Genomic DNA, 288,358 nt, shown 5'->3' with positions numbered 1-288,358 from the left:
CACCTTAACTAGGGCCCTATGAAATCCGTTTTTATCTTTTCCTGTTTTCGGATATGAATTTTCCTGTTTTCGGATTTCTGGGTTTTTAATTTTCCTGTTTTCGGATTTGCAGTAGGCTACATCTGCAAACAGTGCCAGTGCAGTTCAATGTTCAGTGCCAGTTCAGTTATGAGGTTTCTTTTTTTCAATTCAGTTCAGTTCAATGCAGTTCAACTGCCAGTGCAGTGCAATAACTAAATAATAATTAAATAGTTAAATAATACAAAATAATAATTTGTTTAAAAGAAATCAGAAAAAAAAACTGTAAAATGTAATTTCAATCAAAGAGTAAAGGTTCATGCTTCTCCCCATCTGTGGCTGACATCACCATTGTGATACATGGTTAAGCCTTTGTGTTTTCCTCAGTGAGGGATTCTCTTTTGTCGGTCAGCAGCGTTTTGTACTTGCTGAAGCTTCTCTCTGTATACTGTAATTATTTTTTAAGTTTAAATATCAACATTATCTGGCCATCCTCAGTAAATACTATCAAACTCCTCTGACCTCATCTGGTCTTTCCAAAAAGTAAACAAGTAAAGAGTAAACAAAGGGGCAAAAAGTGGGCCTCTTCATCTTTTTCCTAGCGCTAACGTTACAACAACGTTACTGTTACACTCAGGTTATAATATCTCCTGCGCTGCACATGCTCTAGCGTTAACGTTACAACAATGTTAATGATACACTCAAGGTTATAATATCTCCTGTGCTGCACAAGCACTCCCTAGCGCTAACGTTTGTTAGGGTGGCGTCTAGTTTTGAACCCAAGAGCAGAACACAAGGTAGAGGAGAAGGATGCGGTTTAGGATGTTTAGGTACCATGCGTGACAGGGTTAGAATTCACTGAATGTACAACAGGGGAAGAGGAAGGTCTCTCCATGAGATTCCCAGGGAGCGTCTAGGCTGTGATGTCCCGGGTGAGGCGTAGATCGGGGTGTGCAATCCTGCACACAGAAACACAAGGTTAGAGCTAGGCAGACACAGAGGCAGAGTAAGCAAAAGGTTAGAGTCCTAGTACCAGAGTTGATTTTGCAAAAAATAAATATATATATATATATATATATATATATATATATATATATATTCAAATTTTATTTTCATATTCGAATCCCATGCCCATCAAACGAAGCTTCGAAGCTTCGAAGTATTTAAGACAGCCCTACTGAGCAGTGATTGAAGGTGAACATTCCTTGGCAACAGCTTGCTCCTTCCTTAGGAAATAGATAAGAACAATGCATTATCATCCACAGCAATAATAATTAATTTTATTATGTCTCCTTTGATATATTCCTGTCATAGAAGTGCATCAGAAATGGATGGTAAAAACTAGGCCAAAATTACAGCAGGTTAAGAGAAAAAGATACCTTCATGTCATGGTTCACAATGGACTCACTATAGCCTGAATCTGCCAAGAATCAAAAATAGAAGTTGACGTTTTGGTTCTTGATATTTCATTTTTACCACAAATATTAGAATTGGAACAGAGATTTGATAAGAACCCAGATTCGATAAGCAGAACCAGAACCAACATTTTACAAATCCAAAGGATACCACTGAGAAAGGTAAGCGTCAAGCCCTGTGATGTTCTTAAAATCTTAAATCAATGAGTAACTGTGTTTAATAATCGTGATTTCAATGAAAATAATCATGATTATTATTTGTATCATAATCGAGCAGCCCTAGCTCATAGTAGCCATAGGCTTTACATTTCTTGCCAGTTTGTAGAAACGTTTACAATCTCATACTCACTAATACGCTCTGTTCAGAGGGGAGGCAGGGTGTGTGTCTCTAGCTGGGCTCCTGGGCTCACTGTGATGAGCAGATTGGAACAGGCTGGCAGACATGTCTCTCCAGGTCTCTAGCACAGTCAGTCTGCGGAGACCCGCCAGGCCACAGGACCTCCCTGGGGATATGATTGTGGCGTTCGCTACAAACACCAAGCTGGAGCCAAAAGGCCCTTGGGTCAGCGCTTTCTAATTCTTGAATCTTTTCCTGGTGTAATCTCCAGTGACAGCGGCAAACGAGAGCCACTCTCCCATTCCTCCGGTTGGTGGGCTGGGAGGGGGGGGTGAGATGTTGGGGGTGCTGGAGGGGGAGGGGGACTTATGGGCCACTCTTATAAAAGGTACTATATTACTTTATTTTATAGTTTTTATACGTATGTATCTTGGATATACATTTCTACTATTTTACTTTCCTTACCTTTCCTCCCTATAGCCTAAAACCTGCATTAAGCAGATCATTTGATTATACAAATATTTTAAATACTTGTATCATTGTGATGTAACTGCCGAATAATCACTCACAGTGTTGGGCTCTATCCCCCTATCTGGGATTACTCAGGAGGTGTCGATACTAGCCTGTGTGGTACCTACATTTCTACAAACTGCTAAGAAATGTAAAGCTTATTGTCCCTGCTCCTAGGGACTAAACCAGTGCAGATTTTTAACAAGGAATTAATATATAAATTACATTTAATCATTTAGCTGACGCTTTTATCCAAAGCGACTTACAAGTTCTGTACGACAAGTCAGCAGGAAGGGTACAACTCTTACAGCTGAGTCACAATGTTCAACAGTGCTGACACGTGGGCTGTCAACAACTGACAGCCCCTTTGGTTGGCACACATGTAAAGTCAGTATTGCTGTTCTCTGTAGATTTAGTTCCCTCATTTAGAATACAGAAATGTGGCCTGATAACCAAGCAACAGAATAAGCAGTTCACCATAGGAGCTTAATGAGCTTCTCCAATGGCTTCCACCCCCTCAATGTAATCTGCGTTTGCACAACGGCTGTTGAAATCTCTCATTATGGAAAAAAGGGTAGTTTCTGAAATCTGTATACATTTTGTCAGAAGGCTCTCATAGAAGTCTGCTGCATCCACCTGCCTGGGGGAGTTGGCTGGGGATAAATAACAGTACAGCCTCAGAGAGAACCTGGCTTATACTGAGTTGAGGTTTAGCTGTCAGTTTAACCCACAGGATACTTTCCGTAGAGTCATCAAGGGGTTCACAACGGTAATCCATACACATTCGGTCACTAATAAATATGCATTTACATTTTACATTTAGTTGACGCTTTTATCCAAAGCGACTTACAAGTTTTGTACAACAGTTCAGATAGATAGATCAGTATTGATATAGATCGGTATAGATCAGTTTCAGTTTAGATAGAAATGAATACTCAACCAGACACGCTATAATGTATTTAAGGCTATGGTGAAGCCTATTGTAAGCACGTTTTCTGTGTGCAAATGTTTTATCTGACCATTTTGTAACGTTACTTTTATCTGTAATGTCTATGTGTGTATTTTGAAACTTTGTGTTGCTGCTATTCTTGGCCAGGTCTCCCTTGTAAAAGAGATCCTGGATCTCAATTGATACAAACCTAATAAAAAATTGCATGTGTCCGGATGGCAGAATTCAGTACTGTATCTACAAAACCTTGTTTTAATCATCTGATGTTTTGTATGCGTTTGTTTGCTTTTGATTGTAAAGGTGAGTTTCAATTATGAGGTAAAATACTCTGTATTGGGTCCAGTGATGGGAATAACGGCGCTATAAGTAACTTCGTTACTAACGGCGTTAGTTTTTTCAGTAACGAGTAATCTAACGGATTACTCTTCCAATCTTAATAACGCCGTTACCGTTACTGCAAAAAAATGCGGCGCGTTACTATGAATGAACCTGTTTCTTTCATCAGACAGATCTCTGCGCCGAGAGGCAATAATATGTTCTTCCTTGTTTAGTGGGCAGTGCGCGAGCCAAGCATACATGCTGACGATTGGCTGAGGTTGAATAAAATGTCATGGTAAGCCAATCAGAGGTGGAGGTGGGCGGGTGTCTAAAGCATCCAGAGTCTGACACACAGCGCGACAAGACAAGCGATCACTGATCAGTCAGCATGAGACCGCGGTCCGTGTAGTGTACGTTTTGAGCCCAAAAACGAATCCAACGAACAACACAAGCGACTCAGTCAACATGAGACCGCGGGTCCATGAGCGTTTTGTGTTCACTCTTTGCAGCGCAGGGCACTGAGTGGCTCTACTGCAGTGCTGACAGCCTTATCAACAGTGCTGCACTTCCTGGTTTAATAGCAGGCTTCAGGTGCTCAGAGATATATATATCTCTGTATGTCATGCATGTCTTAAATGTCATGATTAGATTAGTTTAGATGATTCGATTAGATTCTTATATCTGTATGTTGTGTATGTCATTGATTGATTGATTGAACAGTTTATTAACAGATTGCAGAATGGGTACAGTACAGTACAGCTCAATACATACAATTGTTAAGGGGATGCAGACCAGAGAAAGACTTTCGTCATAAATGTCATGAATTGAAAATGGGGGACCCTGATGTAAACAAGACGAAACTCTTTCTCTGGTCTGCATCCCCTTAACAATTGTGTGTATTGAGCCGTACTGTATTGTACCCATTCTGCAATCTGTTAATTAAAATGTTCAATCAATCAGTATATATTTGTTATTTATTTTTGGTATAGTGCTTAACAAGCATAATTTAATGTTGCCCAGTTGTGGCCTGTTGAGGGGCAATACATATCAAAAGTTCCAAAACATCTATTCTGTTTGTATTTGTATGATCCACTATATAAACATAGTAATTATAATATCTACATACATGGCATTTGATTGGAGGCTAGTCTCACTTTGTCCCACAGCAACATTAAAATAGTTTAGATTTGTGTATGTTGTTTATGTAAAAAAAAATCTTGAAAGTAACGCAATAGTTACTTTCTGAAGTAACTAGTTACTTTTATAATTTGTAACTGAGTAAGTAATTTAGTTACTTTTTGGAAGAAGTATCTAGTAACTGTAACTAGTTACTTTTTTAAAGTAACTTGCCCAACACTGATTGGGTCTATGCATTGCAACAACCTCATTATTGTATATTGCATATTGGAGCTTGTCTTGTGTGTGTGTGTGTGTGTGTGTGTGTATACTAGTCCAAGGGGCCCTCATTTATCAACAGTTCTTAGAAAGTGTTCTACTTTCGTTCGTAAGCACAGAATTTAGAATGTGTGTACACACAGAAAAATCGGGATTTATCACACGTGCCTAGACGTGTCCCACGCACACCGGCAAGTACTCCATGTTGATAAATGCCACTTGTTCTACTCTCCGCGCTCGTGCACGATTTTAAGTATTTGCATATAGAACCGCCCATAATTAACCATATACGGTAATGAACACCCCATGAAATGTGGAAAAATGGACTAAACTGAGTGAAAGCGTGTTATGGGAGAAATACACGACAGGCTGACAGACATGTACACGGTGATGTCGGATATTATATCTATTAACTTCCTAAAAGACCATTGCTGCCTGGACACCGCAAACACCAATAAAGACCATTAACCACTGTTTGCTGTTGCCCGTTGGTGTCATTAATGCATGCTGGAATATGAATGCCTTTCTTCATTTCGTTCTTTTAACGTTCGATTAATACCCAGGGATTAAAGTTATCCGTACATTTTCTACCTGCATGGTTTAATATGATTCGTAGAGGCATACAATCTATTTTGATGTCGGTATTAGGTAGCCTATAAATTATTATTATAATTTTTAATATTAATAATTATTATATTACAATAAAAGACAGCTCCGTCTTTTAATACACACATATATTGTACAGTAACGTCAAATAAACACGTACAGTCCCCGCTGAAATAAAGGTTCTGCACGCAGGTACCAGCAGTGATCTACAGCATAAAAGATAGCCACTTTATACTATTCTGAGTAGATCATTCATCTGTATCGCAACAGAGTCACGGATCTGGTCGGGGCAGGTAGCATTATGTCGGGAAAATCTTTATGAAATAAACAAATGTGAATTAAATAATTTAAAACGAAGTTTAGCATATTAAATCGTTTTATAAGCTTATAGCTTTTTTCCTGCTGATTTGAGAAGGGTCCAGCTGCAGAGCCGGAGAGCAACGCTCTCAGGGCCAAGATAGCACACTATTTTGAGAGAGACAGCAGAGAGACAGACAGCAGAGAGACAGACAGACAGACAGACACTGTTCCACTGTGTGTGTGTGTGTGTGTGTGTGTGTGTGTGTGTGTGTGTGTGTGTGTGTGTGTGTGTGTGTGTGTGTGTGTGTGTGTGTGTGTGTGTGTGTGTGTGTGTGTGTGTGTGTGTGTGTGTGTGTGTGTGTGTGTGTGTGTGTGTGTGTGTGTGTGTGTGTGTGTGTGTGTGTGTGTGTGTGTGTGTGTGTGTGTGCGTGCGTGCATGCGTGTGTGTGACTACTAGTCTCCTAGTAGAGACTCCCCCCCCCTCTGGACCACCTCCTAGTAGAGACTTCTCTAGGAAGAAGACGAAAATGAGGATTAGTGACTTGACTTTTCTGGTTACAGCCGTGTACTGCAGTGAAAGGGTTAACGTGTGCCTTTTCTGGTTACAGCCGTGTACTGCAGTGAAAGGGTTAACGTGTGCCTTTTCTGGTTACAGCCGTGTACTGCAGTGAAAGGGTTACGTTTTGCTTGTGGTGGTTGCAATTCCCCCTCCTCCTCGCAGCCGGTCGTACAGTCTCTACTAGGAGGTGGTCCAGGGGGGGGGGGGGGGGGGTGAGTCTCTACTAGGAGGTGGGGGGGGACTCTCTACTAGGAGGTGGTCCAGAGGGGGGGGGGGTCTCTACTAGGAGGTGGTCCAGAGGGGGGGGGGGGGGGGGGGGGGGGTGAGTCTCTACTAGGAGGTGGTCCAGAGGGGGGGTGGGGGGGAGTCTCTACTAGGAGGTGGTCCAGAGGGGGGGAGGGGGGTCTCTACTAGGAGGTGGTCCATAGGGGGGGAGGAGTCTCTACTAGGAGACTAGTAGTCACACACACACACACACACACACGAATACATACACACACACACACACACACACACACACACACACACACACACACACACACACACACACACACACACACTGTCTGTCTGTCTGTCTGTCTGTCTGTCTGTCTGTCTGTCTGTCTGTCTGTCTGTCTGTCTGTCTGTCTGTCTGTCTGTCTGTCTCTCTGCTGTCTGTCTCTCTGCTGTCTCTCTCAAAATAGTATAAGTGCTATCGTGGCCCTGAGAGCGTTGCTCTCCGGCTCTGCAGCGGGACCCTTCTCAAATAAGCACGGAAAAGCTTTTAAGCTTATAGCTCCAATTTGGGTCCCAAATTTCGGTACAAATGAAGGAGGTGTCTCGGGTAGTGGACTCTAGTTAATATTATGTTCTCTCTGCAATTAGACTGCCCCTCATTTATTCATTCATCCCTATCTGCTATCTCTGAAAACAGTTCCCGCGAGCGCAGTCAGTGCACCCGATAACGCTATATATAAACCATGCTGCATTCATTCGGAGAGAAAGACCTATTCCAAATGCTATATTTATAGGGTTTGACAATAATTACACTACTGTTGCTATTTTACAATGAACTATAATGAATTACAGGCCATACAGAACATGCAAGTGTTGAAACTAATGCACAGAAGCTTATTTCCGCGTTGCAATATTCATATTCTACCACCGGGCGCCAGGTACGCACGGTCAGAGCTGTGCGTAAATATAGGCACAAAGTCAAGCACAAGTTCAAATTGATAAGTCCCACACTTTGCTTAGAAATGATCGTACGCACGGGTTACGCACATATCTGTGCGTACGCAACGTTGATAAATGAGGGCCAGTCCAAGTCTCTAGTCCTTGTCCGGATTACTTGTATACATTTTATATATACATGTTATATATTATGATGTAAGTATTATGTCTGTCAGTGTGTATACTAGTCCTTTGTCCTATTTACTTGTAATGTCATGTTATGATGTAAGTATTATGTTGCACAGTCACACATTTTTAGAATAGCTACTGCAATGCTATAGCTAATTGGGGGTCCTAATAAACTAAACACAACTAAACAACAAGTCAGCAGGAAGGGTACAACTCTGGCAGCTAAGGGTAAGTAACATTGTTTGTCAAACGGTGTCAAACTTGAGTGCTAACAGTCTTGAGTGCATAAGAGTAAAAAGAAGGTCGTTCGTTTTCTTTTGGGGGGGGGGGTAGCAGGTTACAGCAGTTAGGGGTTAAGTGGCTCGTTCAACGACACGTCGACACACTGCCGGGAGGAGTGGGAATTTAACTGGGAACGTTCCGATTACCAGATGACCACTCTACCTCCTGAGCCACTGTCGCCCTTGATTTCTTGATTTTGAGTTTAGTGTGACTTCATTCTCTTCATGTGGGAGATTTCTAATGCCCACATTAACCCTTTCACTGCCACACAACAGCCGGTTAACCCTTTCACTGCCACACTACAGAAGGTTAACCCTTTACTATCACACTACCGATGGTAGTGATATTAAAGGGTTAACCTTCTGTAGTGTGGCAGTGAAAGGGTTAAGAGCTATGTCACTCATGCCACCAGATTCACCCAGCACACCAGAATCACCCAGCACAGTTCCTCCCACCTCTCGCAGAGACAAGTCGCATTTCTTTCCCTCTCCCGAGGTCTCAAGGCCATTCCTACCGCTGCCTCAAACTGCCTCCCTGAAGCCTGTCTTGACGTGTCGACTCTACTTTTTTCAAAGGAATCAACTCCCTACTCAAACTAGAGATGTTCCGATACCATTTTTCCCTTTCCGATCCGATTCCGATACCTAAGCTTTGGGTATCGGCCGATACCGATATTTATCCGATACCAGTGCATAAAAAAAAAATTTAAAAAAAAATTATATAAATTATACTTTTTTTTTTTTCAGATACTGTTATACTGTTTTTTAGTAATAACTAGAACGTATGGTATTTATTCAACAACAGGTGATTGTATAGATTTGTATTAGTATCATTAATCAATGAGTATGGGCTGCAGCACTGCAGATATACCCTACTCCAATGATCCACACGGACATTAAACGGTGTTGCACTCGCTACTCAGTGGCTCTGCAGATATACCCTATTCAGTCTTCAGTGGCAGATGGACCGTTCATGTTGTGATTTTTGATGCAAAATAAATATTCAACATTCTCTTTTGAAACTCCGCCTCAGACTCTTATCCTTTGGCACTTGCTGTACTTTGCTTGCAGGTCTGCAGCCATTATTGCTGGATTATGTGAATAGCACCAACTTTAGACACGGTAACGTTATCAAGCTAAGCTAACTGACCTAGCTCGCCTTCCCGCATCGACATTAAGATAACGTTAGTAATAGTCAGCTAACGCTAGTCCGTAGCTACTTAACTTAAATACAATTCACTGTGGGTGCATTATTGTTGATAGACGGTCACGGACAGTGTTAGGTCCTGGAGAAAGGACAGGCGATCATCTGATTTGATGTAACGTTAAAAGCGGATGTTGTTCCAACTAGCTATCTTTCCAGCTAATGCTATCATAACACCAGCCAAACACATCCCGATTCCCGTCCGAGCTCCCCGTCACACCGCACTGTCGAGGACAATGGAATTTAAGAAAGTGTATCTGCTGTTAAAATGACACAGCATCACACTTTAAAACATGTTCATTTTATAATCCTCACTCTCCGCAGGACTCGGCAGGAGATAAATTACATCATGGGATCGGAGGCTAGAATTTACGTGTACTCGCCGATACCGATACTAGCATTTTAGGCAGTATCGGCGGCATTTCCGATACTAGTATCGGTATCGGAACAACTCTAACTCAAACCTACTCAATATGGATCTAATAAGCTGGTCATTTTCAGCGATTGATCGCATATTTTCTTCAAGGATGCACGATACGGTTGATCCGATCTGCCAGCTTCGAACATTTCAATCTGGATTTTCTATTGACAGTTGGGGAAAATGGAATGCCATATGCCTTTTTCCTCTCGAGATTGAGGATGTGGAGGACATCTATCTCCTCGCATTCATGCTGATTGGTTTGGGAGCGATCATCATCTGGGACTGGTTTTGTTTAAAAATTATTCGGAAGGACGTAAATCCTTTGGCGATGGCATTAGCCAGGATTGTAGTCTCCCACATTGAACTGCTTAAGAAACGCGCGCAGGAGATTCAGACCGTGATAAAACGTGTTTAAAGTCTAATCGGGGCATCTTGGAAGCATTTCATACTGCTGCCTGCTGCCCCCCCGCCCTCATCTCAGACAAAACAACTCCGCTGAGGAGGGTAGAACCCAAGGTCAAGTCTGGAGCTGAATGGAAATAGGACTGGAATGCGCCGTCCCATCCCCCAGCCCCCCCACCCTCCGCATTATGGCGCTGCATTGTCGGCTGCCTTGTGTGCGGGGGAGATCCCTACCAACCCCCCCCCCTCCAACAGCCCTTGCAACACCCCCCCCCCCCCCCCCCCCTCCCTCTGCATAATAGCGCCGATGTCATGATCCCAGACAGGGTGCTGTCTGGGACAGTTGGAACAATGTGAACAGTGGACTTCTGCTGCCCTCTGGCGGGCACCTTCAGATTGTGCACACTATTATATATTTATGGCTAAATATGATTAATGTTATGTCCTTGTGCATGTTGTCTTTGGCTCTCCCTTCCTTTGTTTGATATCGTCCTCCTGTCTGGTTGTTGTATTATGATTATGCCTTTTGTGTCTAGGTTGGTGTATTCCTAGTGTGTTTCAGAATTTTACCTTTTTTGTATTATTGCCTGGGCTCGCCAGCTGTTAGTCATTTCAATCAAGGGTAGTATTTATACCTGCTTGTTTCTGAGTTCCTTGTGGCGTCATTGTCTCCGTTCTACCCCGGTATCCTGTTGTGTCTCTGTTTATCCATTGTGAAGCTCCCTGTCTGCCGTTTACCCTGTATTTCCCAGTGAGTTCGTTCCTGTCTATTCTAGTCCTGTTTTCCAGCTCTGCTGAGGTTTGTTTTTCCGTGTTTTACAGTTTGCTTTTGTTTGTCCTTGTAACATGCTTTTGTGTACCGGCTTGCTCAGTAAATACCCTTCATTATATACTACTCCTTCGTCTCTGCCTCCTCTCTCTCGTTATCATTGTTCCGCATATTGGGTTCTCCTCACCTTCCCTCGCCACCCATCGTAACACGCCGCGCTGTCGGCTGCCACTCTGTTTGCGGCAGTGAATACGCATATGTTTGTCTGAAGGCTAGTCCTGCATGCATCAACAAAGCGCATGTCTGTGATTTTATGTTCTGCGCCATTATTACTATCTAAAATGTAATAATTGTGGAAAATTACTATAATGAGCTGTATGTGTATGAACCAAGCGTCCTATGATCTCACACTCTTAGGAGCAAAACAGAAAAAAGCATTTCATGTAAAAGTATTCTGTATTTTTATATGACAACTAATAAAGAAACTTGAACTTGAAACACACCAGATTCACCCAGCAGCACACCAGATTCACCCAGCACACCAGATTCACCCAGCACACCAGATTCACCCAGCACACCATCTTCCAAAACCTTCAGCTTCGCATCAAGTTCCTTAACCCCCAAAGCTCAATTGTGGTTCTGCGGGGGAAGCTTCATCTATGACTGCCTCCAGCTTAGAGAGGCGGGTGTATAGTTTCACAATGTCTTCCTTGAAGTCTTCTCTCTGAAGACAACGGCCACTTTGTCAGCAACAGTGTCCTCTCTGAACCTCTTAATGTTACTGGGGATTCTGCTTCCCATGCTCTCGATTGCTTGAAGATGTCATCATGTTGGTTTGATTCATCCTCCGGTTTGTTTGCATTCGAGCGCAGGGACTTAAGATTGTTTGTTCTCAGCGGGCATCATAACTGATTACTGGTTTCAAAACAATAAAACCCAGCTTGAAGTGAAAGTGAATATGAATTCATTTAGATCCACACTGCACTGTTAAAATGATAAAAGGGGTTAAGGAAGTACTGCATAAATAGCAAATGTAATGAGAGCAAGACACAGAGCGGAGGGTCGTCAAAGCACAATGCATCATCAGAAAGTAAATAAGGTACTAATCTATCGACCACAGGAACATTTTCCTATCAACCACAGGATAAAAGGTACACAATGAATTAGGGCTGACCCCTATTAATCGATTAGTCGACTAATCGGTCGAAAGGAGCCGTAGTCGACTGGCCAACCTCTTAGTCGAATATAATAATAATAAAAAAAATATATATATATATATATTTATTTGTTCTCATTCTTTCCAAAAGAAAAGAGGCCTAGAAGCGTGGCTAACGCTAATGGCACGCATACCAGAGGCTAACTGCCTAAGAAAACATGCACAGAGGCACTGAAAGAGGATTTCACCCATCTAATGAACACATTAGACTAGACAAATATCAAGATGTATCCATCAGTGGACCAATTGCATGCTTTTGCAGAGGACAAGAAGCCTTCAGTCGACTCCTTCAGACATTAAGCACCCCCACAGCCCAAATGGAATGATACAAAATAAATATATAAAAAATATAAATTTTTTATTTATTAATTTTTTGTCGACCAATAGTTGACTAACGGCAAATTTTGGCCAATCCTAGTCGACCATCCAAATCCTTAGTCGGGGACAGCCCTACAATGAATGTATGTTATGTTGGAGCCATAAGTAATATATTTACGTATTGTATCAGAAAAAGTCCAGGCGTTGAACCACGCAAACAGACTACTGAAGGACAGACTCTAGATTATCACATGAGCATACTGTACACACACAAAAGCACCTTAGTGACTTACACACCACACAAGCACACTTATTACACGCACACACCACTGCTAACATATACCTTGTAGCTAGGGATGTCCGATATTATCGGCCGACCGATATTATCGGCCGATATCGGCAGTAAAATGTGATATCGGAAAAGATCGGTATCGGTAAAAATAAAATAAAAACAATAACAATATATATATATATATATATATATATATATATATATATATATATATATATATATATATATATATATATATATATATATATATATTTTTTTTACATTTATTTAACCTTTATTTACCCAGGCAAGCAAGTAAGAACCAATTCTTAATTTATTTATTGTCAAAAGTATGCATGTTGGTTTAATTCAACAACAAGAGATATGTAATGTTAATTTTTACTTTTTTAATGATCATATTTTGCACAGATAATGCTTACATTTAGAAAGCCTTTTGAATGCATCCAGTGAAATTATTAGTTACCTGAAATTATTCAGTTTTTTTGGGGGGAAACCCTGCATATATCGGTATCGGTTGATATCGGTATCGGTATCGGAAATTAAGAGTTGGACAATATCGGAATATCGGTATTGGTAAAAAAGCCAATATCGAGCATCCCTACTTGTAGCCTATTGTATAGTTTGTATAGATAGAATATATGTTGTGAATTATGTTTAGTCTGTAATTTAGTTTATAGTTTTAGTTTATAGTTATAGTTTATTTATACAGATAGTATAGTTTGTATAGATAGAATATACATTGTGTATTATGTATAGTTTATAATTTAGTTTATAGTCTATAGTTTTAGTCTATAGTTTATTTATAGCTATTTAGTTTATAGTTATAGCTTATAGATATAGTTTGTATAGATAGAATATATGTTGTGTACTATGTTTACAAATTAAACTACTATGGCTGAGGAGCTGGGAAAAATAAGCATCTCACGTTTTTCTGAACGTGTGTAGGCCTACATACATTTAAAAAAGCTGTGACAATAAAATAATCTGAATCTGAACTAACAATCATTGCAGTCACGGGCGAGTGCTCTCACCACTATCTAACTATGATTATAGTTAGAGTTAAGGTTCGTTTTAACATTCGCTTAATGGTTATGGTTAAGGTTAGGGCTCGATCCACAGCAGGGGAATTGGCGCCCCTGATCACACGTGGCATTCTACGGGGCTCTCTGACACAGGCATAGATGGTACAAGCCAGAGCAGATGGGACATTGTCACGACGGGCGAGCTCTCCCCAGTGTGTGCGAGGATGGTCGATTTAACCTGTATACACTGATTACCTCAATGTGCAACAGGTGCGCAGCCACACCTGCTCCCAGGTCTGATCAGCTTGACCCAGAGCAAGTGTGGCTTCTTAAAACCAGCCATCCACACGCCACAGTAATATTATGTATTTATTTGTAATACGTACACATGTTTGAATTTTGATACAATACATACATGATATATTACTTATGGCTATAACATACAACCTACATTATGTACCCTTTTCCCCTGTGGTCGAGTACTTTATTTACATATTTTAAGCAAAGCGAGGGAGGCCAGCATGCTCAACAACCTGACGGAGAAGACACAGATGCTCTGGAGGCTGTGGTGGAAGATAGGATGAGGTCCAAACTAATCTGCATCATGAACAATGCCTCCCACCCATCGTAAAAAATATGCCGGTACAGCAAAGGATCACATTCGGCTGTATACTTACAGTATCCCCCGACGTGTACCAAGGAATGTGCCCAGGTGCTCCTTTGTACCAACTGCCATATGTCTCCACAATAACAAATGTAGCAGCGGACCTGACCTTAGCCAGCTGGGGTGTGTGTCTGTGGATTACACACACGCACGCACACACGCGCTAGGGTTGCCGCGGTGATGTGAAATTTCCCATGACTAATAAACTCATGAGAACCGGTATTACCGGTGACGCCGGACATTCATTTTACAAAATGACACTCGATATCTGTAGAAAGCTTACTTTGATCTTAGCGTTATGCGGCTACATTGATCTGCTGTGTCTGTCTGTCTTAAGTCTAATATCCATTTGCTGGACAGACAGAGTTGACATTCAAATAAAAAAAATAAAACAACAGACAGCAATACCTTCCATCAATTTCCTATCCATTCATTGGCGGATCAATGTAGCTGCAGCATTGCATCACGCAAATATACTGTTGCTGGACTGAACTGGTCGTCTGAGCTCCTCTCCAGTCAAACATACTGTTGCTGGTCTGGACTGGTCCTCTGAGCTCCTCTCCAGTCAAACATACTGTTGCTGGACTGAACTGGTCCTCTGAGCTCCTCTCCAGTCAAACATACTGTTGCTTGACTGAACTGGTCCTCTGAGCTCCTCTGCAGTCAAACATACTGTTGCTGGACTGAACTGGTCCTCTGAGCTCCTCTCCAGTCAAACATACTGTTGCTGGTCTGGACTGGTCCTCTGAGCTCCTTTCCAGTCAAACATACTGTTGCTGGTCTGGACTGGTCCTCTGAGCTCCTCTCCAGTCAAACATACTGTTGCTGGTCTGGACTGGTCCTCTGAGCTCCTCTCCAGTCAAACATACTGTTGCTGGTCTGGACTGGTCCTCTGAGCTCCTCTCCAGTCGAGCTGCTGTGGGGTTTAAATCCAAAATGTTGCCAAATCCTCCGCTATCGTTGTGTAAACTGTTGTGTCATCTCTAGAGCCATCTTTCTCTCCTTCACGCAAAGTTAAATCTACTCTCCAAGTGAAAGTGAAAGCTACTCTGTATAGCGACTGCTGCACAGATTTATAGATAGATAATAGATATGCTGTCTGCACAGACACTTTCAGTTTATAATGTTATCTGACTAAGTCCAAAGTATAACACGCTTAGTATTTTACAAATTCAAGTTTTATATTTGATGTGGGCACTGATGCAAAAAAATAACAAAATGGGTTGTATTTATATATACATATATATAGCATACACCGGTGGGCAAGTAATGTACTCGTGGATGCTTGAACATCGAATAACACTGGTAACACCAACTACCACGGCAAGCGCACACACACACGCACGCACGCACGCACGCACGCACGCACGCACGCACGCACGCACGCACGCACGCACACACACACACACACACACACACACACACACACACACACACACACACACACACAGCATCACCTCTGGTAACTTCTGCACTGCTCAGTTGGAACTGCTACTCTTGCACACAACTATAACTCAGTATTGTAGTTTGCATATGAAAAAAATGCCATCTGTAGTTTTCCACATCTATTATACTATGCCTTAAATTCTTTGCACCCAACTGACTATAAGTCTTTGCACACAATGTGTATATAATTCTGGTACATAACTGTTAGTGTAACCATGTACGCATACTGTTACCTTTACCATTATTACCAATTATTTAATAATAATATATTTATTATTTATTTATTCAATGTTACACAAGTTGCTGATGAAGTGGTTGCATTGCTGACCCTAGGGATTCCAATTGAGTATATTCCAGTTGCAGTACTGTATATTATATTTATTGATTATACAGACTTTTTTACTGCAAATCTGATACAATTCGACTGGGTCTTTGAGAAAGTTACATAAAGTATCCAATTAAACATAAATACTGGCTGTCATTTACTCTGTAATGCATAAAGAAAACATTTTGTACTGGTAATCTCAGGTGCATACCAGAACCCAGCCTATACAAATTCATTACTTCCTCAACATATACTTAAACCTGGCAGCGCACTAAATGTCTACTGATCCCCAGCATTGGCCTCTATCTATCAGTATTGTTGACAAGTATGCAAGAGCTTTCCCTGCTAATGCCTACTATATATGCGAGTCAATGGGAAATCTAATTATAATAAGTTGCCTTGCTGAACTTAATGGTAGAAGCAGGTAAATAATTGCTCCAGCTGTCACTTCTTGACATCACACCTCTACCCCCTAACCCCTAACTAGCGTGGGTGTAATGGATGGGGACTCTGAGTCAAGTGAAGTCAAGAGTTTTATTTGTCACGGCATACAAGCATACAGTGAAATGCGGGGGGTCTTGTCCGCAACGATTGTGCAATAATACAATAATAAGAATAGGATGAGAATAAGACATTTGTGCAATATACAAGTAATACGAATAAGACATAACAGGTATATGTACATAAAGTTTACAAGAAGCATGGTAAGAAATGCTAAGGTCCTGCGATAGTGCAATACACTGTTAGCTACGGATGAGGCACTGGGTCTTATGTACACTACTATACAATGCTATACTATACAATCTACAGTTATACTATGTGTCCTTATGCTAGCTTGCGTCGTGTTGTTCACAGAAAGACAGTCCATAACACTGATGCAAGAGCAAAGTTGAGGCTTTCATTCTACCTTAGTTCTGCCAGTAGCATCTGAACCCTTAACATTTACATTTTGTCATTTAGCTGACGCTTTTATCCAAAGCGACTTACACGTTTTGTACAACAAGACAGCAGGAAGGGTACAACTCTATCAGCTGAGTAACAATGTTCATCAAAGTGTTGAGTGCTATAGTGTTGGTTAGTATATTAGGACAAGTGCATGACAGTAAGGTTAGTTAGGGTTAGATATATTTAATTTTTTAATTTTAAATTTTTTTCATTTCAGATAATGATTGAAGAAGTGTGTCTTTAGTCGACGGCGAAAGATTGGAGAGGTTTCGGCTGTCCTAACTGTGGTGGGAAGTTCGTTCCACCATTGTGGGGCAAGGACCGAGAATAGGCGACTTCTCTTTGATGACCCTCCCGGAGCTCAGATAGGAGTAGGTCTGAGGCGGCCAGAGGATGCAGAGCGTAGGGGTCTTGAGGGTGTGTAGTTAGAGACCATTGACCGGAGGTAGGCGGGAGCCGTTCCCTTCGCCGCACGATATGCCAGGTCGAGGGCCTTGAAGTGGATTCGAGCGGCCATGTGGAGTCAGTGCAGGTCCCGGAGAAGTGGGGTGACATGGGCTGACTTTGGTAGGTTTGAGATCAGGCGGGCCGCTGCGTTCTGAATGAGTTGAAGGGGCTTGGTGGCAGTGGTCGGAAGGCAAGCAAGCAGTGCAGTAGTTGAGGCGGGAGATGACTGTTGATTGGACGATGAGTTGGGTGGCTTCTTTTGTCAGGAAAGGGCGGATCCTTCTGACGTTGCTCAGGAGGAATCTGCAAGTTCTGGTTTTCGCTGCGATGTGAGCGGAGAAAGTTCAACTGGTCGTCAAGGACAACACCAAGGTTCTTGGCGGTCGGGGACGCAGCCACAGTTGAATTCTCGACTGTGATGGAAAGGTCGGTCAGGGGGAAGGATTCGGCCGGCAGGTGAAGTAATTCTGTTTTGCTTAGGTTCAGTTTGAGGTGGTTGGACGTCATCCAGGCGGAGATGTCGGACAGACAGGCCGAGATCCGCTCAGAGATGTGGATATCTGAGGGAGGGAAGGAGAGGAAGAGTTGAGTATCATCGGCATTGCAATGATACGAGAAGGCATGCGATGTGATAATGTTACCCAGAGATTTAGTGTAGAGGGAGAAGAGAAGGGGTGTAAGGACCGAGCCCTGGGGGACACCCGTCCGCAGGGGGCGGGTGGCAGACAGGGTCCCTCTCCATGACACTTGGTAGGAGCGGTCATTGAGGTATGATGTCAGCCATGTCAGCGCAGAGCCAGCCACTTCCATTCCTGCGAGGAACGCGAGGAGGATCTGATGGTTGACTGTGTCGAAGGCTGCAGATAGGTCTAGGTAGGAGAATCAGGACAGAGGAGAGGCCTTTAGCTTTTGCCAAGTGAAGTGCCTCTGTGACCCCAACGAGGGCTGTTTCTGTGGAGTGACCAGTCCTGAATCCTGACTGGTTAGGGTCTAGGACAGGGGTAGGCAACCCTAGGCACGCATGCATTTTCATAGGCACAGGGGGCAGCATTAAAAGAAATAATAATAATAAAAAAAATTATATATATATATATATATATATATATATATATATATATATATATATATATATATATATATATATATATTTTTTTTTTTTGAAATATTATAGTGAAATATTTTGCACTGTTGTCGCATAATTATCTTGTTGAAATCCTCCCACAGGTTCTTTTTACTACCACATATTTAATTGAGACCCTTTATTTGTTTATTATTTCAATTTAGCTGGAAATACATTGCTACATCATTCAGTAACATTTGCAGAGCCTTATAACAAAAACATTATTACGGTCACCATTGTGACCAGTGGGATTAATCAACACATTTTATTATTTATTTTTCTATTTCATTGAACATTGCACATGTTAAAAGCCATTTTCTTTACTCAAAATGTGAGTATTACCAAGTCAACTTGTGTTCTTAAAACAATGACAATAAACATAGTTTTATTAGGTTGAAATAATGTGGTTGTGTACTTATTTTTCTGTTAACTTATTATGGATTGAAAACTGAAAACCTTAATGCACAGTAACTGAACTCAATATTTTTAAGTTTGGTAACTTATTATTATTATTTTTTTTACAGTGTAGTCTTGCGATCAATCAAAACTTATTTACACAATATACCTCACATTCACCCTCCATTCACATCCTGGTGTTGTCCTGGTGTTCTCCATTAGCCCTGTAGGTGGAGCTATGACAGCACACATACAGTACACACACCGATGGTGTGTGATGTGTCCAAAAATGTATGGGCAAATGTGAGTGAAATGGTCGCACTGTATGCAGCTGTTTGTCTGCATTGCATTCCCCCCCCCAACTCAGATTTAGGGTTGATACAACCATCATAATAATAGTTAATAATAACAATAACAATAATGATGTAATAATGTAAAAATTATCATTAAAAATACCAGATTATGAGAAAAAAAAATTACGATGCATGGAATATTGTTGAGGCACACTAGTTACAACTATATTTCAAACAGGCACTCCATGTCAAAAAGGTTGCTGACCCCTGGTCTAGGAGGTCATTCTGTAAGAGATAATCAGTGAGTTGGTTGGATACAGCACGTTCAAGTGTTTTACTGTAGAAAGGAAGGAGAGAAGAGAGACAGGACGATAGTTGCCTATGACGGTGGGGTTCAAGGTTGGTTTTTTTATGAGCGGTGTGACTATGTGGCTTGTTTTAGGGAGGTGGGGACCACCCCCGAGGTGAGGGAGGAGTTGATGGTTGCAGTTAGGAATGGGAGGATGTCTGGTGCTATGGTCTGGAGGAGTGGGGAGGGTAACTGATCCAGCTGGCATGTAGTGGGACGGTTCAACGTTACCAGTTGCAGGGTCTCTGCGTCTGTAATGGGAGAGAAAGATGACATAGTGAAGGATGAGGTTCTCGATTCAGTATTTGGAATGGGTGGGGGTTGGGAGAATGAGTTGCGGATGTTCTCCACTTTTTCCTCAAAGAAGATTGCAAAGTCTTTGGCAGAGAGAGATGAGGGGGGAGGGGGTGGGGGGGAGTGAGGAGGGAGGACATGGTAGCATGCAGTTTGCGAAGGTTCTTGGCAGAGGCCTCGATCCTATGGTGAGAGAAAGAAGCTTTGGTAGTAGTAATGGCCTTAAGGCGTACTGTGAGCGGACCGGACTCCGCGCGGCATGTCCGCAGTCGTTTGAGGTTTCATAGTCGTGCGTACCACCGTGTACCATTTCCTCCATTTCTCGTGCCAGTTTACTACATTTCCCACAATCCTTGCGCGCTATTTACACGTTCTGTCATGGCGTCGTCCAACAATGTCAAAATAAAGAGTCTAGGTTATCTCGGTTCCGAAGATTTCTAAATAAAACTGGCAGTTTTACACACTTAATTTAGAAAAGCCATTCAAACTTCTGAAGTTCTTCAGATGATGAAAAAAAGATTTGAGCTTTGAGTCCGCTTTGAGTAAATAGAGAGATTGAGGGGGATACTAATTAATTTCGCCGCAGGGGGGCATAATCCCACAGGACAATGCATTGGTAACTTGTTTCAAATGACAATATATACCCCTGTGAATATTATTGCACGGATTGGATTACGGGCGAGCGCGTGGGAGCGTGCTATGCGAGTGGAGACAGTAATATGCGAGTGGAGAAGCTCCTGCCCCGCGCTCGCGGTCGGGAGGTAGTGTGTAGATGCGTGTGTGTTTCCCCGAGAGAGAGAAGCTCCTGCCCCGCGCACGGTCGGGAGGTAGTGTGTAAATGCATGTGGGTTTCCCCGAGAGAGAGAAGCTCCTGCCCCGCACGCGGTCGGGAGGTTGTGTGTAAATGCGTGTGTGTTTCCCCGAGAGAGAGATGCTCTCGCACGTCAACCCGTTTGAGGAAGTGTCGGTATTTCCACTCGCTCTGTTGTTGAACGAATGGTTGCGCTACAACCATAGAGGGGACGTTATTATGCAGATGAGAATCGTTGGACGTCCAAGATACGCTAAGTAGAGGCGTTGCCGTGCCTTCTTCACTACACTGTCAATGTGTGTGGTCCATGTCAAGTCCTCGAATATGTGGACTCCGAGGTACTTAAAACTGTTCACTCTCTCGACTGGTGCCCCGTCGAGGCTGAGGGGGCTGTAGTCCCTGACCCCGACCTCCTAAAGTCCACAATCATCTCCTTCGTTTTGCTGACGTTCAGGAAAAGGCTGTTCTCCCGGCACCACAGCGCCAGGTCCTCTACCTCTTCCAGGTAGGCCCTGTCGTCGTTTTCAGACTGTATCGTCAGCAAACTTGATAATTGTGTTGTTGTTCCGCTGTGCCACACAGTCATGTGTGTACAGCGAGTAGAGTATGGGGCTCAGAACACAGCCCTGTGGGGCCCCTATGTTGAGAGTGATGGATGAGGAGGTGCAGTTGCCTGCTCTCACCACCTGGGGTCTTCCTGTCAGGAAGTCCAAGACCCACTGGCATTGATTGATTGATTGAAAACTTTATTAACAGATTGCAGAATGGGTACAATACAGTACAGCTCAATACACACAATTGTTAAGGGGATGCAGACCAGAGAAAGACTTTCGTCTTGTTTCCACCAGGGTCCCCCATTTTCAATTCATCAGGACATATATGACATACATGACATACAGATAGTCAGTACTGCTACATCTATACATTTATGACATACCAGATTTGCAAATACAGTACTGTTTGTGATACAGAAGGAGTCAAGAAAAGGGAGTATATACATTTGATGTAGAAACTGTACATTGGAGGAGGTTGGGTGGGGGGGGTTGGGTACACTGGGATATTGACAACCATACTGGGTAATTTACATTGGAGGTGGTTGGGGGGGGGGGGGGGGGGGGGGCACACTGTATAAGCAAGCAAAACTGTACATTGAGGGGGGGGAGACTCTGTACAAACAAACAAAATTGTACATTGGACTATTGACAAAACCATACTAGGTAAATGACTGTACATTGGAGGGGGTTGGGTTAGGATATTTACAGGGGCCAGTGTTGAATTGCAGTCTCCCGTAGGTGTCTCTTGAGAGAGGTTTTGAAAGTGGGTAGTGATCCACATTCCTTTACAGCTTTGGGTAGGGCATTCCACATTGATGTGGCATAATTGCGAAACGTGTTTAGTCCCTTATTTGAGCCGAATCTGGGTTTAACATGATTTGTGGAGCTCCCTCTGGTGTTGTGATCGTGGTATTCACTGACCTTTGGGAAGTATTTTGCCATGTACATGGGTACCTTGGTCGTGTAGTGTATCTTGTAGACCAGGCCCATTGCAAGTTGCTGTACTCTGTCATCTACTCTAAGCCATCCTAGGTTGTCAAAGTGGGCAGGGGTGAGGTGGGTTCTAGGAGTAAGGTCAAGCAGTAGTCTGACCAGTTTGTTTTGAGATGTTTGTAATTTTGTTTTTAGCGCCTTTGAGGTGCTTTGGTACCATGAGGTGCAAGCATAGTCGTAGTACCCCTGAATGAGTGCTCCTGCCAGAGTCTTCAGGGTATTCTTGTTTACCAGAGAGGAGATCCGGTACAAGAATCGAGTTCGTTGGTTGACTTTTTTTATTACATTGGATGCCATTTTGTCACAGGAGAGATTAGCCTCTAGGATGGAACCCAGGTAGGTAATTTCATCTTTCCTTGTGACAATATTGTCACCCACTGTAACTGAGAAGCCGTCGGTCTTGCTGAGTTTGTTATTTGAACCGAAGAGAATGGACTCTGTTTTGCCCATGTGTAATGATAGTTTGTTATCAGCGAGCCATATGCAGATTCTGCCTAGTTCCGAGGCAGAGGTCATAGGTCATAGTTCAAGTCCAGGTCCCTGAGCTTGGCTACGAGTTTGGAGGGGACTATGGTATTGAATGCTGAGCTGTAGTTGATGAATAGCATGTTATACTAACTTTAATAAGCTCCATCCAATCAGGATCCACAGCAGCTTTGGTAACAATCGTAACCAAGATGGCGGAAAATCCAATATGGCGGACTATATGGGTCCTTGGAGCAAATTTGTAGAGGGCATAGAGATGGATGGCTGTATCAAGTTTAGTGTAAATCGGACTCATAGTGTAGGAGTTCTGACCTTTTAAAGTTACCTTTAATTATAGCGCCCCCTTTTGACCAATTGGGGTCATATTTGTTGGAGACCATTTGCACACAACTTACAACCAATGGGTTTGCAAAACCAATGCTGAAGGAGAAACTATTTAAATTCACAAAAACAATAGAGTTTCTGCACTTCGTGCTTGAAACCCTAATAATGACATGGAATATAATAAATCAAAAACATGCTGTATAATACACATGCTGCCAATACACTACCGCATAAACAAGCGTATCTGTTATTGTACGATAACTTGTTTTATAAGCATATTATGTGCAAGACAATTCTTGACAATGATACGACAATACTACTACTACCGGCGACAATTAGCCTCCTACTATCATACTACTACTACTAATAATATTACTAATACTACTAGTAATAATTAACTATGTTCAGATCTACAGATGTACGAGTCTGATGGCTGACAGGGTTTCCCACAGCGCTTTACAGTTGCGGTGCTGTGTCTTGGCAAAGGAACACCATTATTTGTTATTTCTATTAGAGAGAGCAGTGTGGAAATGATTTTTTTTTACTAAGCTAAAATAAAAAGACAAATGTGGTGAAAACCAATCAAAGACAGAAAGCTTTTGCATTAGCCTCGGACATCATGTTCAAGGTTTGCTCAAACATTTATTAATTAACTTATTTTGTGCTGGAACCTTGTGCTACACAAAGCGATGTGGCGATGTTGCATTACTTTGCCATCAACTAAAAACACACTTCTTCAATCAATCTGAAATGAAGAAGGAATAACAAAAATAAAAGATAATAATAAATACTAACCTTCATACTGTCTTTTACTATTATGCACTCTGCTACTAAGGAATCTACATTGCCTATACTGCTACCTTCTATGCTAGTATGTCTATACTACTATGAACTCAAGACTGTAGCACTCAAGTTTGACACTGTTTGATGAACAATGTTACTTACCCTTAGCTGCCAGAGTTGTGAACCCAAAGCATCAGCTAAATACTAAATGTAAATGACTTCAGACATAGGAGCACCCTCTGCTCACCCTTGGCTAGTCCCGTGCAACCAGGAAGGCTACCCTTGTAACCCACGGTTCTATAAGGACAGGACTATGCTATAGTCACACAGGATGAGTCAGTGTATGAATTTCAGAGTAATCCCATGCTGTCGGTGTGGTGCGGCCCACAACACCCCCTTTGAATACCTGGGCGCATCTATAGGACTCTGCCAAATAAAGTGAAGCCTTCTCTATTAGAGCCCAACCGATACGGAATTTTTGGGGTCTGGGGTCAAGAAATATCATAAAATACCATAAAATATTCGGATATATCGATCGATATTCTTCATATTTGATGTATAAATATATATATTTATGTAGTCCCTCACTTTACTTTACTTCCTCCACCCTCAGACACCTGAAAAAAAAAAAAAAGTATGAGACACGTGTTAAATAAGTGTTAAATAGCTCTACATTCCACCAGCCATCACTGATATAGAGTGTTTGGTCAGTAGCATGGGTATCCTAGAGCCATATGGAATCCGCAATCAAGGAATCGCGGACGGAATCGCGGAATTGAGCAATAAAAATGGAATCATCTATAAAAAAATTAAAAATTTGTTGTGGGACTTGTACAGCACTTTGTTCAACTTTGTCAGTGCTGTAAAGTTTAAACCTTTTAAAATCTTAGACAAACAAAACACTTTGCTTTCATGAAATATTGTAAGCCGTCATTTGAGGCTTTATAAAAGCAGCACAATGAACACAAATCTGTCAGTGCCGAGTCCGACCTCATCTTAAATAACAAACAGCATTGCTTGTTGTAGTTAACAAAGAGAGGCAGAGTTGATTTAGCAAAAATATATATAATTTTTTTTCTTTTTTATATATAAATAATTGAATTTTATTTTCATATTCGAATCCCATGCCCATCGAACGAAGCTTCGAAGTATTTAAGACAGCCCTATTAAATGGACTGTTATATCTTATTAAATTGTGAGCATTTATTCATTCCCACTTATTAGACACTATTTCTGATGGTAAAATGAGCGTACAAAGCAAAATACAGAATTCTGAAATATTAAAACGGAAAAAACGGAATTTGGAAAAAAATAAAATGGAATTTGGAAAAAAATTAAACGGATTTCATATGGCTCTAGGGTCTCCCAGTCTCTCCACTCTGCAGTAAACAGAAAATACATACTCGACTGCCAACCTCTTAGTCAAATGCAAAAAAATATATATATATTATTATAATTTCTTTCTATTTTATTTAAAAAAATAAATTGTATCATTCTTTCCAAAAGAAAAGAGGCCTAGAAGCGTGGCTAACTCTAATGGCACGCATACCAGAGGCTAACTGCCTAAGAAAACAGGCACAGAGGCACTGAAAGAGGATTTCACCCATCTGATGAACACACTAGACTAGACAAATATCAAGATGTATCCATCAGTGGACCAATTGCATGCTTTTGCAGAGGACAAGAAGCCTTCAGTCGACTCCTTCAGACATTAAGCACCCCCACAGCCCAAATGGAATGATAAAAAAAAATCACCAATAGTCGACTATCGGCTAATTTCGGCCAATCAAAGTCGACTATCCAAATCCTTAGTCGGGGACAGCCCATAGACACATTTCTTATTTTTGTCAGACCATTGTGCAGTGTGGAGTTATCGCTCCTGATTGGATAAAGTGGGAAGGGGATACCAGAAAATGTATTTTGTATTTACTGCAGAGCGGAGACCCATGTCCATGGGACCCCTGTTATGTGTTATGGTTTATACAATGGCATGCAAATTTCTTGATTCTAATTGGCTCAAACACTTGTTTCAGACGCTGTTATTTCTCATAACACACTCCACGTGATCCCAGAACCCGCCCACAACTGAATTACTTTGTTTCCGAATCACTCCGCCGTTAATTCTTTTACCGAATGAAACCAAGATGGCGGACAATAATCTTTATGAATGGATGTATTGATTCAGTCATAACGACTCATTCAAAATAGATAAATGTACCTGGAATATGTTAGTTGTTTACACAATGTTGGATTATGTAATTGGTTTGTCATGACTCATTGTAAAACAAAATATAAATCGCGGGAGGGGAGTGGCCACTGGCAGTTGCAGACCCCAGAACCTCAATGTAAATAAACCATAATCACCCTACAAAAACAGTACTGTATTTGTAAATCTGGTATGTAATAAATGTATAGATGTAGCAGTACTGTCTATCTGTATGTCATGTATGTCATATATGTGATGATGCATTGAAAATGGGGGACCCTGAGCCTGATGTAAACAAGACGAAAGTCTTTCTTCTGGTCTGCATCCCCTTAACAATTGTGTGTATTGAACTGTACTGTATTGTACCCATTCTGCAATCTGGTAATAACATTTTAAATCAATCAATCAATCATTCCAATAACAACCGCTAACTTCACTGTTAGATGGCATGCTTTGAAGCAACCTATGTATAGATGTAGCACTGTCTATCTGTAATAAAATGTTCAATCAATAAATCAATCATTCCAATAGCAACCGCTAACTTCACTGTTAGATGGCATGCTTTGAAGCAACCTATGTATAGATGTAGCACTGTCTATCTGTAATAAAATGTTCAATCAATCAATCAATCAATCAATCCAATAACAACGCTAACTTCACTGTTAGATGGCATGCTTTGAAACACTGCCCCTCCCAGCTGCTTCTAGACACAGAGGCAATTATTTTTACCAAATTTTTCTGCGGATGGTTTTGTGAATACATTTCCATTATGCTTCAATTAATGTGTGTTTATTGTATAGCAATAAGGTTGGATGAATTCGGCAATTGTATAAAAGACATTACACCACTTGTTGTCGTGTGTTATAATAATTCTTATAACACACTCCTGCGTGTGATGTAATGCTTAAGTAGAGCTATTATTTTAACATGTAGATCACTTATTTCAACAAACAGAGAAATACCACTTACAGCACCTTTAACTGAATTACATTTACAATAGCTTATTCTTCACTAATTATGGATTTATGTTTATATTTAGATAATAGGTAGGTATATTAAAAAGCAATGTAATGAGTGAGGTCACTGGCAAAACATTTCCTCTCTACTAACTTTAAACCACATATTCTCTACTCTATCAAGCTAGCAATGAGATGATTCATGCAGATTGCATGAGTTTGCTAAGAGCCTGTTTATTGACAGTAATATCAAACTACAACCATTTCAGAAAGCAGTGTAGATCTGCAAAACAGCGTGTTCTACAAGCATGTGAATCTATTGTGTTCTCTATTGATGGCTCTGCACTTAAACATGACAGGGACACATCAGGAAAGGAAAGTGCATTAGACAACAATGCGAAAGATGTCCACAGCACAGTAATGCTGAGCGCTGAAGTAAACTCTCGGCTAAATGCAATGCTGAGTCCATGGACACATACCGTACAATGTTATAATAATAATAATAATACATTTCATTCGTAACACACCATACATTCCTGAGAATCTCAGAGTGCTACAGAGTTAAAAAGAATAAAATAAAAATTGATATATAAAAAAATAAAAGAACAATTCAGACAGTTTCTTAGCCTCATATGGTATGAGGAGGAATCTGGTCCCTTTCAGTGAAGATGTACACCAGGAGCACATAAGCAAGGACTACAGCCTGACACAAATGGGTGTGCTAAGAAAAGATAACCACGTAAAAAAAAAAAAGCCAGTGAAGTTACTCACCTTTTGTAGGAGTAGTGATATAATTGATATATAAATACACAATATCAAACCCTTACAGAGTTATAAATACACAATATCAAACCCTTACAGAATTATAAATACACAATATCAAACCCTTACAGAATTATAAATACACAATATCAAACCCTTACAGAGTTATAAATACACAATATCAAACCCATACAGAATTATAAATACACAATATCAAACCCTTACAGAATTATAAATACACAATATCAAACCCATACATAATTATAAATACACAATATCAAACCCTTACAGAGTTATAAATACACAATATCAAACCCATACAGAATTATAAATACACAATATCAAACCCTTACAGAATTATAAATACACAATATCAAACCCATACATAATTATAAATACACAATATCAAACCCATACTGAATTATAAATGCGCAATATCAAACCCATACATAATTATAAATACACAATATCAAACCCATACAGAATTATAAATACCACAATATACAATATCAATAGCCAACCCTTATGACTCCCTTTAAGGCCTCTGTTTACCCCTGCCCCCAGCATCTATCTCTTCTCTTGTATTGAAGGCTCCTTCAGGATGACAGCTTTAGATTTACATTTAGTCATTTAGCTGACACTTTTATCCAAAAATGAAATACTAAGACAGTATGTTTGTTTTTAGTCGACGGTGGAACATTGGCTGGGTTTCAGCTGTCGTGACTGTGGTGGGTAGTTAGTTCCACCATTGTGGAGCGAGGACCAAGAATAGCTTGCTCGGAGTGGGCCTGAGGCGGCCAGAAGATGCACAGAGCGTAGGGGTCTCGAGGGTGTGTAGTTAGAGACCATTGACCGGAGGTAGGAGGGAGCCGTTCCCCTCGCTGCGCGTTATGCCAGGTCAAGTACCTTGAAGTGGATTTGTGCGGCAATGCCAGTGCAGCTCTCTTAAGAAGTGGGGTAACGTCGGCTGACTTTGGTAGATTGGAGACCAGGCAGGCCGCTGCGTTCTGTATGAGTTGAATTGGCTTGGTGGCACAACTATTCATTAAAGTATCTTGTATCTTGTCTTGTATGACAGATTATCTACACCAGGGGCGCTTCTAGGAAGGCCTCAGACTCCCAAACAGATAGACAGATACTTTATTCATCTCCTTGGGGACATTCAAGTATCCAGTAGCTCTCATAGTACAGTTGACAAACATTAAAATAGACCTGAGGTGTTAAACAGTCTGATGGCTGAGGGGACAAAATATCCCCTGTACCGCTCAGTCTGCGAGCACAGTGAGAGGGTGGCTGTCATTTTACATGATTGCCTGCATCATACCCCTTTTGTGTCTCTCCACCACAACCCCCAGTGAGTCCAAGCTCCTACCAGCCTTTTTGACCCGCTTGTCCAGTCGCCTAGTGTTCTAGGGCCGAAGGATGAGCGGTATAGATGCTTGGGGGGCCAGGGGCCACGCCACCACATGAAGAATTAATTTTCAAAAGCTGCCTCCATTGCTTGCTTGCATTGAGATTTGAGAGGAGAATAATACGAGCTTGCAGGGGGACATTACATATTGGTATGGTACAGCTCGATCTGACTCCGAGCCATTTTGTGCTTTGAATACCCGAGTGACATATTCAATAGAATAGATTCTGGGTACACATCCTATAGAATCAAGACGTCATGACATCATAACATCGGTTCACATGAAACCGCATAATGGCGTCCACACTGGATGTATGGTGTGTGATTAAGAAGAACTATGAGACCCTGGATATTGCTACCTACCTACCTAAACATCTGTTGCACTTGTTTGTTAATGCAATAACTGACAGGAAATACACATGGGTCCAAACTGTTCCCTAGCAACAGAATTCCAGTGAGACCATCTGTAGGCTAAGTTATTTTATGCAAGTTGCAGGACAAAATGGTTTGTTTCATCATTTAAGTACAGACCCTTTGTATACTTTGATGTATTATGTAGGCTACATCAAAGTGCAAACGTGTAATGACAAACCAATATGATGAGTTAGAACTGATGCAATTGACTCCTATTTGAATTTGACACTGTTATTTTGACTACTACCTTTTGTTGACAATTAATTCTCGACTTTATAATGTCTTAATAATATAAGGGTTTTGACTAGTTTTGACACCTTAATGTCCTTAAATAAGCAAATTAAACAAGGAACCGACTATACAATGGGGTGTAGGTAGGACCCAAAAGCAAGACGGTCAAGGCAGTGGGCGTTCCCAAGAGTGTTTATTGAAGGTCGGCAGGGGAATGCAGACAGGGAAAAAAACAAATGTGACAGCTTAGTTGTCAAAAACAGGGGTGAATAGAAGATGCACTTACAATTAAGTAGAATACAGAACAAATTACAAAAATGAGACACACCTGGGACGCTTACAACAAAGACACAGCTGGGGAAGATTCAGACTAACATAGAACTGGAGAAACTAGATGGGGAAGATACAGAACATAGAACTTAGGCTTCTGTGTAAGTAGGCTAATTGACCGTATGGTTTTATTTTAATATGTTATTTTATTGTATGTTTTTATTGTATTGTTTTATATTGTATGTACAAGGGACTGGAGATGTAAAATAGCAAAAGCTATAATCTAGTGCAATGCATCTTTTCTCTTCGGAGACTAATGTTTTTTTGTACATTGTCCCTGAAATAAATGAGGAAAAACCAGGATTCATACAAAGACTGAAGCTAAAACAGGGGAACAGAGAGAGAGAGAGCAGGGGAATGGATGTATGCCAAAACGGGGGCATTAAGTGGCCTGGCAGGAGAGGAGCCAAGGTGTGTGTGTGAAAGGGGCAGTCCTTGGCCCGGCAGGAGAGGGCAAGAGAGAGGCAGAGCACACACACCTCCCCCCCACCTCTCCAACCACTAATGCATGGAGGAATGCTATTTCAACTTTATCCTCTACCTCAACTATGTGATACGGTTAAGTCCATGATGTGCTTGAGGTGTAGCAGTATGCTGTCGCCGCATGGCGCGCGGACACGTCACCGTGTGAGGTGTAGCAGTATGCTGTTGCCGCATGGCGCGCGGACACGTCGCCGTGTGAGGTGTAGCAGTATGCTGTTGCCGCATGGCGTGCGGACACGTCACCATGTGAGGTGTAGCAGTATGCCGTTGCCGCATGGCGCGCGGACACGTCGACGTGTGAGGTGTAGCAGTATGCTGTTGCCGCATGGCACGCAGACACGTCGCCATGTGAGGTGTAGCAGTATGCTGTTGCCGCATGGCCCGCGCACACGTCGCCATGTGAGGTGTAGCAGTTGGCTGTTGCCGCATGGCGCGCGGACACGTCGCCGTGTGAGGTGTAGCAGTATGCTGTTGCCGCATGGCACGCGGACACGTCGCCGTGTGAGGTGTAGCAGTATGCTGTTGCCGCATGGCGCGCGGACACGTCGCCATGTGAGGTGTAGCAGTATGCTGTTGCCGCATGGCACGCGGACACGTCGCCATGTGAGGTGTAGCAGTATGCTGTTGCCGCATGGCGCGCGGACACGTCGCCGTGTGAGGTGTAGCAGTATGTTGTTGGACACATCGCCGTGTGAGGTGTAGCAGTATGCTGTTGCCGCATGGCACGCGGACACGTCGCCGTGTGAGGTGTAGCAGTATGTTGTAGCCGCATGGCGCGCGGACACGTCGCCGTGTGAGGTGTAGCAGTATGCTGTTGCCGCATGGCACGCGGACACGTCGCCGTGTGAGGTGTAGCAGTATGTTGTTGCCGCATGGCACGCGGACACGTCGCTGTGTGAGGTGTAGCAGTATGCTGTTGGACACGTCGCCGTGTGAGGTGTAGCAGGATGCTGTTGCCGCATGGCGCGCGGACACATCATCATGTGAGGTGTAGCAGTATGTTGTTGCCGCATGGCACACGGACACGTCGCTGTGTGAGGTGTAGCAGGATGCTGTTGCCGCATGGCGCGCGGACACGTCATCATGTGAGGTGTAGCAGTATGCTGTTGGACACGTCATCATGTGAGGTGTAGCAGTATGTTGTTGCCGCATGGCACGCGGACACGTTGCCGTGTGAGGTGTAGCAGGATGCTGTTGCCATGGCGTGCAGACATTGTGTGAGCTCAGTGTCTTTGCATGATCTCCCTTCTATCTTCCATCTTGACTTGAATTACATTCTGGATGGGGAGCAGATCCATTTTCTGATATACGGATACAGTCCACAGCCACATGCGTGCAGTCGGTGTCATGATACAGTAGGCTACCTACTCCTGTTTGGGTTACGTTCCAGTGTGTGAAGAGATTTTACAGAAACTAAATAATTACGATTGATGGATAAACTTTAGAATGCTACTCAGAATCAGAATCAGAAAGGTCTTTATTGCCTAGTATACTTTTCACATACAAGGAATTTGCTTTGGACGTTACTGGTGCACCATTAGCGGACAGATAATGCAATAAAGTGGTTGAGTAAAATAAAATGAAATATGAGCTGGTTCACTATTAGTAGTCAGTGCCCAGCCCCAGCTCTCCTATCCTGGATCCTCTTGTGCCCACAGTTGCCCCGATGGATCTGAGGGAGTTGAGACATTTTACGTGCACCTTGGCACATTGTTTACCCAGTGTAGTGCAGGCGCACTGGGACTCGCATTCCTGTCTGTCGAACTGGTAGCCAGCTATACTGCAAATCAAATGTCCAAATATGACAAAAATAACAACAACGCTGTGATTCGGGGCTAATATCAATCTTAACTCTTTAATTGCCAACGACGAGTATACTCGTTATAGCCCACCAATCGTTGGACGCCAACAACGAGTATACTCGTTATTATGATAGTTATTTTTTTTACTCGATATTTCCATTCATAAACTGGGTATGGGTCTGAGGTCGCAAAAGTCCAATACTGCCGCCTCGCTTTTGCACTCCATTTGAAACGATGTGGCTTGGTGTCTGGGCCGATCTGCAGCCAGCGGTCGGGGTCTAATTACTCGGGCAGGGCAAGCGCTTATAACGGATGCATCGATGAGAGTCCGGCCCCCCGGGTTCATGTTCATTGCTGGATTACGTTGGAAACACGATCGCGATCAGTACTTGGAATGGCGATCAGATAATTGGAATATTGTTTTTCGGGACAGATCCTGGTCAAGGTACGGGCTAAATGGTATCAATATTGCGTTGATCCAAAAATTCCTTCATGCGATTGGGAGCGTGTGTGTGTGGCGTGTTCCGTTGGTAGCGATCAAAGCACGGAGGGGCGCCCCCCCTGTTGTTTCCAGTATTGGTGTCGATCGGGTCCCTGACATGAAGTGGCACAAGATATGCCTCAAGTGTGCTGAACGCGTTTCGAAGTGGTCGGATGAAGCGATTTACTTGGCTTGGTCTAAATTCTCCGCCCGGACGAAATTAGATGTGACACACAGTGTGAAATAAGGTTTCAAAGAGTGGGCGATACTGCCACCTAGCAGGATGCGGCTGGTATTGCACTCTAGGGATCTCAGAATGATTTCCTATGGTAACACCGAGGTCCGTGACATTGCATAGAATAAAAAAATCGAATAAAAGAAAAAAACTATGAAAACGCGAGAAATCTCGGGTTTTGGCGCCCAATGTGTTAATGCACATCACATTCAATTATTTTATCTGAATAATTTGTTTTGTAGTTTCATTGTTGCCATCTTTAGTGCTCCGTCTCCTCGCTATACAGACTGTATCGGCCTAAACTCAAGTATTTTCAATGGTCCGAATTGAAACTCTGATAAAAATCCACCAATAAATATGAAATTGATTTGGAGCGCGCCAAGTTATGTATTCTGACATTATTGCGCTCTTAGTAGTCCCTCAGAGCTGGTGCCAAATCCTGAAATGACTTTCTGCTGCTGTGTGGTGAACTGAGAAATTAGGTAAGCCTTTTCCCCCTCTCCTTCCATAATTAATTCAATAATTGAATCATAACATTCAAGTACCTGGCGAGGTGTGTACAGATTTATTGCCCATCAATACCTGATACAAACCGCATGAGTACTGAATAATGTTTTTATAATTACTTGTACATTGCTCCCCCCCCACTATCTCCCTGTCTGTCGAAGAGAAGCTGAGAAAAGCTATTCCGTACAGAGGCTGCAAGCGTTTACTGATCTGTCCAAATTGGATTTCTGTGTACTGCCGTCATGAGCTGTCATGAGCTGTTTGTTTTAATTAATAAAAGTAATCTCCACTTCCTTTTCTCTTGTTCATTTAATGTCATTGTGGGATTTGAATGTCCCTTTTTGAATGTTTCAAACACTTAATACAAACAATTTCACGGCACAGGCACGTCATTTAGCGGTTGCGTGCACGGTCCTCATTTGACATGGTCTGGTGGCGACGCAGACCTTGTAGAATCAACCCACTACATTACAAGCTTATTATACAGAATGCGTGTGTGTGGTTGACTCTACGTGGTCCTCATTTAAAATAATCTAAATCTGGCATCTTTAACCTTTGCCAAATGTAAACCCTCTGATGTAGACTGTCAACTCATAAAATTATGAGCTGAACCCATGCGACGAATAGCCATATAAGTCTGTTTCAAAACAGCCAAAGTATTTGGATTTGTAACGTTATTCCTAATCACTTAACCCATTCAGTGCCAACCATAATTAAAATGTCCCCGACCTCCCATTGACTTCCTTACTAGCACACATGGCGCATCAGAAAATCGATAAATAAGCACATTGGGGATCATACCTCATAGAAGATACACACCGGCTCTCAGTTAATCTTTTCCCCATCAAAGCAACAGTTGAACTGAGGATGATAACATAGATAATTGACAACACTCCTTCTTTGGAGTGTTGTTAATAGAGCTTTGTTCCAAATCATAATAATGATCATCTCAGAAGATCTCAATATTTCAAAAGGAATTTCATTATCAAAAGGTAGCCTACTATGTAATAAAGTACTCTGGACTAAAAAGGAAAGAGCTCCATTCCACAAACACATAACGTACATAACTTGAAAAGTGTGCTCTGTTGAGTGCAAATCTCCTCCGGCAACATATCTTTGTAATATCTATGATGAATATCTGTTCGATTATGACTGTATTCTCAAGGTGTTTCTCCGCTTTCATAGGTTATGCTACTGTCCTACTTTGGTTTGCATTGTAAATTAATTGGCAAATGCCTTCCGTTAGAAATGCCTGCTATCTGAAATGCAAGGCCACAATGAGACATACAGTAACAAGGTCTAAATCAGGCATTCCCGTGAGTTAACTATCTAACTAAACCAGAACACAAAAGACAACTTTCTCTGATCAGATATTTGTGATCACGGTTAAATGAGCAGATCAATGTTCCCTGCAGACTATTTTTCCATATGTTGGTCCTTGCATTAAACAGGAACACGCAACAGACCGCTCCATGCAATGGCAACTCACAAGTCCAGATGACTGGTGTAGACAATACCAATGTTTCAAGTTTCTTTAATAGTTGTCATACAGAAGTACAGAATACTTTTATACAAAATGCTTCTTACTGTTACGCTCCAGAGACTGTGCTAGACCAGATAAGTATCAAATAACATAGTATAGCATGTACATTAGAAGTAGAAAATGAGGTCACAGTGTTCAGTATAGACATATGTACAATGTTCGATGCAGAATAGACGTAACTGAGTTACCATATAATATACAATACTATGCAGTGTACTAATATACAATACTATATAGTGCAAAGCAGAAATGGGATGAGGTACAATTTAGGTACAATTTACAGTAAGGTGTACGAGTTGTAGTGCAATCCTTTATCAATAAATATAAAGTGTGGGGAGTGGGTGCTACAGTGTGTTTGTTTAAAGTGAGTGTGTGCTATAAAGTGTGGGGAGTGGGTGCTACAGTGTGTTTGTTTAAAGTGAGTGTGTGCGTGTGGATGTGTGTGCTATGTGCGTTTGATGGTTGTTGTGTAGTGTTCATTGTTCGTTGAGCAGCCTGATGGCCTGGGGATAGAATCTTCTTCTGAGTCTTTCTGTGCTCGCCTTGAGACTCCGGTATCGCTTGCCTGACCGCAGCAGTTCAAAGAGGCAGTTGTTCGGGTGACTGCAAATGATTCTCTTAGCCTTGCCCCTGCACCGCTTGTTGTAAATGTTCTGGAGGGTGGGGAGCCCCCCTCCAATTGTGCGTTCGGCTGAACGTGTCACTCTTTGTAGTCTGCTTCGGTCTTGTGCAGTGCTATTCCCAAACCAGGAGGTGATGTTGCCAGTCAGGATGCTCTCTATTGTACATGAGTAGAAGTTCTTAAGGATCTTCTGACTGACTTGGAACTTCCTTAGGCGCCTGAGGAAGTAGAGGCGTTGTCGTGCCTTCTTCACAACACTGTCAATGTGTGTGGTCCATGTCAAGTCCTCGGATATGTAGGCTCCGAGGTACTTAAAGCTGTTCACTCTCTCAACCGGTGCCCCGTCGATGCTGAGGGGGCTGTAGTCCTTGACCCCCGACCTCCTGAAGTCCACAATCATCTCCTTTGTTTTGCTGACGTTCAGGGAGAGGCTGTTTTCCTGGCACCATCCCGCCAGGACCTTGACCTCTTCCAGGTAGGCCCTCTCGTCGTTTGCAGAGATCAGTCCCACCACCACTGTGTCGTCAGCAAATTTGATGATTGTGTTGCTACTATGCTGAGCCACACAGTCGTGTGTGTACAGGGAGTAGAGGAGGGGACTCAGAACACAGCCCTGGGGGGCCCCTATGTTGAGGGTGATGGATGAGGAGGTGCAGTTGCCTGCTCTCACCACCTGGGGTCTGCCCGTCAGGAAGTCCAAGACCCACTGGCAGAGGTCATAGTTCAAGCCCAGGTCCCTGAGCTTGTCTATGAGTTTGGAGGGGACTATGGTATTGAATGCCGAGCTGTAGTCGATGAATAGCATTCTCACATAGTTCCCCTTCCTCTTGTCCAGGTGTGATGCTGCTGTGTGCAGCACATGGGCTATGGCGTCCTCCGTGGACCTGTTGGGGCGGTATGCAAATTGCAGGGGGTCCATGTTGATGGGGAGGGAGGAGCAGATGTAGCCCTTTACTAGCTTCTCAAAGCACTTCATGGCTATGGAGGTGAGAGCTACAGGGCGGTAGTCGTTGAGGCAAGCAGGCTTGGATTTTTTGGATCTGTAATGTGTTATGGAACATTAGCACGAGACATGACAACAGACCACAGCAGGAGAGAGGACTAAAAGAGGGGCGAAAGTTAACACTGAAATCAGGGAAAACACATTCTGAAAGCCATCACATCAGTGGAAATCATGTTCTCTGTTTGAATTGACGACCTGTTGAGATCAACATAGTTTAGTGGGCTGCTAACGTTAAGTCGTTAGTCGTATCGTAGAGCCATTTTTTAAATTTTTTACACAATGGAAATTCATTCAAATAAAAGACTTGCCCAGTTTGCGAGATTAGTTGCAGATACAAAGACAGACAGACACGACCAAACACATAAGATATACTCTCTCTCCCATGCACACTCTCTCTCCATACTGTATAAACTCCATACGTATCTACTGCCTCCATTGCCTACAACTGTCTTACACTGTATTCATAACTACATTATACCACTGTCTCCAACCTATAGCCTATCCATATAACACTGTATGATAGCAATGCATAATAACACTGTATATATATTTATCTATACTGTATATCCATACCTACTCGTATTAGTTAAAGCACTGGCTAATATGGTTTATTACCATAGTGTGTTCATACTTGTACCACTGTATATTAATAATAATAATAATAATAATAATAATAATAATAATAATAATAATAATAATAATAATAATAATAATAATAATAATAATAATAATAATAATAATAATAATACTGTACATACATTAGCTTAGCATATTTACTGTGTAGCTTCATCATATATACTCCACATATCCACATGTTATACTATACTGCAATGCACTTTACTGCTACTTTGCGCTCTGGTTAGAGGCCCACTTCATTCCGTTGTACTTGTGCAATGACAATCAATTGTATCTAATCTAATTTGATGCAACTAGCTCCATACTAAGAAATAAGCCTGCAGGGCCCCATGAAAGATGGCTATTCAGCCGGTTCATCTGGCTGATTACAATTTCAGCCGAGGATGCTCTTATATTAGTTTGAGGGTGCTGCACCCTTCTGGAATCGGGCCTTGGTGTGGGAAACATCTACTGGTCAGCCAATGGAGAATCTCCCCATGTCAAGGGAGATATTAGGCTTACTAGGCTTCAGGTCAAGGGAGATATTAGGCTTACTAGGCTTCAGGTCAAGGGAGATATTAGGCGTACTAGGCTTCAGGTCAAGGGAGATATTAGGCTTACTAGGCTTTAGATCAAGGGAGATATTATGCCTACTAGGCTTCAGGCCAATGGAGATATTATGCTTAATATAGGCTTCAGGCCAATGGAGATATTAGGCTTACTAGGCTTCAGGCCAAGGGAGATATTATGCTTAATATAGGCTTCAGGCCAAGGGAGATATTAGGCTTACTAGGCTTCAGGCCAAGGGAGATATTAGGCTTACTAGGCTTCAGGCCAAGGGAGATATTAAGCTTATAGATTTGTCTGTTCTATGTTTCAAGTTCAAGTTTCAAGTTTCTTTAATAGTTGTCATACAGAAGTACAGAATACTTTTATACAAAATGCTTCTTTCTGTTACGCTCCAGAGACTGTGCTAGACAAAAAGATACGTATGAAATAAAATAAGTATAGCATGTAAAAAATAGAAGTCACGTACGTAGACACAAGTGTTCAGTATGTACATATGTACAATGTTCAATGCAGAATAGAAGTAACTGAGTTACCATACAATATACTATGCAATATACTAATATACAATATACTATATAGTGCAAAGCAGAAATGGGATGAGGTACAATTTAGGTACAATTTACAGTAAGGTGTAATGAGGTATGGGTTGTAGTGCAAATTTGCCAATAAATATAAAGTGTGTCTAGGTGTTCTAAAGTGTGGAGAGTGGGTGCTGCAGTGTGTTGTTTGTTTAAAGTGAGTGTGTGCGTGTGGATGTGTGTGCTGTGAGTGCATTTGATGGTTGTTGCATAGTGTTATTGTTCGTTGAGCGACCTGATGGCCTGGGGATAGAAGCTTCTTCTATCCCCAGGGAGATATTAGGCTTATAGGCTTTAGGCCAAGGGAGATATTAGGCTTATAGGCTTTAGGCCAAGGGAGATATTATTATTACTAGGCTTCAGGTCAAGGGAGATATTATTATTACTAGGCTTCAGGTATACGGCTACTCTGCTACGGTACACTCACACTCACCCCCCTTGACCTCCCCCTGTGGAGAAACCCGTCCGGGACACGGAACCACTGTAACCCACCTAGATATGGGTCACCCACATGGGAAACCAAACATCCACTGCTCAGCTAAAGTGGAATAGCTCTTGGCCAAACAAGAAGATACTATATGCTTAAAAAAAAGATGGGATCCCAGCCACTGAAAGGGTATATCAGGAAGGAAAATATCTTAAAAAGTATTTATTGTGTCACGGTTGCATAGTTAAAAAACACCTTTTTTTTTCTTCTTTTTTTTTCAAAGACCCAAATACCTGGTCCCAGGTCCAGGCTGAAAACAAGGGGTGATCGAGCCTTCGAGGTGACAGCACCAAGGCTCTGGAACGCTCTCCCCCTGGACCTGCGAACTGCCCCATCTGAAAACTCTTTTAAAAAACAACTAAAAACACATTTGTTCAGACAGGCCTTTGGTCATACATAGGCACTTTTTCTTGTCCTCACTGTTCCTATAGTTCTGTTTTTTAATTAGTGACTCATGATTTTATCCAAATTCTTTTATTCTACTTTTTTATCTGGTTTCACTGTTTTTTAACTGCTGTCTGTTGTTGTTGTCATTTATTTCTGATTTTGTTTTGTTTTGATTTTGTACATTGGAGGTGGGGGGGGGGGGTAGAGACGACGACGACGACACTGTACACTGTACATTGAAATACTGACAAAGCCATACTTGGTCTTTACTGTACAACTGGGTTAGGACATTTGTAGGGGCCAGTTTCGAATTGCAGTCTCCCGTAGGTGTTTTTTGAGAGTGTTTTTGAAAGTGGGTAGTGATTCACATTCCTTTACAGCTTTGGGTAGGGCGTTCCACATTGATGTGGCATAATTGCGAAACGCGTTTAGTCCCTTGTTTGAGCCGAATCTGGGTTTAACATGATTTGTGGAGCTCCCTCTGGTGTTGTGATCGTGGTATTCACTGACCTTTGGGAAGTATTTTGACATGTACATGGGTACCTTGGTCGTGTAGTGTATCTTGTAGACCAGGCCCATTGCAAGTTGCTGTACTCTGTCGTCTACTCTAAGCCATCCTAGGTTAGCAAAGTGGGCAGGGGTGAGGTGGGTTCTAGGAGTCAGGTCAAGCAGTAGTCTGACTAGTTAGTTTTGAGATGTTTGTAATTTGGTTTTTAGTGCCTTTGAGGTGCTTTGGTACCATGAGGTGCAAGCATAGTCGTAGTACCCTTGAATGAGTGCTCCTGCCAGAGTCTTCAGGGTATTCTTTAATAGGAGAGGGGAGCATTGTCTCAGGTACACCAGACATGCCCTGGAAATGTCATCACAAATGAACAAGCTGCTATCCCCCACAAACTGTCTGACACCCCCTATTTAACCAGGTTATTAAATGAGCACAAATTGATACTGTTTAGCTGTACGCAGGTGCAGCTATTGCAGATTTATGTATTTGTGACTGCGACCAGCGATTGATGCCACATGTCTCCATTTTCATTTTCCAGATTGTGAAAGTACAGAATGTAAGCTTTCAAATGATGTGTCAAACGTTGAAATCTGAGAATGGTTGAAGAAGATGTGCTCATTTGAATCTTGTAAAACAGTTCTAGATGATTAAGGCTGAGAAAACGGCTCTCAAAGGCAGGCCCGATTTGAACACTTCTGCCGGTTTGGGCTGGGCGTGAGCAAAACTCCCAGCCACTCCCCTTACATGAATAGCATTAACATAAGTATGTCAGTAAGTGTCAGTAAATGCTGTCATGACTGTGCAAATTGCTGTTATACAAGCTTAAAATAGAGTCTTTATTGTCATTATACAGACGTTACATTATACAGAGATGTGCATCTTAAGGGGGCAGTGCAGGGTCCATGTGTCTTGTGTTTGTGTGTGTGTGTTCAAGACTGTGGTCTCTGAAAATGTTAAAACTTGCAGTCAGTATATCCATAGGATATTTGTGGATTTTTTATTCATGTATATCGTATTTTATATGTACAGTAGTCCAGTGGTTCTCAACCTTTTTCATGTCAAGGACCCCCACATTTATATACATTAGGCTGCGGACCCCCATCTGATCAACCACTGGGAGCTCCATGTCAAAAGATCTTCAGTCCAGAATTCCATACAGTAACATACTGTATGTAGGTGGGGAGATGACAGTGGAGAGAGTTGAAGCCTATGATGAGAATAGTAATTTCTTATACTCTCTCATTGGGCCGACTTCAAGTCGATGACATAATAGTGACATTAAACAGTTCTAAATGTTTCTGGGGATCCACTGGAACCCTCTCAAGGACCCCTGGGGATGTAGTCTAATACCCCTTGCACTGAAGAACCTTTGTCAAGTTCCTTGGACAGCCCATGATGATGGTAGTGTCATGTAGTGTTGGATGGTAGTGTTATGTTTAAAGACAAGGTTGTTGTCCTAATGTGGTTGTCATAGAATCTCTAAAAAGTTGTCTAGTGTATGTGTGCTTTGTGTGGCCTTCAGTGGCGTTGAGCTCTATAATAGCAGTTAATTTAATCCATCACGAAGTGCAAAAGAAATCATCAGAATGCAATAAATAACGTGTTTTTTTTACACTAAAAACGTCTGCCAACCCCCCCCCCCCCCCCCCCCCCCCCACACACACACGCCTACCGCCAGGCCAGAAAAAAATCATTGCCCCACCAACATTTTACATATAAAAACGCCACTGTACACATATCTAAGCTAATGTAATGTATGTATTTGCAGTTTTAAAATCAAACCAAATCACTTGGAGTGTGACTGTCACCGGAAAGTACTCAGCCTCTACCGTCTTTAACTATGCATGAACACAATACAATCTTTAGATAATGAAGTTTGAAAACATTCTGCCTCTGAAAATGTCAAACAGGCTTATATGATTCTTCATCTGAGGTACTCAATTATTGCTGTCGGTACAAAATGTTTTATTAGTCATATAATGCCAGATCTGCATTCATTGGATTGGATTGGATTAAATTTATTGTCATTATAAAGTACAAGTACAACAAAATGCAGTTGGCATCCAACCAGAGTGCAAGTAGCAGTAAAGTGCACAGACAGATACATAAATATATATAGTGTACAGTGTGTGCACAAATAAATGTATGTACATTGTGCACAGTGCACAGCATGAATATATATATATATATATATATATATATATATATATATATATATATATACATACATACACAGGCATATATACATATATATATATATATATATATATATATATATATATATAATATATATATATATATATATACATACATACACAGGCATATATACATATATATATATATATATATATATATATATATATATATATATACATACATACACAGGCATATATACATATATAAATTGATGAATATGCAATGTGTACAGTGTCATTGAATAATGGCATTACACAATGTAATCATATTGTACATTGTTTTGACTCGGTGGTACAACAAAGTGCAGTGCAAGACAGTTGTAGGATGTGTAGGCAGCAGATAAGCATGGATTGAGTAAAGGTACTGTAACAGAGGTCAGAGTCTATGCTGTGTAGAGAGAGTGCGTACGTGAGAGAGAGGGAGAGAGAGAGAGAGAGAGAGAGAGAGAGAGAGAGAGAGAGAGAGAGAGAGAGAGAGAGAGAGAGAGAGAGAGAGAGAGAGAGAGAGAGAGAGAGAGAGAGAGAGAGAGAGAGAGAGAGAGAGACTCAAATAAACTATGCAAGGTGAAAGTATATTAGGTGTACTGTATATACAGTAGATCAAACACAGAAAAAGCTATATATTCATGTGATTGTAATGGGTACTGATTATACAGTATGTATGCATCAGAATAACATAAATCACCACCCTCCCTCTCCTATACTGTCTGTGAAAATAAACTGACATTTATGTTTACGATTTTCTGTCTCAAATGCTCCATTGACAGGAAAAAAATCACTGAAAGTTCATCTCTCTGTACTTCCACTCACTGTATAGTGACAGGAGGGTGATGATGTATTTTCCCGGAAAAATTATATTTATATTTATATAAACCCCAGAGACTCGGCTTGAATGCCATCCATAAATCAACCACATGCCCCATGTTGTGTTTGAGTATTCTGATGGATTGTCCACTGCACACCATAAATCATATTAAGTCCCATTAAGATGTATTGAGGGGACTTGGCCCCGGCTTTGGTAGCAAAACAGACATAATTAAAACAAACTTGAATTTCAGAGAGAGTGATTGTTCAAAACACCTACTGTAAATACAATGTAGAACGCCTGGGCCAGTTGAAGCAGCTGATACGTCATTTGTCCAAATACCTGAGCCGACATTTGGAGACACATTGAAAGGCACCGTTCTCATATAATTCAACATGTTCACAAAAAAGATAAATCCATATGAAATAAAAGCAGACGTTATGAATGTCTACCTAGTCAGTAACTATATGCACGCGGCTGGAGGCTGTTTCACTTTTCCAAAATGCAAGACTACTTCGTTTAAACGTACGGTGATATACAGAGCAATGGTAAAATGGAATTGACTTCCTAATCATATTACGCAATGTAAAAAAAAAAATACTAAAGATTTTAAAATTAATTTTGGTAAGTAATAGAGCCTGTACCGAATATAATTATTTTGGTTTCTCGCATTTGAATGTTCTGTTGAGGTTTTCTAAATGTGGGTGTTCAAGTGTTTGCTGTGACGTCATCATTGGGGAGTGAGGTTACGTGGGCTATCTACAGTATGTTAAATGATGTTATCTAGCATAATTATCTGTTAATTAGTATTGATTCAGTCGTAGCCTGTCTATTTGCTTTGTCTAATTGCAGTGTGTTTGTTTTGTTTGAGTGTGTTATTTATTGTGTTTTAATGCGTTTTGTCAATGTATTGTGATGGGTGTGAATGTGCTAATGGTGATCTTAATAAAACAAACAAACAAACAAACAAACACACTGTATATTGGATGGTAGTTGTTTCTATAGCGTTAGGCTAAATTCTGTCACATCTAATAGTGTTCCTAAAAACCTTCAAAGTAGGCTGGCTACCTATAGGACATATTTCTGACACAAGCTTATATGGTCGAGTTATACAGCTATATTGTCATCATGATGTGTATTGTTAACCTGACCCGGCAGATGGTGTGTTTACACAGGACCATCTGGGAGGTTGTCCCTTTGAAACTGTTTGGAATAGGGCTTTAGAAACTAAATCTGACTTGCCATATTACATAGTTGCAGAGCCATGCAATTTCTCCCCCACTCGCACTAGTGTCACCAAGAGAGCAAGTCTAGCCAATACAATGCTGGATTAATGTGTCACCGCCGTTAACAGCACAGGCTGTGGGGAACATAAGCCGTTTAAATTATGCTCTCGTTTCTGTATTCTCTATATATCATTTACGGACGTGTGACACCATCTAATATCCTTCATACATGTTTATGTATGAATACGTTTTGTGAGACCATGGCAACCCAGAGAGAAAGAAAGAACCTCACGCTGGGCTAGGCAAGGAACAGCTGACTTTGTATTTATCCAGCTAATTGATTTTGTTCTCATGTTTGATTAGGTCTTGAAAAGAACTCAATGAAATAGTCAATCTTGGAAATTAAATAAAAATGAATATGGACCACGTCCTATGCTTTATTATAGAGGTTCTGTGTGTTCTCAAGAGCCACGTCATAAATGTGAGTCAGGAGAGTGCTGTGTTGACTAATGGTGAACCAGTAGCATCTCTAAAGGCTATCTAACTCGTGTAATTATTTCGTTTTTTTCATCTTTTGGAGTGGAGAGGCCCCTATTTCACCTCAGGAGAGAGTGCATATTCATTATATCTGCTGCTCAAACCACTTGAGGCTGCTCCATTCCACTCATTATGCTGCATTGCCAAAGGCCATTTATATTAGGCTATTATGGATAAACATTTATTGAAAAGTTACTGGCATGTTACTTGTAATTTAGAAGTTCTAATCACCACTTTGCCGAGCCAGACAAAGACTGGGCTTCACTCACTGCTTTTTACTCACCCCCTCAGGGCTTCACTCACTGCTTTTTACTCACCCCCGCAGGGCTTCACTCACTGCTTTTTACTCACCCCCTCAGGGCTTCACTCACTGCTTTTTACTCACCCCCTCAGGGCTTCACTCACTGCTTTTTACTCACCCACTCAGGGCTTCACTCACTGCTTTTTACTCACCCCCGCAGGGCTTCACTCACTGCTTTTTACTCACCCCCGCAGGGCTTCACTCACTGCTTTTTACTCACCCCCGCAGGGCTTCACTCAGTGCTTTTTACTCACCCCGCAGGGCTTCACTCACTGCTTTTTACTCACCCCCGCAGGGCTTCACTCACTGCTTTTTACTCACCCCCGCAGGGCTTCACTCACTGCTTTTTACTCACCCCCGCAGGGCTTCACTCACTGCTTTTTACTCACCCCCGCAGGGCTTCACTCACTGCTTTTTACTCACCCCCGCAGGGCTTCACTCACTGCTTTTTACTCACCCCCTGCAGGGCTTCACTCACTGCTTTTTACTCACCCCCGCAGGGCTTCACTCACTGCTGCTGCTGTGTTGGAGCTCTGCAGCTTTTCAGATGGCAGTGGCTCAGGAGGTAGAGAAGTCTCCTTGAGCAAGACACTTAACCCCTAACTGCTCCTGATGTGCAGGTTGGCACCTTGCATGGTCGCCTCTGCCATCGGTGTGTGAATGTGTGAGTGAATGGGTAAAATGTGAGGAACAAATTGTAAAGCGCTTTGGATAAAAAGTGCTATATAAATGCAGCCATTTACCATTTACCCTTTACCATTATCATTCGCATATTAAAGGAACACTTCACCAAAATGCTGATTTATTTGGCATATGATCACACACACACACCCAAAAACTCTGAACAGTTTTGCACACATAGAGTATGGACACCAGTGATGTCATCGGGGACACTGAATCCTTGTGTTGTGTTAATTACAGCTCCATGAAATTATGTAGATGAAAGAAAAATTATATTTGCTGCTCCTAGCAGTTGGAATGAGATGCAAAATACTTTGAAAATGGATAAATGAATCCCCCTCACTGGACTCTTATCGCAGAGTTGGCGATATTGGCATAAAAATGTAATATCGAAAATTATTGGTATCGGTTTAAAAATATATATATATTTAACCTTTATTTACCCAGGCAAGCAATATATTAGTATACAAATTCTTATTTTATTTATTGTCAAAAGTATGCATAATGTTGTGTTAATTCCACAACAAGATATATGTAATGTGTGTATATATATATATATATATATATATGTAACATCCAAACTCTGGTTAGATGGTGTGTATGTATATGTATGTATTGTGCTGTATAGTGACAATACATTTGAATTAGGGATGCCCCGATCGATCGGCCACCGATCGTTATCGGCCGATACTCAGTATAAATATGCAATCTGTGAATTCCGATAATGAGTCATATTCGCCGATCGCGGAAACCGATCAAGCGAAGCTCTCACTCGCTGTCTGTCTCAGACACACACGACCTGCAAACTGCCGCTGCTCCTCCTCCCTAGCCCCGCCCGCCCCCGTGTAGAGTTTGTAAACAAAGAGGACTGAGAGGCGGCTCCTCTGCTCGAGTCTGTAGTGCATTCGACCTGCGCTAACGTTAGCTACCTAGCTATCGTTACTGTTTAAACAAAATTACCCAGTCAACTATTCACGTTTAGTAGGCATTGTCTAACGGTATTTAGCCGACTAGCTACCGATAGCTCCTGATATCAACAAATGATCCAGAAAGTCTAGTAGTCCATGTTCATACCTCCGTTAGCTTGCGTTAGCTGACGTTAGTTTACTGTTCAAAACGAAATGTCCCATTGAACTAAAGTTCTGTCTTAACGTCATCTAGCCGGCTAGCAGTAGCTACAGATAGCTCTTGATATCAATGTCTTATAACATTGATTTAATGCGTATTCGAGCTGAGGGCTTGCTGAATGTGAAATGACCAAAGCACAATAACGTTACCAATAGGGTCCCGCTGCAGCGCCGGAGAATCCTTTTTTGAGCTGGAGGCTACTAGAGTACACACAGACAGTGGAGCTGTTTGCAGATAGCGAGCATTTTGACTTGTTGCGTGGTGGCGATGTCTCGCAGATAATACAAGTACAAGTCTAATTATATAATATATATATTTTATAAAAAAAAAATAAAAAAAAATTATATAAAATAATTTTTAATTTCTTTTTAATCAAAAACAATCGGTATCGGATCGGTATCGGCCGATATGGCTCACGACGATCGGTGATCGGTATCGGTGGCAAAAAACTTGATCGGGGCATCCCTAATTTGAATCGAATCTCATTTTGAAATCGCTACCTGTTGAGTGGATCACCATGGTGCAATGCAATCACCTCCGAAGCTGTCTGCCACTGTGGTGTCCATAGGCAACGTAGCGATTTCAAAATGAGATTTGATTAAAATGGATTGTCATTATACAGCACAATACATACATATACATACACACCATCCAACCAGAGTGGATAAATTAATTAAACGTAAAAAAAAAAAAAAAACTTGAACCAAGAGTGATTTGAACTTGTGACCATAGGATCCACAGCCAACAGACTAACAAGGTGAGCTAAGTCAGATGTTAAAACTGAGTGACTAATCCATGATTTACACTTGTGCCAATTGCGTTTGTCCCTAAACTTTAGTATTGGCATTAATAAATCAGATGTCATGCTAATATGTCATGTTCTACAGTAGGACTTACTACTGTGATACCCATTAAAACTCGAATTCGAATAATATAAGCCTACTTTGCTGGAATGATTCATTTCAAAGATGAATTGGATAATGCAGGCGCGAGCTGGGCGTAACTGGCGTAGATAACCTACCGGGGGCAAAACTAGTGTACGTCAGTGGCCAATCAGATCGCAGAACGCGAACGCGAAAGTGGAAATCCGTTAGGATAAGAATAGACGCAAGGCACTTCCGCATCCATTTCCACACAGCTGCGTCATTACTTTGCCTTATAAGGAGCTCTGGAGGCGTTGTTTTGTATGCAAATTACCTGAACGGGAACGAGCTTTCGAGTTTAAGACATAATGCCATTCTCCAAGCAGATATCACAGGTGCAACCGTTTGAGCCACTTAAGACATATTACCAGCACGTTCGGGACTCAGAGTGAACTTGTCATTGATTCTGTCTCCCAATAGATAAGTCTTCCAAGAGAACTCTTTGAAACATTTTGGAGAATGAGACCCAATGTGTGTGGTCCATGTCAAGTCCTCGGATATGTGGACTCCGAGGTACTTAAAACTGTTCACTCTCTCGACCGGTGGCCCGTCGATGCTGAGGGGGCTGTAGTCCCTGGCCCCCAACCTCCTAAAGTCCACAATAATTTATTTTATTTTGCTGACGTTCAGGGAGAGGCAGTTCCCCTGACACCACCACACCAGATCCTCTACCTCTTCCAGGTAGGCCCTCTCGTCGTTTGCAGAGATCAGGCCCACCACTACTGTGTCGTCAGCAAACTTGATGATTGTGTTGTTGTTCCGCTGTGCCACACAGTCATGTGTGCACAGCGAGTAGAGGAGGGGACTCAGAACACAGCCCTGGGGAGCCCCTGTGTTGAGGGTGATGGATGAGGAGGTGCAGTTGCCTGCTCTCTTCCCGTCAGGAAGTCCAAGACCCACTGGCAGATGTCCTAGTTCAAGCCCAGGTCTCTGAGCTTGACTACGAGCTTGGAGGGGACTATGGTATTGAATAGCTGTAGTCAATAAATAGCATTCTCACATAGTTCCCCTGCCTCTTGTCCAGGTGTGATGCTGCTGTGTGCAGCACATGGGCTATGGCGTCCTCCGTGGACCTGTTGGGGCGGTATGCAAATTGCAGGGGGTCCAGGTTGATGGGGAGGGAGGAACAGTAGCCCTTCACAAGCTTCTCAAAGCACTTCATGGCTATGGAGGTGAGAGCTACAGGGCGATAGTCGTTGAGGCAAGCGGGCGTGGATTCTTTGGGTACAGGGATAATAGTGGACTTTTCAGACAGACATTATGTGTGAGATTATGTGCAAAAGAAATCAGCATAATTTCTTGGTGAAGTGTCCCCATAGCATGGATTTTGCTGTGAAAGGAGGGCGACAGTGGCTCAGGATCTAGAGCTGTCGTCTGGTAATCAGAAGGTTCCCGTTTTGATTCCAGCCCCTCCCGGGCAGTGTCTAGAAATTTCCTTGAGCAAGGCACTTAACCCGATGAGCAGGTTGACACCTTGCATGGTCGCCTCTGCCGTCGGTGTGTGAATGGGTGAGTGAATGGTTGAATGTAGGGCACAAGTTGCTAAAGGAAAACTCCAACATTTTGGGAAATTTGCTTACCGTCTTCTCCAGAGAGAGAGACAAGAAGATGGATACCAGTTTCCTCTCTGTGCGTTCAGTAGAAAGCTATCTAACTTCTTGTCTCTCTCTGGAGAAGATGGTAAGCTAATCTCTGCTCTCTAGCACCAGCTTTCCATTGCCTATTTTCACGGCATTTCATGAGATCTAGATCTTTGCAGATCTATTGTATATTCTATATTATATATTATAGCTCTGGAGAAAATAGTCTGGCTCATTTGACAGACACTATTTGTAGTCCAATATGTAAAAAAGAGTTCATCGTGAAGGCATCAAAGGGAGGGGGGGGGGGGGTCGTTTTGTGATGCTCTGATCGTCAGCAACGGCATACGTTTTGAATACTACATGCGTTGATCGTTGCGATCGATGTGAAATCATTGTAGGATCAAAGTAGGATTGATGTCATATAGAATAGAATAGAATAGATCTTTATTTGTCATTGTTGGTACAACGAAATTTGTTAGGAACATCACCACTGGCATACAACATAAGATATAACATGTGCAAAATAATAATGTCAATAATAATAGTAATATAGTAATAAAGTAATAGAGTATCAATGTCCCAATGTCCCAATACATTGGGGGGGGGGGGGGCGTTGACTTGCAAAGGATGAAGTATTGTATAGTGCAGCAATGCAAGTCCGGTTCACAGTTATTGTTGTAATGTGGGAGTGGGAGTTATGTCACCGGGGGTGGGATGCGGGGGGGGGCAAGTTGATGTTCGTCGTTGAGCAGCCTGACAGCCCGTGGGTAGAGGCTGTTGGTCAGTCTGCTGGTTCCGGACTGGATGGATCTGTACCTTCGACCAGAGGGCAGCAGTTGAAAGAGATGGTTTGCTGGGTGGTACTGGTCTAGTAAGATGTTATTTATACGCCGTAGGCAGCGGGAGGTAAAGACTGTCTGATCGCAATTTCCAGTATTGATGTCCATTGTGTCCCTCAGAATGAGTTCCAATGATAACACCGTGGTCCATGAGAGTGTATAGAATATTAAAAAAAGAAAAAACTATCTAAAAACATAATATTACGTGATTGCCGCTCAACCACTGGCGAGCAAACACGTATTATTACGTGGTTGGCGCAGAATGAGTTAAGCACTTTGGATAAAAGCGATATATAAAAAATGCAATCCAAATGCAGTCCCTACCTGGCCTACATTTGTGAGGCTAGCCTTTGTTGATACGTTTCGGGATAAATCATCCATGGCTTCACACAACGGTGCTAATGAAGCTTAATTTGGATGCTATCCACTCATTCTCCTCCCACATTACCAAAGTGGGAAATAACATTACCTCCTCTGTATTCTGCTTGAAGGAAACCCAATGTTGTTTGTGCATCACTACGAGTGGGATGCTCTACAACAGGGCTATTCAACTAAATTGTTCAGGGGGCCACATTGTCAGAAACCCAAGGGGCCAGGGGCCGGACTGCCACGGCGCTTCCCCGTGCTATGAATATATGGACACTTGACACAACACGCAACCACATTTTCACAACTTTTATTTAACTACATTGCAAAAGTAGTATACTTTTCAAAAAAAGTGCTTCATTTATGTGCCACATCTGCAACATCTCCTGCAAAAAGTGCTTCATTTATGACTGTGCAACAACTGCAACATCTCCTCTTCAACATTTCAATATAAAAATAAAATAAAAAACAAACAAGTGCATGATGTGCATCTGAACATTCTAACATCAACACTTGAACAAAAAAACACATTTATAGTGCAGCTGAGCTTATGAAAAAGTGCTTCATGTCTGTGCAACAACAGCAAATCACAGCATCTTATTAGCACTTATTGTCCACTCTTAACTCTCAAACATCAGGGGGGGGTGGGGGGCAGACAGGCCTAGCCTACATAGTACATACACACATCTAATGAGAGAGATTGCACTTCTTTGACTGGGCAATGGCAGAGAAAGAGGGTTCATAGGAAGTGAGGGCTACCCGCAAACAGTGATGCAAATGCTCATTTGTCAAGGAGGCACGGTTGCTTGTTTTAATGGCATTCATGTGAGAGAAACTGGATTCACAGGTGTATGTTGAGCCAAACATTGTTAGCACAGATATTGCCAGCGTTTTTTATTTTGGGGAATGTGTTGACATGAATACACTTTATCCAAAATGTTGTGGTGGATTCATTCTCAAGTGCCTGCTTCAGAGCAGATGATGCTTGCATGTCAATTATTTCAAGTTGCAGGAGACCTTCATCAATGTGAAGTGATGCAAGGAACTCTTGTCCTTTTGTGGAAATAGCAGCTACATTGGTAAATGGGTTGCTCACAAAATGCATCAATTCTCTGGACATGTCAAATTCATCAAATCGACTTGCAAAGTTTTCCCTCAATTTATCAATGAAATCTGTCATTAATTGAGTGACTTTTGGCTCAATTGTGCGTGTGAACGTTGACATGAAAAAAAAGAAAATATATAATTTTGTTTTTTTTTATTTATTTTTTTATTATCATGGCGGGCCGGTCAGAATCATCCGGCCCGCGGGCCGCCAGTTGAATAGCCCTGCTCTACAACATGCATTCCTCACAATACAATTGTAACTCTGGTTGTCGACACACACTTATTTAGCTATAAACAGCTAAATAAATGAATAGCGAGGCATTTGACTTTGATGTCAAAGGGAAACGATGAGAACATTACTGATGGTAAGAAGACTATATCATGGATCATTTGTGATTGAAATACAAAATATATTCACAACTATTCTACTGTTGTTCTCACACTTTGATGTCGTCTGTGTGCAGTCTGCTGTGAGCCCCGCTGTGAGCCCCCTCTTTTAAAGTCTTTGCAGTGGGCCACGTTACACAGAACATGTACACCTCATAGCAACATGCAGTCCTTAATAGGGATGCACCGATCCGACTTTTTCAGTCCCGATACCTGGGCTTTGGGTATCGGCCGATACAGAGTACCGATCCGATACCCATTGTTCAATTAATAAACTGTATGCCTCACTGTGTGGAAGAGACTGGGATCATTCTTTTGTGCAAGGCAACATCAGGCTTGACTTAAAACATTACTTTCCTAACTTAGTGAAACAAAATGTAACAAATGAACACATAGATATACATTTACTGAATTGTTATTTCTTATTGTATTCATTGTTATATTATATTAAAAAATAAATAAAAAAATACGATTACATCTTTTTTAACGATACCCGATCCAGCTATTTTAGTCATATCAGGGCCGATATCCGATATCAATATAGGATTGGTGCATCCCTAGTCCTTAACCTGTTAAGCTGTAGCCCTATTTTCAGAAATACTTCTATTATATTCTAAAATAGGGGTAATGGAGGAGAGCTCAAATAAAGAGGAAAGAGAGCATCATGTAAAAGGTTTATATTCTCCACCAGTTTATTTTTTACTGAAAGAGGCGGGGCTGTTGGGCAGTGGTGTGTGTGTGTGTCTGTGTGTGTGTCACTGTCGGAGGCCAAAACAAACCAGTTGGCTGTGAACACAGAGTGGCAGGTAAATGGCACCAATGGTCTTTGCATCTGACCTCTTGCCACAAATGCCGTATCTACTGTCCCCCAGTGTGTCTGTACCAGGGGTCCGGAACCTATGGCTCGCGATGACAGCATATGGCTCCCAGAAATTTATATAAAATTACATTCTGAGGTCAGTGTTAAAGTGCCACATGGAAGAGGTCTGGTTAGTGGTTAGAGTTAGAGGTGGTCTAGGTCTGGTTAAAATTATAAAACTATTTTTTTTCTTTTCTTTTTTACAGCTACTGTTTTATATATACTGTTTTTTAGTAATAACTAGAAAGTAATGGTATTTATTAAACAACAGGTGATTGTATAGATTAGTATTAGTATCATTAATTGACAACTATGCTCAATGAGTTCACCCACAGAAAGGTTGTTGGCACATTGGTTCCACACGGACGTTATACATTGTTGCACTTGCTACCAGAAGGCTGTTTAGGTTAGCTACTGTAGTAGCAGAGGCTCTGTTTTGTGATTTTTAATGCAAAATAAATATTCAACATTCTCTTTTGAGACTCCGCCTCAGACTCTTATCATTTGGCACTAAAAGCTAAACATTGTCACCGGTATGGCTGTCCGCATTATGTCATTAATGTGTGGGAGAGGTCGATCAGTTAGCCACGTTAGCGTGAGCTAGCAGTTAACGCAAGCTAGATGGAAAGACAAACAATGTAACGTTACTGGTGAAAAAGTGATTTACCTTGGAATACTCCTTTGCCAACTTGCTATAATTTGCTTGCAGGTCTGCAGCTGGATTATGAATAGTCCCAACTTTAGCCAAGGTAACATTAAGCTAAAACTAGCTTTTCAGATGGTTCTTCAGCTAATGCTAATAACAGAGCTCCCCGTCACACTGCTCTGTCGGGACGATGGCATAATAATAATGTGAATTATTCGAAAAGTTATAATTATTTTGTCTCATCTTGTTTTAGTCAACAATAATATCAACATACATCAAGAGAAATTTCGTCCTGGTTTTTGTAAATTACATTTTTGTGTCCTCAGTTGTGGTCAATGATATTTAATTAACTATTTAGTCACGTTAGCGTCACATGGTCTTCAATAATGTGACGTCACGTCTCATTGTCGTCATGAAAAAAACCTTCGTTGACGAACATCTTTCGTCATAATTTTCGTTGACAAAACACTGCTGCCACCTAAACCTCCGTGTCTGCTGGTAGTTCCTCAAAGGACGTTGATTGTCCCGAAGACTCGGCATCACTGTGGTTCGTGCACAAGCACATTAGCTTGAAGCCTGATAGATTCTCGCTTGATCTTGTGATCTCGCGAAGCCAGCTGCCATGCGAGATTCGTTTAATGTGTATCATAGAGAAATGGCGCGGCTGTGACGGTCCTCGAGCTCAGGGGGGGAAGCCCTGAGTGCCAAGGCACCGTCAAATGAAAAATAGAAGAGAGAAGGGGAAAGTGGAATCGATTTGAGATTGAGGTTTCACCCCCCATAGTCCCCATTTCAGCTCAGTTCAGTTCAAGTTCAACGTTTTATTTGTCAAGTACAGCTACAATGCAGTGAAATGCCTCCCCCGTGTAGCTCACTCCTGCATCAAGAAACAAAATAACATTTTCATTTCGCTGACGCTTTTATCCAAAGTGACTTACAAGTTCTGTACAACAAGTCAGCAGGAAGGGTACAACTCTGGCAGTTAAGGGTAAGTGATATTGTTTGTCAAACAGTGTCGAACTTGAGTGTTACACTCTTGAGTGCATAGGACTCAATTAGCATAGTAATATAGGCACAGTAGAAGACAGTATTGCTTAGTTTTACTCACTCCTTCATCAGCCAGTAGGGTGTTCACTCTAGCTGCTTGTTACAGAATGGACAGTAAACTGTTCCTTAATAATACAAATAAAATGTAAAACTTAATGAGACTTTGCAGTCTAAGAGCAGTTGACTGCAGCCGAGAGAAGAGACAGGGGGCTAATTCTCTTGGCCTTGGTGTTGTCCTGCAGGACAGTTCAATTATATTCTTTTCAGTGGCTGCTTTGAGCGAAAATATTTACTCAACAACCAAGACCTGTTGCCTGGACCGTCATTTCACTGCTTATGTGGTTACATGAGCACAGCATGTGAGCACAGGCTCTTGTTTACTTTTGCTGGACCGTGGCTAACAGCGGTCGGTGGCTAACAGCAGCAAACGCTTGAGCATTTTACTCAGCTTCACAAAAAATATGTAATACCTGCAGCAAGAGTATTTTGTGCAGCAGGGAAGCACCTCCAAACAAAAGCATTTGTTTCAAGCCTCTGTGCACCGTTGCGGTGTCCTGCTAGCAACATTAGTGCTTTATCCGGGAGCATGTCTATGTTCCCCGGGTCGTATGTTCCCCGATTGATTGATTGATTGATTGATTGACAATTTTAGACCACCAGCCCTGATTCCAAACTCTAACCTTAACCAACTTCGAAAGAGGGCCTAAGCTTAACCAGTTCGAAACAAGGCGGACATTAATAATGAATAAAATAATAAAAATGTATAACATTTTCAATCAATCAATCAATCAATCAATCAATCAATCAATCAATCAATCAATCAATCAATCAATCGGGGAACATAGGACCCGGGGAACATAGGGATGATCCCCTTTATCCTGTCCTGACTGATGTAGCGCTAATGTAGCATGGATGTGGAGAGAGGTCTAGCTATGTGAGCCACTCAAATGTAACAATATAATGACAGCTGACATTCGTCTTTTATATTAGAGGTACCCAAACGAATAATAATCCTAGATGCAGGTTCACAGAGCATCCTACCACCTCCAGTTCATCCCCAGACACCCCCTATTAGAGAAAACACCTTTCACTTTAGCTATGAAGGGGAGGTTGAGCACAGAAAGAGTGGATGAAATGTCACTGAGCAGTAATTGAAGATGAATGGCTTGCTCCTTCCTTAGGTAATAGCTAAGCAAAATGCGTTATCATCCACAGCAATATTAATTAATTGAATAAGCCTCCTTTGATACATTCCTGCCATAATGCATCAGAAACGAATGCCAAAAACTCAAGGCTAACAGCAGGTTAAGAGAAAAAGATTGTTGGTTCATGGTTCACAATTGACTGACTATAGCCTAAATCTGCCAAGAATGAATATGAATATGACTTGATACTCTCCCCGAGTACAGCAAATCAACTCCTTTCCTGCTTGTTACATTGTATCATTCCATCTGTAATTGGCACCTACAGTAGTAGGCTTTCACGTTCCTGCCCCCTACTTCTCCTGCCTTCCTTTACGTGAGCCCTCTGTAATATCATGGTATGGCCTTCTGTGCCTCTAAGCAAGGGCGAGTGGTCGAGGGAAGGGAATGGGAATTCAAAAGTGGACACATCGCTGACACCGCAATCTGTCAGTGCTAGAACGGAGGCCATTACAGCAGGTAGAGATCCACCCATGTTTGCTGGCCAGAATAGGCTATAAAATGTTTTAGTGAAGGGTTTCTTTTGTAACACAAAATACTTGGGTGTTTGGCTTGACTCTGAATTATCATTTAAGTGTCACATTGATCATATTGTAAGAAATTAATCTTAGTGTGGGTATTCTCTACCGCTCCAGAAACTGTTTAACTCTTTCTGTTAGAAAAAAGCTTGTAATTCAACTTATTTAGCCATTTATGGATTATGCAGATATTGTCTACCAGGTTGCATCCAAAACAAATCTCATTCCTCTCAATACATCTTACAATAAATTATGCAGATTTGCTCTTGGATGCCCTTTTTTTTTTTTTACAACTCATCACTGTCTAATGTATGAAACACTGAATTTGCCCTCTCCCACTGTAAGAAGACAGCGCCACTGGTTACAATTTATTTTCAAATGTATTCATCTTAATTATCCACAATATCTAAAACAATACTTGATTCCATATTATTCCAATTATTATTTAAGGCATTCTAACCAACTCTATTTTTGCATACCTACACTTTCAACACTCTCAAAAGCAACAGCCAAGAAAGCCTTTTTGTTCAAAGCCCCTTCTGATTGGAATAACTTACCTGCAAATACTCGTTCCATCTCATCTTTTTATTTATTTAAAAATGCGCTGTCTTCTTACTTTCATAGGACATGTACATGTTTTTAGTTTATCATTTTTAGTTTATCATTTTTAGTTTTATCATTTATATATTGCATACCATCATGACTTTCATTACTTATCTCGTACGAAGTAAAGATCCATTCCTATCCTTGCTGGATTTGTGTTTTGTTTTGTTTGTCCTGTTTATTTTGTGATCTTGTATGTTGGTTTACTTATTTTGTAATTTCATTTCTCAGTTGATTTTGTTGTTGTAGACTGTTTCGATGTCCAATGTTTTTTTTGTGTGTTTGTTTCTTTTTCTGAAAATGTACATACGCTGTATTGTGTTAGGATCCCCTCGAAAACGAGATGCTACATCTCAAGGGGTTATTCCGAATAAAGAATTTCAATATATATAATTCAATTTTTTTTGTTAGTTTTTTTCAAACATGCACTACGACAGCATTCTAGACACAAAAACCAAACAGCCAGAATTCAGCGCAAATGCACATAACCAACACAAAAAGCAGTAGACTAGACAAAGAGGCATTACAGTACATCACAGTGTCCCAGCAATGCTACATGCAAAGAAACTGTCCTATGCCCTCTTAAATGGACCCCCTTCATCATTTACTCTAGCCAACATTTGTTCATAATGACACTATCTCGAACATAGCTTCTATCCACTTTCTAAGATCTGGAGAACATGTACTTTCCCAGAATCTGAGGATCATTCGTGACAACCGCTACTTTTATTAGTGCAAAAGTTATATTTACATATACTGGGCTTCTTCCATCTGGTCCCCCAATAAACACAGTCTTGGTGACACAGGTATCTTTGAGCCCGACCACTTTCCTAGATACATTTTGGGGATATTTAATTTAATACAGTTTACACCTACTGTATATGACCTATATGTTAGAATGCTGTTGCAGACCTGGTATAGAATCCATTGATGAAAAAACTTTGCTATGCAGAGGGAATCAATGGATTAGTCCTTTTGTTAAGAACAAAATGATTCCCCCGAAGCCTATTGATGTTTCCTTTATCTTGGGCTGTCTAGAATTCCCAGACTATAGCCTATGGCTTCCCAAATGATTGATTCTTGATTCATCTTTTCATGATATTTATTTATTCTAAAGAGAATACACTACAACTATTCACTTACATTAAACTTTATTATTAAATACTACGTTTCGGTCATCCAATGTTCATCAGGAATCGAAGTGAAGACACTGTGCGGGACGATTAACCTCATTTCTGCCCGTCTCTTAGCAATAAACAAATGGATGACAAACAACTTCCTAAAATTAAATGAGGACAAAACTGAAATCCTTGTCGTATCACAGTTGAGTTTTGGAACCCAATATGCAGACAAAGAGAAATCGCAGACAGGTCTGGATAAAACCCAATGTGGGTATATTTAATAGAAAGGTCAGTGTCCAGGCAGGGGACGGTACACAAGGGTAATACTCATAATGTCCAGGGTGTGCATGGGGGCACAAGAGAGTCAGACAGACGGGGTTAGAGCAGGGGCAGGGATCGTCAGCTGGGCAACTGTCAGACCAGTTCCTTGTGAGCCAGGCGAGTGTCTCCAGGTCTTCGCCGAGCAGGCTGAGGAGAGAGGACGAGAGAACAAGTTAGACAGTCAAAGAACAGGAGATCCAGGCAAACATAGAAGTATCAGAATAGTGAATATGAGCAAAGTAACACGACTGACTGGTAATGAGAGTTTACAATCCGACAGCTTCTCCACGTCTGGGGCGGGGCTATATACCATGATGTACTACACGGTCCACAGACCTCAGATCAGCTGCCTCGTTGACACCACACCTGCACCTACTTGACCATAATGAGAGCGGGAGTGTTAGGGATTGTAATGCGACCCCAATTACACGACACAGACAGGTAATCAGAGTTAGCCAAAACAAGGGCATAATTTATTCACAACAAAAAAGCGACACCATCCCTTTAAGGGAGAACTCAAAATACACAGGTGAATCTTCTAGAGTCCATGAATGAAATGAAAGTTCTGAGTCTGGTCCTGTTCAGACTCACCAGAACACTTGCCGACGGGCAACACAGCAAACAGGGGTCCATGAAAAAGGAGTGAGAACATAGGCATCCTCCCGTGGAAGCATAGAGAGCGATGACGACGCCTCTCACCACAGAACACTGCCGACGGACAACTCAGCAAACAGGACCCACGAAAAAGGAGTGAGAACATAGGAATCCTCCCGTGGAAGCATAGAGAGCGATGACGATGTCTCACACCAGGCATGAGGCCCACGGAGAGAGAGTAGGGCAGTAGATGGCAAACGTCTCACCCCAGAGACACGGCGGTAGATGGTAGCAACGGTGAATGGCACGACATCCGAAGTGGGAACATAGGGATCCTCCCGTGGAAGTCTAGAGAGCGAAGACGATGATGAACGGCGATAGGTGGTAGTGTACAGAGACGACCTGGCAAGGAGTGGAAGGTAACCAGCTCTATTAATAGTCTCCCGAGGAGCTAATTACCAACCACTCACAGGTGCGTGAAGTAGAAAAGCGACACACCCCCTCGTTGGGCAGCATGCAGTCCTTTCCAGCCCTCACAGGGAGAAGGGGGAAGAGAGACAGAGAGAGGAAGAATCACTTACAGGCAGGAACCATGACACATCCACCTTAGAAACATAGCTAAAGTATGACCATTTATGATTTTCAATCAAGAGGACGCTGGGAAAAAGGTTCCACGCTTTTATCTCAAAGCAAATTGACTACTCTAATGCACTCTTTACTCCTGGAAAAAAAACACAGACAGACTCTGCAGCTAGGCTATTAACAAGAACTAAGAGGAGAGAGACCACATTAGTCCAGTGTTAGCTACTCTGCATTGGCTTCCGGCAACATTTAGAATTGATTTTAAGGTCCTCCTCCTTATATACAAAGCACTAAATGGAACAGGACCAAGCTACATTGGCAATTCTCTTGTCAACTACGTGCCCCCAAGAACATTACGATCATCTACTACTGGTTTATTGAAGCTTCCCAACACCAGCCAAAAGAAAATCGAGGATGCAGCCTTTGCTAATTACGAACCAAAGCTATGGAACACCCTGCCTATGGACATTAGGGGGGCTAGCTCATTAAATATTTTCAAAAGTAAGCTAAAAATGTACCTCTCCATCTTAGCCTTTTAATGCACTCTGCCACTTCGATTATTTACTGTCTTTATTCACTCTATTTTATGCTCACTTTATGTCTATCTTTATGGATTATTTTTATGGATTACGTGATCCGAGCATACAGCCAAACATACAGCCAAGGGATACAGTATTTTTATTCATAGCACATTATCTATCAATTGAGGCGCCTCTTATTTGTGACTGGAGTCCAAGCATATGTGGTGTTGAAGCGACATAGAGCATACAGCTAATGGATAAAGTATCTGTGTTGTTAATTCATAGCATATTATTGGTTGATAGGACACGTAGCACATTGTGATAAAGTATCAATGCATGTTGTCTCTTTTATGATTATTGTCTTTATGTCTGCACTTCATGCATTGCTTTTGTAACGGAGGTCCGTGAGTATATCCACAGTCACGATGGACTTTATGTGTTGTGAAGTGACTGTGGCACGTAGCGGTACTGCAAGTAAACTCACTCCCCTTAACACAAAGTACATCGGTTTGTTGACAAAGCTCGGTCCTCTGGACTATAAATCGCCGCGGGACTTTGGTCGCCAAAGTGTTAACACTTTGATTGCCACACAGTATGCCCATCCTTATGCCCAGTCTGTCAGCGCTGTAACCCTATGGAGATGTTTACCATCTTTGCAGGGCTATAACTTTTTAAATATTATAGCTATATCGACATTACTATGGCCCATTCAACATCGGGTATCTATCGTTCCGGATGTGGGAACGTTATATTTTTTCATTCATACATTGTTGTGTTAATACCGTCGAGAATATAAGTATGTTTTTAAGGTTTTCTGCTGTAATTCCAAAAAGGCGAGTTATAGGCCCTGAAGCATATGATAGATTATCGATTGGCGTTTCTTTCCTATACACGCTATATATTAAAAAATTCAAATGTATATGATCGGTATACATTATGCTTCATCATGCGTGAAGGAAAGGGGGGTGGGGGGTCGTTTATAATTCCTTGATCATCAGTAACGGCTTTATTTAGTATGGGTTGATATGTTGAGCAGATGGATTGCCGTGAAATGAATAAACAATCGGGCTGAAAATAACATTATATTCCTCTTACCGTTCGCCGATGAGACTGGAGGAAAAATATTCCAATTATTTGACGTCGATCTGCTAGATCCATTTCCCGTTTGTATGACGCAATAAACGCCGAAATCATATTGATTATTGCGTTTTGAAAGCGATCCGATGCACTCAAGTGTTTGTCTGGATCCACGTAACAAGATATTACTGCCGGAGGGATTTCCTCGATGCACCAGCGCCACTTCCGGTTTGGCGTGGAGTGTAACTCGCCCGATCATCCACCAGGCGGCGGTATTGAGGCGTTGCAATATCAGACAGGGTGCAGCTGCAGTCCCGGAGGGAGGCTGGATGAATTATTTGATTAAAAAAAATTAAATATTGATCCCAACAACGTGTTTATTCGTTGTTGGTGTTCAACACATGGCGGGCAATAACGAATTATCACGTTGTTGGCGTCCAATGTGTTAAAAGGCATCCAGACCCATTACTTAGAAGTGAATTCACCTCTTGGTATAGTGGTCTGCGATGTCGCCCGCGGTGCGGGAGACCGGGGTTCGACTCCCACTCAGGGCATGTCAAATGAGACCAGTTTCAGTGGTGCCGTGATTCCCGGATGCCTTGAGTGGTGTGAGTTTAGGGGGGTGAGTGTAACGGAGGTCTGTGAGCTTATCCACAGTCACGATGGACTTCATGTGTTGTGAAGTGACTGTGGCATGTAGCGGTACTGCAAGTAAACTCACTCCCCTTAAAAGGCATCCAGACCCATTTCTTAGAAGTGAATTCACCTCTTGGTATAGTGGTCTGCGATGTCGCCCGCTGTGCGGGAGACCGGGGTTCGACTCCCACTCAGGGCATGTTAAATAAGACAGGTTTCACTTTCATTTAGTCAAGTCCATGCTCATTTCATGTCCATTTATGTCTACATTACTGCTGTGAAGCACTTTGGGCTGCAATTCTTGTATGAAAGGTGCTATACAAATAAAGTTTATTATTAGTATTATTTTGATGTGATGCACAAGTCACAACTTTGTATTGATTGAAACTATCACAAGGCTTATATTCCTCTTCTGCAACGTTAGATTAATGTTTGGCCTTTACAAGATTTTCATAGCCTCACTATTAGAGGCTGTGTCAATTTTACTACCAATTGTTTTCATCGTTTTATTTGGAGTAGATGGAGAATATTTATTTTCAGTGCCTTTTTAAAAATACGGTCTAATTGAGCCACTCTTCCAAACACGTCCGACACCTCTATTAAGGCAGCCTCTCACCTCTCTCCACACTTAAGTGCTTGTGTAAGTAGTTGACATTAAGACATAATTCACTTTTCCTAGGTCCCCCACTACAGAAATACATTTTGACGGCAAGGTTGGTATGATTAGTAGTTTTCATACGTGGGCTTTAGAAAACCATGATCTCTAAAATGCCAGTTATGTGTCTTTAATACACCATGTTTGTTAGTTTGTGCATCATGTTTGTCAAATTCAAAGGCTCGTGAGACGGCGATGGAAGCAGAGAAGGCCATTGAACCATGCATGTTTATCTCGTGTTGTAATGCAACGCAATAGGTCGGGATAACTCAGATCTGGTGGCTTCACAGCTGAGACACTGTATTTAATAGATAATAACGTGGGAATAGAACAAATAAAACTTTGTATCTCGATCGTTCCTAAAGGCTACGGCTACTTTTGTACCATCTGCTCTCAGACTGTTGTCATGATATCTGTGTCGATCTGTTTTGATGTGTTGCTAATTGAAAGAAAGGAAAACCATACGAATCATTTTAAACCCTTTGATCTGGAATGTTAACACTTAGATTAGCAAATCAGTCCACATAATCATGGTATTAAGACTTAATTGAACTCTTAATTAATATCTTAAGGATCACATTATTTTCTAAAAGAACAAAGATCTAGCTCTCTCTCTCTCTCTCTCATGGGAAATGAACACAAGCCACCAGGAACTGACTGCACTAGACTTTTTGACCCAGACTAGCCCACAGCAAGAGACGGAGGCTGTTTCCCCTATCCTACTTTACACACATACGTACATTACAAAGAATTAGGCTCAGGAGGTAGAGCGGTCGTCTGGTAATCAGAAGGTTCCAGGTTCAATTCCGGCTCCTCCCGGCAGTGTGTCGAAGTGTCCTTGAGCGAGACACCTGACCCCTAACTTGACCTGGACCCCTAACTGCTCCGGATGAGCAGGTTGGCACCTTGCATGGTCGCCTCTGCTGTCGGTGTGTGAATGTGTGAGTGAAAGTGAGGCATAAGTTGGAAAGCGATTTGGATAAAAGCGCTATATAAATTTTTTATAGGTTTTGAATATACAAGAACATATTTATTGTAACATTAAATATTTAGATAAATTACTCTGTACAACCAAGTTCAAGTTGCAAGTTTCTTTATTTGTCATATGTATGTTAACACATGGTCGGTACAGTACAATGAAAATGTGCTGGACGAGAGAACAGGTCAGCTCAGCAGTAATGGCACTATAGAGCACTAGTCATATGAAGGTAAGATAAAGTAAGATTAAAAGAATGGAATAACCTAAGTAACATATCTATTTAACATAAGTAAAATATTTACCATATATATGAAAATTAGGATTTGTGTGTAAAAGTAGAAATGATGAGTGTATACAACAGTATTGCACACATTGAATGAGATATGAGAGAGTGGAATGAGAACAAAAATATAACACTATACAGGTGCATGCAGTAGCCTATGTGAGAATAAGGATCTGTGTGTAAAAGTGACAAGCGTATACAGCGTAACAGCATTGCAGTATTGGTTATGTTGCAGTGCAGCTTTAATAGCAGCAGTTTGCAATCGCTGCATGTTCATGTAAACAGTGCAGGTAAAAATATATGCAAAGTGATTGAGAAGTGGAGAAGCCCGATGGGGGTAAAAACTGTCCTCGAGTCTGCTGGTACGTGCAGCCCTGCTCCTGTATCATCTGCCAGACGGCAACAGGGGGAACAGTCTGCGTGCTGAGTGGCTGTGGTCCTTGATGATGCCGTGTGCCTTCCGCAGGCACCGCTGATGAAAGACATCCTGGGTGGCTGGGAGTTGCCAGTGATGTGTTGTTTTCCGCCTCCGCTGCTCTCTGTAGTGATATCTGTGGGCAGAACAGTTCCCGTACCGGTGATCCAGCCCGTCAGCAAGTGAGCTCTCCACGGTGCATGGAAGCTTGTGAGGATGCTGATCTATATAAAGCTAAATATAGGCCTGTATTCTGAGTAAGGCTGCATTGACAATGCTATGAAAAGTGTTTTCCATACACACGTCAGTTTACCCAAGGAGCTATGCGAGTGAACCCAAAATTGATGCTGTGTATAGACCTAAAATGAGATATTTCACATTGAATGTTTACTGCAGAACAGCTATCTGGTTTGCCAGTGAGGCCATCGGAATCACCATAGAATTATAGAATCTTTATCCATATTTCATTAGTAATGTAGCCTGATCCTTTCATCCCTGTAGAGACAACTTGAGTCATTTGTCTCTCTTGCACTAGTGTCAGGTTGAAACGTTCCTAAGAACATAGTTAATTTTAGGTGACGTCTAACCTCGCCTGGGCCTGGGGTGTTCAATAGATCTTCATGTTCCAGCTACACAGCAGATGAGTCAAATAATTAACTTGTATGTTACCCTCGTCTCAGCACTAAGATCTAAAGGTTCGACTTCTAAAATCGTCAAATAATAGCCGTTTACTTTTATATTAAGATCAGCACTGTAGAAGATTAAGACCATATGCCTTTTAGGGGAGTCATCGACAGGTGTGGCTAAAATGGTCAAAGGACACTTTGGCCAATGGAGACCACCTTATGTTAAAAAAAATAAAAAATAAAGACCCTAAAGTTTGTGCCTGGTCACATATGGTGTTGAATTAAATAGAGGAAAAACAGGATACTTTTAGAGAACTCATTCGATATAAAACTCGGACAAACCAGAGAATGTTCAGATTTTTCATTGGGGATTGACAGAGATATTTTTGGTCAGGACCAAGCAACGGGGGGCTACGGAGTCAGGACGCATTGGGTGAAACGAGCCTCTTTCAATGACTTGTTCCGTGTTTGTCAAGTAGCCTAGGCCGCATAATGGTGGAGTTGGGTATCAATTAATTCAGTTTCTCCAATACAATATTTAGCACTGCTTGTTAATTATCATTGATTTGTTGGCGTTATATGATAAAGTCATAGTATTATTATTGTAAAATTGTCATAAAATGTGAAATTATTCAAATGAAATATGATCATTGAAAGAAGTAGTTTGTGCAACCTATTTTATACACAAAACACTCAGGAAGGGCATGATTGACCTTGGAGGGGAAACAGACTGACAAAGAACTAGAAACAACACAACTATGGGGACAAAATTGTAAAGTGCTATATAAAATACACCATTTACCAAATTGACTGTGTTTTAGCCCACTCAGCTGCCTTGACTAACATTGGCCCTCAGACTGCAGTCTCTCACTCATGGATATATCATTTTAAGAAACAACCAGGTTAAAGTAATTTGTGGCTGGCAGAAAACAAGTTTGTTGATAGTAGTATAGTCTAATTGGTACAGCTATGCAGCAGGATAGGCTTGCTTGGTTATGCTCAAACTGCTCGGAATCAACATAACAATGACAAAAATGCTGACTGGCACCTAGCTATGGGAAAAATACATTAACAACATAATCAAAACTAGCCCTCCACAGACCCACAGTTACATGAACTCTAGTTGGAATGTATACCAATGTTTTTTTAACAAATAATTTACTCACTATCATCTGCTATGATCACACCATTAACTGTTGCAGCTGACAGTTCCTTTGAAAGGCAGATGGCTGAACTGCTGCTGAATGTTGCTGTACACAACAGAATTATCCCCCAGTGTGATTTCTGGAGGTGCAGGGTGCATCTGCTTGATTGGTAGTGGGAGAGCAGCTTTGGGTGTGACAGAAAACAATGAAGGGGCAGAATGAACCAAAATTAAGGCAAGGGGGTAGACCTGTAACTGGGGAGGAGACATGTTATGGATTTATGTGGATCCCAAGGCGAGGATGGTTGACAATACACACTCCTGAAGCACCCCTGATTATAATGTTCCAAGCTCTTGTTACCTTGTGTAATGCCTGAACACCATTCTACCTACCAGCCGGTCAATCATATAGAATCATATATAATGAGCACAGCCACTTTTACACAATTCCATGCCATTATGTATATAATAATAACATATATTTCCCACCTGCTGTAGTTCATTTTTGTGTTGAGCAGATGAGCGCCACCCACTTTAGCATCCTGTGGTGCTACACTTGTAATGTCAAGGAGTGATATGAAGGTCATTCGTTCTCGCCCCCTCTCTCTCTCTCTCTCGCTCTGATTGATTGAAAACTTTATTAACAGATTGCAGAATGGGTACAATACAGTACAGCTCTCTCTACATTCAATGATTTAAAGTAGCCAAACGTTACAGATAGTATAAATACTAACTGGATAGTTGATGATATAAACATTTAATTTCATTATCTGAAATATTCTAAAATCAATACAATATTTAGCACCGCTTGTTAATGATCATTGATTTGTTGGCGTTATATGATAACGTCATAGTATTATTATTGTAAAATTGTCATAAAATGTGAAATTATTTAAATGAAATATGATCATTGAAAGAAGTAGTTTGTGCAACCTATTTTATACACAAAACACTCAGGAAGGGCATGATTGATCTTGGAGGGGAAACAGACTGACAAAGTGTCGTATATTATCAATATCTAAAGTTATTTACAGTACAATGAGGTTTGCTATCTGGAAAGGAAGAAGGTCATAATTGATAGAATGGTCTTTCTCTACTGAGTGGAGAAATAAACTGTGCAGGCCAGACAAAAGGAACTATAGTTCAACTCCAAGCGTTTATTTTGCCAAAGGGCTCAGAGTGAATTCAGAAGGTTGTTGTTTACATACAAGGATTATTTCATAGTACATCAAACATGTTTGTACATAGGCTTAATAAGGTTTGCACATCAAACCTAGTATGCACATAAACAGTAGTCATGGTTATCAAATGAAATAGAGAATCTTACTGAGCATTACACATGAGTAAACCTGGTTTCAGATGGATATCTGTATACATGTTACTCTACCTAAACATTAATGGTGTTTCCCATGATTTACTCACATGCAATCAGCAGTCTGTGGGTGGGCGGTCGTGAGAGACACAGACCCTAGGGGGTCTGGCCTGTCTCTCTAACACTGCGTTTTCTGTTATATACTCAAAAATGATGTCACAAGTTGACCTGACTGATAGCCAATCAGTTATTCTAAAAACAGGCGTTCTGTTCTTGGGTCCAATCAGGTGATCTTCTGTGGGGGGCTGTCTGCCCCCCGCTGTCTTCTTCTTGTCGTGTGTTCTTCCAGTATCAACAGAGGGGGGTTCTTCATGTGGCCCCCCTCCTTTGGGCTGTAGCATTCTTCCACAGAGGCATCTCCTATTTAAACATTTTACCAAGTATCTCTAGTGTATTATGAATTACACTCTTCCAGTATTATCACAGTTTTACTCTTTTGCTTACATTTTGATACTAAACAGTTGATTAATAGATAACTTGATACGTATTTTACCAGACTAAGCTTTGGTAATTAAGCCTTATTTTCTATGAATATGGTTTACACCAGGAGTGAAATGACACTATTATCTTCATAATTAGTTTGACATTTCTAAATGGCATTCAAATACCTTTTATCGAATATGGTTTAATTAATATGATCTTGTGTATGACCATTTTCATGAAGCTTAAGTTATTCTCAGAAACAGTTTAGGTCTGTAATCAGACCTCTGTTTCTCTGCTTGTAATCTGTTAGGTGTGGCTACATTTACATACAGTCCTCAGTCACGAGTGGGGGTTGAGTGGCTGTTTCCTTCTGTTCCAAACAGTTGAGTACATTTGTTTAGAGTGGGGGTTGTCTGAAACCTCTCCCAGACTCCCAGCATGTCACACTCCGCTTCAGCAACACCAGGCTTCTTGCATTTTGGTTTTCTAATTTATACACACATATTAGTTATGAAATACACAGTCAATGTTACCACAAAATAACTACAAGAAACAACACAACTATGGGGACAAGATTGTAAAGTGCTATATAAAATGCACCATTTACCAAATTGACTGTTTTAGCCCACTCAGCTGCCTTGACTAACATTGGCCCTCAGACTGCAGTCTCTCACTCATTTAATGTTCTCTTTCCTACAGTATGAAGGCATTTTGCAGTAGCCTACTGTATGTTCAATACATACAATAAAGATAGCTGATTAGCTTTTGGCCAGGATATATCATTTTAAGAAACAACCAGGTTAAATTAATTTGTGGCTGGCAGAAAATAAGTTTGTTGATAGTAGTATAGTCTAATTGGTACAGCTATGCAGCAGAATAGGCTTGCTTGGTTATGCCCACAGTTACATGAACTCTAGTTGGAATGTATACCAATGTTTTTTTTAACAAATAATTTACTCACTATCATCTGCTATGATCACACCATTAACTGTTGCAGCTGACAGTTCCTTTGAAAGGCAGATGGCTGAACTGCTGCTGAATGTTGCTGTACACAACAGAATTATCCCCCAGTGTGATTTCTGGAGGTGCAGGGTGCATCTGCTTGATTGGTAGTGGGAGAGCAGCTTTGGGTGTGACAGAAAACAATGAAGGGGCAGAATGAACCAAAATGAAGGCAAGGGGGTAGACCTGTAACTGGGGAGGAGACATGTTATGGATTTATGTGGATCCCAAGGCGAGGATGGTTGAAAATACACACTCCTGAAGCACCCCTGATTATAATGTTCCAAGCTCTTGTTACCTTGTGTAATGCCTGAACACCATTCTACCTACCAGCCGGTCAATCATATAGAATCATATATAATGAGCACAGCCACTTTTACACAATTCCATGCCATTATGTATATAATAATAACATATATTTCCCACCTGCTGTAGTTCATTTTTGTGTTGAGCAGATGAGTGCCACCCACTTTAGCATCCTGTGGTGCTACACTTGTAATGTCAAGGAGTCCTGCGAAGGTCAAGCTTCCTCAGTCGACTTCCTATCACTGCGTCTGACTAAGAGAGCAGCGGCAATGGGAGCTCTGACAAAAGAGCAGCAGAGAGCTGCCACTCACCCAGCCTGTGCTGAGTGGGGTGAGCTTGTCAAGGCTGAGCTCAGCGAACCTCCCGCACTCAGGTGGCCACTAGGTTCGGACCTGGATGACTCATTAGACTTTGATAACATCGTCAGGCTTGTGACAGCAGCACTCAGAATCCAAATTCCTCCCCTCATGCAGAATCATCAACCCATATCCCACATGAATGACCCTCAAGTTTAAAGCTTTATGGACCGTATACGCCAAGGTCTTCCTCGTCTGGAAGAGGAGCTAGTGTTGGCCCCAAACTCCCTCAGGTGACGGTGAAACCTTTTCCCATAAATCTGGCTGACAAGGTGTCAGCAGAGTTTAACAACCAGATGCCCCGTGGTGATGCGATCCTCTCTACGCCGCCCCCATACCTCAAATGGATCCGTCATCAGCTCTATTCTATTTTTAATCTTTCAAAATGTTCTTATGTACCCCAGTTGCTATTGCATGTACATATTTGTGTTTCATTACACGTATATGTACATACTTACCAACTGTTTCACCTGTTTTATAGCAAACACTACTATCACCGACATCTAAGAAGGGAGATCCCCCATTGAATGGCCCTTCTAACATTGCCTGTGGTGCTTTTTTCCTATTGCTAGGTTTTTAGTGAGTCCTTACTTTTTTTCCCCCTTACCTACACGTGGGGTATGTCTGGGAGTGTTGCATTTATTTATTTTACATTTTATTTTGGATTTCATGGTGTTTTTTGTTTTGTTCTTGATTTATTGTGATGTTTCTTCTTGACTTGTTTAACACATTCCCTGCCACGCAATTTGAGCATCTTATACCACTCTCTGCCAGCACTGTAAGCTTATGGAGATGTTCACCTTCTTTGCAGGGCTATAACTTTTTAAATTGTATTGCTAAATTGACATTACTATGGCCCATTCAACATCGATTATCTATCGTTCAGGATGTAGGAACGTTTTACTTTTTCATTCATATATTCATACGAAAATACCGTCTAGAATATAAATATGTTTTTATCGTTTTCTGCAGTAATTCTTAGAAGGTGAGATATAGGCATAAACGCATATATAGATTATCAAATGCCGTTTGTTGGCGATACACGCTATATTAAAAATGTCAACTGTACATGATCCTAAACGTTATGACTGATCATGCGCGGGTGAACGGGGGGGGGGGGGTCGTTTATAATTCCGTGATCGTCGGTAAATGCTTTATGTAGTATGGGTGATATATTGATCAGAGCGGTTTGCATGGATAATAATAAACAAACAGGCTGAAAGTAACTCGTCCTCTTACCGTTCGACGATGAGACTGGAGGAAAAAGATCCCACTTATTTGACGGCGATCCCCTAAATCCATTTCCGGTTTGTGTAATCATAATAAACGGCCAAATCGTATCGATTATTGTGTTATGGCAGCGATCGCTACACACGGACGTGTGTATACAGTCCCGGACACATTTGTCAGATGCACCGGGATCACACGAGATCCACTTCCGGTTTGGCAACTCGCCGATCATCCACCAGGTGGCAGTATTGAAGCGTTGCAGAGTTGTGCATGCTCCCACTGCATCATACCAGGCTCCGTGAGGGAATTATGAATAACATGGCGAAAAAATTAAATATGATCTCAATAACGTCGTATGCCGTGGATTGGCAGAATTCGCATTAACTTGAAACACGTCGTAAGCCGTTTCCGGCGTGGGATGTGTTAAAGAAGACGTGTCCGGCCCATGGGGACATTAACATTTGTTGTTGCGCCTTACAAATACATTTGATTTGATTTAGATGCTTCACCTTATAACACAGGAGTGGGGTGGCAACAAGCACTGTAAAGCTTTCTATCTGTTTACATGTGCAATCTGCCAAAGGACGAGAAAGACAGCGATGCACAGGAAATTAAGCTGGTGGCACGCGCACTTCTCTCCCTCACCAAGACACAGACCATCACTCTGGCATGGTAAGGCAGAGCAAACGCTGTCTCACTGCAATGCCACCTCTTTCTAACAGCTCAAAAGCTAAGACTGAGTGTGACCCGGGGTGACCGCATATCCTCCAGTTTAAAGAGCCCATATTATGACTATTTAGTTTAATATCTTCATTTACAAACATTTGCATGTTTTTATGGTAAAAAAGCACCTAGTTACAGATGTACAGGCTATGTCACTCAGCCTCAAACAAGCCGTTCTTAGCTCCCGTCTCTTTAGGTGAAAATGAGTTGCTTCTCCCCTGTGCAGCTGCATTTCCTGGTCAAACTGTAAAACTAGGCGTGGCAGATCAGTATCCAACACTTCTTGGAGCGCTGTGTGCATTTTGCGAAAGTCATTCATGTTGCTCGCCTGGACACGATATTATTTCCAAATAAAAGGTATATAATAGGTATTATGTTTCATCATGAACGCATCAAAGGGGGGGCGGGTCGTTTTGTGATGCTCTGATCGTCAGCAACAGCATACGTTTTGAATACTACATACGTTGATCGTTTTAGCTTTCCAACAATGTGTTGGTATATCTGAAAAAATACAACCCGAAGCCGACAGACGAGGGCAAAGTGCCGTGACCTGCACAGTGTTTTCTTTTTGTGGTGTCGGTGTAGAGCTGCTTTGTGGGGTCATGCTTGTTGAACCAAAGCCCTCAAGGTTTATGGTCGACCCACAGCCGACTGACGCTGGAGAAGAGCACTCCCGGCCTCCATTATCTTCTTGCAATGACGTTGAAGAACAATCCTGGCCTCCGTTGTCTTCTTGTAATGGCGCTGGTGTAGATCCAAATTGCTCCTCTTATAAATATACAATGTGACCCAGTTACGAACGTGATGTGAGAAAGCAGCTACAGTATGCTCGCTTGGGTATCTTGCTATCTAGCTACCGACAGCTATGTAGCTAGCCAGCTACAGTAGCATAACAACAAGATAGTTGCATGCTAACGTTGGCTATTGTTACCAGGGTTCTGCTAACGTTAGCTAGCTAGCTGTTGGTCAGCTAACATTATCCAAAGCAAGCCAAATTTAGGATATAGATGTTGAGACTGAAATTACAAAAGCTACTAAATCTTACAACAATGCAACCATCCCTGACGGTGTTAAGCATACGCCCACAGAACGCTGTACTGTCCTGCAGCTGGCCAGAAATGGTTGTGCCGAGAGGGTCCTCTTCTGAGGAAGCCTAAATATAACTTAACATTTAGCTAGCATGTCCATATCAATGAAAGCTACGTAAAGTGGGCGACATGTTGTTGGCACAATTTGGAAATGCACAAACACATACCGCTGTTTTTATCTTTTAGATAATGCTAATCTAGCTGTATTCCAAGATTTCCAACGCATAGTCCTGTTCAACTCTCTCTCAGCTTCCACTGTTGTCTTCCTCCAACCAGCCATTTATTACCCAAGTTTGTCCAGGTTGGATGCCATGTCGTGGCCAACTTTTTTTGAAACCTTGCTGTCCAAACTCTGGTAATAAATGGCTCTGCCTGCAATAACTCACGCCTCAAAGGATTTCAGTCAGACTTTAGTTTGAGCAAGATTTCTGCTTTCAGTGGAAAAAACTGTTTTAGTAGATAAATAATAATAATAATAATAATAATAATAATAATAATAATAATAATAATAATAATAATAATAATAATAATAATAATAATAATAATAATAATAATAATAATAATAATAATAATAATAATAATAATAATAATAATAATAATAATAATAATAATAATAATAATAATAATAATAATAATAATGATAATGATAATAATAATAATAATAATAATAATAATAATAATAATAATAATAATAATAATAATAATAATAATAATAATAATAATAATAATAATAATAATAATAATAATGATGATGATGATGAAGATGATGATGATGATGATGATGATGATGATGATGATGATAATAATATTTTCACTGGACACCAGAGATGTATGTATGTTGGACTTCAACAGTAACATAGTTACATTACTAGTTACGTTACTCGTTACTTTAGATTACCCCCCCCCTCTCCAAAATGTACAACCTGTTTAGCTTCTGTTGTCAGCTGTCCAGAGGTCAGCTGTGGCCTTCGAATTTAGCTTCCATCACTGCATATCTCTACTGTAATACAATTACAGTAGCCTACAGCCCAACCCTGTTGACAAATATTTTTCTTCAGTTCACAAAATTAACACTGGTCCTAACTATGTCTTCCCCTGCCAGCCAGCCCCCCCCCCCCCGGGCCCCCCCCCTCCCACACTCTGCGTAATCCCATGGTTGCTAGCCCCACTTCTACCCCTCCCTCTGCAGCGTCTTCCTTGCCAAAGGAGCGGCCAGGCATATCTGGCCCTGGGCCAGCTCCGGGTGAGGTGAAGCACCATCTCCACCCTCGCCATCAACCTCACAGTGCAAGCGTGTTTCGGGGACTGCTGAGCCTACAGCACCTATGAGCCTAAGCGGCATTGCTCTGTCCCCAGCAGTGGTCAACCGATTAATTGGTGATGATATTTGACATTCTGAGATCATCGGCATCAGACGAGTGTGTGTCTGAGTGGTGTCAACAACCATGTCCCTTACAGTCAAGCATCTACAGTGTCTAGTGAACAGAAGGCCACGCCCCCTCAGCATACTGAGAGTTATAGTCCTATCAAGCATCTACAGTGTCTAGTGAACAGAAGGCCACGCCCCCTCAGCATACTGAGTTATAGTCCTATCAAGCGTCTCTACAGTGTCTAGTGAACAGAAGGCCACTTGAGAGCATACAGTGTTGGCTATGCTCAGAGATACATCTGATGCTGAAGAAAAGGTACTCATGACATTAACATTCCACAATAACCAATTTATGATCCATTGTACTGGATCTTTAATAATAAAAAGAAATTGCGTCTCATTTGTTATTATTAAATTGCTGTATTCTATCAGATTAAAAAAACTAAACATATTTGGCAATATGTATCAGCCATTGGCCGCCCTCCTCTCTGAATACTGGCATCTGAGGAAGGCGGGACAGGCAGGACCAGTGCCCCCCCCCCCCCCCTACACAAGCACGCACTTTCTTGATGCCGCCTTGGTTTTTCCACCAGGCACATCTGAGCAGGAAGTGCTTCCCACTAGAGCAGGGGTGTCAAACTCATTTTCACAGAGGGTCACATCAGCATTATGGTTGCCCTCAAAGGGCCAAAGACCGTATAAATGTAATGTAAAATAAATGTAGCTACTCATTTACATATTGTTAAACATGTTGTTTCTGTATTTATTACTTATTCAAGTTATACATATTGCATATGCATTTGCATAAATGTAAAAATATATGTTAGCTTATGTTATTTTAACAAATAATTTTAGTTTATCAGAACCCCATATTACTCCATCAATCAATGATCAAACCATTCAAGTAAATAACAAAGAAGAATATCATCAAATACAAGCTATGACATTAAGTTTGTTCAAAACCTTTTTGTCACAGTCAAGAGGGGCAGAACTAACAACTGTGAGCTGCAAAGAACACGTGGGACAGATGTAGCAGATGTTACAAAAACAAATGGCTGCACACAACCTTGCAGAGGCCATACATCCAACTAATAGAAGATTAATTATTAACTTTAATGAACAGATTGCAGAATGGGTACAGTACAGTACAGCTCAATACACACAATTAATAATAATAATGGATTGGATTTATATAGCGCTCTTCTCTGACTGACTGTTGCTCTGACTCAGAGCGCTTCACAGAGTCATTGTTAAGGGAATGCAGACCAGAGAAAGACTTTCGACTTGTTTACATCAGGGTCCCCCATTTTCAATTCGTAATGAAATTGCTATTATGTGTCTGCATGAACACACAACTGTAACTGTACTCAAAAATAACAAAATAAGGGTTGTCTCAGTTCACAACTATATTGGTAAAGTTTTGGGTGGGACTTGTTTGCGTCCCTACAGCTTCTTATTCAATTGAGCGAGATGCTCGGTTATGTCACACAGCCAGTTTGCATCTGACAGTTCAGACAATATTTCTTCAACCCTTTGTTACCTATTCCGCCTGGATCTTTTTTGTATTTTGGGCTGTAAAATTGTCAAAGAATGTCTGAGGAGTAAGTGCTTTTGGCTTTTTTCCTTTGTTACTTCATCAATACCTCAGATGTTCAACATACATGTATATGTGTAAGAATGTGTAATAACTAAGGCTGTCAAAGTCAAAGCTTTATTAACGCATTAACCCACAATTATTTTAACACTGCTATTTTTTAACCCAATATTAATGTAAAAAAAAAAACACATTTTTTTTTACCTGAGCTCTTGGGGGGCCACATCAAATGACGTGGTGGGCCACATTTGGCCCGCGGGCCGTGAGTTTGACACCAATGCACTAGACTCTAGAGGTACTATGCAGAGACGTTATCTGTATCTGTTCAACCAACAAAAGTATCTGTGTCTGTATTTTGTATTCTGATAAAAATGTCCGGAAGTGGTCATGGTTTATACTGGAAGTCACGTTAAATGTTGTATTTTCTAACCTAATATGCATTGGCAATGCAATTGTTGTGCCTTCAAAGCATCACGTTGATTTAATAGTGTCATATACCATATTGGTCTGAATATTTTAACTATATTTGCCTGAATGCACCACAATTTAATCCTTATACATCATCAGGGGTAACATTAACTTCATTGGCTTCCAGTATGCTACAGGATAGATTCTAAGGTTCTCCTATTTGTTTTTAAAGCCCTTAATGGTCACCCCCCCTCCTACATCTCAGACCTCCTATCCCCCTATTCCAACACCAGGTCCCTCAGGTCAGCCGATCAGAGGCTCCTGACAGTCCGGAGGTCTAACCTCAAGCTCAGGGGGCTTTGCTATCGCAGCCCCTGAACTGTGGAACAGCATCCCCACCTCCATTAGGCTCGCCCCCTCGATAGATGCCTTCAAATCGAGGCTCAAAACCCACTTCTACCTACTAGCCTTTCCCGTTCACTGACTCATGCCCTGTTTTCCTATGTGTTTGCCTGTGTCCCCTCCCATAAAACGGAGTGTGATTGTTGTCAATATGTATCTATGTGTATGTACCCTCTATTTGGTTGACACGTGTCATGTTAAATGTGCTATATAAATAAATCTGATTGATTGATTGATTGATTAACTCAATAAGTGCCAGCTATTAGACTGGCCCACGCTGTAGTGAGGCCAGCTCTCCATTACAACGTTTCACTGTGTGTCACGTTGGTCGTAGAGCTAAATCTATATTTTATATTAATATAGTTAGTATAGTTCAATATGCCATAAAGAAATATTTTTTTCATCAATACGTTCCTGTTTTATACCGTGGTGAATATGAGTGTTATATCGGAATGATCTGGGATAATTCCTGCAAGGCTATTTATAAGGCGCTAAGCTAATAACGTTAAATCCATTGGCGTTTCGTCCCTACACACGCTAGAGTTAAAAATCCAAATGCATATGATCGGTATTATGTTCCATCATGAATGCCAATAACGGCATTCGTTATTACCACAACATGGGCTGATCTGGGGGCTGGCTATTAAATCCTTGCACGATCAAGCCGAAATTGACGTCAAATTGCTCTTACCTTTGGCCGGTTGGATTCCAAAAATAATTTTCCAATTATTTGATTGCTATCTGGTAGATCATATGTCCATTGGCCCATGCCATAAATCCTTTACTGCATAATTAATTCGGCATCTCAAAGAGTATTCCATGTGATCGAGTGAAGTCCTCACATCAATACACATTTATTAGTAAAGCACATAGATCAAAATACAAGTAAGAGAGGTCAATGAGCTTGGCTTGAGTCTGGCCACCATGACCACACTGAGGGAGAGATGGTCGCCTGGCCACCATGACCACGCTGAGGGAGAGATGGTCGCCTGGCCACCATGACCACGCTGAGGGAGAGATGGTCGCCTGGCCACCATGACCACACTGAGGGAGAGATGGTCGCCTGGCCACCATGACCACGCTGAGGGAGAGATGGTCGCCTGGCCACCATGACCACGCTGAGGGAGAGATGGTCGCCTGGCCACCATGACCACACTGAGGGAGAGATGGTCGCCTGGCCACCATGACCACGCTGAGGGAGAGATGGTCGCCTGGCCACCATGACCACGCTGAGGGAGAGATGGTCGCCTGGCCACCATGACCACGCTGAGGGAGAGCTGGTCGCCTGGCCACCATGACCACACTGAGGGAGAGATGGTCGCCTGGCCACCATGACCACGCTGAGGGAGAGATGGTCGCCTGGCCACCATGACCACGCTGAGGGAGAGATGGTCGCCTGGCCACCATGACCACACTGAGGGAGAGATGGTCGCCTGGCCACCATGACCACGCTGAGGGAGAGATGGTCGCCTGGCTCTTGTGTGGCTCTTGAGGAGGGGTGGGGGTTGCCCCTCCCAAAGGTGTGAGATTTAGGCTACACACACACACACACACACACACACACACACACACACACACACACACACACACACACACACACACACACACACACACACACACACACACACACACACACACACACACACACACACACACACACACACACACACACACACACACACACACACACACACACACACTCCTCTTAGCTCATTGACCTCTCTATTTGTAATTGATCCATGTGTTTTACGAATACATTGATATCGTTCTGTCCACGTGCATAATTGATTGATCCGGTTCTACCAGTCAGCAATTGAGGGGCCTTTCTCACTCACCAATCGGGGTCGAATCAGCGCCCCCGGGGACGGGGGGGAGTGTTCTCACTCAGACGGACACACCCCTTTTGGGATCGAAGCGGCGCTGATTCGTACTACCCCCCGCTGAACCTGGGACGATTGAAATAGGTGGTCTCGGGTGCGGGCCAGTGGGAGCGGGGTGGAGCAGCTGTGGCCTTCGAATTTAGCTTCTATCACTGCATATGCTTGCTTGAATTTTGGGCAGATAAAACCACACAGCAACAACTGGACAATACCCACAAAAGCGATATTTATGGGCAATTTGCGAGTTCAGACCTCAACCAAGAACAAGCATGTGGAGCCTCACAGCTCAGTGGATGAAAACATGAAGCCACGTTACACAAAGCACACTTCCCTGGCTCGCATTAGGCCTGGCAATTTTGTTTGCCATTGCTATGTCTATACATTGGTTTCTTGTTCCAATGCATTTATTTCTATTAGACCAGTGGTGCCCAACCAGTCGGCCGTGGTCGACCAGTAGATCAATGACATGTAATATAATTGTCACGAGCGATGGGATGTTAGATGCTGAACAGGCTAAGCTAACTAGCATTAGCCGTTAGCGTTAGCCATTGCTGTCTACTCAACTTTCTTGTTCGACTGCATTTATTTCAATAGACCAGTGGTGCCCAACCAGTCGGCCGTGATCGACCGGTAGATCAATGACATTCAATATAATTGCCACGAGCGATGGGATAATGTTAGCCGCTGAACAGGCTAAGCTAACTAGCGTTAGCCGTTAGCTTAGCGTTAGCCCTGCAAAACGCTCAAAAGCGGACTCAACAACACCAGTTCCATTCGTGAGAAAAGGGGGTGGGTTATATTGACAAGGCTTGACTTTCATATTTATTGGTTATTTGTTTATTTTATATCCGCATTCCAGTCTCCACCACCATGTTAATACTCTTCTTCCTGTTTACATTTCCGAGCGTGACATCATCGCCTACGGCAAGCTACACGCTCAAAACGCAAACCGTAAACAGAACCCGGAGCGAACCAAGACTGCAGTGTGTACACAAACTAGAGGGGGGAGAGTTCGCACTCTGACCCGGAATGAGGACGGTACGGACCGGAACGGACAGAATGAGTGAGTGAGAAAGGCCCCTGAAAGAGAGCTTACTTTTGATCACAGCAGAAGATGACAGGGCATGGCCTTCAACACATAGAAAGGTCTTTAGATTCAAATTTTATGTCATTATACAGCACACGTACTGTACAGCGAAAAGAAGTTTGGCATCCAACCAGAGTGCAAATGTAGCAGTAAAGTGCAATAGTAATATATAATGTACAGGTGATTACACTGGGTATAAAATATATAAATTAGTACTACTGGGTGAAGTGCTAATCAGATGTTTGTACAGAGTTGTAATATGAATGTATAGTGATACAATTATAAAGACAGTATGGTAGTAGTCATATTGGCCAGCAGCGTAAGAGTAGGGATATGTACAGATATAGATATTGTATCTACAGATATGCAAAAGGATTATGTGCAGGTATGTACAGACAGATATGGATAGATATATATACTGTAAGAATAAACATATATATATATATATATATATATATACGGTATATACAACATTATTGTACATGTTATCATACAGAGTTATATGGGTTATATGCAGGTGTATAAGTAGGTATATAGTCTCTTAAGCCCTAGCCATATTTTCTGAAGATTTGCCTAAAAGTACATACCCAAGTAAATGGAAGATTGCTGCACTACAAGGTCTCCTGCAAGTGTCTGTTACTATGCTTGAGTAAATTGTAATGAACCAAAGGAGAATAGATCATTTACATCTTTGACCAACACCATGCATGCATTGAGCAGACGTGAAAAATTGCCACTGAGCTCATTCAGCACCTTCTTGAGATCAAGTGTACTAAAAATCTTTTTGCCATTTGCAATTTTGCCATCCGGACACATGCAATTTTAAATATGAATATAGAATATATTCCTATAAATTACCTTATTATGGCCAAGTCATACATCTATGGATCGGGCAAAATCTCCTCTTTCCAATGGCAGAGTTAAATATGGATTTAGTACCACCAGGCGCCCGTTACAGGGCAGCAAAGACCGTGAATTAAATCTACTGTAAGTACAGTTACTTTTGTATAATGTCCAGCTCCGCCATTTTTCACCAGATTGAGACGCATATTTTTTTTAGACGTTCACAGAAAGGTAAAGGAACAATATACGTTGTATTTTATGGCAATAACGTTCAGGTTTGTTCGACCCGTGAGATATAATCTTGTATTCTCGTATAAAATAACGTTCAAAAATTATTTTCAGCCGGCTCCAGCTTTGACAGTGGCTGGTGTGAGCTGGTACGTGTAGTTTTATGGGATTTCGATGTCCATCGAAAGCCCTGGGTCTCCTCTTTCTTAGGACTACAACAATTTCATGAGGGCGTCATTTCCTCACGTCTATATCATCCGGTTTCGATTGCAATGCACAGAGAATTATATAAACTGATATTTCACTAAATAACACTTAAAATCATTGATAGGGTTAGGGTCTTTACTCAAGTTCAAGTTTCTTTATTAGTTGTCATACAAAAATACAGAATACTTTTATATGAAATGCTTTTTTCTGTTTTGCTCTTGGCTACATTTGAAAAAGAAACGCAACATTAATTAATACAGACTGTATTCATCTATTTATGACGTAAAATAAATCTTGGCCCGATACCGGGCCAGTCGGAAGGATTATATGCAGGTATGTGTGAACACTTCAATTATTTCATTATGGTGCTCGAGACGGGAGCAGATAGTTCAGTCTGCAGTTTTCAGTCCTTGAGTATTTATTTTTTGCTAGCTTCACAAAACACATGTTGCTGTCACTTGAATTTGAACCTGATGGCATGAACTGGAAATAATTATGATTGACTGAAATAAAAGGTAAACCATTGTTTTTTTCCCTTCAATATGAGGTCATTAACACATAAAGCTCAAATTAAGCTTCATTGTCACACAAGGCTTTTGTCTCACTAGCTCCTAACGCCTCCTCCTCCTCGATGTGAGTTTCCTTGAGTGATAGCCGGGAGCTGACTGCTTTTATCATGCTGCCTGCTGCGCAAAGTCTCGCCTGTTTGGTTTGCAGGAACACATACAGCTAAAAACTACAGGTTCTCTATGTGTCACTTTTGATAATACATTACAGGGGTTTGAAAGAAATGTATGTGATAATTCACTGCTAGCTGGTTTACCGGGTACCGCCACCAAGCCACTTCACGCAGCGGCCCACCTGATCTCCAGCCTACCAAAGTCAGCCCATGTTACCCCACTTCATAAGAGAGCTACACTGGCTTCCTAGTCAAAATCCTTGACCTGGCATACAGTACAGCGAGAGGAACGGCTCCCTCCTACCTCCGGTCAATGGGCTCTAACTACATACCCTCAAGACCCCTATGCTCTGCATCTTCTGGCCGCCTCAGACCCACTCCTATCCATCAAAGTAAAGCAGGCTATTCTCTGTCCTCGCTCCACAATGGTGGAACGAACTCCCCACCACAGTCAGGACAACTGAAACATGCCACATTTTCCGCCGACACACCTCTTCAAACAATTATCTGAAATACAAAAAAATAAAAGAAAACTAACCTTCTTACTGTCTGTACTAGTGGCTCGGGCAACAGTGGCTCGGGAGAAGTCGTCTGGTAATCCGGAGGTAATCCTGCTGACTTGTTCACAATTTGTAAGTCGCTTTGGATAAAAGCATCCGCTAAATAACTAAATGTAAATGTAAAATGTAATTCATAGATGACAGGGAGTGGTACTGTATAGTAGCTGCATACAGTAGGTGGAGCGCATTGCTGTAATCTCCAGATAATAACGAGCATATCGGAGTATAAAACATATCTGTGTCCATCGCGTTATCCACGCTTTCCCGGATCATCCCTACTTCCCACAATAATAGAAATCATCAGGAGACCAATCTCGACCCTCTGTGTCTCAAGCACGGTGCCGGTCCCTTTCCACTCTTGGGCCCCCATTGGGCTGTGAAGCAGCTTCCAAAAACGATGCTCATGTTGGCGCCAATAGGCTGACAGCACGGACTTATTTTGAGATATGGGAACGAGAATGCAATCTGCCCACCGAGGTGAAGACAGGGTTACAGACTCCAGTTTGCAGCTTCTCCTCCCTCCTGGTCTCAGGGACGTTGGAGACACAGCCGTCATCCCTGCAGCAGCACTCTGGGAGGAGATCAACGAACTGCTCACAAAAGGAGGTCATTTCTCCAGTTCCTCCTGAACAAGGAAACAATGGAGTTTACTCCCATCTCTTCCTGGTTCCAAAGAAGGCCAGACTGACACGAGACAGATTATGGATTTGCATGTCCTCAACTGTTTCATCCGGAAGCGACCGTTCAGGGTGCTGTCCATTCCCCAGATGTACATCGACTCACAGCCACAGACCTTTTCTGCCTTCATTTTCATTCCAGAGCCGCGCGTACGATTCCAACAGGATTCCGTTCGGTTACTCCCTGGCCCCCAGAACCTTCTCCAAGCTGGTGAAGGCCCCTTCAGAGCCTCTTCATCTTCTGGGTATCAGAATCGAACCTGGATGACTGGAGAGGAAGAGTAATTTGTACTATTCAATGTACCAAAGCTAAGTCAAAAGCCTATATTCAAAGCCTATCCATACTGGGCTTTGTATGAGATGTGGTGCGAGAGGAGAGATGTAGTCACATCAGGTGAACCATATTCATGCTTTTCTTTTTTATAGGAATTATTGGGAAAAGACCATTCGCACTAAACCATTAAAACGACAATTTCTGCCACCCGCTGGACACTCAAGCATTACTGTCACGGCGTTGCATCTGTGCTTCTTTTCCGTAGCTTGATTTATTGGTGGTCCAGGTGGCTGCATATTTTTTTTTTTAATTGTTGCAAAAAAATACCCCACATTCTGTGCACAAATAAACATCTTGTTCATTCTAGCCATACTTCTGGTATCGCAAGAAGGCTGACCACGAAGGCTGACCAACCGTTTTCAAGTATTAACATCACCACTATGTCACAAATGCATGTAGAATGTAAAACATTAGGTTGGCAATAGTTTAGCAATAGGTTAAAAGTGTACTTATATCGTTTTAAGTTTTTGATATGCAATCGCCTATCTGACCCGGAACCGGAAATGGAAATGTTGAACCATGGGAATTGTAGTTTTTTTGTGGCCATTTTGTAGAGGATATTCATAGCTATCGGCCAGTGTTTAAATTTCTCCGATCTACACTTCCTGTCACATACTATGGTGGTTCAAAGTTCAGCGTTCTGAATGAATCATATCAATAATTGTTATGATTCGCGATAATAAGCTACAAAAGGTAACGTTTTTGACAAATATTGAAACGCAGTCAGTTTCTCCTCACTATTGTTACCATGTAGGAACAGTTAGATCTGAAATTAGTTTCAAAATGGTTACACTGTGGGGGAAATAAAAAAGTACAGTCGATTACAGTAAATATCAGTATCTGTTATTATGCACGCCTGGTGATACTATATCCAAATTGAACTCGGCCATTTGAAAGATACTATATATATATATAAATGTGCGAATTGGCTATAATAAGGTAATGTATAAGCATATATTCTATATTCTATAATAATATTTCAAATTGCATTGGTCCGGATGGGAGAATTCAGTACTGTATATACAGAACCTTCAGTTTTATCATCTTCCCTTTATTAATTTCCTTAGATCTTTTGTACACATGATCTCAAGAGGGTACTGAATGAGTTCAGTGGTAGTTTTTTAAGTTTGGTCATTATTATCATGGTGTTATTCACTGTCAAAGATGAAAAGAAAAATCATAATTCATATTTTCCTTTGTTTCATCACAATTTAAGCAAGCCTAGTAATAGACACAATATTTCTGACACTGAGAATACATTCACTGAGGTCCATAGATATACCTAGATACCAAGAATATGCAAATAGCCCTTGTAGAAGTGGAGCAATATTCCATTTACCTATGTATACATTTTATGCAGATTTTCACCTGGGGTGGAACAGGTTAAGACACCAATACCTTAAATAACTCTTTAGAAAAGTTCATACTGTGATATATGGTATCAATTACCTTTGACATCTAGAGACCTCTGCAAGAATTGTTATTTTTTCCTCCGGTAACTGGATGGTGAACACTTTCTTTTCTGAGAACGGCTCAGAAAACTCAACTTACCTATGTATGCCATCCATCATCTGAATGGCCTCGGTTTTTCGTTTGTGGTTGTAAAGTTTCAGGAGGCTGTGGTTATCACAATAGGGCATTCTATACAGTGAAGTATGTGAAGAAAATGGTGTGCCTACATTGAGATGGTCACTGCTGTATGGAGACTAATATCATCACACATGAATAGAGTTGGACTCAATGGATCCATACGAGTCTCAGCTTTACAGTCACACACAATGTGGGAGAGGATAGAAGCACACACCCAGAATGCCTTGCGGTCCCAGTGTGGGTGCTCATTCGACCGCAAGACATTCTGGGTATGTGTTACGTATTACTTTCACATGGTGGAGGGATACTTACTGTCTGTGGTGCATATTCACATTGTGGTTGTAGTGTGCTGTCACTAATTGGTGGTTTAATTGACACACTCTTCTGTTTTCTTTCTGTTGGCATTTTTTGCTTGTGTCTAAGGCCATGTCCCCACGTATCTGGATCTTTTGCCAAACGGATATTCTCAGGCTCAGTTTAAAATAAAATCCTTGTCCACACGACAGTGTTAAAAAATAAAACTCTATCCAGACACAAACACATAAACGCATATAAATTGCTCCAACAAGCATGCAGGCCAGTAGGTGGCGATAAGCGATATCCCAAATACCATAGTGGTACGAGCGGTCAGGGCGACTGAGAAACGATGGGAATTGTCCATTGGTTCACCCAGCCCACTTTACCATTCCTAGCATTTCCATTGGCTATATTGACATACATAGATGATAAATAGATAGATATAGCGGAGGATTATGCAGTCCAGAGGAAACAATCTAGATATGTCACGATTCAATGCTTTACTCCTGCGCACTGGGCGACGGAGAGATACAATGTCAATGTTGAGATCACAATCTCCGGATTCTGAAACTAAATACGGCGAGTCCTTATCACAAACTATATATATATACTAATTACAACAAGACATTCATTAATTGCATTGTACTGTTCACCGTGATGCCAACATCCTCAACTATCCGCAACATCAGAGAGCATCAGGTGCAGACGCTCTTCTGTCGCGAGTCTATTAACTACATTGCAATTTGGCTTTTAAATAAATAAAAAGCGTGTGTTTAGCAACCTCAAAAACGTTCGAGACACGGTTTATATTAACTTAATAAATAAACAAAAACGAAAAATCTACTTATGTAAATGAAAATGTCCAGTATAACTAAATAACAGATACATCCCTATTACACGCAAGCAGCGTCTGGTGGCCGGATCTGTCGGCACTGGAGTATACAGTAGCTGTTACATCTAGACATTTATAATAATAATAACAATAATAATAACTTTTTTTATATAGCGCCTTTCATAAGACCCAAGGTCGCTTTACATAGGGGGGGGGGGGGGAGATGACAAATTAACAAACATAGTGGACAGACACAACATATACATATACATATAGAGTGAGAAATTAGGGGTTAAAGGCCAAGTTGAAAAGGTGGGTTTTGAGCAGTTTTTTAAATGAGTCCAGAGTTGGGGCGGTGCAGAGTTCTGCGGGGAGGGAGTTCCGTAGGGTGGGAGCTGCCACACTGAAAGCTCTGTCCCCGAACGTCCGCAATCTGGTTCGGGGGATGGAGAGCTGACCAGTGTCCGTGGATCGCAGGGACCGTGACTGAGTGTAGGGGTGGAGGAGGTCAGTGAGGTACTGAGGTGCCAGAGCGTGAAGGGATTTGTAGGTGAGCAGGAGGGTTTTGTAGGTGATGCAGGATTTGATGGGGAGCCAGTGGAGGTGGATGAGGGTGGGGGTGATGTGCTGCCAGGGTATACATATACATATATACAGTACTGCTTAAGAGGCAGAGATCAATAAGAGAAAATATATACATTCGAGGGGGAAGAAACGACATGCTATTTCTGTCTGTCATTTCAGCACCGCAGGCGCTGTCCATCTTATTACATCCATGCGCTTCAAGGCTACGGGTGCCTATTGTATTGCCATAGATAGAACAACAGTCTGAGCATGCATAGTGAGCTGTGGCGTCATCGTTTATCTAGACTATGCGTTTACAGTGGCTACACAGATCCACTGAACGGATATTTTGGAAAATCTTCACTTTAAAATGCGTTTAAGAAAATCTCTGTTTATGTTCCTGAAAACACCCTTTACGTGTGGATGAAAGGCTCAATCGTGGAATAAAATGTGCGTTTGGCAAAATATCGAGATACGTGGGGATAAAACATAAAATGGCCGCTGTTCTAATTATCACAGGTGTGGTGATGAGGCACCACGCCCTACAAAAGTGGAGGCTGCAGCAGTTCTAACTCGTTCTCTCTCGCAGCTGATGCTCGTCACTGGTTCTCCAGAGGCCTAACCTGAAGACCTCATTTTGCTCACTGCTTCACTTGTACTGTTGGCTTGTTCTCTTTTGCCTATGTGCATTCGTTTTGTTATTGAACTTTGGAGTCTGGAACACCCAGCTCCCACTCTTTTTGTCCATTTAGATAGCTGTTCAAATAAATATTGTTATTTTTGATAAACTCCTGTCTTGTCCTGTGTCCACCACTTTACATTCAAGGCCTACACGAGCCATATTTTTGGCTTGAATGTAACAGTATGTTCCTCACAGTAGGGCATCTATCCTCTCAATCCAATGTATCCAAGATAGTGTTAGATTTCGTTGACTTTTAATTCATGTTACTTATCCTGTCTTCCTTCAGGATAGACTCTGCGTTGGATGTTGAAGTAAAGTCACTCGAATTAAATCTCCCCTTGAGTTAATATATGACACAGGCTCATGGTATTCTCTGGTATTTTTAGGTTCAATGGCATAAACAGCTAAATAGTTACAATTAGGTTGCTCTCAGGTTCTCTCTGTGTGAGCTGAATACCGAAGAGACACCAAGATTATCTCTCTCCCTAGCATAATATTCCCATTTGTTACCATCCTCTTCTTTGGTTATCTCCCTTTCTGGTGCCAAAAGTTCAACTCCACCTCGGTTCTCCTAGATTCTTTCCCCCGTGCGAGAGACGTCATCTTGATACCTACAGTATCTAGTCTAGCTAAGTTAAATGTTGACACTTGACGTAATATCAGGTCAGAAATAAGAATAGACTGTTCTTTTCATATCAACACTTTCTCAGCTTAACTCATTCATCGCCATACGCTTTCCATATCTCTGCCGCTCCAGGCCAGATTAAAATGGTCACTTTCGCGGTGTTTCACAATGTTTGCAGAGCTGTGTGTGTGCTCTGTATTATAGCTGTGGAGACAATGGTGTGGCTCATTTGGCAGACACTACTTGTAGTCCAACATGGAAAAAATAGTTTGTTTCTACACACTGTAGTTTGTAGTTTATTACACGCTAAACATCGCCCATTTCCTAGATAATCCATTATTTTCCCATAGATTGCGAGATAAAACATGTTATATGCAATAAGCCCAAACCGTTCTGGTTGATCCCATGAAACCCCAAATACTCCCAAATCAAAGGTATATACTATACACATGTGCCTTCACAAAATTATCAATTCTAGTCTTACCCCGAAAATGCGATAGTTACAAAACGCTTGGTTTATGTCCAGCAAAGTAAGAAACTGTGATCATTACAGAAACATGTTTCAGGTTCGGTAAAATAGACATATGGGGTCCTTACCTTAGCCAGAAGGTAATCCAAAAAGAATAATTTGAAAATGGCTGTGCCTAGTTCCCCCTGTCAAAATGCAGCTCAACTTTGGAGAAATATCAATATCTATGTGAAATAAAGCCAAACTTCCCCTCTCAACATGTCATGGCCTACTCGTCCAACATTTACACCTTTACCATTATCCATCAACCACCATCTTCCCCTCTGATGGCATTTGATAAAAGGTGATATTTGGCTGAAGCTTTTGGGGGTATTAGCACAACCTCTGGGCGACTGTGGCTCGGTTCGATTCCCGTTCCTCTCAGGCAGCGTGTCGAAGTGTCCTTGAGCAAGACACTTAACCCCTAATTGCTCCCGATTAACAGGTTGGCACCTTGCATGGTTGCCACCGCCATCATTGTGTGAATGTGTGAGTGAATGGGTCAAATGTGAGGAACAAATTGTAAAGCGCTTTGGATAAAAGCACTATATAAATGCAGTCCATTTACCTATAGACCTCTATGGCCTAGGGCTGATACCACCCCCTGGGTGTGTCACAGTTGTCACACACACAACCTTGATCTCTACGACCTTGACCATGCTATCAACAACCTTGGGATGATATCTCTCCACTACATACAGTAGCCTACAAGCCAAAGCAGCCTTTACTTTATCCTACCTCAATCATCGCCATCCATCATCCCTCCGTCATCCGTCATCATCCATTCGTTGTCAGTTGATAAGAAGAAACTCAAACTCGCGAAATACCCTTGGGGGTGTGGAATTGTGCAAAAACGTATGTGCATCTCTCATTGTATATTATTGGCTGTTATGTGTTTGTTCCCAGACTGGTGTTCAGGAGGAGCCACTCATCTTGGGGATTACCCATGCTGTAGGGCTAGCTTTAAAGCTCCGCACTTACTCATATAACCAGGTTCATTTGTATCTATTATCTTCTTTACACTATGTAAATCGTATGTATGTACCTATGGCTGCTCGGGGTATTATTGCTCTGAGCAGTAGGCTGCAGTTATTCCACCACACTGTACCTATAAAAGAAGCTTTTATCATAAATCAGTGCTTTTATACAGTTTCATGCTTCCGCTGTGACTTGGAATTACAGCTCTCTTCAATTTTCTAATTAATGGGCATAAAATAATGGGGTTTAAGTGTGTAAAATTTACTTCATTTCAATATTGAAATGCCAGTCTGCCCAATGAATCACTGTTGCATGATGGGGCCTAGCATTGGTAATATGTCACTTACTTCTATGCCCTGAGAGTATTTTTAATTTTATGTGTCTTAAATACGAGTGAACACACTCCATAATGTAATATATCATACTAGTAGCCTAGAATTCCGCTTGCCTAAGCTCTATCAGACATCACGCACTCTAAAACCATTGGCTCCGGTGGCAGACGTGTGGATGAATTTGTGCGGTGGGTGTCCGTGTGTACTCATAATTTGAAGCTCTCTAAGCTGCCAGGTAGCTCTCGGTGTAGAATATGATTAAAGCGCCTTAGACGTTCTCATCACCACCGACAACTGCTTTCTATATCAATCATTGTTATCCTTGAGGATTATACACCCAAGTAGCCCATTATTTCAACCCGGTATTGCTTTCAATCACCTTTCATGAACAGATGCTGTTTGCCTTTGCAACGGAACATGATTTGTACGAGTGCGCAGTGTGTTTGTCTTTGTCTGAATTCTTGCCTGATAAAGGGGAACTACACCCATTTTCTAAATTCATACATGTTATTCCTATGGTCTTAAGACGGTTCAACAATATATCAAGTATAAAGTCTGGAACTGCTCCATAGATATGGAGATATGGAAATATGTTATAGGTGACACTGAGAGCACCCAGGGGAATTGATAGGTACATGTTCTGTTTCAGGCTGAGAACACCACAGCAGAATAAAGCTGATTTGGATAAAGACAAACATTCTGTGGGTCAACAAAATCAGTCTCCATTGTCTACGGAGCAGCTCCAGACTGTGTATGTGATGACATCACGTGTTTGAGACTCACTTCTCTGATTTCTGGCTTTGAGAGAGAGAGAGTAGCTCATGTTCATATATATTGCCGGAACTTTCATAGGCCATGGAAATAACATTATTGGAATTCTTAATTTAGGTGCTGTTCCTCTTTAAGATATCTAAAAGTCACATAATACTTTGTTTTACCATAGATCACCATATATCTCCCATAGATCACCATTGGTATGTGTAAGTATAGATTTTGGTTTTGTACACACGTTCATTTCTATGAAATGCCTCACCACTCAGCCTAAGCACTGTTTGCCACCCCACCCGGGCACTCTGGGTAATAGCCTTCGCGTCGGTGCAGCAGAGCGGCATGCATTCAAATGAAATATCAACTTGTCGCGTCGCCAAGGAAGACGACAGCTGAGTCCGCCGTGCCTGCCAGAATCCACTCAGTCTCTGAAAAAACACACAAACCTCGGTCTTAGATGATTTCAGATGGCGTTGGCTCCCAAATGAACTCACCTTAGCTAAATGGTGCCGTCGTATCGGATCAGCACCGCTGCGTGTGTTGGAAAAGCCAGAGTGCTCAAAGTGGAAAACGAAAATGAAGGAAAAATCGAAAGACTTTAGTCTTTAGTCTTTGGTTCTTTCTTTTTTCCGTCAATAAAGAGACATGGAGTACTAGCATTTCACAGTCCTTTCCTTCCATCTTGGCTATTTCCAAGGCATACTTTTTCATCTGCCTTAGTTATATTATATTAGATTAGATTAGATTAGATTAGATTAGATTAGATTCGATTAGATTAGATTAGATTAGATTAGATTAGATTAGATTAGATTAGATTAGATTAGATTCAAATGTATTGTCATTATACAGCAGAAGTTTGGCATCCAACCAGAGTGCAAAGGTAACAGTAAAAAGTGCAATAACAATATACAATGTACCAGTGATTAAACTTGAGTATATATATATATATTAAGGCTGTCAAAGTTAATGCGGTATTAACACATTAACGCATGATTCTATTAACGCCACTATTTTTTTGAACTCACGATTAATTTTTTTTTTTAACTAGACTTCACTCAGGTTTATTATTGATACTCTCATTGATACTATGTTTGTTTCTGACTCAAACTGTGTGTGTGTGTGTGTGTGTGTGTGTGTGTGTGTGTGTGTGTGTGTGTGTGTGTGCGTGTGTGTGTGTGTGTGTGTGTGTGTGTGTGTGTGTGTGTGTGTGTGTGTGTGTGTGTGTGTGTGTGTGTGTGTGTGTGTGTGTGTGTGTGTGTGTGTGTGTGTGTGTGTGTGTGTGTGTGTGAGAGAGATAGAGAGATAGAGAGGGGGGTGAGAGAGATGAGGAAGGGGCAAGAGAGATAGAGAGCTGGGAGAGTGTGTGTTTGAGAAAGAGATTGGGGCGGGGTGTGAGTCCTCAGCCCTTGTGTGGGTGAATGTAACAAGTTCCTAACGTTTTCTTTCCCCTAGTATTTCATGCACACTTTATTCATTGTTTTAAATTATTATTTTCTTTTACTGTAAGTTATTTTGTGCATCACTCTGTTTTGAATTTGATGCAAATTTGCAATGCATGAGGGTCATCCTTTCATGTTAAATGGCTGCATAAAGCAAGCATTTGTTGACTCTCATGTTGATAGGAGTATTAAAACTTGGAACTTGAAAAATATCTGTTTAAGGTAGATACAAAATTTAAAATGTTTTATTTAAAATGTGATTAATCGCGAGTTAACTATGGACAATCATTAGGGATGGGTACCGAATTCGGTTCTTTTGAGGTACCGAACCGAAACACGTCGGTACTACCGAGTATCGATTCAAGTGAGATACCAAAAAAAATCAAAAAAATTTACTTTTTTCTTTTCATGTCAACGTTCACACGCACAATATATGCTTACCTAGGATTTGACTTGATTCAACAACAAAGCAGTTGGAGCAATGGCAAGCCGAAAACGGTCGAAATTGTAGTTATTTGAAGTTAGGATTTTTTTTTCACAACTGAGGTAGGTAAATAATTTTCTTTTAGACTAAAGTACCGAAAAAAGGTACCGTTGGGTACCGGTATCGATTCACAGGTACCGGTACCGTATCGGTTCAAATGTGAAAGGTACCCATCCCTAACAATCATGCGATTAATCAGATTAAATATTTTAATCGATTGACAGCACTAATATACAGTATGTATATATACTAGAGCTGGGCCGTTAACGGCGTTAACGTGCTGCGTTAACGCTATACTAGTATCGCGCGATAATATAATTAACGCATTAATCTAAAAAAAAGACAAATGTTTTTTATTTAAAAAAAAAAAATGTTTACCTTTATTTACCCAGGGTAGGTTCGCTGAGCACAGATGCTCTTTTTCAGGAACGCCCTGCTTCACATTCACACAGTTCCATTCACACCTGGGAGCTGCCCAGTACAACCACAGTTGACACCATTGGCCACTGAGCAACTCCACTGGAGCAGTTGATTCAAGCCATGTCACATAGTTCAAGTTTGAAATGATTCTTTCTGTTTTGCTCCTGAGAGTGTGCTAGATACTGTACTGTACTGGTAATATTATTTATTTGTGTTAACTTCTGAATAAAACAACTTATTAAACACAAGTACATCTTATTGAACATTATTTTGATATTTCATTACCAATTATCATAGCAAAACAGCTTTTTCAAACAGTCGGTAATGCATTTTGGAAACGGGAGATGGGCTCATGGTGTAATGGGCCACCTGGCCTGAGAAACATAAGGAGGAAAGAAAAAGTAAGGACTTACTTCTGGTCATTATTTGGGTAGAACACACATATTTTGAATGCCTTCGGCAGGTTTTTCTTTTTTTTTTTGAGCCATTTTAATCTAGATTAGTATAACGTTTTATATATCCCCAAGCATACCCCACATTTAGCATAAAACGCCTGACAATTGCATACCCAAAGTAATTTGCGATTTATTATACTTTATACTTATAGCACACAGTTTGTTGCATTAATGGGATTATAAAGCAACAAAAAGAAAAATATTGCTGTTATAACAAAGGAAAACCTCAAACTCTTATGAAGAGGAGAAAAAATACTGGCTGTGTAGACCTATTTTTAAATAAAACACAGAAGAGGAGACAAAACACTGGTGTCTGTAGACCGACTTTGAAATAAAACCCTGAACTATTCAGATATATTTGAGTCCTTCCCTTATTTGTGGAACATTTATAAAATAAAAAGTAGTCCACTTTGAAAAAAGACTACCATGTGTAGACCTACTTTGAAATAAAACACAGAAAAGGAGAAAAAACACTGGCACCTGTAGACCTACTTTGAAATAAAACCCTGAACTATGCAGCTCTCTTAGAGTCCTTCCCTTATTTGTGGAAAATCTATAAAATAAAAAGAAAATTTTTCGTTGTTCGCAAATTTTGCACCACATATCAGGCATACAGGTAAGCCTTTTGTTGACTAAATATCTTAGTTGATGAAATATTTTTTCATTTCAGTGTCACAGTATGACATCGATCTAAAAAAGAAAAAGAAAAAAGTAAGTAAAAAATAAATATATATATATATTTTTATAAATGTTTTTATTCTCAATTTTCCAACATAGAACAAGACATCACAATACAATACCATTAATAATAATAATAATAATAATAATAATAATAATAATAATAATAATAATAATAATAATAATAATAATAATAATAATAATAATAATAAATAATAATAATTAATAATAATAATAATAATAATAATAATAATAATAATAATAATAATAATAATAATAATAATAATAATAATAATAATAATAATAATAATAATAATAATAATAATAATAGTAACACTAACAACAATAATAACAGCACTAAACAGGCAGACAAGAAAGTAAAACAATAAAAATTAAATAAAAAATAAAAAATAAAAAAATAAGTGTGGCTCTTATGTGTGTGCATTATCTATGTGTGCTATATATATATGTGTGTTCTACCTACCCATGTGTGCGTGTGCCTTACCTATGTACGTGTTTTATGTGTGAATGTTTGATATGCCTATGTAATTTGCGCTTGCATGTTGCATGTGTGTGAGTGACGTGTGTTCTATGTGTGTGCATGCGTATATGTGTGGTGTGAGCGTGTGCATGTGTCCGTGTATATGTAAGCACCTTCGCATCAGTTACGGTTCCCTCTGCAACAATGCCAGTACAATCAGACAAAACAAGGCAGCATTGGTCCATTGGGAGGTTACTGGTAATGGGGAAATCCGGCGAGTACAGTGGTGGATAGCGCAGGTCCAATATGTGACAGATAAGGGTCCCAGATTTCATAAAAAGTGTCCAACTTGGAATGCAGCATGCATGTGATATACTCACAGGGAATGCATTCCATTATGATATTGTGCCATGACCTCTTTGATGGGACCTCATCCTTGATCCAAAACAAAAGGATGTTCTTCCTAGCAGCAAATGTCAACAAATTGTCTCTTATGTTTGAAATTGGCAATATGAATATCTGGGAGGCCCAGTAAAAGGCAGAGGGGATCCAGCTTGATGGGGGGGTGAAATATGTCGGATAGTTCCTCTACGATGTCGAACCAATAGCTCTGAAGCTTTACACAGGTCCAAAAGCAGTGGACGTGGTTACCAGTCTCTATCTTACATTTAAAGCAAAGTGGGGACGTATTGGGACCGTTTTTTCTCTTAAGGCCTGGGGTAATATGAATGCGGTGCAAGATTCTGACTAGAATAGCCTTGGTGCGGTTGCAAACAGAGATTTTTTTTGCGTAGGTCCATGCATCCTGCCAGTCTGCATCTGTGATCTCTATGTCCAGGTCTTTTTCCCAGGACTGTTTAGTAACAAAGGAAGATAAAGATGAATTAAGGTTCAGAGTACTATAGAAGATAGATATTTGTTTTTTGGGGATCTGCAAGGAGAGGGCTTTCTCCACCTGCGAGTGAGGTGTCCTTGGTGATAAACTGCCTAATTTGTAGGTATCAAAAAAAAATCCGCTTTCAATAGGCCATACCGCTGCTGCAGCTGTGTAAAGGACATTAGGGTCTGGCCATCAAACAGGTGGCCAAGATCAGTTATGCCCTGCTTATGCCAGGTCTTGAAGCCGCCGCCAATTTGGTCTGGCTTAAAGTCAGGATTGCCTACGATCGGGGTAAGAGGAGAGGTCAGCTTGGCTCAGCCCTCCACCTTACGGACAGTCTTCCAGGCCTTGACGGAACATAGTGTGATGGGTTTGGAGCATACTTTCCTAACAGTCTTTGATAAATGGTAGGTTCCATAGTACTACACGCCAGGCCCTGACTTGGAATCCCCAAGGGAAGCGGAAGAGAGGGCGGCCTAAGAACACCTGGAGGCGGGACACTGAGGCGGAGCTCAAGAGACAAGGAACTACCTGGGGGGAGGCAGAAAGGACAGCCCAAAGCCGTGTTGGATGGAGAAAAGTCGTAGATGGCCTATGCTCCATTGGGAGCGATGGGCCTAAGTAAGTAAGTAAGTAAGGTTCCATAGGGGGGACTTAGATTGCGAGGATTCAATGTCCAGCCAGATTGACAGTGGGTCTGATCTGAACCAGCCGACCAGTACCCTAAGTTGTGCTGCTAGTTGGTAATGTCTAATATTAGGTAGGTCTAGACCCCCATCTTCACTATCCATCTGTAATTTGGCCATTTTCAGACGCGGTTTCTTCCCATTCCAAATGAATGAGCTTAGACAGCCTTCTAGCACCTTGATAACCTTGTTTGTCAGCAGCACTGGGATCATTTGGAGAGGGTATAATAGTCTGGGGAGTACGTTCATTTTGACGAGGGCTATTCTACCCAGCCAGGAGATCGGTAAAGGGGCCCATCTAACTAAGTCTGCCCTTATGGTGTCTAAAAGGGAGGGGAAGTTGGCCTTAAACAATGTATCATAGGTGGGTGTCACAAATACTCCTAGGTAAACAAAGCCGGAGGGCGACCAGCGAAATGGGAAGGGCTCGGGCAGGATCGGAATGGATGTGTCCCAAGTTGTTATGGTTTGTAACCGACCCCAATCGCACAACACAAGACAGGTATGATGGTTTGCCAAGAAACAGATATTTATTGAGAGACAGGGAAAAAGGGCACTGTCCCTTTAAGGGAGAACACAAATACAGGAATATAACAAGAGGGGAAAAACTAGGTGCCTTTAAGAGGCGGGCAGGAAAAGGGAACACTAAGGGAAGGTTAATGAACGCTAGGGGAAAGTTAAAGGAACACTAGGGGAAGGTTAAAGGAACAGAGGAACTAGAGACTAGGAGAAGTCGGGACAAGGAGAGCTAGGGAACAGGAGAACTGGGGACTAGGAGAACTAGGGACAAGGAACTAGGTGGAACTAGAAGGGGAGAACTTGGGACCAGGAACTAGGTGGAACTAGAAAGGGGAGAACTAGGGAACAGAGGGGACTGAGGCCCGCGGAGGCGGGCTGGGGAACAGGGAGGAACTGGGGACTGGTGGGAAAACATCTGGGCCGCTCTGCAGAACAGAGGAGAGGGTTAATATTCAAAAGGGAACAAACAGAGCAGATGCAGAACAGTCCAAATAAACAAGGTAACAAAGTAATAATATCTTCGTGTGACAAACACACAGGGGGAGATGTAATGTCCAAAAATACTATCTAAGTGAGAACAAAAACAGAGTGGGAGATGAAATGTCCAAACTACTAACTAAGTGAGAACTAAAGGAGGCAATACGCTGGGTGAGTGACATCACAATCAAAACTCACCCAGGCGTATGCGTAATGGTACAGGAACAGCAGCGAGACGGGGGCAAGAGGCATTACGCTGGGAGAGTGACATCACAATCAAAACTCACCCAGGCGTATGCGTAATGGTACAGGAAACGCAGCGGGAAGGGGGCAAGGGGCATTACGCTGGGAGAGTGACATCACAATCAAAACTCACCCAGGCGTATGCGTAATGGTACAGGAAACGCAGCGGGAAGGGGGCAAGGGGCATTACGCTGGGAGAGTGACATCACAATCAAAACTCACCCAGGCGTATGCGTAATGGTACAGGAAACGCAGCGGGAAGGGGGCAAGGGGCATTACGCTGGGTGAGTGACATCACAATCAAAACTCACCCAGGCGTATGCGTAATGGTACAGGGACAGCAGCGGGGCGAGGGCATCGCCACCGGGTGGCTGGCTGTCCGAGCCGAGGAACAGAGTGCTGGAACAGCGGCGGTGGCGAGGGTGTCGTCCACCGGGTAGCCGACTGTCGGAGCCGAGGAACAGAGTGCTGGAACAGCGGCGGTGGCGAGGGTGTCGTCCACCGGGTAGCCGCTGTCGGAGCCGAGGAACAGAGTGCTGGAACAGCGGCGGTGGCGAGGGTGTCGTCCACCGGGTAGCCGCTGTCGGAGCCGAGGAACAGGGTGCTGGAACAGCGGCGGTGGCGAGGGTGTCGTCCACCAGGTAGCCGCTGTCGGAGCCGAGGAACAGGGTGCTGGAACAGCGGCGGTGGCGAGGGTGTCGTCCACCGGGTAGCCGCTGTCGGAGCCGAGGAACAGAGTGGCGCGCCACACCTTGGTGTGCACGTCGGAACCGAGAGACGCATCGGGGTGCGTCTGCGAGGAGGAGTGTGCCAAGCACAAGGATCTTTGGAAGATGCGCGCTGGAGACTGGAGAGCGTGCCAAGCCCTTGAAGATGCGCGTTGCGCGCTGGAGACTGGAGAGCGTGCCAAGCCCTTGAAGATGCGCGTTGCGCGCTGGAGACTGGAGAGCGTGCCAAGCCCTTGAAGATGCGCGTTGCGCGCTGGTGACTGGAGAGCGTGCCAAGCCCTTGCAGATGCGCGTTGCGCGCTGGTGACTGGAGAGCGTGCCAAGCCCGAGGGTCCGGAAGATGCGCGTTGGTCTAGATGTGCGTCAGGACGAACAGCTGCGCTGGGGTCTGCAGTGGAACGCTGGGGTGCCTCCCGTGGAAGTTACAGGGAGCGCAGAACAGTCTCCTCCACAGGCTACGGCGACAGCAGACGAAGGCTGGAGCAAAACATCTCAAGGCTGGAGAAATCCATATACAGCATTGGTAGACCAGAGGATCTCCCGAAAGAGTCTAGATGTTAGAGAATATGACTCAGCATGAATACAACACGACCCCACGCCGAAACGAGGGGAAGAGCCCTGGTATTTAAAGCCCACAGGGGAACTAATTAGCCTGCCACCACAGGTGCGAGAGGTAATTGATAATAGTCCAGGTGTGGCCACTGAGAGTAAACGAGAGTAAAGAACGAGAGGGTGGGGGCTAGAGAGAGTGAGTAGGGAATTCCTAACAGTAGGCTTAAAGAAGACAGAGAAAGTTGGTGAGCAGCGGACAAAACCTCACAGTACCCCCCCCTCAACGGGAGCCACCTGGCGACCCAAAACAAATACAGACAGAGTGGCAGGGGGCAAAACAAGACAAAAACAAAAGGTACTGGCCAAGCCAGCAGGGGAAGCCACCACAAGAGTGGGGCTAGCAAAAGAAACAGGGTCGCCGAGGGGTAACTAGGGTAGCAGAGGGGCAACAGGAGGAACTGGCCTAGAGGAAACCGGGCCTAGAGGAACCGGGTCAGGAGAACTGGTTTAGAGAACTGGCCTAGAGAACTGGTCTAGAGAACTGGTCTAGAGAAACTGAGGGGCAAGCAGGGTAGCTAAGGGGTAACCATGGTAGCACCGGGAAAGGGCTAGCAGAGGGAAAGTTAGCTGCCAGGGCACTGATAGCTACAGGGCCTATGCTAGCTGTACTGCTACATCAACATAGAGGCTGCGCAAGCTGCCGGAGCTAGGCTAGCAGAGGGAAAGGGTAGCTGCCAGGGCACTGATAGCTACAGGGCCTATGCCAGCTGTACTGCTACATTAACATAGAGGCTGCGCTAGCTGCCGGAGCTAGGCTGGCAGACAGGGCTGGACCAGCATGAGAGAACAAGCTAGCTGGAAGGACAGTCCTAGCTGTGTGAGATAAACTGACCTTGCTAGCTGAAAGGGCAGTCCTAGCAGTGGGAATACTGACCTTGCTAGCTGAAAGGGCAGTCCTAGCAGTGGGGAAACTGACCTTGCTAGCTGAAAGGGCAGTCCTAGCAGTGGGAATACTGACCTTGCTAGCTGAAAGGGCAGTCCTAGCAGTGGGAATACTGACCTTGCTAGCTGAAAGGGCAGTCCTAGCAGTGGGAGATAAACTGACCTTGCTAGCTGAAAGGGCAGTCCTAGCAGTGGGGAAACTACACAAAAAAGTGGAGGCCATGCAGAGGGACCGGGTTAGCTGCTTGGGCCTGGCTAGCTACAGGGCCTATGCCAGCTGCAAGGCTGCAATAACATAGAGGCTGTGCTAACAGCCGGGGCCAAGCTAGCAGACCGGGGCCATGCAGAGGGAATTGGGTTAGCTGCCTGGCATGGCTAGCTACAGGGCCCATGCCAGCAGCAAGGGCTGCATAAAACATAGAGGCTGTGCTAGCAGCCGGGGCTAAGCTAGCAGACTGGGGCTCTGCTGAGGGACTGGGTTAGCTGCCAGGGCAAGGCTAGCTACAGGGGCCATGCTGGTAGTAGAGGCCTAACAAGCTGCAGGGGGGTCAAACAGTGCTAACAGGGAAGCCAACAGGGCTAACAGGGGAGCTAACAGGCTAACAGGGGAGCTAAACTGGGCTAACAGGGAAGCCAACAGGGCTAACAGGGGAGCTAACAGGGGAGCTAGAGGGGAACTAGAGGGAACAAGAGAAAAAAAAAGGCAAACTCAACATACACCGTCTGTGCTGGCTGGGGTCGTCGATTTGGTGGGGTCGTACTGTTGTGGTTTGTAACCGACCCCAATCGCAAAACACAAGACAGGTATGATGGTTTGCCAAGAAACAGATATTTATTGAGAGACAGGGAAAAAGGGCACTGTCCCTTTAAGGGAGAACACAAATACAGGAATATAACAAGAGGGGAAAAACTAGGTGCCTTTAAGAGGCGGGCAGGAAAAGGGAACACTAAGGGAAGGTTAATGAACGCTAGGGGAAAGTTAAAGGAACACTAGGGGAAGGTTAAAGGAACAGAGGAACTAGAGACTAGGAGAAGTCGGGACAAGGAGAGCTAGGGAACAGGAGAACTGGGGACTAGGAGAACTAGGGACAAGGAACTAGGTGGAACTAGAAGGGGAGAACTTGGGACCAGGAACTAGGTGGAACTAGAAAGGGGAGAACTAGGGAACAGAGGGGACTGAGGCCCGCGGAGGCGGGCTGGGGAACAGGGAGGAACTGGGGACTGGTGGGAAAACATCTGGGCCGCTCTGCAGAACAGAGGAGAGGGTTAATATTCAAAAGGGAACAAACAGAGCAGATGCAGAACAGTCCAAATAAACAAGGTAACAAAGTAATAATATCTTCGTGTGACAAACACACAGGGGGAGATGTAATGTCCAAAAATACTATCTAAGTGAGAACAAAAACAGAGTGGGAGATGAAATGTCCAAACTACTAACTAAGTGAGAACTAAAGGAGGCAATACGCTGGGTGAGTGACATCACAATCAAAACTCACCCAGGCGTATGCGTAATGGTACAGGAACAGCAGCGAGACGGGGGCAAGAGGCATTACGCTGGGAGAGTGACATCACAATCAAAACTCACCCAGGCGTATGCGTAATGGTACAGGAAACGCAGCGGGAAGGGGGCAAGGGGCATTACGCTGGGAGAGTGACATCACAATCAAAACTCACCCAGGCGTATGCGTAATGGTACAGGAAACGCAGCGGGAAGGGGGCAAGGGGCATTACGCTGGGAGAGTGACATCACAATCAAAACTCACCCAGGCGTATGCGTAATGGTACAGGAAACGCAGCGGGAAGGGGGCAAGGGGCATTACGCTGGGTGAGTGACATCACAATCAAAACTCACCCAGGCGTATGCGTAATGGTACAGGGACAGCAGCGGGGCGAGGGCATCGCCACCGGGTGGCTGGCTGTCCGAGCCGAGGAACAGAGTGCTGGAACAGCGGCGGTGGCGAGGGTGTCGTCCACCGGGTAGCCGACTGTCGGAGCCGAGGAACAGAGTGCTGGAACAGCGGCGGTGGCGAGGGTGTCGTCCACCGGGTAGCCGCTGTCGGAGCCGAGGAACAGAGTGCTGGAACAGCGGCGGTGGCGAGGGTGTCGTCCACCGGGTAGCCGCTGTCGGAGCCGAGGAACAGGGTGCTGGAACAGCGGCGGTGGCGAGGGTGTCGTCCACCGGGTAGCCGCTGTCGGAGCCGAGGAACAGGGTGCTGGAACAGCGGCGGTGGCGAGGGTGTCGTCCACCGGGTAGCCGCTGTCGGAGCCGAGGAACAGAGTGGCGCGCCACACCTTGGTGTGCACGTCGGAACCGAGAGACGCATCGGGGTGCGTCTGCGAGGAGGAGTGTGCCAAGCACAAGGATCTTTGGAAGATGCGCGCTGGAGACTGGAGAGCGTGCCAAGCCCTTGAAGATGCGCGTTGCGCGCTGGAGACTGGAGAGCGTGCCAAGCCCTTGAAGATGCGCGTTGCGCGCTGGAGACTGGAGAGCGTGCCAAGCCCTTGAAGATGCGCGTTGCGCGCTGGTGACTGGAGAGCGTGCCAAGCCCTTGCAGATGCGCGTTGCGCGCTGGTGACTGGAGAGCGTGCCAAGCCCGAGGGTCCGGAAGATGCGCGTTGGTCTAGATGTGCGTCAGGACGAACAGCTGCGCTGGGGTCTGCAGTGGAACGCTGGGGTGCCTCCCGTGGAAGTTACAGGGAGCGCAGAACAGTCTCCTCCACAGGCTACGGCGACAGCAGACGAAGGCTGGAGCAAAACATCTCAAGGCTGGAGAAATCCATATACAGCATTGGTAGACCAGAGGATCTCCCGAAAGAGTCTAGATGTTAGAGAATATGACTCAGCATGAATACAACACGACCCCACGCCGAAACGAGGGGAAGAGCCCTGGTATTTAAAGCCCACAGGGGAACTAATTAGCCTGCCACCACAGGTGCGAGAGGTAATTGATAATAGTCCAGGTGTGGCCACTGAGAGTAAACGAGAGTAAAGAACGAGAGGGTGGGGGCTAGAGAGAGTGAGTAGGGAATTCCTAACAGTAGGCTTAAAGAAGACAGAGAAAGTTGGTGAGCAGCGGACAAAACCTCACACAAGTGGCATTGCTTCGAATTTGGAAAAGTTAATTTTGTACCCCGAGAAGGTTCCAAATGTGTAAATCATGCGGGTTAGACATGGAATTGAAGAGTCAGGTTTAGATATAAAGACCAGTAAGTCGTCCGCGTAAAGAGTGTTTTTGTGTTCCCTCTCGCCCACTCTAATACCTGAGATCTCGGCTGACTGCCTTACGGCCTGCGCGAGTGGTTCTATGGCCATGTCAAATAGTAAAGGGCTAAGAGGATCCCCCTGGGGGTTCCCCCGTTGTAGAGGAAAGTTGTTAGACCTAAGTCCGTTAGTCAGGACCGCCGACATCCGCGAGTTGTAAAGAACCTTGACCCAGTCAATAAAAGTGTCTCCTAAGGCAAATTCAGCGAGGGTTAGAAACAAATACGGCCATTCTACATGGTCGAATGCTTTCTCCGCGTCGAGAGACAGAACCACCGCAGGGTGGTCTGTCTCACAAGTCATTTGGATGATATTAAGGAGCCGTCTCATGTTGTCGGTAGAGTTCCTACCCTTAATAAAACCAGTCTGATCTTTGTTAATAATAAAAGGGAGTACTTTTTCCAGGCGCATGGACAGGATCTTGGAGAGCAACTTTTGGTCCGAATTAAGTAGGGCTATAGGCCTATAGGAGGCGCACTTTTCAGGGCATTTACCCTTCTTAAGAAGAAGGCAAATATTAGCCTCCCGTAGGGACTGGGGTAATATCCCCACCTCAGGGGAGTGATTAAGCATTGCCAGCAGGGGATCCAAAAGAATATGACAGAATTCCTCGCATCCGAGACCGTCCGGGCCCGGAGACTTACCAGATGGCATAGCCTTAAGCGCGCCCAGAGCTTCTTCCTTCGTAATTGGGGCATTAAGGAGCAAGTTCTGATCTTTCGATACCTTAGGGAGGTGCAAGTCAGCGAAAAAAGCGTGCATGTCAGAGAGAGCACCGTCGGGTCGTTCGGTCCTATAGAGTTGGGCATAGAAAGAGGCAAACTCTTTATTAATAGTTTTGGTGTCAAAGGACCTGACGCTGTTGGAGTCCGAATTTGAGGCTATTACTTGGGTGTCAGCCCTTTTTTTTGCCAAGTTAGCCAGGCACCTACCAGGCTTGTCACCGTGTTCGTACATTCTCTGTCTGGCAAATTTAAGAGAGTATTCGGCGTCCTGGATCAGAAGAGTGTTTAACGCAGTTCTGGTGGCCGTAAGCTCTATAAGCACAGCCGGGGCTGGGTTTGAAACATGTTGATTTTCAAGGTCGGCTAGTTTGGATTCAAGAAGTTTGCATTGTTCATTCTTCTTGCATTTATAGGATGATACGTAAGACATAATCAGTTCGCGAGAAAATACCTTGGATGTTTCCCAGAGCAGAGACGGGTTATCCGTAGAATGCGAGTTAATTGAGTAGAACATTTTAAATTCCGATTCGAAATAGGAGACATATCATCTTTGAGGAGGTATGGGTTGAGGCGCCAACGCCTCGACAGCGCCCTCTCTTCTGACAGGGAATAGACCAGATATATAGGGGTGTGATCCGATAAAACGATACTTCCGATTGTGCAGGACGATACTAGAAAGAGCTTAGAGGAAGGGATGAAGAAATAGTCTATTCTACTGTTGCTCTTGTGTGGGCCGCTAAAAAAGGTGAACTTCAGTTCGGATGGGCAAAGGGTTCTCCAGACATCTGAGAATCCAGTGTCTTTGCATAGGGAGGTGAGCATCTTTGCTTGCCAGTGCCAGTCAGAGAGCGTCTCTGAGAGATGCGGCTTGGTTTCGTAAGCACGCCACTCTGACGTCACGAGACCGCCGCCATCTTGGTATTGGGGAAACAATAATTCTACGATCAAATGTATGTGTTGAGCTCCGTTTTTATTACATATTTTATCACATTCTTGTTCATTTCATAACATTTTCATATAATTTGTTTTGAAAATATTGAGGCCAACATGGCATTTCACTATTTCGAAAGCCTTTCTGGTGATGTATTTTCAAAACAAATGATATGGAAACTGATAAAGCCAAGTTAATGAACTTTCTCGAGGGATCAGTAAATCCACCCGCCACAGTTGAACTCCCTGATGGCTCAACCTGGGTGTCTGATGTAATGGCTCTGATGCAATGAAACCTCAAGATACATTTGGAGGATTAGCAAATAGCGGATTCGGGACATCGCTTTGATAGTTGGACATGGGTCTGAGTGCCATGTCATCGGAGTCGGCAGCAGTAGCACAGGGGTGGAGGTTTTGCCACTGTTCTCAATGCGGGAGGAAGCAGACACCCGACTGTTGCTTCATGCCTCTCTGTGCAGTTCCCATGTGATCAGCGGTCCGGACACGGATGAGCCGTGGATGGAGGATGGAGCGAGACTTCTTTGAGATTGACTGGATGTCACTTCCAGAACGTGTGTACTGCTCCTGCAAAAAAAATACAATGTACTGTATGAAGGGGAGATGCATGTGCAAATCAAACAATTCAAACAACCTACCATGTACAGATGTGTCTGTGTCTTGACTGTCAGAATACTGTAGCCTAAGTTTTCACTTGAGTTATTTTTTTTTACTGTTCAAATAAATAACATGTTATTTTCACACTTGTTATTGTGTTATAAATGTTCTCTACCCACCCACCTCCTCCTAATGTACAGTTTCCTCCCCCTCGTATGTATATATTTAATGTTAGGATCTGTTTAACAGTACTGTATATTTGCATATCTTGTATGTCACAAATGTAACAGTAATGTATATCTGTATGTCATGATTAGTTTAGATTAGATTTTTATATCTGTTTATCTGTATGTCGTGTATGTCATAAATGTCATTATGAATTGAAAATGGGGGACCCTGATGTAAACAAGATGAAAGTCTTTCTCTGGTCTGCATCCCCTTAACAATTGTGTGTATTGAGTACTCCTGAGCCGTACTGTATTGTACCCATTCTGCAATCTGTTAATTAAAGTTTTCAATCAATCAATCAATAGAGGGGGGAGCCAGACTGGGTGGGAGTTTGTCAAGAGACGGTATAAGGTGACAGTTAAAGTATCTGCCCACAAAAGCATTCTCAGAGGCCAGGCCATTAAATTCAGTAAATATTTTGGATAGAAAGTCAGGGGAGTAGCCTGGGGGACAGTATACATTCATAAATGTCATTTCTTTATACTTATCACATAGCGACCTTGGCTATCCAAACAGGAAGTTATAAAGGGGAGATTTTTATTGATCAATATGGCCACTCCCCTACTGAATGTAGAATCGTTTGTGGCGAAGACCTGTCCCACCCAGCTCTTTTGGAGTTTAGCAGTGTCGTTGGGCCCCATATGGGTTTCTTGTAAAAAAGCAATAGAGACATTCTCCCTCTTTAAAAAGGTCAGAATCGCCTTCCTCTTAGCTAATTTCTGAAGACCTCGAACATTCCAGGAGCAGAGCTTAAAGCTCTCAGAGTTAGCCGTAGCCATAGAATATTGAGGGGTGTGTAGGCGGGGCAGACCTGGACAAGCCTGTGGGCATGCAGAATTCACTTATCTTAAACACTATGCACACGTACTTTGAGCCATACATAAAACAAATATAAATGACATTAAAAACATATAAAGGTGTGGAACCAGTGGGTCTTTCCCCAACATCACAGGGACTCACCAACATTCCCAGAGACTTCAAACCTACCATTCGTAGAACCATCTCAGTGGCTAACTGCCACATTCCCCTGTATATAAAAGCGCCTCAAAGTGTAAAGTAAACAAGAAAATTCAAATTGAACCATTAGTAAGGTCAACGGCTGGAGCCCAGAACTATTGGTAAAAGGGGGGGGGGGGGGGGGCGTATAGTACATCCACCAGGCCAGGAGGGGGCGATACCTTATCCGTGGGTCTGTTATCTCCCCTGACTCTCGTTTGACCCTATACAATTAGGCCTCCCCGCCAGAGGAGGGCGCTGTGCAGGGGGTCATCTGCCGCTCCAGCGAGCACATTGTCAGTAGCAAATATTGATGGGAGCCATGCGGGTCGCATGAACCGGTTGGGATTCAAATAGCCGCGGCCCGGTTGGCGCAGCCACGAGACCCCAGTTCGTTCAATGTGCAAGCAACAGTAAACGCATCCCAGTGGCTATGAACCAAAACATGGCTGGGCGCTGGTATAGCGCGTAAAAGTTATAAGCGTGGCAGAAATATCCGAAACAAACAAATAAAATAGGTCCCGCTCCTTCCGAAACGGGACGTTAGCACTTAGCATCCTAGCATCCCAGCCGTGGCTATAGTCGTGCAACAGTACAAGAGTCATATACAACAGAATTGTCCCCCTCCTCCCCTTATGTCAGATAGCGAGAGAAAATAAAAAGATGAACTTCCAGGCGAAGCCTAACGTCAAGTATTCATCCATAATCACATATGTAATAAAATATTAAATGCAACCCCTTTCTGTGTGATAGCCGTAGCAGGATGCTAACGGCCCAGAGCTACTACCACGTCTGGATCTGATGAGGCCGGTATCGGGTCCGCGTCCGGCCCTGGTGAAGCCGGTGTCGGGTCCGCATCCGGCCTCGGTGGAGCCGGCATTGAGTCTGCATCCGGCTCTGGTGAAGCCGGTGTCGGGGTCTCTCTGGGCCGGGTCCTCAGGAAGTCCATGCCGTCCTTGGGCGACGGTAGATGCATCCTCGTGCCATCCTTGGCTCAGATGATCAGCTTCGCAGGGAATTGGAGCGATGGTTTAAATCCACGTTTGTACAGGGGCCCCATGACATCTCGATATTGTGATCGTTGCTCGACCACCTCGGGGCAGTAGTCTTCGAAGATCGAGACTGGTTTCTCTCTGTATGTCAGATTCCCTCTCCTTTTGCGAGCTTCCAGGATAATAGCCTCCCTAATCTTGTAGTGATGTAAGCAGGCGATCACTGCCCTAGGCCTGGAGCCTGGCGCTGGTTTGGGTGTTAACGTCCTGTGGCATCGGTCGAGCTCCGGTGGTGTAGCGAGGACATCTTTCCCCATGATTTCCACCAGGACCTCAGCAGAAAAAAAAAACATCAGGACGGTTGCTGTGTAGGGATTCGTCCAGGCCCAGGATGCGTATGTTAGAACGCCGGCTGCGCGATTCGACATCAATTAGCTTGTTTTTTAGCTTGTCGATGATATCGTCCTGAGCTGTGCACCTGGCCTCCAGCTCTACCATCCTACCCGACCAGATATTCATGCCGTCTTCTACGGAGGCCAGGCGTTGGGTATGGTCTGCGACCGCCAGTTGGAAGCCATCGAGTCTAGACTCGAGCGAGGCAGTAAATGTTCTGAACTCTGTGGTGAAAGCCTGTTTGAGTTCCTCCATTAGTTCAGCCATGGAGTGGCAGCGTGGCTCAGAGGCCCATTCTCGACCCGGAACCGGAACCCAAAGAAAATGATATATTTAATTTAAAAAAAGCTGATTGGCTAAACAGCCGCATGCGGCCTCGGAGCCACAGGTTGCAGACCCCTGGGTTAGGGTATTTACAGGGGCCAGTTTTGAATTGCAGTCTCCCGTAGGTGCTCCTTGAGAGTGGTTTTAAAAGTGGGTAGTGATTCACATTCCTTTACAGCTGTGGGTAGGGCCTTCCACATTGATGTGGCATAATTGCGAAACGTGTTTAGTCCCTTGTTTGAGCCGAATCTGGGTTTAAAATGATTTGTTGAGCTCCCTCTGGTGTTGTGGTCATGGTATTCACTGACCTTTGGGAAGTATTTTGACATGGGTACCTTAGTCGTATAGTGTATCTTGTAGACCAGGCCCATTGCAAGTTGCTGTACTCTGTCGTCTACTCTAAGCCAGTGTTTCTCAACTGGTGGGTCGCGACCCAAAAGTGGGTCGCGGGGCCATTTTGAGTGGGTCGCGGATGTGTGTGTAAAAAATAAATAAAAAATAAAGTACAAAAAAAGTTTTTTTCTTTCTTTTTTTTATTTTTACATTTTTTTTTTACTACTTATCATTGTGGCTTCTCAGCTCTGGTCCAGCTGAAGACAAAGCAGAGGAACAGATTGGACATTGAGCACGACCTCAGAGTTGCTTTGTCTACCATCACCCCAGACTTTGAGACTCTTGTCAGGAGCAAACAACATCCCCAGTTATCGCATTAGTTCCCTGGGATGTTAAGCTAAGAAGTCTGCTAAGAAGGATATATTATTTATTATTATTATTATGTTATTTCATTGTGTTTTTAGCCCTAGTTGCACTTTTGTTGCAACCCCAGTTATCCCATTAGTTCCCCCAAACTGACCCAAAATAGGTCTGTTATGTTGAGCTAAGAAGTCTGCTAAGAAGCATAATTATTTATTATCATTTTATTTCATTGGGGTTTTAGCCCTAGTTGCACTTTTCTTGCACTTTTTTGTGTTTATTTCATGTTTTTAACAGTGCATGAAAGATTGTGTATTACTGCAAAAAAAGAAATTGAAATAAATGATAGTGGTTAAAAAATGTGGGTCGCGACTTAATGACTAAGGAAAATGTTGGGTCCCGAGGCTAGACCAGTTGAGAACCACTGCTCTAAGCCATCCTAGGTAGTCAAAGTGGGCAGGGGTGAGGTGGGTTCTAGGAGTAAGGTCAAGTAGTAGTCTGACCAGTTTGTTTTGTGATGTTTGTAATCTTGTTTTTAGCGCCTTTGAGGTGCTTTGGTACCATGAGGTGCAAGCATAGTCGTAGTACCCCTGAATGAGTGCACGCGTGTGCATGAATGTGCGCATGTTTATGCGCTCACCGTAGTACGAGTGTGTTTGCGTGTGTGCATGTGTGTGTGTGTGCTTTCATGCATATATTTGAGTTAATAACTGTCAGTTCTCTCCCCCCTCGTGTTTGCCCCCTATTCCCATTAGAATCCCAGACAAAGAATCCCCATTAAGATGCAGAGAAGCACCTTCACAACGATTTGTTTTACTCTATTTGTCTTTGAAGTGTTGATTCATCACCGCTGAAGAGACACGTCTAGAGACCATTAGCCCACCTCTCCTGGAGGTCTCCTGGAGGACCCTACATTATACCAGACGACGTATGATGTACGGGGAGAGAAAATCGAGTCGCGCCTGACATACAGAACGCTACGTTTAATGACCAGTAATGACCGGATGATCAATCTTGAGACGCAAACCTTTTTTTGCACTCTAATCCATAAGGGGCGAGAGAGAGAGAGAGAGAGAGAGAGAGAGAGAGAGAGAGAGAGAGAGAGAGAGAAGGAGAGAGAGAGAGAGAGAGAGAGAGAGAGAGAGAGAGAGAGAGCCCAATGCAGCCATGTCCGCTGGGGTTTTATCACTCTTTGTTACTCTGCGTCAGCTGAGATCTATGCTGAGCTGATGGGCGCTAATTAGAGTGGTGGTCCCGTCGAGGCGCCAGGGGGGGCAGTATATGGCACCCGGGGGGGCAGTATATATAGTCGAGAGGTCCGTCATATCTTTGCCGCCAGGGGCTCGTGAAGCGACTGAGTTATGTCTGAATCCCACTCGGCAGATTCTTATCCTAAAGCCCAGTTTTTAAGACGCGTACATGACATGCATATTATGAGCCACCGAATGCACTGTGTAGAAAGTTATTTAACCGGGCGAGGGGGGCTCTCCTCTTAACCCTTTCTGCTGGGATTACATATCCAGGTGAAACTGATGACGCTGTGGGTTGCACGGCATGCTTGGCCGGCTGACGCGGTGTTTCTCCTAATGGAAGTGGTGGCTGTGCATTATATTGTATCCGCGGCATACTGTAGGTGTCGGGCATCCATCCATAACACGCAAATTATATCTCCCTCTGCTTCCTGCTCTCCCTTTTCCCTTTTTTCTTCCCTTTTTCTTGAGCCTCTTATTTGGATATTTTTGGAATCATTATTTTTTGAAATGGTCGACACCTGCATGGTGGACTCAAGTCTCCCCTGTGGTTTATTCGGCCGACATCTCAACCACAACAGCTTTTAATTGGGCACATTTATATCAAGCACCTTGTCAAGGTTTTTTTTTTCCCTTCATGAAATATTTTTGGCAGCATGCGCCTTCTTGACCTCAGTGTTGAATCAGTATTATGTGCACAAGATAATGTTCCAAAGTGGGGGATTCGTGCCTCTATCATAATTTCATTTTTGAAATACATAGTTGTACTTATTTCAAGAAAGCTTGCCAAACCAGCTTTTCTCACTGCATTGGCAGACTATTTTACTTCTAGAGTTTAGAGTTCATTTCCGTCTCCTGATTGGATAAAGTGGGAATGGGATACCAGAACATGGATATCAGACAATCTATATCAGTGATGGCTGTCAGCTATTATATTTACATGTAGATAACTTATTTTAACAACAAAACACCACTTACAGCACCTTTTAAAAGATGTAAAAACATCTAGAAAACATATTAACTAGAATAAAACTAGAAAAACATATTCCTAAACCTAAGGTTTTAATGTTTCGTATAATGATTCAATTCAACAACGTATTGATTTGACTTGATTCCGATTATTTAGGCAAAGATTCAACACTAGATTTTGACCACTGTGCATCACTGGTGCATCCACACCCCTACGGCGACGGCCCATGTCGAGTTGTGTTGCTGTGGAACCAGAGTATCGTCGTGCCGCTGTGTTTGCGAGCCATTCTTTCCGCTAATTTCCTTCTGTCTGTCTAGCGTTCTGCCAACACGGACATCACACAGCGGGTGGCATTAGGCTTCAATTAGAGCTTCAGTATGTGGGTGTTCTTGCTTGTCGGAGGAAGCGGTTTGAAGCGTTCCATTAGTATAAGTATGGCAGCAGAGCAGGCCTATTGTGTCATGTCACACAAAAGTCAACAAAAGGCTACAGTGTGTGTGCGGAGGATAACGAGTCACATCATGGAAGGAGTGGGTGTTCCATGTTCAGGGATACGCATGTAATCCTTGTTAGAGAGAGAGAGACAGCCGGAAGAGAAGACGGACATTTCTAAGACTAGGTTCATACTGTAACACTACGCACACATACACACACACACAGTTTAGCTGCAGTCTGAGGAAAGCTGTGCTGTGTCTGCTCCTTGTCTTTAATGGCATATACTGTACGATACATATAAGATTAATGAGCGAGAGCCATAAGGAGTGGGTGGTGGTTGTGGGGGGGCTTCTAAAATGCCTGCGGTGCTCTCGGGGCACGTTTATATATGTTCGATGCTGTGTTGTGTTTTTATGTGAAACTTTGTGTGTGTGTGTGTGTGTGTGTTGCCCTTCTTGGCCAGGGCTCATTTGCGAAAAGGCATGTAAATCTCAATTTAACCACCCCGGGTTAAATAAGTGATTAATAAAATATTAAATCAAAGAGAAATTGAATTTTAAGTGCTCTGGTGGGCCAGTCTGTGTCTATTGATAGGAATGATTTAATCTCTCTCTCTCTCTCTCTCTCTCTCTCTCTCTCTCTCTCTCTCTCTCTCTCTCTCTCTCTCTCTCTCTCTCTCTCTCTCTCTCTCTCTCTCTGTCTCTCTCTCTCTCTCTCTCTCTCTCTCTCTCTCTCTCTCTGCCCCCCCATAGGTTTATTGCTGTGTGACGGACGCCTGGCCCACCTCCTCCTCCCCGTCCTCCTCCTCCTGCAGGCTCCGCTGCTGTTCTGCCTGGGTGAGCGCACCTGTCCCAACAGCTGCCGCTGCGAGGGAAAGATCGTCCACTGTGAGTCGGCCGGCTTCCTGGAGGTCCCCGAGAACGTCTCCGTGGGCTGCCAGGGCCTCTCTCTGCGCTACAATGATCTCCACACGCTGCTCCCTTACCAGTTCGCTCACCTCAACCAGCTCCTCTGGATCTACTTAGACCACAATCACATCTCGGCCCTGGACAGCCGGGCCTTCCAGGGGGTCCGCAGGCTGAAGGAGCTGATCCTGAGCTCCAACCGGATCACATCGCTGCACAACGCGACGTTCCACGGGATTCCCAACCTGCGCAGTCTGGACCTGTCCTACAACAAGCTGGAGGTGCTGCAGCCGGGTCAGTTCCACGGCCTTCGCAAACTGCAAAACCTGCACCTTCGCTCCAATGGCCTCACCAACATCCCCATTCGAGCGTTCCTGGAGTGTCGGAGTTTAGAGTTTCTGGATCTGGGCTACAACCGGATCAAGGCTCTGACCCGCACCACCTTCCTGGGTTTGCAGAAGTTGATGGAGCTGCATCTGGAGCACAATCAGTTCTCGAGAATCAACTTCTTTCTGTTCCCGCGCTTGGCTAACCTGAGATCACTGTACCTGCAGTGGAACCGCATCCGAGCTGTCAACCAGGGCCTGCCGTGGACCTGGTACACGCTGCAGAAACTGGATTTGTCTGGAAATGAGATCCAGACCCTGGACCCAGCTGTTTTCCACTGCCTGCCTAACCTCCAGATCCTCAACTTGGAATCCAACAAGCTATCGAATGTGTCTCAGGAGGCTGTGTCAGCCTGGATCTCTCTGACCTCCATTAGTCTAGCTGGAAATATGTGGGACTGCGGAACGGGCATATGCCCCCTCGTGGGGTGGTTGAGGAATTTCCGGGGCACAAAAGACACCACTATGATCTGCAGCAGCCCGAAGCCTCTGCAGGGGGAGAAGATCATGGACGCGACGAGGAACAACGGGATCTGTGAGGAAAACGACTACTTTCAGACCGAAACTCCCTCACCGACCCCGGAGCTCGCTTACGAAACAACCCCTGACCCGACCTCCGCCCCGACCAGCCCCCCTGCACCGCTGCCACCGCCCACCACCCTCGCTCCCATCCCGCCGCCCCGCCCCCGGCCCCTCCCGCACCCCACCTTCCCCGGCCTGGCGAACATGGACCCCAGGGACTCTCTCCGCACACGGCCCTCCCTCGACAGCCTGGCGGTCACTGCATCCCCGGAGCTGGAGCACATGACTCTGCACAAGGTGGTGGTGGGCAGCGTGGCTCTTTTCTTCACCGCGTCCCTCATCCTGACCATCATCTACGTGTCGTGGCGGCGCTACCCGGGCGCGGCCCGACTGCTGCAGCAGCGGTCCATGGTGGGACGCAAGCGTCGGAAAAAGACCCCAGAGCCGGAGCAGAACCTCAGCTCCCAGCTGCAGGAGTATTACATGAGCTACAACCCGGCCGCTGCACCGGAGGCGCTGGAGGTGCTGGGCAACGGCACCGGTACCTGCACATGCACAATCTCTGGCTCCAGGGAGTGCGAGGTATGATCCCCATCCCCATTGCTTCATGGCGTAGAAAATAAGAAAAATCAAACAAACAAAAACAAAAGGCTCAACAGAGAGGTAAATCCTTTATCGGGCATGAACTGTAGAGAGACTTTTGGATCGGGGTTAAGTGCCCTTGTCTCTTGATTCATAACACGCTTGACTTCAAATCTTAAGAGGTTTCCAATTATTTGGGGATTTGAGTCCAAAATTAAACTGCAGACTGGAGAAAATAAATTACTGTCTGAACCAGGAGGCAACGGTCCATAACTTAGGTTCAGAGGACCGCCTTATTACACTGACGGATGCATACAGCTGCAGTCATTTCTACTCACTGCCGTTAATTGAGTATGGCTTTGTTTACACTCTTTTTCAGTTTTGAGGGATAATTTGCAATGAGCCTTGCTCTCGTTTGCTCTCGCTTTATTATTCATATTGATATTCTATTTATTTTCGGCAAATGTTCTTTATTTCAATTTAATTTGCAAATTGCTCTTGTTGATAAGCTTTCCAGAAGAGACTGTAATAAACGTACGATGGCCATTCATCTTACACAGCAGCGCATGGCATGGTTTACTCACCCTCAGGACATTGTTGCCAGTTTTTAGAAGCACTTTTTGATTGCAGTATATCCTTGCATGTATAACTAAATTATTCAAGGATGGTTACCCAGTTGGGGACCTTTTGGATTTAGTTTGTCTGGTTTTCACAGACTTGTTTAAGACTAATTAGACGTTTTAGACATTTACAAGGTCAGGCAACCGTAATGCTCACCGTTGGAATGCGAGGGCAACATTATTAATTAGAAATTAGGCTTTAATTAAGACTTTTCTCAAAGGCAAGTTGTGAATTGTTTTCCATTTGTCTGTGAGCCCATGAGACATTACCGACAAGCGAAGGCTCCCTGTCCACATTCACAGCTAAAACCTTTCAGTGATTATTCTTTTAACCATTTTCAAAATCAGGTGATTCAAAGTAAAATTATAATTAATATTAAATTAATAATAAATTATAAATATTTAAGAAATTCCACAACCTCTGGAAATGTGAATTTGGTGGTTTTAAGGAACCAAAATGGGAGTGGTGGAACCAAGTCACAAGTCTGAAACGTTGTGTTTTTAGTCCTAAACAAGTCCTAATGTGTTCTTTACAAATGTAATACATTTTCACAATATTAAAGCCAACAGAGTAATAGTTAGTAGTATATTTATATTCATATACTGTATTTATATTTAGATGATTCTGCACTGATTGCACAACTTCGTTCTATTTGATTTTGAGTCAATTCAAAAGTCGAGTTGCAAGTCTTTTGCGATTTTGTCGAGTTGAGATATCAAATATGTGACTAGAGTCCACACCTCTGCAAAATAGTTTCTGTGCTTTTGCAAACAGTGGACACAAGGTCTACACTAGTCCTTAGTCCAAACGTGTCTCCACCAATCTAGGAAGAACTGTCTACAAGCTACATAAAATAGAAGAGTGTGCTCAGTAGAGCGCAGATCTCTGCCAGGTGGAGGCCTATATTCTGGAGCCAATCGAGGGCTGTCGCAGAATGTTTAGAAAGCTGTCGCTATGTGCAAAACAACATTGCTGTTATCTAGTCTAACTACATTAAATATCCGGTCAGTTTGTTCAATGGGCCTCATCCTCTGAGCATCACAGGGTGGGACACAGAATAACACACAAGTAGTTCAACAACCCTGGGAGATGCAGGAGCCACACTTTTCCCCTCTCTCTCTCTCTCTCTCTCTCTCTCTCTCTCTCTCTCTCTCTCTCTCTCTCTCTCTCTCTCTCTCTCTCTCTCTCTCTCTCTCTCTCTCTCTCTCTCTCTCTCTCTCTCTCTCTCTCTCTCTCCCTCTCTCCCTCTCTCTGTCTTTTTATATCCAAATGAGCTTTATTCTACACAGTGTTCTTAGGTCTGAAACAGAAAATCTACCCATATACTATGTTACCATTTTATTAACAAAGAATTTAGTACATACATATTTATACTGTGCTACATATATCTTTGTAATTTCTGTGATGCATATATGTCAAATTGTGACTATATTCTCAAAGCGTATTTCTGGTTCCATAAGTTATGATATTGGCATACTAAATTAATTAGTGAATGCCTGCCTTTGAAAATGTCTGCCTGCATAGATCCAAAAAGCAAGCTGATAAAATGTGTCAATCAGACATTCTAGTGAGTTAACTATACCAGAACATGAAGGACAACTTTCTCTGATTTCCGTGATCATAATTAAATGAACAGATCGATGTTCCCTGCAGACTCTTTTTCCATATGTTGGTCCCTGCATTGAACAGGAACGTGGAACAGAACACACAATGGCTACTGTGAGATATTCCATCACATCAACAAATTGTGAAATAATCTTGTCGGGCCTTCACCCAAATTGACTCGTATATCTGACTATATGTTCAATATCCAAATTGTCAAGGATATCAATAATATCTAATAATGAAAGGTAGGAAACATCTTTCAACGGTTTATTCAAAGTGAATCAAGCTATTACAGACAGGAGACATTGCAAGGAAATTGCATTGCAATGGACAGAGTATACACCTGACAGTCTGCCCAGAACATAAAGACTACAGAGTACACCTGACAGTCTGCCCAGAAAAGAGTACTATACACCTATACACTATATAAAAAAAATAATAATAATAATAATAATAATAATAATAATAATAATAATAATAATAATAATAATAATAATAATAATAATAATAATAATAATAATAATAATAATAATAATAATAATAATAATAGTCAGAAATAAATGACAACAACAACAGACAGCGGTTAAAAAAAAGACAGTGAAACCAGATAAAAAGTAGAATAAAAGAATTTACATAAAATCATCAGTCACTAATTAAAAACAGAACTATAGGAACAGTGAGGACAAGAAAAAGTGCCTATGTATGACCAAAGGCCTGTCTAAACAAAATAGTTTTTAGTTGTTTTTTAAACGAGTTTTCAGAGGGGGCAGTTTGCAGGTCCAGGGGGAGAGAGTTCCAGAGCCTTGGTGCCGTCACCTTGAAGGCTCGATCACCCCTTGTGTTCAGCCTGGACCTGGGGACCACCAGGAGGTGATGTAGATAGGGGCCTGACCGTGGACACCATGACAGAGACAGAGAGAGAAAACAACTGAGCTGAGCTAGAAAGGGTGGGGGCGAGCGGGGAGGGAGCCGTCTCTCCCTCCCTCCCTCTCTCACAAGGAGCCCTTTCTGTGTGTGTGTGTGTGTGTGTGTGTGTGTGTGTGTGTGTGTGTGTGTGTGTGTGTGTGTGTGTGTGTGTGTGTGTGTGTGTGTGTGTGTGTGTGTGTGTGTGTGTGTGTGTGTGTGTGTGTGTGTGTGTGTGTGTGTGTGTGTGTGTGCACGTGCACGCGCGCTGGTCTTCTGAAAGATGACATCAGAGGAGTCAGAGGAATAACGACCTGTTGAATGCAACTACAGTTCAATAGATTCAATTAGTTTATGATAATCTCAAATATATAATTTTATTTAAGTGTATAGTTAATTTTCTTTTTTACAGTTTTTGTATTTTTCTGACATGGGGGCTCAACAATAAATGACAATCAGAAATGTCAAGTTGCATGTTGTTATTCTAACCAGGTTAGTTATGTTGCATTTCCAATGTATTTATTGAAATTATAAATGCATCAGGGATCGATAAGGAATCGGATCGATAAGCAGAATCGATAATGAAATGAAAATCAATTCCCATCCCTATTTCTGAGCTACAGCGCTTCAAAGAAACCGGAACCTTTTCTCTTGTCATGTGTAATGAATACATTACCCAGAAAGCAATGTAACCCCCCCCCCCCGACTTGGCACATTCAGTCTGAGAGCAGCCCTTTGTTAGTCTAATGACTTGTGACTAGGGATGTCCGATATTATCGGCCTACCAATATTATCGGCCGATATCGGCATTAAAATGTGATATCGGTTGATATCGGTATCGGAAATTAAGAGTTGGACAATATCGGTATATCGGTATCGGTAAAAAAGCCAATATCGAGCATCCCTACTTGTGACCCCTGCTTCTATCCCCAAGTCATCAGCTCAATGACTCTACGCAACACTAACCCAACCATCTATGAAATAATAGCACTGATTGGAGACAAAATAAGTGATGAGATAGTCAAACAGGTGAAACAAGCTAAGTTACGATCATAAAACACAAAATTGTTACAAAAAGTACCAGGTTTTTAATAAAGGCTAGCAAGCAGTGTGCATGAGGCATATAATAAAGGCATAACTGTTATTGAATTTCTCTAACGAATGCATCTATTTCAGTCGCAAGTCAGACAGGCTTGTGCTGCTCGCTCATAACGGAGTAGAGAGGTGCAGAGAGGCGGCTCCGTCACCGACTGAGGGCAGCGCACACAAAATACACACATACCATAGAGCGACTGTAAACTGTCTCTCACATCATAATAGCAAAGCCACATTCCTTCTCCCCTGCAGATCACCTGGAGAAGGTGTTGTGTGGGGTATGGGTTAGGTATGTTGCAATGTGGGTACAGTAGTCCTACATGCATCGTTAAGAGAAACAGCTCCAAGCCTTTGAAGCGCCGCAGCTCTAAACAAGCAGGCATGCGTTCGTCATGGGACGGGGTTGCACTCCGTGCAGGCCCAGGGTAAGATAAGTACTCGCTATAAGTAGCCTACCCACCTGGGCTACTTTGCATATCAATAGCGCCGGTCGTCAGGTGTGTTAAATACGTTCTCAGATACATTCACACCTAACTTGTTGTGAATGATAAGTGTTACATTCCATTCGTAGAGGCAATTAGGCACTGTCTGTAGTCTGTGCTCAAGCGAGGGGACATTTATGCGCATTCCCGGGAGCGCGCGTGCACGTGGCGCCATTAGGTGCGTGCAACCCCAGTTGATTTCAGGAACGCACGCCTGTAAACAAGCGATTGTGGTATCATCTTGGTTAATAAGACATGGATTGAAAAGTATTTTGTACGAGTGATGGCTTATTTTTAAGGTATGAACCTGTACTTTCATATCATGTAAAATTGTTTTGTAGATTGCTCAATAAGACTTATGGTGGCCTTGTAATAGGCAATAGGGAATATTAAATACTTAACCTCTTAACACTTTGAGTGCCGACCACGAGATTAGTCGGGTTAACTCGCCATGCGTTGAATGCCAAGGCCAGAGAAAACCAGAGAAAACTCGGGTTTTAATCGTTATTTATTTTATTAGCAATATCCATTAATTTTTCATCCATCCAGCCTGACGTTATCATTGGGAATGGGTCTGAGCTCGAAAAGGGCAAATACCGCCGCCTATCGTCTCCCGGATGGTATGGCACATCATTGGATTGGATTGGGTGGGGCTGTGCATCAGAAAAAAACATCCGGTTCGGGGTTTTCCCTTCTCTGGCAAGCAGTATCTGTTACCACATTCACTGGGGAGGCTCGGAGCAGCTTTCGATTATGTGTTTTGGACTATAACGTTGGATCAATAAACGCGATCAATATTTGGAATGGCGATCAGGAATTGGATTAATATTTTTGCAGAACATCTGATGTGAGGTAAGGACTTATATATGTTACCAGTTTTGGGTTAATCAGATGTTTTTTCACAGCGATCACAACGTGTGTGTGTGTGTGTGCGTAACGTTAGCGCTAAGCACGGCATGGATAATCGATTTTCAGCCCGCTTCTCTAGCGTGCATAAGTACACATATACTATCGATAATCTAGCGTTTATTTGAAAACTATTCATAAATCAGCCGAAAAATGTCAACGTGTTTTGTGTATTCCACTAAAGAGCTATTATCGCGGAATTTCTCTGGAATTACTAGAAATCTCCAAAACTATACTCGTATTCAAAACGGTATAAAACGGAAATGTACCAATGAAAAAGCAATCCGTTTCATACATGTTGACTGCAAGCAAGTCATTGATAAGCGAGGGGTGTTTTAGACCCATAGCCATAATTTAAGATATAGTTTAAGCCTTCGCAAATTTCCCCGACCTCCCATTGACTTCCTTATTAGCACGGTAGCCCTAATATGGTCAAAGGGGCGTGGCACTGAATGTGTTAAGCCCGAGCGGTCCAGTACCGGTACGAGATTGATATGAAATGGGTATATTCTGTTTGGTTTTACGCAATAAGTCTATCGGTGTGTTGTGTGTGTAGGGGCAGGTATATATAAGAATTTTTCTTCTTCCTGTTCCTTTCGGCCATGGGATTTGGTGAATTATATGAATATGTACTGTTGGACTGTGGTAATTCCATGTACGAATAAATAAATGATGATGATGATGATGAAATGACGATATCACGCCATAAATCCATCTCTATAGAATGTATGAATGAATGCTGGCAAAACAGCAGTCAAAGTGTATATTTTCAGCACTACGAAATCTCAGCGCATTGAGACGGAAAAAGGTGCTTATTGACGCAAGGACTTGGCGCAACCTAACTTGAGTGTAGTCTTTTGAGAGAAGAGACACAGGGCTTTCGATGGGCTTTTGAATAAAAAAAACTACACTTCTCAGCTCATGCCAGCCCCTGTCAATCATCTGACTTCTAGCATGAAATTTTTTTTTCTGGATCATATCTCACGGGTGGAACAAACTTGAATGTTATTGCCATACAATAGAATGCAGTTAGTTTCTCTACCTTTCTGTGAACGTCTAGCAAAAGACGGCATTGCACTCTGATGAAAAATGGTGGATCAATTTACATTATAAAAAAGTAACTGTACTTACAGTAGATTTCATTCATGGTTTTTGCTGCCCTGTCAGGGGCGCCTGGTGGTACTAAATCAAGATTGAACTCTGCCATTGGAAAGGGGAGATTTGGCCCGATCCATTGATGTGTGACTTGGCCATAATAAGGTAATTTATAGGCCTAATATTCTATAATAATAGTTCAAATTGCATGTCTCCGGATGGCATAATTCAGTACTGTATCTACAAAACCTCCTGTTAATCATCTGCCCTTTTATTCATTTGCTTAGATTTTTTGTACATTTAAATTTTTTTGTGATCTCAAGAAGGTGCTGAATGAGCTCAGTGGCAATTTTTCACGTCTGGTACATTTTAGCATGGTGTTATTCACTGTCAAAGATGAAAAAAGAAAAGAAAATAAATACATTCTCTGAGATCCATAGATGTCCCTAAATGCCAAGAACATGCAAATGGACCTTGTAGAAGTGAAGCAATCTTCCATTTACTTTAGCATTTTTTTAAGGCAAATTCTCAGAAAATATGGCTAGGGCTTAAGAGGTTAACCGTATGACTGTTCTGACAGCACAATACTGATGTAACTAAGATATTTACTGTGGAAACATTTGTTTTTTCATGCATACAGTAGGTATATCAACGACAATAGTGAACCTGTGACAACTTGGGAATAGTGGCATCTCCAAAGCTGATTACCGGAGGCTCTGATCGATGTACCTGTAGTAGTATCACCCCCCTACATTCAAAAGGTGTAACTTTATTCTGAATATCTATTTAAATGGACAATGATGGCTTATTTTTAAGGTATGAACCTGTACTTTCATATCATGTAAAATTGTTTTGTAGATTGCTCAATAAGACCTATGGTGGCCTTGTAATAGGCAATAGGGAATATTAAATACTTAACCTCTTAATGTTTGAAAAATATTTGGGAATTCGGGTCCTTGGCCTGCTGTCAGTCTATGTTTCATCCAAATCTGCCCTGTGGCTTGTGAAATTAGTTGTGGACAGACAGACAGATACACACGCGCACACACGCACGGCCAAACACATGATCTCCGCCAGGCAGCAGATAATAAATTCAAGAATAGGAAAAACAAAAGTCACACGATGAACTGATGAGGTATTGATCTGTGGGCACCAGTTGGACATCACGTAGCAGAGTGAGGGGATCTGCTTCACAGACCTTTTGATGCAGCTCGTGGAAAAAGCAGTGGCACATATCAGCAGCGCGTTCACTGTCTGCAAGGCTAGATAGCCCATTATTGGTTTCTATGGCTGGCTGAGCTTTACTATCTGCGTGGTCCCTCTGCTCGCCCCGGCAATGCTAGCTGGCTCTCCGCCTCCCAGTGTTAAATGGAGGCCATTTGGGAGGGGGGCACAGTCGGTTCCACTCGGTTGTTTGGGGAGATTTATGGTAATCTGTGAAGAAGCAAAGCAATATGGGTAATCCCAAAGCTTATGATATGGCTTAAATGTGGATCCCCCAGCCACGATAAGGAGCCTATTTATACCCATCCCAGAGTAATTACAACACACTGAAAACATAGAATTGGAGGATGTCTTCATTTGATCTCAGAAAACGTGCTTCTTTTTAAACCAATGGATGCACGCCCTGTTTGGTCTCCCAAAAGGGGATTAGGTTTTAAAGGTGTACATGTGTGTGTTAATCGCATTAGTAAAATAAAGTGGAGGAAATGGAGGATAGGAAATGGGGGGGGGGGGCCTAAACTAGAAAATTATTTAAATGTGTGGTCTGGGTAATGGGGAAATTAATTGACACATTCTGTGTTTGTTTAATAAATTAATGACATGTCAACAAGTGCTGAAGACAAACGGGATATCAGCAGCTCATACTAATGAATCTCATATCAAAACATTTGCTGATCTTAACTCCAGTTAGCTCGCTCCTTAATCAGAGTTGTTGATTTAGCCTTAGCCTCTTACGCAACTCCAGTGTGCGATGAGATAAACCTTTAATCATTCCCATGGGGGAATTTAGGTGTCATAGCAACAGCGATGACAATGAAGAGAGAAATAATAGAGGTAGAGGCAGGACTAAGGATCCAAACAAACCAGGATAATAGTGACATAAATAGAGAGACATATGTATAGTAAATGGTAAATGGACTGCATCTTCCAAAGCGCTTTACAACGTATGACTCATATTCACCCACTCACTCACACATTCACACACCGACTGCTCGAGTATCTTTATTGTTCTTTTGTGATCCAATTTTTTTATTTATTTTTTCACATAATTATAACAAGACATACCATAATACAATAATAATAATTTAAATAATAATTGAAGGAATAAATCAATCAAATAAGACATGGCAAATTAAATCAAATAAATTATAATAAAATATCTTAATAAATATATAAGTATATATAGAAATAAAATAAAATATAAAAATTCAATTATAATAATAAAATTATAATTCTAAAAGATATTTCTTCCCCAAACCCACCCGAGGACCCCAGGACCTTTCAGCACCAACCATCCCGATCTCGCTCTGTTGCTAGATCATTGACTCAAGTATCTTTTTTGTCAAGCAGTTAGGGGTTAAGTGTCTTGCTCAAGGACACTTCGACACCGGATATCCTTTTGATTACCAGACGACACTCTACTTCCTGAGCCACTGTATTGTAAGATCCTGATCAAACTGGCCAGTATCACGTCTTCGTCTGTTTGGCTCTCCATCCAATTCCTCTGCGTTGTGTACTTTTAATGGTCCTGACGTCTCCGATACCGGTTGATAAGATCCTTATCTCCCCCGTTAGTGCAATCCATAAACCATCCTAATTCTCCACCTCCGTAAGAATTCGACACTTCGACACCGTGAGATACCTTATGAGGAAAAGCGTTGTTTTATTGCTATAAACAGAACCTCATAATCAGATGTTGTCAGATGTTATCAAATTGTATCGTCCTTGAAGAGTCTATTCTAATGATCTTTCGGTGTGTTCGTCTATCTAATGATCTTTCAGTCCAGTCTATTGTCCCTCTGTCTCTCAGTCCAACAGTGGTCAGGCCTGTTCGTTAGCCAAGACCATCCTCGTGGTAGCCGAAGCTACTGATGATGTGGCATTCTCCCCCCCCCCCCTCTGTGATAAGAGGAGAGAGAGAGTCTCTCCTGGTTTCTTCCCCCTTAGTCTCAGCCAGTTTTTAGTCTGCCTTACACCCGGAAACACCGTTCGACTTATAGATCCTCGCCGTAGCAATGATAGCCCACCCCTTTCTGGTTGTCATGTGCCGCGTTGTCATTGTAGCGACTATCCTCATGTCCTGGTAGAGGCTCGGTTGGGTGAGGGGATTCCTCGTCTTTTACGCGCAATTAGAAATAACACAATATCGAGTCTGTGTCACCTGCCGTTGGGTGAAGTTCCCATTTAATTGAAGTGTTCAACATAATACATGTGATGAGCCAAACAATAATTTCTGCATAATGCTGTTAATAATACTGAAAATGAGCGAGGGTACGTGCGTGTGTTCGTGCGTGTGTTCATGCTGTAAAAACCGTGAGATCTCTCCGTCACCCATACCTAGATACCTTGATTGACATAGCATACACCTGTGCCTTTATTCAAAACCTATGCGCTCCGTGCTGCCACCCAGTGCTCCGTGCTGCCACCCAGTGATGAACTTAACAAACTACAAACTAAGCACAAAAACCATCAAATAGCTCCTACACACCGGCCCCCAAATGTGAAGGTGGAAAACAATTACATTACAGAAGAAAAAAGGAGCTATAACAAATGTTCTTGGTTCTTCTCTGAGCCAGAGGTTACCAGCACGTAACTCAACGTTGGGTCGTGACCTTTACCGCCAGACCTTACACTGCTTCTTGAAGCAGAAAGAGCTTGGATATGGGCCGCTCCAACTGCCCTGTCTTGGTCTTCAACCGTACTGCCCGTACAAGCCCTTTGCCCATCGCTGTGAGAATGTCTGGGGTATGGGGTCATCCCAAGACATGTTCCTTCGACACATTTCTTGCAACAACAGTTTTGGTAGCAAGGTGAATGGTGACGAGAACCCCAACTGGTCACTGGGACTGACGATTGGAAAAATTCCACGTCTGGTGTGTGCTCGCTTTTCCACTCTCAGTCTTTCCTTCTTTGTGTGGCACACCCAGTGATGAGGGCGATACCACACACTGCCATTTTTGTAGTCCGGCTGGACTTGAGGCACAATTTCTCCGTAGCCACTGTCAATCGCATGAGTAAGAAAATCTGTGTACTCATTTTGGTAGCCCTTATTCCGTTCAAACTTTATTTTCAGACTCTGAAGGTGCTGTTCCACAATGCACCTGTTGTTTGGCATGGTGATGTCATCCACTTTAAAAGGCAAGTCCATGCAATAATGTCCTTCCTGCATGCAAATAGACTTATCCAAGATCTCCATAAATCTCAGGTCCTCTCTTGACATCTCCTGCTTCTCCTCCAGTGACTTCTTGTTGAACTCTTGGTTGTACTGAGAGACCAACAGCTCCTCCAGTTTAACAATGGATATCCTATTGACATATATGGTCGAGCAGCTTCTCTGACAACCACTATTACCCCTCAAAGGACCGTTGACGACCCACCCCAATAGGGTCTTCACGGCATAAGGTCCATCACCTTGGCTGTTTATGATTTCCCAGGGTTCCATGAGTTGTGGTGCATTAGTTCCAATCAAAAGTTCAACATCAGCGTCCAACTCTGGGATCCTGATACCTTTCAGATATTCCCATCTTTCAACATCTCGCTGAGTAGGGATGTTACTCTTTGAAACAGGGATTGTTTCATGTGTGAACGTTTCTGGGAGCTCCATAAAGTGGTTATTATCCAACTTGGACACCTCCAGTCCTGTAAGGATTTGGCTTTCAATTACCTTTCCTTGACCCATAGTGCGCATAAGAATGTTGGTCTTTGTACCCTGTAGATTCAGCTTCTTCATAAGATGGTTGGTACAGAAGGTTGCTGTACTTCCTGGGTCTAAGAAGGCGTAGGCCTGCAGCACTCCATTTCCTTTCTTGGATCTCAACTGTACTGGAACAATGGAAAGGGTACAGTCGTGGTCTCCGGCCCCAGTACAACCACATGCCTGAAGAGACACAAGTGCACTACTGACTGATGTTTCTTGTGACTTGGTCAATTTGTCGTTGTTGTGGACATGCAGAATAGTCGGTGTTTAAGATTGCATTCATCACAGGTCAGACGACTTCTGCATTCCTTACTCATGTGACCAGCCTTTAAGCATCCAAAACAAATTCCTTTTCCTCTCAGAAAATCAATTTTCTCCCTTTGAGAAATCGTATTCAGTTTAAAACACTTTGAAAATAGATGTGACTCTTCACAATAGAGGCAGGCCTCTGAGGACAACTCCTTAGTTACGGTAGGCTGCTTTGGCATCATGTGCACTGTGGGCACAGTTTCAGCTTGGTTGGTTGCGATGGTTATTGCAAAACTGCTTCCTTTAATGCTGCTCCTGGGTAGCGGTGCGCTCTTATCTACAGGTTTTATTGTGATGCTTGGTCGTGCATCTGAAATGTCGCCAAAAATGGGATGAGACAAGATTTTGACTTGTTTCTCCAAAAAGTTTACCATCTCTGGGAAGGTGGCCCTGAAGCCTTGCCGTTCTTGTATCTCACAAGCTGTAGACCTCCATCTCTCCCGCAGCTTGTACGGCCATTTCATCAAAACATTCCTCATGTTTGATGGAACGTTCATCTCCTCCATGTACTGTATCTCTGTTATAGCGTTGCAGCACCCTCTTAGGAACAGTGTGAACTCCTGCAGCGCCTCTACATCCTCTGCTTTAACAACAGGCTAGCGAAAGGCTTTTTCCATGTAGGCTGTTGCTATCCTGTGCTCATTACCAAAGTGTTCTTTCAAAAGACCTTTTGCTCTTTGATATCCTTGTTGTGGTGGCATGTGTAAGCAGCTTCGCACCAGCTCTCTGGGCTTCCCCCTGGTGTACTGCTCCAGAAAATACAAACAGTCTTGATAACTGCATGTTACCTCTTCAACACAATGTTCAAATGTCCTAACAAAGGAAATTAAGTGCAATGGATCACCATCAAATATGGTTATATCTCTTTTTGGTAAAGTAGATAACATTTGCTGTTGAATGAGCAATGTGGTGAGTTCATTCTGCCTTTGCATGATTCCACAAATGGCATCCTGGTCCACTGTATTTTGCACTGCAGCGTTCTGTGTAGACTGTCGTTCCTGTGCAGCTAGTACTGACCTACGAGGTGCAGCAGTGGAGGCTGTGAAAGCATTTTGAGACTGATGCTTTAGAGTAGTGGTGAGAGACGTCCCAGTGTTTGGTTGCCACTGTGGCATGAGAGTAGTATCCTTTGCTTGTGGAATTCCATGATGTTGTACTTTCTCCTGAAAGTGTGTGTGCATATTCACCTTTGGTCGCACATCATATGTGGAAAAGATAGGTGGCGCTCTTGAGCCTTGATCCGAAATCAGGGTGTTCTCCTTCGGCACAAATGCAGTTGCCTGTAGGTTGAATTGAGGTCTCAGCTCTTTAATAGATTTGCTCAGGGAGGAATTCATTCCATCTGAAGGGGCCTTTCCTCCAACAGCACTGCCTTCCAGCACAGAAAGTCTTGCAGTAACAACAGCCATTTGTGTATCAAGCTCCAGTTGCTCCTTAACTTTTCTGAGTTTCTCTTGTTCCTGTCTGAGTTTCTCCTCTTGTGCCTCTATTTCATGTTTCCTTTGCAGAGCAGCGGTTTGCTCCATTAAAGCCGCTTTCTCTGCCATGGCATTTACGCGTGCAGATGCAGTACTAGAACCTGATGCTCTACTGGCATTGCTTCTTCTGCTTGACCTTTTACTAGACACATTAGACACACTCCAGCTTTAATTTCCTCATGCAAATCAGATTTCATTTTTTCCAATTCAGCATTATCATCATTGACCTGAAAAAAACCATTTTCGCTCAACCATGTTGACACTTCATTTACAAATGTATCATTTGTTTCCTTTGTTGCATAAAACCATTCGTCCTGCTTTCTCTGCGTATCCTCAGTTGTAGGATACTCAGTCATCAATGTATTATATAGAGGCAACTTGACATAGGGCTTTGAACTGTTTTAGACTTTGGTGCACAAGATTTACATTGTCGTTGGAAACTAGAAGAGTGATGATTTTCCTTTTCAATTTCCTTGCTTGTGTACAATATGCATTTCTGTCCGTTTGGAGCCTTTCAATCATAATTGATAATCCCTTTAAAGAAGGCTTTCTTATTCTTGGCTCACAAACATTTTGCCCTTCTATGGGCTCCACAATATCATGACGTGAATCCATTTTTGATATACGTACTGTTCCTTTAAGAGACTGGCGCGACAGTCTCTTTCGTGAAAAAAAGTCAATACAATAATAACAAACTTTCAATGCTGCTGCTCCATTAGCAAGCAACCCATACGGATACACTAACCCGTCCTCCTTTGGTGTGCTATCTCGGGATGATGATCCTTATCCAGAAGCAGCATTCCAAGCCAGGTTCCAAAGTCCTCCATTGTCCAAGTAAGATCTGGTTTTTACTTGTGTAGCGACTATCCTCATGTCCTGGTAGAAACTCGGTTGGGTGCGGGGATTCCTCGTCTTTGACGCGCAATTAGAAATAACACAATATCGAGTCCGTGTCACCTGCCGTTGGGAAAGTTCCCATTTAATTGAAGTGTTCAACATAATACATGTGATGAGCCAAACAATAATTTCTGCATAATGCTGTTAATAATACTGAAAATGAGCGAGGGTACGTGCGTGTGTTCGTGCGTGTGTTCATGCGGTAAAAACCGTGAGATCTCTCCGTCACCCATACCTAGATACCTTGATTGACATAGCATACACCTGTGCCTTTATTCAAAACCTATGCGCTCCGTGCTGCCACCCAGTGCTCCGTGCTGCCACCCAGTGATGAACTTAACAAACTACAAACTAAGCACAAAAACCATCAAATAGCTCCTACAGTCATGACAACTACGTTAATAACCTTTCACACCATTAAACGTTTCATTAAGATGATCCTCTCCCCCCAATCTATACATCACATACATTGAAAAAGCACCCCAAATCCTTCAGTATGCTATGTACAGCCCATCCTAGTGTAATATACAAACTGAAAGGAGAAGTTACACACGCTTCAATCGAACCACATCAAAAGGAAATGTAGGCCTGCCCGGTGCTCTCAGAGTAGGGCGATGTTGAATCAGGGAGAGACCTCAGAGTTTTAGTCCAAAATAGCAATACCAACACTGGAGCACTCGGATTGAAAGCAATAGACGTTTCAACGCAGAGTTTCTCTCCATCAGAGTCAAACAGTGTGGGGAGACAATCATTCACTTAAATACCCCCCCCCCCCCCGCCCCCCCCTGTCATTAGGGACTCATACATTGGAAGAATGAGGAGGTCAGTAGGCAAACAGACAGGGTTCTCAATCAACCAATAATGGAAAAGAAGTCAAAAGAATAACAAATCCATATTCAAAATCAGTAACCATATACAATACACTACAATACTACAATAACTAAATCTAAATATCATGTTATATATCATTGACAATAATAAATAACTTGTATCAAAACTATAATAATAATAATAATAATAATAATAATAATAATAATAATAATAATAATAATAATAATAATAATAATAATAATAATAATAATAATAATAATAATAATAATAATAATAATAATAATAATAATAATAATAATAATAATAATAATAATAATAATAATAATAATACACTTTATTTGTATAGCACCTTTCATACAAGAATTGCAGCTCAAAGTGCTTCACAGCAGTAAAAAAAAGACAGGCATAAAATGAGCACAAAATTGGCAAATCAAGAGCAATGCATACATAAAATAAGCATACAATTATAATTGTATCATTAGGCATTGGCTTCATAAAAAACAAGTCAGGCTTAGTTCCTCATTAAGACCTGACGGTTCAACTGTGTTGAGTTATGTGATCCAGAATGCTTCTCTACATAGCAATCTATTGATAATGTCTCCACCTCTAGGGGAAGGTGTAATTATCTTTATCCCCCTTAACTTAAGAGACGATAATATACAGACTCTCTATCCTAAGTCTACCCCAGGTACAAATATATAAAGCTAACGTAAGTCTACCCTGTACAAATAATACTCCATACTATGTTTTAGTCTACCCTGGTATAAATAAACTGATTAAACAGATATTGGTGTCATCAATAAATATAAATGTACATATACGAATATGACTGAGAATGTGAATATATGGATGAATGAATATGTGAGTCCATGTACAAAGTGTGCCAGAGTCCATGCAGGGTTCAGTAGTCAAAGGTCTATCAGTTCTAACAGTACTCCAGCAGTTAACCAAGTCAACCCTTGCCCTAGGATAGGTGATGGGCGAGGATGAGGATGGTGATGGCTAACTAGGGATGGAAGTTGGGCATGCCACATCATTTTGTGGACCAGAAATTGATCTGTTGGCTAAAGGTAACAGAAAAGCATCAAACGTTGTTTTAATTAGAGTAACGTTTAGTAGTGTGATAATAAAGTAATCAATACCCTAACATTTGACTACAAGCAGCTGATTCCACACCACCAAGTGTAAAGTAAGCTGAATAGTTGATGTTAACGACAAGGAGAAGTGCTCGTTGTCATTCCTAAATCCCATTTCATGATATCTCAAGACAAATCCTAGGCTAATACAACACAACAAGTTAAACCATGGCAAATCAACGAACACAATCAGCCAACCTACATGTAACATTACCCAAGGCTCACACACGCTATAACGTTATGGTTCGCCTCTCAGTAAAGCAAGTAAAAAAGAACGACAGATGACTGAATGGGTTAATGGCGCATTTAAAAATGGGCTACAACCAGAGAAGGAACAGGGATCCTGGATGTGATAACCTACTTGAATTAGATTTTTTTTGTACGTATTTGCAGATTTATTTTGCGTCCAAAATATATGGAAGGTAGAGCCGTTACCTGCTGCCTTTGTCTGTTGGGCACCAATCTATTCATTACAGTTCTACGCCTGGCTGAGCTTTTCTTTGGGCATGACTAATTACAGTATCTTGCACTCTATCAGATGCCTGTAATTCATGGAGATACTGAAACATTATTACCTGCATTATAATTAAAGGGGAATACCACTGAATTAAATACAGTATTAAAAGAATAACTAGTATTTAAAGAATAACTTTATTAACCATCATGTATCTAACCGACGGATAGGTACCAAAATGTTTGAATTGATCCAGTATTGAGCGTGCTAGCTTGAACTGGCTGCCGCAAACCAGGCAACACTGTGATGTTTTGTGGCAAGTGTGCCCATCAAAGAAAGTCCACCAGAAGAGTGCTGACAGGCTCAGACTGTTATGAGAGGAGTCTAAAGAATCTTACAGATGGTATCAGTCTACTTCTAACCCCAACCAGAAGTCTCACTCTGTAATCCCAGCAAAGGGCAGTGCAGCTAATAGCTAATAATCTACCCTGCGGCAGAGCTCTCCACTCTTCCAACAGCAGATTTCTTGAGGGGGAAAAGTGTTTAGGTAAAGGGTATATTGTCTTTGGCTGGCTGCCATCCTTGTCAGAAGGCTCACTCCAGACATGATGGTGGTCTGCCAGGCTCAGTGGAATGCTCACTCCAGACCTGATGGTGGTCTCACAGGCTCAGTGGAATGCTCACTGCAGACGCGCTGGTGGTCTGCCAGGCTCAGTGGATTGATTGATTGATTGAAAACTTTATTAACAGATTGCAGAATGGGTACAGTACAGTACAGCTCAATACATACAATTGTTAAGGGGATGCAGACCAGAGAAAGACTTTCGTCTTGTTTACATCAGGGTCCCCCATTTTCAATTCATCGTAACATATATGACATACATGACATACAGATAGACAGTACTGCTACATCTATACATTTATGACATACCAGATTTGCAATTACAGTACTGTTTGTGATACAAAAAGAGTCCAGAAAAAAAAAGAGTATATACATTTGACATAGAAACTGTACATTGGATTGGGTAGGTGGGGGTGGGGGGGACTGTACATTGGAGGTGGGGGGGGGGGGGGGGGGGGTTGGGTAGGAGTGTGGGGGGGGGGGGGTTGGGTAGGAGGGGTGGGTGGGGGACACTGTACAACTGTACAAACAAAACTGTACATTGGATTATTGACAAGACCATACTTGGTAATTTACTGTACATTGGAGGGGGTTGTGTTCGGACATTTACAGGGGCCAGTTTCGAGTTGCAGTCTCCCTTAGGTGTTTTTTGAGAGTGTTTTTGAAAGTGGGTAGTGATTCACATTCCTTTACAGCTTTGGGTAGGGCGTTCCACATTGATGTGGCATAATTGCGAAACGTGTTTAGTCCCTTGTTTGAGCCGAATCTGGGTTTAACATGATTTGTGGAGCTCCCTCTGGTGTTGTGATCGTGGTATTCACTGACCTTTGGGAAGTATTTTGTCATGTACATGGGTACCTTGGTCGTGTAGTGTATCTTGTAGACCAGGCCCATTGCAAGTTGCTGTACTCTGTCGTCTACTCTAAGCCATCCTAGGTTGTCAAAGTGGGCAGGGGTGAGGTGGAATGCTCACTGCAGACCTGATGGTGGTCTCACAGGCTCAGTGGAATGCTCACTGCAGACGCGCTGGTGGTCTGCCATGCTCAGTGGAATGATGCCATTTATATACAATTGATTATTATAGCGGAGATTGCATTCGTCACCAACCCCGGAGCTGTGAGCTGGATTCGCCTGTTCGAATCCAGCTCACAGCTCCGGGGTTGTCACCAGCTTGGCTGGCCGTTCACACTAATACAATTGGCTGTATTAGAGGGTGGGAGAAGCTGGCGGGGTGGGTCCGGGTCGTTGTAAACAGCGACTCCTACAGTTCGGTCGGGGCGCCTGCTAAGCGCGGATAGGACCTGAGTGGGATAGTGTGATCCTTCCACACGCTACGCCCTCTCAGGGAGGATCCGCGCTGCCAGGTGAAAAGAAGCGGTTGATTGGCTGGACGTGTGTCGGAGGAAGCACGTGATAGCCTCCACTCTCCCAGATGATCTGACTGTGGGGGGTAAGTGCGCAGCGACCAGGAAGGGGATTGGGAATTGGCATACGACTAACATTGGGATGGGAGAAAATCGGAGGAAAAATGGAGGGGGAAAAATATAAAAAAAAAAAAAAAAAGACAGGGGAGGGGGGAATTGGCACGACTAAATTGGGATGGGAGAAAAACAGAAAAAGGATAAAAAGTGGATACAAAAAAAGAGGACATAACATAGCTGTAACATGACCTTTAGCGGTCAATGGATCAAGGTTTGAATGCTGAAAGCACTGGAATACATAAACATCATGTAGAATGCATACTTTAACTTCTGATACTTAAGTACACTCGGTTGGCATACATTTACATTTACATTTAGTCATTTAGCTGACGCTTTTATCCAAAGCGACTTACAAGTTCTGTGCGACAAGACAGCAAGAAGGGTATAACTCTATCAGCTGAGTAACAATGTTCATCAAAGTGTTGCGTGTTACAGTGTAGGTTAGTTTATTAGGACAAGTGCATGACATTAAGGTTAGTCGGGGTTAGATTTTTTTATTTTTTTTTTATCATTTCAGATAATGGTTGAAGAAGTGAGTCTTTAGTCGACGGCGAAAGATTGGACGGGATTCGGCTGTCCTAACTGGGATGGGTAGTTCATTCCACCATTGTGGGGCAAGGACTGAGAATAGGCGGCTTCTCTTTGATGACCCTCCGGGAGCTTGGATAGGAGTAGATCTGAGGCGGCCAGAAGATGCAGAGCGTAGGGGTCTTGAGGGTGTGTAGTTAGAGACCATTGACCGGAGGTAGGCGGGAGCGGTTCCCTTTGCCGCACGGTATGCTAGGTCGAGGGCCTTGAAGCGGATACGTGCAGCAATGGGGAGCCAGTGCAGGTCCCTAAGAAGTGGGGTGACATGGGCCGACTTCGGTAGGTTTGAGATCAGGCGGGCCGCTGCGTTTTGAATGAGTTGAAGAGGCTTGGTGGCAGTGGCCGGGAGGCCAGCTAGCAGTGCGTTGCAGTAGTCGAGGCGGGAGATGACTGTTGATTGGACGAGGAGTTGGGTGGCTTCTTTTGTCAGGAAGGGGCGTATCCTTCTGACGTTGCTCAGGAGGAATCTGCAGGTTCTGGTTGTCGCTGCGATGTGAGCAGAGAAGTTCAACTGGTCGTCGAGGACAACACCAACGGTCGGCGACGCGGTCACAGCTGCATTCTCGACTGTGATGGAGAGGTCGGTCAGGGGGGAGGATTTGCCCGGCAGGTGGAGCAATTCTGTTTTGCTTAGGTTCAGTTTGAGGTGGTTGGTCGTCATTAGGGATGTCCCGATCCGATCACGTGATCGGGATCGGGGCCGATCACGTGATTTTTCGAAGATCGGGATCGGCAAAAAAAAAAAAAAAAAAAACGTTTTTTTTTTTTTTTTTTCTTTTTTTACTTTTTTTTTTTTTTATTCAACAAACATGACCATGTTCACGTCTTAAACTCATACTGAGGCCTTAGTTTTGGTTTTAAATTGCATATCATCATTCATTTATTTATTGTCACAGAGCAGAAGAATTTTGCCAAAACAAACCAATAGTATCCAGCTGCAGAACGGCAGACCAGCCACAATCTCAGACCCAAATAATTTTTATTTAAATTTTTTTTATCCCAATTTCTCACATTACATTCACCCTGAATGTTGACGTTATCCAGGTGAAAAGTTAACTTCATAAATCATTTGATGTATAATTAAATCAAAGGAAATGCGTTTGGGTCTGAGAGTGTGGCTGGTCTGCTGTTCTGCAGCTGGATACTATTGGTTTGTTTTGGCAAAATTCTTCTGCTCTGTGTGACAATAAATAAATGAATGATGATATGCAATTTAAAACCAAAACTAAGGCCTCAGTATGAGTTTAAGACGTGAACATGGTCATGTTTGTTGAATAAAAAAAAATAAAAAAATAATTTTGATCGGATCGGGAAATATCGGTATCGGTAGATACTCAAAATCACATGATCGGGATCGGATCGGGAGCAAAAAAACGTGATCGGGACATCCCTAGTCGTCATCCAGGCGGATATGTCGGACAGACAGGCCGAGATCCGCTCAGAGACGTGGATATCTGAGGGAGGGAAGGAGAGGAAGAGTTGAGTATCATCGGCATAACAATGATATGAGAAGCCATGAGACGTGATAATGTTACCCAGTGATTTAGTGTAGAGGGAGAAGAGAAGGGGTCCTAGGACCGAGCCCTGGGGGACACCCGTCCGGAGGGGGCGGGTGGCCGACAGAGTCCCTCTCCATGACACTTGGTAGGAGCGGTCATTGAGGTATGATGTCAGCCATGTCAGCGCAGATCCAGCCACTCCCATTCCTGCGAGGGCCGCGAGGAGGATCTGATGGTTGACTGTGTCGAAGGCTGCAGATAGATCTAGGAGAATCAGGACAGAGGAGAGGCCTTTCGCTTTTGCTAAGTGAAGTGCCTCTGTGACCGCAATGAGGGCCGTTTCTGTGGAGTGGCCAGTCCGGAAGCCAGACTGATTGGGGTCTAGGATGTCATTCTGTAAGAGATAAGCAGTAAGTTGGTTGGATACAGCACGTTCAAGTGTTTTAGAAAGGAAGGAGAGAAGAGAGACAGGACGATAGTTGGCTATGACGGTGGGGTTCAGGGTTGGTTTTTTTATGAGGGGCGTGACTCTGGCTTGTTTTAGGGAGGTGGGGACCACCCCCGAGTTGAGTGAGGAGTTGATGGTTGCAGTTAGGAATGGGAGGATGTCCGGTGCTATGGTCTGGAGGAGTGGGGAGGGTAGCTGGTCCAGCTGGCATGTAGTCGGACGGTTCGACGTTACCAGTGTCAGGGTCTCGGCTTCTGTAATGGGAGAGAAAGATGACAGAGTGAAGGATGAGGTTCTCGATTCAGCGTTTGGAATGGGTGGGGGTTGGGAGAAGGAGCTGCGGATGTTCTCCACTTTTTCCTCAAAGAAGATCGCAAAGTCTTCGGCAGAAAAAGATGAGGGAGGAGGAGGTGGGGGGGGGAGTAAGGAGGGAGGACATGGTAGCATGCAGTTTGCGAAGATTCTTGGCAGAGGCCTCGATCCTATGGTGAAAGAAAGAAGCTTTGGCATTAGTAATGGTTTTGGAGAATGTTAACAAGAGGTTGTGATATGTGTCGATGTCAGCAGTGAGGCGTGACTTTCTATACTTCCTCTCAGCCGCTCTCAGGACCTGTCTTTGTTCTCTCACTGCATCCGTCAGCCATGGACTGGGTGGGGAACGGCGGGCAGGTTTCCCAACGAGGGGACAGAGCTTGTCGAAGGAGGTTGCAAGGGCTGAGAGGAGGGTGGAGGTTGCCATCTCTGTGGGGAGAGCAGAGAAGGTGTCACTCAAAGGTAGAGCGGATATTATGTCAGAGGAGAGGGTGGAGGGGGATAGGGAGGGCAGGTTGCGTCTGAGTGAGACGGTTTGAGTTGGGGTGAAGACTTTTCGGTTAAGCATGAGAGTTAGTGAGAAGGATATGAAGGAATGGTCAGATACATGTAGGGGAGTTACCGTGGTGTTAATGATGCTGGAGTTACGGGAAAATATGAGATCCAAGGAGTTGCCTGCTTTGTGGGTGGGAGGCATGGCAGTGGGAGTCAGGTCAAATTGTTGTAGGAGGGAGACCACTGGGACCGACTGAGATGAGTCAGGCAGGTTGAAGTCGCCCAATAGAAGGAGCGGGGTACCATCTTCCGGTAAGGAGCTTAGAAGCATGTCCAGCTCATCTGTGAAGTGATCGAGGGGACCTGGAGGGCGATAGAGTGTAACAATGGTGAGATTGAAAGGATTAGAGACAGATACTGCATGATATTCGAGGGAGGAGAGTGACAGTTCTGGGAGTTGCGTTAGGTTTGTAGCCCATGAAGGAGATGTCATGAGGCCAGACCCTCATGACAGACCCTCATCTGCATTGATTAGACTGTGTACTTTATCATATTCTTATATTTAGACACAATTATATTGTTTACACTGTTTATTATTATTATTTTATTTTCATTATTATTATTATTTTTATTTATTTATTTATTATTATTATTATTATTATTTTTGTATATTCAGATAACATTTTGTTTCCTATATTTATGTCTTTCTGCTATTATCCTGCCCATACAGTACCTGTACCTCCCCTCCCCCATGCTGCCCGAATTTCCCCAAGAGGATCAATAAAGGAATATCTTATCTTATCTTATCCTATCTTATCCCATATTGAATATTTCAACTTTTACTTAAGTATAATTGTGAATGGAGGACTTTTACTTCTACCAGAGTACATTTATCTGGGTATTTCTACTTTTACTTAAGTAAAGGAACTGTGTACTTCTGATATCATCGATGAGAGTCCTCTCACAACAGTCTGAGCTCATCAGTGCCAAAAAGCACTGTGGACACACTTATGGACATTCTTCGACAGGCGCATTTGCCCCCAAAACATTATGTTGCAGATTGGTTCACAACAGCTGGCTGAAGCTAGCTCACTCAATATTGGATAAATTAAAAATATTTTGGTCCCTGTCATTTTGATTAGACTCCTGATGGAAAAATTGCATCCAGGTAAAAGAAGGAAAATACAGAGTTATCCTTTAACTTACTTAAATTCATTCAAGTGACGATTTATGTTGTTCCCCATAGCTAGGAATGACAAGAAAGCCGTTTGACCTCCTTCCAATCTGTCAGGTCACACCAGCTTCATTGAAAATGTATTTAAATGTTTTATTTTTTTTAATCAGGTTATTAGGGCACCCAGGGGATGTATTTGGACATATGGATATCTTGTTCTGATCAGTATCATTAGGGATGCCATCAAATATTGATTAATTCTTGATGAAAACCCTCCAATGAGCGTGTGTGAAACCCAGTTTAATTGCTCTTACCAGCCCCTTGGGTCAGGCATGACCAGCGGTACAAAATCTTCAAACAGGAGATACAGTATGTGATCTCCATATTAGAACTACGTAAAATAACACGTGTCCTGCTGTTTCCTCTTATCCTCCATGTTTGTCTTTGTGAGAAACAGATTTTGAGAGAACTTTTGAAATATATAAAAAAAAAAATAGAATAATCTTCCCCCGAAATAACACCACAGGCTCCAATTTGCGACAAATAGGATTTTTAAACAAAGTTCACTTTGTTTAAAAATAAGTTAAGTGTCACCCCCATTTAACTAATAAATTGATTTGATTCAGTCTCAGTGGTTTGTTAAAAAAACAAACATCTGAGACAGACTTTATCTGAGATAACATAGCGACCATAACAACAGCTTTGAAAATCAGCGTGAACCTGAGAAGGCTTTTTTCTTTTTTCTTTCTTCACATTATAAAAGAGTGAGATCATATCTACAAAGTAATGTATGTGTTGCACTGAACAGAGCTACTGTGTGGAATGAAGTTTTGAGAAATGTGTGCCCTTTAAACTTTTGAAGGGGTTTGTTTGTCACGCCCTCTCAACGGAGTAATGGCTGCAGTGTTTTGGCCGCACACAGGCTCTCTCCTCAGATGCTGGGGCGTACAATGGGCTGTGCAGCATATGATGATGATTGAGTTCAATCACACTGGTGCGGCTGGGTCGTGTAGAGGTCTAAGCACTCTACCACCGCAGACACCGGCAGCGGTACCTCCGGCTTGGTCAGTCATCCCTATGAACGCAGTGTTTGCGGGTGGGAAGCCGGTGGGGATATGTTTTTTTATCCTTTTATCCAAAGCACTTTACAATTTTGTTCCTCACATTCACCCATTCACTCACACATTCACACACCGACAGTGAAGCGACCATGCAAGGTGCCAACCTGCTCATCAGGAGCAAAAAAAAGGGGTTAAGTGTCTTGCTCAAGGACACTTCGACACACTGCCCAGGAGGAGCAGGAATCGAATCAGGAACCTTCCGATTACCAGACGACCACTCTACCTCCTGAGCCACTGTCGCCCCCTAATATGATATGATTCCTGGTCGTTGCAATGGCGACTCCTACTGGTTAACCTCTGCGCGCGTTAAGCTCTCCCAGTGAAACTCCTCGCTGTCAGGTGAAAAGAAGCGACTAGCGACTCTTGTATCGCCATCGACATGTATCCCAGGAGGCGTGTGGTAATCTATACCCTCCCCAGACTGACCTTAGGGCAGCGCAATGACCAGGAAGGAATTAGCATAACAACCAAATTCAATCATATACACTGCTCAATAGCTGCATCTTAGCTTCACCCAAAAATGATCATTTGTATATCAATTACACAAGTCTCATTTATCCAGTCGTATGTACTTCACACATGTCTTTTTGCTTAAACCTCGCTAACGAAAACATTTCTGGTTAAATGCTGCTTTCAAATGGAACGTGTGAGTTCATGGTATCGACTTCAAGGACACCATTACTAGGCAACTGGGCGATGCATCTGGAAGCCACGGAGGCTACTTGATATGAATACCACATGAACAGTGGGTCGTTCATACGGATACTTCTCCTGTTCCATTTGCCTCGAAGTGTCCTTGAGCAAGATATTTCGTTTTTTTCTCTCTCCTGGTGCTAAGGTGGAGCTAGACCAATACATCAAGGTGCAAGCTTCTTCCCCCAGGCCATCAGAGTCCTGAACAATGAACATTGAGTAACACTGTAACACTTTAGCATGAGCGGGCACACACTCAGGCCGCACGCACCCCACTTATTGCCAAAAGGAAAGGCCACTTTAAATTAGTATTAGCAACAGTAACAGTGTATTGCACTACTATTACTACTACTGTTAACTGTTAACTGTTACCCGTTATTGCACAAATGTATTGTTACCTGCTACCTGTTATTGCACAATTTTATTGCACACATTTTTGTATTGGATTCTATTATATGTTGTACCATTGCACATCGTTGCGGGCAAGACCACCCGCATTTCATTGTATATCCGTATGCCGTGACAAATAAAACTCTTGACTTGACTTGCTAAGAAAATTATTATATTATTCTATTTTCATCGATTTTCACGAGTGAGTTCAGAGTTACTTTATAAGGAAGTTCTAGTTTTTTCAATAAAAGCAGATATGGCACACAGCACATTCGATATACATGTTATTTTTATGAAATTTACATACAAATACATGCATTTTCAACAAAGGATATTCAACAAAATAGCTACAGTATAATGTACAAGTGACCACAAGGCAATGACAAAATCCTTCACGTGCAAAGGTGAAAGACTTGACAGTGTCCATGCAGCCACAATTAATAACAACACAATATATTCAAAATGCGACAAGTGCATTTACATTTACATTTTGTCATTTAACTTAGCTGACGCTTTTATCCAAAGCGACTTACAAGTTCTGTATGACAAGTCAGCAGGAAGGGTACAACTCTTACAGCTGAGTAACAATGTTCATCAAACAGTGCTGAAACCTGGGTGCTTCAGTGTTGAGTGCATAGTAGTAAAGACATATTAGTATAGTAGGAAGAGTGCATGATAGTATAAGACAGTAAGAAGATTAGTTTATTAAAAGAAAAAAAAATTAAAGCAGATATGCAGTGCTGAAACTTGGGTGCTGCAGTGTTGAGTGCATAGTAGTAAAGCAGATATGCAGTGCTGAAACTTGGGTGCTGCAGTGTTGAGTGCATAGTAGTAAAGACATATTAGTATAGTAGGAATGATAGTATAAGACAGTAAGAAGATTTGTTTATTAAAAAAAAAAAAAATTTAATGTGAATGGGAAGTTTCTTCCACCATTGTGGAGAGAGGACCTTCTCTTTGATGACCCTCCGGAGCTCAGATAGGAGTGGGTCTGAGGCGGCCAGATGATGTAGAGCGGAGGGGTCTCTGATGGTGTGCAGTTAACATTTATTGCATTTACCCTACACCTGTCAACTGTGCACATGTGGTGTAAAACCAGCTGGCTATCACAATAAATAAATATAAATTATATTTATATTGCAATAATACTTGCCGACAATATGCATGTGTCTTGTTGTTCCATCCAGATACAGATCAGCGTGATTGAATCATATTATTATTATATTGATAGGCTCTGTCAATAAATAAAAGGCCTTCCAGTTGCAAATTCATAATGATAGATAAGGCTACGACAGGCGCACACAAAATAAATCGAGGGTTTGTCATTCTGTTTCTCATAGGGTTCTTTTACGCGCCACATGCAGAAAACACTGTGCTCACATGACGCAATGGAGTCTTTGTAAGGTTTAGCATGGTGTGCTGCCAACTGTTTTGCCCTGTTCTTTTTTTCTTTCCAAGAGCCGGCGCACTTGGTGCACGTCAGCCAGCAGATTGTCCTCTCTGATTCCTTAGTGCTGTGCCATGGGTACAAGGCGCAAGACTATAGTGGCTCGGGAGGTGGAGCAGATGTCTGGTAATCTGGAGATTGCCGGTTAAATTCCCGCTCCTCCCAGGCAGCATGTCAAAGTGTCCTTGAGCAAGACACCCCTAACTCCTCCGATGAGCTGGTTGGCTCCTTGCATGGTTGCCTCTGCTGTCGATGTGTGAATGTGTGCTATATAAATGCACCAAACGATCAGGGGACTGTAGAGTATCAGAGATGAACTCTGCTGCGTGGAACAGATCCTGGAACAGGATAAGGTGGAGGATGAATTTGGCATCAAGGAGTGAGGGTAGTGACCACCACATGTCAGTCAATCTGCATGAATTTGGCTGCCACTTAATGCGATTTAAGGTTGCAATGATGGCTGGAAGGTTTTTCTCTTCCACTGCCCACAGCAAGCAGTACCGGCAGGACCATATTATTAACTTTGACATATTTCTCTCTCTCTCTCTCTCTCTCTCTCTCTCTCTCTCTCTCTCTCTCTCTCTCTCTCTCTCTCTCTCTCTCTCTCTCTCTCTCTCTCTCTCTCTCTCTCTCTCTCTCTCTCTCTCTCTCTCTCTCTCTCTCTCTCTCTCTCTCTCTCTCTCTCTCTCTCAATTTTCAATTAAATTAAATTCTCTCTCTCTCTCTCTCTCTCTCTCTCTCTCTCTCCTCTCTCTCTCTCTCTCTCTCTCTCTCTCTCTCTCTCTCTCCCCCTGGGACTTCTCCCAAGATATTACAGTATATGCTGGTTTCGGGACGAGGTTTATTCCTGTCATTTGTGCAATCTCTTTCTGGATTCCGTTCCATTATTAGTGCGGCAGTCCACAAAATATGTGGACATGGACTCCAATTGACTGATCTCAAGAAAGCAACAGTTGTGATTGGATGATCAAGAAAAGAGAGCGGGGGTTGGAGATACAGTAGGTCGATTAGTCCACATTAGGCCCCTCCGGCATGGTTCTCAAGTGTCACCGCTGAATTCTTTAATAATGCAAGCGGTTATGTTACAAAGTCTCTTTCCATTCAGATTCTCTGTGTTGTCCTGTTTGATCAATTATGTCCTTTCCCATGTTGCATCTGAAATGATAATGTGCATTTGCAACATCCCATAGCTCCCTTTCATGTATCGCTTTCCCATCTAGAGTGATACCCTCTAATGGATTGCGATATATAGGCTACACTAACAGTATATATTTTCTTTATCATTCCCTTGGAGCTGGTTAACATAAGAAGCAGCTCCAAACTGAATGTGGATGTATAGGTCTGGTCCCACAGCAGATGCATCTTTAAAACTGTCTCCATTGCTTTCTAAGGAAATCAAAGTTTGAGGTTGAGGTTGTTTGATCTGAACAGGTTTTAGGGCTCTTCCCTCACACTATAGACCTAAGGTAAATTAACCATCTGTCAGACTTTTTTTTTTTTTTTTTTACACACTGTCCAATCTGGAACCGTTAACTGCTATTTCCAATCCCCGATGGTGGGGTTTGAAGTTTTAATTGCTCTCTTTTACAGCTGTTATAATCATTTTAAAAAGAAGATAAAATACTAGGGATGTCCGATATTATCGGCCTACCGATATTGGCATTAAAATGTAATATCGGAAAATATCGGTATCGGTTTATTTAACCTTTATTTACACAGGCAAGCAAGTAAGAACAAATTCTTATTTTATTTATCAATCAATACATTTATTAAGTATGCATAATGTTATGTTAATTCCATGACAAGAGATATGTAGTGTTAATTACCTGAAATTATATTTTTTGGGGGGGGGAAACGCTGCATATAATAATAATGGCTTGGATTTATATAGCGCTCTTCATGACACCCAGAGCGCTTCACAGAGTCCATCATTCGTTCATACACAGTCATACCGGTGGTGGTAAGCTACAATTGCAGCCAGAGCTGCCCTGAGGCAGACTCACGGTATCGGTTGATATCTGTCGGTTGATATCTGTATCAGAAATTAAGAGTTGTACAATATCGGTATATCGGATATTGGTAAAAAAGCCAATATCGAACATCCCTATAAAATACCCATTACGCAGATAAAGAGAGCGATAATATTACCACAGTATATGTATTTGATAACAATATAATATAATAATAGAATGAAGGTTATCCTATAACCCTAGTTATATGAATACTGGCTGAGCGTCTCGCTCTAGCCATATTGAGATATCACCTATTGTGCACGTGAAAAAGCTGACACATGCACGTCACTTGCACGTGAGCACGCCCGCTCCCGTGTTTTCTTACAAAACACAGGGTGTGGTCACGCTCACGCCCTTCCAAGTCTGAAGTTCATGCGTGAAAAACATCCAAGGGTCCTCAGGGCGCTGAAGAGCGAGACGCTCAGCCAGTATTCATATAACTAGGGTTATAGGATAACCTTCATTATATATCATCTGGCATCGCGTCTCGCTCTAGCCATATTGAGATCAAAAGGGGTAGAGCGGACGCGTAGCCACGTCAAATGCATCCCCTGAGGGCCCATAAGCCCCTGAACAGGGAGGAGGGGAGTCCCGTCCACCCGCCCCGTCCAAACGAGGGGGGGGGGGGGGGGGGGCAGTCAACTCTGACCAGGGACCAGCCACCCTAGAACGCACAGCACAAGTGGGACCGCGTGTGAACAGAGCACTTCACAGTCCACACCCACACACTCCTGCTAGCCCACCTGGTGGCGGGGCGCAGGAGAGGTCCCGGCACTCAGGACTGCCTGGGAGACAGAGCCCCCAGTCATGTCCACGAGGTAAAACCTAACAAAAGGACCCGGGGAGGACCAGGAGGCCGCAGCGCAGATGTCCTCCACTGAGGCCCCCCCAAGCAGGGCAGCGGAGGCTGCCACTCCACGAGTGGAATGTGCCCTGACGCCCGTGGGGGGAACCTGTCCGGCCAAAGTGTAGCAGAGGGCAATGCCCTCGCATAACCAATGTGACAGGTGTTGCTTGGACAGCGCCTTACCCCCGTGGGAGCCACTGTAACAAACAAACAGTTGATCGGTAGCCCTGAGGTCCTGCGTGCGGCTAAGGTGCATCATCAGCGCACGGACAGGACACAACAGGTGAAGGCTCGCCTCCAACTCACTTGCGTGAGGGGGAGGGTGAAACGCCTGGAGCACAATATCCCTGGAGCGATAAGAGCTCCGGATATTCTTTGGCACATAGGCCGGATTAGGCCTTAGAGTCGCGCTGTTATCAGCCTGAATAGACAGGCACTCGGGCCGCACCGAGAGAGCACACAGCTCACCCACGCATTTAGCGGAGGTGATGGACAGAAGGAACGCAGTCTTGAAAGACAGTCGATCCAATGGCGCCCGCTCAAGAGGCTCAAACGGGGCCCCCAACAGCTTTTCCAGCTCGGGGACAGAGCACGTTCCTCAGGCTTGAGACGCCATGCGCCCAGTAGGAAATGTCTCACGAGAGGGTGGCTGAACAGCGCTCTACCCTCAAAGCCCACATGACAAGATGATATAGCTGCGGCGTATACCTTCACTGTCGAGGCCGACAGCCTATCCAGGATAGACTGGAGGAAGGACAGAACCGAGTTCAGGGGGCACGACACCGGGTCCAGGCCCCCAGTCTCACACCACTCTCGAAAACATACGCCACTTCCCTGTGTAAACCGCGGTAGTGGATGGAGCGTGCGTGTTCTGGATGGTGTTAACCACAGTAGAGTTAAGACACATTCCCTCCAAATTCACCCTTTCAGCAGCCAAGCCATTAGAGGCTGCCCCAGAACAGGAGGCAGAAACAGTGTGCCGTGTGGCGACCACAGCGGGGCCACCAAGAGTTGAATCAGGGCCGGGAACCACACAGCTGTGCCCCGGTCCTCCGCGACCAGGATCAAAGTCCTGCGCTCCTGACGTACCCGCTCCAACAGCTGAGCTATCAGGTGGAACGCATACAGAATCCCGGGCGGCCACGGGTACATCGAGAAGGCATCCACTCCCAGAGAGGGGTTGTCCTTCCGACTGACTACCAGGGGGCACTGGTAGGACTGACTGCTTGCAAGCAGGTCCACCGCGGCCTCCCCGAATCGGTTCCAGACCTGTCTGACTATGTCTGGACGTAGTCCCCACTCGTCTGGGTGGGGACCACCCTGTGACATCAAGTCTGCACCCACATTCTCCCTGCCGGGGCCCTCTTATGTGGAGAGCCCTGAGACTGCACAGATTGTGAGACGCCCATAGCCAGAGTTTGACCGCCGCCCGGTGGAGACGGGGGGAGTGTACTCCTCCCTGTCTGTTGATATACGACGCTGACGCCGTGCTGTCCGTCCTGATCAGAACATGCTCGCCCACCACATGATGGCCGAGCTATTTGAGGACTAGAAGCACTGCCTTCAATTCCAACACATTGATATGTAGTGCAGACCGGGCAGACCAGCTGCCCCCTACTGCGTCGGTCCGACACGTCCCCCCCCATCCTGTGAGGGAGGTGTCGGTGAAGACCGTGACGTGTGATAGCCTGCTGCCCATGGGGACCCCGCTGGTGAGGGCCCCAGGCCCCCCCCCAGTGGGCGAGGTCCCCCAGTACTGACGTGGGGACCTTCAGCTGCTTCCACTTGCCTCTCACAGGGTCTATTTTCATACTGAAAAACCACCTCTGTATCCTCCTCATGAAGAGGAGGCCAAGTGGGACCACAGAGTGAGCAGATGCCATCATAACGAGCAGGCACATCACGGACAGCACCGTAACCGTCCTGCCAGGACGGAACCTCCCGAGCGCGCTGAGTATATCCTCTCGCCGCCGCTCTGAGAGGGTTGCCCTCATAGACCTTGAGCTTAGTTCTTTAGTTTTCTTGTTCGCCCAATAATGGTAACCAAATTGGAAAGAGACACACACACGCGTGCGGACACACGCAGACTCGCAGCTGGTCGAAAAAAAATTAAAAAAATCACTACATACCATCAGATCATCTGAGCTCCTCTCCAGTTGCTGCTACTGTGTTTTAAATCCCAAATATTGATCAATTCCTCTGCCATTGTTGTGTAACATCATGTCATCTGTTCTCTAGTCGTCTTCAGTCTCACTCTCGGGTTCACGTTAAGTGAAACTGAAACTAAGTTGTTACATAAGTTGTTAAAGGCCCACTTGCAGGTTAAACCCTACTCTTCAATTATGGGTAGTTTACATCATTGGTATCTATTTTCATTATTATTATTTTTCCATTTGACGCCGGAAATTCCACTCAGAAAGGGTTAAAAATGTCCATGCACGAATAACATGTATGGAGCCAATCAAAAAGCTTATCAGACGCTATCAGTGCCGTGACGTCACTGCAGGTAACTTTCCCCTACTTCTGATCCACTACAATGGAGTTTGACGAGTGCAGAAAGCTATTTCCTTGATCCAAATGGACGCCTTACAAGACGCAAATGGGTTTAATCGTCGGAGAGACTTTGATGGACCAGCTACAACTGCATTTTTGGTTGAAACAAGGTAGTTATAAGGTTTTTAATGTCGTAAAAACTCCGGGGCTCCCCCGCACTACGGCTCCATATCTGGCTCGCGCAGATTACATGGCACCATTGTCGGCGAGTTTCCAAAACGAAAGGGGGACGTGTTTTCCTGCCAAAACTGCGTTTCTTTTTAACTTGGACATGCAAATGTAATCATTCTGCAACAAAAACAAAAACCCCAGTGTAACCATGGCCTCAGATAATGGGTGTTTTCTCAGGAAACATGACTGTGATATCAGCATGATATAGCATGATTCATAATACATAGGCTGAAAACTATATCCCTGATCCGAACAAGTGATGGCTTATTTTGAAGGTATGAATCTGTACTTTCATATTATGTAAAAATAAAATAAAAATTTAAGATGCCTCAACAAGACCATAATGTCTATGGCTAGTCACATATATTATTGAGCTGCATCGAGATGCATCGTAGAATCAAATCGAATCGTGGACAGCTGAATCGTAATCTAATCGTGAGGCCATGGAGATTCACAGCTCTAGTATTCAGTATAACAGCACAACCTTGAGTGTGACATTGCTTAGTTATAGCAGTCTCAGTATAACTAATATGTTTTGAATCTGTCTTCCATCAAGGCTGCATGTAACCATGGTAACCGCTCCCCGAACATTCCATGCAGGGCAAAAAAACACACAGTACTGTTTGTGATACATGTCTTTGGCTCTGTGTTCAAAAACAGCCACAGATTCTGTGGCTGTGATCTTGATCGACTCATTCATCACCTCCCAGTTAGAGTACTGCAACGGAGTCCTGTTCGGGGTACCCAGCAAAGCCCTGGACAGGCTCCAGTATGTACAGAACTCAGCTGCCAGGGCTCTCACTCACACCAAGCCCTGGCATCACATCACCCCCACCCTCATCCACCTCCACTGGCTCCCAGTCAAGTTCCGCATCTCTTTCAAACTCCTGCTCCTCACCTACAAGTCCCTCCATGCCCTCGCCCCCCAATACCTGTCTGATCTCCTCCACCAGCACACTCCATCCCGGAACCTACGATCTTCTGATCTGGGTCTCCTCTCCATCCCTCGCACCAGGTTGCGGACTTTCGGTGACAGAGCCTTCAGTGTGGCGTCCCATACCCTCTGGAACTCTCTCACCCCCAAAATCCGCAAATCCCAACCTTGGACACTTTCAAAAGTGTCTCAAGATGCACCTTTTCACCAAGGCTTTCCCCACTAGTTAGTTTAGATTAGATTTCGGTTTCATTATCCCTCTACGTGCCGCCTCACCCCCCCCCCCCCTTTCCCCTATTGCGCCTTTTCCCTAGCCCTAGGCGCTATAAAATTAAAAAAATTTATTATTATTATTATTAAAAAGTAGTATCACAGTACAGTGTAGCAATACAGTATTCCTCATAGAACACAGTGGTGTAGTATAACATCACAGTACAGTGTAGCAACACAGCATTCCTCATAGAACACAGTGTAGTATAACATAAGCGTTTATACAACACATTGTGATTGGTCGAGAGTGTTCCAAGCCGTGAGTATATTCATGATACACTCACGGTTAAATCACCATGAATATACCACTGCGCTGGCTTTAGAATGTTGTAGAAAGTTTCAACTGCCATTCATCAAACGGAAACTGTCAACATGACCTACTCCTACTTTAACGTACCTGTAGGAGCTATTTGAATCTCAAACAAGCCTCTTGTTAAATGAGACGGTCTGGTCTACGGAGGAGACTGGGGCTGACGCATCCAGATTGGGGAATCCCCTGCGTCGCGGCATGCATATATGCCCATATATGGACCAAGAGCTGTTCAAAATGTCTGTTAGAGTCATCTGAATGAATCAGATGTATAAAAGCGATGGTTTTGTCCAGATTATTTGATTATTGACACTTCCGCTAAATATATTAATCTAGCTACTAACTGGGGAGACTGATCAATTACGGATAATGGATTATAGCGGGGCGATCGATTACGATGGTTAACATTAGTAGTTAATTCTTGATGAATTGAAAATGGAGGACCCTTATGTAAACAAGATGAAAGTCTTTTTCTGGTCTTCATCCTCTTAGCAGTTCTTTGTATTGAGCTGTACTGTATTGTACCCATTCTGCAATCTGTTAACACTTTCAATGCCAACGATGAGATATCTCGTTTGTTCATGTCGACCGTTCATTGCCAACAACGAGAGATCTCGTTTTTTTTTTTTTATTAGCTTCATTGGGAAAATACCGCCCCCTATCGTCTCTCCCTGTTGTACTGCACCCCTTTGGAATGGATTGAATGAAACACATGGTAAGAAAAAATCCTGCTTCCTCATTTTACTTTTCGGGGCAAGTCACCCGAGAGGATCGGATTCATTGTGGACCATCAGAACAGCGTGGAATACATATTTCCAGTACCCAGCGTTGGATCAATAAACGCGATGGATATTTGGAATGGCGATCAGGAATTGGAATAATCTTTTTGGAGAACATCTGATCTGAGCTAAGGAATCTATTTTACCAGTCTTGGGATAATCAGACCTTTTTTCACAGAGATATCAACGTGTGCCCTGTGTGTGTGCGTGTGTGTGTGTGTGCTCAGGAAATGAGAGAATCGATTTTTCAGCTCGCTTCTATAGTGTGCATACGTACACATATACTATCGATAATCTAGCATTTATTTGAATGATATTTTGTGTATTCCAGAATATTCCAGTAAAGGGCGATTATCACAGAATCTTTATATTTTCCTGAAACTTAAAAAAAACAAGCGTTTTTCAAAATGGTATACAACGGAAATGAACCGATTAAAAAACAATCCGTTTCGGCAATGTTGACTGCAAACAAGTCATTGATAAGCGCCGGCCAGATAGACACATAGCCATAATTTAAGACATAGTTTATGCGTTTGCAAATATGAGAGCTCTATCATTGAAGTGGGTGGTGGCATTCAAGGGGGGTAAGGCGCACCGCATGGCTGGTAATGAAAGTGTTAATAAAGTTTTCAATCAATCAAACCTCACATTGTTAAACTGGGCATGCGTCAACCAAAGTCCTGTCGCAGCCGCCCAATCTCCGAAAACGTTGGATCAAATTTCCAAACAAGCGTTATTTGGACAAACGACTACATATTTGGAATCTAAATGGGTACATTCTTGCTTGATTTTTAAAATAATAATACAAATAGTGGTCCTAGGTCGTACATTAAAACAGCGGTCCACCTTGATAAATAGTTGGTCGGACCTACCTGTTGTATGAATTAGAATAATACGTCATTCGTTTGCATTGCCAAGCTGGTTGATAGCCTACTCCATTTGAAATTCCATAGCAACGACACATCTTTAGGCCAAGTTCACTGAAATCAATATAAAAAACCCTAGAATTGTCTGTATTCATCCTATATTTTTCCCGACGGTGCAACTTGCTCTATAAAAGCAATAATACACTCGAACCAGTGGAATATCAGGAATATTGCCACTCTGTGATGCCTGCGGGCGCATCACAGCCGTGGCAATATTCCTGATATTCCACTGGTTCTCGTGTATTATTGCTTAAGTATACAATCAGTGTAGCGACACAGTATTCCTCACATAACACAGTTTAGTATACCATCACAGTACAGTGTAGCGTTTAGTATACCATCACAGTACAGTGTAGCGTTTAGTATACCATCACAGTACAGTGTGGCAACACAGTATTCCTCAAAGAACACACAGTGTAGTATAATAACATCACAGTACAGTGTAGTGACACGGTTTAGAAAACTCCCAGAGAAGTTATAGAAAGGGGCAGAAGTCAATTTCAGTGGAGCAGTCGTCTGGTAATTGAAGGTTCCTTGAGCAAGGCTATTAACCCCTCACTGCTCCCGATGAGCAGGCTGGCACCTTGCACGGTTGCCTCTGCCATCGGTGTGTGAATGGGCAAATGTGAGGCATAAATTGTAACATGCTTTGGATAAAAGTGCTATATGAATGCAGTCCAATACAATTTCCTCGTTTAGGCCTGGAAAATCATTGGCCCTCAATGACCCTGACTTTCAAAGTGTCTGGGCTGGTGTGGCATACAGCCTTGTAGTGCTCACAGGGGTAGTTGGGGTTATGTGTCCTGATGGCGTACTTGTGTTCAGCCAATCTCTCCGACAGCTTGCATTTTGTCTGGCCAATGTAGAAACAGCCCACATTCGCATTCAAAGTCTATAAACTAAAACGTTGTGTTGTATTGCAGTCAGGGGCGTAGCTGGGGGGGGGGGGGGGGGGGGTAGCTTAGGATGATTCCAAGGGCCCAGCACTGTGTGTGTGTGTGTGTGTGTGTGTGTGTGTGTGTGTGTGTGTGTGTGTGTGTGTGTGTGTGTGTGTGTGTGTGTGTGTGTGTGTGTGTGTGTGTGTGTGTGTGTGTGTGTGTGTGTGTGTCTGAAAGACCAGATGACATCAGAGGAGTCAGAGGAATAACGACCTGTTGAATGCAACTACAGTTCAATAGATTCAATTAGTTTATGATAATCTCAAATATATAGTTTTATTTAAGTGTATAGTTAATTTTCTTTTTTACAGTTTTTGTATTTTTCTGACAACAATAAATGACAATCAGAAATGTCAAGTTGCATGTTGTTATTCTAACCAGGTTAGTTCTGTTGCATTTCCAATGTATTTATTGAAATTATAAATGCATCAGGGATCGATAAGGGAATCGATAAGGAATCGGATCGATAAGCAGAATCGATAATGAAATGTGTGTGTGTGTGTGTGTGTGAGATATATAGAGAGAGAGGGGGGGCTTTGGTAGACTATTGCATTGGTCCATTCATTGAAGATGAACGCAATGCGACATCCTTTACTAGGCTCACCCACCAACAGTGCAGGTGCTGAACTGCTGATCCGAATGTATAGGTAAAAACCATATTATGCGTTTTCATTAATAAAAAAATGACAAAAAGAAAATTCTCGCATTACCTGGGGGCCTACAAATACATTCTTTCATGGGGCCCAGAATCTGGAGCTACACCCCTGATTGCAGTTACACCAGGCTGTCTTTGAGTGTTGGTGCCCTTCTAAAGAGAATTAGCCTGGGGCCTTGTAAAACACTGAACAATGGGTGGGGTCACCGAGCAGGATGTCCCAGTTTTTAGTGATGGTGTTAGACATGTCTGCTATAAGACATAGATATATATCACTAGATGACTCACCCGCGCTGCTGGCCAACGGAGACCGACGTTGCCACATGGCGGCCATCTTACGCCGGTGGAGCACGGCCACTCATAACATGCATGTCTATGGTGCATGTACTATTGAAATAACCATAGCTTGCTCAATTTTCAACCGTTTGGTTTGTTAAAAACGTCAGAGATGTAGTTATCATACTGCATACCTTATAATGGACTTTGATGTGAAAAAATACATTAATAAAAAAAAATCTTCCAAGAATCATAGCCACGTTTGTAATAAACCAAACCGTTTGTAAATCCGTCAAGATTTCAGCGAGTTAAGAGTATTTCTGTTTGTGCAGATCATCACCTTAAAGCAGTAGTCCACTCAAGCAAGATGGCCGCCGATGAACTACGCGGGAGACTCCGCCTTGAGCCATCTAGTGTTTATATATATATATATCTATGCTATCAGAGGCCACGTTGCTGCATTGTGTGGTGAAATTGATTCTAGGACGTTGTTCTTCATGGTGTCTCTTGTTTAGAAGGTGCTTCCATATCTTGGGATTTGACTCTAGTAAAAACCTTTTTGTTGTCTTTGGCTTGGTGTTCGAAAACATCCTCAGTGTCACAGATCCTTCTAAGCCTCTGAAACTGTCTGTATGGTATATTTGATATAGGGCTTTTTGGGTGGAAGCTATCCACCCTTAACTCAATCAGCGCCAGACCCAAGGATAGTCAGGTTATCTCGCCATGCGTTGAGCGCCAGGACCCCCGAAAACCCGAGTATAGTCGGGTTTTCATCGTTATTTCTTTTATTTGACATTTCTATTCATTACAGGCACACGGACTCAGGGTTAACATGGGGAATCATCCTGAGATCACCAAAGTGCAATACCGGCCGCATCCTCCCAGGAGGCAGTATTGAGCACCCTTTGAAACTTTATATCTTGGCCTGTGCAACGATCAAATGTCTCCGGGCGCACTTTTCTTTGTCAGGCGAGGGGAGCGGGTATCCCGATCCCATTGAGCAGTGTCAAATGCCCCCGATGCATCTGTTGTGGTGGATTATGTTGGCGACATGACGGACACCAATACTTGGACTCGCGATCAGACAATTGGAATATTCTTTTTGGGGAAGGACTAAATTATATCAATCCTGCTTTCACCTCGATCGCAACGTGTGTGTGTAACGTTACACCACAACATATGCCATTGGTGACAATCAAACCATAAAAAATATGGCAATTTTTTATTGATGAAAACGCATAATATGGTTTTTACCTATACATTCGGATCAGCAGTTCAGCACCTGCACTGTTGGTGGGTGAGCCTAGTAAAGGATGTCGCATTGCGTTCATCTTCAATGAATGGACCTACCAAAGCCCCCCCTCTCTCTATATATATCTCACACACACACACACACACACACACACACACACACACACACACACACACACACACACACACACACACACACACACACACACACACACACACACACACACACACACACACACACACACACTTCAGAAACAAACATAGTATCAATGAGAGCATCAATAATACACCTGAGTGATGTCTAGTAAAAAAAAAAAAAAAAAAATGTTGGGCCCCCCCCCCAGTGCTGGGCCCTTGGAATCATCCTAAGCTACCCCCCCCCAGCTACGCCCCTGTCCATAGCTATAATATAGAATATATATATAGCCCTGCTAACACCGCCACTTATTCCTATCTTTTAGAGCGTGGCGTGGTAGGAACAAACGATGCTCAAGTCCGTGGCATCCAATGAGTTAAACTCATGTTCCCGTCACTGTAAACCTGTAAACAGGAAACATTCTGCAAACATTCTTTGCATTTTGCCTGCATTGACCAAAATGAGATGTCATCCAAGCTCTGTGCGAGTGTGCGTACACAGGGGAGTTTGCCAACCGTTTCCTCATCTCTCCCTTGCTGTGCACAGAGACATGTGCCTGTGCCGGATATTAAATGAACAGAAATCTGGCAAATATCTTTTTCATTTAAGGCTTGGTTGTTCTACTTGTGTAACTGTAATCCTGTAATCCACACACACTGCTACTGGTGGCTGTGTTGGAAAGCAGCCTATACATTGTGCTTTCACAAGCTGGCGGAAATCCTTTCATTAACAGCATACTGAAAGCATATTTCTCAGAATATGGCTTGCTTTTGGTGTAACATAGCCTATTTCCTTTCTCTAATACAAATGTGTTGCAGTTTTCTTATATATATACAGTATATACATATAATGATGCCCAATGGTGAATTCATTAAATATAATCTTTCCACTGAAACTGATCTTGGCTTTCACTCCTGTCTATATTTATTATTTCACTCAGTAGGCTACCTGTCTTTATTTATTATTTCACTCAGTAGACTACTTGTCTATATTTATTATTTCACTCAGTAGACTACTTGTCTATATTTATTATTTCACTCAGTAGGCTACCTGTCTTTATTTATTATTTCACTCAGTAGGCTACCTGTCTTTATTTATTATTTCACGTAGGCTACTTGTCTATATTTATTATTTCACTCAGTAGACTACTTGTCTATATTTATTATTTCACTCAGTAGGCTACTTGTCTATATTTATTATTTCACTCAGTAGGCTACTTGTCTATATTTATTATTTCACTCAGTAGGCTACTTGTCTATATTTATTATTTCACGCAGTAGGCTACTTGTCTATATTTATTATTTCACTCAGTAGGCTACTTGTCTATATTTATTATTTCACTCAGTAGGCTACTTGTCTATATTTATTATTTCACTCGGTAGACTACTTGTCTATATTTATTATTTCACTCAGTAGACTACTTGTCTATATTTATTATTTCACTCAGTAGACTACTTGTCTATATTTATTATTTCACTCAGTAGACTACTTGTCTTTATTTAATATTTCACTCAGTAGGCTACTTGTCTATATTTATTATTTCACTCAGTCGGCTACTTGTCTTTATTTATTATTTCACTCAGTCGGCTACTTGTCTTTATTTATTATTTCACTCAGTCGGCTACTTGTTTTTAATTCAAATTCTATATCTCCATGTAGATACAAAAGATTATAATAATTTTATTAAACACATTTCTGTAATAATAATAATAATAATAATAATAATAATAATAATAATAATAATAATAATAATAATAATAATAATAATAATAATAATAATAATAATAGCTAAATAACTAACAATCCTCACTAACTACAGACCAATATCCGAGCCTAAGTCGTATCCAAAGTCTTAGAGAATTAGTTTTGTCCCCCAGATATATGGTTTCTGATCCTGTCTGTTTTTTTGTCCACTTCATAGTCCTGAAAGTCACCAATGATCTCTATTTAGTAGCTAAGGCAGAAGACTGCTCTATTTGAATCATTTTGGACCTCAGTGCAGGCTTTGACACAGTGGGCCATGCTATCTTTACTTATTAACCTCTTAAGCCTGACGGGTCGGGTACCGGTCCCAAAATGACATCACGTCATAAATCAATCTCTCCAGACTGTATGAATATAAGTCGCGTTTTTCCCCAAATGTATCCAAGAGTAAAGACCCTAACCATGTCACAACAGCAGTCATAGTGTATATTTTCAGCAATACGTTTGTTTACCAATAGGTTAAAGTGTTATTAGTGTTAGGGGCGGTCAGGTGGCGTAGCGGAGATTGCGTTCGTCACCAACCCCGGAGACGCTGGATTCGCCTGTTCGAATCCAGCTCACAGCTCCGGGGTTGTCACCAGCTTGGCTGGCCGTTCACACTAATACAATTGGCAGTATTAGAGGGTGGGAAAAGCTGGCGGGGTGGGTCCGGGTCGCTGTAAACAGCGACTCCTACAGTTCGGTCGGGCCGCCTGCTAAGCGCGGATAGGATCTAAGTGGGATAGTGTGATCCTTCCACACGCTACGCCCTCTCAGTGAGAGTCCGCGCTGCCAGGTGAAAAGAAGCGGTTGATTGGCTAGACGTGTGTCGGAGGAAGCACGTGATAGCCTCCACTCTCCCAGACCGACTGTAGGGGGTAAGTGCGCAGCGACCAGGAAGGGGACTGGGAATTGGCATAACGACTAACATTGGGATGGGAGAAAATCGGAGGAAAAAGGAGGGGAAAAAAGATCAATAAATTTTTTTTTTTAAATAAGGTGTTATTAGTGTTATTTTAGTTTAGCAAATATCCGCCATTTTGAATTAGCGTTGCGTCGCCGATTGTAGTCATATGAGGCGAGGGCATCCAGAGCTCTCAATGAGCGTTGACATTTTGAAAAACTACCTTCCCTAGCCCATTCCAGCTTCCTGCAAGCAAATGACTTCTGTATGAATTTTTTTTATTTCTCTTATATCTCGGGATTCTCTATCACAAAACTGAACGTTATTGGCATAGATTGCAGCGCAGTTAGTGTGTCTACCTTCTGTGAACATCGAAAAAGGTGGAGCCATATCCATTATAAGAATGGACCTGTATTTACAGTAGATTTCATTCACGGTTCTTGCTGCACGCCTGGTGATAGTAAATCCAGATTGAACTCTGCCATTGGAAATAGTAGATTTGGCCCGATCCATAGATGTGCAACTTGACTATAATAAGGTAATTTATAGGCGTGATATTCTATATTCTATAATAATATTTCAAATTGCATGTGTCCGGATGGCAGAATTCAGTACTGTATCTACAAAACATTCTGTTTAATCATCTTCCCTGTATTCATTTGCTTAGATCTTTTGGAAACGTGATCTCAAGAAGGTGCTGAACGAGCTCAGTGGCCGTTTTTCATGTCTGCTAAATTTTACCATTGTGTTATTCACTGTCAAAGATGCAAAGAAAAATCATAATTTATATTCTCCTGTGTTTCATCACAATTTACTCAAGCCTAGTAACAGACACAATATTCCTGACACTGGGAATACATTCCCTGAGATCCATAGATGTCCCTAGATACCAGGAACATGCAAATGGACCTTGTAGAAGTGGAGCAATCTTCCATTTACTTAGGTATGTATTTTTAGGCAGATCTTCAGAAAATAGGACTAGGGCTTAACAGTTTAATCAAAACCTAGGCCCTCTGTCCTCTTATGTCAAACCGTTTGCAATCAATATTGGTGTATTATTATACTTATACATATACATATACAGTATAGTACATATACTGACATTTTACAAACAGATAGTCTACTGTACATTCAGTAGTGAGAGTGAGAATTATTTCCAAGATCAGGACATTTCTGTCTTTCTCAGACCTGAGAGAGTTATTCATGCCCTCATATCCTCCCATAGGTATTAGTCAAGCTTCTCTGCCTCACCCCTGACTAGTGCAGAATGCTGCAGCAAGGCTTTCGAATAAAAAGGGGAAATGTATTACGTCTAGTTCAGCATAACTTCACTGCCTCCCTGTCAGATATAGAATTTCATTTGAGCCTCTTTAGCCCGAGCGGTCCATCGGCGGACCGCAAATTACATCACGTCATAAATCAATCTCTCCAAACTGTATGACATTAAGTAGCATTTTCTTTTCAAATGTATCTAAGAGTAAAGACCCTAACCATGTCACAACAGCAGTCATAGTGTATATTTTCAGCAATACGTTTGTTTACCAATAGGTTACAGTGTTATTAGTGAGATTTTAGTTTATGGAATGTCTTAATAATTTTGCGAATATCCGCCATTTCGAATTAGCAGCGTGTCGCCAGTTGTAGTCATATGCGGAGAGGGCATCCAGAGCTCTCAATGAGCATTGAAATTTATAAAAAACACCTTTCCCAGCCGATTCCAGCTTCCTGCAAGCAAATTACTTCTGTATGCATTTATTTTATTTCTCTTATTTCTCGGGATTCTCTATCACAAAACTGAACGTTATTGGCATAGATTGGAGCGCAGTTAGTGTGTCTACCTTCTGTGAAAATTTCGCAACAATCCCTGTTGCAATCAGATCCAAAATAGCGGAGCCATATCCATTATAAGAATGGAACTGTACGCCTGGAGATACTAAATCCAAATTGAACTCTGCCATTTGAAAGAGGATACTTTGCCCGATGCATAGATGTGCAAGTTGGCTATAATAAGGTCATTTATAGGCCTGGTATTCTATATTCTATAATAATATTTCAAATTGCATGTGTCCGGAAGGCAGAATTCAGTACTATATACAGAAGATTATGTTTAATCATCTTCCCTTTATTCATTTGCTTAGATTCTTTGTACACATGATCAGTGGTGCAGTCGTAATATGGGAACTGGTAACACGCCACGCCACATTAGTATTCACCTCCACTGCCTGTGTCACACAGAATGAAGGGGGAGATGCATTCAGATAGCCAACACCCAGACACTTAGTCTACCTGCGCTTTTTGTTATGTAAAACGGTGGCCGGGTACTAGTCACAACGAATGGATACAGCGCATTTTTGTGTGCGCGTACACGCGAGTACACATCCGTGCGCGATCGCGCGTACTTCTGCCTCAGTGATCTGGTAACACGGCGTGTAACCGGGTGTGACCGCACCACTGCACATGATCTCAAGAAGGTGCTGAAGGAGCTCAGTGGCATTTTTTCATGTCTGGTAATTTTTAGCATGGTGTTATTCACTGTCAAAGATGCAAAGAAAAATCATAATTTATATTCTCCCTTGTTTCATCACAGTTTACTCAAGCCTAGTAACTAACAGACACAATATTTCTGACACTGGGAATACATTCCATGAGATCAGTATCCAAGAACATGCAAATGGACCTTGTAGACGTGGAGCAATCTTCCATTTACTTAGGTATGTATTTTTAGGCAGATCTTCAGAAAAGGGCTAGGGCTTAACAGGTTAAATCATACTGTTTTTCTTACACAACTTCATTTCTGTGTACATAACTGAACTCTGTACATGATCATCGGTAAAGCTTTTGCGCTTGTTTTGGCATTGTTTGCCTATGGGGAGGCCAGTGACGCTGAACTACACCCTTGGCATGGCAGGCATGGGCCAACAGCTCCAAGGACGGCGCAGTTAGCACAAGCTTGCACTTCATCCTACAGCACCTGGACAGACCCAGTACCTATGCCAGGGTACTATTTTGGGAGCACAGGTCAGCGTTCAATATCATCATCCCAGAGCTCCGACATACAGACAAGTGTAAAAAAGGGCTATCATTTGTTAGATACCCGGAGGAAGAACAAAACACATCTCTAAGGTCTCACATATACAGTATGAAAATATTTGACTGCAAACATTTTTAAATTGATAGATATTTTTTTATCCACTTTTTCTCCTCATTTTCAATTTTTCTCCCATCCCAATTTCGTATTTCCAATCATTCCCTCCCCTGTCTTGAACGTTGCTAGACTATGCCTCCCACTGGTCGGCTGTAGTGAGGATAGAAGCCTTGCATCACGTGTCCCCTCCGGTACACGAGGAGGCAGCCTGTCGCATCTTTTCACCGCAGCAGCTTGAACTCTCAGTGGCGAGGAGTAACGCGTGGGAGGCTCACGCTGCCCCCGCTACTTCCTGCTTTCATTGCACCGGCGTCACCCAACCGACCTGTAGGAGTCGCTGTCCACAACGTCCAATCCCCACCCACCGGCTTTCCCACCCTCTAACACTAACAATTATGTTAGTATGACGGCCGGCCAAGCCGGTAGCAACGCAGAGAGCTGGGCTCGATACCAGCATATCCTGTGTTAGTGACGAGCGCCTTGCTCGTCACTAACGCAGGATATGCGTTATATGAGCTATGTTTTAAAGATAATTCAAATAACGCCTGGCCATATGGGAGTTGAGGCACATGAACATCTAGACTAGATTAATAATACAAGCTCTGAGAGCCTTCGAACTTGACATGCTAGTATTCCTCTACATAATAGAAAAAAACTGGATGTGAATATCATGTTGCATGCAAGGGCTTGTTGGAAATGTGTAGCTGTGATGAATCAGGCAATGTCACTTGTGTAGATTCACATGCATCTACACAAGCACATGCATAGTCAAGGAGTTGCATCACTAAATGTATGAGGTGTCCAAAACCAAAGAAAATGAAACAAATAGCAGTATCTGGGGTGAGAAGAATAATAATAAATCCAACTAAAGTAAAAGTAGTACTACAGAGAAAAGTCACTTGTTCCCATCCTGCTTTGCCTATTGGACCTTCTGTGTGCATAATTATGTGCTTACGCTGAAATAATTTGACATGCAGCAATCACCTACCAGCAGTCCACCCTTCACCTGCTATAATAGGCGGACAATGGTGGCAATCACCCTGCTTCACTCCTTTAACACATCGTTTTGTTCTATTACATTGAAGGATATCCTGAATATGAGCACGTTTGAAAGCTCTCAGTATTATTAACTATTAATCTATTGTGTAGTATTATATTAATCTACTAATCATATCCCTCAAGTCCCATATGGCCAGGCTTTATTCAAGCAATGTATTTAGTTTCGGGGTGTACTGTATAACAATATCTATCAATTTAACCGTTTTTGCAGTAAAATATTTGTATACAAAAATGAATGTCATATATGGGAGACCTTAGAGATGAGAGAAACACATTGCTGTGTTTTGTTCTACCAAGGTTTTGGGGGCATTGTTTTGTCACTAGCCTATACAGGCCAAGCTCCCCCAACTGATCACGCCCAACCATCGGTCAGTGGATCACAGATTTCTGACAGACAGGATGCAATACATGCAGGTCGGCCAATCACACATCTGACCCTCAGCACAGGAGCCCCACAGGAATGCGTGCTATTTCCCCCGCTCCACTTTCTCTACACCAACGACTGCACCCCCAGCGACTCGTCTGTAAAGCCCCTCAAGTTCTCAGGCAACACTACGGTGATCTAACTAATGTCTTGACAGTGATGGGATTGTGTTACAGACAGGAGGTTGAGCAGCTGGTGTCCTGGAGCAGCCAGAACAACTAAATGCTCAGAGAGAGATTGGATATGATTGTGGACTTAAAGAAGAGCGTCTTTGATTGATTGATTGATTGATTGATTGATTGATTGATTGATTGATTGATTGATTGATTGATTGATTGATTGGAAACTTTATTAACAGATTGCAGAATGGGTACAATACAGTACGGCTCAATACACACAATTGTTAAGGGGATGCAGACCAGAGAACGACTTTCGTCTTGTTTACATCAGGGTCCCCCATTTTCAATTCATCATAAAATGACGTCTTCAGCTACAGGCTCAACCTGCTGCAAGCAATACTGATCCAATTCTACATGGCTATTCTTGGGTTGATCCTCGCCACCTCAGCAACAGTTCTGGTTCCGTTCAGCCAGCTCTCGAGGTGAGGCCAAAATGAGAAGCATCATCCAGACAGCAGAGAGAATCATCGGCTGCAACCTGCCAGACCTCTACAGCTTGAGGACCAGGAGGTGTGCCAACAAGATCATCGCTGAGCCCGCACACCCGGGCCACTGCATCTTCCAAGCTGTCCCCTCGGGGGAAGAGACCGTTTGTGATGTCTAAAACAACGATTGTGATGTCTTAACCCTTTCACTGCCACACGACAGAAGGTTAACCCTTTACTATCACACAACCGACGGCGATGCTCCATCATTAGCATCATTAGCTCCGCGGATGTGTGGTAGTAAAGGGCTAACCTTCTGTATTGTCACAGTGAAAGGGTTAACCGGCTGTCGTGTGGCAGTGAACGGTTTAAACAACGATCACACACAAATCGTTTTTTTTTCCCTCCCTCTCGAGCTGTGAACTGAAATCCCCATGCCGTCCACCAGCCTTACAAACCCTTCTACCTTAGTTTGTATATATTAGGGCTGTCCCCGACTAAGGATTTGGATAGTCGACTTTGATTGGTCGAAATGTGCAGATAGTCGAATCCAAATTATACTTTTTATTTAAAAAATAAATTGTATCATTCCATTTGGGTGGTCGGCGGTGCAAGGAGTCGACTGAAGGCTTCTTGTCCTCTGCATGCAAAAAAAGCATGCAATTGGTCCACTGATGGATACATCTTGATATATATATTTTTTGTATCTACTTTTTCTCCTCCTTTTTTTTCTGTGATTTTTCTCCCCATCCCAATTTACCTCTCGTGCCAATTCTCCCTCCCCTGTCCTGATCGTTGCTCGCATATGCCCCGCACTGGCCGGTTGTAGGGAGGATAGAAGCCTTGCATCACATGTCCCCTCCGATACATGTGGAGGCAGCCTGTCACATCTTTTCACCTGCCAGCGCGGACTCTCATTTGGCGAGGAGTAACGTGCAGGAGGCTCACACTGCCCCCGCCATTTTCCCTGACTTTGCTGTGCAGGCGCCCCAACCGACCTGTAGGAGTCGCTGTTCACAACGACCAGACTACCACCCTTCGACTTCCCACCCGCTAACTCTGCCAATTGTGTTAGTATGACGGCCGGCCCAAGCCGGAGGCAACGGCGACAGCTGGATTCGAACCCGGTGTCTCTTGCGTTGGGACGAGCGCAATGTCTGCTGCGCCACCCAGCCGCCTACATCTTGATATTTGTCTAGTCTAGTGTGTTCATTAGATGGGTGAAATCCTCTTTCAGTGCCTCTGTGCCAATTTTCTTAGGCAGTTAGCCTTGCTGGTATGTGCGCCATTAGCGTTAGCCACGCTTCTAGGCCTCTTTGCTTTTGGAAAGAATAAAAAAACATATAATAATAATAATAATAATAATAATAATAATAATAATAATAATAATAATAATAATAATAATAATAATAATAATAATAATAATAATAATAATAATAATAATAATAATAATAATAATAATAATAATAATATTATAATATTTAAAAAATGTATATATATTTGCATTCGACTACGGCTCCTTTCGATCGATTAGTCGACTATTCGACTAATCGGGGTCAGCCCTAGTATATATTCTGTATATATCTCTTACGTCCTTGAGTGCAATAGTTAAGGCTCTTACAAATACTGTGTATAAACTCTATATAGTCTGTACAGTGAAGATTCTCTTTCCACCCTGCACCCCAGTACATTCAACAGTGGCTCAGGAGGTAGAGTAGCCGTCTGGTAATTGGAAGATTTCCGCTTCGATTCTCTCAGCAGCGTGTCGAAGTGGCCTTGAGCCTCGGCTGCTCGTACCATCGGTGTGTGAATGTGTGAGTGAATGGCTGAATGTGAGGTGTGCGTTGGATATAAATGCAGTCCATTTATGTTCTTATTACCCATAGGGAGGTGTAGTGGTTACAGTACGATTGTTGTTTCCGGCCGGTCCACCTCACTTGAAATTGCAATGTATTTCCAATGGACACATTTCTAAATCGCCTCGATAGTATTAATAAATAAAGCATGAACATTGGTATGGTGGACCTTTCTGTTTGTATTCATCCACATTCTATAGCTCAACATGAAACAATTTGCAATTAATTGTAAATTACGTATAATTAAATTTCAACCAAAAATGCTTAAACAATAATGTTAGTGATAGAAGGGAAGTCATTTTGTGCAAAAATGGAAAGCTTGCCAATGTTCATGAGGCAGAATTATTACAATAGCCGATAATACATTTTCCCAATGATAAATCCCTATACGGGTGGACCGCATGGGAAACTAAAGAGACGTCGACTACACCTCCCTATTACTGGGAGATTGTATTTTTGACCCTTAGGCGCTCACACTACATTTACACAATACCTCCAACACCACTTTGTATATACTTTCATTTTTAATATTTCTAATGAAAAGAACATTTATATATTTTTCTATATTCCTTTTTATATTATGCTAGATGTGTTGTTTTTGTCCTCTTTGTGTGAGCAAGCACCAAGTCAAATTATGTGTACAAAGGTACATATACTTAGGTAATAAGTTAACTTAATAAACTATATTCTGATTATGCTGTCTGTTCCATGGTACTGTATAACACAAAGTCAAAGGATGATCAAGCATTTGCAGTAGTGTAGGGGAATTGCCTTTCCCTCTGTCCCCTGCTATCAGATCTACCCAATCCATCAAGATCTCCTTAGCCTTTAACTGTGTTTGATTTGACCTCAGTCTTTGCCTTTGTGCTTCTGTGTTTCAGGGATTTGTTTAATACTTCTTTCTGTTGTACTTTGGATCACACTTGTTTTGTGTTGGTGCACTGTGTTGGTGCACTGTGTTGATGCACTGTGTTGATGCACTGTGTTGATGCACTGTGTTGATGCACTGTGTTGTTGGTGCACTGTGTTGATGCACTGTGTTGTTGGTGCACTGTGTTGATGCACTGTTTTTTTTTTTAAACAATATGTTTATTAGTATTTTTTTTTTTTTCAGTTTTACAGCATCAGTTCAACAGTTCAACAACCATACAAAAGAAAATGCTGCCAACTGCCCCCCTCTCCGAGTTACAGAAAAATAGATACAAAATAAACCACCCCCCCCCCCTGAAAGAAAAATTATAAATCAATATAAACAAAAACAAAAAAATAACTCTAGGCCAGACCCCCCCTCCCCTCCCCCAGACTAGGACCTCAACAATTCATTTTTTTCTTTTTTTTACACATTTTGAGAATTTAGTAAACCCAGTTACACCCGTCTAACAGGTGCCCATACTTCTACACCAAACAAATAAATATCTAACGTTACATCTTTTCTCTTCAAAGAGCAACTAATAACATTTACAGTATCATTCATTGCAATATATACCCATCAGAAAGACAAAGGGGAGCTTCAATAATAGCCTACATCGTCAACCTACTATGTAATCTGTTCTAAGTATTGCCTAAACCCAGCCCAGCATTTATCAAAGAGATGTGGTTTTTTCTTAAGATTGAACATTATTTTCTCTGATGCCATGTACGAAGAGATTTCACTAAGCCACATAGACATGGGGGGGGGGGATTCAGCACTTTTCCACAGCATGGCAATACACTTGTTCCCTGCAATCATGGCCAATTTAATGATCCGCACCTTGCCTCTCTTATCTGGAGAAATGTCAGACATGTCTCCTAATAATGCTAATTTAGGTGTACATGGGATCTCAAACCCTGTGACCTCTTCGAGAATCTCCCAAATTGAGCCCCAGTAAGGTCTCAGTTTGTTACATTCCCAGAACATGTGGAGCAGGCTACCTGTTTCTTGATGCACTGTGTTGATGCACTGTGTTGATGCACTGTGTTGATGCACTGTGTTGGTGATGCACTGTGTTGGTGATGCACTGTGTTGATACACTGTGTTGGTGCACTGTGTTGATGCACTGTGTTGGTGCACTGTGTTGGTGATGCACTGTGTTGGTGATGCACTGTGTTGATGCACTGTGTTGTTGGTGCACTGTGTTGGTGCACTGTGTTGATGCACTGTGTTGATGCACTGTGTTGATGCACTGTGTTGATGCACTGTGTTGATGCACTGTGTTGGTGATGCACTGTGTTGATACACTGTGTTGGTGCACTGTGTTGATGCACTGTGTTGGTGCACTGTGTTGGTGATGCACTGTGTTGGTGATGCACTGTGTTGATGCACTGTGTTGTTGGTGCACTGTGTTGATGCACTGTGTTGATGCACTGTGTTGGTGATGCACTGTGTTGATGCACTGTGTTGTTGATGCACTGTGTTGGTGCACTGTGTTGATGCACTGTGTTGATGCACTGTGTTGATGCACTGTGTTGGTGATGCACTGTGTTGATACACTGTGTTGGTGCACTGTGTTGATGCACTGTGTTGGTGATGCACTGTGTTGATGCACTGTGTTGATGCACTGTGTTGGTGATGCACTGTGATGATGCACTGTGTTGGTGATGCACTGTGTTGATACACTGTGTTGGTGCACTGTGTTGATGCACTGTGTTGGTGATGCACTGTGTTGATGCACTGTGTTGATGCACTGTGTTGATGCACTGTGTTGGTGATGCACTGTGTTGATACACTGTGTTGGTGCACTGTGTTGATGCACTGTGTTGGTGCACTGTGTTGGTGATGCACTGTGTTGATACACTGTGTTGGTGATGCACTGTGTTGGTGATGCACTGTGTTGGTGCACTGTGTTGATGCACTGTGTTGGTGATGCACTGTGTTGATGCACTGTGTTGATGCACTGTGTTGGTGATGCACTGTGTTGATGATACACTGTGTTGGTGATACACTGTGTTGGTGATACACTGTGTTGGTGCACTGTGTTGATGCACTGTGTTGGTGATGCACTGTGTTGGTGATGCACTGTGTTGGTGATGCACTGTGTTGGTGATGCACTGTGTTGGTGATGCACTGTGTTGATGCACTGTGTTGATGCACTGTGTTGGTGCACTGTGTTGGTGATGCACTGTGTTGATGCACTGTGTTGGTGCACTGTGTTGGTGCACTGTGTTGATGCACTGTGTTGGTGCACTGTGTTGGTGCACTGTGTTGGTGCACTGTGTTGGTGCACTGTGTTGTTGATGCACTGTGTTCAGGGTGCGATCCACGGGGTGAGCTCGGTCCGCTATAGCTCCCCTAGATCAGACATCAGCTCCCTTGGGGGTCTCTAAATTACTGAAAATAAATACTACTTTTGCCATGCATTTCTCATTTTTCTGTAATTTTCTGTATCATCATCGTGTATAATAATAAACGTATGCTATTTTGGATGTATGATTAATGATTTGCGCACTAATTCACACGTAATATGGCAACATGCATGCTATTCTTGCAATTACCATTCGGAGCGCGGCGGCGCTGCAGCCTACTGCGACTATTATTAGTATTACAACGCCCGGTGACCGTGCCGGCGCCTGCGGTCGGACTCGTATCAGAACACAGGATAGGATTAGATACTGTAGACAGTGTTGGATGATGATCTATCATCTAATTAAATGGATACTTTTTTTTTTATCATGGAATGTGCTGTGGAAGCCCAGACCGTCCAGACGGCCGGACCTCAACAAGTGAGTTGTCTAGTATTATGTGTTCTGTAGAACTGAAACTGATTGAATATGTGACAGGATTCAAGAGGTTTATTTGTCACATACATACATACACAAGGTCTACAGGCTACAGGCTACATTAACGTCTGCGATCACAGTATCCTCCAACAGTCTGACTCCTCCCTGAGAGGCGCGCCGTGTTGGTGCACTGTGTTGGTGATGCACTGTGTTGGTGATGCACTGTGTTGGTGATGCACTGTGTTGATGCACTGTGTTGGTGATGCACTGTGTTGATGCACTGTGTTGATGCACTGTGTTGATGCACTGTGTTGGTGCACTGTGTTGATGCACTGTGTTGGTGATGCACTGTGTTGATGCACTGTGTTGATGCACTGTGTTGGTGATGCACTGTGTTGATGCACTGTGTTGATGCACTGTGTTGGTGATGCACTGTGTTGATGCACTGTGTTGATGCACTGTGTTGGTGATGCACTGTGTTGATGATACACTGTGTTGATGCACTGTGTTGATGCACTGTGTTGGTGATGCACTGTGTTGATGATACACTGTGTTGGTGATACACTGTGTTGATGCACTGTGTTGATGCACTGTGTTGGTGATGCACTGTGTTGATGATACACTGTGTTGGTGATACACTGTGTTGGTGATACACTGTGTTGGTGCACTGTGTTGATGCACTGTGTTGGTGATGCACTGTGTTGGTGATGCACTGTGTTGGTGATGCACTGTGTTGGTGATGCACTGTGTTGGTGATGCACTGTGTTGGTGCACTGTGTTGGTGATGCACTGTGTTGGTGATGCACTGTGTTGGTGATGCACTGTGTTGGTGATGCACTGTGTTGGTGATGCACTGTGTTGTTGGTGCACTGTGTTGATGCACTGTGTTGGTGATGCACTGTGTTGGTGATGCACTGTGTTGATGCACTGTGTTGGTGATGCACTGTGTTGATGCACTGTGTTGATGCACTGTGTTGATGCACTGCTGTGTGAATTCATTTTCTATGTTCTTTTGTCTACTATTGTAAAGCACTTTCAATCAAACCTGCGTGTGTATAAACTAAAGTATTATATAAAGTTGACTTGACTTAACTAATTTAGAGAAAATCAACATTGTGCATTCCCTAGAAATAACCATTGCACATTGGTTATTTCTAACCTGATGCACTGCCTTAGGGGTGAATTCACAAAGGGATTACACTGCTTTTTCTGACGCTATGCCTGTGCAAATAGCTCCAAAACAAACCTTGCTATTCACAAAGCACTCGCAAAGGGTGAAATACTGTGCCAACTGCGTGGCCATCATAATTGCATCTCTGTGTCTCCGTGCTATTTGCGGGTATTTAAATTAGGTAATATGGGCGGAACATGTGCCCCTTTATATGCAAATGAGCCTCATTGCAAAAACACTCCAATTCACAAAGATCGGCACCAATTGCCACGCACAGTTAAAGTGACGCTATTTACGTCTTCAGAGATTTGGTGGTAACTAAGTAAGGGATAATGTATAGCTACGAGGTCATTGTCGCAAAATAATTGACCGACACGGAGTTTAAAATACCGAGGCGCCTCGCCAAGGTGTTTTAAACGTCAGTGAAGGTCAATTATTTTGCGACAATGACCGAGTATAGCTATACATTATCCCGCTTATTACATGGCTAACTTACTAACAATATACCTAATTCATTTTACACCATCGACAAGACGTGATCAAATGCAGACGCAGTTGTTCTGTGACTCCGTCCGCTGTCACAAATAAAGTTATTATTATCGCCGGCAGGTGTGTGGACTGATTGCACTGCTGCAGTGTGTGTCAGTGGGCTTGATTGCGAACAGCTGCGAAAAACAATAATCACCGGTGGTTATCGAAAAATAATTCACCGCTGTCAGGGGCTATTGACCAATCACAACCAAGCATTTTGGCGAATGTTAAAACGCCATGTAATAAGCGCATTTATGTGTCATTGTCAGCATCACGGGTGATCATGGCAGCAGTAATTGTTGCCAGGCGAAGGCATCATAATGCCAGGCGTGCTTGTGAAAGAATATTTTGAGAATATAACTTTTTGATTTAAAGTCTGTGTATGCACAGTGCATGCAAGCACTTGAGTCCTCACGCTGCGGCTGCACAACGTTTGACGTTTGCACTTGGTTTCAAAACGCAGCCACGATGTTTTTAGTCGCTGTCTTCAAACTGGGTGGGATACAGCGTTTCTTCTGGAATATGACTAGAAAGACGGTCTGTGTTGTCTTTCCAAGAACAAGAACGATGCGGCTGTTTAATGTCCAAAGGCACCTCTCTCTCCCTACATAATCATAATCCAAGTCACATCATCTCGAAACACAATCTTCTCCCCCACCCCGTGCGAAAGGCACTGAGGGGTTTTGTGTGCGGCTGCTACAGTTTATTCTTTTCTCTCTCGACACTGTTGCTCATTTCAGGGCAGCGTTTTAATAATTGAGAACCTGGCGTCAGCTCGGTTTAGTTTGATGAAAGCGCCATCCTGCCGGGGCCGGCACAACGGCTGGCTGTGGCTTTCATTACGGCTCTGTGTGGTGCCGGCAGTCCCGGCGGACGGAAAAAGAATAGCCGCAACTGTGACGCGGCGGCTTTGTCGTGTCCGTTGTGAAATAACTGTCCAGGTCCAGGAAGGAAGGGGCTCGGTGATCCACTCAGGAGTCAGGAGTCTGAGGTGTTCCTCGTGTTTCGTTTTTTTTTATCCACTTTTTCTCCTTATTTTTTTCTTTTTCTCCCATCCCAATTTCGCCTCGCCAATTCTCCCTTCAATTCTCCCCTCCCCTGTCTCGAACGTTGCTAGACTATGCCTCCCACTGGTCGGCTGCAGTGAGGACGAAGCCTTGCGTCACGTGTCCCCTCCGGTACACGAGGAGGCAGCCGTCGCATCTTTTCACCTGTACAGCGCGATCTCTCAGTGGCGAGGAGTAACACGTGGGAGGCTCGCGCTGCCCCCGTTACTTCCTGATTCTGCTGTACAGGCGCACCAACCGACCTGTAGGAGTCGCCATCCACAACGTCCAATCCCCACCCACCAGCTTTCCCACCCCTAACACTGCCAATTGTGTTAGTATGAACAACCAGCCAAGCTGGTAGCAACGCCGAGAGCTGGGCTCGAACCCAGCATCTCCTGCGTTAGTGGCGAGCACCTTGCCCACTGCGCCACTTAGCCGCCCCTCGTGTTTCGTTTTAACGGCTGATTAAGGGTGGTCTTCAAAGGGGTTTGACCTTGAACACTTTTTACTAGTTTTACTATTTTACATTTATTTACCCAGGGTAGGTTCGCTGAGCACGGATGCTCTTTTTCAGCAACGCCCTGCTTCACATTCACCCAGTTCGATTGGGAGCTGCCCAGTACAACCACAGTCTGACACCGTTGGCCACTGAGCAACTCCACTGGAGCAGTTAGGGGTTAAGTGCCTTGCTCAAGGGCAGCAGTTGGTATTGAGGGTAGAGGGGAGAGTTATTCATTCACTTCCCCGCTCAGATTTTTCGTGCCAGTCCGGGGGATCGAACCGGCAACTTTCCAGGTCACACACCTGCTTCTCTATCCGTGTGGCCACCGCTGCCCTTATTGTCATGTTTGGTTTACATTCAACATTTCATTTCAAACCTTTATTTAAACTCGAAAGGGGACTGAGGTCTCCCTCGTTTACAGTCATGTAGAGTGTACATACAGAAATTTAAATTTAAAAACATAAAATCATAACAATAGGACAACGAGTCAAATAGGCAAAAAGTGAGGATAACAAATAAATTAAAACATGTACAAAGAGGTTGGAGATCAAGGTTTTAAGCTCTGCAACAGAGGGGAGAATTTAAGGACTGAGTTCATTCCATGTTGGAGTTCATTCCATGAGCTAGGGGCATCATACTGTAGCTAAATGCAGTGGTGAGAGAGCAAAATCACAAAAACAAAACATACTGTATGAAGGTTGCAACTTGAACAGTTTATTTATTTATTTACTATTATTAGAATTGTTTTAGTCTATTTGAAAGTACAGTGTATTTGTCTAGTGCTTTTTCTTCTTCCGAATAATCCAAGTGTAATATTGTTTCCCGTACTCTGGTGTGAAAACCACCAGTCATACCGACCCTGAAGAAAATACTTTCTTTTATGATTTATTTAAGCTTCCTTGAACTTAGATAAATCAAAATCAACTTCTCTTGATTTATCGTTGTGTATATGCTTCGTGAATCAGGCACCATACATAACTAACAGAATAATTTAATTTAGTAAGTACTGAATCAACAAGGCAGTTTTAGCATTGGGTGATGCATTGCTCCACTTTAATTCAGGTACTCGTTCCCCATTAGGCCGTTTGGCTTCCTTGTGTCCTTTCATTTGTACCTTGTCTTTTACTTTGTAAAGCGTCTTGTAACTTGTTTTTGAAAAGCTGTTATATGTGATATGATATGTTGTATCAATAATAAGTGTATTATTATCATCATCATTTACACATAATTTATTCACTCAATAGTAGTATGTTGTTGTTGTGTTCTTTGCTCCTGTCCATCACACGTTATTCAGACACTTTGCCATACATAATACAGAGACATTATTTGTTTCAGGACAGTGTGCCAAGGGAATGAGCTAAAATGCACTAAACAGAAACAAAAGCACAGCGTCATCCATTTTAAAGGGGCATTGTGCCCCAAAATCAATGTTTTTTTTTTTATTATTATTATTTTTTAAACAAACATATAAACAAACATGACAACACACGATAAGATATACAAGCATTAATTACAGTGCATATCCAATGAAATTACCATTTAGTCAAATGTCTTATACAGGATATACCCCTAATACCTGTTATCTAAAAACCTACACACATATTATGCTCTAGCTCGTACCCCCCCCCCCCCCCCCCCCCCCTCCCGGACCCCCCATTGGATAATCCAACCATTATAACTTGTTCCTAACCAGACACTACCATTATATGCTAGCTTTTATTCTCTCCACCACTTCTAACCACATTGTCATTTTGGATTCATTGAGACCCAAAATTCTTGCTGTAGATATTTCTTGATAAATCACATCGAGATATGTAAGAGTCCAGACCTTCCGGGACATTTTTTCCGGTTGAAACCATCGTGATGCTATCAGCTTTTTAGCCACTGTGATACCGGATAAAACCAATCTCTTTAGCTGTGGAGGTACTGCATGTTCAAAGACATCATTCAGCAGTAATACAGAGGGGTGTACAGGTATATCCAGAGTTAAGAGATTTTATAATTGCTGGGTCACTTCTTTCCAAAATATCTTAACTGGTGGGCAGTCCCAGTACATGTGCATAAATGTCCCTTCATCCCCATTTGTACATAGGGAGCATTTGGAGTCTTGTTTAAGACCCATTTTGTTCAGTCTTATAGGAGTTAAGTATGTCCTGTGAATATAGTTAAGATTGATTTGTTGATGGTCCAGGTTCCTTGATGCAAGTCGTATATTTGCCCAGGCCTCTTGCCAGTCAAAGTCTGTCTCCAGGTCTGGTATATCCCTCCTCCAGACTGAGTCTAGATGGAGGGTTTCATACGAGGCCGTTAGTAATTGATGATAAAAATCTGAAACAAAACCTCTCGATGTCTCTCTTTCATAGAAAAATGTGTGGTATCTGTGGTGTACAATTGGTATCCTTAATGGAACACCGTGAGCCTTCAAACATGCCAATACCTGTGCGTAAAAATAATATGTGGACTTGGTGAGATCAATGTTTTTAAGTCACGCAATATGTTGCTACTAGATATAATGAGGGGATTAAAGCTACCAGAACAGTATCGAATAGGTTGATACTAGATATAATAAAGGGATTAAAGCTACCGGAACAGTATGTAATCGATTGATACTAGATATAATGATGGGAATAAAGCCACCAGAACAGTATGGAATAGATTGATACTAGATATAATGATGGGATTAAAGCCACCAGTCTGTATGTAACAGATGCATACTAAATATAATGATGTGATTAAAGCTACCAGAACAGTATGTAACAGATTCATACTAAATATAATGATGGGATTAAAGCCACCAGAACAGTATGTAATAGATTGATACTAGATATAATGATGTGATTAAAGCCACCAGAACAGTATGGAATAGATTGATACTAGATATAATGATGTGATTAAAGCCACCAGAACAGTATGTAATAGATTGATACTAGATATAATGATGGGATTAAAGCCACCAGAACAGTATGGAATTTGTGGCATGTCCTTAATCTGTGCACATTATGGTTTGAATGTTTTTGTGGATATTCACCTTATTCACTTCATATCAGTCAAGTTTGATGCAATGTGAGATACGGATGTGGAAGTGAGCGTTCACTTCAATGTGTTCTAGTTTGCTACAATTTACAAACTAAACTCACCTGCTAGCACAGGTTAGCCAGTGTTAATCTTCCATAGCAACCAATCACACTGGTCCCATGAATCCTTCAGCTTCATGTATTAAATCATGTTTGTTCAGATTTTACTAGTCTGAGGACAATGTAGTCAATCCTTTTAGCCAAGAACTTGGCAAGAATTTTGGGCAAACGTATTGGTCTATGGGTCTTTTCTATGGGTCTTTATTAGAGTAATGGGGCGACAGTGGCTCAGGAGGTAGAGCAATCGTCTGGTAATCCGGAGGTTCCAGGTTCGATTCCCACTCCTCCCGGGCAGTGTGTCGAAGTGTCCTTGAGCAAGACACTTGGCTCCTTGCATGGTTGCCTCTGCCATCGGTGTGTGAGTGAATGGGTAAAAATGAGGAACAAATTGTAAAGCGCTATATAAATGCAGCCATTTACCATTTAATGGTTGCCTCACACCAAGTATCTAGGAATATATTGTTCTCTATTGTTCTCTATGGTATGATCTATAACACGCTATTTTTTTTCCGTAGCCGCATTTCTGGCAGACGCTCTCTGATTGGCCACTGACTGACGCTCTCTGATTGGCCACTGACATGTTTGCCCAATCGCGTGACGAGCTGTGTCTTTGCCCATTTCCGCGTCGAACAGCCTGCAAACTACCTGGTGTTCTATCGCCATGCTCTAAGACAAACTCTAACCTTAACCAACTTCGAAAGAGTGCCTAAGCTTAACCGTCGAAAGAACTTGCCGTCACGCTCTAAGACAAACTCTAACCTTAACCAACTTCGAAAGTGTGCCTAAGCTTAACCAGTGTAGAAACAGGCGTCGGCCAATCAGAGAGTGTCTTGCCAGAAATGCGGCTACGGAAAAAAATAACGCATCACCCTTAATCAATGGAGTCAATTCTGGGCTGAATGTTCACAGGGGAACCCACCGGGCCTGGGGATCTCCCGTTCTTCTTAGAGCTTTGTTATTCCTAGCTCAGTGATGGGCACATCAATCTGCTTTCTTTCCTCAAAGTCCAACTGTTCAAGAAATCTCTCTGGGGAAGATACAACTTCAGGTTTCTGGTAAAGAGTCTTATAATAATCTGCAAATATTTTATTTATTTCTTTGGGCCAAGATGTAACTAATCCCTGAGCATTTCTTATACTTGGGACACGTTGTCCGCTATATCTCCCCAGCGTGTCTCCCTGAGTATAACATTTGTAGCTTCATAGGTAAGAAGTGTATTTAAACACTCTGCCTTTGCTGCCATCAATTAAAGCAAAGCTTACATTTTCTCTTGGTTATCATTTTTGAACGATGAGCAATATGCTCTAATTTGACCCCTAAAGTAAGCTTTTGCACTCTCCCATAGTAATATTGGGCTAATCCCTTCAGTGGAATTAAATTCCACAAACTGTTTAATCTCATCATTAATAAACTTTTGAAGTTGGATATCCCCAAGGAGAGATGAGTTTAAAGATCCTCTCCACTCAAAAACTAGTTTGTTCTACTGTTAACACCTCTCAGAGCCATGACTTTGATTGTTGTTACAGATTGTTGTTTGTGAGGAACTTGTCACCAGAGCGCCCTTTTCACATGCTTCCACTGGGGGGGGGGGGGGGGGGGGGGCTTCTCTGTACTTCCTCAATGATCAGAGCCGCCTGTGTGAAGCAATTAATCTTGCGAACCGAACCCGTCATGCTCGCAATTGCCCAGCTGGCCACACTGTCATCCAGGAAATGCTAACTAACTGCTAATGTGAAACTCATATCATAAATTGATACATCTAGTGATCTGTGCATGAAAACTATAATTTTTTTCGGCAAATCTCTTAAGATTTGAAGTGTTTCTTAGAAGTGTTTGGGTGATAACAATCTTTGGCGAACCATTTAGGTGGAAAAAGAGACTTCCCTGCCTGGGGGAAGACGTCAGGGGAAGACGTGAGGAGGGAAGGGGGGCGTTCTTGCATTCTCAATGAGGGCAAAGGTGTAGTAGTGTAACCGAGTGGATTTGAACCTGGGAAAGGGTCCAGCACGTTAGCAGGTGCTGGTTGACTGCGACCGACTCATTAGTAGATTACAGTCACCCTCCCCCAGAGAAGTGTGTCCTTGCACGCAGTGGCGTCGCGTGGGTAAAATAACAGGGGAAGCCAAAAAAAAAGTATTAAAAAAAAGATTATTCAATATTTTTATTAATATTTTTTTTTTTTTTTCTTTTTTTTTAAGTCAAGCAGTCACCATGTACACTACAGTATGGCTCGGCGGCCAGTCAAACGTTATTTTTATTTATTTAACAGATTGCAGAATGGGTACAACAGTACGGCTCAATACACATTTACGATGAATTGAAAATGGGGGACCCTGATGTAAACAAGACGAAAGTCTTTCTCTGGTCTGCATCCCCTTAACAATTGTATGTATTGAGCTGTACTGTACTGTACCCATTCTGCAATCTGTTAATACAGTTTTCATTCATTCACACACAATTGTATAAGGGGATGCAGACCAGAGAAAGACGTTTGTCTTGTTTACATCAGGGTCATTAATACTGCTGGAGCATTGGTTAATTTTTGGTCCGATTTTTCCTTGCGCGATTTTGCGCGCCGCGTGGGAGCGAATTCGAGACACATATTCGGTTGCAAAAAGGTGTCCCACGGTCTCCTCTATGGCCGTAAATATTTTCACGCGGATCGGAATCACGGCGCGCCCGTGGGACACTTTTCCGTTTCGGCGAGTTTATTCCACGCTTTCTGTTTTCCTTTTCTAAGCATTTTAGGGGCTACATGTGAATCAGTAAAAGTTGCGGGACGCCCAGATGTTTCCACGATAGAAAGCTCGCGTGGATCCCATAATAGGCTCACTTAATACAGCGTTTTTAAAATCACGCGACATTTTCAGGGTCGCGAGCCGACCTTTTCCCCTCGTTTTCGATGATGGAAGTGATTTAGGAAAAGCTTCGGCACGCCGAGAGGTCCCCGTGGATTTAATCTCGCGAGGATCGGGGCAATATTCGGCCCGTGGGAACAGTTACGGGTTAATACAATGTTCAGAGTGCAGAGGGGAAAATATGGCACCTGCCCCGCCTCCAGGTGGAATATTATGCTGAACGTCTTCCTCCCAGCTCCGTTTGAAACTTTTAGGGTGTGGCCAGTGGCAGTCAGCTCGAATCTGATTGGCTAGGATCGGATTTGGAGTTTGGACTCACTCTATAATGCTGGAAGCCTGGAGAAAGAGACCTACCCACTGCTTCTCTCCTATACTAGCTGCAGTAGTGAGCACAGTCTGACAGTGTGTTAGAGGGAGTGAGAAGGAGAAGAGGGAGACATTAAAAAAAAAAAAAAAAAAAAAACACAGATGCACAGATGAAAATGAATGTAAACTATATTAAAAAAAAATTATATTTTAATTTTTTTTTTTTTCATATTTCATATTTCATAATTTGATATGAAATTTATAGGGAGGCATGGCTTCCGTTGGCTTCCACAAGGATTCGCCACTGCTTGCACGCTCTTTTCCTCCATGCACGCACTGAGATCAAGTCAAGTCAAGTCAAGAGTTTTATTTGTCCCGGCATACAGGGCATACAGTGAAATGCGGGTGGTCATGCCCGCAGCGATTGTGCAATAATACAAGTAATAAGAATAAGACATAACAGGTATAATGTACATAAAGTTTAAAATGCATGGTAAAAGACATGCTAAGGTCCTGCAATACAGTGTTACAGATGAGGCACTGGGTCTTATATATACACTACTATACAATACTATACTATACAATATACAGTTATGTTATGAGGACAGTGTGTATGTCTTCAATCATACATTATTTTATTATTTATGCATCAGAGAATGGCCCATGCCACTGAGTGAGGACTTTGTTGCTGTTTCTCGTTGTGACATAGATTTAACAATAATTCTGCTTGCAGCTTGATGTGTGTATGTGACATAACTACCCCCCACCCCACCTCATACAATGTACAGTTTCTTCATCAAATACTCTCTTCTTCTTTTTTAACTCTTAGCATATCAGGTAAGTGTGTGTGTAAGCAGCTTGCAGAGCTACATAACATTAGGCCCATGCCACTGAGTGAGGACTTTGTTGCTTTTTCTCGTTGTGACATAGATTTAACAATAATTCTGGTGTCAAAGCAGCATGGGGGGGAGGTACATAGCTTCACAGTCCTATACAGTCCAGATAGGGGGTCCTGGAGAGACAGGGGTCCTGAGGAGAGAGAACTCTGATGGCAGCACTTAATTATGTTAATGTTATTCAGGTGAGGGGCGTTGCTGGAGGGGGTTTTGTTGACGCCCAGTTGAAACGGTCTGAAGTGTGAAAAGTGACCTTCCTTTGAGAAGCCTTTTCACCTCTTAAGTATTCTAGAACACAGCCAGTTTTAGAAGTTATAATTGAGCACATCGTGTTCAAAACATTCTCAGATTTCAACATATGACACATCATTTGAAAGCTTAGATTCTGTACTTTAGCAATCTGGAATAATCTGAAAAATTGAAATGTAGAGATCTGGCACAAAGCGCTGTGAGGTGACACATATATCCTTATGCTATCTTGCTATATCCATCTATTGCTATACAAGAACCACTCCCGTTCTTTATTTTTTTATTTAAATTTAAAAAAAAATTATAAAGTAAAGTGACCTTTTCATTTTGTAAAGTGACCGTTTGGTGTGAGCGTGTGCAGCATGTGTGTGTGTGTGTGTGTGTGTGTGTGTGTGTGTGTGTGTGTGTGTGTGTGTGTGTGTGTGTGTGTGTGTGTGTGTGTGTGTGTGTGTGTGTGTGTGTGTGTGTTCGTGCTAAAGTGACTGTTAGTGTGTGAGCGTATACAGTATGTGTGTTGTGTGTGTGCTCATGTGTGCTTGTATGTGGAGAGTTCAGTGTTCAAGACTCTGATGGCCTGGGGGAAGAAGCTGAGCCGAAGTCTCTCTGTCCTAGTTGCTGGTGTGTGCAGGCGTTTGCCTGACTGCAGCAGCATCAACCTACCCCCAGCAGAGATCCCACCCCCATTGCTACGTGGGACCATAGGATCCACAGGCGGCCGTACTAACCAACTGAGCAAAAGGGTCTGACCTGTTAGCAGGTGCTGGTTGACTGCGACTGACTCGTTAGTAGTTTACAGTAGTTTATTGAACAGTTTCGGTGGAAAAACCATACCATAAATGTAATATACAAAATTGTTTAAGTGTTAAAAACGGACCTTCAGGGGATCTACTCTACAGTAGGTGGACCCCGGTGGGCGGTTTACTCTTAAAGTAACAGTACTATGATCTGAAATAGTAATGCTGCTTATTCTACAGTCATCTGCTCTGTGAATTAAGGTTGTTCCACCAATTATAGGCGTGAATGTCTAAACTAAGAGGTAAAAGAGTTCCGCAAGAATTATTAGCCTCTCGCAACCCTAATCACCAACAAATTCATTATATTCAAAGGACATAACTCACACCTAAGAAACTGTTTGCTATGGAACTGGTGGCCGACTCCCGATGCACTCTATGTTCTCTAAGAGGCACGTATATGCATATGGTCTGGGAGTGCCCACCAGTGGCCCATTTTTGGAAAGCTATAACAGCTAAACTCTCTGGCATCTGTAACATATCGATTCCACTCACGGCAACAACATTACTGCTAAACGATGTATCTTTATTACCAACAACAACCATACAACAGAAAAGGATTATCCTGGCAGGCATTACAGAAGCTAAAAAGCGTGTTGCCATGAGATGGAAAGAGCCTGAGAATCTCAAGGTAATCAATTGGTCCTTGGCATACCTGGACGTTATATATTTGGAGATATCTACTGCTCGGGTGGTTGGGGTGGGACAGGCAGGGGTGGAATTGTGGACTGCTGCGGCCGAGTTGGTCAAGAACTCCATTTGGGTCACGGAATGGGGGTGGGGTGTTGGTCCTGGGGAGTCTGGCAGTCTAATGTATTTGTGTTGTTTGTGATGTCTTTATTATTTTTAATTGGTATTTTTACTTTTTAATTTTTATTTAGTATTTTTAGTCTAGGTTTATATATATCAGATATTTATTATTTATTATTGTTGTATCATTATTATTATTATTGTTGGTGTGTTATTATTGATATATTTATTTTCTTGTCCACTTTTTCTCCTAATTTTCTATTTTTTCTCCCATCCCAATTTCGTATTTCCAATTCTTCCCTCCCCTGTCTTGAACGTTGCTAGACTATGCCTCCCACTGGTCGGCTGTAGTGAGGATAGAAGCCTTGCATCACATGTCCCCTCCGGTACACGAGGAGGCAGCCTGTCGCATCTTTTCACCGCAACAGCTCGAACTCTCAGTGGCGAGGAGTAACGCATGGGAGGCTCACGCTGCCCCCGATACTTCCTGTTTCCGCCGTACCGGCGTCAACCCAACCGACCTGTAGGAGTCGCTGTCCACAACGTCCAATCCCCACCCACCGGCTTTCCCACCCTCTAACACTGCCAATTGTGTTAGTATGACGGCCGGCCAAGCCGGTAGCAACGCCGAGAGCTGGGCTCGATACCAGCATATCCTGCATTAGTGGCAAGCGCCTTGCCCATTGCGCCACTCAGCCGCCCGATATTGGTAATGTTGTGTTTTTGTTTTGTTGAAGTAAAGACATATATATATATATATATTATAAAAGAAAAAAATAATTGTCCAGCAGAAATGCAATACCGTCAAGTCTCCTCTCAGCTCTCTCTTCTTCTCCATCTTATTGTCTTGGGCTTTATTATCTCCTCTGGTTTTTCTTTTAATTACAGTTTGTTTTTTATTCCCATTGAATGTAGGAGCGGCTCATGCTCTGCGTGGGTTGCTGAATCCGTGGGTCTGATTATCACATGTAGCCTATACTGTAGCTTTACAGGGAACAGCTAGTACTCAAGTATTACACCTTCCATAATAATGAACGGGGGTGTAGTTTGGTAGAAAATTAGTTCCTACATGAAACTGCTCACAACAACAAGGTCCGTGTTTTATCCTGAATAACCGGGTCAGGATTTCTGGAGACAGTGCTTTTAAGCGTCACAAATCGAGTGTAATTCAGCTCCAGTGACGGCCGGGTATCTCTATGGCAGATATCTCCAAAACGAGGCGAATCACAACCGAAAAACAATCTGGATAGCACTGTTTTAGTTTTATTTTGTGAACTGCCCCTTTAAAATGGAAATTGTACTTTAACATGGCTTGAAGACATTGAGGGAAGACTGGTCTGCAAGAGCAAATTCCATAGGAGAGCTGGGAACTGTGGTAAAACAACAAGCTGTAATAGAACCAGAGCATTTTAAAGTATAATGAGTAGAATCATCCAAACAAACAATGTATAGACTCATACAAACATAATCCCTCTCAATCATCACGTAAGACCCGTTACAAGCGTGTGGTGTTGTGTTTAGCTGCAGAGACCCCTCCCTCTGCCTGGATTCTCCATCTTTCTTTCTATTTTGCTGTACTGCTCTGGACGTTTTTTCTGGGCATCAACCTTTGGGCACTGAGTGCACGTTATTGCATGATGTATCCCCTCCCTACTTACCATTTCCCCACGTTGGAACACACCTGATTGGATAAACGTGCAGTACGTGGTTCTCGGCTCCCGTTTTGATCTGCAATGCCTAGTTTGAAAGTTGTCATATCAGTCGATATCGAATGATAACGCTTCAGTCTATATAAACAGACGTTGTTTTTGTGGTGCTCTAGTGATATCTATAGGCTGAAACTACTCATTAGACCTTTAACATCTTTATTAGCCGTTTCCATAGCTTTTGCAAATGGACTGCATTTATAAATGGACAGCATCTTGCTCAAGGACACTTCGACGTGCTGCCGGGAGGAGCGGGAATCGAACCGGGAACCTTTACGATTACCAGACGACCGCTATACCTCCTGGGCCTCCTGTCGCCCCCACCCCCCCCCCCCCCCCCCCCCCCATGCTTTATTAAATGTAAATTCTGGCACTGAGAGTAGTCTGCTGTAAAGTCCTGTCATCGTTGATCCCACATACCAGTCTGTCCCTTTCCTAAAGAAAGTCCCCATAGTTACAATCTTGGGCCAGCCACATTCAGCCACATAGTCATAGCGGCACGGTGGTGTAGTGGTTAACACTGTCGCCTCACAGCAAGAAGGTCCAGGGTTCGATTCCCGCTTGGGGACCAGGTTTCCATGATGCCACATTATGCATTTCATCAGAGAAGTCAGAGTGGAGGATCGCCCCCTGGAGCAGTTTTGGGGTCCATCGCCTTGCTCAAGGGCACTTAGGCAAGGTGGTGGGCACCGTAGAAGTAATACCATCCACCCTTCAGTCACCAGCTCACAGCTGGAATACACCCTCCTGTCAGTGACGGGGTTCAAACCAGCGACCTTTTGGTTACTGGCCGGCCTTTTTACCTCTCGGCCATCCTGTATGTGTTTTCTCCTGGTTTCTGTGGACTAACCAAACTCCTTTAGTAGGCGATATGTAACTGCCGTCAAAAGGACTCCCTGCCCCCCTACCGTCGTCTTGGTGTTTGGTTCTCAGTAGAAGGCCTGTTTAAACTCCATTTCAAACAGCTTCTCCACTCGTCAAAGCTACATTTTTATCCTCGTCACCAGAAAATGTGGTATTGTATTGTGCAGAACAATAACCAGGCGAGAAACAATTAACCTTTCAATTAACCATTAATCCATGCATTGACTAACATGAACCCTTCTTGTACAGTGTTGCCAATCATTTTGACGAGGGTTATTATTTGCTCTAATTGCCATGCTCTGTAATTACGCTGATGCGTTGATGAAAGACTCAAGAATGAGGCATGGCATAGGAACGGCCTCTTTCAAGTTCTCGAAGGACGGAAAACACACTCGTAACAATGTGATTCATTCCTTCTGTACAATTGTTAGTTGCAGCCAAGCAATCACATAGTTAAATAAGCACACCATTTATGATCCCATAAAACAAACAAGCTGTGCTTTATAAATATATCTTTAATGAGTCGTGACCTAGGAGCTAGAACCATCTTTCTCTGCCAGTTTTTATTATTGTTATTTATTTATTTATTTATTCCGATGTATGCACATTGCTTTTGAAGAAATCCCATCTGCAGAATCATAGAGGATAAAAGCTTCCGCATGCCTACTGCACAGTAATGATGGGGCCCTTAGTGACACCACATCCCGGCGGTAGCACAAGTGGGGGGTGGGCGACTGTAGCTCAGGAGGTAGATCAGAAGGTTCCCGGTTCGATTCCCACTCCTCCCGGGGCAGCGTGTCTTAGTGTCCTTGAGCAAGACCCCCCGCGTTTCACTGTATGCTTGTACGCCGTGACAAATAAAATTCTTGACTTGACTTGACTTAACCCCTAATTTCTCCCGATGAGCAGGTGGGCACCTTGCATGGTCACCTCCGCCGTCGGTGAGTGAATGGGCGAATGTGAGGAACAAAATCGTAAAGCGCCTTGGATAAAATAATATATAATAAATGCACCATTTACCATTTGCCATTTACCACACATGCGCTAATTAGTTACTTAGGAAAACGGAGGCTAAAATGCCCCTGAAATTTGTATTACTGGGAGAGAAATGTCCTGAACAAATGAGAAAATGGAACGGAGATCCACGCACTCCTACGCAGGGCTGTGTCTCTGCCTGTACGTCACTGCCTGCTGAACAGCTCAAGAGACACAAACGTCTGTAACAACTCCGGACATCCGCGACCAAATTATGTAGAAATAAAATGTAGCAGTAACTTTTAATCAGAATTAAATAAATGAACTGCAATTGAGTTATGCGGTGATTGAGTTATCAGTAAATGGATAAATATTTTCTTTGTAAGGAAATCATACCTCATCATCGTTTCCATGGACACAGTGAATGAACAAGCCTGCGTAGATGCTGTGAAATACAATTATCATGTTTGGTTCTAATTTATAAAAGAGACAAAAAAATATGGAGGGAACAATCATATAATGTCATTTATTAAATTTGTCAAGGGAAAATAATACAAGTATTTAGATAGCACCGGGTTGTTTACTTCCTCTCTGAGCAGAGATGTTGAACAGTGGAACGTCAATACAACGTCAGAGGCTTTTGGTTACAGAAATGATAGATGGATAAATAGATAGATAGATAGATGCAATTAGTTAGATAGATAGATAGATAGATAGATAGATAGATAGATAGATAGATAGATAGATAGATAGATAGATAGATAGATAGATAGATAGATAGATAGATAGATAGATAGATAGATAGATAGATAGATAGATATATAGATAGATAGATAGATAGATAGATAGATAGATAGATAGATAGATAGATAGATAGATAGATAGATAGATAGATAGATAGATAGATAGATAGATAGATAGATAGATAGATAGATAGATAGATAGATAGATAGATAGATAGATAGATAGATAGATAGATAGATAGATAGTTAGATAGTTAGATAGATATTAGTTAGATAGATAGATAAATAGATAATGTATTTTTAAGGTCATACATTGGGTATTCAATGTGTTTCATAGGCCCTAGGGGTCACAACACTGGCTCAAGAGATCATGTAAACATTCATTCCCAAATGAAATGACCAAAAGTGGTTTTCTTCCAACAGCAATGATATGCACAACACCAGAGGGAGCTCCACAAATCATGTTAAACCCAGATTCGGCTCAAACAAGGGACTAAACATGGTTCGCAATTATGCCACATCAATGTGGAAGCCCCTACCCAAAGCTGTAAAGGAATGTGAATCACTACCCACTTTCAAAAACACTCTCAAAGAACACCTACGGGAGACTGCAATTCGAAACTGGCCCCTGCAAATGTCCTAACCCAACCCCCTCCAATGTACAGTAAATGACCAAGTATGGCTTTGTCAATATTCCAATGTACAGTGTACAGTGTCCCCCATCCACCCACCTCCAATGTACAGTCCCCCCCCCCCCCACCTACCCAACCTCCTCCAATGTACAGTTTCTACGTCAAATGTATATACTCTCTTTTCTGGACAATTTTGTATCACAAACAGTACTGTATTTGCAAATCTGGTATGTCATAAATGTATAGATGTAGCAGTACTGTCTATCTGTATGCCGTGTGTATGTCATATATGTTATGATGAATTGAAAATGGGGGAGCCTGATGACTTATTCCCCTGATGAATATGCATCTAGATTCTAAATGATCACCTCTGTAATGGAATCATATTGCACGCTGCTTTCGGTAATGATAGCAGCGCCATGAGACATGAATAAAAATCAGTGTCAGACTGAGGTAGCGGAGGTTACGTGATCGACGCCTATGTGAGTGGGAGAGAGAGAAAGGGAGAGAACGAGGCCCCCTCAATCTCTCTCTCTCTCTCTCTCTCTCTCTTCTCTCTCTCTCTCTCTCTCTCTCTCTCTCTCTCTCTCTCTCTCTCTCTCTCTCTCTGGTCTTCCCTCTAGCACTCCCTGGCTCTCTGAGATACTGTGTATGTACCCCCCCCCCCCCCTCTCTGTCAGATGGCTTTGAAGAGAGGGGAGGGATGACACGCAGCCGGTCTCATCCCCCCAGTTTGTGTGTCCCCTGGTTAATTTCCCCCTCAAGTCCCGTTCCACTTGATAGGCACTCCTATAAAAACCATTTAGAAGAAACGCTTTCATTCGCCACCGCCCCCTCATCCTACCTCACCGGCTTTAAAAGACCCATTAAGGGCTTAACCTCACGCACGCGTGCGCCACCGCGGGGCTCTCGGAATGAATATCCAAATAGGTTTCTCACGTTCCACATTCCAGGCAAATAATATGTCGCTCTTTCATTTTTTCTCTTTTAACTTTTTTTCCTTTCGCAAATGTACGTTCTTCCGTCGAGGGATCCCCCCTGCTCCGCTGCCGCGCGTCATCAGATGGTTCGTCTTGACACTATTCAAGTCATTATTCCAGAGATCAAGCCGACGTATAGGCTCATGGTGTTTTTACAAGAAGGCGAGAGGGGGGCGTTAGGGAGTTTATCGGTTGAGCGGAAGCTTCCAGTCACCCGGTCGCCTGGTCCCAAGGCTGCGACTGGTACCCTGCTCTGCATGTGCCTGAATTACATTGGGATGCTGCGGCTCCTAAGGCTTAAGTGAGCCGTTATTAGCGATAACAGAGGACGAAGGTGTGATAACATTTAGTTTGAGCTCAGCACTTTTGACGTGCACAAAAAGAAATGTATAAAATGTTAATTAAAAAGGTAATTACTCGAATTCTCTTTTAGAGCCTTTGAACAACCTTTTTCTTTGACTTTTGCAAAGGACGTGCCACTCGTGTAGGCTGCCTGCACCATTTCTATTTTAGGGAGAGAAGGACGGGCAAAATGGAGCGAGAGAGAGAGAGCGGTGGAACGCGGCTACTGTATATCAGTTACATCTTCAGGTCTGCAGGCGTGAGGCAAGCAACGCAGGAACCTCTTGTCTCAGGGTTGTAATTTAATTTGAGGTCAGTCTCTGAAAGAATCCTCACTCTTGGTGCCATCCACAGTGTTACGGCTGTCCCTTGTACTCGCTGAATAGCAGTTATCGTTGTTACCCCAGGCTTACGGCGCAAACAGACCAGCCGCGCACGCAGGCACTCACGGGTTCCGTGCGAGATCGCGCGCGTGGCCTGGCACACCAAGTCCGACTTCAGAGCGGGCGAAAGTGCACGGAGGAAGGCACATTTACATTGGAACAGCTGTACATGCCTAGCCTATTGCGAAGTCAGTCCCTGTTTGAAGATTTTTTTTTAAGATTTCCAGTTCCAGTGTTCTATTGTCCATTTTGCATGTATAACCAGTTATTATATAATTAATTAGAATGTTAGAATTCATTTTAGAATGATGATCAGTGTGACTGTACTCCTGAAAAAGTTTTCTAATATGGTTTATTTGTATTGGGAAATATACTGACACATTAGCTGGTTGAACAACATCTATATGTGTGGTAATAATGCAGATATTGAGAGTATTTCTGTGAAAATGCACATGGCGCTTTGAATCCAACCAAAGCGAAAACGATCGCTTCCACCCCGCGAGTCGCGCGCGAGCTTGCAGCCGGTGAGCACAGCTACGTCCGTTAACATGGGAGCGAAAGTGAAGCGCTGGTCGCCCGCCCGCCCGCCCGCCTGCCTGCCTTCGCGCGCGACTGGTGTGTCAGGGCTGTTAGACTACCTACAACCTACGCACACACGACGCACACCCACATGCACACACACATGCCACAGTGCAAACCGCGATGTGGTGTGTATTAATAGCGTCAGCTGGAGCCTGGCTTGCCCCTGAAGTGAAGACAAATGGGGACGCTCAGTTTCACTGGTGTGGAGATCACAGAACGGGACTCGGGGAGGAAACGTTCAATGGCGTCTTTGTTTACTATATACCGTAGTGTGTATGTGTGCCTTTGTGCATGTATGCGGGGTGCGTCGTATCTGTTTGCGTGTCAGACTGGGAAGGGGAGGGGGAGGGGAAGGGGAGAGAGGGAGGGAGAGAGGGAGGGAGGGAGGGGGGGGGGATAAAAGCTCAGTGACACTTTATATAAAGGAGCCTCCCCCTCCATTGCCCTAAATTGAATTTTGTAATCTTCTACCTGTTTCCCACTCGCTGCAGGCCTTGGCAGACAGTGTATACTTCATCCTCTGATAACACTAGCACAAACCCACCCACCCTCAGTCACTCGCGCTTACACATGCTCGCGCACACTTGTACACACACACACGTGCATACACATACACAAAAAAACATGTAGCTACAGCTACAAAACACATGCACGCACACATACACATACATGCGCACAAGCCCATGTACTAATCAATGCATGCACACACACACACACACACACACACACACACACACACATGCATGCATGCATACACATACACACAAAACAAACATCTTACTATGTACAGCTACAAAACACATGCACACACACGTACACATACATGTGCACAAGCCCATGTACTAATGCATGCACACACACACACACACACACACACACACACACACACACACACACACACACACACATGCATGCATACACATGCACATAAAACAAACATCTTACTATGTACAGCTAAAAAACACATGCACACACGTACACATACATGTGCACAAGCCCATCTACTAATGCATGCACACACACACACACACACACACACACACACACACACACACACACACACACACACACACACACACACACACACACACACACACACACACACACATGCATGCGTACACACAAAACAAACATCTTACTATGTACAGCTAAAAAACACATACATGCTCACGCACACACACACACACACACACACACACACACACACACACACACACACACACACACACACACACACACACACACACACACACATGCACACACTCACATACATGCACAGCATCTTACAGTAAAAAGCCCAGGCAATTGTGAGTGTGTAATGTAATGTTTTTAGCAAAGGCAATCCCTCAGTACGTCCACACGGGTCCCTGCGTGTCAAGACATTTATCTTATTAATCCCTGAGAGTCTTTCCTGGTGAGGCCTCTGCTTCCCAACCCCCCCCCCCCCCCCGTTTGCCAGCATCGCCGTTGTCTGTGAGCGAGGAGGGGTCAATTGAGCTTGAGGCTACAAGGGGAAAAAACAGCCTGCAGGAACTCAGCTGAAATTGAAAGCCTTGCCGAGAGAGAGAGAGAGAGAGAGAGAGAGAGAGAGAGAGAGAGAGAGAGAGAGAGAGAGAGAGAGAGAGAGAGAGAGAGAGAGAGAGAGAGAGAGAGAGAGAGAGAGAGAGAGAGAGAGAGGCTACAGCACACCAGGTGCTATTTATATCACGATGATGAGGTAGGAGTGTAATATGCGATCAACCAGGAAATGGCATGAAATCAACTTGGACTAACAAAGGGAACATGGCTGCGGCTCCTCTGAGAGAGAGAGGCTTATAAGACGAGTCCATCCCTTCCGCTGGGGGATAGAGATAGAAGCGTCTCTGTCAGACTTACAGTAGGAGCACCGAGAGACGGGCCATCATTGCAGGCAACGCACACACACCGCCCGGCCTCAGAAGAGTTTCATGTTTCCAGTCTTTGTTGAATGACAGCTCTGAGGTTTTGAGTTCATAAAGTTTTCACGATTACCACCCACTTGCAGACTAGGCTATAAACCTTTCATGATCACCACCCACTTGCAGACTAGGCTATAAACTTTTCATGGTTACCACCCACTTGCAGACTATGATCGACAATTTTTTTTGGAATTATTTAGCTTTGATTCCAAACGCGATTGGTTTGAAACGAGATGGGGCAAACCTCCAAAGTATATTCAAAATAATGAATATCTGCGTGGTTTGAATTTTCTGTCAATGAGGCTTTTTCTATGGTGCTTTTCTAGATACTCAAAGCGCTTCACAGTGGAGTACCAGCTTTTCATTGGATTTCCTACCAATTGGCGAGTGTGCACTTTTTGTTGTAAGATGAGTTGGCTTCATGTGTATGGCGCTGTGTGTTCTTGTTCTATTCGTAATATCCAATCGCACACATCTTGGGCACAAACAGCAGGAGATTGTAATCGAACAGCAGGTGATTTTCATTGAATGACAATGAGCCAGTGAGTTGTGGCTCTGCCATACACGGAAAAACCATGGCTATGAATGAACAAACTATGAATGGTGAGAATGCAGCATTGAAGTGGTTAAAAAATAAAGTGTGCCATTTGGGGGCGCCCAAGTGGCGCACCACGCACTGCGCTGCGTCGCAACACGGCCGTCCCGGGTTCGACTCCCGGACCCGGCACCCTTTGCCGAATGTCTTCCCCCGTCTATCTCCCATTCTTCCTTTCTCTCTCTCTCTACCGGACTGCCCTGTAGTAAAAACCAATAAAAACCTACCAAAAACATAATAATAAAAAAAAAAAAAAGTGTGCCATTTGGATGTATTCTCTATTTTGCCGCTGCCCTTCGGAGGGAAAGAGAAAAAAGAGAGAACTTTAATTGTATGAAAACAATTTTAATACGTTTTTTTTTCTTCTGATAATGTACTGTATTTGCAGTATTTTTTCTTCTCTTGTCACATTAATTTTAATTCACATGGCTCGGGCTCTTTTTCTCTGCAAATGTTTGAATTATTAACGGGTAGATTTCAGTGGGGAGCAGAGACATTTGTGGAGATCACACATTTTTTAATGGTGCCCTGTAGGCATAGCATTCCTTGTTGGCACCAGGCAGCGCAGGCAGCAGCCACCCAGAGAAGCCACTCTTCTGGGGAGAGTAGAACGCTCAGAGAAGTTGCCTCAGAAGTGACCTCTTGCTAGTTCTAAAAGTTACATTTTCTCAGCGGTTCACAGAGAAAATGTTTTGTGGCTTTCTTTCTTTTTTTTCCATTCCTAAACTTTTCATCAGTAGCAGCGTGCTCTGTTCTCAGAGGTTTCTCCAAGGTTAAGTGATATATCGTATAACTACGCAGAGCGGGTTGCTATTCTGACTTGAACAGTTACTGTAAGTCTAGAAGTAAACAGAAATCGCTTTGCTGTAAGAAGCAATCCATACTGCAGGGCATCACGGTCAATTCCATTTCCTTGCTCATACCCGGATATCTGATTTTTTTTTGGATTACTGTTATCTATTCAAAAATATTTGACCCGATACCAATGTGGCCCGGCGGTGATCTTCAGAACACACGCGCGTGCTGAATAACAATAACAAAACGCGGTCAGTCACATCCACGTTTGTACATTAATCTGCTGCGCTTCCGAGACTTGAGTATTGGGGCATGGTGACTCAGCCAGCTAAGTCACGTACCATGTAATCGGAACGCGGTGTGTTCCAATCCAGCCGTTGATCTTTACTGCAAGTCGTCCTCCTTCTCTCTCCCCATGTTTCCTGTCTTTGCTATACATTTTTGGCTGGTGACTCCACATGTATCGGAGGAGGCATGTGATAGTCGGTCTATACCCTCTCCAGACCGACAGTGGGGCAATGAACGCAACGACCAGGAAGGGAATTGGCATAACGACTAAATTGGGGGATGGGAGGAAAGAGAGAAAGGCAAAAAATAAATAAAAAAATTAGGCCCGATCTTCGTGATCAATATGAATTTATTAGCAATACAGATGAGTCTAATACATTTAGGGGATCAATAAGTGTGGCTGAGAGGAGTGTGGTGTCTGGGAATGGGGCCCAAATCTCTTGTAGGCTATGGGGTGCAGTGGTCTTATTGTCTTTGTCAGACAAAGGATTGTAGGATTAGGGAGCTTCTTCCATAGAGGTGAGTTTATTCGGGTATTGAAACGTCTTAACTGATGCTTTGCTGTGATGATAATGAATAGAATACGTTATGGTGACACGTGACAGTTACCCAGTGCTGCATTCATGCATGGGATACTGTCCCATGCCCAAAGCATGCAAGGATCAAGGCTGGGTCAGGCTGAAGAGGAAGAAGTACAACCTCTGTATGTGTTTGTCCCGCAGCGTAAAGCCTGTGTGTGTGTGTGGATGGGGTGGGTTAGCATCAGTTCAATAGTAGGTAATGGCCCCATTGGAAGAAAAAAACTGTTGAATTCTATATTGAATCGATACAAAACATGATTTGTTCCCAGTTTTTATAATATGGCAATGAAAGTGAGAATAACAGTAGAACAAAGTGGATATATAAATTGATAGAATAAAAGAGAATATGAGACAAGATTCAAGATTGTTTATTATCATATGCACAGTTAAACACGGTTTGCCATACAATGAAAATCTTACTTTGCTAGTCCGCCCTTCACACAAAATCATCAATACTTAACTTAAACATATTTAAATACAAGCGAGTGCTAGAAAATAAGGTACAAATAGATAAATATATATATATATACAAGGCACAGTGAGAGAGATAGCAGGTAAAAGAGCCTACTGAGTTGTGATTTACACATTAGTTACTAACATAAAAGCCAAGGAGAAAAGTTAGAACATAACGCTAAGTAACAACTAAATAGTCCTATTCCCTGGCGGGTGTAATTCATACAGTGTCACAGAATTATACTCCCCAGCCATAAAACCACCTTTTTTCCCCTGCCACACAGCATCATATTTTTTAATGAATTGCATGCCATAAAAAAAATTATGCAACACAGTAATCCAGCAGAGATTTAATTTATTGATATGATGCAGTATTTCAATATCGATCTAGCTTACTACCTGCGCTACTATGCCAAGTGGCTTGTGTCAGCAAACTTTAGTGCGCGCAGTAACCACAACGATGAAACTTTGATCTTTGATAGGCCATAGCGGCTATATGTCGTAACGACTATACGTGTAACCAAAATGTATAGCATGATAGCATGTACGACAGTGCTGGATATACCCATATTTATATGTACAATTATATTCTCATATTTACTGCATATCCATATTTGTCTGAACATACCTGCATATAACCCCTCTATATATTGTGGCAGATATCACCCCCCCCTTCCCCCCTCTCATGGATATGTGAAGGACGGGAGATATTTCTGCCACGGAAGGAGTGGAAACAATTAGGTAGCTGATTAGTACTGATAGAACACACCTGTGTATCATTAGTTCACCCACATCTCACACGCACACACCCCAGACACACACACTACAAATACACTAGAATAGAGATAGTTGAGTTGAGTGGAGGTGCATTGAGAGAGAGATTGTTATATTCAGAGTTTTGCGAGGTGAGAGGTAGTGAGAGGAAAGGTGAAGGCGAGAAGGTGTTCATTGTGTACTGGACCCTAGACTGGCTGAGAAACCCCCTTGTGTACTGACCCTGGACCAGATGACTACTCTGAGTACTGAACAATCCCTTCTTTTGTACGAGAGCCTGTTTTGTGTTTTGACCATCGGACTGTATTACGACCATTCTATTTGCCCATCGAACTATATTCTGCCTGAAATCAATAAATATTCGTATTGATTGATGTTGCACTTGTGTGGACATTTGAATTTGTTTGTTTTTTAACCGTGACGAGTCTGAACACCACCAGGCTTGTCACAATATTTACACATTTAGGCGAGAACTTGCGCATAGTTGGTGCAGCCCAGTGCAGGACTTTATGATCACCTCTATGTTGCTCATCAAGTTGATCGTAATGTCGAATGACACCCCTATTATAGAATTATCCTCAGTCTGCTTTGGATTCATGACTCATGACTGGATCAATGCGTTGCCTGTGTTTCTTGATAACAGCACAGAAGTGTGCCTTTAACACATTCAGCACCAGAGGTCGCTGTGGGCCATATGGCCATGTGTGCCAGCGCTTTAATGAATGGGGATACATGCCGGTGTTTGCAGGACTAAAACTATATTAAATATCATAGCTATGGATATAAAACTATTGCCCATTTGACATTGAGTATCTATCGTTCAATTTGTAAAAATAAAATTAAAAAATATTTCATCCATACATTCCCGTTTTATACCGTGGTGTAAGTATAGTTTTAGAGTAATTCTGTGTAATCCCAGGAAACGCCGCTAAGCAGCGTTTAGTGCATTTCACTACAAACCGTGCCATTCCTCACCTGGATCGACAATCAATCTGAAATCAACGCTATATTATCGGTATTATGTTTCATCATGCATGCATGAAAGGGTGGGGGGGGGGGGTTTCTATGCTTCGATCGTCACCAACGGCATACGTTGTGGAGTAACGTTACAGTAACACTTTGGGATCACAATGAAGGCATGCTTAGATCAACGCAAGATTGATACCATATAGCCCGTACCTTGACTAGGATGTACTGCAAAAAGAATATTCCAATTATCTGATCGCCATTCCAAGTATTGATGTCGATCGTGTTGCCAACATAATCCACCAAAGAACATGAATCATCTCTCTCTCTCTCTCTCTCTCTCTCTCTCTCTCTCTCTCTCTCTCTCTCTCTCTCTCTCTCTCTCTCTCTCTCTCTCTCTCTCTCTCTCTCTCTCTGTACTCCGCTCCTACCTCACCTCCACTCAACTCTACTCTGTCTGTCCTAGTGTTTTATGTTATGTGTGTCTGGTGTGTGTGTGTGTGTGTGTGGTGGATGTGGGTGATCTTGTGGTGCACAGGTGTGTTCTATCAGTCCTAATCAGCTGCCTAATTGCTTCTCCTCTCCTCGTGGCAGTAGTATCTCCCATCCTTCACGTAGCCATGGGACGGGGGATGATATATGCCACAATATATATATAGTTCAAGTCTGTATCCTAACAAGGCATAATGCAGTGCACCTAAGGCCTTTCTCTCAGATTTTCAGACATGGGGAATATAACTTATTGTGCATTACATGCATGTGTGAAAGAGAGAGAAAGAGAGAGAGAAAGTGAGAGAGGGAGAGTGAAAGAGAGAGCGTTGGAATAAAGCAACCGCTCCTAATGTGGTCGTCCATCACCGGCATAAATCATAATAATCATAAATCATGACACACGCACACACGCACACACACACAGTGAGGGAAAGCACACAATTTCATTGGGGACATGCTTGGTTTGCTCCCAGCCACAACTCATTGCATCAGATTTCCTCAGGGAGATGTTTGAGCTACCTTTACATCATGGCTCGTATTTCCTGCTCACTAATGCAAACACTATACTGTCTACTGTCAGTGGCGAATCCTTATGAAAGCCAACGGAAGCCAGGCCTCCCTATTAAAATATGAATTAATATCAAATATGAAATATGAAGAAAAAAAAATATATATATATATATATATTTTTTTTTTAATATAGTTTACATTCTTTTTCATCTGTGCATCTGTGTTATAATTTTTTTATTTTTTTTAATGTCTCCCTCTTCTCCTTCTCACTCCCTCTAACACACTGTCAGACTCACTGTGCTCACTGCAGCTATAGAAGAGAGGAGGCAGGGGGTAGGTCTCTTTCTCCAGCCTCAACCATGTGATTCATGTATGTAGAGTCCAAAACCGATCCTAGCCAATCAGATTCGAGCTGACTGCCACACCCTAAAAGTTTAAAACGGGGCTGTGAGAAGAATCCTGAGTGTGGCCTCCCCTCTGCACACCTCCCCTCTGCACTCTGAACATTGTATTAACCCGTGACTGCTCCCACGGGCCGAATATTGCCCCGATCCTCGCGAGATTAAATCCACGGGTACCTCTCGGCGTGCCGAAGCTTTTCCTCAATCACTTCCATCATCGAAAACGAGGGGAAAAGGTCGGCTCGCGACCCTGAAAATGTCATGTGATTTTAAAAACGCTGTATTAAGTGAGCCTATTATGGGATCCACGCGAGCTTTCTATCGTGGAAACATCTGGGCGTCCCGCAACTTTTAGTCATTCACATGTAGCCCCGAAAATGCTTAGAAAAGGAAATCCGCAAGCGTGGAATAAACTTGCCGAAACGGAAAAGTGTCCCACGGGCGCGCCGTGATTCCGATCCGCGTGAAAATATTCACGGCCATAGAGGAGAGACCGTGGGACACCTTTTTGCAACCGAATATGTGTCTCGAATTTGCTCCCACGCGGCACGCAAAATCGTGCAAGGAAAATCGGACCAAAAATTAACCAATGCTCCAGCAGTATTAATGACCCTGATGTAAACAAGACAAACGTCTTTCTCTGGTCTGCATCCCCTTATACAATTGTGTGTATTGAGCCATACTGTATTGTACCCATTCTGCAATCTGTTAAATAAATAAAAAGAAAGTTTGACTGGCCGCCGAGCCATACTGTAGTGTACATGGTGACTGCTTGACTTAAAAAAATAAAATAAAATAAAAATAAATACGCCACTGTCTACTAGAACAGGCATGGTTTAGACATTGTAGGTCAGACAGAAGACGGTATGAAGCTGATCCATGACCTCTATGGTGCACATAACCAATGTGGGGGTAGAACAGTCACTGCAATCTTGGCCATCACCCCAAGACATCCACCACCTTGGTCAACACTACGAGACAACCACTCAGAGAGATGGGGAGATGGGGGCAGGGGTTATAGAGTTCCCATGTTTGTAGTGGGCGGAGTTGGAGCAATAAATACATGTAGTGGGCATATATATAACTCGATCTATAAGTAGCACTTTTCATACATGGACCGCAGTCCAGAGTGCCCCACAGCAATTTGTATAAAATGAACATAGGCATAAAATCAGCATTTAGTTGACAGAATAAAAAACAATGCATAAATTGCAGACATAAGAATAGGTATAAAAGTAGTGCAACATAAACATGCAGACATGAAAATAGGCATTTAATAAGTACAATGTTGCTCGAAGGCATGTGAATCCCCCCGACAGCCAGTCCCCCATACACCCCACACATCAATCCCCACCACATCCCCATCCAAGACACACACCCCGATAAAGCGTGCCATGACCGAAGGCCGCGGGCCTCTGCATCTCCCCCAGTCCCGGCGACCTCACCACCACGAGGAAACCAGCTAATCCCACACCCCCACCCCCAAACTCCACGGAGGAAATGACAGGCAACGCGCCCATAAGACCTGCAGCCACGCCAAAGGAGCCACGACTCCAAACACTCATGCAGACAGACACAACAGCGGCCAATTGAGAAGACACCAGGACCCCCGGGAACCCCGAAACACTGCAGAAGCCGCAGCGAGCCCCCCCCCACGCAAGGAATCCTCAAAACGTCAGCGAACCGAGGGAGCCCAACGATGAAAACCAACCAAAATCCATCAAAGCACACGCAAGAGACCAGCACCCAACTCCAGGAAAGGTCCGGGAAAGCCATAGGCACCATAGGCTCCAACCAAACCTCCCCCAGAGTCGAACACCAGCCTCTCGCACGTGTCCCGACGGACCCCGGCCAATCCCCACCACTGAACTCTCCCAACCCACCGACACCCCAGGGACCCGCGCATGAAGAACCCACCACAACCCCCACAGCACCCCAAAGTGTCCAAAAGGCTCCAGTGCCATCCCAGACCAACCACAATGCCACACACACCCCCATCCAACCGCCACCATCCGCCCGAACATCCAGAAGACTATATACTGTTTTTAACTAATATAAGTAAGCTAAGTCAAAAACAGTTACACAGTTGTAGCCAGGCCTGCAAGTACGCCTCTAAACTTCCCCTGCGTTATAGGCAGGGCCGTAGCCAGTGTTTAGAAATTAGGGAGGTCCATTTATTTTTTTTGGCCCAGACCGGCCCACTATAATCGGTCGGACACCACCCAGCCAGGGTTTATAAATTAGGGAGGTCCATTTCTGGCTTGACTAGACATAAGGAGAGAGAGATATGTGATTACAATGATCTGGTACATTCAGGTCCAGAATTGTTGGAATTCCCTGACAAAGATGTGCAAAAAGCTGTACAATTTAAACAATACCATACTGGTAATGAGCAAATAGTTGTTTATTCAATTAATGCATGGAGCTGTTCCATTTTATTTCATTTGGTAGCCTACTAACTACTCAGTTCAAATGTTCAAGTATCCAAATATCAATGATGAATATTGAAGGTTTACACAGTTAATAGATCACCTGTTTGTTTTATATTCATGCTCAGAGAGGAGTAATAGTTAGATCTTTGTATGTGTGATTTATATGGCAATTAAATCAATGGTGTGCTTGTTTGTTTGGAGAGTTTGAGTTTGGCCACTAGGGGACATTGATTGATTGATTGAAAACTTTATTAACAGATTGTAGAATGGGTACAATACAGTACAGCTCAATACACACAATTGTTAAGGGGATGCAGACCAGAGAAAGACTTCCGTCTTGTTTACATCAGGGTCCCCCATTTTCAATTCATCAGGACATATATGACATACATGACATACAGATAGTCAGTACTGCTACATCTATACATTTATGACATACCAGATTTGCAAATACAGTACTGTTTGTGATACAGAAGGAGTCAAGAAAAGGGAGTATATACATTTGACGTAGAAACTGTACATTGGAGGAGGTTGTGTGGGGGGGGGTTGGGTACATTGGGATATTGACAACCATACTGGGTAATTTACATTGGAGGTGGTTGGGGGGGGGGGGGGGCCGGGGGACACACTGTATAAACAAGTAATACTGTACATTGAGGGGGGGGGGAGGAGACACTGTACAAACAAACAAAATTGTACATTGAACTATTGACAAAACCATACTAGGTAAATGACTGTACATTGGAGGGGGTTGGGTTAGGATATTTACAGGGGCCAGTGTTGAATTGCAGTCTCCCGTAGGTGTCCCTTGAGAGAGGTTTTGAAAGTGGGTAGTGATCCACATTCCTTTACAGCTTTGGGTAGGGCGTTCCACATTGATGTGGCATAATTGCGAAACGTGTTTAGTCCCTTATTTGAGCCGAATCTGGGTTTAACATGATTTGTGGAGCTCCCTCTGGTGTTGTGATCGTGGTATTCACTGACCTTTGGGAAGTATTTTGACATGTACATGGGTACCTTGGTCGTGTAGTGTATCTTGTAGACCAGGCCCATTGCAAGTTGTTGTACTCTGTCGTCTACTCTAAGCCATCCTAGGTTGTCAAAGTGGGCAGGGGTGAGGTGGGTTCTAGGAGTAAGGTCAGCGTCTCATTAGTAGTGCTGATCAGTTTAGATGTGACGGTCACTCACAGTAACGTGGGCTTATTTTAGCCAACGCGATGCTGACCAAATAACGTTATCATTCATATTATTGTCGACATCACCATGGCAAAGATGGCACACACAAACTACCTCAGGTTCCTCCTGCAGCTCACTGTCCCTCCTCGGCCCTGCTGCCTGTGTCTCTGCCTGGGGCTGTTGAACTTGTTGCTGCACTATTATTGTGGATGACGACGTTGAAGCAGCAAACATGGCTGTGATTTTATTATATTTTTCAGCATCCACCTCTAGATTTATTTTTTCCGCCGGCAATTTCTCCGCACCCCCTTTACGTTTGTTCTGTTTCTCCAGTTTTTCCTGTTTCCGCATCTGTTCTTCTCACACGAGAAACAGGTGAGAGAGGGGGGGGGGCTTATTAGGGGGGGCTTATTAAGAGATGTGATTGGGCAGCAGCATTATGCGATGAGAAAATAATGGACCGATATCTATGGCTGTTCCCAGCCTAGTGGGGGAGGGGCTTAGTAAGAGATGTGATTATTGGGCCGGCCCAGTGTCAGTCAGTACCAAATGGGCCGGTCGTTGACCAAAACGGCCCACGCGCAAATAGTTACCGAGGTCCGGACCTCGGTGACCTCATAGCTGGCTACGGCCATGGTTATAGGTATAGTTTTATCTTCAGCAAGAGCTGAAGAGAGTTCCATGTACTGTAGTAGGGGCACTATAATGAAAGACTGATTTTCCAAGTTGGGTCTGTATATGGGGAACCTCCAGTGTAAGCCAATCATTTGAGTGTGTCATATAGTGTCTAGAGTTCCAAACTAGTAGTGATGCAATAAGGAGGTAATTTCCTCCTTAATGGCCTTAAGGATTAATAAATACCAGTGTTGATTTTGCCTATCTGCCAGAGAAGACCAACAAACGTTCTCATATAAGATGCAGTGGTGTGTATCATATCTGTCATCACCAGTGATAAATCTAAGAGCAGAATGATGAGCAGAATCTAGTGGTTTAAGAGTCGAAGGGGCAGCGTTTCTGTAAATCACGTCTCCATAATCCAAGACAGATAGAAAGACTGCTTCAGTAGCCCGCTTCTATACAGGCCACATCTGTCGTCTCGGTGCCTACGAACGGCTCTGCCGGCTGCTCGCCTTCGTTAGTCCCCCTGAAGATCTGCGCACCCTGTCAGTGCGAGGTTTGCATTTCCAGTTTGATTCATAATGCGCGTCTCGAGGCAAAATATCGCACTTACCGTCAAGATTTATATATTCATGCATTCCGGCTCTCAGCGCTATACCATTACTCTGGTCTTTTACGTTTTTAAAGTACCGATATAGGGATACATTTTAAATAAGGAGGGGTGAATAGAAAATGTTTGCGCACTGTGTTATGAGTCGTATTATCTTCGATGATACCCTGTTATGGCACAGTGTGTCTTATCAGGCATTCAAAGGGTAATACACGTCAAGAGGAACTGAAACTTGAAACTTATTTTTCTCTTTATTTTTTGCAGTTATTTTGTTCCCCATAATGATTTATTGTGTGACTAAAATGATCTATTTGGCGCGGCCGGGTAGCGCAGCGGACTAAGCGTCTGTCTACCACCGCAGAGACAGTGGGATCGAATCCAGCTGCGGTACCTCCGGCTTGGTCGACCGTCCGTGCTGACACAATTGGCAGTGTTAGCGGGTGGGAAAGCCGGTGGGGTGGGTCCTGGTCGTTGTAAACTGCAACTCCTACAGTTCGGTCGGGGCACCTGCACAGCGAGGGAAGGATCTAGGAGAGATAGTGTGACCTTCCACACATTACACTCTCTCAGTGAGAGTCCGCGCTGCCAGGTGAAAAGAAGTGGTGGGCTGGCTACACATGTGTTGGAGGAAGCATGTGATAGTCTCCGCCCTCCCAGACCGACGGTAGGGGGTAGAGTGCGCAACGACCAGGAAGGGGATTGGGAATTGGCATAACAACTAACATTGGGATGTAAAAGTATTCTGTACTTCTGTATGACAACTAATAAAGAAACTTGAACTTGGGAGAAAAACGGAAAATAGGGAGGAAAAAGATAATACAAAATACAATTTGTTGTGACTGTTCAACAACCGCGGTGAATTGCGACTAAATTAGTGGCCCCAAGACTTCTCCACTTGCCAGTGTCTTCACAGATAATTTGAGGGGATATGATATGCCCTCTTCCTTTCACTGCCTCCAATAACTTTATATCAAAGCAATATCATGGATATCATTTCATGGTGGCTTTTCTGTGTGTGTGTGTGTGTTACACTGTTCCTCCGGCTAACCCAAGTGATGTCATCATAACAAAAAGAAGGCCTTGCGTATACAAAGAAGCCACCGTGTTCAATATGGAAAAGATTTCCCTGAGTTGAACTTTAACCATTTATGAATTCACGGTAGTCAATGACATTATTCACAGACTCAAATCAATTCGGAGAGGAGCGGCAGCGTGATTCATTTCCATTTTTACGACGGAGTGACTCAGCTGCATGGGCACCGTGAGCGGAAGCACTCTGGCGGAGTGTGCCACAGCAGCACCGCACTGAAGTACAAACAAACAGGCGGGCGACGTGAACATTGCTTAAGTAAACTGAAACTGAGCCTTCTCCACATTTTTCCTATACAGATCGCTCCTTTCTGGGAATAAGCACAGCCATGGCACCCCCCCCCCTCCCCCTTTTTACCATATGAGATTATAGCCATTCGTCCACCTCCGCCTTGATCTCGTTGGGCGCACAGACACACACACACACAGACGTGCACAAACGCCCCCGCACCCAGAGGAGCACACACGCGCGCACACACACACACACACACACACACACACACACACACACACACACACACACACACACACACACACACACACACACACACACACACACACACACACACACACACACACACACACACACACACACACACACACACACACACACACACACACACACACACACACACACACACACACACACACATAGGCACCGGTGCGCACATCTAAGGCACACACACACACACACACACAGGTGCACCTGCACACATGCAGACACAAACGTGCACGTACAAACACAGATACTCACCCACACGCACACACGCACACACACATACACACAAAAGCCGTTTTGGCCTGCCGCGGTTCCCCTCTCTCCCTCAGTCCACCCTATAGGCTAGCGTAGGTTAATGAACCATTAACTTTGCTCAAAGAAAATTACTTCACGTAATTCTCCTATTCTTAGCCTGCCTTTCTTCCTCTCCCAGTCTTTGATGGAGGCCTACAGTACACATGCACGCCGCCCTGCGGGAGACGGACAGGCAGAAGGGTAGGGTGGGGAGACGCGATGGGATAATTGGAACTCTGAGTGGAGGAAGAGGCTGCTGATCCCTGGGAGAGAGGGGCTGGCATTATGTCTGTGTTCCTTCCAGCTCCCCTGGCAGGGAGCAAACTAATTACATCATGTTTGTGTCCCGCTAATTAGCACCATATATACAGACAGCACCTTAATTAAAAGCACATTGAGACCATTGAGGAGGTGGATGAAAGAGAGGGCAGCCCGGGACCGTCCCATGAGACCGAGTAACCCGTTTCTTGAAAGGACCAGAAGTTAGTCTTTATTTCCTGTGCGCTCAGGCAAGAACACTGTGAGGATTTCCTGCTGTAGGTGGTGCGGATTGAGGCAAATTTCTAATTTGTCTTGTCCCAATTTTAGATTAGAGAGTACAACGAAACAAATATGTCCTCTAACCAGAGTGCAAAGTGCATTGTAGTATACCATATAACATGTGTATATATGGAGTATACTGTATATGAGAAAGCTATGGAGTAAATATGCTAAGCTAACAGTATTCTATATTCAGTGTAGTGTGTGTATGGATACACACTATGATAATAAACCACTCTAGCCAGTGGTTTAAATAATTTACTAGGTATGGCTATATAATACAGATAGAGATATATTAGTATACAGTGTTATTATACATTGTTATTGTACAGTGTATAGGCTGGATATAGGTAGTATAATGAAGGTACAGTAGGTATGAGTACACATGTACGGCAGGCAGTATAGGCAGTGGATAAGTATGTAATTCATTGCAGTACAATCAGTGATACTTTAGTGGGTGTACTGTAGTGTGCAAAACAGTAGCAGTGTATTATACCAGTCACAGGCTGGTAGTCAGCCACTAATATTATTTGTTCATGAGTCTGACTGCCTGGGGGAAAAACTGTCCCAGAATCTGCTGGTCCGGGCCTTGAGGCTGCGGTACCGTTTGCTGGATGGCATCAGCTGAAAGAGTTTGTGGTTGGGGTCTTTAATAATCCTGTGGGCTTTGCTGACACACCGCCTGTTGTATATATCCTGGATGGAGGGGAGTTCACAACCACAAATGGGCTGTTCGCACAAGTTCAAGTTCAAGTTCAAGTTCAAGTTCTTTAATAGTTGTCATACAGAAGTACAGAATACTTTCATACAAAATGCTTCTTACTGTTACGCTCCAGAGACTGTGCTAGACAAGATAGTATCAAATAACATAATAACATAATATAGCATGAATTTAGAAGAAGAAAATGAGGTCACAGTGTTCGGTATAGACATATGTACAATGTTCTGAGTTACCATATAATATACAATACACAATACTATGCAGTGTACTAATGTACAGTACTATCTAGTGCAAAGCAGAAATGGGATGAGGTACAATTTTAGGTACAATTTACAGTAAGGTGTACGAGTTGTAGTGCAATCCTTCATCCATAAATATAAAGTGTGGGGAGTGGGTGCTACAGTGTGTTTGTTTAAAGTGGGTGTGTGCTATAAGTGTGTGGAGTGGGTGCTACAGTGTGTTTGTTTAAAGTGAGTGTGTGCGTGTGGATGTGTGTGCTATGTGCGTTTGGTGGTTGTTGTTGTGTAGTGTTCATTCATTGTTCGTTTAGCAGCCTGATGGCCTGGGGATAGAAGCTTCTTCTGAGTCTTTCTGTGCTCGCCTTGAGACTCCTGTATCGCTTGCCTGACGGCAGCAGTTCAAAGAGGCAGTTGTTCGGGTGACTGGAGTCTTTAATGATTCTCTTAGCCTTGCCCTTGCAACGCTTGTAGTAAATGTTCTGGAGGGTGGGGAGCCCCCCTCCAATTGTGCGTTCGGCTGAACGTGTCACTCTTTGTAGTCTGCTTTGGTCTTGTGCAGTGCTATTCCCAAACCAGGAGGTGATGTTGCCGGTCAAGATGCTCTCTATTGTACATGAGTAGAAGTTCTTAAGGATCTTCTGGCTGACTTGGAACTTCCTTAGGCGCCTGAGGAAGTAGAGGCGTTGTCGTGCCTTCTTCACAACACTGTTAATGTGTGTGGTCCATGTCAAGTCCTCGGATATGTAGGCTCCGAGGTACTTAAAGCTGTTGACTCTCTCAACCGGTGCCCCGTCGATGCTGAGGGGGCTGTAGTCCTTGACCCCCGACCTCCTGAAGTCCACAATCATCTCCTTTGTTTTGCTGACGTTCAGGGAGAGGCTGTTTTCCTGGCACCATCCCGCCAGGACCTTGACCTCTTCCAGGTAGGCCCTCTCGTCGTTGGCAGAGATCAGGCCCACCACCACTGTGTCGTCAGCAAATTTGACGATTGTATTGCTACTCCGCTGAGCCACACAGTCGTGTGTGTACAGGGAGTAGAGGAGGGGACTCAGAACACAGCCCTGGGGGGCCCCTATGTTGAGGGTGATGGATGAGGAGGTGCAGTTGCCTGCTCTCACCACCTGGGGTCTGCCAGTCAGGAAGTCCAAGACCCACTGGCAGAGGTCATAGCCCAAGCCCAGGTCCCTGAGCTTGGCTATGAGCCAGCGCTTTGCGGTTGAGGGCAGATAATTGTCCATACTAGGCTGTGATGGTTGTGCCTCTATAGAAGACCCATGGGGGCCCCATGCAGCATTTCTAAAGCCGTCTGAGGTGAAGGAGGTGTTGTCGTGCTTTCTTAAAGTGTTATTAGTGAGATTTTTGTTTATGGAATGTCTTTATAATTTATCGAATATCCGCCATTTTGAATTAACGTTGCTACAAGTTTTGTAGTCATATGAGGAGAGGGCATCCAGAGCTCTCAATGAGCATTGACATATAGAAAAACTACCTTTCCCAGCCGATTCCAGCTTCCTGCAAGCAAATGACTTCCTTATTATAATTCTTTATTTCTCTTATTTCGTGGGATTATCTACCACAAAACTGAACGTTATTGGCATAGATTGGAGCACAGTTAGTGTGTCTACCTTCTGTGAACATTTAGCAACAATCCCCGTTGCAATCCGATCTAAAATGGCGGAGCCATATCCATTATAAGAATGGAACTGTACATACAGTAGATTTCATTCTTGGTTCTTCCTGCACGACTGGTGATACTGAATCCAGATTGAAAGGGGAGATTTGGCCCGATCCATAGATGTGCGACTTGGCCATAATAAGGTAATTTATAGGCCTGATATTCTATATTCTATAATCATATTTCAAATTGCATGTGTCCGGATGGCAGAATTCAGTACTGTCTCATCTCATGTTTAATCATCTTCCCTTTATTAATTTTCTTAGATCTTTTGTACACGTGATCCATGGTAATTTTTAGCATTGTGTTATTAACCGTCAAATATGAAAAAAGAAAAGAAAAAAAAGAAAATATATATTCTCCTTTGGTTCATCACAATTTACTCAAGCCAACTAACAAACACAATATTTCTGACACTGGGAATACATTCCATGAGATCCATAGATGTCCCTAGATACCAAGAACATGCCAAATGGACCTTGTAGAAGTGGAGCAATATTCCATTTACTTAGGTATGTGTTTTTAGGCGGACTTTCAGAAAATAGGACTGGGGTTTAAGAGGTTAATAACTGACTAAATCAAAGTTCTGCTCCAGTCTTCCTAGATGGAGGCCTATGTTAGAGAACAGAGCTCTGCCACCTCAAAGTTGGCAGCAGAAAAGTTAGGCCGAGATAATTCTGTGCAGACTCTTGAGAGCTTCGGGAATTGCTTACACTGGCAAAAACCCAAAGCATCTTGGTGATTTGCACATCTATGTTATTAAGAAATGTGGATTTACCTGAAGCCAAGCCCCAAATAGGCTTTCTAAAGGTTAAAAGCACAAACTAGGAGGTTTAAGAGTACAAATGTAGAGGGGCAACCTTGGATGTGCGCCTCTGCTACTCTTGGCATGGAGATTAATTTAAAGCTTGTGGGTTTTCCAATGAGAGTTAACTGCCAGGATTCCTCTCACTACTTTGCAAAATACTTGAGTGGAACTGCATCTGCGGCTTGTGAACCCCCATTTGCACATCTGACACTGGACTTCCAAAACCAATGGTTTTATCGTTTACGTTTTATTTGGTTTACATTGCTATAATCCCTGCGGTTTCCACATTTAAATTAGTTATACATTAACATATCCGCAGAGAGGAAAAATGTAATGTAAATGTAATTCATTTGGCTCTTTGTAATGGGGAACTATAAAGCAGCCTAATGGGCCTGTATCGCAGCAATTGTTGAGATGTAGACCACCATTGAATTAGAGAGTACTTGAGAGATAGTGATCACTGCACACAATACACATTACCCTTTACACCCTGAAAGGCCTTTCAATTTGTCTCAGATAAAAATGTTAATGTAAGCAACTTCATTTTGAACAGAATGGGACATTTTGATTTAATTACCCCAACTTTAATTAACGCTCGTGCTCGTGGCAAGTCAGCGTGCAGGGTTTTAACTTTGCACCGTTTCTCATGCCATCGGGGGAAAGCCCCGCTGTACTTCAGCCCTCTAAACCGTCCAGGCGGAGGGGATTTCATTGTCTTCTTAATTGCTTAGCCTTAACTTGCTTTGCTGGCATTGTCGCGGTCCCATTGTAGCGCGATCAGATTACCGGGTGCCATAATTAACTTGACGTTATAACCACCATCACCAGTCTGTACTGGTCTGTACCATCTGCCAAATGTTTTTTTAACACGTTGTCTTTTATTTTCTTGCATTACAGAATGAATACACATGTCCACGCCCGCTACCTGGAGCCTGGCTGGGAGATGTGCCTACCATTCACTAACCAGAGGAACTGTGTCGAATGGTGCTGGGAACGAGGCACTACAAGCACGGAGAACCGAGCCTGACCCTTCTCATGCCATCTGTTACAATCAAGGGTACTGTCAAAGGATACCTCCACGTAACCAGGGGCAACCTTTGACTATGCGCAATGAGGACAGATAATATTTATGTTTCTTTTTTTTTCTTCTTTTTTCGTACAATTTTATAATGTTTTTGAACGATGGACTTTGATTGTCAGCTTTGCTTCGCTTCCATCCCGCTTCATCGTTACTTTTACGTACAGTGACAGCTCTGATAACGTTACCGTGCCGGACAGCCAATCAGGTTGTTATGGAACTGAAGTGGCAACGCCTTGGACTCATGGGGACCATTGTTCTCATTCGACATGGAGGCTTATGGACCACAACAGCTAATTGACTCTATGAGGAGAACAGGGATTTGTATAAACGCAGACAAAAGACTGTATGAACTCAAAAAGACAAAAAAAAAAAAAAAAAAAAAAAGGCTGAATCATTCACACTGAACAAGTAGCTCGGACTGCTATGCTAACGAAGCTGTGTATAAAAAACGTGAGTTGACAATATTTTCATTCTCTCGGAAACGTCGCCCCTTTCAATCTTTCTGGATTTTTAAACTAAGACTCGTCGAAGACCGGGGGGGTTGGTGTAAAACATTACAGCCTTCCGCGGAGCCGCAAGAGAATTACGAGAGGAGTCACCGGATTTCACGACGCAGTATATACCTGTCAGTTCAGTAATATGGAGTTCATGGAGCTCCCTGGGGTGGGGATAAAGTCAATAACTGGAGGAGTGTTGGAAGTCTGTTGAAAGCTGCCTGAGGAAAGACAACCATCCTCCTGCAAATTAAACTTTTATGAGATTGTATTATTATTATTATTATTATTGTCATTATTATTATTATTGTCATTATTATTATTATTATTATTATTATTATTATTATTATTATGAATAATAAACAATGTTTACCTATTTTCAATTGGAGGAGTGCGTGGGCAAGGACACAATCAAAGAAGGAAAAGAAGAATGAGATCACCTTGAACCGAAAGAGTGTAATGTTCTGAAATTCTAAAGTTGTTGATATGTTGTACCTCATGATTACGGTATATACAGTATGTGTCTTTACCATCTCCAGCACCAAATACCAGGCTATGGATGTCTGGGGTTGTTTTTTGGGGAGGGGGGGGGGGGTCTCGTTTTTCTCTCCCATACCACAGGTCTGGAGAGAAACTTCTGTCATGTGTTCCTCTATTCCTGTCATGTGGACGAGCAGAGTTGGTTCCAGAGATGATCCGTTCTTTACAATCGCAGAAAATTAAAAGATGCCTAAACCTCCTCTTATGTCCCGCAGTGCTCCATTTCCCCCTGAAGCAGCTTTCGTGTGTGTGTGTGTGTGTGTGTGTGTGTGTGTGTGTGTGTGTGTGTGTGTGTGTGTGTGTGTGTGTGTTGTGTGTGTGTGTGCGCGTGTGTGTGCGTGCGTGTGTGTAGTGCGTACTGTGGGTGTCGTCATGGAGGAGTGTTCTCGCAATAAAAAATTTGTTTAAGAGGAGGATTACCGCTCTGAAAGATACCTGTGAGCACTACTGATATCATAAGAGTAATGTTCAACATAGTACATGCTGCCTACGTTCATCGTCTTGAGATTATGAAATTCCCTTCAGAGACTGTATTATGTTGCTAACTTGCTATGTGTGTGTGATTGTGTGTGTGTGTGTGTGTGTGTGTGTGTGTGTGTGTGTGTGTGTGTGTGTGTGTGTGTGTGTGTGTGTGTGTGTGTGTGTGTGTGTGTGTGTGTGTGTGTGCATGTATGTGTGAGTGCATGTGTGTGTGTGTGTTCTGTAACGGATTGTCGTGAAGTGTTTGTCTCATCCCAAAAAAAACGCCATTATCGGATGATTTCTACAAAAAGACAACAAGGTAATTTTCTATTGTCATTTTCTGCCCCCCCCCCCCCCCCCCCCCCCCACTATCATATTGATATTCAGTATTCTAGTGTATTTGTTCACTTTAAACAGTCTGTTTTATAAGGAAAATAAGGGATTTATTGGCGAGAAACATGAACTGACCAAAAAAAGAAAAAGAATAAGCCATTACTCATTTTCTATTCTATTTTAATGGGAACCATCTACATTTGTAAAGATGCTGTACTGCAGCATATGGACTTTCAGGGTATAATGAAGAAATAAAATCAAATGACATGTGAGCATGAGCACATCAACTTATAAAGGTGTGTTAGGTGTCTGAGAAATGTTTTCTGTTGTGTGTGTGCGTGCGTGCGTGCGTGTGTGTGTGTGTGTGTGTGTGTGTGCGTGCGTGCGTGCGCGCGCGTGTGTGTGTGTGTGCGTGTATGATATGATATGATATTTTAATTTATAATGCGCCCCCCAGCCAATTTCTACATCAGTCTGGGGCGCAGCCCAAAAAAATTAATAAATAGACAGGACAATGGCGACCGGGAACCAGGCAGACGGACAGACAGAGAACATACACCTCAGAAGTACACCTCAGACACACAACACAACAGCAAAGTTACTCAATGATCCTTGGCAGACTTAATGTTGAAAGGGAGCTTATTCCACAGTGTTGGTGTCATCACTGCAAAGGCCCGGAAACCTGCAGCCTGCAGTGTATGTGTGGGTGTGTGTGTGCGTGTGTTAGTATGTATGCTCGCCTGCTTACTGGGTCCGCGGGCAAAATAACAACTATTTTTCATGGTGGTGTACAAAACAAAAAGCAGCACACAGACAGCAGTGCTAAAGGTGGAGAACATGATCCCTTCCGCTGCCTGCTAGACCCACAACACACAGCACCACTTTGTTTGCATGCATACCTGGAAGAGGTAGAGAATCTGTCACAGTGGTGTCAGGAGAACTGCCTCTCCCTGAACGTCAGCCAAACAAAAGAGATGATTGTGGACTTCAGGAGGTCGGGGGTCAAGGACTACAGCCCCCTCAGCATCGACGGGGCACCGGTTGAGAGAGTGAACAGTTTCAAGTACCTCGGAGCCCACATATCCGAGGACTTGACATGGACGGACCACACACATTGACAGTGTTGTGAAGAAGGCACGACAACGCCTCTACTTCCTCAGGCGCCTAAGGAAGTTCCAAGTCAGTCAGAAGATCCTTAGGAACTTCTACTCATGTACAATAGATAGAGAGCATCCTGACTGGCAACATCACCTCCTGGTTTGGGAATAGCACTGCACAAGACCGTAGCAGACTACAAAGAGTGACACGTTCAGCCGAACGCACAATTGGAGGGGGGCTTCCCACCCTCCAGAACATTTACAACAAGCGGTGCAGGGGGAAGGCTAAGAGAATCATCAAGGACTCCAGCCACCCGAACAACTGCCTCTTTGAACTGCTGCGGTCAGGCAAGCGATACCGGAGTCTTAAGGCGAGCACAGAAAGACTCAGAAGAAGCTTCTATCCCCAGGCCATCAGGCTGCTAAACGAACAATAATCACTATGCAACAACCATCAAATGCACACAGCACACAGCACACACACCTACACGCACACACTCACTTAAACAAACAACACACTGCAGCACCCACTCTCCACACTTTAGATCACACAAACACACTTTATATTTATTGATAAAGGATTTGCACTACAACTCGTACACCTACTGTAAATTGTACCTAAATTGCACCTCATCCCATTTCTGCCTTGCACTATATAGTATTGTATATTAGTACACTGCATAGTATTGTATATTATATGGTAACTCAGTTACGTCTATTCTGCATCGAACATTGTACATATGTCTATACTGAACACTGTGACCTAATTTTTTTACTTCTAATTCACATGCTATACTATGTTATTTTATTTCATACTTATCTTGTCTTGCACAGTCTCTGGAGCGTAACAGTAAGAAGCATTTTGTATAAAAGTATTCTGTACTTCTGTATGACAACTATTAAAGCAACTTGAACTTGAAGAGGCTGAGGGTAGCACTAGAAATAACATCAAATCAAATCAAATCAAATGTATGGGCCACCATGGGCCACACAAGTCATAAAACCCAAAATGAAATCCAAAATAAATGTAAAATAAATAAATGCAACACTCCCAGACATACCCCAGCGAAGGTAAGGAAAAACTCACTAAAAACCTAGCAATAGGAAAAAAGCACCACAGGCAATGTGGAGGAGAGAAACCTTAGAAGGGCCGTTCAAAGGGGGATCCCCCTTCTTGGATGTCGTGGTAGTAGTGTTGCTATGGATGATCGATGGGTCGATAAAACAGGCAAAATAGTTGGTATATATGTTGTACATATATGTGTAATAAAACACAAATATGTACATGCAATAGCAACTGGAGTACATAAGAATATTTGACAAATGACATGTGAGCATGAGCACAGCAACTTATTGTGTTTGGTGTCTGAGAAATGTTTTGTTGTGTCGTGTGTGGTGTGATCGTGTGGTGTATGTATTGTGCGTGTATGCCCTGGAACACAACTGTGACTCAAGTTTTGTTTTATTTGTCACATACAAGGTAGCTACATGTACATTACAGTGAAATGCTTGGTTCTGTATGACACTCATGAGATTGTGCTTCATACAGTAAAAAAGTTAAACTCCACAGAGAGGCAGCCGAACAGCCCGGCGTCATCGGTACAAGTGTATGTAAAATGTCTGTGTGTGTGTGTGCACTGGGACGCAGCAGTTGTAACTTATGGTACAGTGTCCACATTCTGTTCCGTGTCTACAACAGGCTGGTTTGAAGTCTGTCATACTCCCCGCTGATCCCCGGTGACGGGAACAGTGGCGGCGACATTAGCCTCATTAATCCGGAGAGCAGAAATTGATCTTTGTTCAAGCGTTCTGGTACATGACGGCGTCCTCGCCGCAGGCAGTATTCCACTGTGCCATGCCGGTCCAGTCATTACGCTTCCTGTAAAGCATCTTGCCTATCCCGAGGAGGGGGGCCAATCTAGTTGAATTTGCTGGGCGGTCACCACCCTCGCTGTGTGTCAGGCTGTCATCTCAAAGGTCCAGATGGCCCATCTGCTTGGCACTCCCATGGCGTTTTCTTCCCAGCGCCCCCTGCTCTGTGCTGTCCTTTTCTCGCTATATCACTCCACTCTCCCACATCCGTCTTCCCCTTGGCCTCCCTCCTACATCTCGCTTTATCCCTCTCTCTCTATCCCTCTCTCTCGCTATATCACTCCACTCTCCCACATCCGTCTTCCCCTTGGTCTCCCTCCTACATCTCTCTCTCTTTCCCTCTCTCTCTTTTTCCTTATCTCTCTCTCTTTTTCCCTCTCTCTATCCCTCTCTCGCTATATCCCACTCTCCCACATCCGTCTTCATCTTGGCCTCCCTCCTCTATCTCTATCTCTCTCTCTTCTTACTCTCGCATTTTTGTCTGTCTTTCTCTCTGTCCTACTCTCTCTCTTCTTACTCTTGCATCTTTGTCCGTCTTTCCCTCTCTCTCTCTCTCTCTCTCTCTCTCTCTCTCTCTCTCTCTCTCTCTCTCTCTCTCTCTCTCTCTCTCTCTCTCTCTCTCTTACTCTTCTCTCTATCTGTCTTACTCGCTCTCTGAGACTTTCAGTCTTTCACTGCAACTTTATTTAATACATTTTGTATCATGGTAGTTGTTGGTGGTGATTTTTGTTTTGACCACGGTATCGGCCATTGTATCCATATGGTAATATGATGGTGTTTCCATCGTATTTTGGTCACTACCATCATCGTAGTAGCCAACGAAAACTGCAAATATACCATGATACCTTTTTGGAAATACCAACATGCATGCATTCCACTTTGTTGATATCTCTATTTAATTCTCATTCTGTACAATTTCTCTCCCTCTCTGTGACTGTGTGTGCGGTGGTAATCCGGATCAGACCCCCCCCCCCCCCCTCTCAGACCCCCCCCCCCCCCCTCCTCACAACCACACACACACAGAGTCAGGGCTGCATCCTTGCGAGCAGCATTATCCATGTAACTCCAGTGCTGTGTTAGTCCGGATCAGAGACTGTGGGTATGAGCATGCCTTTGGTCGACTATTTCAGTGGGAATTCTCCTCCCCTTTCACTACTGGCAACACTATTTTGCAATGGTGCCATTACTGCATCCTGGGCTCAGCGCTGCCCAGGATGATTGTGATTGGTTTAAAGAAATACAAGGTGCCAACCTGCTCATGGGGAGCAGTTAGGGGTTAAGTCTCTCGCTCAAGGACACTATGCCGGGAGGAGCATATATGTCCTTGAGCGAGAGACTTAACCCCTAACTGCTCCCCATGAGCAGGTTGGCACCTTGTATTTCTTTAAACCAATCACAATCATCCTGGGCAGCGCTAAGCCCAGGATGCAGTAATGGCACCATTGCAAAATAGTGTTGCCGGTAGTGAAAGGGGAGGAGAATAATATATATATATAATATTACATATCTCTTGTTGTGGAATTAACACAACATTATGCATACTTTTGACAATAAATTAAATCAGAATTTGTTCTTACTTGCTTGCCTGGGTAAATAAAGGTTAAATAAATGTTAAAAAATAAAAATAAAAAGATTTAAAACCGATACCGATAATTTCCGATATCACATTTGAATGCCAATATCGGTAGGCCGATAATATCGGACATCCCTACCCATAACAGTTACAAAATATATAGACCTAGGGACTAATGCAGTGAAACGTGTTTTCCAGATTTTCTACACCAGAACTATCCACACCGTGTTTCTCTTTCCAATCAGTGATACTGACACAGTGTTGTTTCATGGTGTTGTCTTCCTATAAACTATAGGCAAACACACACTGGTGGGTGCTATATCACCCCAGGATCATGACATTGTAAACAACAACTGAGGGACCTCTGTGCATGTCCTGCCCCGGCCATCTCATTGTGGATTACAAACACCAAGGGTCTGAACTGGTTGACAATTGTGTTTTTGAGATTAGAGAGACAGGCGATATTGGTTCTGCTGAGCAGGATGTAGCCTGGACTCTATGACCCCCCCCCCTACACACACACACACACACATACACATGCACACACTCCACAGGAACATATAAATTCTCCATCTATTCTTGTGCAAATTATACTCTACCCAAGCAGCAAAGAATTACGATTCATGAAAAGTTCATGCATTCATTCAATCTTTATTTATATTCGAAGGATCATTGAGAGTAAACGCTCAACAATAAAAGAGAGTCAACAATAAAACTATTAAAAACAGCTGCAGACTGAGGTGAAGTGGTTGATAATTAAATATACAACCTGTCCAAAGTTGAGTTTTAAAAGAGCACATTTTCTTTTTGGATATCAATTACTCATCCTGTGATGCTTGGGATTCGTGAAGATTCTCATTTCTTCTTCTTGCATGTCTCCACGGCGAACATAGAATAAAGGAAACTGTATAAATACTTAAAGTCAATGGAGAGTTGGTTAAACAACAACTAAAAGCTGATTTCCCAGGTTCAGTGTAAAAGTGTGAAGCCGATCATTGGAGCGAGTATGATGAGCTCCAGAGCACCAGTCCAATAATGAAGTGATATAAAGGTAAATATACATTGTTTTAATATGTAATATGTGTACCTATTTGTAATACGTACACATTGTACATAAGACTTGGGCTGTCATGAGATATAAAATGTTCTGCGGTAGCTGAACATTTAAATAGTTTACATTATTTTACTGTAAATGTAAACATATTTTTTAACTTTTTACACATCATTGGGAAATCTATTCCTGTACAGGTAAAAATAAATTGCCTCAATTTACTGGCAAGGTTGTCTATATTATGATATGAGATCATCGAGCCAGACTCCAAGATATTTATATTCAGTTACCCTTTCTATATCAGACCCATTTCTAGTCGATATAAGCAAACTGTTGTGATCATTCTGGCCTGAGATCATTTTGCAAGCTATTTAGTTTTGCTTGCAATTAGTACAGGCCTATAAGCTCATATTGCAGATCATCATCATCACCTCACCATTTTTAAGTGCTGTTATTGACAGGACAGTTTGAAATTGGGAGAGAGAGAGAGAGAGAGAGAGAGAGAGAGAGAGAGAGAGAGAGAGAGAGAGAGAGAGAGAGAGAGAGAGAGAGATGGGGAGGACCTGCAACACATGTCCCTGGGCCGGATTCAAACCCAGGACGTTGCGATTACGCTGGAAGCGTAGTTACGTGGTGTGCCACTTAGCGTGGAAGCGTTTTTGCGACTGATCTCAAAATTGTATTAGATTAAAATGTATTGTTATTATACAGCACAAGTACAATACACCATCCAACCAGAGTGGATAAAGAAATGTGTGGAGAAACGGCTTAGTGAGGCAGCCTCAGCGCACGAGCACACACACACACACATGTACTGTATATGTGTGCAATCAATCGTTCCAGCAAAGTAGGCTTCTATTATTCTAATGACTTGTTTTATTAGGTATTATAGTAGTAAGTCCTACTGTAGAACATGACATTCGCATGACATATCATTTAGTAATGTCAATACTTGTCAAGAGCCAATCGTGCAGTCGTTCAGTATGCGCTGAGGCTGCCTCACTAAGCCTTTTCTCCACGCATTTATTTCTAGCAATAGGAATAAATCAAACCAACAATAAATAATATCATAGAGATTGTAGCTAATTGTACAGAATCCGTGGTACAGTAGATAATTGTGTCATCCGCATATAAATGAGCTTGATGTAAAAAAAAGTATTCGACATGGACATCCCACAAGATTTCAAAACTGCCATCCTCGGAGTCTTGCCGGAGGGCATTGAGGGAAGGAAAAGTGTGTAGCTTCTTCAAATACTGTTAACTGCTGCCAAGAAAATTATCACAATTAATTGGTTGAAGCCCAGTCCCCCAACACATAACCAATGGCTAAACAAAGTTAAAGAAATTCAGGACATGGAGAAGATGACTCATCTGATCAGGTTGCAAGGTGAACAGTTCGATAGAAAGTGGGCTTGTATAGAGCGTATAGGGCTATTGTAAGGATTCGTTGTTGGTGTGGACCCAATAGCAATAACAGGAACGAGAGAGAGAGAGAGAGAGAGGCAGGACACAACGGGGTGTAGTTGAAAGGATAGGCTTTACTTGTTCTTCACAAGGCTTTAACTACAACAACAAAACAATAATAAGTACCACAGCAAAAGCTGGCAGACTAAACAATACCAAACGTGGAGAGCACAGCACGGAAGGGTGCTGCGTCGAAACACAACCACACGTTGATAAGGATAACAACGAATGTGACAAGATAGATTAACGGACCGACAGGGGAGTGACAGGGAAGGACAGAATATATAGGGGACTAATCACTAACAAGACACACCTGGACAGACAAACAATGACAACAATATATAACATGACAGGACTGAATAACAACGATACATACAAATACAACACTAAACCAGACCGGGAAACAGAGTGGGCAACACAGACAAGAATACATTAAACACATTGAACAATAAAGACATAAGGAGAATTGACATATGAATTGTGACTAACAGAGGGAGTAACGTAAGGAGTCCACTAGAGGGGGATGCAGGGCAGGCTTTCTGAAGTGGAGGGGGAGTGTGGTCAGCCTGGCTCGACGGAGGAGGAATGGGACCAGGCTGCGGATCCTGACAGCTATAAAGGCACTGTATTATTTATTTTCATCTTATTATTTTCTATCTTATTCCCCATTTTATTGTCATTTTCTTTTTTAAATAGTTTGATCCACACATGTAGTATTATTCTAGTTTACCTGTTTTTTCTAAACATTTTATTATTATTATTATTATTATTATTATTATTATTATTATTATTATTATTATTATTATTATTATTATTATTATTATTATTATTATTATTATTATTATTATTATTATTATTATTATTATTATTATTATTATTATTATTATTATTATTATTATTATTATTATATATATATTTTTTTTATGTTTCCCCCATGCCCCTTCCCTAAGCATAGCTGTCTCTTAACACATTGAGGACCGGCCACGAGTTAACTCGGGTTTCGGTGCCATGCGTTGAGGACCAGAGCCACGAGTTAACTCGTGGCAAGTTGTTATTGTTTTATTCCATATTAATAACCGAATCAACATCCCCCATCGACTCTGCAGATCTACCCGCCTCTGTGAAATCGGCGACATGCAATACCGGCCAGATCCTCTTAGGGGCGCCATCGCTCCACTGCAGTATCATTGTGGGCGAATAGGAAAAGAAATGTCTTTTACTGTCTAGGGGCGTTTCATATTAGCCTGATCCCAAACAAAGGGCCTGCACCGTTGATCACGTTTCGATTAGCAGATTTCAGCCTGGAATAATGGGATTTATGATCGGCCAATGGACATATCGATCTACCAGATGCCGATCGCTTAGGGAGAAATGCTGCCGGCTATCACATGGGCTGACGGTAAGACATAATTAACCTAAATTATAGCCGGATTGGAGCTTGTTGTGAAACGCAAGCAATCGATCAGTGAATGTGGCTACTTGCACGGACACTCTATTGCTAATCAATAATACTAATCGGCGTCCCCCGCCGCCCCCATTTCATCCATAGATGCTCTGGAATAGTCCGGATGATACGCAGTTTGTTTTATTTCATTCGAATATATACAACAGAAATGCCGTTCAATATAACGTTAGTAGCCTTTAGCGCCATAACTAGCTTCCCAGCAAATATATGAGACGAAAAGTGCGACAGCCCTTCAAGGACAAAATAATATCATTAATATAAATAGTCAATAAAACGGGGCATAGGATCAATCCTTGTGGAACACCTTTTGTAATGGGTAATAATTCTGACTGGGTTTTGCCCACTTTCACACATTGGTTTCTGCCTGATAAATAGCTCGAGATCGAGAGTTTGATCTTAGTTTTCATTGTGGCGGGCTGGCGGCCTTCAAAACATCAGTCATCAAAACTACACTTTTTGTTTGTCTCTTCTACACATTCAAATTGGCCCATGTTCAAGATTTAGTTAAAGTCTATCATCTATCATGAATTATTCATACATAAGAATGATAAATAGCCTAGATATGAAATTTGTGGGTTGTTTTCCATACATGAGGAAGGACAAGTGGATACCGCCACAGTTCCAATAACGTAATTGTCCATGTTTGATTGTTAAACTGACATGACCATCATGTCCGTCTTCAAAAGATACTTAGGCTATAGTCATTCGTTTTTATCTTGATTTGGAGTAGTGGAAATATTTGTAATAATATTTGGAACAGTGTGTGTCCGGAGAACAAAAACATTGCGATGCACGTTTTTATTCAATATCTCCATTACCAATAACTGCATTTGTATTTGTCATACCAAATACAAATGCAGAAAACTTGAGAAGACGCCTGCTTTCAAAATATGATTAATTACATTGCTATGGGTCCAAACAAAGACACAGGGCAATCTGCCGGAAGCTGATGTTTCACTTCCCATGGCCCCCAGACTCATTGAGGAAGTGAGGGCAGGAGAGGAGGAGGGGGCTGTAGCAGCAGCCACGTTGGGGCCCGTCCAGAGGGTCCATGGCCAGGGAGAGTGCTGTGGAGCTGGGATTCATGCTCAGTGTCAGTGCTGGACTAAGCTGGCTCCATCCCACTTGGACCTGCGGATCTGACAGGGAGACTGAGGCAGCTGATGCCCCTGTGGCGCTGTTCCTCCTCTGGGCAACGTAGCCACTCTGAGCCGTCGCCTCATGGAGGTCAAATAGAATGCTCTGAGCATCTAGATGTACAAAGCCTTTTGGACACACCTATGGTTTATAAAAATCGGTCAAATTCCTCCCTCTCTCCCCAGTCTCCCCCTTCCCTCCATTAAAAATAAAGATGACGTCTAGACTCCAGCGATGATGACTCCTACCCTCCGTTCTTCTTCCTCACTCTGTTCAGCTCCATGCCTCCACCCCACCTCTAGGTGTGGTCGTAGGCGAGTAGCCAGAGGGGAGAGGTGCGCTTGGTGCCCAGCCTGGAGCACGGAGCTGCGCTGGAGTGTAACTCGCCCAGCATGTCGAAGAAACTCCGCTCAGGAATGTCCTGGATGTCGATGGAGGAGGTGCTGTCGTATTCAATGCAGGGTACAAGAACTTAGGTCAATGTCCCCAATTAAATAATATATATACAACATAAGCACAAAGTCAACTGAATATTCCCACATAATTTAGCTTATTGTTATTGTGCTAACTCTAGCTCGGCTAGCGTTAGCTCAACACGTCATGACATTTTAAACAACTGAACAGTTACAGCATCACTAATCAGACCTGAAACTAATCTCGACCAATGATATTGTTTGACTTCCGGAGGATGGTCAAACATAATTATATTTTTTTTTAATTTCAGCTCACAATAAGAGTATAGTCAAAATAGAACGATATAAGTATAAACATAGTGAAATAAAATACACAAATGCAAAGAGCGTCTTCATTAGCCTAAAGATTGTTTCAGAAACATGGTCCAAGTCTTAAAATTATAGGAGGGGCATTTATTTCAACATTTCACCTTAGGTATGTAATATTTACAAATATTAATGATAATATTAATTATATAATGTTTCCTCATTGGAGGAAATAGGGTGATATGTTGAACCAGTAGGCCTGTCATTTACAATAGTTCTGACAACCTACCAATAACATTTCAAATGAAATACAGATGAGGTGTCATGTTTTTTTGGGGTCTTTCTGTGAGGCAGCTGTCACTGGCCTCTGTGGTTAATTGCCTCATGGTAGGGCAGGTGTGTGGGCTTGATTGCACCTGATTCAGTACATTGGAGGGGGTTGGGTTAGGGCATTTACAGGGGACAGTCGAATCTGGGTTTAACATGATTTGTGGAGCTCCCTCTGGTGTTGTGGTTGTGGTATTCACTGACCTTTGGGAAGTATTTTGACATGTACATGGGTACCTTAGTCGTGTAGTGTATCTTGTAGACCAGGCCCATTGCAAGTTGCTGTACTCTGTCGTCTACTCTAAGCCATCCTAGGTTGTCAAAGTGGGCAGGGGTGAGGTGGGTTCTAGGAGTAAGGTCAAGTAGTAGTCTGACCAGTTTGTTTTGTGATGTTTGTTATTTAGTTTTGAGCGCCTTTGAGGTGCTTTGGTACCATGAGGTGCAAGCATAGTCGTAGTACCCTTGAATGAGTGCTCCTGCCACACTCCTCTAACACGTGCCATCTGCAAAGACCAGCCCCGCTCTTCCTTGTCTCTGATCATCACTCTGACATTCTTATTCGCTGAATGACGGGTAAACAAAGGCCATGTGCAACTGAGTTTGCTGTGTCAACTTTCCGAAATTGAAACGTTAAAAAAGCACAGCGTCTCAAAAAAACACAATGTGTCGTGACAGGTGTGTAGCCAGCACATCAGCGCCTCTCCACGAAGCATTTCAGCGCCAGGCAGTAGCAAACAGAAGAAGCGATGAGGTCGAAATGAAGATAACATTTAACACGGCTTATAATATCGCCAAAGAAGAGCTGCCGTTTACAAAATTCAAGTCGCAGATCACCCTTATGAAGAGAAACAGATTAAACGTCAACCCAACGTACAGCAACGACACTGCCTGTGCTGTGCCAAATTCATAGGGCTCAGTCATTGCAGACACATTAAAAAAGAAAAAAGAGACATCCCTTCAGATCGCTGAGAACAGCTACATGGCCTTCATGATTGACGGAGTGTGAGCTTGTGTACAGCCGCATATTGCGCAACGGGAGACCAATCAGCATGTGAATTGGCCACATCAAGGTGGAGCACGCACGTCGCACATGCACAAGGTACAGCAATGTTATTATATAATAACTCCAGTTTAAGCAAAAATAAAACAAGCAACCAATCCATTTCATTATAATATTCAGATTTATCATTAATAATTGAACATGCACATGTATTTTATGTTCCGTTAAAGAGGGGTTTAGGTTTAGGTTTACTTTATTTGTTCAAGGGGGACAGCGTACATTGATAAAAGATTTTAAAAACGTAAATGCACCCAATGTTAGCCAAAAGGCTAATTTCCATTGGCAGTCCCCCTGCCAGAAGGTACAGGCTAAAATCCTGTGTGAAAAAGGGTTAGCAATACAAACAGTATAAAATCAAGATAAATAACATTAGAATAAAAAGACAAAAAAAGGACACAGAACATACGATAGGGATACAAGGCACAATACAGTCATGGACACAAGGACAGAGCACATCATGACATATTAGAAGACCCAGGCATAGAGACAAAGGCACCATATCCACACACACACACACACCTCAGTGTTGACAATGCTGGCTTTCAATGAGCCATTCCTTAACCCTGCACTTGAATGAGTGATATGATGTGAACACTCTAATTGTTTGAGGTATTGAGTTCCATTGGTGGGATGCTCTAAATGAAAAGACGGCTTGGCCAAATGCACTTTTTTTTTAACATACATTTTTTATCTCACCATCGAAAGCAATGCGATTCCATTCCGTCTGGAAATCTGCCCACGTCCTCCCCCTGTTGAAAGGGGGTGATCCCTCATCCCTTAACAATTACAGACCAATCTCAAAGTTGTGTGTTTTAGCCAAAGTACTTGAGAAACTAATAAGTGAGCAGCTAAAAGATTTCTTAGACTCACATGGCCTGCTTTCCAAGAACCAGTCAGGTTTCAGAAAGAAGCACAGCACGATCACTGCTACTCTTGAAATAGTCAATGATGTCATTGAATCACTGGAGTGGATTCCAATAAATACTGTGCAGCTTGTTAGATATTAAGACGTACTTCACTTAATAATCGACTCAGTATTTAAACAATAGTCTTTATTTGCATTCTCCGTTCTAGTGCTCCCGCACTCGACTTGCTTTCAGCCTGCATTCTCTGGAGTGCACGCACAGGGTCAGTACACAACATCCCCTCCTTACTAGGACATAAACTCCAAGGTACCATACAGAAATATCAGTGAATTCAATTACTTTTTTTTTTACATACAGAATACACTTCAATTCTTTTATCCCTGTTATCAAAAATAAACAAAGGTTCACCATGAACAAAACTCCACCTTGAAAATAGTAAATGCATGTAAACATCATTGAACATGACTAATAATGCATAACAATATCTGGCTCTCACTCCTTTTTTTATTTTTTTTTATTTTTTTTTGTGTGCCAGACAGGCTCCTTTTACTTAATGACAAAATCCATCAGTCTCTGAGGCATTTTGGTCTGCCTGTGGGGTCTCTCGTACCTAGCCATAGGCGGTGTGGCCTTGGGTGAGTGTGAGTCTCTGCATCGGACTCTGTGTCATAACTCAGCTAACTGTTCTTCTGGAAGATGTTCCTGCAGAGCTAAGGACTTAGCCTGTACTGACAATGTGTCAGTGCAATAGCCAGTGCCAGAATGACGATGATTCCTATGCCGTGATGGATGAAAGTGATGATGATGGTGATGATGGTGTATAGATGTCACATAATCTATCACATAATAGTCTAATGAAGAAGGTTGCTTCTTTTCTGTAGTCATGATACTGAAGTTGATGTCAGTTGCCAATCAGTTAATGTCAATTATCTGTTAAGTCCTCAATAAAGGTTATGTTAACATGCACTTTGGTGAGTTCTACCTTGTTTTTGGATTCCTTGACCCTGCAAATGTGGGTTTAGCAGTTCAAATCAATGTTCTAGCTCATTTAGAAGCCGAAATATTATAAAACCTACATTTTACAGCGGCCATTTTGAAAATTCACCCGGGCAAATGGAAACATGGATTTTCTGAATCCTTATACAATATCCATTCCAAAAATGTATAGTATTGCAAATCCCCAAGAAAATCCGACAAAAGTATATAGTGAGCCTGACTATCAGGTGTGTTTTCTTTCTCCTCACCCTCAGTCCATGTTAATTGCGTCTTGCTGGATGATTGTGGAGCGGGATCCTCTGTGTAGTATCTCTTGACGAATGTAGTGTTCCTAGAATAGGTTGCTCCACTTGGTGATTGAACAACCACATTGTTCCCATCTTTACTGATAACCTTGTGTGGTGTCTTGTCAAAGGCTGTTGTAAACTTGTCTGTTTTGTCTTGTTTGAGTAAGACTTGGTCTCCCACTGACACATCAGAGTATTTTGCTCTGTTCTTGTTGTCTGTGTACAGTTTTGACTTTCCTTTTCTCTCTGCGTCAGTGTCTCTGACCTCCAGGTCTCTTTGTGGTGTCATGATGTCCGGGAGCTTTCCTCTGATCTTTCTCTTGAACAGGAGCTCTGCAGGACTTTTCCCTGTTGTGGAGTGATCAATAGACCGGTAGATGGTCACATACTTGCGTAGCTCCTTCTTCCAGTCCAGCCCCTCAGACTGTGCGATGCGAATCCTCTTCATCAGTGAAGCGTTTTGTCTCTCCACCTCCCCATTGGCTTGTGCCCACTTGGGTGTGGTTTTCACATGCTCAATTCCGTTCTCCTGGCAGAATGCTTGAAACTGGGCAGACATATACTGTGGTCCACAGTCTGACCGTATGGAAATAGGTAGTCCATGTCTGCTGAAGATATTCTCCAGGCTGTTAATGACCTTTTCAGCAGTGGTCGACTGCAGGATATCGTACTCGTAATAGTTTTTCAAGTTTCTTTAATAGTTGTCATACAGAAGTACAGAATACTTTCATACAAAATGCTTCTTACTGTTACGCTCCAGAGACTGTGCTAGACAAGATAGTATCAAATAACATAGTATAGCATGTAAATTAGAAGTAGAAAATGAGGTCACAGTGTTCAGTATAGACATATGTACAATGTTCGATGCAGAATAGACGTAACTGAGTTACCATATAATATACAATACTATGCAGTGTACTAATGTACAATACTATATAGTGCAAAGCAGAAATGGGATGAGGTGCAATTTAGGTACAATTTACAGTAAGGTGTACGAGTTGTAGTGCAGTCCTTCATCAATAAATATAAAGTGTGGGGAGTGGGTGCTACAGTGTGTTTGTTTAAAGTGAGTGTGTGCTATAAAGTGTGGGGAGTGGGTGCTACAGTGTGTTTGTTTAAAGTGAGTGTGTGCGTGTGGATGTGTGTGCTATGTGCGTTTGATGGTTGTTGTTGTGTAGTGTTCATTGTTCGTTGAGCAGCCTGATACCGGCTGTAGTAGTCTATTACAACTAATATCGAGTGTCCTGTCGGTAATGGGCCAAGTAGGTCAGTGGCTAAGTCCTGCCACGGCCCATCTGGAAGTGTTGTAGGTCTCAAAGGTTCAGGCACATCAGGCCTCGACACTATTTGGCATCCGTGACATGACCTCACATACTTCTCTGCTGCCTTATCTATACCTGGCCACCACACTTTACTCCTGAGGTGCTGCTTCGTACCTACAACCCCCAAATGTCCCTCATGGGCCAACTCCAGGGCTCTGTCTCTGAGTGCATGTGGCAGTACAATGCGTGTCCCTCTCAACACCAACTGTCCAATTACACACAATTCATATGCAATGCATGCATACACTTGGCATTTGTCAAAACATCCACTCTGTATTGCACTTCTCAGGTCACTGAGTTCCTCATCTGTCGCAGAGGCTTCCTCTACCTCTCTGGTAGTCAGTGCTCGTGGCGTAACGTGTGTGGCTACAAACCGCACGTATTCCTCCACTCCGTGCTTGTGGTTTCTGTCTGTCGTGCTTTCTCCCAGCAGTCGCGACAGGGGATCTGCAATGTTGTCCTTTCCAGGTATGTGGATTACTCTGAACTCATACGGTTGGAGCCGCAGCACCCACCATTCAATACGGGCACATGGCTTAGAGGTCGGACTGTAGATGGCCTCCAGAGCCTTGTGGTCTGTTACTAGGTCAAACTTTTTACCATATATATGTATGGGTGCAGCCTCTCGCACGCCCAAACTAAGGCGAGAGCTTCTCGTTCAGTTTGTGAATATCTTGTTTCACAATCAGTCAGGCTTCTACTCACATAACATATGGGCACCATTTCCTGCTGCTGTTGTTGTACTAAGACTGCTCCTATTCCTACTGGTCCTGCATCTGCTATGACTTTAGTAGGAGCATCTTTGTCAAAATATGCCAGAGTTCCGGCCTCAGCTAGCTTTTCTTTCAGCGTTCTAAATGCCTGTTTTTGCTCTGGCCCGAATATGAAAGCTGTGTCTTTCTTGGTCAGCCTCCGCAGTGGCTCTGATATGCTAGCAAACTGTGGTATAAAACGGCTACTATACCCCGCTAGGCCCAGAAAACTACGGGTCTCAGAGGCGTTCTCAGGCTCTCGTAGCCTCTGCTACTGCTCTCACTCTTTCTGTGGTGGGGCCTATGCCCTTCTGTGAGAGTAACATGCCCATGAAAATCAACTTGTCCATGTTAAACTGACACTTTTCTTTGTTTAGAGTCAGCCCACAGACCTCTAATCTCTTCAGAACTGCATGGAGTCGTTTTCCATGAGTCTCCTGATCTGGGGCATGAACAATTATGTCATCGGAGATATTTTCTACCCCCTCAATGCCTGCTGTAGCTGTGGCAATCTCATGTTGATACTGTTCACTAGCTGATGACACTCCAAATATGAGTCTCTTGTACCTGTATGTACCTGTGTGTACTGCAAACGTAGTGATACCTCTGGACTCTGGTGTGAGCTCTAATTGGTGGTATCCCCATTTCAAATCTAGTTTACTGAAAATAACAGACCTGTTCATTCCCTGTAAGAGCTCATCCACTGTGGGTATTGGATATCTCCCTCTGATAATAGCTGCATTAGCTCTTCTCATGTCTAGACACATCCTGATGTCGTCCTCATTTGCTTTTGGTGCAACTACAACAGGGTTCACCCATGGTGTAGGTCCCTCAACCTTCTCAATAATGTCCATGTCTAGCAGCTGATTTACTTTCTTCTCTACTGCTTCCCTTAGGTGATATGGCACCCTCCTCAGGGGTTGTGCCACTGGTGTTACACTCTCATCAATATGCAAACTGATTTGCTTTGTGTTTAGTCTACCAACACCTTTAAACAGTTTGGGGTACTGCCTCTGTATTTCAGATTTAACATCTGTTACTGCTGCTATGTTTGTGCCCACCCTCAGTATACCTAGCTCAATAGCAGTCTTCCTGCCTAGCAGTGGCTCCCCCCGTCCCTGTATTACAGTGAACTCTGCTTCAGTGTCACACTTTCCCACCTTAACATGACATTTGAATACAACCATTACTGGAAGAGGCACCTTGGAAGAGTATGTATACAGCGGTTTGTTAGCTGCCTTGGTAGAAACACATTTAATATTCTTACTCTTAAGCATTTCCCATGTGTTCTCATCTACAATGTTACTTGATGCACCTGAATCGATTAGCATAAGTAGATCTACTCCCCCAACATCAAATGTGACCCTCTCAGTATTTGAATCATCTTCAACCACAAATGCATTGTCTCTGTTCCCAGTGTTCTGGTCTTCAGTTTCAACACATCTCACAGTCTGTCTTTCTTTACCTTTGGATTTACAGACCTTCGCATAATGGCCTTTTCCATTACATTTCCTGCATGTCTGTCCTTTTGCAGGGCATGCAGAATCATTGGCCAGATGATCCCTGTGTCCACATCTGTAGCACACTTTGTCGGATTTGGATTTCTCTTTTCCTTCTCCACGATCTCCACGAGGCGATGGTTTCCACTTCTGGGATTGTCCCTCCCTCTTGAAGACACGGTTCACCGTCTCTCTCCCCTCAGCGCCGTCACTCATCTTCATCGCCGCCATTTGCAGCTCCACTCGTTCACACTGCGACGCTATTTCCAAAGCGTGCGGCAGCATAAGTTGTGGTTCCTCCAGCAACTTTCTCCGTACATAGTCTGACGTGCACCTGCTCAGCACCGCATCTCTTATTTGATTGCTAATGTCCGCAGCAAACGCACAGTCTCTGGCAGCCTGACGAAGCCTCGTCACAAACTGCTGTACAGTTTCTCCCGGTTTCTGTGATACTTGGTAGAAAGCTTGGCGCGCAAACGCAGTGTTTACCTGCGGCACAAAGTAGTCATTTAGCGCCTTAACAGCTTTAGCATAGTCCGACGGTCCTCCCACGTCGGGCAGTGTAGAGAATACATCTTGTACGTCCGTACCTGCATGATGTAAGAGCATAGCCCTTCTTCTCTGTCTCACTGTGGCGTCCACACCGACAGCCAGAATCAACCCTTTCCCGTCAGCGTAAAGCTCAAACGCCATTAGCCACCTGGTCCACCTTGGTCCCAGTGTAGCTGGCTCATTGTAGCATTCGAACTTTGGCAAGTTGTCCATGTTCTCGTCTCAACAACGTGATAACTCTATGCAGATTCAACTTCGGAGTTTATCCTCGTCGCCATTGTTAGATATTAACTAAGTAGTACTTCACTTAATAATCGACTCAGTATTTAAACAATAGTCTTTATTTGCATTCTCCGTTCTAGTGCTCCCGCACTCGACTTGCTCTCAGCCTGCATTCTCTGGAGTGCACGCACAGCGTCAGCTCCTATGACATAACCACGTAACAGTGTGGCACGTCAGTACACAACACAGCTCTGTTCCTAGACTTATCCAAAGCCTTTGATATGGTTGACCATGCCATTTTATCGAAGTGTCTACATAAAAATGGTTTATCTAGACTGTAGAGTGGTTTTCAAATTACCTGACATGTAGATCACAGTGTGTACAGTCTGCTGGTTTATCATCCTCTTTCCTCCCTGTACTGGGACCTCTACTGTTCTGCATATATGTAAATGATCTTTGTATCAACCTGTCTAATACTGCTTACCATTTCTATGCTGATGACACGATCATTTATTGCTCATCGCCCAGTGTTGTGCAAACAATGGAGTTCTTGCAATCTGCCTTTGACATTGTTTTTTTTTTTATCTACTTTTTCTCCCCATTTTCAATTTTTCTCCCATCCCAATATCGTATTGTCCAATTCTACCCTCCCCTGTCTCGAACGTTGTTAGACCATGCCTCCCACTGGTCGGCTGCAATGTGGACGAAGCCTTGCATCAGGTGTCCCCTCCGGTACACGAGGAGGCAGCCGTCTTATCTTTTCACCTGCACAGCGCGATCTCTCAGTGGCGAGGAGTAACGCGTGGGAGGCTCACGCTGCCCCCGATACTTCCTGATTCTGCTGTACAGGCCAGGCCACGTGAGTGGATCGGCGCGGCCGAGAAATCCGCTCTTCGCTCTTTAAAGCTTGGTCCGCTCCGCTAATCGCTCATGTTGACCCCGCCCCCAAGTCGCTCTCCGCTCGCTCACCACTCACCTTGAATCGAGCGCTCCCCACGCCAGATCGCTCGGCAGATTTTATTTTTATTTTTTTAGCATGGTGTAAATTAGCTCAAACTACAACAGTCTACACCCCCTGGGCCCCTTAACAATTGTTTGTATTGAGCCGCATTGTAATTGTACCAATTCTGCAATGTTAAATAACGTTGTTTATCCATTCACTAGCTCTATTAAGCGATGATTAGCTAGCCGAGCCACAATGCTATGGTCGCTGCCATTAACGTTAGCATGTAAGCTAACGACAACAACAATGGCGTCGATACTTTTTCTAACAGGAGTGAGTGACAAAGCCTGAACAGGATATCACAGGTTCACCCTTCTCATTGGTTGAAAATGGCCTTCATGTTTGTACATCGCCATCTGTTGCTTTGGCATTGTACGACATGTATATTAACATCAGTGTTAAACCACTGTGAGCGGCCTGGAGTGGATTGGAGCGGAGGAGAACTCTCGCTCCGGACGTCGCGCAGACACATTTTAAAACCCACTCCTCGCTCACATCAAAACCGCCCGCTCCGCTCCCCGCGCCGCTCACGCTCCGATCCGCTCACATGCACTGGTACAGGCGCACCAACCGACCTGTAGGAGTCGCTGTCCACAACGTCCGATCCCCACCCACCGGCTTTCCCACCCCCTAATACTGCCAATTGTATTAGTATGAACGACCAGCCAAGCCGGAAGCAACGGCGAGAGCTGGGCTCGAACCCAGCATCTCCTGCGTTAGTGGCGAGCGCATTGCCCACTGCGCCACTTAGCCGCCTTGCCTTTGACATTGTTCAGTCACATCTTACCCAGCTTAAGCTTGTGTTAAATGCTGGCAAATCAAGGTTTATGCTCTTCTCAAATGGGAAGAGACTCCCAGCTGATCTTCCCACACGTGTTACTGCTGGAGGGACTGACATCGAAAGGGTTGCTTCCTACAAATATCTAGGCATTACAGTGGATGAGAACCTTACTGTACGTTTAAATCTCACATAGATAAACTTGTGTCAAAGCTGAAGCTTAAACTCGGCTTCTTTTTTAGAAACAGGTCCTGTTGTTCACTTAAAGTGAGAAGTCACCTGATCTCGACCACCTTCTTACCACTACTTGATTACGGTGACTTACTCTACATGTATGCACCTGATCAGTACCTTAGAAAAGCTGGATACTGTGTACCATTCTGGCTTTACGCTTTGTCACGGGGTGTGGAAATTGAGTGCACCATTGCACCCTATATGCCATTGCAAGTTACTGCATCTCTTCAAATACGACGATTTTCTCGATGGCTCTCTCTTGTGCACAAAGCTCTGCTTAAACTGGTTCCCTCGTACCTAAGTGTGCTTCTGTGCACGAAGCAATATAAGTATGCCCTTCGTTCTCAAGCTGTTCTAACACTGGAAGTTCCCCATAGAACTGAATTGGGAAAAAGGGCTTTTAAATATGCTGCTCCTTCATCTTGGAACAAGATACATTAGGACATAAAATTACCAGGTCTGGTCACCCTCTGAGAATTCAAAGCCATTTAAAATCCTACGAAACTCAGTTCCCTAGGACAGTGCAACTGTGTTTGATCATTTGCCTGTTTGATAACTTGCCTGAAATTGGAACTTGCTGTGAATGTTTTATCTGTATTTTATTGTGATGTTCTTTTTTATGTTGAAACTTTCTGCTGCCTTGCTTGGCCAGATCGCTCTTGAAAAAGAGATTTGAATCTCAATGATGCTTATCTGGTAAAATAAAGGATTTGATTGATTTATTGATTGATTTATTGATTGATTGATTGATTGATTGATTGATTGATTGATTGATTGATTGATTGATTGATTGATTGATTGATTGATTGATTGATTGATTGAAAGGGATTGTACAGTCCCCCCTTGCCGGCCCGCACCTCTAGTATTCCTGGTATCTAAAGACATCTATGGATCTCAGAGAATGTATTCCCAGTGTCAGAAATATTGTGTTTTACCAGAACATTTGTTTTTTCTGTCTATAAAAGTGAAAATCTATATAACATATAATTATATCAGAATCAGACACGTTGATTGCCAGGCAATATTTATAAACCTAAACAACAATTGGTTGCCAGGCGTAACAACAACAACAAAGGCGAACACATGGCAGAACAACAATAAATACAGCACAATACACATACAGAATCATACCGCACATTAGCCCAAAATGACAATCCACATACCACATCAAGGTGCTCAGTCTATAGATATACGTTTATGGGGATGGATGTGCTCAGTTCTTTTTATTTACCAGGGTGATTGATTGTGGATAGAAGCTGTAGGTGACGATCTTTATATATCATGATCACACAACCAGATTACTTATTGTCATCTCATTGTAGTCTCGACCTTCATTGTTGGTACAGGCACCCTCACAGCCACATATTGAGGTGCAATGGACTCCAGCTTTAACACTTTGATTGCCCAAGGTTAATTCCTTTTTACCTCCTTGAATTCCCAGGGCCACTTCAATGTTAACGTTAATATTTGTATGGCTATGTGTCTAATCTGCCCGTCGCTTATCAAAGACTCATTTTCCAGTCAACATTTTTGTAGCAGATTGTTATTTTATCGCTTCATTTCCGTTTTCTAGCATTTTGAAAATCACTCGTTTTCACGGAAAAAAGAATCGCCTTTTACTGGAATATTCTAGAACGTTGTAATTTTTCGGCCTATTTATGAATCGTTTTCAAATAAACGCTAGATTATCGATAGTATATGTGTGCGCATGCACGCTCATGCCGCGAGTTGAAAATCGATTCTCCTAGTTACTGACCGCTCGCACAGCCAAACAGCAATATCACATAATCACATAAAAGCTTATATCTCTGTGAAAAACGAGTCTGATTATCCTAATACTGGTAACATAGATTCCTTACCTGAGATCAGATGGTATCCAAATGGATTATTCCAATTCCTGATCGCCATTAGAAAAAATCGATATTTTTATTGATTAACCATACTGTAAAAACACATAATCTCCGCTGCTCTGAGGCTCACTAGTGGAGCTGATCGACCCCGGCTGCGTGAGTGAGAAGTAAAATGTGGAGTCAGGGATTTCTTTTCTCATTCATTTTCATTGAGTTCAATCCAAAAGGGTGAATTACCATCTGGGAGACGATAGGGGGCGCTTTTTTCACATTTGAGCCCCTAGAGTGGTTGGATTTCCAACGGTAGACTTGGTTGATGAAATATGATTTCAGATCGCTAATAAAAAAAAAAAGAGAAAATACGAGAATTCTCGTGAGTGGGCATTCAACCCGCGGGGGGTAAACCCGAGAAAACTCGGGTTGGGCAATCAAAGTGTTAAAGCATTTGCAGTGCCCTCTACATGACTGTTTGCAGCCGCAGTGGAGGAGAATGGTGCAAGCTTTACTGGCATCGGCAAGATGAGTCCAGTAAGGTTCCAAAGTCTCTGTTGTGGAGCCCCATGTACTGAACTGAACTCTGGGATATTTTGCTGGACAGAGGTCGCCTGGTTCCAGTAAAAGCTGGCCTGCAGAAGTGCCCTTTTGTCATGCTGAATCAGTGCAGCTTGGGTGGGAGGCAGGTTCTCGAGGGACCTGGTACCATTCGAGAAAAGCCGATGTCTGGCTTCATCTACTCGGCTGGAGCCACAGCTCTTGCTGTACATGATGATGACCATACGCTCCAGTCTTTGGACATCTGCGTTGATCTGTTCAGGCTCCAAGGTGAGGGCGACCAGGGTTTCTGTCAGATCCGGTGTTGCCTCCCAAGCTCCTTAATTGAACAGTGTAGCACGGCTTGCTTTGTGTCCGTCCGTTGGCCCTGTTCCAGCTCTCACATGACCCGCAGCAGCAGTGTGCGTGGCTACGCGAGACGATGAGTAAGAAACGTTTTCATAATGGATTGAATTGAGCTCCAACAAGTGCACCAAATCTTACTGGTACCATGCACATTGAGACCTAAAACCCATGGGTATTTTTTTGTGTTGTTGATTCCTTTTACTTTATTTGACTGTTTGATTCAACATGAGGTGTGTGTTTGGATAAATATAAACAGTACTATATCATGACTATACGTGATCTGTCCATTTTGGTTCTCTGGGAATTTAGGTGAAGCCTGTCATCAGTAGAAATGCAATTATAGTGGGCGGTCAGGTGGCGTAACGGAGATTGCGTTCGTCACCAAACCCCGGAGCGGCTAGATTCGCCTGTTCGAATCCAGCTCACAGCTCCGGGGTTGTCACCAGCTTGGCTGGCCGTTCACACTAATACAATTGGCAGTATTAGAGGGTGGGAGAAGCTGGCGGGGTGGGTCCGGGTCGTTGTAAACAGCGACTCCTACAGTTCGGTCGGGGCGCCTGCTAAGCGCGGATAAGACTTGAGTGGGATAGTGTGATCCTTCCACACGCTACGCCCTCTCAATGAGAATCCGCGCTGCCAGGTGAAAAGAAGCGGTTGATTGGCTGGACGTGTGTCGGAGGAAGCATGTGATAGCCTCCACTCTCCCAGACCGACTGTGGGAGGTAAGTGCGCAGCGACCAGGAAGGGGATTGGGAATTGGCATAACGACTAACATTGGGATGGGAGAAAATCAGAGGAAAATGGAGGGGGAAAAAAAAAAAAAAAAAAAAAAAATGCAATTATAGTATAACCGTCTTGTACTATCATGCACTCTTCCTACTATACTTATATGTCTTTGCTACTATGCACTCAACATTGCAGCACACAAGTTTCAGCCCTGTTTGATGGACATTGTTAGTCAGCTGAAAGAGTTGTACCCTTCCTGCTGACTTGTCGTACAGTCGCTTTGGATAAAAGCATCAGCTAAATTACTGTAGATGTAGATGTAGATGTATTGGTTCTGTTATTTCTCTGATTTATAGTTATTCAGGCTGGGGGCTCAAAAGTAACATTTTAAATAGCATTTGAGATTTTGTGTTCAGTATACAGTATAGCTAGATAATGCATTCCAGTGGCTACCTGAGGCCTCTTGGTGACCATAGTAAGAACGGGAGCGTGCCTATGTTCCCACAGCCCTATGTTCCCACATTTCCTTTTTTCATAAATTTGTACAGTCTGATTTTATCCCCCTTTATCTTAATTTGGTATCCAATTACACCCAACCTAGTATCCAATTGTCCTCTGGTAGTAGAGGGTTCGTCCGGGAACATAGGGCTGTGGGACCATTGGGCTGTGGGAACATAGTGCTGTGGGACCATAAGGCCACATTTTTTGAAGAATCTTAGAACTGTGAGAACATAGCACTGTGACAACATAGGGCCTAATTTTTGGAAAATTCTTAGAAATGTTGGAACATATTGCTGTGGGAACATAGGGCCAATTTCTTTTATTTTATCTTAGAAATGTGGGAACATTGGGGCGCTCCAGTAGCACACTATGTACCGCGCTGCATCGCGGATCGGCCGACCCGAGTTCGATTCCCGGACCCGCCGTTATTTGCCGAATGTCTTCCCCTGCTCTCTCTCCCGTTTCACCCTCACTGTATCTGTCGGTCATGTCTGACCAGGAAAAGCGATAAACGCTAAAAAAATTATATTTAAATTTGGGAACATAGGGATGTGCGACCATTGGGCTGTGGGAACATAGGGCTAACCCTGTGAGAACTAGAGAACAAACTTATTATTGGTAGCCTACTGTATATCCCACATTTGCTCCTCCCATGTGTTTTCTTCAATCAAGTGTTTGTGATACATGCTGGGCAATGATCACCAAATCCTTAATCAAAGATGCCACAAGCAAGAATGTTGTCACTCTTATTGGAAATTAATTATAAATGAGGGTAGACGTAGAATTGTTTTTAAAATGTAGCCTAGTGGGTTCAGTCATTCGGTTTAGGTTTCCACTGACCTCCTTGAGGTAAAATATTACTCAATCAATCAAGAAGTCACCAATAACAATCATTTCAACGTCAGAATACTGAGTGAGTAAACCTGCTACTGTATCTTGTCAATGGAGCTAGCATCAGCAGATGGGGGTCAATATGCCCTCAATCATAACGATTGAATTATTAGGCCACAAATCAACCTTCAAAACAAGAAACACAAAACATTTTGGGCCAGTGATGGCATTCATGACGATGACAGAGAAACACCATTTTACAAATATCCACTCCTATACTGGTGCAAAGCTATAGAGTCATCAGACTGATGCCAGAATTTTCTAATTATAGTTTTTGTTTAAGTGAATCAACCCCAGGCCTTTACTTTATTTAAATGTATGTTGATTATTTACATTATTTAAATATACTATAAAGAGTGTTGATTGAAGTTGGGTATTTGGAGCAACTGGAATAGCAACAGAAGGCTGTAGGGGAATTGTGATTAAGTTTGAGGCAATAACAGTATGGTTTGACTAGGGTACCTCATTCTGGTGGGAATGATCGGAGGGGAAGTGCATTGTGGGGTATACAGCCCAAACCCCATAGAGGGGCTTACCTGGCGCGGCGGTGGGTGGCAGCTTAGTCTTTGCATCTCTCCGCTATATTTCCCCCGTATTTACCCTATCTTTCATTTCCCCCCTGAACTTTCTTGATTTAGCGCGTTGTCTAAGTGACTGTACGATGTTTTTATGCTAAATTAATGTTAAAATAAATAACGTCCCTGAAATTAGCCAGCTATATGTTAGATTAAGTTAGGTGAGTCTAGCTAGACCAATGTAGAACAACCACAACAGCAGCAGAATTGTTCACTCGTGTGATTCGCTCCTCTGCTTTCGAGACAGTTGCAGCGCCACCGAGGGACCTCCCAGCCGAGATTAGGATTCAGCGACGGGGGGGACAAGAGCTGGCACAGTTGTGAGGGAGAGGAGAATGAAAAGGTTTAAGCCTTACCTGCCCTCTGTCGTTATGGGAAACGTGCAATCGCTGGCCAACAAGATGGACGAGCTCTCAGCCCTGGTGAATAACCAACAGGAATACAAAAAGGCCAGCTTAATCTGCTTCGCGGAGTCATGGCTGAATGATAACATACCGGACTGCACTATTAAACAAGAGGGCTTCACGTGGTGTGAGCTGACAGGGATAAACACAGTGGAAAGAGGAGAGGCGGGGGGCTTGCTGTCTTGTTAAATACCAACTGGTGTAATCTTGGCCACATTACTCTAAAAGAACACATGGACATTGGACTGTTGATGGTAAATTTGAGACCATACTATTTACCATGAGAACTAACACGTAATTGTGTTGACTGTTTACATCCCATGAGTGCAGTGCCATCCACACCACTTCGCAGGACTACAGACAAAAACACCTGGATGCATTCATCATGATTTATGGTGACTTCAACCATGTCAAACTATCAAAAATCCTGATGAACTTCACACTGGTCACCCCGTACATGGCCTGCAAGACAAAATAAAACAAGACACTGGACCAGCCAGTGGCGACTGGTCCATAGAGGGCGCTAGGGAGCCGCCCCCCCTGCTGGAAAGAAGAAGAATAGAAGTGGTTTTGGTTCTGGGCGCTAGACATAAGCGCCAACTGACTGGGCATCACTGTGCAATGCAGTCAATAGAAAAATGCACAGGGCAACATAAATGGACCTAGTAACTAAATTGAGCCAATCAGCGTCTTCAAATATGATGCCTGAGGGTGCATTTTTCTAGCGCTCAAAGCAAGCAGAGTCACTGGTGTGTTCATCACTCGTCAGACAGAAAAGAGTTGTATGCTAATGTCAAGGAGGCATACAGCTCCACTGCCCTCCCCCACCCTCAGGGAATCGGACCACAATCTAGTCAATCTGGACCCTCTGCAGTTTGCACAACAGGCAAACATTGAGGTAAAGCATTCCATTATTATTGGCATGCTACACAGAGCCTACATGCACAGTGAGTTATTCAACTTCTCCAGCACCTTTTAATCAATACCCTGTGAGGCCCAAAATTACAACATCACTTTGAGCTTTTAGCTATTTAAAAAAAAGTCTGTAAATGTTTATTTAAAATTTTCTTTATCACATTTACATAGTCAATGGGTCCTATGGAGTTGCCAACAATCAAGGTGGCACAAGCTCAAACAGCAGTGTGAACTGCACCAGCAACAGCTGTGACACCCCAGATAGAGCTAGGGGAGCCAGAAGCCAGCTAGCTTCAGCAGGGCTCTACAGTGTGACCATTTCTCTCACATTTACCCCTAAAAATAGATTTGTTCAAACCGGACAAATTATTTAGGAGCACATTGTGCGAGTAATGGCTTTGCTTAGTTTATTGTCTATTTTATGGATCCCCATTAGTCTACACCCATGGGTGAAACGCGTATTCTTCCTGGGGTCCGAACACATAACTTGCAACATTACAGTACATTAAATTACATTAATAAAAAAAACTATAAAAACATAAACACTTTAGCCTAAGTACTGTACATTCTCAATATCTTTAAAATCTCACAAAAACACACAAAGGCTCCAGCCAAAAATACAATACTAACTAAACTAACTAAGTAAACTAACAATACTAGTTCAAGTTCAAGTTCAAGTTCTTTAATAGTTGTCATACAGAAGTACAGAATACTTTCATACAAAATGCTTCTTACTGTTACGCTCCAGAGACTGTGCTAGACAAGATAGTATCAAATAACATAATAACATAATATAGCATGAATTTAGAAGAAGAAAAATTAGGTCACAGTGTTCGGTATAGACATATGTACAATGTTCTGAGTTACCATATAATATACAATACACAATACTATGCAGTGTACTAATGTACAGTACTATCTAGTGCAAGCAGAAATGGGATGAGGTACAATTTTAGGTACAATTTACAGTAAGGTGTACGAGTTGTAGTGCAATCCTTCATCCATAAATATAAAGTGTGGGGAGTGGGTGCTACAGTGTGTTTGTTTAAAGTGGGTGTGTGCTATAAAGTGTGTGGAGTGGGTGCTACAGTGTGTTTGTTTAAAGTGAGTGTGTGCGTGTGGATGTGTGTGCTATGTGCGTTTGGTGGTTGTTGTTGTGTAGTGTTCATTCATTGTTCGTTTAGCAGCCTGATGGCCTGGGGATAGAAGCTTCTTCTGAGTCTTTCTGTGCTCGCCTTGAGACTCCGGTATCGCTTGCCTGACCGCAGCAGTTCAAAGAGGCAGTTGTTCGGGTGACTGGAGTCTTTAATGATTCTCTTAGCCTTGCCCTTGCAACGCTTGTTGTAAATGTTCTGGAGGGTGGGGAGCCCCCCACCAATTGTGCGTTCGGCTGAACGTGTCACTCTTTGTAGTCTGCTTCGGTCTTGTGCAGTGCTATTCCCAAACCAGGAGGTGATGTTGCCGGTCAAGATGCTCTCTATTGTACATGAGTAGAAGTTCTTAAGGATCTTCTGGCTGACTTGGAACTTCCTTAGGCGCCTGAGGAAGTAGAGGCGTTGTCGTGCCTTCTTCACAACACTGTCAATGTGTGTGGTCCATGTCAAGTCCTCGGATATGTAGGCTCCGAGGTACTTAAAGCTGTTGAGTCTCTCAACCGGTGCCCCGTCGATGCTGAGGGGGCTGTAGTCCTTGACCCCCGACCTCCTGAAGTCCACAATCATCTCCTTTGTTTTGCTGACGTTCAGGGAGAGGCTGTTTTCCTGGCACCATCCCGCCAGGACCTTGACCTCTTCCAGGTAGGCCCTCTCGTCGTTGGCAGAGATCAGGCCCACCACCACTGTGTCGTCAGCAAATTTGATGATTGTATTGCTACTCCGCTGAGCCACACAGTCGTGTGTGTACAGGGAGTAGAGGAGGGGACTCAGAACACAGCCCTGGGGGGCCCCTATGTTGAGGGTGATGGATGAGGAGGTGCAGTTGCCTGCTCTCACCACCTGGGGTCTGCCAGTCAGGAAGTCCAAGACCCACTGGCAGAGGTCATAGCCCAAGCCCAGGTCCCTGAGCTTGGCTATGAGTATGGAGGGGACTATGGTATTGAATGCCGAGCTGTAGTCGATGAATAGCATTCTCACATAGTTCCCCTGCCTCTTGTCCAGGTGTGATGCTGCTGTGTGCAGCACATGGGCTATGGCGTCCTCCGTGGACCTGTTGGGCGGTATGCAAATTGCAGGGGGTCCATGTTGATGGGGAGGGAGGAGCAGATGTAGCCCTTTACTAGCTTCTCAAAGCACTTCATGGCTATGGAGGTGAGAGCTACAGGGCGGTAGTCGTTGAGGCAAGCAGGCTTGGATTTTTTGGGTACAGGGATAATAGTGGACTTCTTCAAGCAGGTGGGGATGACAGCCTGTTCTAAGGACAGGTTAAATATGTCAGTGAATACTGGGGCCAGTTGGTCGGCACAGACTTTTAGGACGCGGCCGGGGATGCCGTCCGGACCTGCTGCCTTCCTGATATTCACTTTTTTAAAGGTCCGCCTCACCTCATGCTCTGTTACCCTGAACACTGCGCCTCCATCAGCAGCCGACCCCCCCCCCCCCCCATTGCCGTGGCTTGTGAGCTGGTGTTGTTATTACCAGCATCAAACCTCGCATAGAAGGTATTGAGGTCATTTGCTAAGGAGATGTCACTGTTCAGTTTGAGGGAGGCGCCTTTGTAGTCTGTCATCGTTTTGAGCCCCTGCCACATAGCTCTAGAGTCAGCTTGTTCAAACTGGAGTTCAATTTTATCCCTGTAGCGCCGTTTGGCCTCTGACACTGTCCTCCTTACGTTGTATCGCGCCACCTTGTGGTCATTCATGTTGCCTGCCACTAGGCCGTCGTTGTATGCTTTGGTGCGCTCTCTCAGAGCTTCACGGACGGATTTGTCTACCCAGGGTTTTTGATTTGGGTAAACTTTCATTTTGGTAGTGGGGATTGTTTCTTTCACCCTAGTACAAACATAGTCCAGCACTGTTTCCGTGTAGACATTAATGTTATCTGTGTCGCGGAACACATTCCAGTCTGTGTAGTGAAACACGGACCGGAGCGTCTCCTCTGACGTCAAATCCCATTTCTGCACCTCTCGCGAGACTACAGGAGTACTTTTAATTCTCTGTTTGTACTTTGGTGAAAGAAAGATGGACGCGTGATCTGATTTACCAAAGCCACTATCAGAATGAGCCTTGTAGCCACCTTTAAATTGCGTGTAACAGTGATCTAGGATGTTACCGCCTCTGGTGTTGCAAGTCACATGCTGATAGAAGTCAGGCAATACCTTTCTCAGATTGGCGCTATTGAAATCTCCCAGCACTAAAATGGCGGCGTTAACATTCGCCACTTGTATTCTATTTACCTCGTCGTGGAGTCTGGAGAGCGCAACCTTGTTGCTGGCTTGCGGTGGAATATACACTCCGATCAGGACGATCGCCGTTAACTCCCTCGGGAGGAAGAAAGGACGACACTTGATGGTTATATATTCCAGTTCTGGGGAGCAGTGGTTGGATAATTCCTTCACGTTAGTTGGATCGCTCCAATTTTTGTTAAACATGAAGGCAATACCTCCTCCACGTTGTTTACCGGACTCTGCTGATGTCCGATCCTTGCGATGGATAAAGAAGTGATCTGCCGGTTGAATTGCGTGGTCTGGAACCTCCGGTGTGAGCCATGTTTCGGTGAAGCAGAGGACGTTGCAGTCCCTAACGTCTCTTTGATATTGAATCCTTGCTCGGATGTCATCCAGTTTATTGTCAATTGATTGTACATTGGCTAGCAATATACTGGGCAGTGGTGTACGGTGGCGTCTGGATCTCAGCCTGTTACGGATCCCAGCCCTCTTTCCTCGTCGTCTGGGTCCTCTTTTCCTGGGATCACGGAACAACTAAATACTAAATACTAACTAAATAAATCAGTAAATCAGTGGGCGTGTCAACAATTGTCATTTCATAATATAATAAATTAATATAATATAATAATTCCAATTTTCTAACATGCTTTGCATCCTCGTCATTCCTGTATGCCCACATCACGCTAAAAACCTTAACTAATGTTAGCTGCTAACTAAGCTAACTAAGCTACTGTAACTTGCTAACGCTAACTAAGCTATCCCTGGGAATGCTCAGAGGCATCCAATATTGAGGGAAGGGGGGGCTGAGTCTCTCTCTCTCTCTCTGCTAACAATCCTGATTCCTGAACCTATTTCATTTAAAAGGAAAATATTGATGGACATTAGCTATAGTATATAGCTCAGCAGCTGTAATAGAATAATTTTACAGTGTCAAAATATTAATTAAAATTATAATTAATTAAAGAATTGTATCAAGGATTTTCCATGTTCTGTCATCTAATAACATTATTCCATTACCTTTCCTATCGGTATCGATGTCAAAATGTTGGTATCGTGACAACACTACAACATACAAAAGCAGCTGGACAACCAATATCCTTTGCGTCTAGTAGGCATAGGCCAATGTGTGATTTTGGTGGTATGTGCCCAGCATGAAACCTCAACTTCAGACATTTCATCCTCAACTTCGCCCCGCTACGAGGCCACAGACATTACACCCTCTGCTTAAAGCCCTCACACCATGCCCCACGCCTCTGCAATGCCTACAGTTCCCACTACGGACATTCTGCCCCGTGCCCTCGTCCATGGTACCATGGCATAGTCTCATGCCCCTCCCCCACCACTTTGGATCTTTCTTCTGAGGTGGGTGAATTCTGGGGGAACATGTATGTAGAGAATGAACTGTTTATTTATATTTTTTTATCTTTTTCCCCCCTTCTTTTTCCATTTTTCTCCCCTCCCAATGTTAGTCGTTATGCCAATTCCCAATCCCCTTCCTGGCCGTTGCGCACTCTACCCCCTACCGTCGGTCTGGGAGGGCGGAGACTATCACATGCTTCCTCCGACACATGTGTACCCAGCCCACTACTTCTTTTCACCTGGCAGCGCTGACTCTCACTGAGAGAGTGTAACGTGTGGAAGGTCACACTACCTCTCTTAGATCCTTCCCTCGCTGTGCAGGCGCCCCGACCGAACTGTAGGAGTCGCTGTCCACAACGACCCAGACCCAACCACCGGCTTCCCTCCCGCTGACTCTGATGCTAAATGCACTTTATTTAGATACATTTTGTGGGGGGAAGGGGCTGCACCGCTTTTGCTGTTGCTAATAAAGCACAATGCAAACTTATGTTGTGTGTCGCTGCTACAAAAGTAGTTTTACAGGCCTGGCTGCGTGTAGCTTATTGACAGCGGAAGAGTGCAAGAATGTGACAATGTGACCATGTGACCGCGGCAGCGCGAGAGAGCGGCAGTGCGGCAATAGGCTGTCTATTGCCATTCTCTAAGACAAACTCTAACCTTAACCAGCTCCTTAACAGCGCCTAAACTTAACCCTTCTAACCTTAACCAACTCCGAAACAATGCCTAACCTTAACCTTAACCTTAACCATGCCTAACCTTAACCTTAACCATAGAAAGAATATTGCCATTCTCTAAGACAAACTCTAACCTTAACCAGCTCCTTAACAGCGCCTAAACTTAACCCTTCTAACCTTAACCAACTCCGAAACAATGCCTAACCTTAACCTTAACCTTAACCATGCCTAACCTTAACCGGCGAAAGAATACATGTTAAAGAAAAAAGAAAAAAATAATTGAAGGGATTCGAACTTGTAACCAACGGACCGCCGGACCGCAGGACCGCAGCGCTGCCAGGTGAGCTAAGCTTCGAATGAAAATCATCAGCGATTACGGCTACATAATGCCGCAAGCTCTGCCGTTCCGCTCTGCGGCTGCCGCGCCTGCCGCGGGGCGTGTCGCAGCCAATCAGGGAAAACGCGGAAGCACTCGGGCGCACTCTTCCGCTGTCAATGAGCAATAAGCGGCCTGGCTTGAAAGGGTTCATATTAATTTCACTGCTTGTATGAAGAAACGTAAAAAAAACTATGTAAATGTGATGCATTTAATTTATATTCAGCATGCAATATCATAAATCTATTTTTGCGTGATTTTGGCATTTTCTGACATAAAGGGGTTAATATCTGAAGGGATATCACAGAGCACCCTCCTGTATTTTCAGCTCCAAGAAAGAGCAAAGAAAAAAATTGCAACTGACAAAACAAGGTTCAACCCTATGGCTCCCGGACTATAAATAGGCCCCTTTGTATTTTCTGTTGTAATGTTTGTTAATACAGGAACTAAAGTGGTTCCCCTAGCAATGGAACAGCAACAGGATACTTCTGAAAAGGTCTATACAAACCAGTAATAATAATCAGGCATATAGTTTTTTTTATCAATATGGGGCACAGTTGGTGACTGCAACTGCAACGATGTAATCAAGGCTCAGAACAAAGCGCTCATGTGCAGGTTTGTGTTCAACTCACTCCAGCACACTATATGGAAATAACAGCAGCGCTACACACAAAATATGGTCGCTTTATCGGGTGGTGAATAAGCAATATAAATGATTGCACTAAATATGATGCTCTGGGGAAGGTGATTCCATATAGGCTTAAAGCTGCTGGATTTTTTGTCATCACCCTACAGTGCATCTGAAACTGTGGGTGTGCAAAACTCCCTGGAATTCCTCTGCCTTGCTGGGCTGATTGACGTGAATGGTGTAAAATGCATCATTGTGCAGGATTTCAGTCATCCCATGATACTAGTGTCATCGGCAGTCCATTGAAATGGTATCTATGGTATATTTCACCATGGATACCATTAGTATAGTTTTCCCATTTAATTATTTTCTAATTTGCTGTGCACATTCATGACCCCTAGGGGAAGAACCCTATTGATTTTGGTGACCCCCCACCTTTTCTCTAGCATTAGCTTACCTATGACACCCATCTCTCCCATTCCCCTCCAGTGACAAAGGAGAAAAAAACATCCAATACCAAAATCGAATAATTTTCTGTTACAGTAAATCCTGACATTTTATCTTGCTTTTTTCGTGAATTCATTGCATCAAGCCTCTACAGGGCATCCCAATGGGATTTTGGTCGCACAACAGATTCTCATTACGTGAGTGCACTGTGCAAAATCTGGTTGGCTCAATGACACAATGTGTAAAAGCCCACAATGTAATGTCAAACAAGACCAACACGTAGACCACCACACCACTGGTCTTGATGTTATCGATATATTTCAGTGAGTTCTTCCTGGATGAACTTTTATTTTGCCAGGATAAACTCACTGACAAGGCCACATCAACAAAAGTGGTGCCAGTTTCTGGTTTTCTTTTTTTCTTTGATTTTGGAACTGGAGATGTCTGCAAGAGTCTGTCAAACAAGCTCATGCGTTCAGGTGTAGCACCTCACATGGGAGATAGAATTGACAACTGAACATTATTATGTAATCACTCAGTATTAAGCCCACACACCAATCTGGATTCGGGGCCAACCATATCAGCCATCTCATTAGTTACTAATGATATAATATCTGCAAGAGTAATATCGGCCATCTGTACTGATACTGTTGTGATATTGTATTGCTGACTCTACAGTTGGTCATTGAGAACTTACAACTTTATTTTATTGCCCTCCAGGAAGCTCCTATTTAATATTTAGATTTATGCCGTTTTCTAGAGCCAGAAATATTTATTATTACAATGTAGGCCTACACATATCTACCATATCATATAAGTGGCTCTAGCATTGAGAGAGTCACTGAATATAAATACCTTGGTGTGTGGCTCGATGAAAAATGTACATTTAAATTCCATGTTGACAACTTTGATTCCAGAATCGAAATGAGAGAATTGGCTTCCTGTACAGATTAGTAGGTAGAGAGTTATTGAAGCAGTCTTGGACTATTGTGATGTAATCTATAGATGGTAAACTCTTGAATCCCTGGACTCTGTCGATCACTCTGGCTTCAGATTCATTACTGACACAGAGGCGCAACAAACACTGGTATTTCTGAATTTTTAAGGCCCTTACTAGTAAGCTAAATCCTTATATCACATCATTATTGGAATGGAATTTGGAACCCGTTCTAGTGATTGGCTGGTCCTTGAGGTCCCCTGAGTTTGCTTTGAAAAGGGTAAATATGCATGTTGTTATGATCATGGAATGAACTCCCAACAATCCCTAAAAATCCATTGATTTAATGTTCCCCTCTACTGCAAAATTTAAGACCTTAATCACTAATCATCGTCGATCAAGTTGTCCGTGTTCTTCAAGAATGAACCTCACACCGATAACAAGGCAGATGAAAATGTCTCTCATACATACTTAAATTGCCACAGGATGTAATATTTGGTTTTGGAACTGATGAATTTGGGTCTGATATAGCTGTTCTGTGTACCATAGGGATACAATGGCTTACGACATGTTTGGTGTCATAATTCACCCACAGAGAAACAGACATCTACAGGACTTGACAGGATAACCTTTGCAGAGAGCCTTCAAGGAAATGGCCGTCACTTAACAATGATGTCCCTGGCACAGAGTCCCAAGCATTGCATTGCATATTAAATGACCACAAAACAGCAGCTGACGAGGCAAGCTGCCAATCCCCCAGATGGCACATTACCACATGCACGCCTTAAGCTGGGGATGACATACACATGTGAGAAGGAACCGCAGAGCGACAGAGGATTCCCCAAAAATAGCACACCCATCCACCACCCCCACCGCCATGCATAGGCGTGTGGTGTGAGACTGAAAATACATTCTTGTTTTATATGTAACGGTTGTGACAACGTCACCTTAAACTTCGATGCCCCGAGTGGGAGTCGAACCCCGGTCTCCCACGTCGCAGGCAACAACACAGACCGCTATACCAAGAGGTGAATTCACTTCTAAGTAATGGGTTTATGCGTCTTTTGAGGATGTGAGAGTGAGTTTAACCCATAGCACCGCTACTCACCCCAGCCCTTCTTGACTGTGCTTCACGATACACTCCGTTACATATATATATATAGTGCAGTGAGAAATTCAGATCCACAAGAGAACTGTTACCCCTGTGGCCATCATCCAGAGTGACTAAATCAGTGAGCAAACGGTGCCACAACCTGACAAATACGAAGAGATATGGCCTGCTGCTGGCCTCGATTGAATCTGGACCGGCTTAAATGAAACCAGGGAGAACAAGCATTTTGATCCGGTGCGCGCAAATGATAACAAAGACAAATAACAAGCCGTGGCAGCGATGGCGTCCCAGTCCACCGTCCAGTGACCGATGTGAGCGCACGAGATACACCGTAGGAGAGAAATGGCAACTGACGAAAAGCCGTTAGATCAACTGTGCAATCGAGCGATAGCGATTAAATCACTTTCTCTGGGACGTTATTATTGTATGCCTGGCTCATCCATCTAACACTCATATGTGGGTGTTTTTAAATACACAGAAGTGTGTGTGTGTGTGTGTGTGTGTGTGTGTGTGTGTGTGTGTGTGTGTGTGTGTGTGTGTGTGTGTGTGTGTGTGTGTGTGTGTGTGTGTGCGTGCGTGCGTGCATGCGTGCGTGCGTGCGTGCGTGCGTGCGTGCGTGCGTGCGTGTGTGTGTGTGTGTGTGTGTGTGTGACTGTGTGTATGCGCACACGCCCCCGTCCATGTGCGCGTACACAAGTACATGCGTGGGTGGGTGAATGTGTGTTTGAGAGCCTGGCAAACCCTGGGCTGCGCTCCAAGCTGCTCGAGCAGGTTTTTCTGCTTTTTGCGAACAAAAAACATTGTACATTAAAATTCAAGCATACAATTTGCAAGCAGGTTTTTTGTTTTTTTTTACTCTGCAGTTCAGGTTCTGTTTCTCAACCATACTCTGATCTCCATGGAACACATGTTATTAAGAGAAATTTGACATAATCATCACATATTATCATTTACAAAACGGAAAATAAAACTGGTGTTTTTTCTTAGTATATTCTGCTTTGATGGGAGCCTGTGCCTTTAATTAGTCACTCTACTTCCTTTCTTTATCCCCTTGTCTCTCCCCTCGAGGATTCTTCTCTTCCTTTAATGCAAATAATCTCTGCTTCATTCATTCATCAGAATTTTGTCAGAATTATGCTAACTAAATTGGGTTTGCCAAACATGTTTTACTTTCACATACTGTGCTATGACAATTACCGTGGTGGATGGATGGAGTGGGAGGCGCAGTGACTGTGAACATTTTAACTTTAATTTGAATATGCAGTATAATACAATATAATTAAATTCCTTTTCATTCATATAATGGACATTCCATGATATGAACCAGCTATTTTGGACAAGTCAGCTTTTCCTGATGATCCTGTTAAATTGTGTGTTCTTAGACCATGTCTACAAATATACAGATATTTCTGAACACACAGTATTTTCTCTCCATTTTGACCTCCTGTCCACACGAAAACGAGCGAAACAGAGCTTTTGGAAAAAGCTAACCTCATGACCAATGGCCCCTGGTATGGATATTTTTGAAAACAGTATTCTCTGTGGAATAAGGACCATGGAGAGCTCCCTGCAGCCTGTTATCAGATCAGAAACATTTGTTTTTAGAAATATCTGTGTACGTGTGGACGTGGTCTTAAAGACATAACACTTATGTAAAATGTCTACATGTAATCCATAAAAACATGTTAATACATTATAAGAAAACGAAAACGCAGAGGTAATATGTTTTACTTTCTCCTGTTACAGTACATTATAACTGGTGTTGCAACACATATTTTCTCATTAGGCCATTAGCCTTTTCCATCCAGTCTTGGCAGAGCTGTGGTTTGGCCACTAAGAGAGCAGCACCCGTAGTGAGTAGGGCAATAACTGCAACTCTGGTCCGCCATGAATGTCTGGATGGCGTTGGGGAATGCCGTCCTGCGATGTTGCTGGTCTGATCATGCTGCTCCATTTCCTGCTCTTCCTGGACTGGGGCTAGGAGCAGATAATAAAAAATGTAATTCAAATTAAATGTTCATGTAAAATCATAAAAAAGGACATACAGTAGGATCATGATTATTTAAATACAAAAAAAATACATTGTTACAGTACATACCGATTCAGTGTTGCAGTACAAGCAAAATTCAGTCACATCTTACATTTTTTGCTGATGTGTATGTGAACGTAATAAGAAGTCATTCTCTCTGTTTGGTCAATGATGTACCCGATGTCTCTAAGGACCAGCGTGATTGTTTGATATGGCTGGTGGATGGATGCAATTATAACAAAGAACAAAGTGCCACTGCCAAAATGTCAGGCGCTACCGCTACCCAACGTTTGAGGCATCATTCTGCACTCCCGCTGTGCTTTGGCACCCCACCCGCTGAATCATCTTTTGAAATGCATTTGGGGGACTTCACCAGGTGTTTGAAAGATAGAACCTGGGGAACTATCTCCCGACTAGTTTTCTCAGCTGGATATTAACACTCAGCAGGTTGATTCCTCCAGCTCAGTGATCAGAGAGGTCTAATCACACCCATGCTCTCTGATCGACCGCTTGCACAGCAGGGGGCCGGAACGAGAGAAAGCCACCAGGCAATCACCTGTAGTGCTGTTCAGATGCGTGCTCTGTGTTCCCCTTCGTTGTGAAAGACAGACATTTCTCCCTAGCAGTCCACAACCCGGCCAGAATATTGAAATGGTATACATTTTTTATAAATATTCTACCATGGATCAATGGAGAACTGTGTGTTAGGTCCCAGGCACTGTAGAGCTCACAAATGGAACCGTTTTTATATGTTTGAATCCCAAAGGATCTTCCTCAGATCTAAAAACAAGTGACATGGATAGATCACATGACAATGAATTCAAGATACTAGATACTAGTCTATTAGGGCATCAGAAGTATATATATTAAAAACATGCATGCATAATATTGCATATTATAGGTCACAATAGATAGAATAGAACCAAAACAAGTATTACTTTGTATATTATAACACCTCAAATATAATATATATAATAATTATAATACTATAATATCAAGTAAATCGTCATCATGGTATAAAATCACTAATTAAATATAAGCAAAAGGCAATACAAGGATAGAAAACATCCCAGTCATCACTAGACTAGGGACAGATGGAGAAAGATAATTAGTCTTAAGAAAGGGTGCCACTAGATATATATATATGGCCCACAGGCATTACCACTAGGGTGGACAGAGCTCACCATTTCAACGACGATGTATGAAAGCTACTGACATTCTGTGATGGCTAATGAGCCTTTTTGAGAAGTTTTATGGCCATTTTACGTCAGTTTTCTTTAATGTGGAATAAGACAGAGATGCACTAGCTAGACGTACTGTACAAGTATGTGAGAACTGACATGATGTTATAACCGTTACTGTGTCTTCAGGGCTGCTGCAGGGGGGGGGGGGGGGTTGTGTGCAGCTCAGCCCGAACTTGACTTGCAAGGCTCATGATCATTGACATGCATGCGCATGAGTCACGGTCACACACATAGCTAGGCAGCCAATGGGCCTGCTCACTGGATTGACAAAGCAAACATGCCTTGCATTGACAAAGCAAATGCGCACTGTGCCAGCTTGGATAGCTGGTGCGTGATGGAAATGCTTGAGAAGGAACAGCAGCGACACTTAGGTCAATATGTTTATTGGCATATAGTCTTTCACCTTGCAGAACCAAACCGTGCTTTACGCGGGGCCACGGATTCACCTGACATAAACCAAACAATGGACAATGTCAAGGTCTAGTGGAGTTGCGTTTTCATTAGCACAATGATGTGCACATTCGGCCGGACGGGTTATTTTCATTAGCTTCCTATCATGATTCTCAATGAGGTAGAATGTTCTGTAATGCCTTGCATCAACGGAAACCTTGCTGTTTCGCTTGGCATAATGCCTGCCACAGGAGCGTCAAAATGTTACGGCTGAAAGGCAAGCGGGGAATGTTTCCTGAAGCTTCTGTCGTTTGCTTGTGCTCGTTTGAAAGCACCTGGTTTAGCCTGTGTGTGTGTGAGAGTGATGGAGAAAGAGAGAGAATGTCCTGGCAGTTACACAATTTGACTTGGAGAGCGAATTTGCACATAAAAGGATACTGCAGGAGGAGCATGAGGCCCTGTGCCACCACTCCACACGGTTACATATTTATATTCTTCTTATATTCGTTATACTATATATGATAATTATGATTTGTTCGGGGCCAGCGCCTATTGTAATTGTATGTTTTTCTTCTTTCTCTTGTAGTGTGTATCTGTCAGCCTATACTCCGATTGGTAACTTCTTATGAAACTTCAAACGGTTTAAAGATTCTGTATTGTACGTGCCACAGGTCTGCAATTTTCTGAGGTTGTCCTCTAAAAATAGACTAAACTTGTTGGCTATTTGGGACCTGTTGCAAAAGCAGCTGAACTAATTAAACCCTACTAGTCCTACACATGTTGGTCAGAAAACTGTACATTTCGATGTGCCATTAACAGGAAGTGACTCTTCCCGCTATTCCCGGGCAGCACGTCAAAGTGTCCTTGAGTAAGACACTTAACCCCTAATTGTTATCACCTTGCATTGTTGCCCCCGCCGTCGGTGTATGCATTATGTGAGCAGTGATGCGTTGCTCATGGGACGGGGTTGCACGCCGTGCAACCAAAGTTGTGAGCAGAAGCGCGTGCACGCACATGCACGGATGTGCACGCGCGTGCACACAGGAATGCGCTGCACTCGACTGATGCGCCAACTCGCAGTACCCACCTGGCTACTTTGCATATCAATAGCGCCGGTCGTCAGGTGTTACATTCCATTCGTAGAGGCAATTAGGCACTGTTTTTAGTCTGTCCTTATGCGAGGGAACATTTATGCGCATGCCCGGGAGCGCGCGTGCACGTGGCGTCATTAGCGTGCGTGCAACCAGTGTTGATATGAGCAACGCAACACTGTGTGTGAGTGAATGGGTGAATGAGAGGAACACATTTGAAAGCGCTTTGGATAAAAGAGCTATATAAATGCAGTCCATTTACCATTTAAATTGGCCACAATGTGGCGCTATTCTCAAAACCTAGAATATGCTCCTTCTTCTTCCCGTTGTCTAATTTCATCATGTGTGGTCAAGGGTCAAATTAGCTTGTTATGCTTGGTCCTTTAAGCTGTAGTGTAAAGCACCCTGTGCATTCGTGCTGTGAAGGGTGCTATATAAATAAAGGTCATTCATTCATTCATTCATTCATGAGAACATGGTTTTGGCTGGAGCGGGGAGGTCCGCTCTCTATTTTGCACATCGTTTCTTTTTTATCCACTTTTTCTCCACATTTTCTATTTTTCTCCCATCCCAATTTCTTTCGTATTATCCAATTCTTCCCTCCCCTGTCTTGAACGTTGCTAGACTATGCCTCCCACAGGTCGGTTGTAGTGAGGACAGAAGCCTTGCATCACGTGTCCCCTCCGGTACACGAGGAGGCAGCCTGTCGCATCTTTTCACCGCAGCAGCTCGAACTCTCAGTGGCGAGGAGTAATGCGTGGGAGGCTGACGCTGCCCCCGCTACTTCCTGCTTCCGCCGCACCGGCGTCACCAAACCGACCTGTAGGAGTCGCTGTCCACAACGTCAAATCCCCACCCACCGGCTTTCCCACCCTCTAAAACTTGTGCAGTAAATTGACTTGGATGAAATATGAAAAGTAACTGTTTGATCAGAATGCATGAATGATTAGCTTTTGACGGCAGTTTCACCCAGCGTGGGAATGCCTTAGGACGGTGTGATTAGGATAACAGAAGACAATAGAAGATGTTAATGTATCAGCACCAGAACAAAGACCAAAAGTCACACCCTAGCGTGACCCTGACTACAGCCGAACCAGCTGGTCTAACAGAGAGCAGACACTGACATGATTTGAAAATATATCAAGAATCATAGTATTTCGCCTGTTCGAATCCAGCTCACAGCTCCGCGGTTGTCACCAGCTTGGCTGGCCGTCTGCACTAATACAATTGGCTGTATTAGAGGGTGGGAGAAGCTGGCGGGGTGGGTCCGGGTCGTTGTAAACAGCGACTCCTACAGTTCGGTCGGGGCGCCTGCTAAGCGCGGATAGGACTTGAGGGGGATAGTGTGGTCCTCCCACACGCTACGCCCTCTCGATGATAGTCCGCGCTGCCAGGTGAAAAGAAGCGGTGATTGGCTGGACGTGTGTCGGAGGAAGCACGTGGTAGCCTCCACTCTCCCAGATGATCTGACTGTGGGGGGTAAGTGCGCGGCGACCAGGAAGGGACTGGGAATTGGCATACGACTAACATTGGGATGGGAGAAAATCGGAGGAAAAATGGAGGGGGAAAAAGATCAATAAAAAAAATTAAAAAATCATAGTATTATTGATCACAACTATATCACATTAATCTGACTTATTAGATAAAAAGGGATATTTGAATGTCATTAGAATTTCAACTGTTCATGAAGATAATAGAACATGTTTTTCTACTTCTCTTTTAATGATTTATGTATAGAATGTAAGTCTCAGTATCAATACGTTTCAGTCTGGTAAATACAGGTATTGTGTTATCTTATATAGAATCTCTGGTATTGAACTATAGGTAACGAATACATTGTTTTAATTCTGGATATATATAATTCATTACACTAAAGATACGCCTTAGAAATGTTTTATTGTAACAAGAAGACATCAAGAAGACATCAATCCATCTGTGAGCAGGACAGTGGCTGTGAGCAGGAAGCCAGGTGTGAAATGACATGACCGTATTTGGAAAGACAAGCCCAGGAGGAAGACAATGTCTTGAATGTAACTGTGATTGGCCAGGCAAGAATTACAGTGTGTGATGTCATATTGAGTATAAAAACCACATCAAAAGTATTAGGGGTTAGGTCAGACAGCCAGTCTGACCTCCTCCGCCACATCTTGAAATACTGTGCCTGGTTTTTGTAATGGTTATCCATGTACTGCACAGTAATATCATTTGTTTCTCTGTGTGGACCTAAATATTCTCCAGGGTCTCTCCACCTTTAACACTTTGAATGCCGACGACGACTATTCTCGTTTTATCAGACCCCCCGTTGAGTGCAGACGACAAGAAATGTTGTTTGATTTTTTTTATTAGCAATCTGAATTCATATTTCATCAACCGAGTCTCCCGTTGGTACAGCAGCCCCTCCAGGAGCTCAGATGGGAAAAAACCGCCCCCTATTGTCTATCCCTGTATAACTGCAGGTCAGTCGATTAGACTGACCTGGGATCTGTAGATCTGTAGAGGTGGAGCCCACTGGCTCCATTGTGCTGGCGATCCGTCTGATGATGAGGGATCTGATCGCGAGACGGAAAGCAGCCTGGAATATATATTTACAGCAGCCAATAATCAATCAATAAACGCAATCGATATTTGGAATGGCGATCAGGAATTGGAATAATCTTTTTGGAGAACATCTGATCTAAGGTAAGGAGTCTATGTTACCAGTCTTGGGGTAATCGGAGCTGTATTCACTGAGATAACAGCGTGTCCCTATGTGTGTATGTGTGTGTGTGTGTGTGTGTGATCTTGAGGAAACGAGAGAATAGATTTTTCAGCCCGCTTCTATAGCGTACATAAGTACACATATACTATCGATAATCTAGCGTTTATTTGAAAACGATTCATAAATAGGCAGACAAATGACAACGTGTCTAGTGTATTCGAGAATATTCCAATAAATGCTGTTTATGGGGGAATCTTAAAATTTTCCGAAAATTTCCGAGAGAACGATAGCTTTTCGAAATGCTATAAAAAGGATATGAACCGATTAAAAAAACAATCCGTTTCGACAATGTTGACTGCAAACAAGTCATTGATAAGCGACGGGCAGATTAGACACAGCCATAATTTAAAACATAAATTAGGCGTTTTTAACGCTAACATTGAAGTGGATGATGACATTCAACAGGGTAAAAAGGTAAACAAGGTCGGCACTGATAGTGTTAATAAATATGGGATAAACAAACCACATTTGTTGTGTACAGAACCTAATTTTCCTTCCTTGCTAGTGGAGCTGGAGGGAAGCCTGTCCTATTCATCTTCTCATCATTAAGCAAACAATGTTGGTTAACTACCTTTGACTACTCCAATATACGACACTTGCCAATTGTGTTAGTATGAACGACCGGCCAGCCGGTAGCAACGCCGAGAGCTGGGCTCGAACCCAGCGACTCCTGCGTTAGAGGCGAGAGCCTTGCCCACTGCGCCAATCAGCCGCCCTATTTTGCACATATAGTTGTCTGCACCTCCGCATCCTTTATGTAAGCTGACTCATCTGCTGATGAGGCCTACAATTGTGGTGTCATCAGCAAGCTTTATGATGTGGTTGTTGTTAAATCTGGCAGAGCAATCATGTATTAGCAGAATGAACAGTAAGGGACTCTCTCTCACACACACACACACACACACACACACTCACTCTCTCTCTAGTGCATTCCCTTTCTATTGCAAATTCTCTCTCTCCCTCCCTCTCACAGTCTCAACCTCTCTCTCACACACACATACACACACTTTCCCTGACAAAAACCTCCAACCAAGTTTCTAATTAAATGTGTGACCTGGAACATCTGTCACATTGGATCCCAGACAAAAAAACAAAAGTGTTAAATAATTTAACCAAGTTTAGAATGTGAAGTTTGCCTACTTCCAAAAGATCACGCTCAGAGCACAAACTATTTAAAAACTTAAATAAAATTGATCAACTCTATATGATTAACAAAATAATACTGTTTACTCTATTGCACTATTATCACAGATCTGAATGGACAATTCAATTCATTACCATTAACACATCCATCAACAATCATAATTGGGGGTGACTTCAACACAGTTATCAATCAGACACCAGACGGATCGAGCACTGCAGGTACCTCAAGAAATTGGCATTCCACTGAAACATTAAATCATTCAGATTCAGACAACTTTATTGATTCCAGGAAGGGCAATTCATTTGCAGGTTACTCGGTCCATACACACAACTTCAAAAATATACAGGCAAGGGTCGTTATATGTCAGAGGCAACAGATCAACACACATGGGTCAATACAAGGGAACAACGAGCAGTGGAAAATATATATATTTTGTTATATTTATAATAAAAACACAGGACACAAACGACGAGGTCAAGCTGCCAACCAAGAAACCCAATCCCACCGCCAAACACCCACACCAATCGCGGGGGGCAAATAAACTTCCAGTAAGGGCCACAATAATTTACCAAAGGCCAAGGGGACAGCTGTCACTGTTGGCTTGTAAAGGGCCGCTCAACAGCCAGACACCAAACCGTCCGCAACAACAAGCAAAAGGTTATAGATATAAATCCATTTAAATAATCAAGTTTGAAAGAATAATAAATAAAAGAATAAAGGACTCATATAAAATGACTACTGTCTGCGTTTTGTAGCCTGATAGTGGAAGGGATGTAGGACTTAAAAGTAGTGGTTTGTTCTCTTAGGGGCACATTATAGTGCCGGCCTGAGGGCATTGAATTCACTGGACAGGACATGGTCAGATTGGCTGATTCTTCCTTCTGCTTTCTGGGACAAATGTTTCTCCCAGCGGGACCTTAAGTCTCTTTGTTGGACTCCGATTATCTTGGAGCAGACTTTCAGAAGAAACTCCCTGCTGTCGGGTGAAAAGAAGCGGCCGGTGACTCCACATGTATCGGAGGAGGCATGTGGTAGTCTACACCCATTATGTAGCAATCACCATGCACACAAACTTTGCATACTCCTGCACTCACTATTCTCTGCTTTATTCAGTCAATGTTTCGGTCAGGTACCTTCATCCGGACATAAAGATTCTGATGTGGGTTCTTTTGAACACCAAACAATTGTAATTGGTGATTGGATTGGTTTGCCCTCTCCCTTAGTAGAGAAAGTGACATCATATATTACAATGAAAACATTTAAAACATGTTGAATATGTTTAACCCATTAACAGTCGAGCAGTTTAGCATAAAACTCCTGTCGATTGCATACCCAAAGAAATTAGCGATTTATTATACTAAAAGAAAAATTCACATGAAACAGGACAAAACACAATACATTATACTTTATACGTATAGCACATGCTTGAGTCTGGTCTGTGAAAGGTAACATTCTGAAGTGATAAAGAAAAATCACTTTGAGTGCTAATGTAATAGAGAAACAGAGGTTTTAACACACTGAAATAAAATATTTTCTCCTTTTGTGTTGACTTTTTTTGCGTTCCAACTGAGAGGTAGGAGCTGAAAACATAACAGTTCCATAGCCTGAACTCTTATAAGTCATACAGGTCCAACGTTTATTAAAAAAAAAAGTTTTTGTAATGTGTGTACCGCAATAATTCAGCGTGATTATCCAAAATGGCCGTCCACTTCCATTCATTCAGAAGGTGAGTCAAAACAAATAACTTGTTGGTCTTCTTCTGCCCCCTTCTCGTTGCAATCAGCACTTGTCTCTGATCGCTTTCGGAGCAGATGCTCCTTGGCTACAAGGGTGGTCAATAATCTTCGCCATCAGCGGTGATTGGTCAGTGATGTTTTGTCCCTCCCATATATGATGGGGGCGGGGCACTGGAATTTTATGCCCAAGTTTTCTTTTTGAAAACGGGGAGCTGAGAAATGGAGACCAGTCAACTAGCAGCACGTTCATCCAATCGGGTGCTACACATTCTGTATCATAATGGTGTTACGATTAGAACGTTTAGATTCAGATTCAGACAACTTTATTGATCCCGCGTGGGGCAATTCATATTTGCAGCTTCATACGCAACAAGCAACAAAGACAAACAAACAACAAAACAAAACATCTCAACGACAGCACGGGGAAAAAAACAACACTCCATTTGATACACAATCCAGCAAAGTTAAAGTAAAAACAGACAACCAAGTGCAAAAGGCTACTTAAAATTACTACTGTCTGTGTTTAAAAGTCTGATAGCCGAGGGGACAAAAGATTTGGCGTAGCGGTTGGTCCTACTTGGTGGGACGTCATAGCGGCGGCCAGAAGGCAACAGTGAAAACCGCTGAGACAGAGCGTGGAGGGGTTGATTAGTGATGCTCGTCCCCTTCTTGACCACCTGGTCCGTCCAGAGAGAACATAGGTCTCTGTATTTAAGTTGAACTTCAGTTTACAGTCAAACACAGTTCCCAGGTATTTGTACGATTCAACAATCTGGACGTCCTCGTCGTGAATTACACTAGCTACACTGGCTTGATGATCGGGGTTGTGTCTGAAGTCAATTATCATATCCTTAGTCTTAGAGACATTGAGGTCCAAGTAATTCTCATCACACCAATTCACGAAGTCGTGAAGTACAGGTCCATGATCAGTTTCGGAGCGCTGCAGTAGGGATACCAGGACAGTGTCATCTGAAAACTTAACCAGATGACTTTGGTCATGAAGCGATCTGCAGCTGTCCGTGTACGTGTACAATACATAATAAATAAAAGGGGAGACAAAACGCAACCTTGGGGGGAGCCAGTGTTGGAAATCGACATGTTGGACATCTGCCCATTGACAAAGACCTGCTGGACCCTCTCAGTGAGGACAGTTAAAATCAACATGAGAAGCTGTGTGGGAGACTAAAATAAGAGTCAAACCTCTCAATTAAAATGTGGGACTGCATTTTATTAAAAGCAGAGGAGAAATCTGCAAATAAAAGTCTAGCATGAGCTCCAGGTGTTTGTACACAATGTCCAAGATGAAGAGCATAGCATCCTCCACCCCTTTACCTGGTTGATATGCAAATTGAAGGGGATCTAATTTACCCTCAATAAAAGACATAGTAGTGTTTTTTAAAAACTTCTCAAAAACCTTCATTGCTAATGAGGTAAGCACCACTGGTCTAAAGTCCTTCAATTCTTTTGAATCTTTTGACTTGGGGATGGGGATGATGGTTGACGTCTTCCATAATGTGGGGATCTGACCTAGATCTACACACATCTGGAAGAGTCTAGAAAACACCCAACCAAGCTGATCAGCACAGTGGTTAGCACAGACTAATTAGAGACAAGAGGGTGATTGGTAAATTAGACACAGCTGGGTGGAACAACTAAACAGAAAACATAACAGGGTTAATATACTGAAACATGACAAGACCAAACAGCACATAGATACAGACACAAGGGAGACAAAACTAGATTAGACAATGGGTCACAGCACAGACAACAGATGAACAAACAACAGATTGGTGAAGACAGACAGGAAATTAATAAATACAAGACAACAAAGATCATGATGTACACACTGCACTAGGCCACCTGGTGGTTGAAAGACATAGTTCAGGAGTGGGAATTGTCCATGGACAGATGGGAGTTGTGAAGCAAGACCGGGGGAACGTTACAAATGGACCACATGAACGAAATGCCAAATTTGGTTGAGGCAAAATAAAGCCAGATGCATATCATTCACTTATCACATGATAGGCATAGTGTATTTCTGCCATTTGCCAAAGCTACACCCACTCAGCAGATTTGGAGTAACTTACTATCAGTTGCTTGGATAATATCAATTCCTCGTTGATTTTATTGCTTTGTTTCCTTTGTTTAGTCAACTGGTGTGTCTGACAGTATTTGTTCATCCTCATGAGGTGCTGATCAGGCGGGTCGACAGGAGAGAAAGTCACGAAACACATTACAACCACTGAGCCTGAAGCACAGACCTCCTGCTGAGACTAAGCAACACTGCTGCTATGTGCAGCACACTGATATACACACATACTGTGGCAACCTCTGATATGTCAGTGGAGCCCAGCTAGTAAGCTACACATTATGCCCACAATGATAGGACTTAACGGTTTCCGGTCCTTGGCCAAATACAGCAATTAATCCATAGGCGCCATGTGGTGTACATACAATCTGTTAAGTGTGAGGTTATGAATATAGCCAGGTGGCTTCTTGAAAAACTGATAATAGACTACAGCTCCCTGTCAATATGACACAGGTGCGTTGCTTATTTCTAGCATGTGATAGTGCTCCTGCTCTTTTTTCTTTCTTTTTTAATCTTTTTCCCCCTTCTTTTTCTGTTTTTCTCCCCTCCCAATGTCGTTATGCCAATTCCCAATCCCCTTCCTGGTAGTTGCGCACTCTACCCCCTACCGACGGTCTGGGAGGGCGGAGACTATCACATGCTTCCTCCGACACATGTGTACCCAGCCCACCACTTCTTTTCACCTGGCAGCGCGGACTCTCACTGGGAGAGTGTAATGTGTGGAAGGTCACACTACCTCCCTCCAGATCTTTCCCTCGCTGTGCAGGCGCCCCGACCGGACTGTAGGAGTCGCTGTTTATAACGACCCAGACCCACCCACCGGCTTCCCTCCCGCTGACTCTGCCAATCAAGCCAGTATGACGGCCGGCCAAGCCGGAGGCAACACTGACAGCCGGATTCGATACCAGTGTAGTGTCTCTTGCGTTGGTGACGAGCGCTTAGTCCGCTGCGCCACCCAGCCGCCCATGCTCCTGCTCTTCTAAATAGAAGTCAAAAGCACTTGTATCTAGTACCAACTTGCCTCTAATCCGTACATTTTGAACTACAGAAGCTGTGTCACATCACATGAATAATCAATGCACCTGTGTCATCTTGACAAGTAACCACACTCCACAGGCGATAATAAATGAGATCACATTGATTTTCAACCAAAATCATCCTCCTTTTTCCACTGATTGTTTTGCCTGGTGTCCAAGAGCCCCCAGAACCTTTTTTTTTTTTTTAAACTTTGGCCATTCCGCTGGCTCTTTTTTGCGTTTATCGCATTTTCTCTGGTCAAGAATGACCGACAGAAACAGGTTTGAATGGGTACAGATGGGGGGAAGACACTCTGAGAAAGATACGGCTGCAGTCCGGGAATCGAACTCGCTAACCCCAGATCCGTGACGAGCACGGTTGTCCCCGGCGCCGAAATAGCGCTCGAGGTACGCGGTGAGCTACTGGAGCTCCCCCCCAGAACCTTTTCTACAAGCGTTTTGGACTATAAAGATACCAGTCTTTGTCTAATGCCTAATGTCCTTTGTGTTTGTGGTGTGTGTGTTTTGTTTTTATTTTGTATATTTGTATTTTGTATTTATTAGTTAAGTTTAGATCTGTATTTACAATTTTTTTATTGTTTTGTCATTATTATTATTATTATTATTATTATTATTATTATTATTATTATTATTATTATTATTATTATTATTATTATTATTATTATTATTATTATTATTATTATTATTATTATTATTATTATTATTATTATTATTATTGTTGTTGTTACTGTTGATGTTGATATTGTGTTGTTTGTTGTTGTTGTTGTTGTTGTTGTTGTTGTTGTTGTTAAAAAAAAGAAAGAAAAAGATACCAGTCTTTTTCTTCCTGTTTCTACAGAATATGCTGCCAGTTGAGAAATGGAAGTCTCAAAAGGCAAGGTAATGGTGTTTTTCAACCACTAATATAACCTGAATAGCTGCAACATATTTAAGCCGGTCAACAAGTCGAACATCTAACCTCACCAGGCAAAGGGAGATATTAGGCTCAAGCACTGGGCTACTCTGCTACTCCGGCTGATATCATCAGCCCACGTTGGAGGTCACCGTCTTCACAAACGCAAAGAATACTGTGACGCATAACGACTACCTTACCTTGGCTCAAGGGGCATAGCTCAGCGAGGACCTCCAGAGCCGCCCGTCGGCCCGACTGCACCGCTCCGCTTATGTAGCCACACCACTGACTGGCCGTTTCAGTCCCTGCCCAGTGGATCCTGCGGAGGAGATGACACAATTTGGCTAATCACCAACTTTAGAATGGGAATCCTTTCACAGCTGATGTGTCAATAGATGGTAAACACAGCTGTTAACTAATAACCATAATATTGGGTCTGCTCTGTTTCGTGGTGCCAGGGCCAATGGCTTGGACACATCATTAAAGGGGCACTTCACCAAAAGAAAGCAACAATGCTGATCTGTCTTGCACATAATCTCACATACAGTACATCCAAAAACCCTAACCAGTTTTGCACACATTCATTTAGTTGGGACAGTTATTGAGGGTAACTGAGTTTGAATATGGCCAACAGTGATGTCATCGGGGACATTGAATCCTTGTGTTGTGTTAATTACAGCTCAATGAAATGATAAGATGGCAGTACGCTACAAAGTATTGCTACATTATTCCAATGAGCATGTGCCGAAGTGCTCTTCCCGAGCGCGGAGCTCCCGGCTCGCAATCTTCAGTGATAGACAGTTTTGGCCATCTGGTCTACGTGTTTTCTCCACAAGATCTGAGCCAAGCGTCCTCTACGTGTGATTAGGATCAGAGGCTTCTGGTGTGTTCAGGCTCAGGCTCGCTCCAGAACTGACACTTCCCAGGCGCTTCAGCATCCCAAGTCACTATAGTTTTGTTTTACGGTTTTGGAGGATCTGACTTCTATGTTAAGGCAGCGAATGCCAAGGTAGTCTCAAAATAGGCGACAAATACTTTCCTGTGGTATCTGTGTATTTTGGGTGAAATACTTTTTATGATAGCATGAACAACAGTGCTGTATATACCACATATACCAAATATTTATATTTATCGCATTAACATACATATCCATATCTGTCTGAATATACCTGCATATAATCCTCCTATATACCTACTTATACACCTGCATATAACCCATATAACTGTATGATGGCATGTACAATATATATATATATATATATATATATTCTTACCGTATATATAAAATATATTTATTCTTACCGTATATCTATCCACCTGTCTGTACATACCTGCACATAATCCTTTTACATATCTGTAGATATGTGTATCTATATCTGTACATATCCCTTACCTACTCTTACTAGTTACGCTGCTGACCAGTATGACTATGACCATACTGTCTTTATACCTTTATCATTGTACATATTAATATTACAGCTCTGTACATACATCTGATTAGCACTACACCCAGTACATTGTATATTACTATTGCACTTTACGGTTACATTTGCACTGGTTGGATGCCAATCTTATTCTTGTTGTACTGTACTTGTGCTGTATACTGACAATTAATCTAAAACAAATCCATGCTGATCGCTAATGAGATAGAAGAACTAATTGCAATATTTCTTATTTATTTAGTTTGGATCTAAAACTATATAATATCTATTTCAAAGCTTTAAAATCATTCCTTCCATAATCATTTCTTATAAAATCAATGGTGGGGTTTACGTAGTGTTTTTGCCCATTCATGAATTACTTCACATCTATGTTCTTATGTACTATGATTTAAACTTGAATTGACCCTATCTAAAACCCTGTCCTCTTCCTCCAATCACAGAGAGAAGCACAAACAGTTGTGATCGGAGGATCAAGAAAAGAGGGCATTCAGTAGGTTGGAGTTTAAGTTGTAGTGAACGTTTTAAGGAGGGAAATAACATTGTTTTTTTCCCCACGTCCAGTTAAAACCAAACAACTTGAAGAGCTGAGATGCTTTTCCACATTGCATGTTTTGTTTCGGTGTGAGTTCTTAATCACACAACACTTTCTTTTAAGCAACTGTTTTATATGCACAGTGTTTACTCTGCATACATTATGGATCTGTTAACTTACTTATGCATGAAACCCCTAGGGACAATTTACCCTCAATGTTTTGCACGTATTCTTTGCTCTCTATCTCTACACCACACCCCTCCTCTCTCTCAGGCAAACTGGTGCCAAAATATGATTGCATTTTTTTCTCTCTTTTAGACATAAAAATAGGTATTTTGAGCACTTTGGTTTTAAATGTGTCAAGAGAGGTTTATTTTACATGCATTCTCCCTCGTTGCCATGGTATTCCTTGCCTTGTGTAAGATCATTTTCGGTAGCACTTTATATTAAAGTACACAAAATGACAGGGTAATTACTGTGTAATAACATAAATAACCATTACCTATTAAATTATCTGATGATCTGGTAATCATAAATCAATACTGCTTTCACAAGTGTTTTACAGAGTAAATGTGATGGTACACGGTGATTACCACATAATGTGTGCACTGTAATTTTAAGTACTACTGAATATTCTATTCTTCGGTTTTGGCACCATCTCGCCAAGTCACAATCTTAAAGGAACACGCCAACATTATGGGAGATAAGCTTACCGCCTTCTCCAGAGTCAGACAATAAGATGGATACCAATTTCCTTTGTTTGTTCAGCAGAAAGCTATCTGGCTACAAGCTAGCCTTGCTTAGCACAATTGACTCAACCCTTTTCTTGATCCTCCAATCACAACTGTTGCTTCAGGCAATAAACCAATGTATTTATACCTATGCATTGTAAACAAAAAAATAAACAATGCAACAAACAAATATATGTATACCTAATGCGCTGTAAACAAAAATAAAACAATTAGGCCTAACCTGAACATAGCCTGCATACCGGTAAATGTTCATTAAGAAATCAAATCAAACCGCAGTCAACAGCAGTCATACTCGAATATCTGCAGTGTTTCCCCTACAATAACCCCTGGTTAAAATAGAGGTTGTGGCAGAGAGGAGGATGAAAAGGAAGCTGGCCGCTATCCTGTATTTATGTTGTCTACTATTTATTTACTATGCCCATACCTGTACCTCCCCTACCCCATGCTGCTATGATGCCTGAATTTCCCCAAGGTGATCAATAAAGGAATATCTTATCTTATCTTAACAAACAAAGCTAATGTGGTTAGTGACTCGAGAGAACCCAGCTCAGCTGACAGACAGGAGAGGAAAGTGAGGCTGGTGGCTAAAACCTTCGATCAATCAAACAATTCTCAGTTAATGTTATTGCTATATGGCTAATGTAATAAAAAGTAGAATGCACCTAATTAATGTCAGCAGTACAATTATATAAAATACACAATCAATTAATCACACTATTGCATTTTCACTCATTATATGCTACAGCAGACAAACCCTGCTCTGAATGCAATTACATTTAAATTAAGAATTTGGTTCAAAATGTCAAATGAACCTAAACCTTGATCAAACGATGACTAATGGCAAACCAGAACCGACATACAAAACATTATTCCCCTAATGGTAATTGATTTTATTCAACCCACTGTTGTGTGAATAGACACTTGACCAAGGAAGATTCGACCACCGACATCCATTCTTAAGGGGGCCCCTGCCATACACACACACTCCCACTGACCTCTTTGTCAACACACTCGGTGTCAGCGAGCACCAACACATAGATAGAAGATAGATAGTTTCGTGACATGAATAATAATGTAAAACTGTCGTCGTCTTATATAAAACTGTTATCTCTTGAACATGCACACTGCTGGACAATGGAATGTGCTGTCTCGCCTTGACTATACTCTCAATCTACACACCCACAGACGCGGAGAGATGAAACGTTTCACATTCTTATATCTTAACCTTGGAAAACAATGTGAGAACTTTCTCAAACTTATGGAATTATTCTGAGAATGTGATGTCCTACTTATAAAATGTAGTCATGTTTGGTGCCTAATGTATTTGTTATGAGTGTGATAGGAGATTGTCACAAATGGTTTTAACCTGTGAATTGGTGTGTTTTATGCAGGCCTTGACATTAACCTTTTGGCCCACCAGCCACTGTGGCTAGTGGTTTTCCAAAGTCACTAGCCACTCAGCATTTTCACCAGCCAAAAATCACACACACATACATTGATACAGAGAGAGAGAGAGAGAGAGAGAGAGAGAGATTTCATTACGTGCAACGCAAATAAGCGCACACTGCATTCCGAGAGAGAAAGACTCATTACACGCGATGCAAGTAAGCATGCACTGCGTTCCGAGAGAGAAAGAGACTCTCATTACACGCGATGCAAGTAAGCGCGCACTGCGTTCCGAGAGAGAAAGAGACTCTCATTACCCGCGACGCAAGTAAGCGCGCTCTGCGTTCCGAGAGAGAGAGAGAGAGACTCTTATTACGCGCGACGCAAGTAAGCGCACACTGCATTCCGAGAGAGAAAGAGACTCTTCACTACGACGCTAAAGCGGTAATGCTGCACGGTCTACCCGCCAAAGTGGCTGGTTCTACCCGCGGTTGGCGGGTGTTAATGTAAAGCCGTGGTTTTATGTCTAATTAATTAGATTAGCCCCGGGCCGCCCTCCTGGCCCATTTCCATAAGAAATGTGCTAAAGAATGTATGGATTTGTTCAGAGGTAACGTTCCTGATGAGGTTGTTGACTCCTGTCTTGTATCTCTCACAAGAGAACGAGAATCTACCTCACTCAAAGAGAATTATGGACTTCAACATAGAACTCTGGACTCTTGCTCGCTAAAGAACAAAGAGCTAAACATTGCAGCAGTCTTGCTGTGAATGACTCATCTCTCCAAGCCTCTTGCAGCTGTATGCCGGTGAGAAGCCGGAGAGACAGGAGAGCTTGGTTGTATTATCGCTGTGTATTAACCTCTTAACAGTCCTGCACATTTAAGCATAAATCGCCTGTCGAATAGTCTGGCCTATTTTGAAAGGAAACATTCTGAATTGTCTTCCAAAACAGGAAGAATCACTCTAAGTGCTACTGTAATAGAGTTACAGAGGTTTGAACACACTGAAATAGTTTTCTTTTTACTTGCGTCTGAATAATTTTGGCTGCAAAAGAGTTCCAGCTGAGAGCTATTCGCTGAATTTTTTTTCGTATCTAGTCCAGGCTGAGCCCAAACGTTCGAAGGTTCGGACCTTCATTTCTTACGTTGGCACTCAAATCTTAATTAACGGGTTTGAACCGCGGCTTTATTTTCTTTTCAATTCAAATGTTTTAGTTTTTTATTTATAAAATAAACCTCTTAACTCAATCAGCGCCAGACCTGAGTAAAGTCGGGTTAACTCACCAACCGTTCAGCGCCAGACTCGAGTATAGTCGGGTTCATCGTTATTTTTTTTATTCGATATTTCCATTCATTACAGGCACACAGACTCAGGGTTAACATGGGGATTCATCCTGAGAATGCCAAAGTGCAATACCGGCCGCATCCACCCAGGTGGCAGTATCAAGCACCCTTTGAAACATTATATCTTGGCCTGTGCGTCGATCAAAAGTCTCCGGTCGGACTTTTCTTTGTCGGGCAAGTGGAGCGGTTGTCCCGATCGGATTGAGAAGCGTGAAATGCTCCCGATGCATGATGTGTGGCGGATTATGTTGGCGACAAGATCGACACTAATACTGGGACTCGCAATCAGATCATTGGAATATTCTTTTTGGGGTACATCCTAGGTGGCTTCTGGCCACCTCCCGCAGTGCGCGCATACACATGTACTGTATACAGTACGTGCAAAATTAATCGTTCCAGCAAAGTACTGTAGGCTTTGTCAATACAGAACGACTGTGCGTTGTCAAGAGCCAATCGCACAGGTTGCCACTCATCTGGCTCTGCAAATAGATCTAGAGTCTGAATATCTCAGCATAGCCTGATGACTGGCAGTGCGCATAGTACAGTGCATGCTCCAAGTCAAACTGGATGGCACATCTCTCTCAAATCCATTCTGAGAACGGAACGCAGTGCCCGCGACGCGGGTCTTGAATGATTGATTGATTGATTGAACATTTTATTAACAGATTGCAGAATGGGTACAATACAGTACAGCTCAATACACACAATTGTTAAGGGGATGCAGACCAGAGGGGTGGGGTGGGGGGGGATGGGTAGGCAGGGTGGGGGTAACTGTATATTGGATTATCGACGAAACCTACTTGGTCCAAGAAGAGGGTCTCGTGTGTTACTGGGTTTAAGTCAGTTGTTTATTTATTTATGTTTTACTGTTTGCATACGAGGTGGTCCGCAAATGTTCTTGATAACAATCTAGTGGTCCGCATAAAACAGAAGTTTGGGAACCACTGATAGACGATCTCTAAATATGCGTTCTATGCTACGTATACAGTACTGCATATCTGTATGTCATGTCATAAATGTCATGATATATATCTGTATATCTGTATGTTGTGTATGTCATAAATGTCATTATGAATTGAAAATGGGGGACCCTGATGTAAACAAGACGAAAGTCTTTCTCTGGTCTGCCTCCCCTTAACAATTGTGTGTATTGAGCTGTACTGTATTGTACCCATTCTGCAATCTGTTAATAAAATCTTCAATCAATCAATGGCCTGGGCGGCCAGAGCATAACTGTTCTAACAGCAATATATAATCCATTTAAGACAGAACGCACGCAATAAGTTATAATAATAATAATTATTATTATTGAAAAGTTCTGTATTTTTAAAGTCGTATTTGGGGGCCAATGGTAGGCTTTTTTTTATTATATTTTTTTTGGTAAGAATTTCGGTAAGAGTGCTCTCGACCACTCTTATAATTTGTTCTTGCCTGAGAAAAAAGCAACAATAAGAAAACTTTGCTGAATCCCAGGTAAGAACAAAGTAAGAGGAAATGCTAGTTAAGGTAACGTCTGTGTATTAACACTTTGACGACCGATGGGCTTAGTCTAATTAGTGGCTAGAGGACCGGGGAATGTAAACAAACATGTGGGTTTTCTAACAGCTATATCTATACTTTATAGTGTTGCTATCTGTCCATTCTCATTGTCAATTGAGTGCATAAACCGTCCCTTCAGAATGGCTTAAAGAAAAAAGAAAATCCATCGGTAGGTTGTCATTTTATAGCGCCGTGAATATAAGCTTTATCGCAGATTTCGTATCATCTATTTTCTGGAAAGCTAGTTATAGAGCTAAAGGCTACTAACGTTATATTCAACGGCATTTCCGTTGTATATATGCTAATGAAATAACATAAACTGCTTATGATCCGGACTATCCCAGAGCATCTATGGATGAAAGGGGGGCAGCGGGGGACGTCGATTAGTATTATTGATTACCAATACAGTGTCCGTGTAAGTAGCCACAGATCGATTGCTAGCGTTGCATAGCAGGCTCAGATCCGGCTATAAATTAGGTGATAAATGTCTTACCGTCAGCCCGTGTGATACTCGGCAGCATTTCCCCTTTATCGATCGGCATCTGGTAGATCGATATGTCCATTGGTTGATTATAAATCCCCTTATTCCATGGTGAAATCTCCGCTTCGTAACGTGATACACGGTGCATGCTGTTGGTTTGTGATCAGAGTTAAAAAAAAAAAAAATTCCATTCGCCCACAATGATACTGCAGTGGAGCGATGGCACCCCTAAGAGGATCTGGCCGGTATTGCATGTTGCCGATTCCACAGAAGTGGGTAGATCTGCAGAGTCGATCGGGGATCTTGATCCGGTTATTAATATGGAATAAAACAATAACAACTTGCCACGGCTATATACGTGCCTCTGGTCCACAATGCATGGCACCGAAACATATATACGTGGCTGGTCCTTAAAGTGTTAAAAGCAGAATGAAAAGAAAACGAAACCAAACTAAATATTGTACCGGGGGAATATATATATATATATATATACTATTTTTTTGACAGCACTCTCAATGCAAGGACAATATTATATATACTATATACTTGATGACAACTAAACATTGATGTTTGAAAAAAGCATATTTTCAAGAACATTATGCACACACACCCCAAATCTGAGATGAAATGTTTTGTCTTGTAGCTTTAACCGAGGCTGTGTGCTGATCACATGAGCAGCAAGGTCATAGCATCTCCTTGAGGATCCATTTCCTATATGGAAGAAGAATGGAGGCCTGTGTGTCTCTGTTCTCCTCACAGTTATGTAATGAGCTCCCGTCGCTCCCTGTGGGACCTAATGCCATTATGGAAATGCATTACCTGAACCCCCCTACCCACCCTTCTCTCTCTCTCTCTCTCTCTCTCTCTCTCGCTCTCTCATTTGTTCAGCTATGTGCATCCTAACAGGCCATTAGAAATGGATTAAGGGGGCCGCTTTCTCATGAGGACGCTGTTCCTGTCGACCTGTTGCCCCGCTTCTTTAGAAGCCGACTAATGCATATCGGCGGAGACATCATCGCTCACGCAGGCTGCTCTCCATTCCCCTCAGGCTCACCGGGCGGTGGGACGCCGGGCTGCTATCGGGACACTTTAAGACCAGAGGCACGGCGCGGTGCGGGCGGAGACATTTGTCTCGAGGGTGGAGGGAAGGAGAGGCAGCGTCGCATGTAAATCATGGTGGGAACAGACGAGGACAAATGAGCCCCCTGCGGGGAAGGAGGACGAGGTGTGATTCTGGGTTAACGTCGGTCAGTGTGGAGGGTTAGTTACCTGCCACAAGGTCTCCTCAGGCTCGGGTGGTAATATGTCAGCAGGCCTGGCGCCATGACATTAACAGGACAGCCTCCGCTGTACTCCTCCTTGGCCCAGTCCTGCAACGCACAGTCGAATGTGACATTATGTGAGAATGAACAAGACACAGTCGAATGTGAGAATGAACAAGACACAGTCGAATGTGAGAATGAACAAGACACAGTAGAATGTGAGAATGAACAACACAGTAGAATGTGAGAATGAACAACACAGTAGAATGTGAGAATGAACAAGACACAGTAGAATGTGAGAATGAACAAGACACAGTCGAATGTGAGAATGAACAAGACACAGTAGAACGTGAGAATGAACGAGACACAGTAGAACGTGAGAATGAACGAGACACAGTAGAACGTGAGAATGAACAACACACAGTAGAACGTGAGAATGAACGAGACACAGTAGAATGAGAATGAACAACACAGTAGAATGTGAGAATGAACGAGACACAGTAGAACGTGAGAATGAACAACACACAGTAGAACGTGAGAATGAACGAGACACAGTAGAATGAGAATGAACAACACAGTAGAACGTGAGAATGAACAACACAGTAGAATGTGAGAATGAACAACACAGTAGAATGAGAATGAACAAGACACAGTAGAATGTGAGAATGAACAAGACACAGTAGAATGTGAGAATGAACAACACAGTAGAACATGAGAATGAACAACACAGTAGAATGAGAATGAACAAGACACAGTAGAATGTGAGAATGAACAACACAGTAGAACGTGAGAATGAACAAGACACAGTCGAATGTGAGAATGAACAACACAGTCGAATGTGAGAATGAACAAGACACAGTCGAATGTGAGAATGAACAAGACACAGTAGAATGTGAGAATGAACAACACAGTAGAACATGAGAATGAACAACACAGTAGAATGTGAGAATGAACAACACAGTAGAACGTGAGAATGAACAACACAGTAGAATGTGAGAATGAACAACACAGTAGAATGTGAGAATGAACAAGACTCAGTAGAATGAGAATGAACAACACAGTAGAATGTGAGAATGAACAACACAGTAGAATGTGAGAATGAACAAGACTCAGTAGAATGAGAATGAACAACACAGTAGAATGTGAGAATGAACAAGACACAGCAGAATGAGAGAATGAACAACACAGTAGAATGAGAATGAACAACACAGTAGAATGAGAATGAACAACACAGTAGAATGTGAGAATGAACAACACAGTAGAACATGAGAATGAACAACACAGTAGAATGAGAATGAACAAGACACAGTAGAATGTGAGAATGAACAACACAGTAGAATGTGAGAATGAACAACACACAGTAGAATGTGAGAATGAACAACACACAGTAGAATGTGAGAATGAACAACACACAGTAGAATGTGAGAATGAACAACACAGTAGAACGTGAGAATGAACAACACAGTAGAATGTGAGAATGAACAACACAGTAGAATGTGAGAATGAACAAGACACAGTAGAACGTGAGAATGAACAACACACTAGAATCGGAGAATGAACACAATAGAATGTGAGGGTGAACACAATTCAACAAAACAGTATGGCACGACGTGTCACTTCAAAGCACAGCTCAATATGTTTATGGAACAGGATTAGGTCAAAACACAATGCAATGCAATTATCCCCTCCCCTCTCCTCTCACAGAGCACAGTCATAATCAATCATGTCCCATACATTTGTCCAGCACAGCACAGAACGCTATACAGAACAACTGAAAAGCATAACCATCCTCTGGGACAGGTGAGCTCATGTTGGATGAATAGAAAACAACAAACATGCATATACACCTTCTGTCCTCGTTTAGTGATGCAGGGGATTAATCCCTCTTAAGATCTAAGAACAATAAGTAAACCCATTAATGCATCACCTCTGCATTGACGTTTTGGTCACACAAGACATTTCATGTTGACCATTCACTGACCAACTATCATCAGCAGGGTTAATTTCTGTAAAAAAAAAAAGTATTGAGAAGATGTGTGTGCTTTTTATGGAAATAAACTCACAAATGTTTGACTTTGTAATGAATTGTCTTTCTACAGTATACTATAGCGTGTAAAGTTGATCCTCTTGTCCGTGTGGACTTGAGGATATTGCTGTGCCTCATGCTGTCTCTCATGACTACAGTACTGCTGGAAATTTACCTTGAAACCACCTGTAAAAAGTAGCACCAATAGCCAAATACTCACATACTGTAGTGCTAAAGCCTGCAACATCTGTCAGGTCAATTGGCTTTTTGTCAATCTATGCTGTGCATCATGAGACAAAGTGTGCGTAAAAGTGTGTGTGTGTGTGCATAATGACTCAGTTGAGTTGTTTTGTTTCATGAGAGAATAAGTCTAGTGTTGAATTGCAGCTCTGATGGCCGTGGTCATTAACAAAACCCCTTTCATCACAATGATAACACAAGTTAATGGTACTCTAATAACTAGAGCCTCGTTATACTAGTCACTTGAAAATGTGAGGATCTGGGGATTCCAACATAAACGCCAGCGTTGGTGATTAAGGCGTCAGCGGTGTGTTAGATGAGTCGCATCGCGCGGCCCACAAAAGCACTTACTTTCTCTTCATAGTGGATGAAAGACGAAGCCTCTGGGCCCAAGTACTTCACCAAGCTGGCCACCACTGCTTCCCTTCTCTCTTCGACCTGTAACAAGGGGGGTAAAGGAAAGTCTCTACCTGGCACTCGCGTAACACCGGCTCATCACTCTCTTATAGGAACGGACTGCTGAAATATGAATGCATACCCAAGAAACCTACCCCAGCTGGAACGTGTGCAGCTATGATCAAAGTGAATAACTCACGTTCTTGGACAGTGAGTGTGAGTTATGGACGGGACGACGGGAGCCTCGGGACCAAACGGAGAGAGAGCCACAGTTCCACAGTGCCTGATGTTGCCAGATTGTCTAAATTCCCCAATCTGCACATCACCTGCTGGGACCTTTGCTCTCAGCATGCTTGTCTTGTGTAATAATTCAAAGCTGGAACTCAAGGGCGCTCCAGAGCCCCAAAGGAGATCCAGGAGGGAGAGGAAGCACACTGCCAGATTGCCCCTGACTTGGGGTACATAAATAAAACCCATATTAATTGGCCTCTGGATTAATTGCTAATGCGATCTCGTAAATAAATAGCAGATGAAATCACGTACCAAATGAAAATATAAGCCATAGGCTATTTTTATACTGCTTCGCAGAGGGAATGAGTACTGAAGTGTTTTAATTGTGCAGTTTTAATTCATATCTAGCCCTCTATGGGCAGTACAGGTACTAATAAGCCCTGGTGTGAGAAATCGTCACATAATATGGTAGCAAGTGGGTTGGTTGATGGTTATCCACGGCTCAATACCATAAGCCTCAAAGAAGCCGGGGATTTTTGAAACCAATAAAACAGAATTACAGCATTGAATAATGACTTGATTCATGGATGATCCTGATAATGAAAACATATTGGTATTTCAGTGGGAGCTTCATCAAACCTGATATTGTGATTATTTTAATAATCCCGTCAGGTGCTTTTTAAAATCCTGGCCATATTGGGATTCCTTGTTTACCAACATGAATTAATGAAAATGAATAGCCTTCTTACATTTTAATGAAGCAGCTAGAGAGGTTTTATGACATGTTGCATCTCTGTCACGCCTTCCGCAGTGTGTCATTAAAGCGTTTCACCTGAGGCTAAAAGTTAATATTCATAATAAGTTGTGTTGACAAGTGCCTAAAGTATGCTTGCAGGGTAAATGATTAATGAGTCCAATCACACCAGGGAAAGAGCCACAGATTCATCAAAATGCATCCTGTTACAAAACTCAAATACTCCTAAAAGAAACATGTATCGAATGCGTATTGCAATGGATTTGAACAATACTGTTGGCAAGAAATATATTTACTATTATCTAAATAGCATAGAGAACGTATATTGTATAAAATTATAATAATACCTACCAAACAAAATACTAAATAAAAATGGTAGTTGGTGTATTTATATAGCGCTTTACAATTTTGTTCCTCACATTCACCCATTCACTCACACATTTACACACCGATGGCAGAGGCATGCAAGGTGCCAACCTGCACATCGGGAGCAGTTAGGGGTTAAGTGTCTTGCTCAAGGAACTTCGACACGCCTAGGAGGAGCGGGAATCTAAATGGGAACCATCCGACTACCAGACGACCAATCTACCTCCTGAACCACTGCCGCACCTAGTAGGGTAACTATGCTAACTATTGTCCCAAATAAAAAATAAAAAATTCAAATTAGGTATGACACCAGGAAGCTAAGTAAAATGTTGAGTGTGTAACCTCTTAAGCCTGAGCCCTATTTTCTGAAAATCCGCCTACAAATACATACCTAAGTAAATGGAAGATTACTCCACTTCTACAAGGTCCATTCGCATGTTCTTGGTATCTAGGGACATCTATGGACCTCAGGGAATGTATTCCCAGTGTCTGAAATAGTGTGTCTATTACTAGGCTTGCTTAAATTGTGATGAAACAAAGGAGAATATGAATTATGATTTTTCTTTGCATCTTTGACAGTGAATAACACCATGCTAAAGATGACCAGACATGAAGGACTGGCCACTGAGCTCGTTCAGTACCTACAATAAACAAGCTAAAGGCTAAAGATATCTCCTTGGACAACGTGTAAAATCTAAGGAAATGAATAAAGGGAAGATGATTAAACAGAAGGTTTTGTAGATACAGTACTGAATTCTGCCATTCGGACACATGCAATTTGAAATATTATTATAGAATATAGAATAGCAGGCCTATAAATTACCTTATACAACGGCATGCAAATTTCTCGATTCTGATTAGCTGAAACACCCATTTACACGTATGTATTGCGATCAGTCCATGCTTGCTGGCCCAGGACCCGCCCACAACCGAATCACATCACATCAATCCACCGGATCACAAGAAGGTGGACAATAATCTTTACAAATGGATATGTTGATAGCGACTAAACGACTAAATATCAAGCGATTCTGTCACAGCGAATGTCTTAGTAGTTTAAACAATGTTGGATGATGTAATTGATGGGTCTTGAATCATTCTGTAACAAAAGAAAAATCGCGGATTGATTGATTGATTAATTTTCAATTTTCTTTTCAATTTCTTTTTCCTTTCAGCATGGCCTATTGAGTTGATTGATTGATTGATTGATTGCTAATTTTATTACTGTACGCTTGGTTTCCAACTGGTTAAGTTTAGGCCCTCTACAGTAGGTTTAAAAAAATAAATAAAAGAATAGGGCGAAGAAAACGTTTTTTTCCTATAGGGCAAAGAAAACTTTTTAATTTGTTTTACCTACTTTCTATAGAAGCATCTAAGAATGAAGTTCTATGGAAAGTAGGTCTGCATTCCCTTAACAATTGTGTGTATTGAGCCGTACTGTATTGTACGCATTCTGCATCTGGTAATAACATTTTCAATCAATCATTCCAATAATACACAGTTGGATGTGTTAGTTGGTTGGATGCACTTCAAGCTGCTTCCACATGAGGCAACTTCTCTCAATCATTCCAATAATACACAGTTGGATGTGTTAGTTGGTTGGATGCACTTCCGATCTGCTTCCACATGGAGACAAATTGTCTTTTTTGTAGTTGTGGGAACTACTTTTTCTGGCGGATGGTTTTTTCAATAAATCTTCGATTAATGTGTGTTTATTGTATAGAAATAAGGTTGGATGAATGTGGCAGTTGTATAAAAGCTTTACACCACTTGCAGTCGTGATTTGTGAACAATAAACCATGCCTAGGGGGTCTAACGACCACCCCTAGGCATGGTTTATTGTTCACAAACCACTCCTGCGCGTGATGTAATGCTTAATTATTATAGCCATGTTGCACATATATGGATCGGGCCAAACTACTCGTTCCAATGACAGAGTTCAATTTGGATTTATCACCAGGTGTGCAGGAAGAACCGAGAATGAAATATACTGTAAATACAGTCAGCTTTTTATTTTTGCCACATTTTTTATCAGATTTCAACACGGATGGTTGCTAAATGTTCACAGAAGGTAGACAAACTAACTGCGCTCCAATATATGGCAATAACGTTCAGTTTTGTGGTGTATATAATCCAGAGAAATAAGATAAATAAAAAATAATAATCAGGAAGTAATTTGCTTGCAGGAAGCTGGAAATCTCTAGGAAATTTCAACACTCATTGAGAGTGAGAGAAAATATGCACCGGGAAACGGAGGATTTAGACGCGAGAAGAAGCACTCATGAAATCACTGTAATCCTAAGAAAGAGGAGACCCAGGGCTTTCGATGGACGTTGAAATTTCCTAAAACTACACTACCCAGCTCACACCAGCTGTCGCCAACGGAAGTCCAACCATTTTTCATGTAATTTTTCTGACGTGATTTTCATGTTTATATCTCACGGGTCGAACAAACCTCAATGTTATTGCCATAAAATACAACACATTTTGTTTCTTTACCTTTCTGTGAACGTCTAGAAAGAAAACGTGTCGCAATCCGGTGACAAATGGCAGAGCTATGGACATTATACAAAGGTAACTGTACTTACAGTAGATTTCATTCTCAGTCGTTGCTGCCCTGTAACGGGTGCCTGGTGGTACTAAATCCAGATTTACTCTGCCATTGGAAAGAGGAGATTTGGCCCAATCCATAGATATCTGTCTGTATGACTTGGCCATAATAAGGTCATTTATAGGCCTCATATTCTATATTCTATAGTCATATTTCAAGTGACATGTGTCCGGATGGCAAAATGATGTATTGTACCATATCTACAAAACCCCCTGTAAATCATCTGCCCTATATTAATTTGCTTAGATATTTTTCAAGAAGGTGCTGAATGAGCTCAGTGGCAATTTTGCACGTCTGGTAAATGTTAGCATGGTGTTAGTCACTGTCAAAGATTAAACCTTTTAAAATAATAATAATAATTTATAGGGCTGTCAGTTTATCGCGTTAATTAGATTAATTAATTACACAGCAAATTATCGCGTTATGAAAATTGACGCAAAATTAATTACAGCCGACCTATATTTACTTTAGACAAGTGGCAAATCGGTGCGCTTTTATTTTGAAATCCACGCTTGAGTTGGGCGTATTAAACTTGGCCCATTGAATGACCCGTAGCCTACTTGATCGTCACTTCACACATGCGTCGTCTATCAAACAAAACAAACACACAAAGGAATTAGCTCAGCTGGAACAAGATGTCAGCATCACCCGAGGCGATACTCCTGGGACCTATGAACGGCAAGTTCAATTTCAAAAAGAATATAGATGGGACAGTAAACAAGACCATTGTAATATGTAGCTTATGTCAAAAAGAATTTGCGTATCACCGAAGCTGCTCTAGTCTAACGTATCACATGAACGCTAAACATGTCCAGGCAAGTTGTTCGAGCAGCTCCAGTGTAGCTAACGTTAGCTCCAGAGCAACTCGCACGCTTCGTCAAACCACTCTTGGAGAATTACCGTTAGGCAAACGGTTGAGTAAATCCACCACAGACAAACTAACCAACAGCGTCGCGAAGTGGATAGCAAAATATTGTAGGCCAATAGCTATAGTGGAAGATAAGGGTTTAGCGGAGTCATTTCGAATAGCGTCGTCTGACCCAAATTACAAGCTACCCTCGAGAGCTACAGTGATGAAAAGGATCCACAACATGTATGACACAGAGAGGGAGGCGAGGGAAGAAGTGTTGGCACAGGCTGGCCCAATGGCCCTAACGGGTGATCACTGGACGTCGGTGGGCAATCATAATTATTTGGGTGTCACAGTGCACTTGATCGATACTGAGTGGAAACTGCAATCATTTGCATTAACGGTGACCAAAACTGTGGGCCGCCATTTCGCCGATGCGTGTGCTGAACAGTTCAACACAGTAATAGAGGAGTGGAATATAAAAGATAAAGTCACATCTATTGGGACTGATTCCGCCCGTAATATGATAGCAGCAGCGCGCTATATGCCGTTCCAGCACATGCCATGTGCTGCACACGTGCTGCAAAGAACCATCACAGTCTCCCTTGAGGACAGAAGCCTTGACACCACCCTGGCAAAGTGCCGCAAGATTGTAGGCCACTTCAAGCACAGCCCTGCCAGTACAGAAGAACTGCAGCAGCAGCAGACTGCCCTCGGACAAGCAAAAGAGCCCATGATACAAGATGTATCCACAAGGTGAGACTGTTTAACTACCTGTTGTATGCTTAGGGTAAATTTAGTGTGTGTGTGTGTTTATTTCTTTGTGTTCTGTACAATTGCATCATGCTGCATTAACAACCCCCAGTGGGACTAATAGTTATTTTATTGAATTGGAAGGTGGAATTCGACACTGGCCATGATCTCACGGTACCTGAGGAACCAGGAGGCTGTGACTGCCACTTTGGCCCAACAGAACCACAAGCTGTCCATGCTGACCCCCACAGAGTGTGACAAACTGAAGAAGCTGGAGCTTGTACTTGAGCCCTGCAGGTAAGTGTCTCTCCCTCTCTCTCTCCCCCCATACACCCCCCTCCTCTCTCTCTCTCCCCCATACACACACCTCACACCCCACTCTCTCTCTCCCATACACACACCTCACCCCCCAATCTCCCCCATACACACACCTATCTCTCTCCCATACACACACCTCACCCCCCCCTCTCTCCCCCATACACACACCTATCTCTCCCATACACACACCTCACCCCCCCTCTCTCCCCCATACACACACCTATCTCTCTCCCATACACACACCTCACCCCCCCCCTCTCTCCCCCATACACACACCTATCTCTCCCATACACACACCTCACCCCCCCTCTCTCCCCCATACACACACATATCTCTCTCCCATACACACACCTCACCCCCCCCCTCTCTCCCCCATACACACACCTCACCCCTCTCTCTCCCATACACACACCTCACCCCCCCCCCTCTCTCCCCCATACACACACCTATCTCTCTCCCATACACACACCTCACCCCCCCTCTCTCCCCCATACACACACCTATCTCCCTCTCATACACACACCTTCACCTCTTTCTCTCTCGCTCTCTTGTTTCACTGCAGGTATGTGACTGAGCTCCTTGGAGGGGAAACCTATGTCTCATGCTCTGTGGTGCTCCCCGCACTCTGCCACCTAAACCGCATCATGGACCTCAACGAGGAGGATCCGGGCTACATGGTAAAGTTCAAGGCCAGCTTCACGAAGGACCTGGACGCACGCAAAGCGACCCTCAACAACAGATGGCTGAAGCTGGCTACAGCCCTCGACCCGCGATTCAAGGACTTGAAGAGCGTACCAAAGGACGAGAGGGATGAGGTGTGTGTGTGAATGAGAAGACCAGTGTTAAGTCCTTAGGCTGTCATGAAAAGTCCTATGCAACTAATTAATTGTCCCTCTTATTAGGTGTGGACCTGGCTTAAAGAGATGCTGCCAGGACCAGAAGCAGACAAAGCTGCTCCACAAGCCACAGAGGACGAGCCACCAGCGAAGAGGACCCTCCTCCTGCTGTCTTCAGACTCTGATTCAGATGAAGTCAGGGTACTGTCAGGACAATTAGACCTCTACAAAGCTGAGCCCAGCATCGGAATGAATGACTGTCCACTGGAGTGGTGGGCAGCTCACGCAAAAGCCTATGGACAGCTGTCTCCTCTTGCTCGCAAATATCTGGCTACTCCTGCTACCTCTGTGCCATGTGAGAGGCTATTTTCACTTGCAAGTCACATAGTCCAAAAGAAGAGGGCAGCCTTACTCTCAGACAATGTAAACAAGCTTGTTTGTCTTAGCAATTGGCTCAAGGAATAGATTTGTCATGCATACAGTAGACCCTGCACTAGACCCTGCACTAGACCCTGCAGTCATGCCCCAGACCCTGTAGTAGACCCTGTAGTCATGCCCCCAGAAACTGTAGTAGACCCTGTAGTCATGCCCCCAGACACTGTAGTAGACCCTGTAGTCATGCCCCCAGACACTGTAGTAGACCCTGTAGTCATGCCCCCAGACACTGTAGTAGACCATGCCCCCAGACACTGTACTAGACCCTGTAGTCATGCCCCCAGACACTGTACTAGACCCTGTAGTCATGCCCCCAGACCCTGTAGTCATGCCCCCAGACACTGTAGTAGACCATGCCCCCAGACACTGTACTAGACCCTGTAGTCATGCCCCCAGACACTGTAGTAGACCCTGTAGTCATGCCCCCAGACACTGTAGTAGACCATGCCCCCAGACACTGTACTAGACCCTGTAGTCATGCCCCCAGACCCTGTAGTCATGCCCCCAGACACTGTACTAGACCCTGTAGTCATGCCCCCAGACCCTGTAGTCATGCCCCCAGACACTGTAGTAGACCATGCCCCCAGACACTGTACTAGACCCTGTAGTCATGCCCCCAGACACTGTAGTAGACCCTGTAGTCATGCCCCCAGACACTGTAGTAGACCATGCCCCCAGACACTGTACTAGACCCTGTAGTCATGCCCCCAGACCCTGTAGGCATGCCCCCAGACACTGTAGTAGACCATGCCCCCAGACACTGTACTAGACCCTGTAGTCATGCCCCCAGACACTGTAGTAGACACTGTAGTCATGCCCCCAGACACTGTAGTAGACACTGTAGTCATGCCCCCAGACACTGTAGTAGACACTGTAGTCATGCCCCCAGACACTGTAGTAGACCCTGTAGTCATGCCCCCAGACACTGTACTAGACCCTGTAGTCATGCCCCCAGACACTGTACTAGACCCTGTAGTCATGCCCCCAGACACTGTACTAGACCCTGTAGTCATGCCCCCAGACACTGTACTAGACCCTGTAGTCATGCCCCCAGACACTGTACTAGACCCTGTAGTCATGCCCCCAGACACTGTACTAGACCCTGTAGTCATGCCCCCAGACACTGTAGTAGACACTGTAGTAGACCCTGTAGTCATGCCCCCAGACACTGTACTAGACCCTGTAGTCATGCCCCCAGACACTGTAGTAGACACTGTACTAGACCCTGTAGTCATGCCCCCAGACACTGTAGTAGACACTGTACTAGACCCTGTAGTCATGCCCCCAGACACTGTAGTAGACACTGTACTAGACCCTGTAGTCATGCCCCCAGACACTGTAGTAGACACTGTACTAGACCCTGTAGTCATGCCCCTAGACCCTGTAGTCATGCCCCCAGACACTGTACTAGACCCTGTAGTCATGCCCCCAGACACTGTACTAGACCCTGTAGTCATGCCCCCAGACACTGTAGTAGACCCTGTAGTCATGCCCCCAGACACTGTAGTAGACACTGTACTAGACCCTGTAGTCAGTATATTAATATTTGAATAGTCATATTTGGCACTATATCGTCGAGTTGGACGTAGTCTATTAAGCTAATAATAGTCTGTTAATATATAGTGCTTCGTGCGGTGAGAATACTACCGTAGTCAGTACCCCATCGTTTCGGGCATAGGAATTGGCTGCTTATCCAGGGTGGTTGACCCCACGTGAAGCTGCACCCGAGGAGCCCCAGAGCCGACGAGCGAGTGGACCTGTATACCGGATTATTCTGCCGACGACAGCCCGCCTTCCCAGGCACGGATTATGCTTTGTATACTTTGATTATTCCATGGATAAAGACCCCCGACACTGCCGTGTGTTGGAACCCCCCCCCCCTGGAGAGGACGCAAGGTGAGGAGACGCTCTGCAAGACGAGGTCGCTTCACGTCTCTCCTCCGTGGACCGGATGACGCCGGCCCACAAAGAGTCCACCTGCTTTCATCTGTGGTCCAAGGATCGCCGGCGCATTGAACGGCACTACAGTGGGTTCACCTGGGATACCCTTGGCCGGATGAGGCAGCCGGATTCTACCCCCCCCCCCCCCCCCCTCCTACTCCTGTCGGCTTACAAGCGACCGGATTAACCCCCCCCTAGTGTGTCCAGTATATAATCATTAAAGTATCATTGCTGTTATTCCCTAAACTATTCCAGGTCGTACTGTACTAGACCCTGTAGTCATGCCCCCAGAAACTGTAGTAGACCCTGTAGTCATGCCCCCAGACACTGTACTAGACCCTGTAGTCATGCCCCCAGACACTGTAGTAGACCCTGTAGTCATGCCCCCAGAAACTGTAGTAGACCCTGTAGTCATGCCCCCAGACACTGTAGTAGACCCTGTAGTCATGCCCCCAGACACTGTAGTAGACACTGTACTAGACCCTGTAGTCATGCCCCCAGACACTGTAGTAGACACTGTACTAGACCCTGTAGTCATGCCCCCAGACACTGTAGTAGACACTGTACTAGACCCTGTAGTCATGCCCCCAGACACTAGCTTGCTGTGGGCTGTTTTGATTTTTGAGGATACTGTAGCTTAGTGTAAACTGTTATTGGCTGTATCAGCAACAAATGTTACCTTATTGAGAGGTATGTTTTCATTCATTTTATTTTATTCAATTTAATAAAATTGATTTCTAAAGCATTCTTCACTTGCAGGTCACATAGTCCAAAAGAAGAGGGCAGCCTTACACACAGACAATGTAAACAAGCTGAAGCTTGTTTGTCTTAGCAATTGGCTCAAGGAATAGATGTCATGCATACAGTAGACCCTGTAGTAAACCCTGCACTAGACCCTGATTTTTGAGGATACTGTAGCTTAGTGTAAACTGTTATTGGCTGTATCGGCAACAAATGTTACCTTATTGAGAGGTATGTTTTCATTCATTTTATTTATTTATTTATTCAATTTAATAGAATTGATTTCTAAAGCATTCTTCACTTGCAGGTCACATAGTCCAAAAGAAGAGGGCAGCCTTACACTCAGACAATGTAAACAAGCTGAGGAATAGATGTCATGCATACAGTAGACCCTGTAGTAGACCCTGCACTAGATCCTGCAGTAGACCCTGCAGTAGACCCTGATTTGAGGATACTGTAGCTTAGTGTAAACTGTTAGCTGTATCAGCAACAAATGTTACCTTATTGAGAGGTATGTTTTCATTTTATTTATTTTATTTATTTAATAAAATTGATTTCTAAAGCATTCTTCTTGGTGTATTTAATTGATCAGTCACCTGCCACAATAATGTAATGTCCTTGAATTTTAAATATTTATATGAATATGAAATATAAATATGCGATTAAAATGCGATTAATTAGATTAATTAATTACAAAACCTGTAATTAATTAGATTAAAAATTTTAATCGCCTGACAGCACTAATAATTTATATTCTCCTTTTGGTTCATTACAATTTACTCAAGCATAGTAACAATATTCCTGACACTGGGAATACATTCCCTGAGGTCCATTGGTGTCCCTAGATACCATTAACATGCACATGGACCTTGTAGACGTGGAGCAATCTTCCATTTACTTGGGTATGTACTTTTAGGCAAACTTTCTGAAAATATGGCTAGGGCTTAATAGGTTAAACAAACCATAACCTTAACTCTGACCCTAACCTTAACCCTAACCTTCTATCATCATAGTATGGCTGTGTTTGCATCAGGGTGGGTGGCTTGGTCTAGTGGTGAGTGCACTCCCCCCACCACCCTTGTTAGTTCGACTCCTGCTTATGCTTCTTTTGGGGGGGGGACTTTCACAGATAAGAAACATAAGTATATCACTTATATATATAAAATAATGTACATTAGGTAACTTTTTTCCTGTTGTTGATGGGACCGTGTTGGATTGATAGAAGGTTAGGGCTAGATGGAGCAAGAGGAAGGTTTTACATGAATGTGGAAGAAACAATGGTTGGGCTGAAGTAGAATGTGTTAAGAAGATATTAAATTGTCATTGTTGTTACCTCCATCCATCCATCCATCCATCCATCCATCCATCCATCCATCCATCCATCCATCCATCCATCCATCCATCCATCCATCCATCCATCCATCGCCTTACCTCTCTAGAGCTCCACTCAGAGGCCTGCAAGCCAGCGATGAAGCCCACCAAAGCAGCATTACTGCTGGGGCTGGTGGCATCAAAAGTAACGCTGAATGGACAGTCGCTGGAGGGCTGTGTCACTATTTCCCCAGAGAAGCCCTTCTCACGCCAAAAGGCCTAGAGGGAAACGGAGACATGCTGACAGCTAAAACAATGCAAAGATCTCATCAGATGCGAATATGATGGCATGGCAAATTAAGGTAACCTTTCCTTTTTAGCTGTGACCAGCAGCTCTATAGGTCGCTCTGTCATTTTGGTCAGTTGGTCGGTCCACAAAATTCCTCACCCTCTAGCGGCCACAGTTTTAGCCATTGGGCGCTGACATTTTGCATGGAGGTGAAGCATGTGTGAATGAATGAATGAATGAAAACTTTATTTAACAGATTGCAGAATGGGTACAATACAGTACGGCTCAATACATACAATTGTTAAGGGGATGCAGACCTGAGAAAGACGTTTGTCTTGTTTCCATCAGGGTCCCCCATTTTCAATTCATATAGAGTGTGTGTGTGTGTGTGTGGGTAATACTAATTGGCTAAAAGGGGTGTTGCAATGGGAGTGGCCTATCGCAAAAAGGCACTTCCAAATGGATTCACAGACTTTGTTGATTGTCGATTGTTTCCCATTCTGACCTAGAGTTGATTATCCATGCCTTCGTTTCTTCTCGTCTAGACTACTGCAATTCGGTTCTCACCTGCCTCAATAAATCATCCATAGACCGCCTCCAGTTATTCCAAAATACCGCTGCAAGACTGCTAACCAGATCAAGCAGAAGGTGTCACATCACTCCAGTTCTAGCCTCCTTGCACTGGCTTCCTATACATTTTAGAATTAATTTCAAGGTCCTGGTGCTCACTTTTAGAGCTCTGCATGGCCAGGCACCAGAATATTTAACCGACCTGCTGGAACCATATGTGCCCAGCAGGACCCTGAGGACAGCTGACCAGGATCTGTTGGTCATTCCGCGCACCAGATCACCAAAGGTGACAGAGCCTTTCAATCTGTAGCGCCTAGACTCTGGAATGCCCTTCTGTTGATTTTTTTTTTAAATCAGCTAAAAACATTACTGTTTAAACAGGCCTTTGGGTAATGCTTGAGCTTCTCCTCCAGGTATAAAATATGTCTTTTGTTTTTTTTTCTCTGTGATGCATTGTGTTTTTGTCTATTATCACTTGAATGGTTCTTGCTTTTTATTTTTATATTTTGTATTTTATTGCTGTATGTAAAGCACTTTGTGAGTTCTCTCTGTGAAAAGTGCTATAAATAAAACATAAATAAACTTTAATTGAAAGGTTGGTCAGAACCCAAAGGACAGTTGATTAACTGTGCATCCCAATCAGTAAAAAGGGGGCGTGGCCTATAACAAAAAGGCCCATAACTTCTAAACAGATTCACGTAACATGACAAACGATGTGGAAAGCTTGATCATGGGGCAAGGACACACATAGCCATGCCCCTTATGTGTGTGTGTGTGTGTGTGTGTGTGTGTGTGTGTGTGTGTGTGTGTGTGTGTGTGTGTGTGTCTGTGTGTGTGTGTGTGTGTGTGTGTGTGTGTGTGTGTGAATGCATTAAATGCACAGTTGTGTGATACGTTGGAATTACAAAACTTTCACGAACGATCCCAAGATTCCACGCTACTTTACATTCACTCCATAATGCCATCAAGATGCACGGCGACATGAAATCTATTATTCATAACATCCATTCAATTCCACAGCACCACACACTCTATTGTAGCCCACAACTCAAATACTTGGGCTATGCTCTTACAGGAATTTCAAACAGTCCGCAGCCTCTCCCCTGCCCTTGCCTTTGACCTTACCATTGCCCTCCAGTGTTTCCCCTATCGCCAATCTCCCCCTAATGGGTCGCAAGAACGTCAATGCAAATTCAACAAAACACCACAATATTTGCAAGAGAGAGAGAGAGTAATAAAGAGTGTGTGTATGTTGGTGAGGGAGATGTGTGTGTGTGTGTGTGTGTGTGCGTGCGTGTGTGTGTGTGTGTGCGTGCGTGCGTGCGTGCGTGCGTGCGTGCGTGCGTGCGTGCGTGCGTGCGTGCGTGCGTGCGTGCGTGCGTGCGTGTGCGTGTGTGTGTGTATCCTATAAGACTATATATGTGCAGGTTGAGATAATACGCTGATCGGTTATGGAAAAATGACGCACACCATGGGGCTAATTAGTCCACGAGGCAAAGCCTTGTAACTTCAGATAGTCCTCTGCTCTCTCTTTCTCACTTCCACTTCACTGCATTGCCAGGGTCAATTAATGTTAATGTCATCTCAACCAGAGCCAACGCTGCCTCTCAAAATAGACACCCATGTTTTTGAGCTAGTTCAGTCTTGATGAAAAATACAGATATATTAACACTTTCACTGCCCAAGCTTAATTCCTTTTTACCTCCTTGAATGCCCAGAACCACTTCAATGTTAACGTTAATATTGCCTAATCTATGTTTTAAATTATGTGTCTAATCTGCCCGTCGCTTATCAAAGACTCATTTTCCAGTCAACATTGTCGTGGCAGATTGTTTTTTTATCGCTTAATTTCCATTTTTTAGCATTTTGAAAAGCACTCGATTTCACAGAAAAAATAAGACGTTCCATGATAATCGCCCTTTACTGGAATATTCTAGAACGGTGTCATTTTTCGGCCTATTTATGAATCGTTTTAAAATAAACGCTAGATTATCGATAGTATATGTGTGCGCATAAAAGTGGATAACAAAATATATATATATTAATAATAGTCCGGTCCATCAGGTGGCCACATGCGAGAGTTGATGAGGAGACGAGAAATTATCCAGGAAGCTTTTAGTTGTTTCGAACGGGACTGACTATTATGTTACTCAAACCGGTATCTTGTCTAAATTATGTTATTATAGGGCTCAGACCCATTCCAGCTAATTAAATTAAACCCTTTTATTTATACGCATGAGAAACTCAGGTCTGGCTGCTCAGACCTCCTCACTGTGTCCCGGACATCTGGCTGCTCAGACCTCCTCACTGTGTCCCGGACATCTGGCTGCTCAGACCTCCTCACTGTGTCCCGGACAGTGATGCCAGTAACTAGTTACTAAGTAACTAGTTACTCTAATCTGATGACTTTTTTCAGTAAATAGTCATCTAACTTGTTACTTTTTACAAGCCAGTAATCTGATTACAGTTACTTTTTTTTGGCTGTGCGTTACTATTTAGTTACTATCTCATAATGCTGATGATAAGAGAGCCAGGGGTACAGTCAGCTAGACCGGAGATGGGACGTGCGCTCGCGCACGCACGCACACAGCCACACAGAATAACAAACTATAATACCATGTTTTATATTACACAACGGTTTTTGCAATTTTATTTTTAATTACAATTATATTATATACATTTTCTATTTCTACTGTCCTAGAGTGCCTGAGCAGTGGACAGATGTGACCTTATATGGCCTGATGGCTGATGACGTCTCATAATGACCTGTCTGAGCAGCCAATCATGATTTATGACATTATGCACTTTCAATAAAGCATTATCTAAAAAATAAAACTGTTGTCATTCTTATGTAGTGGCAGCAGCAGGGGGGACGACGACAACTTTGTAACCTAGACTTTGATAATCAAGTAATCAGTAAAGTAACTAGATTACTTTTTAAAGGAGTAATCCTGCTGCTCAGACCTCCTCACCGTGTCCCGGACACTCAGGTCCTGCTGCTCAGACCTCCTCACCGTGTCCCGGACACTCAGGTCTGGCTGCTCAGACCTCCTCACCGTGTCCCAGACACTCAGGTCCTGCTGCTCAGACCTCCTCACCGTGTCCCGGACACTCAGGTCCTGCTGCTCCGACCTCCTCACTGTGTCCCGGACACTCAGGTCCTGCTGCTCAGACCTCCTCACCGTGTTCCGGACACTCAGGTCCTGCTGCTCAGACCTCCTCACTGTGTCCCGGACACTCAGGTCTGGCTGCTCAGACCTCCTCACCGTGTTCCGGACACTCAGGTCCTGCTGCTCAGACCTCCTCACCGTGTCCCGGACACTCAGGTCTGGCTGCTCAGACCTCCTCACTGTGTCCCGGACACTCAGGTCCTGCAGCTCAGACCTCCTCACCGTGTCCCGGACACTCAGGTCTGGCTGCTCAGACCTCCTCACCGTGTTCCGGACACTCGGTCTGGCTGCTCAGACCGCCTCACCGTGCCCCGGACAAAGCTGAAAACGATGGGGGAACGTGCCTTTTCAGTACTGGGCCCACGACTGTGGAATCAGCTCCCAGAAACAATTAGGGCCATTACTGTTTTTAAATGAAGACACACCTCTTCCACAGTGTTTCTCTCAAGGGTCCTGAATCTGTGTTTTACTTATGTGCTTTCCTTGGCCATTCTATTGTTTTAATGTATCTGCTTTTTAACCACATAATGTCCAACGGCCCTCATACGGGCCGCCACGCACTCGTGCACATGTCACAGCACTTTGCACTCATCTACCGGGTCAGGGCTGCATTTTTCGCAGCCGAGCGGGTGAGAGTGGGGGAAGGTGGTGAAAGTTGACAAATAAGTCTGTTGTTGTGACTCGAGCGTCAGAATGAATTGAAGTGGGGGGCCATCTTGGAAAATCACACTGTTTTTACCGGTACACACTTTACCAAAACCTTTCTCAAGCACTATAGGCCTAGTATAAAGCCTGGTACGACGGTAATTTCATGTATGCACGACGAGATATAATAATGTTAATCTAGCGTTGATTTCAGGATGATTATATCATCAGCCGAAAAATTACAACGTGATGACTGGATTACAGTAAAATGCCTTTTTCTCGTCTTTTTCCTGGAATTACTCAAAAGCACCCAAACCATACTCTATTCAAAACGGTATAAAACGGAAATTTACGGATGAAAAAACTATCTGTTTCAGGCATGTTGACTGGAAGCAACTCACTGACAGTCGACGGCGTTATTAGACCCATAGATATAAGATAAGATATATTTTAAGCACCACAAGTCATTAATAAATGTGCCAGTCTGCCCTGTAAGAATATTACTTTTGTGTGCTGGCAATAGGGAGGTGTAGTCTGACGTCACTGGTTGTTCCATAGGGATTAATCATTGGGAAAATGGATTATCGGCTATTATAACAATTCTGCCGCATGGAAATTGAAAAGCTTTCATTTTTGGACAAAATGAGATCCCTTCTACAACTAACATTATTGTTTAAGCATTTTTTAAATAAAAGGTAGTTATAAGGTTTTTAATTTGTCATTGAAAACGAACTACACTTACCAGTAGGCAGTAGAATGCCTGTCTTTCAGAGCTGTCGCCTAATCCACGTCACGGCCAGCTGATATAGCTAGCTAACGTTAACGTTACCACACAGAGATAAAACTGGGAACGAGGTTAATGTTACCTAGCTAAACGTACTAGACATTAGCAATGTCTACTGTCGTCTCCATAAGTTCCCTGGCAGAATACTTTGTTGTGAGGACAAAAGTATACAAAGAGGAGAGAACCATTTTAAATCGGGGCATGTAGAGGAGTTTTGGAAATGCCGGCTAGCAAGCTAGCTAGCTACTAACGTTATGTAAAAAACAATAATGTTATAAACTATACACAATATGTACAACGAAACAATGATTTACATTAGTATTTACAGTGATTTAATATGCAGCGAAATAACGTTATACGATTTAAAATATAAATACAAATAATGATAACGTGGTTGTTGCTTTTATTAATTTTTTTACTTACATTTTTATTTTCAGTTTCTTGATTTACAAACAAACATCCACATACAACAATACAATTATTGGCGGTACAAATTATAAAAGACAGTACAATACAATTCGACAGATATGAACTAAAAGATATAGCTGATAGTAGAACAAATTATCAAAATCAAATGAAGAGTTGACCTAAAATAAATTAACTAAAGGGAAAAGGGAAATAAAAAAAAAATTTAAAGAAAAGAGATAAAAGAATAAAGTGACATGGGTTCTTTGGTACCTTCATAGTTTATTTTCATTTCGATTTCTATTTCTCTTCTTGTCTCCTTTTCACTCTCCTGTGATGTCGTTTCTTTTCTTCCTATACTCTTCCCACTTCTCCCATTTTGACTCAAACTTCTCGTCTTGTAGCCTCAGCCTGTGTGATTCTCTCCATTTCCTGTATCCCCCCCACTATCTCTGTCCATTGTTCCCTCGTCTGTGCTTCTACTCTATACCACATTTTCGTCAATGCTTTCTTGGCTGCTACATCTTAATCAAGTATTTGTCTTCTCCCTGAATTCCTTCCTGTGTTAAGTTCCCTAAATACAATACTTAGCCTGTCTTGGGTATTTCATATCCTACTATTTCATTTATTATCTCTCCTATCTCTTCGCAATAGTTCTTTATTATCTGACATCCCCAGAATATGTGTGTGTGGTTTGCTATTTCCTGTCCACATTTTCTCCAGCATGGTTTCTGTGTTGGTGTATAGTTGCCCTGTATTTCTGGTGTTATAAAGAATCTAATTATATTTTTCCACCCAAACTCCCTCCATATCCTTGACCCTGTGGTTGTGTGTTGTATCTTACATATGTTATACCATTCTTCTTCTGTTATCTCCGTTTCTAATTCCTTCTCCCACTTTTCCTTTATATATATGGTTGTGATGTAATTGCTGTCCATTATAAGATAAGATAAGATAAGATATTCCTTTATTGACCCCCTTGGGGAAATTATTGCCTGATATAGTGCATATCTGATCCTTGGCCTTTCCCCCCCCCCCCATATGAATCTTGATATCTGTTTATTCCATTCCCTGAACTGGCTTTGTGGTATTAATATAGGTAGAGCCTGAAATAGGTATAGTAACCTTGGTAATATTTTCATCTTTATGATTTCGATCCTTGAGCTAAAGTCTAGAGGCATTACTGTCCATCTTTCTAGGTCTCTTTTGATTTTCTGATTAATCTGTGTATAGTTTGCATCATATAGTCCCTCCACCCCTCTTGTAATATTCACTCCTAGGTATCTGATCCTGTCCATATCCCATTTAATCTTGTATTTTTCTTTGATCTTTGTCGTTGGGGTGTAGTTAAATGTTAAGGTCTGTGTCTTTGTTACGTTAAGTCTATACCCTGAGTAATATCCATATTCTGTCAGTAAATCCATCAGTGTCGGGAAGCTTGTGTCTGGTTGTCTCATATATACTATCACATCATCTGCGAACAGTCCTAATTTATGTTCTGTTTCCCTTATCTCCACCCCTTTGATGTCCTCGGTCTGTCTAATTAGTTGAGCCAGTCGTTCGATGAATATATCGAAGAGTATCGGCGAAAGACAACAACCCTATCTTGTAGCCCTCTCTAGTTTGATCCGGTCCGTCAGGTTGCCATTTACTTTAATCCTTGCCGTTGGTTCTTGATATAATGCCCTAATTGTTTTCATCACGTTTTTGTCTAGTCTGTGGTATAATATGTCCTCATGTAAATATGTTCCCCTTACCTGTGCCCCCCCCCCTCTCTGTGGAATCACCCCCCCTCCCCTGTGTCCCCAAACCTGTACCCCCTCCCCCCCATCTGACCTATCAAATGGGACCACACACCCCCCTTGTTGAACTATAAAGGGCTCCTCCCGACCACAATCAAGGTCTTTTACCTGGGTCACTTCAGCTGACTACCTGGGGAGAGCCCCTCAGCCATTCTCTCTATGTATTCTATCTGTTTGGTTAATAAACCCTTGTTATTATCCAAGCCTCGGTTGACTGAGACATTCTTCATCAGGATATCCACAAATATCCCACAATTGGCGTCTACGAACTTGTGACGGACTTTTGCGTCCTCCCGGCGTGCTGTATCATTTCAACTATACAGAGAAAAGTGAGTATAATAGACTGGTCGACCAAAAATGTATGGAAAGGAATTAAAACCTTCCCGCTTTTCTCTGTGCCAGGTGAATATTACAGAATGTTGTCAAATATTGAGATCATGGCTGAGTAAGAATAATGTGCATTAATATATCTGATCTGTATTGAGAATCGTTACCAGGGCGCGCGTGCACCTGGGTCCTTATCAGGCGGTTCTGAAAGGATGGGTTATATGTGCTAGTCCCAAAAGTTTAGGCACAAAGGTTGAAGGTTATGGACTTCAGTTCCGCATTCAACACAATTATCCCAGCCAAACTCACCAATAAACTTCTGGACATGAACATCAACCCCTGCATCTGCCACTGGATCCACAGCTTCCTCTCCAACAGACAGCAGAAGGTCAAAATAAATAACATCACATCCCACCCTTTATATCTCAGCACAGGAGCCCCCCAAGGCTGCGTCCTTTCACCCTGGCTTTTCTCCCTATACACCAACCTGCTCATATCCCTCCACAACTCCGTAAAAATATATAAATATGCAGACGACACAACCCTTATAGGCCTCATCACAGACAATAACGAAACAGAATACCGTACACAAATCAACCACACACTCACCTGGTGCACAGACAATAACCTCCTTCTCAACTCATCAAAAACCCAAGAACTCATCATAGATTTCAGACGCCAGCCAAACCCCAAAACCCCCATATCCATCTCCGGCAAACCCATAATCACCACAGACTCCTTCAAATTTCTCGGCACTCACATAAGCAATAACCTCAAATGGAAAACCAACACAGACCACATACACAAAAAAGCAAATCAAAGACTCTTCTTCCTCCGCCAGCTTAAGAAATACAGAGTCAATAAACATCTCTTGCTCCGTTTCTACCAGGCCATTATACAAAGCATCCTCACCTTCTCCATAACTGTTTGGTACAGCAATCTGGACACTCACTCAAAAAACAAACTACAAAGAATCATCAATAAATCCTCAAAAATAATCTGCACCCCCCTCCCTTCCCTCGAATCACTCCACCGCCAAATCACAATCAGGA

General features: G+C 43.1%; 2 protein-coding genes across 2 annotated transcripts in view; one reads left to right on the top strand and one right to left on the bottom strand.

Annotated features, from left to right (window-relative positions):
• Positions 1-69,307: 69,307 nt before the first annotated feature.
• Positions 69,308-204,463, top strand: lrrtm4l1 (leucine rich repeat transmembrane neuronal 4 like 1; the record flags this gene model as incomplete). Its single annotated transcript, XM_084324889.1, has 4 exons — positions 69,308-69,460; positions 82,512-82,614; positions 111,429-113,071; positions 204,398-204,463. The coding sequence occupies 4 exons, from the start codon at positions 69,308-69,310 to the stop codon at positions 204,461-204,463; spliced, it is 1,965 nt and encodes a 654-aa protein (XP_084181015.1).
• Positions 204,464-254,424: 49,961 nt separating this feature from the next.
• LOC311237082 (putative flavin-containing monoamine oxidase A) overlaps positions 254,425-288,358 on the bottom strand; it is a gene marked incomplete at both ends in the record, with an annotated part of 183,954 nt that continues 150,020 nt past the window's right edge. The window contains 5 exons of the mRNA XM_084324888.1: positions 254,425-254,432; positions 256,969-257,087; positions 265,513-265,613; positions 268,123-268,209; positions 279,435-279,593. Of these exons, the coding sequence (XP_084181014.1) occupies positions 254,425-254,432; positions 256,969-257,087; positions 265,513-265,613; positions 268,123-268,209; positions 279,435-279,593 (474 nt within the window). The remainder of the gene's footprint in view (positions 254,433-256,968; positions 257,088-265,512; positions 265,614-268,122; positions 268,210-279,434; positions 279,594-288,358) is intronic.

The sequence above is a fragment of the Notolepis coatsorum genome (assembly GCF_963971535.1).
Source record: "Notolepis coatsorum genome assembly, chromosome: 11".
Classification (NCBI taxonomy): Eukaryota; Metazoa; Chordata; class Actinopteri; order Aulopiformes; family Paralepididae; genus Notolepis; species Notolepis coatsorum.
The sequence above is the reverse complement of the archived record's forward strand: the minus strand, read 5'-3'. Positions and strand labels throughout refer to the sequence as shown.